Source organism: Dicentrarchus labrax, unplaced genomic scaffold, assembly GCF_905237075.1.
Source record: "Dicentrarchus labrax unplaced genomic scaffold, dlabrax2021, whole genome shotgun sequence".
NCBI lineage: Eukaryota > Metazoa > Chordata > Actinopteri > Moronidae > Dicentrarchus > Dicentrarchus labrax.
Genome location: NW_026136718.1, coordinates 11,287,299 through 11,575,656, shown reverse-complemented (window position 1 = coordinate 11,575,656; position 288,358 = coordinate 11,287,299). Strand labels below are relative to the sequence as shown.

At 39.1% G+C, this 288,358-nt stretch overlaps 7 protein-coding genes and 3 long non-coding RNA genes across 16 annotated transcripts in view; 4 read left to right on the top strand and 6 right to left on the bottom strand.

The window, feature by feature from the left end:
• The first annotated feature begins 81,811 nt into the window (after window positions 1-81,811).
• Window positions 81,812-84,486, top strand: LOC127350283 (uncharacterized). Its single transcript, XR_007880542.1, has 4 exons — window positions 81,812-81,895; window positions 82,840-82,926; window positions 83,069-83,152; window positions 84,356-84,486. It is a non-coding gene; the product is annotated as an uncharacterized LOC127350283 (long non-coding RNA).
• Window positions 84,487-101,426: 16,940 nt separating this feature from the next.
• Window positions 101,427-108,465, top strand: LOC127350763 (uncharacterized). Its single transcript, XR_007880628.1, has 2 exons — window positions 101,427-102,889; window positions 108,121-108,465. It is a non-coding gene; the product is annotated as an uncharacterized LOC127350763 (long non-coding RNA).
• A 16,084-nt stretch (window positions 108,466-124,549) lies between these two features.
• Window positions 124,550-177,626, top strand: LOC127350006 (uncharacterized). Of its 2 annotated transcripts, none has more exons than XR_007880508.1 (5): window positions 124,550-131,382; window positions 164,273-164,392; window positions 164,866-164,976; window positions 176,064-176,219; window positions 177,427-177,626. It is a non-coding gene; the product is annotated as an uncharacterized LOC127350006 (long non-coding RNA). The 2 variants fall into 2 exon arrangements; XR_007880507.1 differs by having other exon boundaries at window positions 164,257-164,392.
• kdm4b (lysine (K)-specific demethylase 4B) lies at window positions 171,171-218,109 on the bottom strand. Of its 2 annotated transcripts, none has more exons than XM_051376143.1 (22): window positions 217,988-218,109; window positions 214,112-214,552; window positions 213,474-213,649; window positions 211,596-211,710; window positions 210,927-211,120; window positions 202,352-202,401; window positions 197,964-198,067; window positions 195,529-195,666; window positions 189,212-189,408; window positions 188,745-188,992; window positions 188,036-188,286; window positions 187,582-187,702; window positions 186,348-186,508; window positions 185,880-186,084; window positions 183,858-183,934; window positions 183,659-183,714; window positions 183,242-183,350; window positions 177,396-177,584; window positions 176,736-176,912; window positions 176,057-176,176; window positions 174,496-174,588; window positions 171,171-173,431 (listed from the first exon to the last, which is right to left on the bottom strand). In XM_051376143.1, the coding sequence occupies exons 2-22, from the start codon at window positions 214,523-214,525 to the stop codon at window positions 172,898-172,900; spliced, it is 3,729 nt and encodes a 1,242-aa protein (XP_051232103.1). In that variant the 5' UTR covers window positions 214,526-214,552; window positions 217,988-218,109; the 3' UTR covers window positions 171,171-172,897. The 2 variants fall into 2 exon arrangements, with proteins under 2 accessions (XP_051232103.1, XP_051232105.1); XM_051376145.1 differs by having other exon boundaries at window positions 188,036-188,283.
• A 609-nt stretch (window positions 218,110-218,718) lies between these two features.
• On the bottom strand, window positions 218,719-231,784 carry uhrf1 (ubiquitin-like with PHD and ring finger domains 1). Of its 2 annotated transcripts, none has more exons than XM_051376146.1 (17): window positions 231,639-231,784; window positions 229,601-229,763; window positions 228,914-229,180; window positions 226,986-227,140; window positions 225,254-225,469; window positions 224,756-224,871; window positions 224,419-224,605; window positions 224,165-224,288; window positions 223,917-224,024; window positions 223,710-223,814; window positions 223,467-223,573; window positions 223,210-223,372; window positions 222,975-223,112; window positions 222,340-222,442; window positions 222,020-222,165; window positions 221,190-221,288; window positions 218,719-220,596 (listed from the first exon to the last, which is right to left on the bottom strand). In XM_051376146.1, the coding sequence occupies exons 2-17, from the start codon at window positions 229,751-229,753 to the stop codon at window positions 220,450-220,452; spliced, it is 2,334 nt and encodes a 777-aa protein (XP_051232106.1). In that variant the 5' UTR covers window positions 229,754-229,763; window positions 231,639-231,784; the 3' UTR covers window positions 218,719-220,449. The 2 variants fall into 2 exon arrangements, with proteins under 2 accessions (XP_051232106.1, XP_051232107.1); XM_051376147.1 differs by having other exon boundaries at window positions 229,601-229,758; window positions 231,639-231,776.
• An 874-nt stretch (window positions 231,785-232,658) lies between these two features.
• kcnn1b (potassium intermediate/small conductance calcium-activated channel, subfamily N, member 1b) lies at window positions 232,659-244,540 on the bottom strand. The gene is made up of 10 exons (XM_051376877.1): window positions 241,297-244,540; window positions 238,869-240,011; window positions 237,924-238,361; window positions 237,543-237,638; window positions 236,775-237,193; window positions 236,467-236,608; window positions 236,239-236,349; window positions 235,843-235,970; window positions 235,547-235,616; window positions 232,659-234,465 (listed from the first exon to the last, which is right to left on the bottom strand). The coding sequence occupies exons 2-10, from the start codon at window positions 239,994-239,996 to the stop codon at window positions 234,178-234,180; spliced, it is 2,820 nt and encodes a 939-aa protein (XP_051232837.1). The 5' UTR covers window positions 239,997-240,011; window positions 241,297-244,540; the 3' UTR covers window positions 232,659-234,177.
• A 472-nt stretch (window positions 244,541-245,012) lies between these two features.
• ccdc124 (coiled-coil domain containing 124) lies at window positions 245,013-247,702 on the bottom strand. Its single transcript, XM_051376880.1, has 5 exons — window positions 247,601-247,702; window positions 246,878-247,055; window positions 245,918-246,125; window positions 245,638-245,743; window positions 245,013-245,500 (listed from the first exon to the last, which is right to left on the bottom strand). The coding sequence occupies exons 2-5, from the start codon at window positions 247,034-247,036 to the stop codon at window positions 245,296-245,298; spliced, it is 678 nt and encodes a 225-aa protein (XP_051232840.1). The 5' UTR covers window positions 247,037-247,055; window positions 247,601-247,702; the 3' UTR covers window positions 245,013-245,295.
• Window positions 247,703-248,092: 390 nt separating this feature from the next.
• On the bottom strand, window positions 248,093-254,601 carry cluap1 (clusterin associated protein 1). Of its 2 annotated transcripts, none has more exons than XM_051376879.1 (13): window positions 254,456-254,601; window positions 253,011-253,066; window positions 252,778-252,889; window positions 252,464-252,548; window positions 252,180-252,359; window positions 251,695-251,790; window positions 251,126-251,209; window positions 250,892-251,025; window positions 250,335-250,476; window positions 249,902-249,974; window positions 249,693-249,803; window positions 249,480-249,529; window positions 248,093-248,483 (listed from the first exon to the last, which is right to left on the bottom strand). In XM_051376879.1, exons 2-13 carry the CDS (start codon window positions 253,030-253,032, stop codon window positions 248,292-248,294), a joined length of 1,281 nt encoding a protein of 426 aa, XP_051232839.1. In that variant the 5' UTR covers window positions 253,033-253,066; window positions 254,456-254,601; the 3' UTR covers window positions 248,093-248,291. The 2 variants fall into 2 exon arrangements, with proteins under 2 accessions (XP_051232839.1, XP_051232838.1); XM_051376878.1 differs by lacking the exon at window positions 254,456-254,601 and adding an exon at window positions 253,510-253,596.
• A 1,860-nt stretch (window positions 254,602-256,461) lies between these two features.
• Window positions 256,462-271,085, bottom strand: slc5a5 (solute carrier family 5 member 5). Of its 3 annotated transcripts, none has more exons than XM_051377489.1 (18): window positions 270,781-271,085; window positions 270,101-270,143; window positions 268,117-268,539; window positions 266,895-266,960; window positions 266,627-266,678; window positions 265,318-265,385; window positions 264,514-264,668; window positions 264,259-264,399; window positions 262,763-262,892; window positions 262,080-262,168; window positions 261,643-261,755; window positions 261,494-261,564; window positions 260,916-261,002; window positions 259,293-259,495; window positions 258,913-259,010; window positions 258,581-258,666; window positions 258,146-258,229; window positions 256,462-257,810 (listed from the first exon to the last, which is right to left on the bottom strand). In XM_051377489.1, exons 3-18 carry the CDS (start codon window positions 268,480-268,482, stop codon window positions 257,673-257,675), a joined length of 1,947 nt encoding a protein of 648 aa, XP_051233449.1. In that variant the 5' UTR covers window positions 268,483-268,539; window positions 270,101-270,143; window positions 270,781-271,085; the 3' UTR covers window positions 256,462-257,672. The 3 variants fall into 3 exon arrangements, with proteins under 3 accessions (XP_051233449.1, XP_051233448.1, XP_051233450.1); XM_051377488.1 differs by having other exon boundaries at window positions 270,785-271,085; XM_051377490.1 differs by lacking the exon at window positions 270,101-270,143 and having other exon boundaries at window positions 270,785-271,085.
• A 5,061-nt stretch (window positions 271,086-276,146) lies between these two features.
• The window catches only part of jak3 (Janus kinase 3 (a protein tyrosine kinase, leukocyte)), a 14,566-nt gene continuing 2,354 nt past the window's right edge, over window positions 276,147-288,358 (top strand). The window contains exons 1-23 of the mRNA XM_051376944.1: window positions 276,147-276,265; window positions 276,685-276,774; window positions 277,471-277,677; window positions 277,867-277,984; window positions 278,496-278,613; window positions 279,019-279,164; window positions 279,361-279,664; window positions 280,117-280,236; window positions 280,369-280,526; window positions 280,613-280,724; window positions 281,024-281,204; window positions 281,423-281,547; window positions 281,856-281,987; window positions 282,092-282,179; window positions 283,200-283,324; window positions 283,669-283,807; window positions 284,575-284,726; window positions 285,101-285,251; window positions 285,626-285,753; window positions 286,694-286,883; window positions 287,579-287,703; window positions 287,885-288,057; window positions 288,192-288,309. Of these exons, the coding sequence (XP_051232904.1) occupies window positions 277,479-277,677; window positions 277,867-277,984; window positions 278,496-278,613; window positions 279,019-279,164; window positions 279,361-279,664; window positions 280,117-280,236; window positions 280,369-280,526; window positions 280,613-280,724; window positions 281,024-281,204; window positions 281,423-281,547; window positions 281,856-281,987; window positions 282,092-282,179; window positions 283,200-283,324; window positions 283,669-283,807; window positions 284,575-284,726; window positions 285,101-285,251; window positions 285,626-285,753; window positions 286,694-286,883; window positions 287,579-287,703; window positions 287,885-288,057; window positions 288,192-288,309 (3,102 nt within the window). The 5' untranslated portion in view covers window positions 276,147-276,265; window positions 276,685-276,774; window positions 277,471-277,478. The remainder of the gene's footprint in view (window positions 276,266-276,684; window positions 276,775-277,470; window positions 277,678-277,866; window positions 277,985-278,495; window positions 278,614-279,018; window positions 279,165-279,360; window positions 279,665-280,116; window positions 280,237-280,368; window positions 280,527-280,612; window positions 280,725-281,023; window positions 281,205-281,422; window positions 281,548-281,855; window positions 281,988-282,091; window positions 282,180-283,199; window positions 283,325-283,668; window positions 283,808-284,574; window positions 284,727-285,100; window positions 285,252-285,625; window positions 285,754-286,693; window positions 286,884-287,578; window positions 287,704-287,884; window positions 288,058-288,191; window positions 288,310-288,358) is intronic.

The window sequence follows — 288,358 nt, the reverse complement described above, 5'->3', positions numbered from 1 at the left end:
CCCAGCCCGTCTGTTGACAGCAAAGCCAGAAAAAAGTTGTATAGGTAGGTCCCAGTATAGTCTGTGTGTGTGTGTGTGTGTGTGTGTGAGTGAGTGAGTGAGTGAGTGAGAGAGAGAGAGAGAGAGAGAGAGAGAGAGAGAGAGAGAGAGAGAACCTGTATGTGTGTTTCCCCAGAAAGAACTATTTGATGTGAGCTTTTCTGGTGTCGTGACACAATGTGATATCTGCAGTGACCCAAATATTGACTGTGATGCAAACAGCACAGCAGGGGGAACTGAGGCAGTAGACAAAAGAGGGAGCGAGAAACAGAGACAGGAAGGAGGATACAGGAGGAAGACAAAGGGTGATGTTGTGGATACACTGTATGTTTACCTGACAGTACTGCTGCTCTGTCTCTTCTCCTCCTGCTCTTCTGCTCCTCCGTCCCCCCCCACCCCCACCTCCTCTGTCCTCTCTCTGATCCCTCGGGTCATACGAGCTGGCTCCATGCTGCTGGATCTCCTCAATGAGAAGTCCGGGAAGGAGGGAGGGGAGGGAACACAGATGGGAGGAAAGGTCACAGCGGCATTTACAGTAAGACAAAAACATTTAGCAAATTCTAAAGATGAAGTAAATCCTCAGTTTGGTCAACTTTGACACGCAAAATCATGGTCCAGTAGCAGTTTCTTAACAATGTCCAAATGGAAATATCTGTTTTCTGAGTATGCTAATGTATATATATTTTTCCTCTGGTCAAATAAACATTGCAGTGCACATGTAATTGTGCATTCTTTAGTTTCTTATGTTTATGCAAATTTTTATGTTGCTATCTTGATTGTGAGCTTAACTATTGAAGAAATTCCACTCTGACATCTTCTGGTGTGACAGAATCAAAATCAGAGAGTGAAAAATATGGCACACAGTGCAAGATGGGGATAATAACATACTGGTTGCAATCTCTGTATTGTATCGATTTTGAGTCTTATCAGATTTGCAATAATTTGGTTTATATTTTGTTTGCTGATCCAAACTTGGCCTAATGACCCTGTACCTCAATCAACTGTGTATGTACAACATTTGGGTTTAAGCTTACCTTGCTGCACAACATGTGAATATTGTAAGAATGCGATTGCTTCTTTAATTCATCCTAAACACGTTGAAAAAAAATCCAGTGTGCATCTGCTGTGAGAATCACTGGAGAAAAAAAAAATAGATTGATTTAAAATTCATGCATTTCAGCAATGACAAAAATCAGTAGGAGTGGGAGTAAAATAAAGTCAGAGGTGTCATTTTTCGGAAACTTGAAAGCCTACCTGCTGTTCACAGAACTGATATTGTTATTGATATAATCATCATTAATACCCTATATGGGTGTCACCTGTGGAAGGAGTGCAGAAATAGCCTACATTTTGTCATAATTAGTTACTCTGCTGAGAATGTGAGACAAAAAGATGAATTAATAAAAAACAATATTGTGTTTTAAAATAAATATGCAAATGTTGATTAATAAATGGGAACCAGTAAGAGAAGTTAGAATCATGTCTGAACAAGATCACTTTCAGTGCAACTATAAGAGGAATATTTCTAAGAGGAAGCTAGGGAGAGTTGAACAAAGGATGGGATTTTAAAAATTGATTACTGTACATGCAGCTTCATTTTACTCAGTGGGAGTTGATGGTCTGGTCTTGAATGCACTTAGATATAAAGAGAGAGTTGGAGGAGCTGGAATGGTATCCTAATGGATCGGTTCAGTCAGCTCTCTGTCTCATCCTACTCAAATATGATCAATGTCAATATAACACCCACCTACTTTTATGGTGGCAATTATACCCCAAACTGTGCTATAATTTAATCCAATTATCCATCTATCCACCTCTCTGCCTACCTATGTGTCTATCTACATAGATCTGTTAAGTGCAGTGTAAATAATACAAAATTATGTAACACCTTGAAATGCAAAGACAGATCTTACTGTTACTTCTGGAAAAAGCTATTTAACATAAAACTGAGCCTTATCTCATTCATGTGAGCAGTTCCAATGCAAATCAGCTAGTTCCAACCTGTTTCATTCACTTAAACCATGATTCTCATGAAGCACTATATCTCAAATCCTTCTTTTCCTTGTTTGAAGTTGCAGTCACTCATTCCAAAAATTGTCTTGAGTTAAATGAAACCACGCTGGTGGAAAGAATTAAACACTATCACTTCTATGGCAGAGTTTGTATTAGTTTAAAGAAAAATAAAAGACTCAACTGTCAGACTCAACGCTTTTTTAGATTAGTTGTTGTGTTCAGCAGATGTTCTCATTGCTTGCAGAGATAGATATATAATAAGCCTTGCCACTTCCTACACATCAGGAGTGCAGTGTCTACATGTCTACATCCTCCAGGTTGAGCATGTTGCATGAATATGTAATCATTACATTTACATACTGTATGTGTGTGTTTTATGTTATATAGGGGCCTACATTTATTATTCATTGTAAACACAACGCATGTTGTTGGAGAAAGACCATTTGTGTTTTTTTCCAGTGCTAGATTCTGTACCTTAAACTGGCACAGTATCCTATAGTATGCTTTCTATTGTGTAATCTTTGGGCTCTTTTTAAATGATGCAGATTTAAACTCAGTCCCACCCACAGACATGGTACAGTACAGCAAGTGTCTTGGTTTTGCCAATAACATTAGAGCTTGAATTTCCGTTGTCTATGTATGTTATAGACTCAAATGATCTTAACAGCAATACTGACAAACCAGTAATTGTGAAAAGACAGAATGTGAAAGATACCAATGAACCACCATCAGGTGATAAATAAGTCAGCACAAGACGAGGAGTCACTTCAGGTTCACCTCAAGTTCAAGTAAAAAAAACATGAAGTGTAGTAATTTTCACAGTATTTGAGTTAACAGGTTAAACATACAATATAAATGATCTGTATCCATATTGTTAAGACTTTGTTAAAAATCTGCTGGTTTGGATGTCTGAGCTTTGAAGATAAAATATCATTGAAACATGCATATACAAATGCCAGCCTACTGCCTTTTGCCAATGCATAGAAAGTACATGAGAATAAAATCCTTCAGTTTTGAGCTGATGAAGTCAGTGATTACAGATGTCCTTGAATCTATACAAACCTTTCGCTACATACACCCAGGGCCTGTTTTTATGAAACAACGCCAAGATATATATATTTTTCTTAATATAAAAATAAAAGGCCTCACTCACAGACATCAGGAGACACCTATACATCAGTGCTGTCCTTGTCCAAATGTTCTCCCTAATACAACTCTGATATTAGTGCCAGATGAATCTGCATACTGAGAAGGTCTATTATAAATACAAACATAGACACATGGGCTTGCACACAAACACAACACACTTTCAAGTTCACACAAGTGCATGGACACACACACGGGGGGTCATCAGAGTCCCTTAGGACTAACAAGGAAACGATCTCTTTGTATAGGCAGATGTAATTTCCTTTCCCATTTCCTCTGCACGGACAGCAATTACTGATCCTCAGCCAGGCGGTGATAGAAGCTAATATTGCACCAATATGATAATCATTGGCTTATTGGACAGCACATTAGAAGAGGGTTTGGACGTCAAGACAGAAGGGACAGATGGGGGAAGTAGAAACAGGACACACACAGGGAACTGCATGCAGATGGACACACGCACACAAGTACACATGCATGCTTTCACACTGATAACACACACACACCTCTCCCTCTTTTACACAGTCCCTTCACCTCTTTTCCTCTCTTGCACAACCCTGTGCACACTTCAGCCAAAGTGTACCAATGCACTTTAGAGTTGACAGAGTTTAACTATAGGTCTCACTCCCTCTTGTTTTCTGTATAAGTCACACGTGAAACTGAAAAGACAGCATGTACAATAGATAGAGAAAGGTATGGAAGATTCAAAAGCACTGAGATGGAAGAGATAGAGGAGACAAAGAAGAAAGAAAAGAAAGAAGATGGTGGAGAGGTGAAATCAGGGAAAAATCGAGAGGCGAGAAATCAGCAGATAACGAGGACAGATGAATAAGATGATTGTGTTTTTTTCATTTTGAGTTAATATGATCTTGTCTTTGAGGGTCTGTGTGTGAGCATACAGCACAGATGCTTTGAGTGTATGGACATGTGCAAATATACATTTGAGTGCATGCACAGACCTGTGTTTGCCACACTTTGCCACATTAGGTGTATATACGAACGAGAGCAAGATGGCGTGAAATAAAGGAGCCTTAACAAGTTCAGTGTGTAAATAGTCACACTTGTGTTGTTACAAGATGGATTTCATTCTCATTAGGAGCACTGCGGGGAGAACTGAACAGCTGCTTTTAGGAAGGAACAGTCACATTTAAGACTGCTCTCTCAACACTTGTGTTGCCAAAACAGTGTGACCTGGAGTCCCTGTTCCCTCTGCCAAAGGTCAAGTTAAAAGACAACTGCTGGCTTTAATTAATTTTTGATTTATTTTTTTCTTTAGTCTCAGTGTGTTAAGTGACCATTTGGAACTGTTGTGGCCTTTTCAACAACTGAGGACATTTCCATCGTAAAAAATAGTAAGTTGACTAATTAAAGTTGAAATTCAATCGTGTTAAGCGAGTTATCATGATTAGAAGAAATTTGCAGTACTATTTGTAGAATTTTCTCCATGGCACTACTTTCCTGTGGATCTGATGCAGTGATACTGAATGAATGGGCTGCATGTACAACACCAATGTGCACTGGGATTGTGTCATTTTACAACAAACAAAACATATTCCATCGAATATGTTAAAGATTCTATCCATAAGGCTTCAATTATTTCCTTTATAATTTGTAAATTTCTTTGTACATTGCTTTTGCAAGTGGAATGTTGTGGCTCACTCATAGCATCATCTCAATCGAAGTTTGCAGTAGGTAAACAAAGGGGAAATTGTGAATTTACTGAAATTCCAATTGGCGGGTGGTGTGGGGAGTGGGGAGGGTTTTGTAATCAACAGTACCATCCGAACAGGTTTGGCAAAGATGTTGGACAAATAAATAGCCAAGCTATTGTTGGCCCAGTCTGGTCCAAGTCTTTATATCCAAAGCCTAAACATAACATAGCCATACCTCGAACAAATGTTAGGAATAGTTGTGGAACAACCCTGATAAACACATAGACTGATCTAAACAATATAACAATGTTTAACAGTAGTTTTTACACTGGCCACATATCAATATTTATCTTTCCCTTTCTTCAATATAATACACTCAGAAATAATAAATCAATGATATTAAATAAAGCCTCTCTGCTTTTCATCATGACATTTCAGGTACCTGTGCATTATCTCTTATATATAAAACCCTGATGTCTCCCTCTTGATTTTGCCAGAAGGTCCACAAATTGAACAGCTGTTTTTCAGGTCAAGAATATATTTCAGGATGTGCTATGTGCATGAACAAAACTGCTGGCCTGGTGGAAATGCCTCAATATGTTCCAAATGGCATGGAATCTAATCAATAATTAAAATATATGAAACACGTTATGTGTTCAAATAACTACCTCTTGATTCTTGGTCTTTATTTTGTCTTGCATGCTCTCTAATTCAAATCATACATTTAAAACAATATCCAAGACAGTAGTGACTCAGAGATTGAATTTAGGTTAGTAAATGACTATCATCCATTTGGTGACTGACAAACTAGTGTGGTAAAACATGAATGCACTGTGTATGTGGGTTTTATAATGTCTGAAAAGCAAGTTCATTCTCGTTCTTGAATGGCACTGCCTGTGCACAGCTTCCTGGTGCAGTTTTACATTCAGTGAGACTGCATCACTGAATAAAGGTTTAATTGAGAACCCTTGAAGTATTTGCACTGCAACTGTCAACTATTAACCTCAGTAATTAGAGTTTATGATGCTAATGTTCTCTTGCTGCTTCGCAACCACAGCGCCCACCAGGCTGCTGAGTGACACTTGAGGGGGCAGGAGTGAGTGACAGCAGAAGAGAGGAGCAGACAGGCTGACCAGATGGCTGGAGCTGTAGTGCCTGCAGTGCTGTGGCTTAATACCACAGGAGAATGTTGAAGGAAGAAGTGATGACGAAGACACACAGCAAAGCACCATTTGGGAGTAACTTTATGCATTCAGGTTAAACTCTGATGTAGTGTATACCAAATGACATTTTCTCAGTTCTAAATTGCTGCTCATCTGGGTTTTGGATAATGTTTACACTACTGGGATTTTCTGTTACTCAAAAAATACATGCACAGAGTAACAAAAAGATGTTATGTCGAGTTTTGTAGCCAAACTGTTAATGTTGATTAATGGTTAATGTGTGGTAGATTAGGGGGGATCTCTCCATCTACCTCTCAAAACTGCTATAGTGTTATTCAAGGATTCAAGGTTATTCAATTGTCATTTACAACACAGGGCTGAATAAATAAATTCAGATTGTAGTTCTCTTTAGGCTACTTGTAAAACAAAACATATGCACTGGTTTAATGGCACCTGAATGGATATTTAGCGCCACCTACTGTTTATTTCAATTATGCTCAACATCTAATATTTGTGTAACGTAATAATTCACTTTTTTTTTAATAATAATATTTTAATATTTGCACTATACTGGGTTGGAAAGCTGATTTTCATTCGCACAAACATTGTCATTTTACTGACATAGTCTTGTGAGAGGGCTTTCCATAGGCAATCCTGTCAAAGTCAGCCAAATACAGATCTAATCTCTGTGTGCAAAAATGTCCAACAATTCATCTTTCAACCAACCCAACCGCAATCATCCTCTCCAGACATACTGAGCAACTCTTGCAAAGAAGCTGACCATAAAGTGTCCTGCTCAAGGCCTCCTCAGCACCAACTTTTGCCCGAACGTCCTGTCTTCACATGTGTATCAGCAGCTGGTCACAAACTTACAGTTATTCTCCCATTGCCCTGATAAAGATTTCCGAGGCGTGGAAGTAGCATAACCAGTTGTCACTTTCATCTCACAATTTTCATTTTAAAGAAGCTTGATAAGATCAAGGAAGTTGCTTTCTAACCATTAAGGTACTGACACCCCATTGGTACAGAGATGAGAGAAACAGTTTGGTTTTTTAAGAACTGCAGACAGGGACAATTTCTTATGAGTTGCAATTATGAACAGTGGCTTTGTCAGGAAATACTTAAAAGTGAAGTTCAATTTGCCAATCACATAGGTTTCACTCCTACCCAGTGACCTAGTGGCTGGGTATTGAGGAAGCAGCAATAATTTTGTTCGGTGTTAAATTCTTTTGAAGACTGGTCTCCTCTGATGTTACATATAATGAGTTCAGCAGGACATTTTTAAAGAATTTTTGAGAGCAAGAGAAAAAAGAGAGAAGCAAGGTAGATGGAGGAAACAAGAGACTAAAAGAGAAAGAGATCATTTCTGAGCTGTTACAAGTTCATTACATTATTCATTGCTTATTCCCCACCTTGTTTGGCCTTTTATGGGTTTCCTTTCTCTTGTGATTTTTCTTTCTCCTTTTCTCCCTCTGTTCTTTATCTTATCAGGACCGTGCAGGTGTTCCATGGCACTCTGGGAAACTTAATTTGATTATCAGGTATTCAAATCCATGGTATTTTCTCTCTACTCTTTGCTTTTCACCAATTCCCAGCAGGCTCTTTTTTTGTGAAACAATGCCACGACTGCTGGGGCTAGAGACCAGTGAAAAATCAATTCAATTCAATTCACCATGGTCTATGGTTTAGAGGTAACTTTCATAAATTGCTGTGGTGGATTTTTGTGGGTTTGCCACTGTGAATAGTGTTTTTAGTCAAAGCAGGTAGATGAAAAAGGTGACATTTGAGAGTTTAAAGAGATCATGAAAGAAAGATCATGGTCACTTGTTTCACAGCTCAGAGAGTAATGCCATCATGTTCAGACTGTTATGGAAAGAATGGGTCACAGCTGCCTGATCATCAGACTGAAGTGAGGGGTTAAGTTATCAGTCCTGTCACATCAAGCTGCAGTAGTGGTTGCTTGGAGCAATCAATGTGTTTTATGACCATCAAAGAAATAATGCTGACTTAAGAGTTGTCCTTTCGGTCAGTCACCTACAATAACTTATATAGTTCTGTTGCTTGATGCCATGTGGTTTTTTCAATCGCTATTTTTTAATAGATTTAGCTAGGGGGCTACTGTACCTAGCTATGTAGCAGGGTGTCATTGCCATCATTAAACCCACCTGTTTCACAAACAAATAAAAACAGATCAAAAAGATGTTGTGGCTTTTTGCATTTCTTCAAAATCATTATATTCATTCCAAATGAACAAATGATGGTGCTTCTGTAATTATAAAACAGGTGCCATAGAGTATTTTTTTCTTGAAGTGACGGACCCCCTTCTGCTGTTTCAGCAGAAGCTTTCTTGAACCGTTTATCACTTGAATCATTGTTGTTCGAGAATAACAAGACAGACCTTTACTTGGAAAAAAAAAGCTGTGGGTTACTATGTTAAAATACCCCCTTCTGATACTTCTGATGACATTTCACAAAACAGTATGGTCTTGGCACATGAGGCATTTTTAAAAGAAGTGATTCCATGAGCCTTGTACAAAGACTCTCAATCTCAATCTGTTCTTTTGACAGACTGAGAGAAATAGAAAGAGAAGGCAGAGAAAGAGAAGTCCTTCTTCTTTCTGCAAAAGACAACAGATGGTGGGAGAGATAGCCAGTAACAGCTGACAAAACAAGCTGCCATTAATTTCCATTCAATAATACATCATACAAAGTCCTTAGTGCCCTTTATATTTCCCTAAAACATCAAATCTAATTGGACTCCAGCAGAAACTACTTACTATTCAGTTAATAGAGATGATTTTTATGGAAATATGCATAATAATGTGTTTGACTCTTAGAGATGGAGAGAATGAGCATGCTGCACTAAAGTTGTTTGTTGTGATGTGTGCAGGTTTTTCTAGAAATGTTTGCTACAAATCTAATTTGCTCTCATCAAAAACTTTTGTTCTCAACTGAAAGGTTCTGCTCTCTTCACAGACACGTCAGCATGTTGTTTTTTTTCAACCTCTGCAGTTTTTAATAGTGATTGTAAACTAGACTCTACTTGCCCTGCACCGTACTGGAGGAGTTGTGACATTATTGCAAACCCATAATCATGTGCTGTGAGTTGTGGTATCATACACCAAAAGTTTCTGAAGTAATACTCCAGCTGCAAGAGAAATGACAAATCATATGAATTTCTTCATTTCCCTGGCAGTAAGTGAGGAAAACATAATTTTCGGTGTCAAAAATAAAGAAGGAAGAATTTCTGGCACTGTGACATCTGTGGAAATTAATAGGAAACATGGTACAAACAGTTTGAAATGTTTTTGAAGCATCAGTGGGATCTCAAAGCACATTAATAAGAAAAAGGAAGAGAATTAGATTTTTGAACGTGGGTGGAGTAAAAATTAACATTGGAAGATGATAAAGGTCAATTAGAGGGATTGAAAGATATTAGTTTTGTTGGTTTGTTTGTTGTTATTTCCTTTACATTTAATAATTACATGGGCGTGTGTATATATGGATATGTGTAGTACATGCATCATATGCATGTGGGAGGTATGTGATTGTGTGTGGGTATGTATCTGTATATATGTACATATGGGTTAACGTATTTGTGTGCATGGGTGTATATATGTTCAGATATGTTTGTGTTACAGGTGCCGGCTGGCACCACGTAAACAGCTTATATGCCCTTTCTGGAAACAGGAGAAATAAGTGAGACAGGGCAAACTCTGCGTCCGTTTTTCATCTCGCTCAGCAGAAAGAGGAAAGAGGATTTATTAAAACATTAATCATTTAAATCCTCTTCTGTTACGAACACTCAATGTTCTCAATGAAATAAACACGACTTCAAAATAAAATACAATTTGTCTTTCCTCATCTTTCAGCAAATATAAGTTTTGTGTGATTAAATAAATCAAAGTGACAATAACCACTGTTATCCTGTAAGTTGTCTCTTTTCAACTTAAAATAAAACATAGCTTATGTTACGACTTACATATAAAACATAGCTTATGTTACCACTTACATATAGTTCCTAAATGCATTTTCCATTTCCAACTAAAATCATTTTACTCTTCCATAATGCATGAGCTGACAGATTTCTAACTTGTTTTTAACCACTTTTAAAATATATAAAAATGTACTTGTAACATTAGCTTCTAACTGTTTTACAGTACATGAACTCAGTTTTTAACATTTTACACAATATCATACATTTCAAAACTATTACACTTGACAAAAATGTTCAAGGAGCTAAAAATAAAACTCTGAGCGACGTGACTTAGGTAGCAACAGGTGATGTCATCAGGCGCGAAACCGCAGCTACTGCTATATGTACATATATATCCTCATATTCATAAAACAGCCTTATTAGCGGACATTAAAACATTCAGTGACATGTCAACATATTACACTTCAGTTACTTAGCTTAATTTACTATTCCACCAACCTGGAAACAGGAGAAATAAGTGAGACAGGGCAAACTCTGCGTGCGTTTTTCATCTCGCTCAGCAGAAAGAGGAAAACTGCAAAGCGGACCAAACTGACGTAAAGCCCCCCGGAACACAATAAGCGCCACACTGCCCCCTGCTAGTGACCCCACAATTACTCCTGACATCTATATAAAATATTTTAGTGCAAGGATGGTGGAAACAGGTTAATTACCCCTGAACAAATATTCAAAACATTAATTATAAAATTCCAGAAACTACCACAAATGTGAACACTTTAGTGGGTATCACATTTGTATGGGAGGATGTTGATGTCCTATACTGTACTCTTTGATGTAATAATCAGACTACAAGTTCTTTTCCTTTTTTTTCTTTTATTCTTTCCTTGCGGTCTTATATTGCTATTGTCTTTATGTCACTTTGGGTGTGTGGATATGTATCCTTTTGACCTTGTGTTATAACTAATAATAATAATAATAATAATAATAAAAAAGAAACACCACAAAACGTAAATAACAAGCAACACATATTCCTGTCTTCCTTGAATAATTATGTATCATGTATGGAGAGCACAGAAGATAAAGATGCGAGAACAGATTTGTTTAGCCCATGCTCTAAACTGGTCATATTAGTCATACAAAGGTGCTGCTAGCACTAAGGTTAATTTTCATACAGCTCTGGCGTGTGCGACACAAGCAAACTGAAGCTCAGTGTAAGTTCAATCAGGAAGACCTTCTTATTATGCTTTATTCTATTACTCTACTTTCTAATCAGCCATGGGCATTTACTCTTTCAGTTAATCCAATCAGACTTAGCCACAGTCTCCCTTCAGCCAATCGTGTTGCTGCTGTCAAACTCTTAATCAGTTCTCCCCTCTGCTGTTTTCAGCTTTCATTTGAATGCAAAATTGTTACGAATGTGATTTCAATTCCTCAGCTCAGAGGAGTATTGTATTGAGTAGTGTCGACGTTGTGTTTGATCATCAGAAGCACCATCATATTCAATCTCAAGATAACGAAGGGGAGAGGTTGATCAAAAGGCTGCTACCACAGCTACAACAACTACTGCACTACATCACGGTTATACCAAATCTAACATCTAACACTTGCTCCAAGCTAAGTGCGACTTACTACATACAACGTTGCTTACTACTTTTATTTCTTTGTACTGGCAGTTATTTTTCTCTTTGCAGCAAGCCTGAACTTGAGATCTTCAATCTACCTTGCACTCTCTGGCTAATCCTTCCAAGCTGTCCTGGCATACTGATCAGTTTCCAGAAAACTTCTCAGCACCACCATCAGCGTCCCTCATCGCTGCCAAGCCTACATGTGCGTTCAACGGGGCCTCACATCTTCATGCAGCCAATATCTGCTCTTCTCAGGTCAAGATCGTCACTGTAAAGTTTTAAAGACTGCTTCTTCAGACACTGAAATACTGTTCATGCTCATCAGAGCTTTGTGCTTGTCAGGGAAGTTAAGAAGCAGAAGTGCTAAGCATTGTTTACATTTTCACAGTGTCTACAAGGGATCTTTACCATAAAATCTATGATATTGGCACAGTTTTTTGTTGTCTCAACGACAAATAAAGTCAATTACTATAGGTTTTGTATTAGCTGGTTTAGATAATGGCTTTACTATCATTGCACAGTTCATGCCTGACCTCTTCAGACAAGGAATTCAAGTCTGGGAGCTATATCAGCACGCAAAGTGTCTGTGTTTCAGTGATAGGCATACAAGTCCCAGTCAGTTTTGTTGTGTACTACAAAGGTAACAGGGATTTTAAGGCACATGGAGACACATTTCTCTGTCCGATATTTGCTAAGATCCCACCTCATGCTTATGTTAAGTCTGTATCACATCACAAAGGTATAATCTACACACAGCATCAGTTCATTTTAGGATTGGGTTTAAAGAATTTAGAGAACTAATTCAGACCTGCGTAGTACATCAGTAACTACAACCTTCCGTTCAGCTGCTCCCTTCTTCTTAGCAAATTTTAAAAATCATCATCAGCATCATAAACCTGCAAAGGACAGTGACTGTAGGAGGTACGGCCTTGCCACTGTTGTCTCGGGCTCCATGCGCCTTTAAAAACCCTCTGGGAGCTCAGTACTCTCTCCTTCCTGAGACAACTAACTGTTTTTTGGGTTTGATGGTTTGATTGTGTTGCTGCATCTTATTACAACACACTCATACACTTCTCCACTCATGCACTCACTTACACAATTTAGTTTAAGTATTCTTTCCTTAATAAATCATTTGTTAATTGGCTTTGTTGTGTGCGTCTGCGTCAGTGGCGTTTCTGCAGCCTCTGATTTTAGGGCGTTAACACTCTTTATATCTTTATACATGACATAATCCTAAATGGTCAACTCTGTTTCCTGATTTGACCTCCAAGGTTCACGTGATTCAGAGCAGCAAAGCAGTAAATGGCCTGTTGACCTATTCCCAATTCATGAATTGCTGATTTTCATAAATTTTGTGAGAAACATCAGCATCTAATGCATTTCATGTAGGGCTACACAATATTCTAAATATCATCAGAATTGCAATATGGCAGTACCTCTTTAATTGTCAAATCTTATGAAGTGATTGAAGTGAGTAAATACATTCACAACACTGTTGCAGACTTGTTGCAGAGTGTTATTTTGACAAGTAACTTCTCGCGGATGTCATCCATCCGTGGGTTTTGGGGGAAGCACAGCATTCTTCCCTATTTACTATAGTCAACATGTCTCAAGCAGCTACACATGAAGGTGCTTGCTCAGTGGTTCTTTAATATGTTTTCTCTTCCAGCTCCAGTCATAGCTGAATTGGCATGTCATTCGCGTATCTTTGTATATTTATTCATTCAGACTTTGTTGGCATCATTCATATGTCATTGCAGGCACTCAAAGTACCCTAGGATATTCGGACAAGTCAGTATGTTCTGCTAATTGTTACATCATCACTGCTTTAGCTTACTGTTAAATGGTCATGACATTCAGCTTGTTACATCGTTACAGCATTTGCTAATGCTCCAAGTCATTACATTCTGCTAACTGCTAAATTGTTACAACGTTCTGTAACACTTAGTCAATTCATACAGCTAATTGCTACATTGTCATTATGTTCCGCTATTTGTTATATTGTCATTGCTTGGCTGTCTTGTGTGTGCTGTTGTATATTCTTTGCTTTCCATTCTGTGTTTATCACATTTCTCCTGGTAGGAGTTATATCTACTAGGTCATTGTTGATCTCCTCAAGCAGTTCTGGTGTAGATGACTTTGTCATGTTTCTCCTAGTAAGACCTTGTTACCCCCATTCTTGCTAAGTCACGCATATTACTGATGGTGGTGTTCTCATTTCGTGTTCGTCTCATGTTATCTTTACTATTGTTGGTCATGGATGACTTATCAATTTTTCGCACCATTTTACAGTTGAATAAAAGTCCTATAGGTTAATCTGACCTCCCACATCACGTTATTTCCAGTTGGATGTCAGACCCAATTTAATTTTGTTTGGTCGCCACACCTTAATTTCCGTTTGCCATCTTATTTCAGCTGGTCTGCTGACCTTCATTCTGTTTGGTCTCACACTCTCTGCTACACCCTTGGTCTTCAGGACCTCATGCAACAAACAGTATTTTCAGTTTGGTCGTCAGACCTTAATTTCTGTTTGATCATCAGAGTTTTGTTTTCCATTTTATTTGAGTTGGTCTTAATTGCTGTCCGGTCTTATGACCTTTTATTATGTTCAACATGCTATTCCCATGGTCTATGTGACCTCATGCAACAAATATGCGTTTTCAGTTTGGTCATCAAACCCTAATTTCTGTTTGTCACTGCTGACTTTCATGTATTTTACATAATTTTGTTCTAGTATCAAGTTGACATCTTCTCTGTGATAACACTCATTCAAATTTGCCAGCTTGTTCTTATTTAGTCATCTCATTTACATGCGTACAACCTCTTTATGGCATTATTTTTGTGTATTTATAACAATCATTTGTATTCATAACAGTCATTTACTACCAGCTATATATTCCTTTTCTAATTTTCTCATTACGTATTTTAAGTAATGCCCTGCTGTCTGGTAAGGTAGGATTAATGCATTTTGACCTGATTCGTTGATCCTTCCTCATTCTTTAAATTCTTTTGAGGGCTTTCCTATACTAATCATAGGTTCACCAACCCCTTCATATACAATGATGTCACGATGGGGTTTAATTGCCAAAGACTTTTCACATTTCCCATTGTGCACATATCAATTAAATATATTTGTTCATTCAAAATGTAAGTCTCCCCTGATTGAAGTCTGTTTTCCATTTATTTTACTTTTAAGTGAGGTTATATATTTGCATTTTAATACAATTTAACTTCAAATGCAAAACTGAACTTCTAAAAGAGAGAGATAAGAGATTTCAAAATGTTCTGTGGTTCAGATTATCCAAGTGTAAACGTGCTGACCAGGTAACACAAAACCATTTGCCTGTCTTCACTTGTCCTGCTGGGGACATGAAGGTACTTGAAATTGAATCATGGAGATGCTGTAATTAACAAACGCTCCAAGGAACAGTGAGGCCAAACAAGACTGAAAGACAATTACAGGACTGCGGTCTTCAAAGTCTGCTGCCCGCAGTCTTGTGGCATTAGGGAGACAGTTATTATTGTAATGTCTGCGTCACTGTGACCTCCAAACAGAAAAACTAAAAATGCAAAGCAAAATTACAGTCAGGGCTGAAAAACAAGTGGAGACTGTATACTGGGATGCAAATACGGTCCCAATTTCCATCCCAATGTGTTTTAGGAAATTTGCATAAGAAAATGTAAATGAATGCTTGCTTCTACTACCATTATACGATTTTTAATAGTTGGTTCATTGAGATAAGCAGTAGGTTTACGCCAATTCTCCAGTCAGGTGCTATTAAACTATTGCAGAAGAAGGCCCAACAAGATGACATAATTAAATGAGCACCAGTCAAACCTCAAACGGTGAAAAATAATGTAAAAAACAGTCCCCTTATCGCTCCACACAGATCTGATGTTTTTGTCTGCTGTTTCTGCATTTCTGCATTTTGCTTTTAGCGATCTTTTTCACCTCAGAGAGGTGTATAAAAGTGTTTGAAATATTTTGAGAAGCATAAAAACAGATGGCTGTGTAACTTTATGGGGTAATAAGTGACTAAAATATGTCATGGTTCACGTGAAATTGAGGGGTGTGAATGTTAAACCAAATGCAGCAAGAAAACAAGAAATATAACTGTACATTAGGTGTGATTGCACCTGTGGACGACATGTGTTAAACTTTCTCACTTTTGCTGGGTGCTGCTATAACACCACAGAAGAGCATGACGGATGGCATAGGCTTCTACCGAAAGCTCGCTGAATGTGCACATCATGCTTAAGGTTTCTTGTGACGCCATCAGCCAATATTGTACAAACATCTGAGCATATGTATGGTCAATGAAGCCAATAACAATCGCCCCTATTCACTTTCACCAAATATCATAATGGATTATTTCAGTGCCACTGTAAAAAAATAAAAAACAGCATTCACTCACCTTTTATTTTGATACACGGGGAATGTGTATGGTTTTAAAGTAGTAAGTAAGAGTGTTTTTTCCTCCATGCTTGAGAGCGAGTTGTTTGGTTTTATCCAACAAAATTTGCTCTCACACTAAAAATCCTAAAAGAGATATTGCGATATATGTGAAATGATACCTTTCCACCCTGATGACCTTCAGCAAATTGAGCATCTGGTTGTATTTATTTGATGATTTGGAAGTAGACAAGATGATCTATACTAAAACAGATGATGGTTCAAACTATGCCATCAAGAAGGTGAATGCTAGATATAAGCCAATATGGGTTGAGCTTACAATATTCGAAGACTGTTGTTGCAGCTACTTGTGTGTGTGCACCCGAGTACATCTAATCGAAAATAAGAAAAATAAGGGGGAAAAAAACCTTGTTTCCATAAGAACAAACTGATTTAATCAAACCTGTTGTTTTTCTTTTGTATCTTATCACCACAGATAGTGTAATATTTGAAAAATTTCCATTTATAACAAAATATTATTGAATCTTTCTCCCTGAACTTCCAACTGCTGGGCCTGTCCTGAGTCAGCTTTTTCATCATCATTCTCTCTCCTTTGTAGATGTTGGAGAAATGTAAACAGAAAACATCAAAAACGTGACACTCAAAGAGGTGTGGGCTAGTTGGCCTGTTGGTCCAAATCATAATAGATGAGATATTTTTTTTTTTTTTTGGGGGGGGGGTTTACAGCAAATTACATTACATTACAGTTCAGCATATTGGTGTGATTACACAATTGAAGACAACTGCACAGCATTTTCCTGGCTTTAATGACCAATGTTTTTTATTGTTTACTGTGCATTGCACATTTCTACCATTAATTATTTTAACTGTATTTACTTAATTTGGTGTCAAATCATAAGTTATTTCATGGCATATGCAAAATTTAAATATAATAAATGGAGAATGTTAATGTCCTTCATGGTGAGGAAAAAAATATTTTGTCCATCCCACCCTGACAACACCAAATAGCTCTCTCTTTTTGGCTCTATGTTTAACTCTTTGCATCATCTAGTCATTTTCTAAATCTCTTTGCTTGTCTAATGTTGTGAGCTGGGAGCAGCTGTGCAGTTTTAACAGAGGTGGGGTCTGTAAAGGTCTGTGTGACTGAACCTAGAGTCTGGGAAACACAGCTAAAAACTGACAGCAGATAAAAGTTGCAAAAGGATAAAGAATGGGGTGTGAATCCTAAATCGGATCAGCAGCAATCCTATCACATTCATTTTAACTGTCTACTAGTTCATCTCTCCTACCTTCCTTGCTGCCCCAACCCAGGAAGTAATGAAACTGTTAATCTCCTAATCGGAGATTGCCCTGGCCAACATGGCCCCAGAGTGCCACTTCAGACTTCTCTGAACCGATCCAATCACCATTAATTGTTTTCAGCTGGCTTGGAAATGACCAAAAGCAACAATTAAAAGGCTGAAAAGGGCCAGGGCAGGGTTTTTTTTTTTTTTTACTTTCAGCTGCAGTTGAAATGTATGCCTTTTTGTTACAGAAAATATTAAAAAATTGAGCCTAAGAACTTTAACATTATTTTGACCACCTTTTTCTGTTTGGTTCAGCTTGTTAAAGATGTTCCCACAAGCTCTATCTACAGACACATACATGTTACATGGACTGTGATAAATACAAATGCAGATCCCACTGTTCTGGTTCACAGCTCTACTCTCCATATGAAAGGCTGGTAACTCCCCAGATATCACTCCAGATCCTCTTGTCTGCATCTTCTAACTGCTGCCCCATATATTTCCTTTTTATCCGGGCTGTAAGCATATAGAAGTTTTTTTTTTTGGTTTTTGTTAAAGATAGTGACTTTTGAGGCAGCGCTGAATGGCAGAATGACTGGAGGTTGTAATTGTGAAGGAATGCCACCAGACTTAATTACAGCAGTTATAATGTGTGTGACTTTTTGCAGACATATTCTGCAATAATAAAATAATGGACAGAAACAGCCTGCTTTTCCATTGGCAGATAAACAAATACTTCTTAATCATTCTGAAGTCAAGAGTCTTGACAAGAGACCAAAAAGTGGAAATGGCAACATGGTGAGGCAGCTTGGCTATTTCGTTTCACCATCAGTTTGTTGTCATAATCATTCACATGTGAATTAATTTAATTGACTTTCTAGGCCAAATACTAACTTCTTTGCTTCAGCTCTCTGTTGCCAAACTCCTGCTACACTTAAAAAGGAACCAAAGAGCAAGAGAAGAGAGCATCTTCCCCGACAGCTGTCCTGTCATATGGCATTTTTTGCTCTATTTCATTTCCCCCTTCAATGCCTCATTGAAACTAGAACTGACATGTCATTCAATTCCAACCAACAGTATGCCCACGATAATATGTACAGCTTTTTTTGTTTAGAGGATTTAACAAAAAAACTCACTGACTTGCAGAGAGACTGCATTTGCACCAATGTATGGTGCAGTTAACAAATCAACAAAAAATTGAACGTCAAAAATGGAAAACGCCTTTTCCAATTTGACAGTTGACCAATTAGCAGTTTAAACATGCATGGTTTATCGCACCAAGCTAGAAGTTCATGCTATCTCCTAAGATCCCACCCACCTACTGTGATCAACCAGTGGGAGGATGTGATCCCAAAAAGTCAGCAATTTGATTTTATATTTTCTTTTAGGTTGAAGTATGAATCTGGGGTTATTTATTAGTTCTGACTCCTGATAACAACAGGCTGAAATTGCTTATATATATATATAAATATTTGTTTATTCATTTATACAATTTTGTTTGGCTTTTTTTATGTGGTTTCCCTTGCTGAACATGGTTTGTCATGGGAATTTGCTTCTCTACACTAATCATGTGACTACTCACCTGTCCATACTGATCATGTGACTACTTGTTAACAGATATAAGATACAGCCCAAAGGCAACCATTTTGTATTTGCCCTGATAAAGGCCTCAATGGCTGAAACACATTTTTTAACTGTTACTCTGAGTAAATAGCCATGAGAAATTAAAGACATCACTACCCTTTTGAGTGCCTCAGACTAGTCACAAACTAGTAGGATCCCCTAACTGAAGATCACTGCACTCCATGCAGTTTGTTTATTGACCTTCCACACAATATTTATATGCACTTTCCTTATGGACTGTATCTTAATGCAAAGATCTCACTCTTAGGGTGAGTGAAAGTAGTTAGATGCCACTCACTGCCTTTCCTGTCAATAGGGAGAAGTGACATACACCATCTCTTCACAGAACTGAATGCAGGATGAAACTCCTTTCCCTCAACCTACTTTATGCCTTGTGCTTAAAATTAAATAAAGGTACAAGATGTTTTCCACATAAATATTTTGCAGTTAATAAGACTGAATATTTGCTTTGTGTTTATAGCTGATTATTTCCAGCTACAAAACTGTTCAAATAAAAAGACAATTTATATTTTGCATTATCTCTCAGTGTCAGTTTTTAGATGCATTTGGTTTCACAGTGCTTAGAACATTTGCACTAAATATTGTTTCAATTAATTAAGGCCGCTCACAGCCTCAAATGAGGAGAAAGTTGAAGACAAGGAAATTACCACAGTTTTTTCCTTTTCCTTAACATGCCTCAACTCTCCCATTTATAGGTAGGCAGCCAATTACTGCTTTACTTAACAAAAACAAGGCAAAATGAACACCACTTCAGAGGATGACAACCCACTTAAACACAAGATGGCATCTGTCTGTCAGAAAGCCTGCAAACACCACAGTCTGCATATGGGACAGAACAGCTCTGCAGGCAAGCTGGCTCTTTCTATTTCCTGCTATCAGTGTCCTTTGAACATTCGGCACCATATGGGACTGATGGTTCCATTCTGAACATCTTGGTTCAGCAGACAGACCTTTTTCTTTTTATTTAACAAAGTGGGCAGAAGGGAGGAAGGAGACAGGACATTGCTGCTCATCTCACTATGTTTCCACTTAAAGCAGCAGACAAAATAAATAATAATGGAAGAAGATTTTGCTATCAGGGCTAAGTGGCTGCACTACAAAAGCCTTTTCAGGAGGCCTTGCAATCAACTTTGCGCATCTGCACAGGAAGATGTTATTCAGTATCAGTCACTCAGCTATTGGAAGACCAGGCAATGAGATTTCTCACTTTCAAAACTGACTTTCAGGTTTGTGTTGTGATGGAAAATGTCAATTTTAGCACCTGCATAACTGACGTAAAAAATAACACATTTCTTCTTATTGAATTATTTCTCTCTCTTTCAGGGACTGGCCAAATTTGACTGACATCTCCCTGTCCAGAACTAAACATTTGGATTGATATTCTTAATTGAAGTATTGGCTCATTCTGTACTCAAATTATAAAATTCCTTCCTCATGCTTTTTATATGTCCATAAAACATAACAAGACAAGCCAGTCAGTACTTATTGCTTAATGGGTGTTAAACTAGCACTCTGATCTGGATAATTTTACTGAGAGGACACTTGTCATGTCATGCTCAAGGACACATGGACAAGAAACATGGTAGTGGATGGACACATTAGCTATTGGAGGGATTTGATCTTATGATCTCTGTTACTGGACAGTGTCACCATCTGGAAGGCCAGCCTCTCCATTTAATTAACTTTATCTCATCCCATTTACATCACATGACATCGCAATATATTATTGGCATTATAAATTGTTATTATATCAGCTCATATTATAAGATATGACCGCTATATTAACACTGCTATCCACATAAAGAATAACAGGAGATCTCAGTTAATAGATGAATGACTTAACTAAAGTTTTATAGGACCCCTCAGTGTGCATCAATGGCTGGAGATGAGCTGACCCTTTCCTGGACTCCCAGAACACCATGAACATGCATACATTTAAATGGTAGGATGGTGTATGTATAATACATTTCATGATGTATCTAACTACCATTTGCTGTAAGGCCACTACATTATAGCAACCTAAAACGTACTACCCAGCACCCCAGCCATCACACTGTTTTTAATTTTAAGTTTAAGCATGGTAAGTCAACCTCAAAACGTATATCTGCTGTTTTAGACCAGGTATTTCGTCTAGATAACTTATTCTTTATATCCTTGAGCTAAATTTGACTAAAAATCCAATTTGTTTTATTTATTTATTTTTAATATTCCCAGGGGACATGCCCCCAGACCCACTAGGAGGTTTGTTTCTTTGTCACCTTTTTCCTGATGAGTTTGCATCCCTGGATGACACAATGATTCATATACAATGAAAATTTACTAAAATTTACTTCTCTCCATAGGGTAAACTCTATAGGAAGCAGTAAATGACTGAACAAGAGAATGATTTTGGACACTGTGTGTGTGCATTTGAAAATGGGCCTAAGACCACCAGGCGACATCTCAGCTTCATATTAAAACACTAACATTCCAATTTTTTATTTAAATTTTGAGCACATTACGCACAGGTACATTATCACCTTTTTGCCAGGTGGCATTACCATATGAGTTACCTCATACATAGAGGCAAGAGTATGAGTTGAAAAATGTCTTAAATAATTACACAGTTTTATGTTAATCCATCAAAGTCAACAGAAAGCTTGTAATGTAGTTATTAAGGAAAGTCTTTTCTTGGAATATCAGCATTTGATAACACAGCAAGCTCCAGGTTAACCTGTAATGAGAAGCAAATTAATCCTAAAATGCTCAATGAAGACAACACCAATGAGGATTTAGGTGTGTAATACTCCATCACACAGATGCTTTACCCGAGGATGATTCATTCTATATTGTGTGATTTTAGTAAGCAACTCCACATTTATAGTTATCTTTCACACCTGCCTTTGGTAAACAGTGTGCTGTAGCCTACGATGGAAGTATCAATGTTTCAAGCCTGTCACAAGAATCACAGTGCATGCTTTGAACCAATGCAAATCTAAGAAACAGACTGATAAATATCATGTGCACACACACACAGAGAGAGAGAGAGAGAGAGAGAGAGAGACTGACTCAGGCTGTGACTGACCACATCTTTTCTTGGAGGAAAGAGAATTATCTTACCATTTTGTGGAAAAAAAGTATCTAGCCAATAATTGCTCATCCTGGCACAAACACGATAGCTGTTGAAAAATGCTAATTCTTCACATGGTGCATTCCATTACAGGAGAAGTGACAGCTCTTTAATATTATGATAACAGTGGAAAAAAAGGCTTTTCATTCAACAAACCGAGCGGCACCAGCAGTTGCAGAAAAGCAATTTGCATGCTGAATTTCCCTGTGAAATGCCTGCAGTGTTTTTAATCACTCGACATTAACAAATCTTTTAATTACCATTTGTCAACAACTGTGTTCAGAATAATGTCTGCTGCTTAATGCTGGGGGTTTAAGGATGGGGGGACTTAACTGTAATTTCTATTAGCACTCTGTTATTTCTTTTGAGGTGGTGAAGAGGCACCCTCTCGATAAATTATTCTCATAGAAAAAGGAAGATGATTGAAAAGGGAAAATGGGGCTGGGCCAAAGGAACCTTTACAAGAAAAAAACTAGCCACAGAAAAGTGACTAAAATGACAGTAAACGATGACCTCCACACTATAGTACTAGCAGCCACTATCACTGTGACTCTGAAGACGAGCAGACTGCAGCAGCACTGCAGAAAAGATCACTGGCACTGACCTGTCTACTAATCCTCCAGGACTTGTACATCTTCTGAGTCAGGAGAGGGGGAAAAAAATCACTGTAGACCCATCACACCCTGGACACAACATGTTTTCAACCAATTTATTGAACTATACATGCATGACACATATATTATATTACAGTATAACATAGACGGTTTAATACCAGATGTATACATTAATGTCTATTGTAATTCAAAGCAGGTACATTTAAATGTAACCATTACCAGACACATGTACATGTGCTTGCAAATATTAAATCCTATGACTGAATGATGCACTATATGGTAGGTTGTCCCTCACTGGTTTAATCACTACATACTTATTTAGTGGCTGGCTTTTAATTATCCAAATTTGCCCTCACTTTATGTGAGTAAACCTGCCATCTGTAATGGTGGAAGCACATCTGAATTTCATCAGACGTGCTGAGGTTCACTTTCCAGAGCGAGTGAGAGTCGGAAGAGAGAAAGTGATATATCTAGGGAGAGAGGAAGAAAGTAAAGAGGAGGGGGCAGCTCTTAGAAAAAATGCTATCATTCAACCCTCTCTCCCCAGCCTCGCTACCATTCCTCCCCTGGTGGAGTGCAGCAGTACGAGCACGGTGGACTGCAGGGAAGGTACATACCACCTCAGTGGGAGTAAGAACCGAAGGGCAAGGATGCTCCCAATGCTCATGCTGTCAAAGCAAATAAAGAGTACAACTAAACGCTGGTTTAGACATACAGAGATACTGTATGTGAATACAGTATTGTGTTATTTGGTGTGTGTGTGTGTGTGTGTGTGTGTGTGTGTGTGTGTGTTTGTTGCTACAGGCCCATTCATTTTAGTGGTGAGAGAGTGATCGCACAAGAATGTGTAAATTCATGGCAAGTGTGTTTGTTGGGTGAGCTCTTTATGCTTTAATATGTGAGCCGTCAAAGCAACATCAAACTATAAAATGTAAGGTCTATTGGTTTAAAAATGTGTGTAAAGCTTTTTATGATGTGAATAGAAAGAGGACCACAAAACCTGCATTTTCAAAGAGTAAAATTAGTAATAAACTAACCAGCAAGGATATGGACAGCATCAGAAGTTTAAAAAATGTTGATTTAAAGGTCCAGTGGGTATCATCTAGGAGGATCTATTAGCAGAAATGGAATATAATATAGATATGTTTTCATTAGTGTACAATCACCTGAAAATATTTTTTTATCCACAGAAGGATTGGGTTTGTCCTTTAACTAGGCTGGCGCCATTCGAGCTAACATAGGTAGATCATGGTTGTACATAGCAGCTTGCAGGTGTGAATATTTGGAACAAAAGAGTGTGTGGCAGAGAAAAAGGAGTTTCACTGGATAATTTAGGGTTAGAGAAACTGTTTTTCCGAGATAAAAGGGCAATTAGCACTATGCTTTTTCAAGAGAAAACACAGGATCAACCTCATCACTTTCCTTTGCCACAGACCAATTAAACATTAATGACTGCCATAAACACTTTCTGCAGTTCATGATATTACTCATTGTTTCACTGTTGTGTTGGCTGCAAAAAAAAAACAGAACTGAGCAGAAATAAAATGAAGTAGAAAAAAACAACTGTATCTTACTTTTCTCTTCACTTTTCCCTCACAAATAGAAATAAATGGGTGAGTGAATGAATAAATAATCAGGCGCTCCTTCGCCTGTTAGGGGGACACATTATATAATACAGCAGTACTCGAGCATTCACAGGGCCAGAAAAAGAGAGCAGTTTAGCTCGGGGGTGAGATAAGACAGACTTGAACACACTGTTAATCATCACATAGAATTCACAACGGTCTCTCTCTTGCCGACACCGACACGTTCCTTCAATGATGGAGTCAAAGGCAGAGTGTTGAGGAGAGTTAAAAAGTATTCTCAGGTTAACGCAGCTTCAGGAGGTTACACAAAAGTGAAGGTTACCACACAGTAACAGTAAAATGTGATATTCAAATAGATGCCTTTTGTTACAAAGTGACGGCTGGCCTGAATGTAGATGATACCATGTACTGCTTTTGAAGGTATTAGTCATTTATTATTTATTAAGACATTCTGTTTGAAAATATTGTCTGTATTCATGAAATATATTGTTATCAGAAACCTTATGCTCCCTCAATTATGACTTGTATGCTCATTATTAAATTCCACATTTTTTACATGCATAGCAAATTATTCAGAAATAAAACACTTCAGAAATGTGATCCCACTGCCTGAAATATGTGTTTGGAATGGATGTGCCCTTCATAGTGAGATCATAGTGACGTGTTACATTTATAAAAATGGAAGTCTGCAATCTCAATTATATTTATAGGAATCTTAATTATAGATTATTGATAGTACGTGTTTTCAGACTGTCAAAATGTTTTCTGTAATAGTCTTCTCTTACCTTGATGTCACTTTGGGAACTCATCAGCTCTTATATACTATGTCCAACTGTTCAATAATATATTCCAAATATTGCTTCATTAGATTCAAAGAAGTATCTAGCTGTAGCATATTGCAACAAAGGTGATGCAAGAGCAATATTTCCTTCTTTAACCAGGGTTAAGTGTCCATATCATACCACTGGACACAATGAAGCACCCAAAATAGCTCATTACCTCTTTATTGTAAGATAACAGTGCCTGAAAAGCTACTTCCACTTCCCCTAATGAGTGTCTTGGTAGCAATTTTGAGAGCTATTGTTCCATGAAGAAGATATAAGGGTTATTTTTGTTAGTATGATTCAGCCTAAAATGCCTGTGAAGACACTGTAAACTGGTGAAACTGATTATTAATGAGCATCAGTCCAGACTGATGTGTGCTATCCCTTTATTATAAGCTAGGCTTTCTAAGCAGCTTGAATCTGTCTTTCTCCACACCTTTAGTTCTTTGATACCCATAACATTTGTATTTCACGGTTCTTTAATCTCATCGGTTATTTAAAGGTTCATTCCCTTTACAAATATGACTATACTTCTCCAAACAAGCTTAGTGGGGGGAAAAAGTCAATTTCTTCTGGCTTATTGTTTAGCACAAACTCACTTTGGTTTGTAAGTGGCTTTGGATCCAAAAACTGAGTGAAGAAAAGAACAGCCTGTTCGAGCCTAAACGCCCCCTCCCCTCCCACCCAAAAAATGACAGGCACATTTCAATCCTGTGAGTGAGAGAAGCTTGGCGATCGACTGGCAGGAGATTCTGGCACCCGATCAGGACCTGCCATTCGAATATTTTCACATGGAGAGGGAGCTGCTGCTTCCGACCCAGGCCCACGTCACATCTGCTGAGGACCCACTCCTGACTAAGTGAGCTGACAGCAGCCCCCCTGATCTGACTAAGCGCCACAGAATACGTGCCACAGAAGCCTGACAGAGAATGTTTAGAAAGTGGTTAACAGTGTTTAAGGGACATACTGAAGTACTGTAGTGGCAACGAATGACTATTTGCACCTGGTCCCTCAACGTAAAAAGGACAATATTTAATACAGTGTTAACGGTTTCAAATTACCTTATGATGAGTAAGCGAGAGGACTTTCTTTCATGCTTGCCTTCTCTGTGACACACCATAGAGGGATTTCTATTGCTAACCACTTGCTAAACATTAAGTGATACATGTTTATTCACCAGAAGGTTCCACCCACAAATGCAGTCGCAAGTTGGCAGCTATGTTAAATGTCACTATCCAACATGATGCATCACTACTGCAGTAACTGCTGTGGGTGGGACTAATGTTACCTGGTGCTAATGCTCAAATGAACCTATTTCTAAACTCAAGATCAAAAAATTGCATTTGTAGTAATTTTGTTTTGTCTGGATGACTAGACGTTAACTGATTAACATAGCAGCTCCTCTCAAGAAGTTAAACATCAAAGATAGATAGCAGGGTTAAATAAACTACATGTCGTTGTTTAGCTTTTTATGAAGTCATTTTTTTCCTAGTTACGCATAATGAATTACTGTAAAACAAACATTTATAATAACAGATCAGATTAGTAATATTTGTCCATTCACAGACATCACACAGCTTGGTATATGAAGACACTTTAGACCAATAGAGTCCATGACGCAGACAGCTATGAAGTCCTCTATCTATTACTTGTGAACATATTCAAATGTTTCTTGCTAGGCAAAAAAAGATCCTCAACATCCCTCAGTGTCTGAAAAGATGCATTACCCAACAGTGTTTTCTTGATGTCATAGACATCAATGAATTGCTAATTCGATTAAATTCAACTGCTCAACATATCTTCATATTGCACAAAGAGACTAGAAAGGTATCCATGACTTTGACTCTACAGAAGTAGAAAATACTAAAATTCTCTTGAAACTGAACAAATGTGTCTATCCCTGATAATAGCATGTATTGGACTATGAGTATTGGAATGTCCTTTTTTGGGCTGTTTTTTCAAATCAAGTAGGATACTGGGGAATTTTCAGTCTTAAATTGGGATTTGACTTTTGAAGACTTCAGACTTGTGACATGCAAGACATCGTCTTGGTCCCACCTCTGGTGTAAGATCAAAGTATAGCATAACGCATATAGCACAGCATAACAGAAACAAAGGAAAGAAAATGCTGTGTGAGATGTAAATTCATGTATCATTTACTTGGTACACCCTACAGTCTCCATCCCTCCGGTCTTTATTTTAAGCTCTGGCCTGCAAATTAAGTTTTGTGATGTACTCAGTTTGTGTACTTTCTTTATTTTATGGCCTTTGCTTTCAGTAAAGCACTTTGTCATAAACCATATTTTTAAAGCATTTTATAAATAAACTTTAGCTGGGTAGTGTTTGAAAGGTCAGAAGATAGCAAACTGGTTTACAAGAAGCAACTCGTCACGCCTTGTTAACTCTGAGGCCACTTACATTCAAGCAATACTTCACTGATCATCTGACATCTTCTGACCTGTGTTTAACTCTCAGTTTTGCATTACTTGTAGCCCCCCTGTCTGTACACTGCATCGCATTCAGTCAGCTGTTCACAAGTGGCAGAATTTAGAGAGGAATCAGTCTTCTGGGTTCCTTGATTTTTACGATTCTACACACCAAGTACTGGATCTTCACGAGGATGGGTGATTTTCCCCTGAAATAGGCACCACAGGCAGTGTGGGAGGAATAACGGAGGGCAGGAGGGTGTGAAGACAATGTAGACAGACTGATAGAGATGGAGGAGAGACAGAATAAATGAGGAGGTAAGACAGGAATCAAGGTGATGGAAGGTTGGAGGGAGACAGGGAGGAAGTGAGGCGAGGATAAAAAAGAGAGGAGGAGAGAGGAGACGAAAGTAGGGAAGAGGAGAGAAGGAAAAGCTCGCCAGATCTGAGAGAGAAGGGGCTTTGATTAAGCGAGCAATCAGTCAGGGCCTACAAACAACATGGGCATCACAACACATCCAACTAAGATCCAAAACATTCCTGTCAAATGTCAAACTGCACTTGTGTTGTCAGCAACCGAGTGATGCACGGATCACTTTTAGAGAGATGTAATCACAACAAAAAAGGAAGCTGTAAAGTGTTTTTTAAACAGTACAATATCAGTAGAAGTCAGACAGATGAATTTGAGCTATTACAGTGATTGGGCAAAGCACTTTCAATAGTTTGGGCAAGGTAATGTTTAGTGCTCTGGAGGGAATTGGGATTGAAATTTCTAAATGCAACGGTGTGTTGTCATACTGCATTAGAAATTATCAATTTTTCCAAACAACAGAACGGGTAGGATGTACCTAAAAAAGTGTATTAGGACATCTGACAATATCAGGAGGCCACAGGAGGGAAATAAGAGTAATCTAACATGTATCTATGGCATATGTTGATATAGTCATCTTCATAAAGGATCTTTAGTGGGCCCAGTATTTTGGGAAAGAGAGCTTGCTTACCGTTTTGGAGAAACTTTCCATTTAGTCTGATCAGGCAGCTGCATTGTAATATAAAAAGAATTTTCATAGCGCAGCTATTACTATCAACTTTGAATAATTCTCCCTTGGTCTCCTTTGCTGCAGTCTTGTTATTGATTGTGCTTCTCATGCAAACTGTCCTGCGGTTGCCCTTTGGTCTCAAATCCACTCACACACACACACTCTCTCTACTTTGTAATTCTTATGTTCTTTTTAAAGTCCTTTGTGTATCTATATTTATGTGTTTTGTTCTCCGGAAAAGCTCTTTATGGTGAAACTGCTTGTAACAAGCACTTTATCACGAAAAGTTGACTTGTCTCGCAATGTAGAAGCAAGAGAGTTCAGGTTTTAGGGTACAGGTTGCACAAGGCAAAACAAGCCTCCCTCGCAAGGTAAATACTCTTCTCTAACACAAAATGCCTGCTTTCTACCATACAGCTGTGACAGTAAAGTAATGGACCTCCGCAGGTGGAGCTTCACCAACCTGAAATTGCTTTCTTTGCTTTATTTTACTTCATTGCAGCAGGAGGGTATTGGCTCCCAGATACAATGTAAACAACATTAATATATTTCTTCACTTGGGTGGTGGCAAAATGCAGGTGAGAGAAGTAGGTTGGTGACAGAAAAGCAACAAGTTCGACTGTAAACCAAAATCTGGCTGTGTGAGTGATATTCCATCATCTGTACTATGAGCCCCTTGAGCAAGGCAGTCAAGTTGCTCTGTTCCATGTGTCACTGTGAGTAACTGGTGCTGTGAGAACACATGGTTGCTCAGTCAACTTTAATTTAAGTTAAATTTGTCATCTGCACAGGAACCACCAGCAATCTGTAAAACAAAACTCTTGTACCAAAGAACTTTAAGTGTGGCCATCTTGGCCCTGGTTAAATAAAAACCCTGAAAACTTTCTGACATTTAATTCATGACATTCAAAGCCAGTGTAAATATAGTGCATAGAAATATGGGACAGCCAACCTGACTGCCTGTATTGTTTTGTTACTTGAATATCTTTATAGCTTCAAAAGTTTATAAAAGTCATCATAGCCTAACACAGATGTTGCAGTAGCGTGTGCTAGGAGCAGTTAATGTGTTCCACACAGTGGATATACAACTGAATGTTGCAAGTTAAACCTTGAGATTAATGGGTACTTTATACACTGACATGAAAAATAAAGATTTTATCTCCACTGTATACATATCACTAACACATGGTGGTTATTAATTGCAAACATCAACTAAGTATTCCTACATTTTTATGTAATTTTGAATTCATTTTGTATGATTAGTTCCTCTCTATGTAGTTTCCCTGTATTAAAGCAGCCTAGAGCCCTCTTGAGTCATTCCCTTCTCCTCTCTAATGGCACCTCTGCCTTCAGTCTGTGTCCATGATCAAAAGCAACATTTTCTCTGGAGAAATACATTTGAATATCATACATAGCATGAACATCACTCCATTAGGCACACTATTTAGGGTATTTTCAATGGGGAGCTCAAAGGATTGTGTTTGGATTTTTTCCACTTTGGTTTTATGATGTTCATTATTGATTTTTTTTTATAATGATCTTGGGGCAACATATGTGTTCACTCTTGCTTTTAAAGCAGAAAACATCCACTGCTCAGGCTATTAGACACTGATGCTGTTCAGCTTTGCGAAGGGAATCCATCTTATGACTTTCTGCTGCTATAGTAACAGTAATCAAGTTGCTGTAGTTGCTAAGCTATTCTGTAAAACTTAAAATTCTGATTTTTTTGTGGCTTGGTCGTGTGGTACATATTTCATTGGTTCGCTGTGACTCTTCAAATCAGTTGATGGGGACATTACAGCCCATCTTGATGTAGCATTGAGTACAAACAGTTACAACAGGGTCACTTTCTCCAGGCAAACAGCTCTGCACTGCAGCTCAGAGGAGATCTGAAAGTGCCATTTCCTGTGAAAGTGAGAGTGGCTTGTGCTCCCCAGAGTCTCCACAGTGGAGCCTCTTTCTTCTTCTTATCATACATTCCCATCCTCAGACATCCGACAAAGCCACAGCTCAATAAAGAGGAACATTTCTATTTCCCCAAGCTGCCTGCTAGAAAAAAAAGCATCTGTATATGTGTGTATGTGAGGGAGAGAGAGAGAGATAAAGGAGGGGGTGAGAAATAACAAGGTTAATGGTGGGGACCACTAACGGCTTTAGTTTTCTATTTTTGGGGCAGAGGTTGGGGAACCAAGAGTGTGTCAATGTAAACAACAGAATGAGGTAGTACATGTGGGTGCAGGGGTGGTGGGTTGAGGGGGGGAGTCGAAGAAAACTGAAGCTACAACACTTTACCGGTTCCTCCCCCGGTGCCTGAGCACATCATGGATAATGCGACTGCTGTGAGGAGCTGTCAGGGACTGTGTGTTTAAATTTAGCCCAAGTTCACCATGTGCACACAATTCACTGAAATAAAGCTCCTGGATGTGGGTACCAAGATTCACCCGATGCTGTCAGTCTCTCAGCCCCTCAGCCAGAGGGAAGAAAAGATATCTCCATATTCCCTCCTGAAAACACATGAAAGCGCAAGCCATTAGATTCTCTCCTATATCCTTCCACGACAGGAAGTAGAGAGAAAAAAAGAGGAAGAGAATGTGTGGAAAGGGAGGGTAGTGGGCAATCCATCCTAATTAGTGAGCAGTTTACTTTCCTGTTTGTTATAATCCTGCTCTCTTCCTTCTGCATGCTGCATGCCATAACAGTGGTGCTCACAAAGCACCTCGGAAGTAGGATGGGATTTAAGTATTGTTGTCGTTAAGCAAAGCTGACAGAGAGATATCTGGTGTTTCTCCTCTTTTTATGCAAGGCACTCTCTGCTGTCACTGCCTGCTAAACTGCCCCAATTAAGTTTGATCTTCCTCTTCATCTGCTCGCTGTTTGTGTTAGAAAAAAATGATGGCTTCTAATGAACCGCAGAGCGACAGAGACAGCTTCTTGTCCGAGGTGGGGGCGTAAGACGAGGGTAAGGATGTAAACCGTACAGTCAAAGTACACGTGAAAAGTTGATGTTACAGATATACACCAGTGGAGGAGGAGGCTGAACATGAGTCAGCACTCCCACATCAAAGGGTGAACAAGTATGACTTGTTCTGTGTAGGAAGTGACAGCCAAGCTTCAGGAGAAGAACAACTGCACGTCTTCAAGATGCTTACACTGAGAGAGGAAAAAAAGCACTGGAGAACTTGCATGTGAATGGTTTACACAGTTGAAACAGAACGCACACTTCTTCTGTGTTTATGAATCAGTATGTGAAGAAGACATGCATTTATAATCTCACAATGTGTATGGCAAGTTCACAATTTGGCAGGGGTGGCCCAATGACTAAAGAGGCCAGTGCAGTCTTATATTCTTATATGTATAGTCTTATATTGAGGGCGTGAATAATGTTAAATGTACCACCACAAAAACTATGGAAGCTCACCAGTTTGTCATAATAAATGTTGGTAAAAAAGGAAAGTAGGTTTGTGGTGGTGCTAAAAGAGTTTGGGTGCTTTTAGCATAAGATTTTATTCATGGTAAAGGCAAAAAGATCTAAGAATAGAGGTTTATCCAAGTTGAAGCCATCGACAACCTTTGCACCCTTTGTTTTCACCGTGCTATTTCAGTATCATCCATCCTATTTCGAATCTGAATTCTCACTTTGGGAAAACAGGATTTCCTATGGCCCTGATGGAAACTTTGATGACTTTCAGCAACAGTATTTGACTGCTTTCATGACAAATTATTACTTTTCCTGGTTTTGTTAATGCAGTTGTTCATACTTCTCAATTGGTGAACAATCTGATGCACCAACAATTCAGGTAGCAGCTATTGTAAATCATGGTCATAAAAAAGCAGCTACACACGTGAAACACAACCTAGCAGCATATAACGACTGCAACATTCGGCGCCTTTGGGATTCGGTAATTGGAACTTTCACCATTAACACATATGTGTAGGTAGTATGTATTTTTGGATTTTGCTTGATCTCACACAGAGTCAGAGCGGCCGTTCTGGAGATGCAGTTCCAGTCCAATCTGTGCCACCTTTCAGCAAGAAAAGTTACCGCACATATTCTGCCACCAGTTGTTCTGTTGCTAGTAGCAACCGGTACTGGCACAGCTCTTTAGTGGTTTAACTGACATTGTTACTTTCAGCCTTCTGTCAGATCCATGATCATCAAACGTTACTCTTTGTCGCCTCTATATATACAGTATATACTAGATGTTGGGCTTTCACTGGTGATGCTTTGTTTCCTCCTGGCAGGAGGGACAATGCAACTAGTGAATTTAATACTTATGTAAATAGTTTCCTTTCTGATTTGTAATTACTATCATCGAATATTTAAAAAGCCTTCAAACTTTATTGGAAGTGTGTTTAACTCACTGCATAGCTGTGCTTCCTGTGCTATGTGTTGTGCCAACTGCACAAGTATCTGGACCTTAGTTTTAAAGTCCAGTGTGTAACATTTAGGAGTATCTCTGGCAAAAATGGAACATAATATACGTAACTATGTTTTCATTAGTGTATAATCGCCTGAAAATAAGAATCGTTGAGTTTTTGTTACCTTAGAATGACCTTTTTATATCTACAGATGCCGCGTGTCGCCTCCCAAGGAGTCCACCACTTATAACTGCCATGTTTTATCATGTTTGTGTTCTTTTGTTGATCCACTGTTTTACTGCATATGACCAATAAACAGTTCAGTTTCATAAAGTGGCTGATTAATTGTCAGTAAGCCTGGAGGGGATCATGATTTTGTTTATGTATGCGTGTATCTGTCAGCAGCTAATCTTGCATACTATTGAACCTGTCAGCCTAATATTGCAGGGGCTTTTGTGAAATGTGGTGGTTAACGTTCTTTTTTTTTAAACCTCTTGTACTGACTGCTCTGTTTCATACTACCATTAACTGCTGACTCCTTACTCCACTTAATCAGCCAGACCCACAACTGTCTCAGTTTGGTATTCCCACTAGGCACATTGTACATGGTGGTCATTTTCACTTTAAAACTGTCTTTTTATATCACTGGTTATATCACTTGATAATTTAACCTGCATATTGTCTCTTCATTCCACTACTCTCATGTATGCACTTTGGACACACAGCCTGCCCTGCACTCTATGTTCCCCACACACATGCCACCAGAAACATTGGAAGGGTTCTCTCTCTTCTAGTTAAATACTGTGTGACTTCGAATGAAAACAATCACATAACTTCTCATGTTTGATGAAAAATGTTATCTAAGAACCTCTAGTAGCCAGACCACGTTATTTTTTAACATTGGTGGGCCCAGTGGGAAATAATTTTCTAACCCTGGCATTGTTACTATGATGCTGTATACCCACTGAGCTATATAGTACCATATCTGACACATTTTTCCTTTAGGAACAGTTGAACTGTACGTCACAGTATCACAGTCTTGTAATATGAAAAAGTAGAAGCAGAGATGAAGTGCTTCCCCTCTGTACTATGTCGGCCATGATGAAAACTCCTTGTCGGACCTTGTTATGGAGCCTGTGCAGTATGATGTGAAGTGCTCATAATGACAACCATTTGTTTTCATTACTTCTCCCAGCTTCACCCAGCACTCCAGCACAACTTGTCACCACACCACAGATCAGAGGGTGTGAAAGGGCAGCCAAGGAGAGCATGGCAGATAGCAACAGAAGACCATACCCTTTAAACATGTGCATCACACAAGAAAATCATTCCCACCCAGTAGAGAAGAAGAGAAGAAACTCTAGGACATAACATCAAAATGAAAATCCACGTACCAAAATGTAGAGGCCTCTATTTTGAAAGCAGTAACCTGCCGCAATTGGCTGACACCAAATGAGTCCAGTGTTTTCACCAAGGCCATAATGTAATCTCCTGTTACTAAGTTTTAACCAAATTTTCAGAAAATGAACACAATACAAATATTAAAAGTTGAGCATGTTGAGATAAAGAGCTGGTGGCACTAGTTTTCCAGTTAGGTGGCATTAAATAATTCCAGAAGAAGGCACAATGAGGTAACGTAAAAAAAAGTGGTGGAAAACATGATCACCTGCTCCGATTTTTTGTAACTTCACTGGAGCAGATGATTTAGTGACAAATAAGTCACATGCTTATGTCATAATTTGTTAACTGACTCTGTTTCCATTGCATTTTGTTTATATAGCGTAAATACTTTTTTATGTGCAAATTGAAAATATTCACTTTTTTAAAAACATATCGCAAATGAGTTGCTGTGGCAGAAGAAATGTTTGAACTGGGTGGAGTTTTCTGGCTCAGTGTTAACTCACTTTCTGCAAAAGTGTAGTTTCAACAGCTAAAAAAATTTAAATTAAAAATAATATTTGAAAAAAAATAATGATGACTTTATCACTTATGTCTATATTGAGTTATTGAGGTTTCTCATTGACATTCAACTTTACCATATAGGACAAACTTGGTTTGCCCTAACCTTTATTGTTCATCAGGTTGCAATTTTCTCTATATCCAGAGTCACTCTACCTCTGAGTGTTGTTTGTTGTCATCTGTCATCTGTGACCTTTTGCTGCAGAGTAGTCCATCTACCAATCCATCCACCAAACACCTGCACACATATAGCCTATGCCTATAAAGTACATACATAAAATTTGTTTTGCAAACTTGTACAATAAATACTCTCTTGAAGCCTAGTCCACCTGTACATGTTGTTTTTTTTTTTGGTTTTTTTTTCTATGCATTTTAGCCTGTATGTTTCTAAAGAATGGATTTTTTGTGATGCATCAATGTTTAAACATTATAGTATATGATAGCTTTGATTAGCCCACACTGTAGTGTATTCAGCTATTTTGTACAGCATTAGCCTCACTAGCTAAATTGCTGTCTTTCTTTTAGCATTTAGAAGTGCACCTAGATAAAAGGTATTGTAAATTGGTACTGTAATAATACAAGAGAAAAGATGACTGCTGTTAAGCAAATTCAAATTCAGTTTAAAGAATAACCCAACTAAAAGAGTGCATGTGTATGTAAGCTAAGCATAATTGGCAATGGATTGTGTATGTGTTAAGATATTATGTATTGAGTATGAGTATTTGAGCTTGTACATTAACAAAATATCTGAATTGAATGAATGGATATATCCAGCTGACTGTGGGCGCCATTTCTGTGTGGCTGGTACTGTATATTGTGTATATTCAGAAAGACACTAAAGGACATTGAAAATAAAATAAATGAAAAGAAAGACTAAAACGCAATGCTACTGTTGATGTTTTTGTAAAAATAGCACTATCTGGGAGGATTCTGTGAAGAGCAGCTACATTTCACTGTCTCATCATTTTTGTCTTGCTCCCTGTTTACGCCAGCAGTGTTCGTAAATGATCATGTGATATGCGTTTTCAGGTGTGTTAATATGGATGGAGATTATTTCTGAAATGGTGCTAAAACAACTTTAAAATGCTGTTAAAAAAAAAAAAATCTTGTACATGTGGCCTACAACAGGATGAGCAGCCAGCAAAAAGACATAGCAAGAGAGGAATTAATACAGTCAGACTATGTGAGAGATAGAGCTGTACTCAGCTGCTAGAACGAGAGGAGGAAAGAAAGAGCAGAGGCTGGTGTTTGACTACACAGTGACAGGATAGAGTTGACCAGGCTGTACGGGCGATCATTATTGCACAGATAACCCCGGTAGCCTTCCCTTCCTTGATGTGACACCAGGTAGGATTATCTGTCCTCAGACTGTAACTGTAAAATGGCCCCTGCAGGTTTATCTGAGCAGATTACATCAAGAGGAGTGGAGTCCCTTGTTGATTTGCTACATAGCTTTAATAATAAGTTATTTGGCAAAAGGATCTGTATATCACAGCCCTGAGAGCAACATGAGCATGAAGGCATATGTATACTTTCAGAAAACACCATTATTGGGGTATCAAAAACATTAGCAGAATATGCTGAAATCACAAGCACAATATACCTTTACATGAAGGTGTCACGTTCAATCCCAGTTTTCATCAACAGCCATCTGTTTCTTTCAAAGTGTCCTTGAGCAAGACACTTTTCTATCATTATCTGGAGTTTCACAGTGACATCAGGGACAAAGACTCTTTTTTTTTCAGGGTCCATGCATCACTACACCGATCTGCACCAACAGGGGTTAAGCTTCCTGGACAAGCAATACTAAACCACCTGTGCTGCTGCACCTTGGCCAGTAAAGCTCCTCTAGAGAGAGGGGGAGAGTCAGATAATTACACACACGTGAGCCAAATAAGCGGATACAGGTGGTGTAATCAGCACACATGGTGTATATCCTTTCTCTCCTTTCTCCTTTCTCTTATAATCTTTGCAGTTTTGAGTTTTTTTCTGACAAAGGTGGAACATGAGCCCTGGTCTAGATCCAAATATTGATAACTTTTGTTGGAGTTAGTCTTTTTTACCAGACGTAGCACAACTAACAATCACCCACCATCCTTTATTAAACGATATGGTGAAATGAATGGTGGAAAACCAGCTGCAATTGTAGTCAGCATACCAGAAATTTGACTTTGTATCAACACAATCTATATTAAAATAATAATTTGTTAAATTGTTCCATTTTGGTACCTAGCACCAGCTTTGTCAAAATGTTTGGGTTGAATGTGATACTGTGGTGAACTGTTTGACACTCTTTCCAGCTGATGAAATTTGTGCTGACTGCTGCAGTCTCCTGTCAAGAGCAAGACTGCAGCTCTGATTATTCCACTCCTCTTCTTTTATACAAATCTTTGCATGTACCCCTTCTAAGATGGACTGATGACTGAAGTGATGGAAACGAAAATAATTTAAATCGATTACAGGTAATATTTAATAATCCATTCAGTTTTTAACATAATTGAACCCATGGTAAAATGTTAATTATTAGTCTTTCTGCCCTGCACAGGCTGCTTGTCGCAGCTCGCCTGGAGGAGACTCACAAGTCCTGCTTGGTGTGGCATCAGAGGGTGTTGGGACAGAAGCGGTGATAAATCCTGTGTCCTCTCAGAAGGCGCTAATAATTCAAGATGATGTGGCCAAATGTCACAGGACACATTTCCTGTCCCCCGCAAAGACAGAACCACTCAAAGACATGATAAATGGCCCTGACTTTCATCTTTTCTCACAGAATCTGTTTGAAATCTTAAAGCACAATCCTGTTGTTGTGGAGGTGTCACTGCTGCCGGCATCATTTTGAAAGGCGATTGACACCGATTGTGCATGCAAATAATTCTTAGTATTTGTTTTTATTCAGTTACGAGTACCAGATGGGAGGGTTTTACCAAGAATTCAGATCATGTTGTACAATTTGGCAGAAAAAACTTATTCTCAGATACTCTTCTTGAGAACATGTGAACCGTCTCACACTTATATTGAGGCAATGTGTGTGTTGCATGTAGCAAAAGAATCCCATCTGCCATCTAAGAGTATACTTTTGTTGTGGACAATAACAAAGTTATGTGTGATGTACAGAACATTACACTGCATAAGGTGTTTCAATAAATTTACTCTTAACTAGGAACATTGCTGCCTTTGATTCAAATTTATAGTAAAGGATGACTATTAGGGAACTGGGCCCCCAGACCAGTGTAAATGCACTTTCCAAAAGAAGTTGTTCTAAATGCTGGAATTATAAATGTCTTGTGATCTTAATCAAAACATAAGTGAAGTGACTGTTTCATAATGTATCATCTGTTGATAAGCTGTGTCTATTTTTTTAAGCAAACACACATCCCTTTCTCTGTGAAACCAAGTGTGTCTGCCTCTGATTTATATAAGTGTGCCGGATCAATAAATCTACCCATCACCTCCCCTGTCCATAAAAGTGTTTCCTGAACTGGCAATCCTCTTCTGCCAATGACAAGCCCTCTGACTGAGCCAAATCTACATTAGTTGCACTCCAATTGTCTCAGTAGCCTCTCTGCACCTCTCTACTGTCTTGTGCTTCAGACATAAATGCTTCCTCTTTGAAGATTTCCAGACAAAATCAATATCCAGAGACAGTGTTGGCAAAAACAGAATCCAGATTTCCATCACTTTGGCCTTTTCTTATCCCCCCAGCCAAAGCCATCAAAGCCTGGGCCCCTGCACAACAATCAGACAGGCAGACAAAGTCATTGCTGTGTATCTGAAGGATAGATGCCTTATCTACAAACTGGCCTGACTGTGGTTCAGCTTACTCAAGGTGCGATGCTGACACCTTAAGTCATTCAGAAAAGAACTGCACAAATAATGTGCCTGACATCAATCTTAATGTACATTTTTGAGACTGTAAGGTCACACAGCAAGGGCAGCTGTGTGAGTTGTACCAGAGAAAGTAGGCATGGCTCTTTCCAGTCTTTCACCAATCTTCTATTCTGTTTTATCAGTGACTCTTTTTTTTCACATATTTAATCACAAATTTGCTGGATTACACAAAAGGAGATTTTTTTTTGTCCTTATTTTTGGTTTCTCAGACTCCAGATATTTGGGCTTCTGCCCAAACTTATCCTACTCCGTATTGTCTGACAGAATTAAAATCTCTTCAGGAATCAAGGGAAAGGTTCAAGTTTCAAACTCAGACTTCAAGTTGTTCACGGCTGCTTCATTCCATCAAATGGTAATATTCTACATATGCTGTGTGTCAGTTTACACACATGTCCCTGTTTTTTAACCTTGCATATTTGGTATCTTTGGAAACTTTGGGATCTCCAAGGGTCTAGGGTTAAAGAAGTCTATTTTTTTGCCTAATAAATGAACTGACCTTTTGGGATGAAAAGCAAACTTTACAGCAAAAGAGTATATTGCAATATTGTTCATATTTCCATGAGTGCATAGTGAGCTTTACTTTTTCTATTCTGTTGAAAGTGCAAAGGGGTTTTGGGAGCTCCTTTTTGCCATTACAGACAGACCGAAAAAGGAAGATATTCCTTTGCAGATATACACAGTCAGCAAAATGCCTAACAGCCCCTTACAGCACAAACACAGTGGTATATCACAATTAACAGGAAGCAAGTGTGTGTGTGTGTGTGTGTGTGTGTGTGTGTGTGTGTGTGTGTGTGTGTGTGTGTGTGTGTGTGTGTGTGTGTGTGTGTGTGTGTGACTGTTGAGGGGAGTTGGAGGGCAACAGCAGTGACGTCAGGGTAAATTGAGACGATGTGCGCAGAGTGTTGTTGACAGCACTGTAAACAGCGGCCAGGTGGAACAGTGCTCTTCAAGCGACTGCTTTTCATAAACAGATGGGCGCTGTTTATGGCTGCTACACCTCTTTGTTGAGTGAATATATAATTACAGATTAGACAGGCTGCGGTAATTGGAAGTTGTGCAAACAGTCTATCTCTTTTCTTTTTGCAAGTTCCCCTCTTAAGCTGATAGGTTGAAGTAGGTTTTATCTGAATCTGGATCCCTGCTGCAGGGTTCCTAGGTTGCTGTTACACACAACACATACAGATATTTCTGAGGTTTATATACATCCAGATATATACAGTGTATCAACCTGTATTTCCAGGTACTTACTGTCTTTTTAAGCACTTACCTGTCATGTTTTAAACAATTTAGGGTCAGGTTATTCTTTGTTCTTATGTAATATTTGAAACATGTATTTATCCACTTTGTGTGTTCCTGTTCATCATATGTTCATTACTTAATTTATTTATTTATTTTATTAATTAATTTAATTCATATTTGTTAATAGACAGAATAATTGCATTTCAGTTTGGTTTCCCTCAATTATAACTCCCTTGACCACTTTAAAAACTACTTCTCCAAGAATCCTGAAGAATAATCCACTTGTCTGCTCGTGATCAGTTGTTCCACACAATCCTTGCTTTGCCAATAAATCACAAAATACACTACTTGCAGAGCTTTGTATGACAAGGCAATAGTGTGATGTGTATTTCTTTTTTTTTTTTTTTTTTTGTAATACACAGATCCTACAGACCAATGGCAGAGAAGAAAATTATTCTGCCGGAATGGTTTAATATGTTTCTGAGGAGTTTCTGCTGACTGGGTTGTCATTGTAATCTAATCGTTCAGATTTTAGGATCATGAAAAAGAGTGTACCTCAAGGTTCATCTCTAGGGCTGTTACTGTTCTCCATTTTTATTAACTATCTCCCACAAATTTGTTCTGATTTTCAAACGCAACTATATGCAGATAAAACTGTGATTTATTTTTCCAAGCATAACTGATGTCTCACAAATTCAGTGTACATTACAGGCTGAAGAGAATTTATAATTTGTTTTATTTCAACAAATGTCTTATAGGCTTTATTATTTTGTAATCAATTTTTGTACTTTTAATTTATTTTTTGGACAGTTGCTGTATAGTTGGCAAACACATTTAGCTTTATTATATGGGGATTTGAATGTGACAAATGAGAAAATAGTCCTACAGTGCAACTGTCAGATGTTTGTAAAGAAAAGTATTCATCAACAATTTCCTCTCAAGCACTCTCATGGCTTGCATCCTGATCATGCTTTAATTTCTGGCTTGTTTTTCTCTTGTCAAAACACTGTGTGGCTGGCAATATGAGCCAAAAGGAGGCCTTCAGCTCATCACCATCATCCTTCAAGCCTTTGTGCATTTCTGAGTGCCTCCAATGTTTGTCAGTGAGAGCAGAGACGGCTGGGGCTGTACTCCTATTCATGAGCCGTTTCTCCGTGTCTCAATAACAAAGCAGAGCATAAAAAAGAGAAATAAACCATAGGAGCTGCCAAAGCACATAGTGAAAGGTGGTGAGAAGTGTCTTGGCAAGCTCGTGAATTTCTTTGGTCTTCAACTATAGATGCTTTGGTTGTGGCAAAAAAAAAAAAGTTGTATATACCATTTTTTCCTTTATGTTTGCTTTTGGTTTGGTTTCTCCTCCTCCTCCATTGCCCTCCCACACTCTCTGTGCTGTGGTCCATTAGGCTGTCTGACCACAGCCAGAAGTGACTTTGACATTTGCTGAAACGCCCAGTGGAGTGTTCAAGCTTGAAAGGATATCCAATGCTTTGACCCAAAACCACTCGTTTCTTTTTCTTCTCCCTTTCCTTTCCATCAAAAACTCCTTTGTGACATTGTGCACTGGCATGTTGGCTCTCAGACCAAAGTCTGAATATATTTAAACTTCCACCAATGAAAGACACCCCCTCCCACCATTACCCCTACTCACACATACACACACCCAGACACGACGAGACACATACGCACAGGCGCATTTATGTACACACACATCACACTGAGATGCAAGAACACACAGATACACAAAACACAAAAAGGGCCACAACCACTGCAGTCCTGCACTTACAATGAGAATTCTAAATTTTCTGAGTACACCAAAGACAAGATAGCTGTGGGAAATCCCCTGGTGGCAAATCTTTATTTATAACATAAAAACAATCACAGAACCTAAGATCCATAAAATAAAGTAAATAATGATTCAAAATGAGACAAAACAAGGAATATTGCCTTTTAAAAAAAATAATATTCTCTAAAACTATGTTGTGTTTAAAAGAAAGGCAAAAAAATAATACAATGTATTAGTAGCAGTACATACAGTATTAGGGTACGTGTACATTTATATAATGGTTCAAACACAACAGTCTTGTTATGTCCTTATATGCAGTAATGTAATATGTTCTGCAGACATTAGTGGTCAAGCTAACACACTTTAATATGGATTTGTAAAAAAAAACACCACTTTTTCAGCAATGGGCAGCTGATTAATTCTTGCAAGTATTGAGCAAGTAACAAGATTTTTAAAATAAAACAGGGCCTGCAAATTATTATAGGCTGACTGCCAAAGTGGAAAACAGACAAACAGAAAAATACTGACCAGCTTCTAACAGCCAGCTGGTGGTTGGTGTTAATTTCCCACTCCAGCAATAACAGTTTCACTTAATGACTTACAGCAGAGTGGGTTGGATCTAAAAAATGACCAGTTTCCTCTGGTAAAAATTGTGGGGCAGGGGTGGCATTATGTCTGTTCCACAAAAATGTGCCCAGAGTGACCGTCATAGCGGAGATGGTGCAAGGAGGAATCCCCTTGAGAACATTTTTTACCCTCTATGAGACAAGCTCAACCCTCTCCACCCATCCATTATAAATGGAGTCTAGAGTCACCCGTATGCCTCATCCCTCTCTCTGGGCAGTCAGCGTGAAATATTCACCTGTTCCACTCCTTCAGGAGAGTGGGGGATTAATGGAAAGAGAGGAGCTGAGGGAGCTCCCTCTGTCTCCATCTCCTGTGAAAAAAAGGTCTGAAACGCTGACGCCAACTTGCATCAGCAAAGACCCCCCATGCCAACATTATATACAATACATATACACACACACACACACACACACACACACACACACACACAGCTGACTGTGAGGGAGAACTTTAAATTTTTGCTTCTTCCAGACAGCTCACAGAGACGTTAAATAAGCATGGAATTACTTAATGGGTGCTAACTATGATAGAGTCTTTATTTGAAGTTAGGTAAATAAATGTGTTATTTATATCTGGTCAATATTTTTGTCCGTATTATACCTCATATTAAATATGAAAGTCAAAAGCATTTGTAGCGCAGTGACAAAAAGCAGCAAAGGCTGTTGTAGAAACCCATCTGGTGAGACTCAGTTAAACTTGGATTGGGGCTTTTTGCTTTCAGTAGCTGACGTGTAGAAGCAATCATGGGGAGAGAGAGGGGTGTATGAGCTGTGACAAATGTGCCCTGAACTGAAACAGGGACATTGGCAATATATGCTATTGAGCACATGATTCACACAAAGTTTGCAATTAATCACAATTTTAAATGTAATTTTATATATTATTTCAGTTTATCACAGCTTAAACAGCTTTTGCCGCTTTGGCTAAAACTGTCTAAATATTTTTGTTTCCCGTCACGACACACATTTAGCAGGTCTACTGAACTACTTAGACTGCCCATCCATTGTTATCAGCTGTTGTTTCCCAAAAAAGGGAACCTCCAATATAGACACCAATGGATGTGTTAATTCACCTGAAAGCCCTTTGCTCCATCATTTTTATACAGATCTGTCCCACTTTAATTAGCACCTGAAAAGAGTGCTGCTGTGCACTGAACATCTGTTGCTCAACGGGTAAAGTGTGATACTCACACTTCCATTGGTTACCCACTCTAATGATTATTCACTCATGACACTAAACAGTGCTTTGACTTACAGTGCACATTCAATTATATCTATATTATCTTTGAGTTTTCACCAAATCTCATTATGAACTTTCATACGAGGGGTGTTTGTCATCAGTTGAAATAAGTCTGCTGTAACAGAAACTGATGCACATATCTGAATGTCAAAATACGAGGTGGTGGATGACACATTGAGTAATGATGGAGAAGCAGGAGGACAGATTCCCACAGGGGACCAAATGTTCCCTGTGCCCTTTGCCCCATGTACACCGTCAGCTCCATAACCTCTATTTATACACCTCACCACTGGAAACTGTCAGCAGTGGGGTGATATATTGATTCAACAGGTCATTTTTTATGTTTGCCTCTAACTGATTCAGAAGAATGTATGTTGAAGCAGCACAGAGGAAACAACACACACCGTTACAAACAGAATGAGACTCATGACTCAAGAAGGGATCTCCGCATCTGGTCCACGTCTCTTTGCATGTATGTAGCTATGAAGGTACGAAGTGGGGAAGCAGAGAGAGAGGGGAGGAGATCAATAAAGGTATGGAACACATTAAATCACAATGTTGAGTTGTAAGGCTGACTCATTGATTTTCAGCAGTAACCTATTCCGTAGAACACTGAATGGTGGACAAAGTTAACAAGATCGAAACCTCCGTCCAGCTGCCTGGCGCAGCAAAACCTATTAAATCTCAGGGGACACAGAACAGGGAAAGGCTAAGGGTATGGGAGAACCATGTTACTGTATATAAAATGAGACCAGGAAGAAGTGAAACACTGAAACAGCCTATATCCCCCTGGAAGCTCATGGACTGAAGCTGAACGCTAAGAGAGGCAGTGAACATAAGATGTGAATAACCCATTTATCAAATGAAGGATTACGAGGCACCCAATGCGCAAAGTGTCCAAGTACACATTATGGGCAATGGGTCATTCAGAGGTATTCACATGTCAGTGTAAGTGCAATTCACTGTAATTTTGAAACCCTGGGCACCCTTCAATCATTCTTCTCTCGTCCATGAGCAGCCTCTTTCTACTTACGCAATATGAGTCACCTTGCCATCGCCTCATCTAATGGTTCTATACCTATTGTCTCTACATACAAATGATCATCAAGACCATTATCAATACTCTGTTGCACCAGTGGTAGACAGATATCTATATGTCTTCCAGATACATTTTACTAGAGTGTCAATCGCAGAAATGAGAACTGCTTTGTGAGAAAGAAATTACCATGACCAACAAAGACAGTAAGTGCTTGAGGGCAACCGTGAGATCTTTGAAAGACTCTTGCTATGTGAGAATTCATTGAGTTATCACTTAAAGTTATGCACATTTGTCATTTCACCCAGTGCTTTAGATTAGACTTTTGTAGACACATTTTTTTCTCATTTATCCTCCCTGAGTCAGTCCATTGACCATTTGAGTATCAAGAAACATTTTTCAAAGTGCATGCTGTGAGCCAAGCATGCCTCCTACATTTCAGCCTGTTCATTCGAGGGGGGGATGGAGAAGTGGGTAGTTTGCTTGCCCTCACATATGAGCAGAGATTACACTATGAAACAGGAGCCGTCTGCTCTCCCCAGAGGCTTGGTTTCTCAATGGTACATGCAGAGAGGATGAAATAGATGCCCCGGAGTCTCAGTTGGCCCCCGGTTTCTTCACAGTTCGGTGTTAATGGAAGCTCAAATGGTGAGCACAGACCATGTTGGATCTGTAGGAGCACAGTGGAGGGTGAGTCACCCAGCCAAAGAGACTGAGATGGGAAGGGATGCTTGCACAATTGTGTTCGCCTGGGAGAGAAAGCAAAGTGTTTGTGCAAATTATCTCACCCCACTCCACGACAAAGTACCTTTCAGACAGAGTGTGAGAAAACACTGTACTTCCATCTTTGCCCTTGTGAAAATTTGTAGTATGTTTAACTAAAGCAGCCAAAACCATATCTTGAACTGTCCTTTTGCTCATGGTTTGTGCGTTGCATCCCACACTCCACTTTATTCATGGTCTTAATGACAACAATGTAGCAGAACCTTTAGTGTCTTATAAGTCAGACACCCATGTTATGGAATGCAGCATTTATAGCAAATGGTTTTACAATTAGATTTGATGGGGAAAGGGTCTACTCTTTGAAGGAGTTCTTTTAGAATCTAATCTGCAATAAGGAATCTGCAGGGAGAATTAATCCCCCTTACCTTATGACAAGCAAACAACTATAGCTGCTGCATCTTTACATTCTGTTAATAATGTGTTCCCCATGCTGTGCATACTGTATATACTGCCATATCCACCTACCTCATGTATATAAAGAAACCTGCTCGGAAATGTATTTATTTAAGCATCCTTTGCACTATGCACCATTGTACTTTTTTCTACTGTCTACAAATGTTATTGTTTTTATGTATAACCATACATAGTAGTTTATGTCTATTTTGGTGAGCTTGTCCTGTTTATTTATGCTGCTTATTATGTGTATATACATTGAGAGCAATGCAAAACCAGCTTCCTTGTATGTGTGCACATACCTGGCCATTAAAAGTGATTCTGATTCTGATTTGAGGGTTTTAAACATTCATGAACTTTAATTCTGGCCAAATATTATATGTTGCTACTTTAAGTAGATGTTTAACCAAAGCAGTCCTATAGCTAGTGGAGACAGTATCATACATAAGTGACAAATTAACAATATTCAGCACTGTAGGTCTCAGAAATGGCCAGATCTTTAAACGTTTAGCTGGTAGGGGTTGAGGAATGGGGATAATTTAAGGAGAACAAACAAAATAAACTGTCAACCAGTTAAGTGGGCTGGGATCCAGTTTATCATGTAATATGCAATTTGAAATTACTGTATTTGTATCCAGTTGAACCACAGCTATGTCTCTTACAACTAATGTCCAGCCTGCCCTTACACACTTTACTGGTGATGCTGTTTCTGCTGTTTGCATAAAACATTTGGACGAAGTGTCCACCATTAAGCACTGAAGCCATATGAAAAATCACTTATGGTAACAACATTCGTCTCTGCACCATGTTAGACAGCGTACACCATCTTGTTTATTAATATGTCTCTCTATACCAGTGTTATCAAAATAAATTCTTCCACATTGATTGTAAGCTACTTGTTAAATAAGATGATTCAGATTCTTGAGTGGTGTATGCACTTGCTGCGAAGGTAACAGATTACTCAGACTGCTTGGGCATAGTTCTTATCTGCTTATATTAGGCATAATTAGAGATGGGGAAGATTCGTTGTTGAATGATCATCTGAGAGTACGTTCAGATGCATAATTGTGTTTACTGGCTGAGGGAAAACAAGTCTTTCATCTCGTGGAGATAAGAGGGTGATTTGTGGTCCACTTGGTGGCCTCTTCTGTGTATTCTCAGGTCTGATCTCTTTGTTGCTTTGCTCTGTCCCACCCTCCCTCTCTCTCCTTGATTAATGCTTATGCTTGCCTAAGCATCATAGTTAAGATGAAGAAAGGCTGGTGATAATGGCTTTTCACCCTGCTTGGTGGTTCTCTCATTCTGGGGAGGAGATGGATGTCAGAGAAATGGGGGAGAGGGGAAAGGAGGGAGGAAGATGTATGACCTCTTTTTCAGTGTACAGTTTGTGGACCTATATAAACATATGAGGAACGGTGTTCCCAATGATCAGTCTGCCCCCTAACTAATCCAGGTTAATATGAGGTTATCCAGCTCAAATTATCCTGTTTATCATCATCCAGGTAAATGCAGTTACTCTCTCTGGATGCTCTTACATTCAAAATCAACAGAACAAGAGTAAACTAAATAACCAGCATTCTCTCTCTTACTCTATAGGAATAGCTACTGCAGTTCCAAGGCACATATAGCTCCTTTATACTGTGTGAATATGGGTTTATTTATAGCTTTATTGAAAGTATCTTATCTAAATTATATCTTAACTATGAATTGAACCCCTGCCAAAGCCTCCAACAAAATTAGAGATTAAGAGACTGGAGATTAGATTAAGTGTGTCAGCAGGCTTATTACAATTGCATCTGAAGTCTATATTGGATCATAAATTGAATCTCACAGGTGTTAGGGCAGAAATATAATTTTAAGTCACATGTTCCATACCTTTCAATCATTACAACAATGACTTCAGTTTTTCTTTATAAACAGACTGGTGCTCATTAAGCTGGCCTGTTACCAATATTGGAAGAAACAGTCTCTTCATGTATTAGCATGGGGATTTCATTAATGCATACTCATCAAATTCATTTATCTAATGTAAGCTCACTTTTTTGACATCATGTTCATGTAATTGCTCTGTTTTGCAGGCTCTGGGCTGCAGGGTGAATTCTAAGTGTGTGTCATACTTATACAGAGCTGAGGATCACTGGAGCAGAGCCACACTGTCAAACTGAAATGTAAACAGATGCAAACAGAGTAAAGCAATGTAAATAATTTTTAAAAATTACATTTTAAAAACATTAAATCAATCGAATTGATTAAAAACACTAAGTATAAGAATTATACTTTGTCCATCTTTATGGTGTCTAAATGAAAATGTTAAATGTTAAAATGCCATTTATCAGATTCCAGTAATTGTATTTGATCGTATCTTTTGCTCTGTATAAAATGTACACACTGTATAATAACATTGTATATACACCGATCAGCCATAACATTATGACCACCTGGGCACCCTGGCAGTCATGTTATGCAGCCCCATACGCAACAAACTGTGATGCACTGCGTGTACTGACACCTTTCTATCAGAACCAGCATTAACTTTTCATCTTTACTAGTTAAACTGTTAATTGGATTATCTGTGGGTCTCAAAGGCTACAACTACTTGCAGCTTTTAAGCTGAAATGTTTTCTTGCATGTTACTCAATGCATGAGCTGACGTCATTAATTAAACCCATTCAGCACACCTTTAGTAGCAACACCTTTAACCATTTCATTTGTTTTTATTGGCTCTCTTACATGGCATACACATTAGTGATGATTGGATCTTCAAGAGCTCAAAGAAAAGTATATACATCTAAGATGGATTATATGAACTGTGAAAATTCTATTTCCTCATTTGGAGAAAATAAATGTTGTTCTGGTTTACGCCAGCAGCACAACACACTGAATGACAATGAAAACTTACCGTAAGAGATGCTGCTAACGGTCAGTGATTAAACCCTTTGATTGGGGAAAGTCATAGTTTATAACCTATGTACCCACAAACTATATAAAGGTTTTTTTTCTCCCATAAGTCATTGCAGCATTCAAAATTTAGGAGGAGCCATTGCATTGTTAAGGTTGTATTTCACTTGGAAAGTGGAAGCCAGTCATCCTAGCTAAAACCTGACTTTTCATGTTTGTTACTTTAACACCTGGCGAGTGCAGCTGTTGTATCCCCTAGGTAGAATGGAAGGTGTCTAACATTCTGAAGTTTTACTTCAATTTACTACTTCTAATCAGATTGTGTCATCAGTGGATACAGTGCATATTTTATAGAACATTCTTCCACACAGCCCCATCAATCTAAAAATACTAAAGCAATCACATTCTGTGCTACAGATCATAAGGTGTGAACAATATTAATTATTGCCACAGTAACATCATTATTTATGCAATGAAGGTTCCTCTGATATGCAGTGTTATGATTTTCATTCTTGTTTGATCCATGAGCAGAGAAGCAGACAGTTGAAAGCTGAGAAAGGATGAAAACTGAATTGAAAGATGAAAGTCTGTGTGGAAAAGCTGTATGCGGAGGAAACACTGGAGAATGTGGTGGCTTTGATCATTCTGCCATGAAGTCTGAGGTTTCTAGTTTGAAGGTGGTAAATTGGTGCTCTTGGCCAATTACTACCCAGTGCTGTGCTCTAAAGGCCGTTGCACATGGTCACTATTTTCCAAATTGTTTTCAGTTTCTTGATTATTTTTATGGGTTCATGCTGTTGAACAGGTACATTTCAATTAAATCGGTCAATCAAGGACAAAATCCCCAAGACGCAGGTATGGTTTATGGCTATGTGTATTGTATTTTTGTTTCTGATTACATTCAAACCTCCTTTGTAAATAATGAATATTTGAATATTGTATCTATAACAATTAGGGGTGTGCATCTAATCCGATATGTATCTAGATACATGGGCTACGATAACATTCAGGGACGATTCATTTTAATATACAACAATCTGGTGCCATTTGATGTGATACAATGTAATTTGATACAGTTCTAGACATTTATTTTCCGTTTTAAATGTGCTTTTTAAATTAATTTTATCCATTTTTTTTAAATGATATCCTCAATGTTCCTACATAGAAACACAGCAGTCTCCCAGTTAATGTAACAATGTCGTCATGGCCACCTGTTTGAATTATTTCTTGTACCCATGAGCAGCCATAGCCATAGAGAAAAAGCCATGAAGTTGCCAAATTCATCCAAAATTTAGGAAAGAAAGTGACCTGATTTAAGCTTCAAACTATCAGTTTGAAATTTAGCTTCATTGGTGGAACAGGAGTTTTTAAATTATTATTTTAAAGGACCAGTGTGTAGGATTTAGTGTCATCTAGTGGTGAGGTTTCCGATTTCAACCATCTAAATACTGCTCCCCTTCTAAGCGTGTAAGAGTGAGAAACCACGCTTTACCATGAAAGAACCAGAACTAGAACCAGTGGTTTGTCCTGAGCTACTGTAGAAACATGGCGGTTCAACATGGTGGACTCCTTAAAAGAGGACCTGTTCCTTCCGTAAAACGGCTCATTCTAAGGTAACTAAATGTTGCACACTGGACTTGTAAACAACAGTGTTTTGATGATAAATATCTTAATATACCCTGGGAGGCATGGTACATTTATACGTTTTTTTATTTTTTATGCATACAGTGGTGTATATTTCATTTATTATTAATATATTATTTGGTACTGGTCATTCAGCTGAGAAAGTTTCAAGCCTTGACTACAGGCTACAGAGAGAAGACACAGTGATACATAAACTACACAGTCTTTACGGTGCCTCTCATCCTACTAGGCTTGGAGTTGGTCATTAAACTGTGAAGGCCTTTTCACTGCTGCAATAATATGCTTTGAATAGTATCTCAGCACAGAGGTAGAGCTTTTTATCTTCTGCTGTCTAGGTTGTCCAGGCCAATAGAGAGAAATTACTCTTCAAAAATAATTGACTGATCGGTACTTGGTGTACATGGTACATGGTGTTAATTCTTAGTGGTTTTTCCATGCTATTGCTGAAGGTGACCATGCATAAAATCCCATCGACACTGTCTAAAAGGGCAAGTAGCACTGCTGTTGCTAGGTGATTAAGTTTGGAACAAATGTGTCGATACTGCTTAATGAAGCTGAATGGTTACTGTCACCAGGAGTACTGGTCTGAGAGGCCACTCTGTTTCCTGCTCATTTAATTCTCCCATTATTCAGTGCTATTGTATTAGTGGATTATTGTATTAGGCCAAAAAAAATCTGCATTACAGATGTATTTGTGACTCAGGGGTGTCAGTAATGGAATGTTTTGATAAACAAATGTCCAATAGTGTAATGGACTCTATTGGAATCAAACAAATGTTCAATCTGTCTATTAATTGAAAGCTGGCCATAACTTATGAATCAGTAACGTGAATTAAACTGAGATAATTTCAATTGTTTGCTTCAGTGCAAATAAAGTCAGTAGTCTTCACAATTCCAAGAACTGGTTGCTTGAGCCAGGGATTCAAAAGATTGTCAGGCTTACGATTGAGTCAAAATGGAAAAAATGATCAAATCAAAAGCTGATTATGAAGTTCGTGCCATTTCATTTACATGCGGGGACCCCCACATCCAGAAAAACTGCACTGAATTAAATGATTATGTTCATACAAATGTACATAAATCCTTAAAATCATGCATAGAGATGCCATCTACAAGAGAAACAAATTGACTGCTTTTAAATATAAGGCCACTGAAGGGGGAGATGAGGATAGTCACATGAACACATTAGGGAACTGAAAAACTTTGAATCACCAGGAAAAAGTTGAAAAGTTTCATCCTTGGCTTGATAATAGAGCGAGGAGGGGAGTCCCTTTATGACTCACTTCTTCTTACAGAGAGAGGAGATGCATGCAGATGGAAGAATCATAGAAATCTTCTTTCAAGGAATTACAGTTTGGACATACAAATTTGGTCTTGACTGTTGCCGTTTCATTTAACCTTTGAAGCTGTCATGCCCCCGAGAATATCTTTTTGCTTGTGTTGAAATCCCACATACGCATTTTAACAGGTTTTAAGGAGCCAATGTCTTAAACTGTATACACCACTGTGTGTCATGATTTGGGGTTTGGTTTGGTCGTTTCCTGTTTTATTTTGTAATTCTACTCCTCTAGTTTCTTGTTTTACTTAATTTCCTGTTTTTGTCTGTTTTCCCTCCTGTTTGATTGTCTGTCACGCCCTGATTATTTTCACCTTTGTCTTGTTATCCTCTCCTTCACCTGTGTATTTAGTCTTTGAGTTTCTTTGTTTCTTTGCTGGATTTATTTTTTTTTTTCTGCATAATGATTTGACTGTTTTGGATTACCGCCTTATGGTCTTGTAAGTTTATATTTCACCACCTTTTGCAATTAAATCAACTGAACTGCACCTGCTCTGCCATCAAGTCTGTATTTGGGTTCAATTATTTGTTTTCCATAAGGATAAAACAATGTGACAAATTGTAATGTAACTAGAAACATGCCAGAAAGAGAACTTGGGAATTGATTAATTCATAATTTACAGGTACACCACAAATGCTTTCTGTATATGTCTCCATATTAATGTTGTTAACTGTGTATGGACTGTAATAATTGCCAAACTTTCAAAACATTTTTTAATGAAGTATGTTAAAACAAATGACAAACAGCAGACCCTCTGGAAAAAAATCAGCAAGCTGGGGTCTACTCTGTCTTAGTAACATGAATTTATGGGACAACAACTGAATCATCTCCACTTATGAAATGGTTGTGCGCTTACAACCCTCTCTCTCTCTCACACACACACACACACACACACACACACACACACACACACACACACACACACACACACACACACACAAATGAAAACCAGCCTTTATTCATCTGCCTCGATTGTCCACACGTGAAAACAGCTGAACGAGCAAAAGGCAGTGGAAAAGGCATTACTTTCCTGCTCTAGCTCACTCATACTGTATGTGAGGCACATTGGGAATACAGATGGGTCTGTCTTCTCTATCTAGTCTCTCTAGTTAATCATATTTCCCTGGCACCAGTGGTCCTGGAAGACCCATCGACACCACAACCCCTACACACCAAAAATTACTGCAGGTACAGTGCTGACGGTCAGCTGTATAAAGATAAATTAAGAAGGGATTAGCAACCCAGATCTAAGAAGTCAAGCCCATCTGTCTGGAATATCCCCCTGTACGTGATCTAATAATATTAAAGGGTGTGTGTGTGTGTGTGCATGTGTGTGTGTGTGTGTGTGTGTGTGTGTGTGTGTGTGTGTGTGTGTGCGCGTGCAAAGCAAATACAAAAAATATGCTCTTGGTCAATTACGTATGGTGTATTTCTGTTAAATTGATATAAAAAAAAACATTCAATCATTGTGATCAACTTTGTGCGATCTAAGATAAATATGTACGGGAAGGATGGATGATATAAACAGAGCATGTTTGCATTGTCAAAGATAGATTATGCACAGATGTACCGTCTGTGTTTACGGGTGTACGTTATGTTTGCAATCATGTGGTATGAAGACAAAGGATTATACACAAAGTAAACCAATGGTTAACTGTATGTTTGCAGAGTTCCCACTGCGCTCTGACTGACTGGTGCATTATCCTAGATGCATGTGTCCACATAAAGAATATGTGGTTGCATTCAGAAATATATAATTTAATAAGTTTGCAATAATAATACATTTCTGGCAATACACACAACATTTCCAGCCTTTTTTTGAAATGTCTGACTGATAAAGAGGCTTCTGGGGAAATAAGGTGATTGCATTCACTTTCCTGGCATCCTTTTTTCTTTTTTTTTTTTTTACACACTGATGATCGCCAGACAGCAGAAACCATTTTGTGTATTGCCAGACAGTAGTAGTTAGTAAACTTACTGAATAATCTCATTCTGAATGTGGCCCGTTATATGGCTGTATCTTTGCAAAACTGTGGTATGGAAAACATGAAGATATCTATAATGGAGAGGTATGGATAAGTTACATGACATTTAACGGTTTCACATTTTGACAGAACTGACTACGCAGATGTTGTGTTAAAAATAATGAGCATTTTCAATAATGGTATGGTGCTTGGTGCATGTTGATAATACTGTGATGTTCAGTGTGTGTATTTGCAGGAACATACTTTGGTATAAAAGATTATATAAATGATGTGATTGTATTGTTGGGGATCTATTCTGCACAGACAGTAGTGTCAGTGTTTACTGTGAGTTGGCAAGGATTGCCAGGGTAACTGCAGTTGGCAACAGTTCTATTCTTGTCATGCGGCGGTGAGGTAAGAAATATCTCAGGGTAGCAAAGTATGGTCAACAGGGCACATTCTGCCTCCATGAGTTAATTGGGTGTGAAAAGACATGAATAAGAGTTAGATCCTTCACTTCAGCAGAGGATAAAAGAGGAGCTGGAAGGTATGATAATAAATGGAACCTTAACAGTGACAGGTGGGATTAGCACGCATCGGTGTGGTATAATGCTGCACTGCATCATGTGGTGAAGTCTTATCTAGATCTACTCTACTATATTGTGCCAGCTTAAGAGTCACTATCAGCATCTGTTCGGTCGTGAAATGAAGTGATGCTGGTGTTTCACAGTAAGTCATCCTATAAAGATACCTAGGAGATGAGTAGTCTGTGCCACAGTAAAGAATGGCACAGATGTATTGTATGGAGGTCTAAAAGGCTGACCATGAGACACAAAATGTTGCCAATTTGTATATTTGTTTATTAAAAATCCTATTTTTCCTGGGGTCCACACAGGTTACATGGTGACAATACTATACAAATATACACACTCACCACAGTACACTAACACAACACATCGTAATGCACATATACTGAAAATAACAAATGACACACTCAAACACAACAAAAATAAGATAAAAAAATTAAAAAGACAGTGATTTGACTGCCAAAAATCTTTTTAAAAAATCCATGAGGGGAATCTAAATAAAAATATCTATTTTATGTCAAACTTTCATTTAAATGCTCCTGTGGAAGGCACTCAAAGACTGAAATGGAGGATGGAGGAAAAGGAGGTCACTGAACAAGAATCAGATTATCAGAAGGCATTGTCTTTCCAAAGTCTGTTTATTAGTTTAAAGGTGCCATTACACAGTTGTTTTAACATCTCTTAAAACAACTAGATTGTTCTCAAGCGAAGTGTATGGAGAGTCAACAACATTTAAAGCCTAACCCCATGTCAGTGTCTGGTTTTCTATATAACGTACAATCTTTAACTTTTTATGAGAACCATTTAAGAGTGGATGCTGATTTGAGGTGACTAGAAAAAGTATGGCATCATAAAGTGAGTGCTCACCACCATTTCTTTGAAACAATGTTGTTAAGATGTATACCAGTAAAAATGAAAATAAATACGTGGGTTGCAGTTACTGTAAATAAAAAAATAAACCCCCATACATTTTGTAATTCATCACAGTGGAAAAAGTCCCATTTCAACTAGTTACAAATGAACTGCTAGCTACAAATTCTTGTTGCCAGTAGCTAAACATCTGCTGTATGAATCATAGGTCAGTGATGATAATAATAACCGGACCTTTTACAGCCTATATTGTAAATAAATAGAACATAGTTTGTCAGGAGAAATACGTTCATAACCAGGTTCAGCTTAGCAAGAAAATGAATGACCTGTGGCCTCCCTGTTGAAGGAGAGAAGAGAAAATTTTACTGTGAAGTTCACGAAGTACAAAAACACATTATTTAATACTGTATTAACCATTTACCGTTTCTAGTTACATGTGTATGTAGGAAATACTGTGACAGCTGCAATGAGTAATAAAAGACAGACAGAGAGACGCCCTGTCATTGGGTCAGTCATGATGATGGCTTTATCAGAATACATTTGGTAATACACTCCCATGTCCTCTTGTTTATCGAGCTACAGTAGAGCCTTCTCATCAGATCAAAGGACATTACCAAAGGTTTACATAAAATACTGCGGCATAGCGAAGAAGCTTCTATGTCCATCCAGTTCAGAAACTCATTCTTGTCCAAAATAATAACAAAAATGATTGCAGCAAAACTGCACATGACCATGTGATGCTTGAAATGAAAAGAACACTGACATTTAAGTCAAGTAAACTGAGTTAATCTTGATCTGATTTGGCCAAGGCAGCCATGCCATAGGGATCACAATTAAGGTCATGGAGTATTTAATGTCCCTTTTAAAACAAGCCATCTCTAGAATTGGTTTGGAAGAATTTGGTAAAGAATCTTGCTTGGATAAATACGGGTTCAAGTTGGCAGCCATTTTTGCCCAAGAGTATATTTTAGATAAAATAATTACATTATGTATGTCTTTTTGAAGCTTGAATAAGGGACGCTTTGATCCAAGTCATCAACTCTGTAGATTAAGCACTGTACCTTTCAAAGTGAGACAGAATAATGGCATAATAAGAACACAGACTTGCAAATCAGTCTGTGGGACCAGGAGGGTTATCAGGGTATGATCCACAGTACAAAGGCCCTACAGGTGAAAACCAAAGGGAAGAAAATGGAAGACTTGTGCAGATAAGCAGATTGAGAGGAATAGGACAGTGTGACATCTCTACTTCTTATTAATTGCTCCCTCATTTTATTCTTATATCTGTAAAGTCCATCAACTAGTTAAATGACAAATACTAATTGATAATGTAGGTGTTGAAACTTCAAAGTCTTCGTGTAGGATAACCCATAACTTATAGTAAGAAGCTGATTGAGAAGTAAATGTAACACTGACCTAAGCACCGTTACCACCTAACCCAACTCTAAAATCAACCCTAACTTAGACATTAAATATCTATAGACTGCTTTTCACATCAATATGGCCATCTCTCAAATCTTCAGAATGTTCTATAACGAACCTTTAATATACCAAATTGGTGTTTGATTCTCATAGTCATGCAGATAAATCAATTATAAATTGTATGACTAAATAAATGCTTTTACTTTAATATCCCTTCTCTCCTTGCTCTGCCTGGGAGTGCCTGAAGAACATTTATTTTCTGTGGCCAGTGTTTTCATGCTCAAGAGCACCTTAAAGATCCTTGGACTTACTGCATGTAAAACTGATGGAGCACTTGGCCTCTGCTACCTTTCAGCTATAATCATTTTTCTGTTGGGTTTAAGGCTTGTTGGCCTTGTTCTGCCAAAGGCCACAATTGGCTCTTGTGACGCCCAGCTGGTTACCTTTATCTGTATCAGTGATTCCAGTTGTAGCTTTGTAATGTCAACACCAATACATTCTGTGTTAACGTTAATAAGCCGTTTAAAACAGAAATACGGTATGATTTCTTTTAATATGCATATGAGTTGATGATGATATTTGGACATCAAAGTCTTGGATGATGCATAGCGAAAGCATCTTGTTAATTAAATTAGCACTTACTATTCATGCAGGTTACAGTTATACACTCACGCATAGGAGTTTATATAGATGTATTTTCGGCCTTTCTAAAACACCAACCACCAAGGTCATCAATCACCCATTCATTAGAACTGCAGGCACATTTTGTAAAAGTACTCTCTGTTTAAACCAGTTTCCAAAGCTGTTAAATTAAAGTCATACTATACAGAATGAGTTCAGCTGTTTCAATAGACTTGTAAAAAAAAATTCCAGTTTTGCTAATTATCCAGTGTGAAAACACATGCTCAGTTTCAGCATGGTGCTATTCAATTCATACCACAACACAATCATGCTGGATGGTGCTTAGTGGAAGAACTGTCCTCTAATGCTGGCCACTGAGCTCTGCTTGAGTAGACGTGCTCTGCTTTGGGGCACCTCCAATTTCCAATTTTTGTTAAAAGAGGGGTGGCTGTTACTCATTTGTTCCCTGACCAGATTTTCCCGGTCTTTCTGTTGAATTCACCACTGGCCTTCCAGTCACTTGCGTTTTGTCCCAAACTTAAGCCCACCACTACCCTCACACATTAATCATTAGGCTACATCTTGGGTTATCAAGGCAAGCGTCCACTCTGCCAGCACTGATTCAAATCGCTTTAATGGCCATCTCATGCGGTGGAAATGCTCCTCAGAGGAAACAGTGGTGGCAGAAGCGATTGACCTACCTACCCTGCTGTGACGGCTGCGCATGAGAGAGGTCAACAGCATGAAGGGTAGCAGGCATTTGATTAAAGCTTCAGCCCTGTTTGTGGAAACATGAATAATTCCAGATGAGAGGACTTACACTGACGTGTGAGGGTCAGAATCAGAAAGCTCCAGGAGCTTGGACTCTTGGTCCAGGGAGAGAGCCACAGACATAAATCCCCCCTGTGTTTCTCTACAGCTTGCAGCATTAAGGATCCACCTTCTCTTCGCTGAGGCTCACATTTATCAAACAGCATGTTGTCATCTCACTGAGACCTCCACATGGTATTAGTAACGTATACAAACACAGATGGCCCCAGTGGGAATCGACACCTTGACAACCACTGAATAAGGACTGGTTAACTGGAGAAAGCTAAAGTGGACAAACACTACTTTTCTCTTTCTATTTTTCATCCATTTGTGTTGATAATACAGCGACTAAAACAGTTTGTTTGCCTGTTAGCTACATTTATCAAAATCTGACAAAATCCTGTGCACAGGTAGCTCTTGGCCTATGGTGTTCAGCTATATTGGAAAAGTAACACATACCATTTAGAAAAGACTATTGGATTCTGTTTTTTCTTTAAAAAGAAAAGTGTGAATATATTTGAATGTGAGAAAATAAGTGGACAGATAATATAAGGATTGTTGGAGAATAGCAGAATTTAAAATAGAAAATAGAATAGAGAAAACATATTCACCAAGTCTAGGAGAAATACATTAGTTTGTATTATTTTCTTTGATGAAGGATATAGACATAAGGAATTTTCCTTATGTCTACATCCTTCATCAAAGAAAATGCAGAGAGGAGGCACATAATGAACATTGTCTCTATTTCTCTACAGATAAATGAGTAAGTTTCTAACTATCTGGGTTCATAAAGGGCTTTCCATCTAAAAATCACATCCCTTTGTTGTATTTTTAAAGAACAGCCATTACTTATTTTAGATCATGAATAGCAAGATATTGAATAATACATTTTCAAACTGAGGTTCTCTCATCTAGTTACATTTTGGCCTGACGCTCTTCTTGGCTTTATTTTAACCTTCTTAAGAAATAATTGGTGTACAGGATTTTGATCACCCATTTAACATCTGAGCAGCGAAAACTACTGTAAAACTTTTTCCTAAATGTACTTTATAATATTTGAGTTGGTGTGTAATCATTCATTTCCTGGTCACATTGATCTCTCATTTAATCATATTCCCTCCTTCCATATCTCATTAAAATAAAAGTCTTTGCATTGGCTCATTGGCATTTATCTGCTTTCCTCTGACTCAGCTGAATTTCCATTTATTCTTGTCCCTTACCCTTTTGTCTGCCCACATTAGAATAATGTAATCTCATTTCATAATTTTCCTCCTGTCAGCCCCCTGTCATATTGGTTCCTGGTTACATTTGTATGACTCTGCCCTCGCTTTGTCTCGGACCATAGACTTAGTCACTTAACAGCAGAGAAATGGTAATGTTGCTGCGCTTATAGCAATGTGTCATTATTCCAGTGTCAAATGACATGATCGAGGAACAGCTTTTTTTCCAGTCAGTTCTCCTCAGAGGAGATGTGGAATACCATGAATGCCTGAGGCTAGTAAGGGGACTACTGGTGTAATATGGAATAGAAATAAAAACCCAGGTGATTGTGTTTTTTTTAACCTGCCTCCTCTAAAAGCTGCCACCAAGCCTGAGCACGACATGGTGCATAGCATCAATTTTCCATCCCCAGTTTCTCATTTCAGAAACTATCAATATGGAAATCAAATTGCTCCACTTCCTGTTTGTGTTCCCCCAAAATGGGGCACCGCTTTGGTTACTCACCCTCTCATTGATAATCCCACCCGCCGACTTTAACTGCATCTGACATATTGAATCGCTCAAATGTTGCTAGTTTGGCCCCAGTGGCAATTTAAAGTGTTGACAGGCAGACACAATCCACAAGCAGATCCCTGGTATCCGATGTTACAGTCAGCCCTCCCTAGAGTATCCCAATCAATAAAGCAATGGGAGATGACTTTTTTTAGACCAGGAGCCTATCGGAGAGGAGAGAAGTGGTGGGGTTAAAGACCCAGGGGGCTTTTTCTCCCCTACTGGAAGCCACCACTGGAAGAGCTTGATCCTTATGGGAATATTGGATAGCTTACCACGGCACAAACCAAAGAGAAAGGGAAACAGTGATCCACTTAGACTTGAAATGCAACTATCCAACACAAGGTCCCCTGTAGCCATGAGGTTGACCTTGTTCCTTGCTGGCTAAGGAAATGTTTGTAATGTGAATTGACTGTTTTTCCTCTACAAAAAATATTCTAAATCTCCTGGGGTTTTGTGTTAAAAAAAAAAACACGTATATACTTATTGTTCCATATAAACCGATTGTTCATCTTAATGTTATTATTGCATTATGTTAAGTCACACTTTCACACTATTGTACATCAGAGAAAGAACATAATTATCATTTTTTAAAACTGTCTATTACTATTACACTATGCCCTCAAACTCTACCACCTGCTTTCTCTATTGTGGTGCCACGAAGCCAGCTGTGAGTGAGTCTATCAACCCTTGACATTCTCCGTTGCCCTCTTTCCTCCACAGCCCAGCCACAGGTCAACCGGAACCATTACAGAAAAAATTATTGGGCATAAACAAGATATTCCCCTCTGTCTGTGGGATAATTGTGTATTGATTGTAAATAATAGAATGGCTTTGTAGTAGATTATAATGAAGAGTGTACTGCAGCATTTTTCCTCTGACTGGACCTGCCTCAGCTCGGAGCTGAGGTTTGCAGAGTAGAGAGTAAATAGAACATGTACAGCACTTCTATACTGTAAAAAGTTTCCAAAGCATTTTAAAGTTCAACACATTAAATCCCTCAAAATAAACGTTAACAATGCAAGAAAGTAATTTTCAAGGTATCCCTAAATATTGTAGAAAATGACCATATTATTAAAGAAAAAGAAAAATACATAAATCTTCAACATTTACTACAGAGCTGCTGCTAAATACAGTTGCCCTAACCTGACTCTCATTTAACCTCAGTGTGTTTCATTAAATGGCCTTTCCCCACCTGGAGTGCTTCCCAACCCAAATGAGGATAAATGGAGTAAATTTAAGAGCTCCTCAAGACTCATGTTCAAGGGGAAGCAGTCCAGGATCAATCGTCAGGATAAAAAGTCAGGAGATTAAGTATGTGTGCCCCCTTTAGTCAGGTAGTTAATATCTGAACTTGGGAAATAGGAGAGCAGTCTGTATTGCTATATTATTCTCTTACTTTTTCTTCTTTCTCCACCTACAGTAAGAGTCATTACAATCAATATACTGGCATTTTCCAAAACCTCCTACACACACATACACACACACACACACACACACACACAGGACAGTAGCAAGAGCAAATTAGTGGCATAGAAAGGGCTTTCAGCTACATACAATTCAATGCTGCTCATTAAAAAGCACAGTTTATACGGCATGATGATATACAGTATTATCTTTTATACTTTGTAATTGAGTTAAATCTCTGCCCTAAATAGAAATCTCATCACCAAACTACCAACATGAAATGTTCTTGAATCAGTTAAAGGGGCCGTCAATCTAACACTTTAAAATTAATCTGAGTCACAATTACATTACAGTTACAGTTATAGTTACAATTACATTACAATCTCACAATCAGTTTTTGGAGCATAACCCATATTGATAAGATAGGAGGAGGGTTGAGACTAACCTTGCGAGGCAGCTGGACTCATAAGATCACAAAATCATGCGAGAATCCACCTTACCAGGCTTCAATCTATGCATTTGTGGCCGGTAGTAGTAGTATCAGTTATATCAGGACTGGAGAGTAATTCTTCATTGAAAGAAGAGCAATGAATGGCACTGAAGGCTTTTATTGATGGAAAAGATGTTTACACTCCTCTTTAACATTACAGTATATCGTTCGTTGATCGGATTGGTTGAAGTGATAGACCTGTGATAGACGGATGGTTCATCCAGTCACCTGCTGAGTATTTTTTTTTAAAGTGCCTGTCCTTTTCCAAACAGTTTTCAACGATGACTACCTAGATGGTTCTGTGTAACAAACCATCTGGCACAGTCATATTTGATTGAGACACCACTTGTGGTCAGATCCCTGGCCAATTAAGTTGTCACTACTTGGCCTTGTACTGTATGAGACCATCAGAAGCCAACATCATATCATTCTCTCAGTTCTTCTTGTTTTGCTCTCTCTTGCCGAGACTCAACAGGGAGGTCAAATATCAGTAACAGATCTGGGAGCTGATGGGGATTCAGTAAACTGTTCCAGTTTAAAATCGACTCCCCTGAAGCACCGTGTCTTTAAGGAGATGAATACATACCCCCATGAGTCTTCAATAAAGATGAAACAGGCCCATCCTCTTATTCCCTGGTTTCAGAATTAAAAGATAAATACAGGGTGAAATAAACAATTGATCACATACATTAATTACTGATTTTTAATGAACATCGTCTTCACTTTCTTCTCTAAAAAGCCATCATATCTGATATTAAAATGGTGTATGGAGTGATGCCATCAAAGGCTAATACACTGTCTTATTCTCTCTGTTCTTGTTTACATGCAGTATAAATTATTTTCTTTTCTCTTGCCCACACTCCACAGGGAGGTCAGAGGTCAGTAACAGATCTGGGCCCCTGGAGCTGATGGGGATTCAGTTATTTGCTCGCAGTGGAAAAATGCTTGCCAATGCAGAACCCCACCCCTACCCTAAACCTGATCTCTAATCACTGCATAGTTAACTTTAACTGAATACAATACAACATAGTGTCTGATTGAGCCTTTACAACAGGAGGTAGGAAAAACAGAAAGAAAACAGTTTACGTTTAAAGCAAGTGGACTGCAAATTTGAGTCTCTTGGCGCTGAATGACACTATAGCCGTACATTGCTCTTAGGAACCCCTACCCGACTCTTCCTCATCCTCTTCACAACCACCGCTTCTCCACTTTTGAAACCCCCTTTGCGGGATATCATCTGTATTTTTCATACGCCTCCTTCAGCGATATAAATTGCTGGCTACATCAGTCGCTATCATACGTACCCTGGAGAGAGACTGAAGAGCAAGAACGATGGAGTGAACACACACTGAGAACAACCTTGTTGTGTGTCGGGAGAATATGTGTGCATCGGTGTGTTTGACTAGCACACTTACGTATGAGCAGAGTGGGTGTGTATATGTGTGCATGCATGCATCTGTGAGTGCATTGTGTGTGTATTTGCATGGCACAGGGTAGAAGAGAACAGGATTTATCATCACGTGTCAGCAGTGGGTGTTTAAAGACACAAGGACGCTTGATAGAGGGTGTTTTCTCCTCTTAGGTGTTTTCCACCTCAAGAGCAAAAGGTACCGGCACAGAAACTGAGAGCAAGTTGCTTTCTTACAAGTCATAGTCCAGCATTTGACTGCGGAAATGCCAGAGAATAGACAGAGAAGAGGAAGGATATGAAAGCAAGATGGGGGCATGAGGAGAAGGAGTGTGTTCGCATGCGGAGGCGGCAGGCGGCTCATGCTGGCTGGTATTCTTGATGTAATTTGTGTGCGAATGTAATTGAATGTACAGTGAGATGAACAGGATGCCCAGCAGATCCACCTTCCCACACAAGCCAGGAGTTAGATATGATGGTGGCGTGTGTGCTGGATGTGTGTGTCTAATGTGCATTTTCCTAATCAGCTGTGTGATTACACAGTAAATTACAAAATACAGTTTTGTCTTTGTGTATAGCCTAAATCTGATATCCGTCTCCTTTTTTCACCCATTTTGAGATAGTTTTTTCATTCCAAATGCTGTCTTAGTGCTGGTAGGATTTGCTTTTTATTTGCTTGAGATCCCTTTATGATATGGTTGACTTTATAGACAAATTTTGTTTATGCTATTTGCCTAATGTGTATGGTGAGACTAATGTTCAGTGGGATGATGTGGCTGGTGACAAGCTGGATGATGGATTACAGATGTATATAAGCTATACTGTAGGTAATCTGTTCCAGTTGAAAATCGACTCCCCCGAAGGATCACGTCTTTAAGTAGATGAATTCAAATTCCCATGAGTCTCCAATAGAGCTAAAACGTGCCCACCCTCTTTATCCCTGGTTCCAGTACAGTGTTCCAAATACAGAGCAGAATAAACTATTCATCACACATTAGTTACTGATCTTCTTCTTCACTTTCTTCTATAAAAAAGGCATCATGTCTGACATTAAAACCATGGTGGAGTGATGCCAATCCCTAGCAAAGGTTGCTAGCTCGCTGACGTTACTTTATCGTGGCCTGGCTGCCAACTTGAACGTTTCTATGGTAACAACATTATCTCCAGCTGGTGAGAACTCAGTGATGCTTGTGGGTAGTGTAGTTTTTCACAAGCAAACTAATAAATAAAACACAACAAATTGGAATCAGATTGACTAATGGCTTCTACAGGAGCATACAATATGTAGGTGTTGCACAAGCTGATAGCATAAGCCTGGTGTCGCTAATGGTCCTGTATCATTAAGTTTTAATAGCTTTATTTCCATGTATGGCGTGGCTCAGGGTATGTATGGCGTGGCTCAGGGTGATACAAATGGTCTTCAAAATGTTTTGCAGAAGCAGGCGATTTAGCTGGATAGGTATTTATTGAATTAATTTAAAAACTGAAGCTTACGCCATATTTCCTCGGCTGCTCAAAAGTCTCGACAGTTCTCTCTAAAAAACTGATAATTTGTTCCACATTTATACCTAAGTGACAGTAAGTAGAAAGACAGAGAAATGATTAAGTGCAGTGATCACTCACTCTCTTCCACTCTGCCAGTTCTCGCTTGGCGGTTGTGGTCTCACTCATTAGTGAGTCATATAAATGATGATATTTTCTTTCTGTTTTTTTTTTTTTTTTTACAATCTCTCCTCTCCACCTTTCATGTTTGTTCCCTGCTTAGACTGTGTTATAAAGTGGTGAGTATCACCATGGCAATGAACTCTCCGCTCTATGTGGCAGTCCTTGATGTTGCCCACAACATTAATAATTTCTAGCTGTATTCGACAATTATGCCCTGTGACACTCCTGTAAGTTGAAAATGTGGAATTTTTGTCCAGAGACACTGTCACAGGTCAAATGAGGAAGTATTCATTAACCTCAAGTCAGTGACAATGCTGGACGCTGATTGGTTCTTCTTTAATGCTAAGAGGTACACCTGCTGACAGTGTTGCCCATGAACGTGTTCATGTTTTTGGTTAACTGAACGTATCTATTTGCAACTAACAGTTTTGCTACCTTTGTTACCTTTGTTACCCAACAACAAGGAAAGGTCGAAGAGCCATCGTTCTTCAGATTAGTTACTGGTTTGCAGCAGAGGAAGGCGGACGCTGTTGAACAAGGCCTTCAAGGAAAATAAAATGCAAGAAATTAACGTGAGCTAGATGTTTGGGACAGTGGACAAAATTCCCAAATTGTGAACTATAAACATGAACTAGTTTATTTTATTCTGTGTGGTCTTAACTTTAGGTACCTCTTTTCATTTTAAAGGGATAAACATGTATTTTATGCAAAATAGGTATTTTATTAATTCTCTCTTCCCTAACAGTATCAGATTTTTTTTAATTTTTTTTTTTATACCCAATCCCTGTTTTATTCATTATAACACTGTCCTCTAAAATGTTGTAATGATGAAACTCTTGATGAGATCACTGATGAGAAAAACTATTTCCCGAGCCAAATGTTTAAATTATACTTTAATTTAAAATGCAAGCGTTTTTCTTCAAGGTCCAAAAAATGAGACAGCGTTTGACTGTTAATGAAGCAAAGTATTGCTGTTTTTTTTATTTTTATTAAGGCTTCACACACTTATAGAGGGGTTGTGTTAGTACTTATATCCAGCAACTTGCTGCTTACAAATCTGTATGAGGTCATTTGCCAATCTCCTCTTTCTTTCTTTGCACAGTACACAGCATGCCTACACTCTTATCGTAGGCTACCCTCGTCTCTCACATTCCTCCCCATTCACACACGCACACACACACACACACACACACACACACACACACAGACACCATTATCCCCGTACAGGAAAAAGGCTGACTCACTGCCGCTTCATTACTCAAGTGAGTTATGAGTGTGTTTACACACACACTGATTGATATTAACCCTCTTTGTTTAAATCTCCTACACCAACAGACAGCAGGCCAGGCAGCAGGCTGGTCCACTTTCAGGAATGTGTTTGGGGGGGGGCAGAGCGATCTGACCAAAAAGCTCACAGTGCCCTCTGCTGATGACTGACAGTAAAATCATCTGAAATTATCTCTGCACCCCAACCCCCACCCCACCTCCCTTTTTTTTTCTCACCATTTTGAGTATTTATATCTTCCAATGCACTTGGGAAGTTGTATTTCCCAAAATATTTAAAACATATGCAACACCTTTGATGAGGAATAAAAGCCGGCTTGAGAGATACAGCACAGTCTGCGCAGTCTGTCAATCATCAATCAGTTGGTGGTCATATAATTTTCCTCTTTCTTGTTGATAAAGTTTGATGTTTTCTAGGAGGCTCTTTTCTCAGCCATGGTGGTTACCGTTGCTCATGCTGATTAATCAGTGCTTCATCTCTTTATGTCAAACAAAAGGAAATCTCTCCCTTCTTGTGTGCTGCACTATTTTGCACCAAGGAAGGAGCTACCGGACATCTTAAAATCAGCAAATCTAGATGTTTTGATAAAATGAGCATAGGTTGAATAACTTTTGTGTTATATTATATGTATACAATATTGTGGATTACTTATTATTGAAGTGATAGTATGTTTTACTGTAGCATTAAGCCACAATACATCACAGCAGCCCAACTTCACCATTTTCTCTCAAATAGCAGATTGTCTTATTTCATGACACTTCATATCAGTATTGAATGAAATATTGCTTCATCGTATTTACAGCTGAATCTTTTCACCTAGCATTAAGCATCTTTTTGTTTTAAAAAGGGAGGCCTTTACTTGAGTTTTGCTTTCAGTTCCAGCAGTCATGTTAAAAGCTACATTTTTAAAAATGGTATTTAACTCATTTCAGATTGAAGGCTTTTCATTTATCTTCCTCTAGCAGATTTTCCCGTTCACCTTATATTAACGGAACAATATTAAACACCTTGTAACCAAATCCCTCTCTTGTAGAAGAGCTGCACATGATGAAAAGGTATGGTGTCATTTTTAATCAGCTAAAGGGAAAATAGGTGTTCGGGAAGTCCCTCCCTATCGATGTTAGCCTGCCCTGGTGGTAGCTCGACATTTGATGACCTCTTGACCCTAGACCTTCTCAATTTAATGGGGCCACTGAGAGGCAGAGGTGGAGCCAATAGGCTATAAATTGTGATTCTGATTGCCCTCAGTAAGCAAGGTGAAGAGACGGGCCACAGTCAATGAGAAGGTCATGAAGGTACAGGTTCAGAGGAGGACAGAGAGCATGTATTTCAGTGTCAGAGTCAGTCAGTCATCTGTTTTGTATATAATCGACAGCCTTTGAAACCTCAAGAGTGTAGGGTGGGGAGTTTTCAGCTATAGAAAGACCATTAAAGCTATAAAACTATTTATAGTTTATTTATATATTTGTCTTAGGCAAGGAAATGTCAAACACAGTAAGGCAGTCAGAAGTTATTGCTAGTTTTTTTTTCAAGTTTGTTAAAAGTTTACTGCTGTTTACTCAAAAGGTTTGTACAAACAAAGAAGGGTAATCCCATCACACACACATCACACACTCAAGAATTGCATGCAGTATTAGAAAACCAATGCAGACAAGCTGGCTTCTTCAGGGTTTTTGACATAACAGCATACACAGCGTTTATATAGACTGTGATTCTTCCTCCTAACATCTTCACAACCCTCATCTCCATTACAGGATAGGAACTATTAATATGTTCAACAGCAAAAAGGGCAAATTATTAAAGGTCAAAAAATGTCATATTTGGTCACCTGTTCTTGCAGTACAATGGGAAAAAATGTGAACTATAAAAGACAGTAGTATAGGATTGTAGCACCATTCCTTGTAAAACATCTAACAAACAATATCACCTTTAAGATATATTGGAATTGAAGAGGTTCAAGGACTGGGGAAATACAGTCTGAAAAAAGAGAGGCTTACTGGTTTAATTAGATAATCTGTTGAAAGGTCTATGTGTATGATAGTTAATCCCCTGTTTTTTGTTCAATATATATTTTGCCTTTGGATTGTGGAGTGTGTAAAATGCCTATTTAATGTGGACTGATGTAATAGGTGGGTGTGGCCAACTAAGCCTATGACCCACACCTGAGTAAGATTAGCTAATTAAATAAATGATTGAATGAACACAGCCTATATAAGCTTTGCTTGCATTTGCTTGTCATGTCAGAGACCCTGATGAAGGAAGCTTGTCCTTGTGTGTGCAATCGTGTGTCTTTGAAAGTGTCTTTTTAACATTGCTGCAAGTTCACAAATGACTGGTTAGGTAGTAGCCGGGTTTAGCATTTACCTTCCAGGGCCAGCACATAAAAAGAGGGACATAGGTATGTGTTCATCAACCTCACTGACTATTTACAAGCAGAAAATATCCTGAATGCTCCAAAACCTGAATGATATCGACATATTCAAAGTCTTTATTAGGAAATGTGTCATTCGGAATGAGGCTAAATTAAGAATATCAACATGAGCCGGAGTACTGTCATATTAATATTAGTGTAATCTAATGAAATGTTCTTCAGCAGTGCACCAAACTCTTAAACGTCCTTGGGATACGAGCAACCAATTCAAATGCATATAAAAACATGATTAATAAAGATAGAGGGCTTTTTTCCATCAATTAGAAAATAACCACATCCATCGGTAAAGAGGCAATCATGCTACTGTATAAGCACATCCACAAGTGTCTACACAAGTGAGTATGTGTCTGAGTACCTCTCACCTGTGATGTGATTTTACCGTGAAGGGTGCTTCGGTCAAATGCTGCTCATTCCCAACGCTCGACTCACTCAGAGCCTCATTTGACTGAACTCTTGGCTGCCTAAACAGGTGGCAACATCGAAAGCCAAACCAACCATGTAACCCTCCACTGGGCCTCCCGCCATGCTTCTACAGGAGCACATGGAGGATATGCTGTACTACAATGCCATGTGGTAGCCTAGACATTAGAAGAGCAGGCTTATCGCCGCTTTCAAAATTAGATTGGATTTGAAAAGTGTGTTTGAGTGTGTGCCCAGGCTCAGACTACTGTAGTTCTCTTTATTCACACCTCATTCAAATTACCGTCTTTTGTCTGCAGATTATCCAGATTGTTGCCTTTTTTTTCTGGTCCCTACATTTCCCAAATGTTGCCTCACTGTGCATGTTGTCTTGTGATTTCAAATTCAAAAATGTCCTTTCTTATTATATGTTTTTGTTGAATCATAAAACTGAGAATTTATCATGTAATCTCTTGTTAGATTTAAAATGCAAGGGGACGGTCAGTAATTGTATGTTACTGCAGGTTATCAAACAAAACCAATGTGAGTAACTGGTTTAACATTTGCAAGTGGAAAACGAATAACAAGTGTTCATTTGAAAAGCTTCCCTTGAATATATTGAATATTATTAATAAAAACATTTTTTTGTGACTTTACCATACATTAAAAGAAGCAGGAGAGCGCACAATGCAGTGCAGCTATTAAATCTAAACTGGAGTAGTCCATCTTCCCGTCTACAAACTAATGAAGGGAATTATGAAAAACCAAACACAAGCTGGCTATGCTCAGTGTATCTGGACAACTACACCTAAGCTTAAACCTAGCTCCTTCACTACAAACGCATATGGGGCTCTATCTTGCACTCAAGCGCAATTGACTTTGTACACTGGCGCTTGTATAATTCCTATTTTGCATTCGACCCACATTGGAATTTTCCCCTCCACAGACGCACGTCCTTAAATTAGGGAATGAACTTGCGCTCCCAGGGGCGGTTCAGTGAAAAGAGGAGGCGTGTTCCGGCACAAACGTTCCCTGGTGCTATTTTGCTGTTTCAGAAAACAATTCTGCAACAGACCAGGAAAAACCTAATCTAAAGTCAGTGGCGCTTATTCAGATGCTATTTTAAGGGCGCATGCTTGGCCATAATGTAGCGTGTGCACAACGCGCATACACTTTGCTTCTCTCATCTACAAGGAAGCAGTTCCCATTTTTGCAAACCATACATAATTACAAGGAAAAATATTACCACACGAGGGAAATCATTGTGGTGTCCATGAAGATGTGAAAAAATAGGCATAAATCTAGCGTACACAGTTACCCAAAATATTCAGGCTAATTGTAGTAATGAAGGATCAAACTAACCTGTTTGACCAATAGTCGCAAGACACATAGGTATATAAGGACACCTGACAAAGTGGGTAGTTTTTCCCATCCCCATACAATGCCACTTCTGTCTTTTACGGCCCTGACGAGAACGTCGGTCTCCTCGGCTGTGAACCGCGCCTGGCAAATCCACCATTATAATAGCAACCCGCCATGGAACAAGCGTGCCTGCTTTTAAAGGGAATGTGAGATTACGCTCTGATTGGTTTATTGCACGTTATGCCCAAACCACACCTATGAGTAATGTAGCTACTTCAGAGCAACCCATTTTAGATTTGCATCGGGCGCAAGAGTCATTCATCCCGCAGTGCCCGAGATCCACCCACAAAGCTACTTGCGTTTTGTGTTTCAGATCGTTAAGATAGAGGCCATGGTCTATTTGTGAAGTCAGTGGTCAAATTGAGGCTTATCAACTAAAGTCTTTGTACTGTCACTATGGAGAGCAGTATGAGATACATTTTCTAGAAATGGTTGGGGAAAAACAGTAAGTGCATTTGCATTCTCCTGCTTTTATGTGCATTTTCCATTTGGACATATAAACCAGGCAGAGAAAATTTAAAAAGAAATCTGACAATTGTAAGTCTTTATGCTTGGCTAAGATGGAAAACGTAAAGGTCTGGTGGGTAACATTTAGGAGGATCTATTGGCAGAAATGGAATATAATATGCATAATAATCATCTCAATTTAGGAATTTTTATGTTTTTGTTACCTTAGACGCCACAGGTCACGTTCCACAGAGTCCACCACGTTGAACCGCTATGTTTCTATGGTAGCCCAGAGGGGACAAATTAAAAACTGGCTCTACAGGGGCGTAGTAGTTTCTCATGCTCACTTGAAAGGGGAGGGTGTAGCGAGGGAGTTGCAATCTGCAACTACAACGCTATAGAAGCCACTAAATACTACACAGTGGACCGTTTTTAAGGCTTACTATATATCAAAGTTGGAACAGACCCGAATCGATGTGTCTAACTGCTAATATTAGAATAACAGTAGTAGCTGGAAATGTTCTTTATTTGCTATTTTTCTGAGTGAGCAAGAGGTAGAATGACTCTTTTATTTCGTTTGTTATTTCTTTACACAGTTTTTAGATGTCTTTAAACACAAACTGAATCTGTTGTTAAATTGTTATGGATAAGTTATAATCTTTAAGATGTACAGAATACCTAGAATAAGTTAAGTGTGTGTGTGTGTGTGTGTGTGTGTGTGTGTGTGTGTGTGTGTGTGTGTGTGTGTGTGTGTGTGATCGATGCATGCCTGTTTTGGTAAGGTGGGGAATCTAAAGGATTATTGCAGTAAAAGACCACCTCACCAGTGAACACAGCTGCTCAAAGGCAGGCGCTGCATCTGCCTTCTGTGGAAAGTAAATTACTTCAAAAAAGGTCATGGGTTGACATTTATCAAGAAAAACTATATAAACAGAGCCTGACACCATGAAAACCGGACCTGGTTTTATCAGTAAGGATCTAAAGAAGAAGCAGAGCTTTGAACTTAAGCTTGGGCGTCTTTGTTCTGTCGCTACTTGATTAAACACAAATGTTCCCTGGACTTGTAGAGAAAATAACTGTCTTTTGTACCTGACGGGCCAGCTCTCTCTCTCTCTGTGTGTGTGTGTGTGTGTGTGTGTGTGTGTGTGTGTGTGTGTGTGTGTGTGTGTGTGTGTGTGTGTGTGTGTGTGTGTGTGTGTGTGTGTGTACTGTCATTTTGTCCTGACAAAACACTGGCACAGTGGCAACTGTTGGGTAATTGATGATTTTGACAAAATGATGAAAGTCAGTTTGAGTCATCATTCAAAGTCAAACACCTGCACAGAGTCTTCAAAAATGACAGGATAAGAGTATTTATAGTATTCATAAGAGCATTCATTCAGTGCATAATTTGGCTTTGAGCATTTGGGTAAAATTAGCATTTTATTCAAGCATGAATGACCAGAATATGAATCTACCTCACCTTGGATTCTGACTCTGAAAACATTGGCACGTCTGCCTGTCTGATACCTGTGTAGCATTCAGCCTGTCTGAATCACACACACAATTATTCATCTGTTCGATTCATAAAACATTAAATGATATAATTTCACAGTCTCTATTATCTCAAGATTAGACTATTACCTGCTCATTCTGTTTTGTATCAGCCCTGCCATGCAAAAATTGTCCATCTGTACAAGTCAGTTATCATCCATTGCTTCTCAATGTTGTATTTTCCATTAAAATAGTGACAATTCAACTGATTGATTGACTGTTAATTGTAGTTTCACTTGTTTTCTGACTTTATTTACAAAAAGGTGTTAAAATCTAAAAGCAAGGTACAATTTGGCAGATCACTCCAGATCACTGCTGAGATGAAAATGTTATTTGCTCTGAAAAATAAAATGCTGTCACTCCAAAGATGATTTACTCATTAGTAAAATAATACGTTTTAGCACTTAGTGCTGTTTAGTGCCAGTGCCCCTTAAAATGTTAAATAAATGAATTGTTTGTTTTGATCTGTTTGTTGAAACGAAGAAGATACAATTATGTTCTGAAAGCAAGATAATGAAGCTCATTACATGGATGCAACTTGTAATTTAGATTTGGAGACTTTTGGTTTAGGTCAGTGTGATACAGTATCTGTCACTTGAGCAGGTGTTTCTGAACTAGGAACTGCCTGCCTGCCTGCCATCACTAACATTGCTGACACTTACAGCAAATGATGATGATATTTTATACCGAATGATATATCGAAAACAATGTTTTGTGTTTACTTGTACAACAAGGTGTTATAATTGTAATTTTCAAAATGAATTAAATAAAAACATTTACATCTAGCAAACCTGCTCTGTTCACTTTTATTTATGAATTTAGTTCCAAAATTGCTACTTTTGTGCAAATCAAACTTGTGTCCTTACTGCCGTAGTAAAGAAAGGTGTTAAGTACTGGACCTGCCACATCACTGAACACAACATTAATCTAAGTCATGAGGATGAACGTTGGTTTGAGAAACTTGTAGAAAACTAGTCTGTGATGTGCAAACATCATCCCCAACACAGAGAAATGAACAAATTCAGTCTGTTTGATGCTCCTTGCTGTTTGTTGTTGCTTCCAAACAGCAACTAAAAAGTTCAAACTGAGAAATTAAAGATGGAGTCAGTCGTGTGTGAGAAGGTCTTAAGCCTGTGGTTGTGTGTACGTGCGTACTTTGTGTATGTGTGTGCCACAGCCAACCAAGCAGAGCAGCGGTGGTCAGACTTTTGCCTGGAATCACAAAGCCGAAAGCAGATAAAGGAGCAACTCAATTCCACAACAGCACTCGGCCCCAAGCCAAACGACGGCTTCCAGGAGGCTCTTAAGCTTCTTACAGGACTGGCTTCCCTCCCTTTCCTATCTGAGTTTTTATTTTTTCTTTCCCGCTCCCTTCAAACCCTCCTTCATTCGTCCGTTTCTACGCTGAGACAGTGTCGACAGCAAGGGCGGCAAACATCAACACAGTTAGTCAAGCATGATAGAGATGGTGGATTTACAAGATGAAATTGCTGAAAATCAATCAAATAAAACTTTACAGAGGTAGAAGAGGAAGAAGTAAGGGAGGCCCATGGGTATGCCCGAATATAATTGTATGTGAGAACTAAAAACTATAAACATAAAAAAAAGCAAGCTGTGCCGCTCAGACAAATACACACAAGGTAGTGAATAGGGAATTGGCAGTGATGAGTGAACTTGTTCGCCTTGGATTTTACCAAGTTGTTTCTTCAGGGAGATTCTGGCTGCCTGTGATCATTTCAGGGACAAGTACACAGCTCACACTTGGCAGTATCACAGCTTTCTGCTGTTGAGTGAAGCAACAAGCAGTCAGACATGTAAGAGGAGAGGCGCGCGTGTGTTTGCGTGCATATCTGCATGTGTTTGTCTTCCTTTTTATGAAACACACAGGCTTTTCCCCGTGCTTGAATCCTGTTTGAGATTTAAGGTGCCATGAGTGCCTTGTGTTTTTTCTTGTCAGCAGCTGGCAGAGATTGCAGGCCTCCATCCACCCAGGCAGACAGACAGAGTGATTGCTTTGCCACCGCCTGTCTTCAAATGGCGGGCCCAGATCCAAGCCCTGAGCAGCCACAGGCCTTGTCACAGTTAATAACATTGGCCCCAAAGATTTTCAGCCGAGTGTGCCTGCCATAAATTCTCCCCCCAATAATTATTGATTAAATGCTTTCTCTTTAATAATGAAAAGGCATAAATCTCCTTCTTCTTAAAAGACAAGGAATGTAATCTAATCAGAGACTTACATACCTGCATCCCTGATGGCTGCTTCAGAAATAACAGTGATTTCAATCAGAGGAGATGTATAACAGGAGATGGAAAAGGGGGGAGGGGAGAGATGTGGGGGAGAAAGTTACAATGAGATGTGAAGTAATATGCAAAGCAGGAGTGAGGGAAGGAACATGGTGGAGAGGAGAGAGGGAGGTGATACAACCCACATTGCTGGTTACTGAGTAATTAACCTGCTGATTACTATCAACAGAGTACTATATTGATTCCATGCTTCTTTTTTTCTTCAAGAAACATTGTGATATAGAAGCATCCACATTCATATATAACATACTGTGATAGAATGACAGTCTTTATGCATGTAATTTGTGAAGATCTTCCAGGCGTAATTAGCCTATATTCCAAGAATGGCTATGTTGACCTCTGTCTAATACTGTATATCAGCTAGTTGTGTCATTCATCTCACACATTCATAGCTGCAGGAAAAAAAAGTAACAGATTATCAAATAAATAAAACAAGTAAAACATTGTTTTATGATATTATATTTTCACATAATATGCCCTCACTCATTATTTCTGTTGCTCCTGGGACAAATGATACCTTTACTATTCTTAAGCTTGGGACAAACCTTCAAAAACTGGACAAACCGCACATAACAATTGTTTCCACCAACTTCAACAGAGTATTTCCCTTTGACAGTCAGGAGGGAGCATAAACCCTTACGAACTGAGTAAACACACGACACACTGAACGTCTTGAGCTCTGGAGGTAGTCAGTTGTGAGAATGATTTTCAATGTTATTTGCTTACTGACATGGAGCAGAACCAGGGCAATAGTGTAGGGGAAACTACGATGGCTGCCTTAAATAAAAAAAAAAAAAGGCTCTATCCAGAGCCAGTTTGTTTTGTCCGTTCTGGGCTGATCCAGTAGCAAAGCAGTTCAACATGGTGGACCCCGTAGAAGAGGACCCTCTCCCATGTAGGTAAAACTGACTCATACTAAGATAAAGAAAACATTTTCAGATAACTATATACTGATGGAAACATACCTTTATTCCATTTCTGCCAATAGATCTTATAAAGTTACATAAAGTTGAAGATTTTAACTTGGAAATTAAAAATTGTGATCACTTAAGAAGCCTACTTACTACTTTGTTTACAGTTGTCTTTGCAAACATTGTTGATGGAAAAAGAAGTTTTAAATTCTGTTTTATATGATTTTCCACCCTGACAACAATTAAATCAATTACAAATTGAAATCAAAATACAGGCAGCTAGAATCCAAAAACATTTCTCATGAGTCTTTGGAAACCTACGCACTCCCTCATTCTGTATACATCAATGACCAAATGGTCAGATGCTATCATGTTCAATCATTCATGTGCCTTAAAATGATGTTCATATCGCTCTGGTTCCGTAATATCAAACAAATTTAAACTACACCACACAAATCATGTGGAGTAGCTGTAACCCTGAGAGCCTCTCAAACTGCTAGTTTAGATAAAGCTGTCTTTTCCAATCACACACAACCGCCAGGCATGATATACAGCACAGTGTTATAATTAATTACATTGGTGGTGGATGCAGGTGTTCATATCTGGCACAAATACATGGGATTTTATTAAAATCACCTCACTTAATCAGGGCAGATGGATTGCTAACTCTGAATGTTGGGAGATTGCAATTTTAAACCATATTTTCTCACTGTGTGTGTGTGTGTGTGTGTGTGTGTGTGTGTGTGTTTTTTTTTTTTCTTCCTCCTTTCATGTTATTGGTAGAAGAGATGTCCTCCTCTTATGATTCAGGGTGAAATGTGTATCCACAAATTGGAATAACAAGGTAATGAGGTGGAGATATGGGTAAGCCCTCAATCTTTGAGCTGTACTACGCTGTGGTCCCCTGATCATCTGACTCTCTACAGTAAGTGGCCCACAGCAATCATCTTAACTTGTTCGACCGTCTAAGAGTCCATATTGCAGGACGCCTCCAACCACACGACCACTGTGTCCTTGAAGGATGGCGATCAATGAGACCTTGCGGGATGTTGGGAGGCGCTGTGGATGGAGGGGGAGGAAAAGAAAAAGAAAGACGGCGAGGTCAGAAATGAGCCTAAGGGATGTGGCTGTTGGAGAGCTAAGAGATCAATGAGTGATCATCAGCCATTAGGTTTTTCTCCAACCCCCTGCTGACAATCTCACCCCTTCAACCCTCCCTCCCATCATGCTTAGATATAATGTCCAAGAGATTTAATCCTGCACTGAGTGTGTAAAATCACGTCGCACATTAAGTCCAAATCTTTGAGACGTTTTTTTTTTTATTGTTTTTCCATTTATGTTTCAGCAGTTGCTGAGGTGTTTCTGATCAACAATCACAAACGTAAACAGTTTTCACATTCATTTGGTGTTGAAATAAAGTTTCTCTAGGCGGATGTGTGCTCTCAGATCTTCTGTCTGTTCATCATTTTGCACCTTTTTCCCATGAAAGGCCAATACCTAATGTTAAATAAAACAAAACAAAATACATCCCATATTTCAAAATATGTATAAGTTATATTGCTTTGAAGAACACCTATTACTTCAGTCATTTTGTATTTTACCTGACTTGTTGAGGGGCAAAAGTCCATTTTATGACCCAAGGCAGATCAGTAACACAGTTCTCTGCTGACCTGTATTACGTGTTTTGTTGCCGCAGAGAAAATAAACAATAGAAACTGTCTGCTGGTGTCTTTTCCACAGATATGGTCCATACAGAGTCATCTATCAAGTGGCTACAAAACATGGTGTCACAGCATGTCATGTTAGAGGATGTTGAGCCCAAAAGATACTGTCTATAAACCAATTGCTTTCAATAGCTGGACAGGAGAGTATGTGAGTACTGAAAAAAACAGAATTAAGGTATCTTTACCAGCTGAATGCTTTGGTTAATGCATATTCTTAACTGTTATGTTTTATATGTATGTATGTATGTATGTATGTATATTTTATTGTAATTGATTTCATGTGTTTTAACTTCTCAAAAATGCTAAATATGATATATCCACCCACCTTGATTTATTCAGTGTTTCTTATGTTTTAAATTCTTTACCCAGACACAGGTGTTTCAAAATGGGGTCAGTCTGGGCCAGTACATTATTTGGAGACTTTCTGTACCCACACACCATTTAGAAGTGAAACTGTTCTTGTCATCATTCATTTGATCATACTAAAGCTGTGAAAATGTTTCCGTCTTGAGCAAGCAAACTTTTTAACCTCTTACCCTCTCGTTGCTGGGAAAAATAATGTATCACTATGAAACATGAATTGGCAAAAACAAATGAGTTCAGCTGTTAAATTTAATTTAGCTAAAATCATCACAGAATCCCACAAGCAATGTACCTAAGTAAATTTGATTATGTCTTTTCCCTCATTGTGCTGTCAACCTGGTGATAAAGAGTTATGCAGAGGCAGGTGAAGCAATCGAGAAAGATTTGTTGCCGTTTATGTTTATGTATAATTCTGTATCTGCAGCACCTGTTTTTTCTATTACCATTGTGTCAGTTTTACAATTCAGATATAAAGCATGCTGACACCCAAACACACAGGTTTTCACACAGGTTAAATGCTGCAAGGGCTACATTGCTGGTTTTCAGTACTGTCAACACTATTTTAGAAAGATAAATCAAAGATTCATAATGCTAGTCATAAGCACGGAAGAACTAGAAGAAATAGTAGATGTCAGGAATGATACAGAAACTTTATCATCATTACCATTATAATTTCAGTATTAGCACAGAGCAGTATTGGTGCTGTGGAGCTACCTAGCAACACATTACCATTACTGCCTTAATAATTCATTATACAAACAAAAAAAGAAAAGAAGTGACACCAAAAAAAAAGGAAGGAGAGGACAGGAAATCAAAGCAGTGATGAATTGAAGTTCTTAAGGGTTTATGTTACTCTCTCCCCCCCGGCTTTATGAAAGGCTTGATTTTTGCTAGTTCTTTGAAATAACTCAATATATATACAGTATTTCTTCCTCCTTTCAGAGAGAGGAATTAAATCACATGAATTGTGGCATTATCCCCATAGCATGCTCCAGTCACTCCAGGAGATAACCCCAAGCAGACCTCCTCTTCCTCCGGAGGAGTGATTTTGCCCACTGAGTGGATCCCCGTGGTCTGCTAGCCTTTGAGCCTCTGATGAAAAGAAACTGGTGCAGCTGGGCCAACACACACATATACTCTATAGTGTGTGTGTGTGTGTGTGTGTGTGTGTGTGTGTGTGTATCTATCTACAGAGACAGATGTAGTTACATAAACACATATAGTATGTTTAAATTCAACTGTATTTCATGGTGCAATGCTGTATTGTACACACACACACACACACAAGGACAATCAAACACAGTTAACAACATTAACATTATACCGCCCACTACCACAGACCAACAATAGCCAATCCTACAACACAGAAAACACAGACAGAGAGATTTCCCAGGCAGCAAGAACCATGTTAACAGCACTGAAGATCCTCAGCCATCAATAAGCAGCATCAAAAGACACCCACTGTTCTGTGCAGATCAGCAGAGGTGAAATAGATGGAGACTAAATGGGATCAATACTGCACATGTTGGATTAACAACATATACAGTCAGTTGCCAGTTTATTATGTACACCTAGCCAAAACTAATGCAGTCTAATACATCAATCTTGCAATAAATCCAACCTTGTTCAGTTTTTCTTGAAACCCTTTTTGAGAGGTGTTGATTTAACTTGATTGTCGCTGTGGAACTGTATTGCATTATACAGAGAAGTGTTTCTGTTAGCCTTTAACCTCCTTGATATAAGTCGGGGGTGTAAAAAAATTATAGAAACTGCTGTAGCTGTAACCAGGTGTACCAAATAAACTAGCAACTGGCTGTAGCTTTCATATAACATACACACAAGATAGATATATTAAAAGTGTACTGTTCAATCCAGAGATATTTTATTATCTTATCCCTTTTTTCTTTATTTGATCCAAATATTAGTTCTATAACTTTATTTGGTTGCACCTTGTATCTGTCATCCCAATCAATTCTATAGACAAATTGTATTCTAGTCCCTATAATGAGTAATGTTCAGTATATGAATGAGCAAATCTTTAAACTGAACTGACTACAGTGAATCACCATCGACACTGAAGGAAGTGAAATGAGTACTCCATTAAAACCACTATCAGCCCAGTCTGCAGTTTCTTGCTTTTTGGCTTTGCTCCTTGTTTGGATTACATTGTCTCTCTTAGTGAACAAAGAACAGAGGCCTGTATTTTCAGCCATCTTGGCACAGTAATGCATTTGCTACCTATTATTTGCATGCTGCTGTTCTCACCTTGTCAAAATCCGGAGCTGAAAAAAGCACTTAGGTGATCACAGTGTTCATACTGCGTATATGTGATCTGCTTTGTATTGCAGATGAATATAATGATATTCATTATAGAAAATGCACCAAATGTGCCTAATGGGTTTCCGCGCTTTACCGATACATTTCCTGCTCATACCTTAACAAATGGATGCACGTAGAGCATATACAAATAACAGAGAGCTAGAAAACACCAAATACTTATTTTCTTTCCCAAGACTTCCATCATGTTGAGCTCTTCACATCTATGACTCACCCTTGTAATAGGCAAATCGTTTCCCACGATGTAGCACAATTTTACACACTGAAAAGCAACCTTCACTAGCTATAGTCAAGTCCATCATTCCTTTGATGCCCCATGTTCACGTCACACATCGAACATTTGAACAAGCTCTGTTCTCTCCAGGGAAAAAATTACATGTGGCTGGATAAAACCAATTTGATACAGTGACTGTGTGGTCCCCAAACTGTCTATAATCCCCTTTCCCTTCACCACACAGTCGCTCTCTCCTCACTGCAGTATTGAGTTCAAATGATTGACATCATAATAGGCTCAACTAAATTATGATAGAGGTCAAATTAGAATTTAATCATCTCCCTTTTACCCCCTCTCCCCTGAGGGCAAAATGAATAAACATGATTTTGTACGAGACTGATGGGCTGGTTATGCAAAAACTGTGATAACTCTCTCAATTTTTCTCTTTTGTTACAGCTTCAAAGAGTGAATGACAGAGAAAGAAGGGGAGTTAGTAATAAGAAAGTCAGAGATAGGGAGATGACGTTAGTGTGAGAGAGATACTGCAGTCATCCAGCACTTTTGTTCCACATCCAGCTGGGTACAGGATTTTGTCAGTCATGATTTCCAATAAAGTTTTACAATTTTGGCCTTGAATCGTGGATAAAATGTGGATTCTTCTACTTCTCCAACAGTCCTATAGGGCTACATCCCGAAAACAATCCTAACCCAGTGGGTGTTTGGTGAGAACACTGGTCCAATTGGTTTCAACTTATCCATGACCTGAGAACTTACACATACTATTTAAATTCCTATTTAAGTTGCTCTGTAACATTGGCAATCACCCAAATTTGAGGTGAAACACTCTTGACCTAGAAAACTCATCTCAAAGTAGTAGTCAAGGTTGGCTTACGCATTTTTTTTTTTATAAAGCTTTCAACTGCATCTTCATCATCTCAGTCTTCATCAGCAGATGAGAGTGGTAAGTTATCATGGAGTTGAACTGAACTTAATCCTGACACTTTTACATTTTTACATTTGTATATTATTGCTGTAAGCATTAGATATCACTTAATGGGATCTTGTATTTTACAAAACTGTTGTGTACTTTTTTTCTATACAACAGACCTTCTCTTCTCAAACTCTGTTAATAAAGCATTCACTAACACAAAGACCACGCCAACGAGGATATGGAATTAGAATGGTTTATTGCACATAATGTAAAAAGGTGAACCAATATGATTAACTGTAGGAGGGATGAAGGGAAAGGGTTGAGGGATGAAGGGATGAGAGTCGAGGGATGGAGGATGAGGGATAGAGGGATAAGGGTTGAGGGTCGAGTGATGAAAGGGTATGGGAAGGAAGGCTGAGGGATAAATGGATGGGGGAGAAATCAGGTTTGTGGATGGATGGAGGAGTTTGGGCGAGATGGTGGGAGGGAACCGAGTGGGTACTGAGACTCTGAGTGGGTGAGCTGCCTCTTCTTATCTTTTATTTAGAAAAAATATATAATTAAAATTATGTCTATTTATTTTTTCAACAGTTTTTGCCCTCCCTCTATCTACAACAATACTTTGACATAAAAAATAAATTAAACTTAAGTAAAAGAAATGAAATTCTGACGTGACCTTTGGCTGTTACATGTCAAGGTCACAACATGCTAGTGCGCACACTAATGCGCAGTCGGTCGGTCGGCTGTGTGTCGACGGGTTACTATGGTTACTATGGTTACAGCTACAGTCCATGGAAAATGAAATGGCAAAAGCCATCCGGGGCGCACTTTCGAGAGCGCAGAATAGAAGAGCAGGAGAAATGTGCAAAAGAGACAGGTACGTGATGTTGGTTATATATTTATTAAATTCACCGAGCATTCATGATATTATCATGCTAGCTAGCAGTAGCATCATGGCATCTTACTAGTAAACTAACGTTAAGTAGCAATGAGGGTGTGTGATGTCCCGCTTCGTTCGGCTAGGTTTGGTCGTTATTAACATGCAGTCGGCCCAATATTGTCACAATAAGACTGTCCTAAGACTGGTTCAGACTGCTGGCCTGGGTTGGCCTTGACTGGCTGGCTATTTTTCGAGAAAAACACTATACAAGTTGATGCTAGCTACAGTATATAGCACTTTGCATCTCATTGTGTGCTATGAAATTAAAAATTGAGTGGATGTGAAAAGTCTATTATCACTGTCCATATAGCAAAATTAGATAAGATTCAGTTTTGGATTAGTTTTAACTTTACTGTCAAGTTCAAGTATCGTGAAATACAGTTTTAAATCTAACCAGAGTGCAAACTAGTAAAGTGCTGAGTGAGTCAGTGCCTCATCTGCAGATGAGGATATCAACATGTGGACTTTATAGACAGAGGTGCAAAAGATGAGCATATGTTATATACTGATGAACAGAGATAAGTATAAGTTACATACTGATGGAATATTGTATCAAAAAAGTTGAGCATAATAATAACAAATGATATATACAGGTAGAGTTATGTTTATGCAGAGAGGTATGCACATAGAGCTGTGAGCATATAGGACTAAGGCTGTGTCCGAAATCACTCACTACTCCCTATATAGTCCACTATGTTGGACTCCCTATGTAGTGACTAGGGAGAAGGGAATGAGTGAGTGATTTCAGACACATCCTAAGTGAATTTATATAAAAAGAATGTCAAAATTAAAATGCTTAAGAACTTAATAATAATATCATTTGAAAAATGGAAATGATTTACTCCATGTTGATAATACAGTTGTTTGTTATATCATTTTAGATTCACTATTAAAATATTTGGGACCATCTGCAGCTGAATCATCAGACCAGGAACAGCCATGCACCTCAGCTGCTCTGGTTTCCTCAGGTGAGTTTAATGTGTCAGTGAATGTTTGTGATGATAAAAATGTATTGACTTAACGTTACATGAAAATGTCAATATGTTGTACCATGTCTCATCCAGTCAATGTATTTGCTCTTGTGTGTTCTCTCTATGTTTATGGACCTAGCGCCACCAGAAGAGACACAACAAGAGCATGCTGCTCTTCCTGCCAACCTCACCCTGCCTCTAACCACTGAGCCTGGATGTTCAGGTGAGTGCGAGCTGCTCATCTTGATTGCACCACTGATGATCAGCTGAGCTGAGTTTTAAGTTTAAGTTAAAACTGAAAGTGAAAACATACCTCAGATCCACCATGGCTCAAGAACACCTCAGTGGTCTGGCCACAATCAGTATCAACCATGAGGTTGGTGGTCAGATTTCCTACGAGGAGGTTATTGATGACTTTGCGGCAAGGAAGGCCAGAAAGATTGCATTGTGAATGAAGTGTGATATTAATGTTAAGTAAAATATTATTCTATTCTCGTGGGGATGGGGCGCTATCAGTAAAGCTCGCCTAGGGCACCGAATGGTCTAGGATCGCCCCTGCCCCAGTGGTTCCTGTATTTAAATAGGAGAGAGAGAAGGGAAGAAAAAAGAAAAGCAAGTGTTTGCAGAGGAGGGTTGTGAAAACAGAGTCAAAAAGGGAGTGAACGGATAAGGTGTGGTTTAATAATTTTTTTTTTTTGCGTAAATAAGATGAGTTTGAGGCGTCTTTGTTCCCAAACCTAGTTATAAAACCTACTTTAAATCAATTACTTCGCTTTGTTTCAGTCATCTGAACCAACACCCACATTTTGTGCAGGAACGTTCCACTATGCTCAGCCAGACAATGTATTTTCTCATGGAGGGTTTCTTTCATCAGTCTTTCCAAAAAGCTGTAATAACAATAATAAGGCCGCAGGAGGAATTATGATGCAGCAAAACAACAGACTGTGGAGGGAACTCTTTTTTTGTTTTTCTTTGCCTGAGGAGCACATATATTCAATATTGACTGTTGCTGTTCTCTCTAAACTTGCTTTACTTTATGCTAACTGTATTTTGGCCAATGCAGCCTCTGAATTAACTGAAAATTGTGTCAAAAACACAAACCATAGCTAATAAAAAGTCTTTGTTAAAAATAATTAATTCATATTTATCTGTTAAGAAAACGACTTCTGGACGAATCTGGTTTTCAAAAACAAATCTTGCCTTCCCCATTAATGTTGCTTTCATTAGGAGTGAAACAAAATACATAAACATAAAATGTGTTTTAAAATAATAATAAAAGAGCACACACAAATACACAAGTAGTATCATATAGTACTACAGATGTGCAAAGTCACTGGTCTCCGGTGCAAAATCTATACTGGGCAAACACAAAACAATCTGAGTCTGATAATAACAGTCTTCTATTTTTCCATTCTACCCCCAACAGACGTCTGGATGCAATAAGGATTATGGAGTGGAGGACATACTTGTTTTGTTGTCGAGGCTCCTCTATTTGGAGGATGAGTATTTGTCTGCAGTGTCGTCAGATCCACTTAGAGGTGGGAAACAAATACAGGCAATATATTTAATACCCCCTGAGATCATGTCGCAGCAGGCCTGAGGCACCCAATCGTTCATAGGGGCTCACAGCCAGCGAAGGAAAATAAATAAATAATTCAATATCAAAAAGGAGTGGAGCATTATGCTTTAGTGGGCAATAAAACATGTGGCGTGTCAGGGATGGCGGCTGCTGCCAACAGAAAGAAGAATACCCATACTGCTATGTGTGCGGTGGGGAAGGGAGAACACCAGGAGCCAAGGAAACGGGAGATATAAATTTTCACGGCAAATGAACTCCCCATTTTGCCTTGCTGAGTGCACAAAAGGCCACTGAGATGATTATTTCTAGGCTCCACCTCGGACCCTTGTAGTTGGAACGGTGTAAAAGACATATCCTCTTTAGTGGCTACAGCCTCTGAAGGACAGAAGCCTGAATTGAGGCCATGTGACACCCAAGTCAAGTCATTTAGGTTGAATAATGCTGCAATGTAACTACGGTGAGTGACACTGGTTTTCAGAGATGACAAAGTAGCAACTGAAAATACAGTTATCATACAAGTTATTATAATATATGTATGGAAAGATACTATGGTAAGAACCTTGAATCATGGGATATGAAATTATCTATTTTTTACCGCTATGTGGTTACAATAATTACCAGTAGATTTTACTCAAAATGCATGGACTTTTATCATGGAGCAGAGCAACAGTGAGACAGCTGGGCACAAAAAGTAGTGTGTATACATCTGTATACTGTTTGTGTGCATGTATATGTACACTTATGAGCATATACATTCACTCATTAGTGCACAAATGCAGGAGCAATGCAATCCAATACTCATTAAGCCCATTAGGAAGCCTCCAGATGGTTGCTTGATTAAAAAAAGAGCCAATCAGAACTTCTGTTAGGTCCACTGGTGTGATGCTGCAAGTGTACACGCTGCATGATATAAAACCACTTTCATGTGAGAAGGAAAAAGAATGAAGAGACATCCAATTATATAACCAACTACAGCTTGCAAGAACAAAAGGGAATGTACCAGCTTGACCTCACTGGAGATAAGCCTATTTATAGATGAAGGGCTCATGAGTCAAGGTGAAAGAGAAGCCTGGTAACGAAATTGACTGGTGAAAATAAACAAGTCGCCCACAACAACACTCTAAAGACATGTTCATGAAGAGTAACATCTTGGCATTTTCTCATTGGTGAAAAATAAGATTCAAACTATGCTTAAAAGCTAGGATTTAGTGGCAAAACGGATTATGTCAGGTTCGCATTAAAGGTTGAAGTTAGTTTGTCTGGGTTTAGATTTAAACTAGAATTAAACTTCAGTTAGTTTAGCACCGGACATACCTGAATGTAGTCAGTTATACATTTTCCCCAAGTACAATATGACGAACACTTACAAACACTTGACAGCTTTACAATTTAAATAACACTCTGAAATCTGTCCACGTATCCTTTAAAGACAGACCCCCAATAGGTTCGCTCATTTTAAGTCACTGGATAAGAGCTAGCTAAATAACTAAAATGTAAATTTTCTAAATGTGCTGAATGTCTGATGGGATTGTAGCCTATTCTCTAAGCTGAATGAAGTAGTTTGACCTCAGCGAAGATAAACCTATTTATAGAGAAAGCAATATCAAGACTTGAAGAAGGAGCTTAGCAACAGGCGCTCCAAGCAACTTTAGTTGCTATGGCTATATAATCAAGGTAACTGACACAGCTCTCATGAGGGATGAATCCAACTAGGATTAATATTAATGTATACAAAAGACTGCAAATCAACAGTGACCACTTAAACTGTGTGAAGATAAACAGGACCCAGTTATTATAATAAGTTCTACATAATAGGATCAGAAAACTTTGGTAATCCACTGATTTTTCATCAAACACCATCATTTTAAATTTGTCCACTACTTAGCTACAACATTAATCAAACGTGTGTTGTTGAGTGGAGGTAGAGCTGGACCTAAGTTTGTGAGGCGGAATAATATCAGATGTGTGACCCCACCCAGGTTACAACGGGGACCGATTCACAGAATAGAACGATACCAGCCCTAGACACCAACCATCTGAGCGTTGACAATTTTTAAAGGGTTCAAGAAAAGCAGGAGACGTGCATTCAGCTCTCCAATAATATTTATTAAAAATAAATTATACTGGCAAAAGACCTGAAAAAGAAAGAAGAAACCATAAAACTAGTCCAAATTATTTTATTCCACAATAAACCAGTGTATAAATAGCAAATGGCTTCACCATAACATAAAATACAATAAGATTAAATGGTTGCAAGAAATAGGCAGGACAGGGTACTCACCGCGGGGAGACTATCGCAGACCCCAATAGAAATCACCTCGTGTGCACACTGATCACTGCAAACACTACAACTTACACTGCAAGGAAAATCAAACCTACAAACCAGTGAAGTGACCACTACCCTTCAATCATACCACACTGCATGCAAGGAGGGGGGCATATCCCACGACTACTCCCTGCAGGTCGTCCCAACTGCCAAATCAAAACATAAGACAGAAAATACAAGGAGATTCAGTTGGTTCAGATTCACAGATATTCAGTGTCACTACACACAATGTAAAAAGACACTATTCAACCATCTACAGATTATTTAAGTTGTGCAGTCTGTAAACACATTCGCCAACCGCCTTGGCGAACTGGCTCAGGCAAAGCAGCAGTCTGGACTTAAATCTTGTTCATGTGGGGCTCTGCTAAAAAGCAATGCAACAGTTGAAAAGCTCTACTCTGGCGTAAAAGGGGAGATGGAAGAGCTGAGTATTTGCCTGAAGAGATGTTATCATATTAGTGATATATCTACAGTTTAATGAAACCCCAAAGTTCAGAGACATACCTCTTCAGCACAGGGCTACAGAGCATGCTCCATCTGGATCACTCAGGACAGTCACACCACAACTAAATATACAAAGACCTCATTAGATTTCTAATAAGGCAATATAACATTTTTCTCCTCCTCTCTCCCTTACCTGCATGACACAGCAATCCTGCCACACAACCAGGCCTCAGACAAAGAGGCATTGCCCTCACCTGTCCTTATGAAGGCGGGGAGCTCCCTCTGACTCTACCTAACAGGGCGGTGCTTTAGATTTAGATGCCAGCCCTCACAGATGGATTTTCAGTTGTGACCAAGATGAGAAATCAGTTGACGACTGCACCCTGAGGCACAGGCGTCCAGACCAGGTGGAGCCATCACTATCTGGAGGTATCTGGAGGTATGGATGCACTGAACACTTGGAACAATGAATTGAATTGGAACAATATGAGGGTAAAGAGAGTTAGAGTTATATAGGAGAATTTAGGGAGGTTGAAGATGAGCCTTGCTGCAGCGATCGGGATGACAGAGTCAAGAATTCATGAAGGACAGCATTGAGAAATAGCACAAGACGGGCTTGAATCAGGAGTTGTGCATATTCTGTGCAAACACAAAGTTTGATCCAACAGATTTGTACAGGGTTGAGTATTCGGATTGCTGTGCGACTATTCAGGGGATAGGTATTTCATTGTAGAGAATCACAATAAGACTGTGGGATGGTACAGCAGGTTGCTGTAAATTGGGTATTAAAGCACATGTTTAGGAGCCAAGGTTTCCTAGAAAATAAGTTGATAGCGGAGAATAGCTAATAACTGAAGATATTGCATGCAGCAATAGACAAACAAGGACTGAGCCTTGGAGAGCCTGAGTATGTGGTGGGAAGCATGGCTCAGGTTGGGCAGACAGGTCAAGTAGGTTTGTGTATTTCTGATCTTTACTTGGAATGGAATTAAAGCAATTATGCTTGTCTATAGTCTGACGATCTTGACACTAGCAGTGTCAAAAGGTGGCTTCTTGAAGAGTTATTCTTGAGTTACTCTTACATCCACGAACATAGCTGGCACACAGCCAGATGTAAGCGTAATGCTGATGATTAATACAAGAAAGGGAAGCAGGTCTGCAGCACTGGTGAAAAGAGTGACTAAGGGTTCAGGTTAAGAGTCAATCTGGGCCCTCCACTAGAGGACTTTTTCAGGGGAGTGACGAGACAAAGAGGTTAAATCAAGAGATAACAGAGGAGTGGATGCAGCAGGAACAAAAGCTTTGAATAATGTCAGCCTTCTTCTTCATGTTGGTGTGGAGCTATTTAGAAGAAAGGAGTGAGGGTGGCGTGGATTAACATGGGAGGCAAAAGGTAAATAATATCTTAACTGAAAGTCTTTGCAGCTACATTTAAGCTGTCTGTCCTTCTTCCTGCCTAAACTGTCTGCAATGTTGTTTTTGTCCTCAAGTCATATTTTAAGTTGAAAGTTGAATCACTACATAATTATTTAGTACTAATGCTCCAAAAAGTTATAATTTCAAGCATCTGTGTGATTAAGGTGTTATTTATTGAACAAAATAAGACGCCATCAACCTAAAGTTCTTGACATCACCAATTAGTGACTCATTATATATACAGTGTAATGTCCAATATTTTAAACCACATTGAATAAAGAAGTAATTCATAGTTAGACAACATTGTCTAATGGAATTTATTTTGAATTGGGGCTTGCATCAGTCATTTATCAGTTCTCGAGTACAGAAGAGGACATCCATCCATCTGTTATCTGTTTATCCTAACAGTTGCAGTATGACTGGGGGCCTAGTGCTTTATGCAAGGCACCAGTATCTCTCCCTCCATGATTTTATGTTAGCCTGAATATAAAGTCAGTCAAAAAATATGTCCTAAATGTAAACCCAAACCATACAAATATACAGCTTTGACCAACAAAACAGAAAGGGCTTGTTGTGCATTTTATTTTTGTTGAACTTCATAAAACAGAAACACTAAAATTCATATTGTTCGGCTTGGGTCTTTTACAGTGACACAACATCAAATCAATTCTGAAGTAGTTGTCTGGCAGTAGTGGCTCCAAGTTGTATTTGTTTGTTTTGATGTTGTCGCTATTTGTCCATAAACGCAATATCAGAAAAATCTATAACTTTTTTTTCCCTGCAGAGGCAAGTCACAACAGTTAAGAAAAAACTAAATAGAATTGAGTTTCAGACAGCTACCTTGACAATTTCTTCCAAAGTACAAAATGAATTTCCTCAAGTACAAAAGGTAGCAATCTAAAGGGAGATATGGAGGTTCTTTCTCCAGCTTGTATGGTCTAAATGTTTAAGAGGGAGAACATTATAATGCTTCAGTTGACCACCAGTGTGTGTCACATACCACTCCGTAATCTTCACATCCTCCATAAAGAGGTGTAATTTTGCTTTTATGTGTGGTTTTATTCACAATGTTTGTGCACATTTTGACTAATAGCCAGTAAATTTCATTCTACAAAACAATCACAGTGAGGATACATGTATTGGGTACAAGGTAATCCTGATGCATCAAACACTAAAGTTAATTGGTTATCCCTGGCATGAAATAGAGACTTCCAGTGAGCTCTGACATGATTTAAGTTAATTTGGTGACATAAACTCATAATATGTCACATAATACTAAACCTTGTAGAGCTTTTAATGAATATATGATGTTTTGAAATGAATTTCTTCATTTCTGAGTGAATCACAGCTGGTGGTGCTTCTGTCTTCTTGCCCACAGCTTATTCCCCCCACAGCTGCTAAATTAGGACCTAAAGCCTCAGTTCTCGGCCTTCATGTTCGCAAACTCCAGATGTGGACCCCCACTGATCCCCTGCTCCCTTTTCAGCCCTGATCTTCAACCAACTGCTGGGAAAACACTCCCAGCAGGAACCCAAGAGCAGGTGCCCTTTATGAGTCACATGTATGTATATTATTTCGTTCAATTTGAAACACTGCGAGCCCGCATCTCCTCCCACACCAACCCTGCGTTTTGATGAACTCAAAAGAGAGATATTTGTGATATAAACCTTTGAGATACGTTTAAGGCTAAAGAAGAAAAGTTTTCAATTGAAACTCTATAAACATTTGTGAATATATGAAATTGCATGCAGTCTGAGTAGCATTTATTTATTTTCAAAAGGAATTAGCTGTAACATTTGAATATTTTAAGTAAAGTCTATGCAAGTGCAAGTACATACAGGAATTGGTGTTAGTTTAGGTAATCACAGAGAAGCCAGCTGGATTTTTATGTAACAGCAACTTGAATTTGGAAACTAATAATTTAATTCTTTGATTTTTTTAAATTTATTTTTGAATATAGCCATTGTTTTTGGACAGATACCCCTCTAATGGATTTAATTGTGGTCAGCGGAGGAGGAAGTACTCAGATCCTTTAGATCCTTTAGATCTGAGTACTAGTAACTTCAAGTAAAAGTAATTATTGCAATTTAAATTTTTTTTTTTTACTCAAGTGAAATTTTGAATGTAATATAAAATGTATTAGGGTATAAAATATAATAATATAACATTAAAAGTAAAAATAGGTCCCGAAAGATGATATGTCTTTCATCTTGTCAAGTTGCAACTTTATTTTTCTTATTAATACATAATATACACATACACAGTAATAGCTTTGCACATCTCCAAACTGAATAGGTCTAATCAGCCACCTAACTGAAAACATCTGTGTAAGAGTATGAATGGCATTTAATCTATAACACTGCATCATATTTTATAAGTTAATTTTGTATGTAAAATAACTATACTTCAGGACAGTACTTGAATGAATGCAACAGCAAAGCCAACTACATGAATCACAGCACTCCAATTACACATTTAAAATGAATTTCCCTCCATTTACTCCTTAAAAATACATTTGTCTGGGCTGCATTGTTCCTCTAAATCATGTCCTGTTCTGTCAAATGGGTGAAGTTGGTTGATTTCTATATGACTGTAGTGGCAGCAAAGAGGGGAAACAGATGCTTGTGCGGTCCTCCAGGACTCCTCATGGAACGTAATAAAGATGCCATCTGACAGTTCCTGCTGTCAAACCACTGCTCTGTACACAGCTTCTTAACTCGGGTCCCCCGGTGTTTTGTTGTGTTTGAATATAAGTAGAAGGGGCACATCCTCTTAAGAGGGGATTCAAGAGTCACAGTGGGGCATGGGAGACAGTTTTTGTTTGAAACCTTCTAGCTCTTCTTCCTACACAACCTGTGTTAAAAATATTGCCCTGTAAGTCATACTGTGTCTCGCGTGGCCGTACACGGAGCTCCAGTGTACCACAGCAGTGCATGGAGGATATTGGAATCATCCGTAAACAGCATGGAACAAATAAAATGGCAGTGTTAGAAATATCCATCTGGATGTGTTACACCTACGACACGTTGAAGAATCCTCCAGGGGCTGTGCACTAATGAGGTGATAAAGCACAGGGAGATGAGGGGAGGGAAGTGGGTGTGAGGGCAAGGTAAAATCACCAGGGTTTCCACATTTTACCTGCCTTTAATCCATGTCAGAGACAAGCTGCTACACTGTGGGGTACCTACCGCTGTAGAAAATCTAAGGGAGATGGAAGACTTATCAAATCCTTCATCTCTCCATATTTCATCCAAAAGGGAATTATAGTTATATTGGACAAAAATGCAGCACATGCATAATGCCAACATTCATTGAGTGAGTGCAGGAAGGAAGTATGCTGCTCATGTTTAGTGTACAGTATATCGTGCTGCAAAAGGTGTTGATGTCAGGATGGCTAAATTTCACCACTGTAAAGCACATGTGCTGTATTTTACATGCTTTTATATTCTTTGTGTGTTTTGGAAGAAGGCGGAAAAGGAAGTGATTGAGGTGGGGTTCCCACAGACGAATGAGACAAAAATTATCAAGGGGCTGTGCACAGTTAGCACAGCCACAGACCTAGATGTTTCTAATTTTAAAGAGACATGCGCTGTGTCCCCATGTTTGCTGAGCCCAACGCAAGAAGTATGCAGCCGGCTTAAACCCCCCACACACAACAAAACCGCACCATACTGTAGTTTCTATACAGGAATAATACATGTTAAAAACACTGACTTCTGTCATTGACTATAATTTGAGGTTTTGTTGGCTTTTGGATTGGTACTGACACTGGATTTTCAGCCACAAAAGCACCGTGGTTTTAGAGATGGCAATGGAAATACACTAAAATAACAACTGTTGGACCGATTGCCATGAAATGACAGGATGAATCGTTCTGGCTTTGGTTATCCACTGACTTTTTTTACAGTGCCACCAGCAAGTTGACATTTATGGTTGAGAGTGAAATGTCTTGCCAGCTGTTGGATGGATTACCAGGCACTCTGGGGCAGCCACTCAAAGTCGTTATGAACGTCATGATCCCCTCAATTTTCATCTGTCACAAACTTCAGGCCAAAATTTCAATATTTCCAATATACTGATTACAGTCTGCTCTTCTGTACAATGAGCTTTTTAGCATTGAGACTATAGACTCATAATCTTATGTCCTGTAGGTTTATTTTGTTTCCTTGGGTTAACGTGTTACAATAAAACTACCCTGAACTGTAAATTTCAGTGAAATCTGTTATGTCACAGCACATGGAGTAGTGGAGAAATAATTAGTTTTTGTGTCCAGGATAATTAATTAATACTAAATCCTGCAAGTATACTCTTTTGCAGCACACTAACTTTCTTGTGTTTTGTTTCATACTCCCAATTTTTTTGAGAGGGTCACATTATTTAAGGTCCACGTTCTCTGATGTTTGGCACCTAATCAATAGAAGAATACACCATTGACATATTAAGTATGTTACTTATAGATATCTGTTGTGTATAATCTTTTAGGAATCTTGTAGACATTTCAGAAACATCTAACTTATACCTTCAGTAATATTAGTGCTTTCTTTCTTTACCTCCTAGTTTTGCAGCACTGCTGCCTGTATCTCTTCATTACCTTCTTTGCTTCTCGGTTTAGCGGCAGTATGGTCTTTATCTCTTTAGATTTTTCAATTAATCAGGCGTGCTTCATGGCTCATTGGCCAGCTCTGGGACCCATAACATTTATCTGAGTTGAAGGGAAGTGAAACAATCCACAACACCAACAAAGGATAAGATATAATCAGCAGAAAAGAGGCACTATTATTATCAGTGTTATGGTACAATGGCACTATTATAAGTGCTATGAAACTGAAACTCTGAAACAATGGCACTGTATTCATGAGTGTAAATGTGTTGCCAGGACTCCCCGAGTTCAGTTATGATGTTTGTTAAATCCATATCCTTAACAAAATGGGCTTTTCTGTTTTCTAATCCTTTGCTTAATGACATGATGCAAAGCAAGGACACTTCAGCAAATACACTAACGGTTCCATTGTCATTCACAAACACATGTTCACAAGTGCAGAGAGGGCACACCCCTGATTTAATATAGCATCATATACTACATGGTACTGATGACTTTTCTTGGCCATAGTGAGAGATTATTCTCTCCACTATTTCCTCTGAAACAATAGGACATTCACAGTTGGTTGTTCAGCAGAGAGTAAAATCACATTTAGAGACAAACTGGGTCAAAGATACAACAAGTGAGAGATGGAATAGGGAAAATCTATTGTGTTGTTTGTTAGTGGGAAGTACTGGGCAGCCCCTGTTTCCTGCTCAGCCATCGATCGGTGGTGTGATTAATGAAGCTGTTGCCAGAAGAAGGGATCCATAAGTGTCTTCTTCTTCCCATTGTGTCCCTCAATGGCCATGCACTTGTTGATGTAGCCTTCAGTCATGTAGCACTGTGGCTACATTTCTTTTTTATGTACGCCTGTTCTTGCACGATGCATGTGGATCTGGTTCGGGAGAAGTGCAGAAGTCACACACCACCTACTACGTCACTGAAACTGGATCATATTTGATTGAAAAATAGTTTTCTGGTATTCCTTGATGTCCTCCGGCTGCTCTGCCTCAACTGTTACCAATTTACAGAGTATGGACAGAAAGCTTTAGTTGCTAAAGTAAGTTAACTGCTAAAATAGTTATCTCACTTTGTGCTGCACAGACTGGGAGCTCAAAGCATTGGGGAACTATTGGGATATTAACACCAGTAGCAAAAGAGCTTTGGAGCCAGTGGGGAATGCTGACGGGGAACGGTGCCAGTGTCGTGCCAGAACCGAAGCTGGGCGAGCAAGCAATGTAACTTGGCTCAGCAGCCACTGCAGATATAGCAAGGGCAAAGACACTGAGGAGGATGTTGACAGAAGAAGCTAAGAATCGAAAAGGAGAGTAAACGAAAGAAGAAGCTGCTGGACCATTTGGGATGGCTTTTAGTCATTGGCAAGGGTTTGTGAAATAAAAGGCTGCAAGACAGATAGCGAGGTGACCTTCTTGCTGCTAGTAAGTAATATTAACTGGTTTGCTGTGTCTTATGTTGTTGCATTTGCTTGATGTTTGGCTCTGTTAGCAAAGTTGTCTATAAGTAATGTAATCTCAAATGCACGTGTACAGTTGTCAATATACAACAGTGGTATGGCACTCGGAAACTGGAGGCGCTAAATCACAATAGCAAATCTTACATAGTGTTGCTTTTCAGATAAAACTATGAAAGCACAGCAGGAATGTGTTATGTGTGACCTTCAGAATGTGTGGGTACGGGTTGTGCAGACAGAACCTGAGGCCAAAACAATTCCTTATCCATAACATCTGGTGTTACACATTTAGTTAGTGTTTATTATACAGTACTGTTGTCACAATGTTTACTACAGTGCAGTGGGATTACAGGGATTGCACCACTGAACACACACCTTTTGACCAAAACTAATCATACCTGACCAATTAAAAACGTATCTAAATGTAAACATGATTTTTACAGTGGTCACTACATGTTGAAGCAGAAGCTAGCTATCTATACTATATTCAATCAGCCACAATTACTGGTGTTGACATTTACTTACTCTTTAAATAATGATGAGACATTGTTGGCGCTTTAAAAATAAAACCCATTTGTTCTACTCTTGGAAGACAGAATTTACCAATGTCTTCTCTGATATCATGTGCACAATAAATGTTTCTCCAGTCACAACCAAACTGGAGCAGAGAAAATCTTAGGTGAAAGGATAGAGTCCTCTTTGAAGCCAGCTTTTCATTTGACACATTTCTTGGAGGCTTGATCATATTGCTTCTAGTTTGTGCAAAAGTGTAGCTGGCTCCCTCTCCCTATGGTTTCCTCGTCCCATTTACATGCAAAGCATTTACAGAATGGATAGTGGTTCATTATGTTTTTACGATATCTGGGATATCCTTTCTTAACCAGAGTGACCTTCCTGATGTGAAATTGTCTCTGTAACTTCCACGCCATTCTGCTGCCAGTCTCAGGTTAATGTTAAAGGCAAACGTGGTCAGTACTGGATCAACTGAAATCCATCCTGAACCCACCAGTTGCTTACAGAAAGAAAGGGAAGACGGCACCATCTGGGCATGTTCTCAAAATTCTCTCAAGCATAACACACAGCACATGGCACTCAGACATGTTGAGCTACTCAGCAAGTATCTTAACACCAATCCCTGCATACGTGACAGACACCCTCATGAGATGATATCCCAGCACAGAGTTCTTATCCTTTGCTGTAACTTTCCAAACACATGCCTTAGTTGAAGTTAAGAAAAGTTTTTAGCCAAACTCCTCCAACTCCTGTAGCTTCATCCCCTGAGGAATGCCAGCGAACAAGAAAGAGCTAAAGGATCATTGTGCATGAGCAAGAAAAAATGCATCTAAGCGAAAGAGTCTGAAGCTAAAAGGCAATGCAGCTCAGGCTAAAAATAGACAGTAACTACCAACCTTCACCTCAGAAGAAAGTAGAAGAAAACAGTAGAGAAGGAGAAAAGGAGGAGAGAGCTCATTCGATCAGATTGGTCTTGAAAAAGTGGCAGTAAAACTGAGTATGCAGGAGATGAGGCAAAGTTTTTGTGTGAAACACTAAGAGTGAAGCTCTTCCACTGGGATACAGTTGCTGTTTGAGGTTTTTGCTGGGAAAAAATGCTGGCTGCTCTATTATGAAAAGTATATTTCACAGGACTGGGAGACTGCTGTGCACATGGACACCTGAGCACAAACTCAGAAAATGTGTGTGAACAGGATGTGACAGGATGTCAGAGTACTCAATTTCTGATTAAAGCTAATTAGAAGAAGAAATTAACACTTTAATGATGATTCTGTTTGGTGGACATCTCTATCCAATATATTTTTTTTAATTTAGTCAGTTCACTTCCTATTACTTCCTATTATGCCATGCCTTACTGGTTGCTATGTCAACTCTTGTGGTAACTAGGGAACTAAAAGAGACTCACAATGATGTTGTTTCGAATGCTGAAGATTTTTACAGTACAATGGTACCAGTTGAGCAGATGAAGTATGACACCTACAGTGGGTACGGAAAGTATTCACACCCCTTTAAAATTTTCACTCTTTGTTTCATTGCAGCCATTTGCTAAAATCAAAAAAGTTCATTTTATTTCTCATTAATGTACACTCAGCACCCCATCTTGACAGAAAAAAACAAATGTAGAAATTTTTGCAAATTTATTAAAAAAGAAAAACTGAAATATCACAGGGTCATAAGTATTCAGACCCTTTGCTGTGACATTCATATTTAACTCACATGCTGTCCATTTCTTCTGATCCTCCTTGAGATGGTCCTGCTCCTTCATTGGCTAGCTGTGTTTAATTAAACTGATTGGACTTGATTAGGAAAGGCACACACCTATCTATATAAGACCTTACAGCGCATGTCAGAGCAAATGAGAATCATGAGGTCTAAGGAACTGCCCAAGGAGCTCAGAGACAGAATTGTGGCAAGGCACAGATCTGGCCAAGGTTACAAAAGAATTTCTGCAGCACTCAAGGTTCCTAAGAGCACAGTGGCCTCCATAATCCTTAAATGGAAGAAGTTTGGGACGACCAGAACTCTTCCTAGACCTGGCCGTCCAGCCAAACTGAGCAATCGTGGGAGAAGAGCCTTGGTGAGAGAGGTAAAGAAGAACCCAAAGATCACTGTGGCTGAGCTCCAGAGATGCAGTAGGGAGATGGGAGAAAGTTCTACAAAGTCAACTATCACTGCAGCCCTGCACCAGTCGGGGCTTTATGGCAGAGTGGCCCGACGGAAGCCTCTCCTCAGTGCAAGACATATGAAAGCCCGCATAGAGTTTGCCAAAAAACACATGAAGGACTCCCAGACAATGAGAAATAAGATTCTCTGGTCTGATGAGACCAAGATTGAACAGCGGTATGTGTGGAGAAAACCAGGCACTGCTCATCACCTGCCCAATACAATCCCAACAGTGAAACATGGTGGTGGCAGCATCAGGCTATGGGGATGTTTTTCAGCTGCAGGGACAGGACGACTGGTTGCAATTGAAGGAAAGATGAATGCGGCCAAGTACAGAGATATCCTGGAAGAAAACCTCTTCCAGAGTGCTCAGGACCTCAGACTGGGCCGAGGGTTCACCTTCCAACAAGACAATAACCCTAAGCACACAGCTAAAATAACAAAGGAGTGGCTTCGGAACAACTCTGTGACCAGCCAGAGCCCTGACCTAAACCCAATTGAGCATCTCTGGAGAGATCTGAGAATGGCTGTCCACCAACGTTCACCATCCAACCTGACAGAACTGGAGAGGATCTGCAAGGAAGAATGGCAGAGGATCCCCAAATCCAGGTGTGAAAAACTTGTTGCATCATTCCCAAGAAGACTCATGGCTGTAGTAGCTCAAAAGGGTGCTTCTACTCAATACTGAGCAAAGGGTCTGAATACTTATGACCATGTGATATTTCAGTTTTTCTTTTTTAATAAATTTGCAAAAATTTCTACATTTCTGTTTTTTTCTGCCAAGATGGGGTGCTGAGTGTACATTAATGAGAAATAAAATGAACTTTTTTGATTTTAGCAAATGGCTGCAATGAAACAAAGAGTGAAAAATTTAAAGAGGTCTGAATACTTTCCGTACCCACTGTATATGGTTTAACTACCACTGCAATACTATTGAATCTTTTTTATGTATTATTGCTGTACTTAAGGCTGGGGATATTGGCATACAAGTCATTAGCCAAAAAACAAATCTAAAAACAGATAAATGCCAACCTTAAAATGAAAAAACCAACAACATTTTGACTTGATAGTCCTTTGAGTTAAAAAAAAAGTCTGTATCAAAAAAATTTGATTTAGGAAAATTTTACATTTTTGCGATATCTTATTGTAATATTGCAACAGTTTGATTGACATTCCCTGGAGTGGACAAAGTCATGATTTAGGAAAATAAACACTGGAATAAATGCACAAAAATTAACCCCGCAATTCCGCACTGTCGCTGTTTGGCTCTGTGATCCACGCATTTTTAAATCATACCCAGAGCATTTCAGAAGCGGAGTGTGTTCAGAGCATGTTGCCTGCCATACACTGTTTATGTGTATTTTGTCCTTAAAAAAGAAACAAATCCGTGTTTCTCAACTTAAAATCTCCTCTAACCTGCCTCTGATTGATTGACTTCTGGTCTGGTGCCACAATGTTGATGTAGCATGAATTCTCTATTATTTTTCTTTTTATATGATGTCATATCATATTATCAATATGACATATGATATTATGGCAAGATAATTTTCAGAGCAGTTAACTTAATGGTTTTTTTACACTGATTAAAGAAAAATGTATTAATTGAAAACAACCCATATTTTTCTGAATATGATTTTCTGAAATGTAATATTCATTTTTAATCAAATCACTCGAGTGACTGATCTCATTTGTGAAATACATATGGCTACATTCATGCCAATCCATGGATCCTACTTGTAACCCATTTCCAGCACTACAAATTAACACACGACTTGGCTGGATGATCAATGAATGAATGCAGTTAAAGACACAATTTAAATGATTTCTTAATTTGATATAAATGAGACAGATTGTGTAAAGGCAAGTAATTCTGATGTGTCATATACTCAGCTTAAGGGACCATAGAGTTTCTGTTCTTAATGAAGATAACAAAGAAGCACAACGTTACTATGGAAACGGGATGGCTGACAAGGGGGTAAGTGTGGCACAAAGCAGATATCACAAAATCATGAAAACTTGCAAGAATGTCAAGACCTGTATCTTCAATATTAACTGCTCCCTTGATTTAGATCTTTTTTTTATTGTATTGTTATTGCAACCTAACAAACTGCCGTCTTCACTAACTTCTGTCTTTATCCTTGCTACATAATAAAAATCCCAAGAATGAGAAGACTTAAAGACTTGCCAATTCATCAGCAATACGGTGACAATCCATCTACAACAGAGCGCTTCACAACTGGCTTGTGTGTTTATTGGCTGATGAGTTAGACAACTCAGGGGCTCCCTCTGAAATGGAAGACACAAGACAGACGCATTTGTCATAGCAGCAAAGTAGGTTGAAGTGAGGGGGGGGGGATAATGAGTCTGGATGGCACTAGCTCATTGGCAGGGCTGCCTGTCACAGCGATGCCACACAGCAGTTCCTAGCCCGCCGTCTGCTCATGAGATAAAGAACAAACTAGACCGACATGACGGGGGCCTTTCAACATAGCATGTTTCACTTCAATTTATTACGTGTCACAACTACTAAAAGGAAGTCATGATATCAGTTCAAGACCAGGTGAGAGATGTGACAACAAGCTGGTGAAATATAACACTCAAGCACTGCAACGTGAAACACACCAAGCTTATAGCATACACGGTACATCTCTCTGAGTTGGAGCTAGATGATGAGGCAGTGGTTGTCAAACTTTTCCTGGCTTGCACCTCTTCAGAAGCCAAAACAAATTCACATCCCACAACCCCACAATTTCTATGAAACATTAACAGTGATGGGAATGTTTGATAAAACAATTAGGGGAAGAAACTATTAAAAACAGATACATTTGAATTTTAACATTTACTTTATTAATCCCCCAATTGGGACTTTACACACATAAGCCTGAAATACAATACATACACACACAGGGCATATAGACATGCAAATGTAGAGAGATGGTGGAGTGATGGGCTACCAAGTAGCAGTGCCCCTGGAGCAGTTACGGCTTGTTCACATCACCCGCGTCTGCGTGGCGTAACATCTTGATTTTTATTTTGGCGTCCATGTTAACAGATTAGACCAGTCACACTGCCTCAGCTGTGTCTGCAGCGACGCTTCACTAGAGAGTCCAGGTCTCGCCTATTTTTACCACGCACGTCTCCCAGTAGAAGAGCACAGTGAAAGGAACTGTTGGTAGTCATATCCACATATTTCAGTGCAGTTCCAACTGCCTTTTCAAAGTGAAAGAATTTCTGGAAGTGAGCGGGAGGAAGGGCAGTATCTTTCCACTGTGCTCTCTCTCTCTCTTTCTCTCTCTCTCTCGCTCTCTCGGTTAAACAAACCACACAGGATTTCTGGTTACCACTTTTCATATTTACATTTCAACTTCATGGCATTGTAAATTAAATAATATAGAAATTTTGAGGACATATACAGGGAAAAGTGAATTGGAAACACAGGGCTGGTAGCAGCAGCTCTGCAGCAGCCACGTAACTGACACGCTCTCGATGTAAATGCACCTCGGCAGCACCCAAGTGGTGAACTGGCACCTCTCTAGCTACCAGTCCACACTCAGCCCCACAGTTTCAGAACCACAGTTGCTTTGGTGGTGCGATGGCAATTACATCAAAAGATGTTCACTATACTTTTTAGTTAAAAGGTATCTGTACTGCATAGTTGTGACAGTGATGAAGACCAAATGGCTAAAAATGTTTTGTCTTCTTGTATCAAGTGACTTGTTGTCATGGAGTGTGACCCTCTTCTGTCATCAAGAAAAGCACCAGACAGGACTTTGGGAGTTGTGGTGGGAGCACCGCTGGATTGGCCATCGGGCATACCAGGCAGTGATGGCGGAGGTGGCCGTCAGGTGGATGAGGGGAAGGGGAGGCAGGAGGAGGAGATACCCGTGGCCGCGGGTTTCAGGATCCCATCATACGTTGTACATTGTTCAGGAGGTTAACTAGACCAAGCAGCCTTTTGGTTTCCATTAAGTATTGTAAAGAATAACGGGACTGGGAGGATGGTGTAGGTTTAAGTTTATTAGACAAGTACATATACACCAACAAGACAGTGTACAAGCATTGTCACAAGAAAGTTTGTTTTCATTCATAGGCTTCATTGTCTTTCCATCAATACCTGACGCTGTAGGTGCCCCTTCAACGTTATTTATTTATTTATTTATTATAGCCCACCCCACAATCTTTCCCTAAACCAAAGTTCAGTCAGGACCACTTTTGTCAAAATAACTTTTATTCCAAAGCAGAATATTACATTTGGCGGTATTGCTCTGCTCTGCTCTGGGATCTCCTTGCCTTTCTCTTAGGCAAAACCTAATCTCTGGAAAACCTAAGGGAGCACACCTCCCTGCCCTACCATGTGCGTACATGGAAAAGTTTAAGACAAGGAGAGTGGCAGCAGAGACCCCCCAGGGTACAGAACAGAGCAAGCATCAATGGCAATCAGAAAATGACATTGATTAATTAGATACAACATAAAAAGGAGGAGCTGGGGTAGAAGTGGGTTGCAAAAAGGCTTGTAGAGGAAGCAGCAAAGATAGGCAGGCTAAAGCAGCTTAAATAAGGCGCCATAAATGATATTTGCCAATTGGATGCTTGAGGGAATCAGCTGAGCTGTCAGCTGACTGTGTATGGTTTCCAATAGGAAGCTTAGGAGGAATCAGCTGAGCCATCAGCTGATTTGTGTTTATGACTAGCTGTGATCATATGATATAGCTGGAATTGTAATATTCTTATTTGTGATAAGATTGTATGTACACTGTACTCTCTTTTTATTGCACTATATTCCCCAACGCTGCTGTGTGTAACTTGAATTTCTCCTACAGGGGATTAATAAAGGTATAGAGTATCTTATCTTATCTTATTGCTAATGTGAGGGAAACTTGCTTCATTTGTTATTGCTAACATGAATTCAAAGCGCTGCATGTCCAGAAAAAACACTAGATGGGTATCTATAGCATCATGGTTTATAGCATGAGGCCACTGACCAAGTGGCCATATTTGAGTTGGGAGAGAAAGCGTAGCATTAGAAAAGTTTGACATATTGGGTTTATGCTGTTGATTTGAATGCATGAATGAATTAAAATAGAAACACAGTGACAAGATATTCTCATGAGTTTCCACAGTTGCTTGGCTGCTGCCATTGTCAACCAGAACATAAATATGACTTAGTTATAATAGTTCTGAATAGGAGAGTATAATAATAGTATCTCTATTCAAGTAAATGTGTCATTTTTGTGTTTAAGCATAAAGTAAAATAGTTATAATATTGATCAAATCTATTATACAAGCTTTGTGAAGGACTTCTGGTTTGTCATTTGCCTTTTCAGGCTCTTTAATCAGTCACAGAGGATCCTCTCTATGGACTGGCTGAGCCCTGCTTTGCAGAGTGTGGACTGCATACTTACATTAGTGCAAAGAGTTGTGAAAAATGTGTTCAGGGTAAACATGACCCAAAAGCAGACTCTCTAGGTAAGTATAGTTAAAAGGCTCTTTATTCAAAGGTCAAGTAAAGGTCTGGATCACAGTCATAAACCAGGGAGGCATGCAGCATTGTGTTTTATTACTGTTAAATAATCAGAATAAGACCTCAATAAAGTAGAAATGTGTGGCATGACAGTCTGAAAAGGAAACAAAAGGTGAAAATATAGCACACAGACTAGAGACACTCAATGACAGAAGAGAAAGAGCAGGCGCCATCCTGAGAGTTGTTTGTCTTCTCTGAGAGGAAATGCCAACTGAGGACACCCCTGTGAGAATATTTTCTTGAATATTTCCTTTTGATATCAGTGTGGAAAAAATAACCTTTAGTGTAGCATGAATGCTGTCTGGCTCACTACATAAAACAGCCTTAGTTTGAAGTGCGGTCTAGTGGTAGCAAGACCAGCTTGGATGTGAGCCTAAACTCCCTGATTTGAAAATGTAACAATTCTTTAGTGGATTTTTTCCTTACTAGACAGCATATCCAAATCTCCAGTGAACTCCCCTTGGGGCTTAAAAGGCTAATTTAATTTCAAGTTCACTCAAAATGTAAAAAGAGCAATTAACCAATTAACCAAAGCTCTTGGTCTTTAGAACTCATTTAATCAAAGCTAAAAGGTCCATTGTTTCTCAGGTAATATCCCAGCCTTTGTGCTGCAAGGAGCTGGAATATTGTAATTCCTCATTTTGAAAATGTGAGAACTTCATTAATGTTGAAACATATCTTTCAGGACTTTCAGATGAGGTTAGATGAGATATCACAGCCTGGAGTTATTGTTTTAAATGGCATGGAAAAAATCTGTTACATTTTGAAAGTTATAGAGATTATCCAATTAAATGTGTTTAATAATATTTCTATTACAAGAAGAGATAAAATTAATTAATACAAAATTATTTCTGCTTCTAGCTTCTTGCAGAGCTGTAAGGCAGTTTATCTGTTTTGGTGGTGAACAAGGGGAATTTGAGCTGCAACAGTAATAAAACTTTACTCCAAATAAAAACTAAATGGTATAATAATTATTCAACTTTTTAAAATATTTCTAAAACAGCTATCTACTCAACAAAATACAAAACAGATCTAGTAGATAAAGCAGAATATGAAAATCTTATAAAGATGTTTTGTCACAGTTATTAGTTGGAGGTAGCGTCTGTTGTTCCCTCCAAATCTGGGACAAACTGTTCTGTTTTCTGGATACTTGATGTGGTTACTGCAACCTAACAATCCCTCTTTCTCACTCTCTTCTTCCCCTTCTCTCTTTCACACATTCAACCCGCTGATTCGACTTGCTGACAGCTGGGATTTAATCTCTCTACACTGTGCATCTTCCTTACCTCGCTAAAATTCTGGAAACAAACACACTACGGAAATATTGATCTCAACCAGGGCTATGGACAGATCAATTGTTAACAGAACATAGGGTGTGTTTGGGCATAAGATTGAAAATGGGTATGTTTAGGTATAAGATGGGCAAGTTAGGTTTATGTTTAGGTTAAAAATGGAAAGGATTAAGACAAATGACAAAGACAAATGTGCCAGATCTACATCATTCTGCTGAAGTTTTTCATAAAGTTTTTGTGCAGCATCCTGAGCTGAAAACACACATTAAATTGTATGGCTAATGAGCCAACCAGAAGCTCTCTACAAACAGTAAATGAACCACTGAAATTGCCAAAGCAGCACAGTCACTGTAGGTCAGCCATATAGATAGCTTACTTCAACTTTCTTCAGTGCACTCAATGGCAAATCTTCATCAACCACCACACAACTGTAACACTATTAATGATTATAATATCCAGCAAGTAAACATGTAATTTAGTGAGGGGGGTTCTCCAGTTTGTAGTAATATAAAAATCTGCATCACTAAACACAATGTTGCGTTTTTTTCATCACAAACTAAACACAATGTTGCGTTTTTTTCATCACAAAGGGGGGAGCATAAATGATACTGTAAAAGCAGGCACAAAATACAAATCCCCCAAATCCAGATGAGATTAAACAAATACGTGGCCTTCTCTGTTGCCTGGATAATAAAAATCCTATATTGTGCACTCGTAGTGTGACATTCAGGTGTCAGCATGACACACTGGTTTATTTATAGCTACTGTGCAGCTGAGATGGCTTCTCCACAGCAGCTGGGTGGAACAACAGAGAACCAGTTAGAACTTTGCTTAAATTTGAAAGAAATTTAAAAGAAAATCCAGCAATATTCACAGTCTGACTGTATGTTTCTTAACCCAAGCAAGCCTCTCAATCTTGTTTTGATGCTTTATGAAATGTTTATGTCACTACATAACCTTACCCTCAAATAGCCCTGTCAACAACATGAGAAGAAAAGAGGACAAAAACGAAGGAATGACTTACCTTATGCAGCCTACATTTCAAATTGAGCCTTGGTTTAACACATTCATATTAACCTGACGCTCCAGGTGGTTTATTAAACAGAACCGTCTGGGACTGGTTTTACTGTGTTTTTTTTAAAGGCAGGCACTTTCAAAAGAAACATGGTAGGATGAACCATCTGTCTTTCACGATCAGAGCTAACTTTCCACTTAAACTTTACTTTTTCCATCAAGAAAAGCCTTCAGTGCCATTCTTTAGTGCTCTGCTCTTATGTCCATGGAGGCCACTATGTTGAACCGCCTGGCTATACAGTAGCCCAGTATGAAAAAAACAAACATTGGCTCTACACAGGGCTGTTCGCATCTTTTGCACGTTTCACAGCCACTACAGTTTCTCCTTTGCAATTAGTCTGCTGCTAGGAAGGTTAAGGTGAAATGAGGAAGCTGCAATCTGCAAGTACACCGCTAGCACAAGCTGAGGATGACTATGCTACTCATTCATTTCTCTCCTTCTCTTTTCCTGCTTTCTCTGTAAGCAGCTGACTATGGGTGTTTCCCCATTTACCTCCAGTTCCATCACTTCCATCTTCACATCCCTCAGATGTCAGTGTTCTCCTCATCCATCACCACATCCACGATCTAAACTTCGTCAAGAGGGTATCCTATACCACAGCTTCACCGACCCCTTAAAATATGATGACGTCATGACATTTCTCATCTTTATTGTGCTCAATAAATATTATTCACTTTTAATGAAGTGTCTCCTGTAATAAACTATTGTTATATTATTACACCAGTAAGGAAGGAATGGGACTCCAGTGCAGTAAGACTCTCAAGAAGCTCCTCAAATAGCACAGTTGAATTAATAACTGGGAAACCTTGACTAGTTACATGGTATTTACCCTGTTTTCACCTGATTTAATACAAAAAACACGTGTTTCCTTGTAAATAAAACCTCTGAGATACTCATCACAATGCGAGAGCAGAAGGCCTGAGCTCTATGCTGTAATCTCTTTCTATGACCTTTCTCCTCTCACTTTCACTATCATCTGATGTGACTTCAAACCCCATGGTCCCTAGTAGGAGTCAGTAACCTCTGACACTTATCTCCTCTGACCTGATGGTATGGCTTACAATGGTGTGCTGAACCAAAGGAGTCCCAAAGCACAGCATTATTGATCATTTGAATCCATGAAACATTTCAGAGGAAAGTGTCAGAGAGTTGTTATGGCCCAGTAGTAAGAGGAGGCTGTGTTCATAGTTGTAGGTTTGACTTTTTTCCAGGGCAGAGTAACAGCTCCCTCATCAACTAATGTCAGTGTGTGCATGAGCAAAGCAGTTATTTCTCTTCAACTCAATAGCCACTAGACAGCTGTGGTGTTGCTGGGCACCTACCATGTATTGACTTCTGTCACTGAGTTAGGAGCTGGGTTTCCATTAGGGAAATCATTCAGGCTGAGAATTAAGCTCTCCCCCAGGCCATTCTGCACACGCAGACCACAAGGGCACTGTTATTATAACCTTTTATATTACTGCTCTTTCCTTAAGCTCATCAAGAGCTAACCAGAGTATGCATTCATGTATTTAATACTTTAACACTTTTGGATTATAAAACTTGCACCTGCTATGTCCTTAATATTCTCACAGGCCAAATCCAGGTCCTGAACCGGGGAGAACACTTGTATTGTGAAAATGTGCACTGTGTTTTGTGGATTCCACATCCTTACTTGTTGGTATTCATTTTTTCCAAAGCATGATACAAATAGATTGTTTTGTTTGGTTATAAAGTCAGTTAGGGAATTTGAATTTTATAATTTTACCCATTCCTCATTGTAAAAAACAAAAATGCAGAAAAGGGATTTTTCTTATTCTATTGATTTCTGGTTTAAAAAATACAAAAAAGAAATATTTCAAAACACAGACCCAGCAGTCATCCTTCTGTCAGATAAGGTACGTGGTTGAAAATATGATCCCTAGCTAAATAGTAAAATGGTAAAAGGGCATTTAATATTATAACCTGCCTTGGATAGTTTGGGTTTTTTGAAGCGGGGGTTGTGTGAGGTAATATTTTCAGCTTTTTACCTTGCCATCAGACAGCCCTTTTCGACAGGAAAACATTTATATCGCTCTCCCCGAAGCCACCATAGAGTAATTTTAACTCACAGCACACAGGAGTTACTGGTCGACTGCTGTCTCAATCCACAGCAACTAATGTTAGTTTAGATCCAAACTACTGTGTTAAAATACAAGTCACACAATAACACAAACAAGCAAACCGATCAAGGCAGTGGTGGACCAGCAGCTCCTGTGTTTTGTGAGGTAAAATCTTGTCTGGTTGCTTTGAAGAAAGCATACGTCAATATAAACACTTCAGTTTCCTTTTGGAAAGTACTGTCTGACAGCAAGGTAAAGCAGTGAAAATATTATAAATATAGCATACAATTAAATTTTTTTTAGGTGGGCCTTTTTTTATGTGCCTAAAATATGGTTTGGGTAAATATCTCTCAAAACACTACTTCAAAAACCCGAACTATCCCTTTAGAGGACTTTCTTTTTTATTTACTCCCTTTCAGTCTTTTTGACTGATTATCCTGTTTCTGAATACAATCGTTAAAAAAAAAAACAATGGCTATAATTGTATTGTACGTTTTTGGTGTTATTGAGTACGTGAAAACATGTTAGGCAAACAGGTCTAGATATATAAGTCATATCAGATAACAAGAAGGTTACTTCACAATTGAATGGCAGTATTGCCAGTGAGTTAATTGTGCTTTCGTGTTTGTACGTACATTCAGCCACAACGGAACGTTGATTTCCTTCTGTTTCTTGACCCCCCTTGTCTTTCACATTCTTATTTTTGCTCGTGTTATCTTGTTTGATAGAGATGCCCACACAGTTTCCATGGCAACACAAAAAGAAAAAAGGGAAAAAAAGGAATCTTTGACTGAGGAGTTACCTGACAGGGGAACCAAGACAGAGTGAAGGGAGGAAAGAAGCACAGCACAAGCATCAACTTTTAAACCAATCCAGTGTGTTTTCAGTGGACCTGGACTTTTAAAAACATTAATAAAAAATGAGCTGCGAGGAGCTGATCACAGTTGAATGATTGTTCACTTCATTTCACTGACCTCTTACACTGAGGATTGTAGCGACATGTGTATGTGTGTGTGTGTGTGTGTGTGTGTGTGTGTGTGTGTGTGTGTGTGTGTGTGTGTGTGTGAGAATAACTGATGGATGCCACTACTGTGTGTTCATTGTGTTTGCCTACACCATAGTTGTTTTCAGGGTCACTGGCCAAAGTCCTGAGGGACCGAGTATTGTTGAATGTGAAGCCTCAGACCTGCAACCTTTCTTGTCCTTCTTCTCTGTGTGTGAGTGTGTGTGTGTGTGTGTGTGTGTGTGTGTGTGTGTGTGTGTGTGTGTGTGTGAGAGAGAGAGAGAGAGAGAGAGAGAGAGAGAGAGAGCATGTGTGTTTGTGCGTGTGGGTCCACCTGTGGGGCACTGGAAGGAGAGGCATTAAAAGATTGCATCTGACCCCACTGAGTAATAACTTCTCAGTGGCCGCAACTGTGCGTCAGGGAGGAGGACTAGCTTTATCTTTGTCTGACAGTCTTTCTTTCATTCCCTCTCACTCTCTTCCTCACTCTGCTTCTTCGTTTTGCTCCTCTTTCTGTTGTCAGCGGTTTAAGTAGAGCCGGATCACATCTCCCTCTACCTCATGTCCTCTTTTTGTACTTGCACATTTTCCTGATTACATTTTCTCTCTGCTTTATTTTTCGCCCAGATGACTGTAGAAAGTGCAGGGACGTTTGTTGTGCCATAATTATGACACACTTATGCATTCATTGCTATTAGCCTAGTTAATGTGCCATGGCTGGCCATGTTTCTAGGTTTCCATATCAACCACAACTGATTCAAACTAAATACTAGTATTAGTGATAATATTATTATTAATATCAAAAGCAAGTACTTCAAGTGCTTTAGATGAAGGGGAAACACATGTACACATGCAAGTTCATATCTGATATGTGCAAATTGTTAAAAATTAAATATAAAAAAACCTAATGCATTAGCTGGCTAGTACATAGTTGAGGAGAGTCGTATCATAGAACTAGCAATATTATTATATTTATATTTATTTAGAGACAAGAAGTCAGTTGCTCATAAACTCCTTCCAGATAGACTGAATAAGAAAGCAGAAAACAAAATGTTTGACAGTAATAATCTGCATAGTTTTAGCAGTGCCAACATTCTACATAAAGTATTTGATTTTAAAAAGCCTTGACAATTTGTCAAAATATTTGGCCAATGTGTTTTTTAAACGTGATTTGGAGCACAATGACTTGATGTAATTGTAATACTTGACCGGTAATACTGGTAAAATGATTTGTTGTAAGGTCCCTACAGTGTTATTTTTGACAGCAAATTTGTACTTAGTTCTACTAAGTCTTTTGACTAAAATGTCCTTCAGACATATTTTAGTCATCTGAATTGACGTTTTTCACAGCAGCCATTTGACATAAAATAGTAGGGTAAACACAGGTGTTGCCGATGATACTAATTAAGGTTCCATTCTGCTACTGTGCATGTTGACTCCCTGGAAACGCTCTGCTACACTAAATGGAACGAAGCCTTAATTAGTGTAATTTGTAACACCTGTGTTTACCCTACTATTTCATGTCAAAATGGCTGCTTTAAAAAAAAGGTCTATAGTTTTAGTTATAGCCTCGTTTTCATTGATTAAATATACAGTAGATTTGTGTTTTTAATTATTGTAAGGAGGAACTTTGATGAAAATAATGTGTTTAATAGTGAATGAGTACAAAAAGTGATTTAAATATGTAATATATAATATATATATATATATAATATGATCAAATTATTGAAATTAATCATTTATTCACAGTGATATAATCTATTCTTAAAGGTCTTTTGAAGAAAGAATACATTTGGTCTGGATGGTTGATTTTTAAATGAATTACTTTTTAAACCAAATAGGTTAAAATTAAAAAGTTAAGAATCAAAAGGAATCCAATTATGATACTTGCTGAAAGATTAACAAGTCATTGATGTATAAAATAACTATTATTATCTCAACTTTATGGGTTATTGAGAAGCTTGATAAACAGCTGAAGTAACTCAACCCTTTATGAAAACCTTTATATTTAATGAGTCTTTATTACTCTCTTTTAATTGCACATCATTATACAGACTACTTCATATTATTTATTCAAGCACTAATATTTAATAATTGTGACTACATTTTTAATGGTGGTTGCTTTTGTTTTTCCAATCATCTGCTACACGCCAAATCAGAGTGTGTGGCCTGGAGCTGAGAGAGGGATGTTTGAGACCACACACACACGCGCACGTGCACACACACACAAGAAACTAACTTGCTTTGTCTCCTCTGTTTTCCCCTTACATCATCATTAGCAACAATGAGATGAAGCCCAGCTCAAATTAAGGGGAGGTACAGGAGGAAATGCTACAGTACAGCAAGCTGTTAGGCATAATGGCTTTTCAGTGTGTCTGTAATTATGCTGTTTCTTATGGGAGTTAAAGGCATGAGAAATGAACCAAATAAAGGAAACGACAGTGTTATTCTGGTCTCTGGCTCTGAAACAAGAGGAAGATAAGCTCCTGTATCATTCAAGGTGATCACCAGACCTTGCTGTGGCTTGGTGGGGCTCTTCTGTCTCCGACATGAGGAGGATTTCTTGGCGAAAGGTATCCAGTGGTGATACACATACACACACTTGTGGGGCAGTCACAGTGAGGATAATAGGAGCCATTTTACCCTGTTGTGTGAAAACCTCAGCAGCATTCTCCCCCACTGTTTAAGGACACACAACTGTCTGGATAACAGTTATTCATTCACATACAACAATGCATGGGCCGCTGCTGCTCTGTAGACGTCAAACACAATTAAAAGTTGGTTCTGTACAGTTCAGGCTGAGCTCTTTGGTCATAAACCAAACTACTGAACAAAGTATAATTTTGACCTGAACATAGCACTATATGAAAAGTTGAAGTATCACAAACGTTATTACAATACAGCCGGAAGGGGACATACATTTGTGTCCCCTTCAATGTCCATCCAATAATTGTCAGGACATTTCACTCAAAACCACTAATGTGTTTGCACCATATTTTCTACATATTCATTGTTCCCATATATATATATATATATATATATATATATATATTTGTGACTGTAGAAGGATGGAAAAGGTTTCAGTTTCTTGTAACCTGATCCTATCCATGTGCCATGTGTATAATTCAATACCTCAAGAGTTGATTTCACCGGTTATGTGCTCCTGACTGCAGTATTTAATAGCAGTAAAAACCTGCACACTTTTGGGCCTCAGTGACACATGGTTGGGACTCACTGCACCATGACATCCTGCTGCACCTGGATAAATAACTGTTTATGTCCCCAAGCTCGTCATCCCACACCAGCTGATATGTAAGGTTACACAGGTCATTCTCCAGCCTCCATCAGCCAGCACCACATCAGCAATATTAAATAGGCAGAGACTTCAACAGCCCTTCTTTTATTTATCACCTGAGCCTTATCATCCATGAAAAGTGCTGAAAATGTGGGGATCTTGGGGCCCCCCATAGTAACAACCCATCCATCAATCAAAAACACCACTCTTAAAACCTTCTTACCCTATCTCACCCTGTTCTCCCTGAACCTGCCATTGGATCTTAATAACTGGTGAAAACACTGGCACTGGGGAGGAGACAGCAGCCTCTCTGCCTCACCTCCGATGATAGATGGAAGATGCTAAGGATATCATATTGTGTGGAGTAGTGTTTGGTTGTTTGAGTTTTTAGGGGTGGGGTGCTAGAGGTATGTGTGTGTGCAGTGAACAATTGTGTGGATACTTCTTAGTACCTGAAAAGTGTATTTCTTCCTATTTTTATGGCCCTGCATCTTAAGAACAGCATACTTTGTTGGTGCTCATCGTTCTTTAATGTTCTGATTTAAATACTGTTCCCCTTTAAGAGCCTGTTTTACACCGAGGGCGTGTTTCCATGGTATTTTATATCTCCATTTCCAAATAGTTTTCTTCCTCTTTTTTTCTTTTTTTGTCAATTTTCTGCACAAGACAGTAGACCAACGACAGTAAAGAAGACACAGAGAAAGTATCTCTGCTGAGGTTTAGAGTGTGAGATGTATCTGTCAGTCTTTGTGAATGTTTGAATTTGTGTATTGTAGTGGTCCACACTGTTCTTGCTGTTGTTGTCATTCACGCAACTCCCCAACTTACAGTGTATACATTTCACGAGCCAATGCTACTGTAGCACAGATTTTTTTTTTGCTGCTTTTGAAGTAAATTTGAGAACCAACAGCTACAGCAATGCCTCTTCACATTAACATCCCATTTGGAGTTTTGGGAAGGCTGCCATTAAATGTCTGCTGTGCATCTCTTCCTGCCAGCACTTCCTCACAGTGGGCCCAGTGTCTACACCTTCTCTGCCTGAGAGACATACTGAGTGGTGAGGGGTAATGTTGTGAATACCTGGTCATCTGTGACAAATGTGACAAGTGGATGGGGGATGAGAGGTGCGGGGTAAAGAGGGTTATTGACCTGCTACCAGTAATAAGAGTTCTGGATGGTGCTTATATGATAGAGAGTACACCATTATAAACAAGCAATAGTGCAGAAATCAGTGGCTAACATTTGCGATTCTGATAGTGGTTTGCAACTGCAGCGTGTCAGGGTCTACGATATTAAAGGGTAAGTACACCCTTGAGTTCTGCTACAAACCTCCCTCCCAGCGTAATTAAAAAACTGCAGCAGAGGATGCGAGTGAGGGAGGAGGCATGGCCTTTATATCTAAATAGTGTGTAGCTTGGGGGGTCAGGGGACACGGGGGCACTGACTGACTACCAATTAGTATGGCATGCCATCCTGCCACCATGAGCAGTAACTGTCAGAGACTCTCTGCACTAGAAAAATAGGAAGTCTGGTGGTGCTTTTTACAGTCACTTGAAGCACATTTATGGACCTGGAAGAATTACTGCTGGGTGTTGTAGCTGGGCTAGTGGTTGTACTACGAGAGGCTCACTGGTGTGTGTGTGTGTGTGTGTGTGTGTGTGTGTGTGTGTGTGTGTGTGTGTGTGTGTTTGTGTGTGTGTGTGTGTGTCTGTTAGGGAGTGCCAGTACCTGTCGCCCTGCTGTTTACTGTGATGTAAGTCTGATCTAAATATCTTGTTAAGCTTTGAATATAGCACAGTTATTGGCAGGCCTGTGTGTTATGTTTATTCATTCAGTCATGTGAAAATGTTTTCCGCTGGAGTTTGTAAAAACTTGCCAACGCCACCAGCTGCTATGTGTGAGAAGCTCAAACTGAGACTACGGTCAGTCAGTGTTCCTTGGAATGGTAGCTGCTACCACAGTTGATTATGAAACAGACCTATGGGGTCTTGCTGATATGTCAAAGTTAGGGAAGGGCCACAAAATTGTGTATTGTTGTAAAAAAAAATTGTGCTAATAAGAATCGATGTCCTTCACAAGTTCACTTGATTTCTAGTTTTAAACTAGGAACTTGGTTTCAAGCCCTAGTCTAGGCCTGAACCAAAACTGATATTTTGATATCTTGCCATGGGTCTCAGGTCTGTGTGCCAATATGTCTAATACGTGATGTATGCATTTTTATAGCACACTTTGTTGCAGTTTAGCTATGCTAAAGCTATTCCTGGACTGATCATGCAGCTGTGTGTTTAACCACTGAAAATACTGATCTTAAACAGCTCCTCAGCTCAGGTAGTCAAATGCTAACTGACAGAGCTACAGCCCCACGGTGTAAGTCAGAAGTAAAATATTTTCTCATTAACATGTTACACAAAAGACTGGCACTCTCAACTCTAAGCCTAATGAATATGAAAAAGGTGCAGAGTCGTGGATATTATAGAGGGTGTCTGCACTTGCAAAAGAATGATTTAATGCTTCTCTATGTGCACAGCAGCAGTCAACAATGGGCATGTTTTAGTGCTAAGTCCATCCCCATAAGAGCGTAAATACTGGTGACAGCTTAGTGCTGAAATATGCCTTGTTGACTGCTGCTGTGCACATACAGAAGCATAAATTACAAAGTGTGGACGTCCTTATTCAATCGTCTTACACATTAAAATGTTTCCTTTGTACTAACGGACCAATGTGCCAGTGTTTCGTATATATTCCATAATCTGAAATGAAACCCTGGTCTGCTTAGTACACGGGTGATTTTAATGTAAAACACGTATTAACATAAGCGCTATTGTAATATACAGTAGCTCATTCGGGACTGCAGGGAGGGTTACTGTACTGTAAATTAGTTTTTTTGTGTTTTTTTTAAGTATTTTTACAAATCTCTAATTTTACTTCTACTCAAGAACGTTTTATCGCCAGTATTCTATTGTGGTTCATTTCAAGTGACATCCATTACAGAGTTAAAACAAAAGTCATATAAAAAGAACAAGGAAAGGAAAAGAAAGTAGGTAGAGTTACCTGCTTTTTAAGTACATTTCTACAACAATACATTTTTAATTGACTATAATATTCTAGTGCTCTTTCCATCTCTGTGGGACAGTGCAAGGTATACAATACCCTGCACATACATTACTACATGTTCATATTGGGCAGTTTTTACACACTTAATACACTCAACAAGATAGCACATCATACAACAGCGGCTGACAATCCTAGCCCTTTCGGACTGCTGCTGGTTTTCAGTCCTACTGGGAAACTAATAGCATTCACCTGGCTTCCCAGGAGTAATTCATTCCCTGATTAGATGGTTTGAATGGAAAGCAGCAGGGCTTTGTGAGAGTTGCGTTCAACATGCCATACATGGGGAAACATATTGACTTACCAAATATCAAGAAGGTCTGGGTTTGTGTTTGCAAAACATTTTATCTTACAAATGCAAAGCTGGGCTCAAAACTGACCATTTCTTTGATAGTCAATCTTTTGCAAATGTAATCTTAAGGAAAATTCAAGTTGAGGTTTAAAAAGTGCCAAGTACATATGACAAAGATTTTTGTAATTAATTGGTTGGGTCTGGTTGTTGCTTCCATGAATGTCTGTATCCTTTATTGGAGAAACAACCAAGCAAGTCAGAGCTGTTGCTGGTGTTTGCTGGCCAGTTGACTGGAACTTGACAGGTCTTTAGTTAAATGGCTTTTCCTTGTGAAAAATCCCTTGCACTGCAAAAATATGAGAAAATATAAGACTCACAGTGGGAGATAGGCAGTAGGAGTAAGTAGGCTAACTTAGATAGCTTGCTAGTAAATATAATATAGATGAGTCAGACACTGTGCTACATGAACACTTATCACAGTCACTTTTTGCACTTACATTTAATACACTATTTGCACTATTAGTACTATTAGTAATTTACAATTCACATAGATATTATAGATTATACTTTTCTGCTTTATAAATATATATTGTTTTGTTTGTTTGTTTTTGTTCTGTGCAATTATTTATTTGTATTACCATGCCACTATACCTCCTGCTGTTACCTGTGCTATATTCCATATCAATCACATCAGTATAAAAGCTGTATATAGTTGTATATAGTGTACATACAACTCTTGTTCTATTTTACTATTTGTATTTATTATTCTGTGTTTTTTCTATTCTATTTTTTATTTAATGGGTAATTTTTCTTATCTGTTGTGCGATATCTGGAGCTGCTGTAGCAAGTAAATAACCCTAGTGTGGGATCAATAAAGTCTATCTTATCTTATTTTATCTCATTTTATCTTATTAAACCTGTTTTCAGAATCATAACTAACCAGCTAAATCTTGAAATGCTAACCCCCAACTGGTTTGTGTGTGTAAGATTAAGTGAGGACAATATTAATCCTGCAGTTTACATACCAAACCTAGCCAGACTTTAGCAATACCCTCAGGCCCTTTAGAGCTCAAGATGCACAACAATCCTGAACCCCTGTAGTCCTCTCTGGCATATTTTTACTCAGCCTAAATGTTGATGAACTGGCCCTAAATGCTGTTGATTAATGTGTCCTTCCCTTTAGGTGGAACAGCTTTTTAAGACTTGCATAGGTATTTTGAATGTCACTGATATTCCTCACAAATGTTTTAGTTTGAGCCAAATTCATTCAAGTATACCAACCGACATGTTACCCAGCAAGACTGCAACATGATCCTGTTTTATACCTGGCAGATTAAATGCACACGTCCACTTCAGTGCCTCACATGCATGATGTGGCTAATTCAAGACAGGAAATAAATACCTCAAGGAAGCTCTGATCTTCCTCTTCCACTACTGCCATCATGTCTCTGCTCGTGTCCCTGCTCATTCCCTGGTTGAGACTGATGTTCCAATGTGCTGCGTGACCTCCTTGTTAAATGTGCCCACAGTAAAGGCTTACCGGTCACCAGGCTTGGATATATTCAGCTTGGGGCTGAGATATTCCCTGCCAAACTTTTGACAGTGGGAGTGTTTAACAAGGATAGAAAGTTCCTCTGCTGTTTGACCATGTTAGCTTTCTTGCTTAATTATTATAGCCGTAGGCGGTTCCAATAAGGTATGGGGGAGCTAAATTATTATACATTTATGCTAAGCTCAATTCGTCTTCACCATTCAGTTATTTTTTTATTGGTCCAGTGTGTAACATTTAAGAGGATCTATTGGCAGAAATGGAATATATTTATAGGTATGTTTTCATTAGTGTATAATATAACCTGGATATAAGAATTGTTATGTTTTTGTTACCTTAGAATGAGCTGTTGTATCTACAGAGGGAGCAGGTCCTTTTCCATGGAGTCCATTGTGTTGGACCATTTCTACAGTAGTTCAGAACCGACAAATTTAATGTAGTGTATTCTTTGGGTGAAAGTCTACTGGTGGGCTCAGTTGATAGTTCGGCCTGTAACAAGACCTTATTCCTGTTTGGTCACACGTACGACAAGAATAGAACAACTTGTTCTGTTACAGAACTGTAGTTGTTCTTGGCAGTTTGCTTGTGATAGTACAGCAATAAATGATATGTCACTTTGCAATGGAGATCTCATACATAGTTTTTAGTGCAGTACTGTGCTTCAGTTAAACCATTAAGTAAGAAGGGGAGAAAAATCCACAGATGCATGACACATAATAAAAGCTGGAACAGTGCCTCGGCCCATTAATGATAAAGGGGGAAGTGGGGGATGATAGACACGCTAATGCATATTAAGCACAACAGTATTGCTGGCAACTACCATCACTAGTCTTTATGTGAAAGAGGCTTTAATGGATAATTGATTAAGCCATAAATTAGCACCCCACAAACAAGCAAATCAAAAGAGTGAAGACAGGCAATTTTTCACTGGTGCCGGATGTCGCCAATGGAAATGGAGGAGGCAATGAGAGGGGTGTATGGAGAGGCGCTTGATTTGTGATATTGGTAGTGTGTAATAAAAATAATTTCCACACAGCTGTATTCACTTGTTCATTTCTATCTGTCCGTATAGTATATTTGTTTGTCCTTCCATCAACACCCCCATTAGTTTATTCAGTCGCATCCTGTCTATCATGTTTGCATGAATTAGCCAATCCTTCTCTCTCTCCTCTCTTTCATATATCACTTCACTTTTTAAAAAAATGCAACAATGTATTCATTCATCCATTAATAGTCCATGCATCAATCCATAAACTTTACCATTAATGTCCTATCCCTTAACTTCTGTTCATCCAACAATGCATCCATCTTTCATCATAATCATTCACCATAAATCCATAATTTGTCCATTTATGTAACCCTATCCCTCCACTACATAGTTATTCATCCTGCTATCTGCCCATTCATAAGCCTTCTCTTTAGCTACTGTATCCATCTGTCAGTCATTCCACTGATTCATTCTTTCACTGTTCTGTCAACCATCCTTTCATCCACTCTTTTGTCTATCTATCCATCAATCATTTGCCCATCCATCTATCAATTCTTCCACTGTTTTGAACCATCTAGTACTCCTGTCCATTTGTCAATCAATAATTTATGAATTCCTCCCTTAACCCTTTCATTCACCCATCCATTTATTTCTCACTTAATCCATTCATACCATATTAGCAATGGTTTTGTTCAAAGTCACCAACAAGTGTGACCTTGGACCGCCACACTCACCCTGCCCGGGACCCTCTTCCCTGGAGAGAACATTTCAGCTGGAGAAATACTACGGACAGAGCCAGCAGGCTTTTGACATTTCTCTGACATTTCCGTTCTCCCCTCTCCATTCTTTGTACATACACCTACTTGTAAACAGTATGATGGCTTTACACAAAAGCTTGGATTTTTTTAACAATGGGCGACTGGGTAGCACATAACCTTTTACAAGGCACAGGGTGCAAAATTCAAGACCTCAGACTCTCTCGTCCTTTAGATCTCACTCCCTGCTTCTCCCCACCTTACACTGTAAAAGTGAAATACATATAGGAACGTGTATGGGAGGAAAAAGAAAAAGATATGCACATAAGATGTTAAAGAGCTTGTTATGTGTTTATATTTCATGTACATTTTACATGACATACACACTCTGGTATACCAAACTGCCAGACTTTCAATTTGAAAATGACAACAGTAAAGCCATAGATTTTCTGAACCATGCTGCCCCCTCTGTCCTTCTCTTCAAATAAAACTGTCCTACTCAACCTATTGTAAGTAGTATGAACCAATTTCCCATTGCTTTACACTTTCAAGGTTATGTCCTTCCCTGACATCTTCAATTTCAAACAGGAGATAAATCAAATTAAGGAGGTGAGATGCCATTTTATTGGGAGATTAGTCAGCATTTAGCTTCTTCAAGTTTTTATTATCTCAGTTTCAATGCCAATGTGAAACAGTATCAGACAACAGTGCTCATAATACATTCATCTGCAATAGACACATGCATTTTGTGTCAGTGCTTCTCATTTTAAACAAGTAAGTTGTCCAACAGACTAGTCTCTGAAACGTGTGGTGCATCCCTTTAATTTTCTTTTTTGACAGTGGTGGGTGGGTGCGTCATGTAATTATTGCTTCTGCTTCGGTCTTTCACTGCAGATGCAGAACTACAGCTTCACATCTCCCTCTGACTTGCATTCACAAAAACATGTAGACTACTAACAGCCACACACAAGCTTAAACACAGTGTACAAATCACATACACATTTGCGCAGCTATGCACCACCCAAACAAAAACCTCTCAAATTAATTTCCCTGCATACTTATATAAGCCAGTGGAATTTCTACAACATGCCGACGTATTATACACATTTATATACACATACTGTACACACTCCATTAATTAATCATTGCCTGCAATCTGTACCACTGCAGTCATAATTATGCCATCATTCAACATTGCACGAGTAAAGGAGTCGGAATGGAAATGAAGCTATTGCTGTAGCAGTGTCTTGGCAACATTCAAATTGCTGTCTTACCCAGCCCTTAAAGGTCAGCTCAGTCCTTAGCAGCGGTATGATCAGAGAAGCAAAATACATGCATTTTTGTCCTAATCCTTGAAAAGGGCTGACTTGTATTCCAGACATGTTCTCTGCTGCTAGACTATGTTTCTGCCTGGATCATCGTACATTCATTATGATAATGTTCTAATACACAGTGCTGGAAAAGGTTGTGGCAAGCAACACGAAGTAGACATTAAATAAGTTAGTAGAATGATAAATAAATACTGTATACCCATCTAATATGTCAATACATTAATCAATGTATGACTCCTTCATCTTTTCTGCAATGTTTTAATATTTTGTGTGCATTGTAAGCATTGAATTTTTACAACGCTATAACTTCTGCAGCTGAAGACAGCTAATTACCTCCCCTGGGATGCACTGAGTATGTCTGCATGTAAAGTCTCCATTTAAATGTTGAATTAAATATAAATTGTGTAAATTAATCATATTAGATGGTTAGTTTCTCTGCCATATGACATTAATGTGAATGAAAGTATATTTCTGCATACCTTCAATATATGCTGCTGATCTTCTCCATATTGGCATTTGTTATACTCTTTATACAATTACATGCTGCCAAGTTTGATAAGGCAGAAATCTTTATAATAATAGTAATTCATTTATAATAGTAATTTTTGTTTACATATTTTTTTTTTACTTAATGTGACTGACTCACTCATGTTTTCATAACATCCATTTTCTTTTTTCTTATCTCATGCTCTACTCTTCTTTGCTCATCTTCTTTCTTGTTACTTGCTGCTGCAACAGCAGTTTCCCCACAGGAATCATTAAAGCTGCATAACTTCACACACTGGCAGGCCCAAATAGTAGTGAAAGAGAAAAGAAGAGAAACTTTTTACTTCACTACTTAAATATCTTGTAAGGTGATACAAGTAAGCTGCACACAGCAAGGTCATGGAAACCACAGGGCCTAGAAATTCGTCTTTATGTGACCCAGCATGCAAGTCGAGCAGTGTCCACTGCACAGGCTTGCCAGTAGTATTGAAGTGTCGCAGTACACTGCAGTGAGTTTTTTTCATGGCAAAGTGAAAAACATGTGTCACCACCCACACTGCTAAAAGTAAGCCTCATTTTGTCACAGTAACTCAGACAGTGTAGACTGAGTTTGTAACACTGAATTAAAGTCGTTTTGCTTCCTTTGCAGTGATTGGCAGTGTGTAGTTTGCCTGGTATGTGTGTAGTATGCAGATCCAGGAAAGCTGTTGTCAGACTCAGAGTAAGAGGTTGGTTTACTTGAAGCATTACTGCCACTGTGGATCCAGCACAAATTAAGCTAAAAAAAAGAGTCTGTACATACAGCCTTGTACCAAAGGATAACAAATGCACGAGGGGAAAAACATCTAACCTTTCATTTGCTCATAGCCATTAGGAAGACAATTTGTATTTTGTACTTTAGTTGCACTTCTCCTTTTTACTGTCTGCAAAGAAATGTCAATACCTGAATAACATTTGAGGAAAATATGGATTGTTTTTCTGTTAGTAGGAATGCTTGTGTCCATTGCAATATATTTGATGAGACATCTAAATTTTGCACACAGAAATTGTACTTCAGAGTTTCATCCCTTCTTTTCTGTAATAAAATATACGTACAGTAAAAGCATCTTCTTAACAAAAATACTTCATTACTGCATCACTGATGCTATATCGCTGCATTTACCCTTACTCAATTGAGCACCAGGCCTACAGTTCCCAAATCCACATTGCTCACCAAACCATAGCAAATTGTCCTGATTGGCCGACATGGAGAGGAAGTCAGGGCGCTTGGGTTCCTGCCTGATGCGATTTATTGCCCTGCACACAACAGACTAATGGCCCATTGGCTGCAAACAGGGAGCAAAAAAGAGGCTGCTGCTGCTAATGAGGACTGTCTGTGAGAAGACGGTAGAGAGAGGAAGACCAGAAAAGAGGTGAAGACAGGGAGAGAGAAACAGAGAAACAACACAGACTGAAAGGGAGGGGGATGGCAGATGAAGTGAAGGGGTGAGAGCGAGAGACGAGAGATGGTGACAATAAGCGGAAAAAGTGACAGAGACAGAAGTGGAGAGTGGGAAGAGACAACGAGTGAAAAAAGGAGAAAAAGAGAGACAAGAGAGGGACAGCCGCACTGTGAGGAAAAGAGAGAAATAGGAAAAACAGAGCAGTGTTTGATAATAAGGATTACTGATATAATATTGCAATTACTAAATGTAGGCCTACGTTATAACAACTCAGTTTGAAATTCAAAAATTAAAACACAGTCACACTAATGATTACTTTGACATTTTGGGGGTCAGCTCTTTACCAGGAATTATATGCGAGCATCTGTGTGCTCAGTGGAGAGACAGGTGTGGGACCTCTTAGTGTAGCTTGGTGCACAAAATAAAATTTGGGAGGCCAAAATACCTAACCCTATATTCAGGAATCACCTGCATTAGGACTTCTGAAGAGTGTGTCACCAGGGCTAAGCTAGCTGTTTATGGTTAGTAAATCCTTCTAAACCACAGTATGACTGTCTTGTTTTCTATGTCTACACGTGTATAATACAGATGTGATGTGTGGGTAGGAGTTGCTGGAAGGTGACTTTGACAGATTTTACATAACTAAAATGATGTTAATTATTCAGTAAGTAACAGGCAATGACTAAACACTAAAATGTGTCAAGTTATTCGCCAAATACTAAAAAACAGATGGACTGCTTAATGGACTAATAGACAAGGAAGAGTGCATGGACAGTGGAAGAAGAGAGAGAGATGGCAATAAACAAGCAGGCGAAGTGAAGAAGTGGAAAAGGAAACTGAAGAAGTGAAAAAAATGACAAAGAAGGATCTCATAGCATTAGAGCAGTGTGCACTCACTCCTGACAGCTCCCACTTAAATCACAGAGGGCACAAGGTGAGCACCAGTCTAACACACAAGCATAAGGACATGTCTGTGCTGGTTCAAACATGTGTATTACATACACTGGTACATTTAGTGGTGTCGTTTGTGCACACTATAGTAGCCATAGAGACCCATGGGTTTGTGACCAGGGGGTTTCCAGTTCAAATCCTTGCCTTTCCTTCGGGGATGAAAGTGCTCTGCCCACCTGCAGCACAGTTCCTTTGTAAGGAATTTGATTTCCAACAGCTTGAGTGGAAGCTGCTCAGGGGCTGCAGTGTGTCTGTACACCTGTGTGCAAACCTCACAATTAAAATAAAAATGTATTCTAAAACACTACAGGACAAACAGCTACGTGAGATGCACTCTGCAGTCCATTCTTCTATTTCTCTTGTTCTATTATTTCTGTTTGCAACCAGTCACATTTGGTATCAGAAGAGGTGTCCATATAATAGGATTCACTTTGGTAGTTCTAAGGAGGTGGTCAGTATGTTTCTACCAGAAGAGAGAAAAAGATGAAGATGACAACCCAAATGCTCATCTTATATTAGTATTTGTTGAATGTGTGCATGATGATGAAATTATCTGTTTCTGATGTTTCTGTGAGGTATTTAACCTCCAGTGTCCAGTCAAAAAATATTTTGTTCATGTCCCACTCAAGCACATTATGGCGCTCAAATATGAAAGTATTGTCATGGGGACACCTGCCCTGTCCTCCTTTCTTCCCTCCTCTGTTTGAGCGAGTTTTCATTGAATTCTCCTTGTCATTCTCCACCCGTCCACCAGAGTCCTGTGCCAGTCGTCTGACCCTGCCTCCTTCAAGCACACCTACCGCAGCCCCCTTTCCCACTTTCATTTTCCAGACTATCAATGTGGCTTTACAGCCATCAGGGTTCAGCCATTCCTGCCTGTACCTTGTTCCCCTCGCAGTTCCTGTTCTAGAAAACTGTCTAAGCTGTTATCTGTTCCTGCTGACTGTCTGTGACCGGACTCTGAATTTTTGCATTGCATTTACATATTTAGACTGAAATGGAAATAATCCAATACATTTTTAAAACGTGAGCTTGGTATTATAACGTTTTTCCTCAGGTTTATACCTCTGATGCTTGGTGTGGACAGAGGTTTGCTGTGTGGAGTACACCTGTACATCTCTGCATCAATGTGCTAAACCAATGCAGAGCAAAAATGCAGACAGAGAATAGAGTGACACACAGTGGCTGTCTTTCCAGGCAGTCAAGCAAACGGCTGTTTAGCTTCAAGGGCCCACATTAAATTCAGCAACGCCGTTAGCCGACAACCTTGATGAACCTAAATGAGTGTGTGTCAAAAGAAAGGAAGCAACTCTGCTCCGGTTCCCTGACAAGTAAATTACATTTCAAGTAGTTTCCTTTAGTATACTAAAACAAGTTAGGCCACACACCTTCAGCCTTCCCTCTTTAATGCTTGCATGGATAATGGGAGCAGTGCCAAACATCTTTTAAAGCAATCTTACAACAGACTAATGATGTTTTACATCACATATGAGGAGTGGAGGTTTGTTATGATCAAGATCTTTTTTATTTGCATCCTTCTCTTCTGATGTTATGACCCTGTATCTGAGCTGAATGCAGATTCTGAGACACTCATCACACTCATTTTCCTGCTTTTCCCCTTTCTTGCCCCAAACTCACACTTCCTCCTCCCATACACCCACACCTCTGCAAGCAACAAGCTGTTAGCAGAACCAAAGACTTACATTTATCGGTCCATCTGTAAGAATCCATCAGCAGGAGCCACAGAGTATATATCTATTGTGTGTGTATAAATAACATCTTCCTCCTTTCCCTTTCTGACTTAACTGGCTGTGCCCTGCAGTGGAAGGTCTCCAGGGTGTTAGGGTCCACGCAGGGAGTTATTCCCACAGCAGTGCTACAGAGCGAGCTGTCACTGGCTCAGCAAACAGGAGGCACAGAGGGTAAACGCCTGTGCCTGCCAAGGGAACAAGGAAGCACAGGAAGAAAAACGGTGGACAGGAGCAAACGGCACATCACTGCCTCCATTTAAGTTCAGGGAAAAGATGGATTTTTACAACCATTTTCTTAAAGAAGTGCTGAAAAGGTAGATACTGTATAAGCCTCATATTCCTGCATGTATCCTACATCTGTCCTGTCTATACAGAGCCATTGCAAATCTCCATTTTATTTTTTTATTTTTAAACAACTCTGCTTTAGTGCTTTAGCAGATTCAGAACTCAATTTACCACTATCCCTCTTAAGTAAAAAAAAAAAGACTAATTATTCTTATAAAGTTTTCTTTGATTGAGCCACAGTGCAATGTTATTTCAGTTTATTTAAAAAATAATTGAAAATCCAACAATAGTCTTTGCATGCGTTGATATAGCAGTACAGTATTTCCAATGTGTGCAGAAACAGTACAAATTGTTAGTTTGTGTTTAACAATGCCACAGAATTGTTGTTACTGTAAGTAACAGCTATAATAAAGATGCTGCATTTACAGTAATGTGTAATGATTAGGAGGTGGTCTTGGTGCTGTGAATCTCAAAGCCAAGATTGGAGAGCGACACCCAGTGGCCACCTGTAAAACTCTTTGCCACACCAAAGCTTCATAGGGATCTGTGAATTTTTACAGCCTCGTACCTGACGGCACAATCACAGTGTAATCCCATCTGTCAAGCCAGAATGATAGTTAAAAGATGCATAAATATATAAGAGAGATAAGTTTCAAAGTCTGATCAGCCCAGCGCCGGCCCTTGCAAAACCGTCTGTGTCCTCATGTGTTCATAATTTAGTCATGCTGGGATCCTTTTTGCTCATTCCTTTCATTTGCCAGCTATTTTCATCACTACCACCCTGACGCAACAGCGCAGCATCCATCTCGTCAGTTATTACCATCAGGAGTAACACATAAATCGAAATCGATGCAGTCGAATTCCTTGCTTTGATCTATTATTTCTAACCTTAACTCGAGCGCACATCACTTAAGATCATTTATGCATGTTGCATGTGAGAAGAATCTTAACTTTTTTTGCTGAAAGTACAAGTGGTATATAGAAGATCAGCCTGCCACACTGTTTGTATCCGTGAATGTAAATGACCTTGGAATAATAGTTACACAGCTGTTCAAACAGAAGGGGGGGAAAGAAACAGATCAGTGCATCATGTCTGTTTGAGGTTTGTAATAGTGCACTGACTAATAATCTAATAAAGGTTTATGATAAATAATTTTACATTACAAAAATAGTGTTTCAAATAAGATAGGCTCAAAACAAACCAAGGACATTGCAGTCTGTTTCTGGCAGCATTTTGGTTTTCAGTAAAGGAAGAAACCAGCAAAAAGGCAGCTTAACAGAAAAAGACTGTGTGCAAGAAGAGACAGGGCAACTTGCTTTAGAGTAAACAACACATCACATGTTTTAGGAATATTAAAATTGCAGCTTTGTTTCTCTTTGCAGTGCTTATTTAGAACCCTGCCTGGTTTCACATTCTGTAAACTTTATTTTTCAACGTGTGAAACAGAACTTTCAGAAATTTGTTTTAAAAATTGCATTCATAAAAGCTGACTTTTAGATTTTGCTTCAAATATTGTGAATCTTACGCCGTATCATTTCATTCCCAACAGACAGAATGAAGGTCAAAACAATGTCACAGACATGTCTGTTGGCCAATAAAGACAAAATCTTACAACAAATGGGAGACAGCAGTGTACCTGTGCATGTATCTATGATCCTTTAAATATTTTATGAGATATTCATGAGTTTAGGTTAAATAAACAATACAAAATCTTTTTTTTTGTTTTGTTTTAAAGAGAAACAAGTACAAGGTTTCAGATGTTAACCCTGGAGTGGTACTGGGAGCATAGCTGCATCGGCACAGTGCTTGTACCTTTGAGACTGTTATTCTACTGCTATTCTATTTTTTTTCCTATCATTTCAGTAAGTGAATATGATATAGCAATTTGAAGAAAAGTCTAGTATAAATATTTGTCTTCACATATCTCATCTTTAATAGGTTATCCCAGTTTGCTTTTACTTTATCTTTCCTTTTTCCATCTAGATAGATTTTTGCATCAAAAACATAAGCTTTTTTCCCTTTTTATCAGCTTAAATGTTTTTCAGCTCTTTCTTTGTGTCTCTTTCTTGCCTCTATATATCTTTTTCCTTCTGTCTTGTAAGCCCATCATTTCAATAAGCCTTATATATAACACTCAGTTCCACATCTATAGTCTACAGTCTTAAGTTTGATCATACAATAAAATGCAGGTGTACTGCACCATAAAACACAGTGACACAGTTGCAGGCTGTTGAAATTGTTGCAATTTCTTATAACCCTTTCTCTATAGAGGAATGTACAGTTTCATGCCATATTTGATTTGCAATGACAAAGTGAAATAAAATCTTTAGATTTTTTTTTGCTTTTCCATTTCTGTCTGCTTGTATCTTACTTTTGCATACCCCCCTCCCTCTCTGACCTTCCAACCATGAAGAAACCTAGAAGCCATACCTCCTCTCAGGCACAGTGGAAGCCATCTGACACGCTCCATTACGTTGTGCTTGTTCCAATTAAAGCTGACACCATTTGCTGTCAAGAGCATGGTGATACCCTGCAGAAAGGTAACCCCACCCCTGCAACACCCACTGCCCAGGGGGTTTAAGTGTTTCTAGATGTATATTATGTTGTTACAAGAAGATCTATACTGTCAGGTGGCGATCCAAAGGTTGGACCTCCAAAGCACTCCCCCTGTGGGTAGATGTGTGCTCGGCATATGTGTTCACTAATTAGGTTTTAGACCAAAATACAAACCTAATTTCATACAAAATGAATTGCTACTTTAAAATCTTGCAGGTTCAAAATGCATGCTGAGCTGCCTTATTGAAATTAATTATAAGAATTTCATCCCAAAATAAAGGTCACTATCAAGAAAATTAACCATTCGAGGGATCTGACTTCTCAGTGGTAAACTGTAAATGTATTTAAAGCCAGACATCTCTCCCAATCTGGAATGGCCAGTGCCATTTGTGCTGATCCTTCACTGGCTTCCCACTCACAAAATACAAGTTCAACATGATGTTCTACAAATTGAAGATTGATTGAAAAAGACATGGAAATAATAAATAAAGAAAAATCCTTCAGACAAAACAACTGTGGATGAATAATATACAGTGGGAAGCAATCAGACAAAAGGTCCACTTTCTTTCGTTTAACTCTAACATAAACATCACAAGACATCAAGAAAAGGATATTGGGTCATGTCTGAGGCTGTGGCACTAGAAGGAACTGCATAGAAGCTTTAAATGTTTTAGCCAATGCAAAACATGTGATATATCCTTCATACCTATGTATGTAAATGATTAACAAGACCTGACTTGACTGCAACGCTTTACTGAATTCATGCTGTACACAAATTGTTTGTACACATTTTTTTGGAATATTAGAGACAATTCATCACTTTTTTTCTCGCCACGTGGGGGAAGACTAATGTGTAGGCCTGAAACAGAAGACTGACCAAAAAGAATCTGTTTGGCTCTTAAAGCAATGAGGCTGAGCAAAGGTTCATCAGCCTTTGGCTAAAAATAAAAACCCTGAGCCAGCAGGCTAGACAGTCAGCCTCTGTGTTCCATCTTTAGATAAACTATTAACCAAATATAATACATGTTGTACTTCATGTCATATTACCTGTATCAACATTTAGACGTTCACTGTATTTTGTAATGTTTTTCAGAGAGGCTACTTTTAGAAAATCCATCCATGATGACTGTTTACATAATTTGCTTTGACTGGAACTTTTCTCTGAACGTCTCATCAAGCAGAGTAATGTTAATGTACAGAATCAGGGGACAGTAGAGCCCCGATGAAAACTATCTGTTCGGCACTCAAAGCAATGAGGCTGAGAGAAAGTTAATCAGAAGGCCCCTCCTTTGATGAAATGACCCCAAGTAAAGTTGTGGAGAAGCTCAATATGTTTCCTCTGCAGCGGGCTGCAGTCCACCGACCACCCAGAACCAATCTGAGGCTTATGACGGTGGCAGGGGAGAAGATACATTAGGCCTCCCTCCAGTGGGTAATGAATGGAACTAATAGGAATAGGCAATCCCAGTCCACACCACTAATATATGTAGAAAAATACTAGATGCAGCCTCTGTTGTTTGTTCCTAAAGCACACTATGATGCCTGTTTTGAACACCACTTTCTCGTGCCAAAATGTTTTGATCATTTTGATCTTAATAGAAATTGCAACTGTTGTAACTGAAACTTAATTTAAAGTGTAACTGTTTTTACATGTTTTGAAAATGTTATTCTGTTATGAATAAGATTCTTTCTAGCCATGCTAGCATTGATGTTCTGGGGATGACTGTATGTTCGGTTGGTCCACCACCTAGTGAAATATCTCAACATATCTCAGATGACACAAAACACAAAACTAACTATTACTAATAACCTACAAACTATTAGATTGCCATGAAAGGTAATACAGACATTCATGCTCCCCAGAGGATAAGCTGTTATAGCCTATATATATATTGTAATGTAACTTATCTTATCATCAACTAGCATCATTGTCAGGCACAAAATTTTATGGATATAAAAATGTACTTTAAATTATTACTTTTGGGCTTTATTGAGCTCTGTGTAATGTAATAACATGCCAAGATGTTGGCTTAGTCCATCATCTCTGCACAGGGCCAGGTATTTTTAAATTCTGAACTTGATTATCTAGTTTAGACAACTAAATTTTTTTTAATCTGACGAGCATGTCAGTTCTATTTAAAAAATGGACACCCTGATTGTCATTACATTTACATATTAGTGTGTGGTATCTGTCTCCAACTCCAAGCTACATTACATTGCTGGAGATGCAATTTACTGGACATTTTAATCAAAATGTCTAGCAGGACCACGAGTCAACACTTACCAATGTTGTACCTATTAAGTCGCGCAGGACATTGTTTCAGATGGGATTTGGATAGATCATGTGGACAGTACTATACCAAGATACATTATCTTTATTAAAGCTATTGGAGTGGACACATGAAATATCCACCCAATAGGTAATTAATCCCACCCAGCTCAGGTATGTAGGACCTTGTCGTCGTCTCATCATTACAAGAGACGCTTTCTCCGTCTCTTAATTCAACAGCCATCATATTATTTTGATTATGTTCCACTAGGAGAGTTTTCAAGGCCTCCTCTTTCCCTTTGACCTTTTTGACCCAGGAGGGGAGGTGAGACTGTGGCGCCGACAGTCTCCTGCACAGAGAGCCTGGTTCTTTTCAGATTCTCAGATGGGATCTCTAGGTGTCAATTTGTTTTATCCTCTTTAACAGAACACTGACTCCTCCACAGATGTGAACGACACTCTACACTCAGGTTTTGGGAAATGCTTGTTGTTCTACAAAAGATGGGTTCATAATTAAGTGCCTTTTTAGTTGTAAATCAGGATACATAGCCCTGAAATGTGTTTACATCTCTTTTGAACTGACAGGTCCACCTCCAGAGAGAAACTCCTCTGGAATCCACATCTGGTCTCCTGTTACTCCTTTCCCCCTTTCCTTTAAGGTGATTTATGAGAGGTCCATGTACTAGCCCTGACATTCCAATATACATAGCAGGTCCAGCATTTGCAGTGATATAGATTTAGTTCTAATTTAATACTATTGTAAAATTTCATCTCCTCCTAATTAACAGATTGCCACCCAGCATGAGAAGGTCGCACATGTAATGTTTGTCTGATGTTTCTGTCTTCAGATTGGACTGAGTTACAAAATCATGTGTAAAATGAATGTTTGATGGAGCCACAGTGCCACCTTTTGATAAGATTCTGGTATAGTTGTAAAAGGTACTTTCAAAACAAACTTTGTTTTATAATTGTGTATTATTCCAAATAGTAAACGCCTGACACATAATTTTTATAACAAGGATTAAACTAGCACTATACGAAATATGTACAATCCATCAGTGCTGCTTTATATACATGTTTGATGGTTAATGATTTAATGATTTTAATCAGCTCTACTTTTCCTTTACATCAAGTGATTTTGGTTATGTTATGTTAAAACATGTGAACTATGTATTAAGTCATGGTGGGTTCTGTGAACGGTGAATTATGATCTCGAAACTTTAAAACACGATAGGAGTAAGATAAAGCTACGAATATCAAAATATCACCAGAGGAAGTGACGCGCGCGGTCAGCTCCTCTCGTCCAGTTCCGCCTCCAGAATAAAAGATATAAGAGATAGACTCTGGTCACTCCTTCTCTTCTGATCTCTTCTAAACTTCGTTCTCTTCTTTTCTTCTTTCTAAGATCCATTCGTTATTTACTCTCGTTCTTACTTTTAATTTCCGTACTTTACTTCGTTTGCGACACGTGTTGGATTTTTCTTCAAGTTATAAATTGCAGTGCTGAAGTACCTTTCAAGTACTTTTATTTTGAAAGCTCAAGACACAAACGAATTTCTTCTTTTATATTTTTGTAGTCTTATCATCAAGTATTGTCACCTGATTCACAGAAAGTGAATTTAATCTAATTCTTGGATTGATTAACTACGGAGAAGTCGCCAGGCCAGCGTTTCATCCTCCAGTTATTTTTAAACAAGAAGCTGAATTAGTTTACAATCAAAGCTGAAGACCAACCACTTGACATTATTATCCAGCGACTCTCTGCCTCCAACGCACTCAAGCGTAAAACTACGCGCTGGGCCTTTGAATCGAAGGGCCACTGGTACCAGGGCCGAGACGCAACTTCCTTCGGCCTGTTGGATCAGTGATGCAGAGCCGCAGTTGAGCTAAAAGCCAAGGACCTGGAAGTTCCATCTACAAACAAAGTAGGCTGACTCTCCGGTACACGGCCGGATTCACACACATGAAAGAGAGCTGGTGTCTGTCTGTAAGCTTTGATTCCCATCTTTTAAGTTTAAGAGAATTTTCGATTAGGGCCTCTCAGTTCTAAAATTTACTCTCCTAATATTTTAAACTTACTGCCGCATCGCAAAATCCACCATCGCTCCTGAATCACCTAATAGTAATAATTCATATATTGTCCACATATTCTGTTACTTGTGGTCATTTGTTTGAATTATCATTTCATACTATTTACTCTGCATTAGTTTAGTTAATAAACATATATAACCGTATGTCCTTGTCCGTGCCGGTTTGATTTGATGCGGGGAAATCGATGAATCGTGTGAAAGAAATCACTACTTCAGAAATATGAGATTGAACATAGATTAAGAAATTGATTTGAAATTGATTTGATTAGATCTGTGGAATAATTTCCTCCGGATTAGGTGGTGCCCCATTTACGAGTGTATTATTAATCAACCAGTGATTAATTACCTTTCTTATTGAATAGTAACCCCTACAGGTATGTGGTTCTGAAACAGACCCCAACCTCTGACCTTCCTGGAGGGTGGTTTGGAATGTGGGTGTATAAGATTATTACTCCACAAAGATCAATAAATCACATTATTCTAATTTAATAGAGCCCATTGGAATGGACCTGACCAGAACAACTAATAAACCAAGTCTATAATGCAGAACTGGCCATAAGTGATTTAATCAAATATTGCCTTCTAAGTCATTATTTTTCATCTTCAAACTGTATGTGTGTTTTCTTCATTATTTAATACTGAATTAATTAACATAAGCTTAATGTTACTAAAGAATTCTACCATATTTCCACATTAAAAACAAAATGATGTGATTTATCTTGACAGAACCCTAGTCTACTTTGTGTAAGTAGTTAAAACAAGACTAAAATATTAAGGCAGAGGAATATTTCCCCCAATGTATAATGGGAACTTCAGTTGCATAGGCTTGCATCTAAGACATGTATTTTCCTAGAGCCTTAACTGCATGTGAGAGTGATGTAACAGGTCTGTATGTCAGGCAATTCAGTATCCACTATTTATGAAGGCTCATAAAAGGGAATATAGAAGTGTCAGTGACCATTTGCGTAGATATTTTGATAGTTGACTGACTCAGCCTTTGACAAATTTATTCATGAAGCTCTTTTATGAAGGCCATGTGCTTTTTAGAGAAGTGCATGAAGTTCATGAACACAGATAAGACAGAAAAAAACAAGAAGATAAACAACTTGGACACGATTGGCTCCTTGCTTTTTTGCTTCCAAAGGGACCTTTTGACCAATGCAATGGCTATCTGTGCAAATTCTGGAATTCCAATTTTAAATATGAAACGTGTGAAAGTCAAGGTTTGTAGGGATGCTTCCAGCTGAAGCAGGGCCAATCCTCCACACTCCCTCCGAGCAATTACTTCAGGGGTAATTTGGGTGGCTCAGCTCGGAGTCGTGCACGGGTCCAGTTTTGCAAACCCGCAGCTGCCCACACCCGCAGAGCTCAGAACCGGTTAACTGCAATTATCTTTATGTCAAATCTGGACCCGACCTGACCTAATAATATAAGACCTGCAACCAACCCGTGATTTGTGCTACACACAAATATTTGAACTTTTGCATAAAGCATAACAGATAGAAACATGAATTAACATTTTGGAATAAAAACTCAATCAAGACACCAACACAGTTACCACTACATTTCTTTCCTGAAAGATGAAGCAGTATGAAAACTAAAAAGTCTTAAAAGACCTTTATTTCTCCACAGAGCATATAAAGCAGCATTAGGTCCAAAATATTTCTTGATAATTCCTCTGATATTAAACCAAAATGTAACACTTCATGTGTAGTGGGCCACTTTGAAACAACATTTTCTTACATTTGCTGAGGTGGCAGAACAGTCAACATAGTGAACCACAGAAACAGAGACAGTGGGGAAATCAATTTCAATGACTAGGCTCACAAACAAAACCTCATCAGTGGAGAAAATGGCTTTTTACAACCACTGCAAATTGTAAGCTTTTATAAATTTTGCAAACAAGACAAGGGTAATGTTGGTCGTAAACATTTAGCTCAGCATAACGGCTATTTGGAGATGCAGTTTGAGTGTGGTGTGGTCTGATAAGTGTAAGTGTGTGTGTGTGTGTGTGTGTGTGTGTGTGTGTGTGTGTGTGTGTGTGTGTGTGTGTGTGTGTGTGTGTGTGTGTGTGTGTGTGTGTGTGTGTGTGTGTGTGTGTGTGTGTGTGTGTGTGTGTGTGTGTGTGCGTGTGTGTGTGTGTGTGTGTTTTGAATGTTGCGGGAAAAACTTTCTGTTGTGGGTTTCTGGATTCAATTCACATTCACTTCAACGACTTTCTTATTACACTTCCAATATCCCCATAAATTAAAATGATACCACATATTTGATTTTATTTTTCTCTCATATTACTGATATTTAATATGTATTTATAAATATTTAATAACTGGTCAGAGTTGAGCAGCATCTCTATTATAAATAAAATAGTATCATCCAAGTCTCCTTGATATACAGTGTATATATATATATATATATACATGAGTTTGGCTACTGTTATATAACCAGATATTGTGTTGCATTTTCAAATGCCATTTCAATATGTTTTTGTTACTTTCACAGATTTGTTAAGTAACTAAAGTAAATAATTACTTTCTTAAACACTGGTAGGCAAACTCTCAGTGGAATAAACCATTAATTTTGGTTCAGATCCTGTGTAGTGACTAGTGACATTATTGTTCCTCCACAGGCTTTACAGGAATTAAAAGTACTCCAAATGTATGATGTCAGTTTTATTTTGTTTACTGCTCAGTGACATGTATTATGTGGTGGACTGACTGGTCAACTGTGGACGTATCATCTTCCAAGAAAATCCGTTAGAGCAATTAATGCCCTGCAACGCCTGAAAGAAGAGCTAAAACATGGACAGCATCCTTAAGGCCAGAGGCTGAATAATGCAAGGCCACGGCATCCATCAAAACTAGCTTTAATTGCATTTTTTTTACCCATTTTCTTGGTGTTGATGTGTCGCTGTGAATTCACATTTGTGTAAGTATACCTGAGAGCAAGTGTCAGTCTGTGTGTTATGACTGGGTGCAAACATTTTAGCCTATACTGGCCAATAGGCTACAGATAAAGGCTCCAGTACTTCTATCTGTCACCCAAATGAAAGAACAGGAAACTGACAGCTGATAAGATGGCCCACGTTTTTTATTCACATTACTTGCATTGCCACAAACCAATCCCTCGGCACACTTTTTGCTGACTGGCTAGTTCTCTGTCCAGTAGTGAATAAAAAAAAGGGGGGTGAGGAGAAATTGGTCCTCTGAGCAGTTTCTGTAGTCCTTCTACTTCTCTAAGTCCCAGACTCCTGCCCTCTGTTTCCATGCAGAATGACTGCGCTTTATAGCTGATGTAATTTGTGCCTGCCACAGCCGTTGCCTTTTAAGCAGACAAATGAGTTACGGTAGGTGCCACTTATGATAATGTCTACAGCCATCTACGACCAAGGGAAGAAACTGGAGTGTTTCTCCCATTTCTGCAGAAACTGGGGGAAACACACGTTGCTGCTGAATTGCTACTTTCCCATTATACCCACTGGAGATGGGAGTGAGGATTGGTAGTCAAAGTCGAATTTTAGTTGGGGAGCATGAGTGGTTGTTTTAGCCGCCTGACTGTATGTTGTAAAATAAGTTATTTGATGCTTGAACAAGAAATTGAGGCCACATGCGGTGAATTGCTGATGACAGAACCTTGGCTCTTATCGACATGGATGACAATATCAGTCCACCACTTCAACAGCTATCAGATGCACACATTTATGTTCCCTACAGAATAAATCCTACTGACTTTGGTGATACCCTGATTTTTCCTCTAGCACATTCATGGGGTTGACATTTTTGGTTTGTAGTAAAATGTCTTAATGAGTATTGGATGGATTGCTATCAAACTTTGTACAGACATTCATTCACCCCAGAAGATAAATCCTAGTGACTTTGGTTATACCTTGACTTTTTATTCAGCACTACCAGCATGTTTTCACTTAGCCAGTGAAACATCTCAAATTCTACCTGATGGATTGGCATAAACGTTTGTGCAGACATTTATGGATTCCGGATGATGTAAGGACTGTAATGATTGCGCCAACATGAAACCACAGTTGTGGGTCTGAGTGAAATGTCTCAACATCAACTAGATTTTCATGAAATTTGGTACAAGCATTTCTGTCCCCCATACAGATTAATTGTCAACTTTGGTGATTAATTGACGCTGATTTATGACAAAATACATGCAAAAGTAATGACATTACCATCTGTTATTCTAACACACTAATTTAAGAGAATGAACATGGTAAACAATATACTCAATCCAGTCCAATCCAATCCACTTTATTTATATAGCACGATTTTAACAAACACAAGGTTTCCAAAGTGCTGCACAAAAAGATTCAATGTTCAATTCACTGTTATTTGTATAGCGCCAATTCATAACAGCTTTTCAAATAGAGCAGGACTAGACCGAACTCCTTATAACATTATTTACAGAGACCCAACAGTACCACCATGAGCAAGCACTTGGCGACAAGGGCAAGCAAAAACTGCCTGTTAAAAGGCAGAAACCTAGGACAGATCCTTCGGCTCTAGGTGGGTGGTCGTCTGTCTCGACCAGTTGGGGTGAGGGAGAGAGAGAGAGTAGGAAAAAGACAGACAGACAGACAGACAGGTGCACAGTCAAACAGGACCATGGCAGGAGGCTCCACCAGGATCGATAAGAACCTGCGAGACGAGAAAGCACTAGAACTCTGGGGAAGAAGTGAAGTTAGTAACATGCAGTAATGGGACATGAATGAGTGCAGAAAGAGAGAGGAAGTGATTAACAGAGTAAATAGATAACACAATAGAAGCACAATAGAAAGATGAAGTACACATTAGAAAAATAAAAGCAATAAAATAAATAAGTAAAATAAATAAAATGCACTGCCCGCACACAATAAAATATGCATGTATACACTCAATCAACACTCTACATGGTGTCAAAAGCCAAAGAAAAAAGGTGGGTTTTAAGAAGAGTACCTGCAACATCATCATGTTAGCACTCTGACATCAGCATTATGCTTAAGCACAGCTGTGCCTAATAAGGTTAATATAATGTCCTAGCAATGAAGTGATGACACAAGCCTATTCATTCAGTTTTCTAAAATATAAGCATTAGAGGGAGCATTCCCATTAGCCAGACATTTAAAAAAAAAACAACATATGTTTAATTTGGTGTCTGAAGTGGACTGAGCACCGATAACAGTCTAATAATTAACTCTCAAAAAGCACTTAATACTCAAAACATTAGAGGACTGTGGTTGAACTGAGTGAATACCAAGCTGGGGGTTAGTTTAAAAAATCATTCCTGCATCCTTGACAGACACAGAGACATAATCCTGCCCTAAGGGGTGTCAGTCCTTCAATGCATCGCGGTTTATGAGAACATTCGCAATCATTTCCTTGTGTTTGCCATTGCTGAGCAAACCCTCACTTGACATCTGAAACTGAGTACAGTGAAAGCAGGGATCAGCATAATGCAAACACTTATGAGGAAAATAATGATCCAAACAGTAAAGAGTGATCCCCACTGAGAGGAGAATTACAACTCAGTGTCACAAGTACGAGCTGATCGAGCTCCTGCTTTCCACTACATTACAGCTCTCACCTCATAACAAGAGAGACACTTGAAATATGAATTGACTCCAGTGGTGTTCTCTTGATCTAGCCAATAGCAACAATATTTGAGTTACAAGAGATAATAGTTTATTGAGTCTTGCAATCTTCTCATTAAATGTGACAATGGGACAACTAGCAAGGCAGAGGTAAAAATCAATGGAGACAAAATCAGAATAAAAGTTTAAATAAGTTATATAACTGTTTCTACAACAACCACAAAGACTGTTACAGATAAAGCAATGAAAAATAACACTGTGATATGCATGAAACCATAGAATTTATTTATTTGAACTGCTTTGCACCTTAGCAGCACAAAATAGAATACCATATTGTGTTTCCCCAAACTACAGCAGACAGATCCTTTACATTGTTGGAAATGTGATTTAACAACATGTGATTTCCTAATCCAAAATACTAAACAAGGGTAAATTGAGGGGAAAGGCATTCTAATGGAAACAAGGTCTCAGAGGATCTCTAAGCATATCTGGTGAAGAAGCCAGTGTGTGTGTGTGTGTGTGTGTGTGTGTGTGTGTCTGAATACATGAGAGGAGATGAGCAGCACTTCTTGGCACCTATGGATCAGGGCACTTCCAAGAAATGTGACTCAACTGGGCGGATGATGAGTGTTTTCATGTGATGCAATCCACCTAAACTGGCTCAGAAAGCAGACACTTTTCACAGACACACATACACAAATTCAAACTTCTTATATTATAGTGAGTGTGCTAACAGTAAAAATGTTGCAATCCTTATGTGCCAAATTGTGGCCTAAATCTCATGATTATCTTGTTTACCTTGGTTATTGCTGCTTATTTTAAAAATCCAATCATTATCGTTTTTTTTTTAATGGTGAAAATTGTACATGCATGACTTAAATGTATTGACACCCCTAAGGATGCATGCACTCCCTATCACCTTCGATTTTAAATTCAAAACTGCTCTGCTTAATTTTAAGCTTGACGTCTGAGGTCGACCAGCCACTGTGTCCAGAAAGACAAAACATTACCGTTCCCTGTTTTGCTTACAACCATCCCACAGGGCGTGTAAAAGTCCTGCTGGTGGAAAATGTGGTGGTGATGTAGTGCCGAGGCTGATTATTCACAGTCACACTTCACTGGCTTCCCTCACTAAGTGAGAGTGATCACATCGATACCACATCTCCCAGGTTGTCAATATGCTCCTCTTCCCCAACACTTTGCACCTCAAGTGAAACACGGTAAAAAATGTCTGTTTCAACAAGAAGGAATAAACTGATTCATTAATGAGTTTTTTAATTAATTTAAAAATGTGCTAAGGAGAAAGCTGTGTTTAAATCACTAATTCGTACTACACAAGAGAAAAGCAATTCCTCAAATGAGATGCTGTCAAGTCTTCAGTCTTCTTAATAGTTCTGACTTTTAATAATATGTCTATTTTTAGAAAGTAGAGTAGTGTTCTCTAGGCACCATGAGACATGTATGCAAACTGCATTTCAGTCAGCCAACTCACATTTGGAATGTTTATTAAGCAGTATAGCATATTTAGATTTTGGCGTCTAGGCTCCGACCTCATGATGTGCAAATACCTTAACCCCTAGTCGGAGCCTACAGGTGGATGCTGGAGTGGTGGTGGGGCTTACAGCACAGCCAGCAGCAATAGCTTACAGAGCAGCAGCAGCAGCAGCAGCAATACGGATGCAGGGCAACCGCAGCATTGACAGAGCAGAAGGAGAGCTGGGAAATTATGCAGTTTAAATAGACCGCCAGATTGGAAGGGAGCGCTTGGTTAGTGATTATGGAATAAGGCATGTCATGTGTGTAATCAGCGCAGCTCGAGTTGACCTGCCTGAACTGGCTCGCAGGCTTGGCTCCATTAAGAGGATATACTGAAAATGTTGATTCACTTGTTAGCTCATCAGTCACACAGTCTCACAGATACCTGAAATACAGCTGAATGTTCAGCAGCTTTGCATTTTTTACTTTTTTTTTACTTACTTTTTTTAACTTAGCAAATACCATCACTTCTGTATGAAAGAAGCAAACACGTGGTCAACACATCTGACAGCAGGAATGACAGTGGCACTGAATCAAGTGTAATTCTATTAAAATGGGTGTTTTTTTTTTAAATTTCATTGTTCTTCTTTTTCCAATTTAACACTTTTTCTTTTCCCAATTTAACAATTGTGTGTAAGTTTAAAGTTAAGCCAGTTACATAACATAACAACTGCTCAAAACAGCATTTCTGTAATGGCCACTTGAGGCTGTCTCCAAAGCGAGTCAATGTCCATAAGCCCCCATATTAAAATGCCAAACTACCCATGTTTACAGCCTGGTTCAAAAACTGTTGTGATCTCCTGTTGGAACTGAAGATGGCATGTTATCATTATAAAGGAAAAACACACACTTTTGTAAGCTCAGAAAAATTTTACTTTTTACTTACAAGGTCTTTGTCAGGTAAACAATCTCTTACAAAGAAGTCAGGCTATACATACAGACAACAAATGACAGCTGCACTTCACAATACAAAATGACAGCCATCCAAACTACTGTATGTACACAAAAACACAGATTATGAGAGGAATTATGCCAAAAATCTGAATGAAAGAAAACAGTCACATTAACGTCTCTGAACAACACCTGTGCACAGTTGTTTCTGTGCAGAGAAGCATGTCGCAGCCTTAAGAGGCTTCACTGGAGTAGATGGCTTGTTCAAGGGAAACTTGATAGAGACTGGTGGGGAATGGAAGCGAGTTTCTCAATCACTCACCTTGCCTACGCGGCATTCAGTGAACCAAGTCACTAGTTACACAAGTTACTAAACCTAATGGCAGAAGTCAAACTTTCATTATCCAATACTAAATTAGTCTGTTTAAAGAGAAACATTTTTTTTAACAGCGTAGGTCCTGGTCTGAACCAGCACCAACATCAGATCATCTTCAGCTCTTGTTGTAAACCAGTGGAGCACAAACGATGCTCTTAGTGCTAAGATGTTTTTCAGAGGGTAAAATAAGCTGGTCCCTGCTGCTGTGTCGCTCGCAGCAGACAGAGACCAGAACAAACCTGTGGTGACATGGACACATTTAGCACCAGGTAAAATGAGGTTGATGCTGACATCATGCCACAGCAGCGGGGAAAGCCATTAATGGTGTTTGCTTGTTATATGTCTCTGTGTTTCTCATCCCGCGGGTGTAATGTCCTTACCTGCTTCTGAATATGATCGGCTGTGGATGTGTGTGCCCTTTTATTTCTCTTGTAAAATTCAAACGTCTCTGTGCCCTATTGTCCTCACATGGATATAAAGATGAGGAATATTTTATCCATTTTCATTTCAACTACACTGCAAAAAACAATGATAATAATTCCAGTGTGAAGGGAGTTTTTGCTTATTTCTTCTCTCTTTACATCACTTTGCGTTTCTTTCAAACTGCAATCAAACTAAATCTAATCTAAATTTTAACATTTTGGAGTACAAAACAAAGAACCGAATTCATAGAGAGTGATAGATGATATGTTGTTTTTACAACTTTACTAGTTTAGCCTGATAGCTTTCTACTGCTAACTGTAATGCCTACATCCAACTTATTAACAATTACTCAGTAACATAACTCTCCAAAAATCTTAATATCTAAAACCAACAGCATTTCAGAGTTCTCAGACTTCAAACAGGACTGTGGCTTCTGTTAATTAAAGGCTATTTCAAACCAATCTTTATAAGACTTGAGGGTTAGGGTTAGGAGTATATGTGACAGTGAATGTGGAGATAGACACAGGCGCCAGGTTTTGACAAGGAAGAAGAATGTGTTGAATAAAAAAGACACTATCTCTGGTTCTGCTGCATCAATTTTGATCCTTTTTTGTATAAAAACCAGTAGAGTGGAAGCAGTGAAGTACTCTTTTAGAAATGGCGTGCTTTGTCTGGGCTGCATCTTTCTTCTTCACTCTGTGTCACACCCACAACAAAAGGATACAAAATAAAAGTAGTCCATCAATATGCGAGGACATCATCCCATTAACACCCACTTAGATAGAGAGTTTTGAGAGAGCTTGAGAGTTTCATCTGAGGAGGTAGGGAAAAATTAAAGGCCTGAGGCGTGTGTAGGCAGGTGCAGTTACAAAGACCAGGGAGGAAAAAATGAACTTAATTTATAAACTGCCAAAATAGCTCGTAATGCCCCCACTTCATTTATATATAAACCAGTGTTCACACTACACCGCACGCTTCGCACAAAATTGGCTGCTGACCTGCAGTGGCCAGCTGACCTGTGACTCTGGCAGTTTGACAATGACAGCAGCTGGCAGCACCTGCACAGATAGGTCAAGTCCACTTCAGCAGTGACAGAGTACATTACTTTATGATGTGATGTTGAGTTTAAACTAGAATATTGTTTATTAAGTAAAAAACTGAGGAGAGGAAAAGAGAAAGTATTTACAGATTGAATTGCAATCTTAAACTATCTGCTTCTGTTCTTTGTTTGAAATTAATTGTTAGAATAATAACAGATCTCGTGGTGTGTGTTCTCCTATTGCGCCTGGTTTCTGGGCAGAGGAGATCACCCCAGCTAAAGGCAGCAAATGGTGAGAAAAAACCTTTTTTCTGGCTGTAACTTCAACCTCCCAAAACTTTGCTGCGGATGATCTCATTAGTGTCTTGGCAACTCGTGGGACAAATTGTCCAGATAAGTCGATCCCCAATGCCGAGGAGAGGCACCGTGAAGCATCACCAGACATTTTAAAAGGCTCCCGTCTCATCCGGGTGAGTGCCTCGACAAATAGGGAGGAGAGGAACGACAGGAGAAAGAGATGGAGGTGAAGACAGAGGTGGTAGAGGAGGGGGAATCAGCCGGGTGGAATGGAAACCCTGTCGAAGGTTAATGAGCAGAAAGATAATGTTTTAGCTCCAAATACGACCCTGTCACTATCTGAAACCCTGGCAAGAGGGATTATGGAAGGAGTAGGGTATCAAGACAGTGAAGAAGTGTACAAATGTGTGTGTGTTTTGAAGTGAATACACCCCTGAGTGTGAGCGTTTACTGTTAAGTCATCTGGTTGAGTCTCTTATCCAGGCTTACTTTAAATGATAAAATCGCAACTGCACCTGCAGGTCCTTTAAAAAGGACGTAAAAACATTTTCAGTCACAAAGCATTAGTTTTTATTTTTTTGCACAATTTGATACAGGGTTATATTTATTGTTTGACAGCAATTTGAAGCAGACACACATTTTGACAAAAGTGCTGAAACATTACCAGAGATCCGAGAGATGAATCGTGTAGTTTTACCACAGGATGTGACTGGGAGCAACCAATGCTGTCAGTTTTATTTTATGTTTTACTACATTGCTGCACTTCCAGTTAGCCGCAGTAAATTCTATCAACAAGCTTGTGCACTCTCAGATTACCAGCCAGCAATAATACAACATGCCTGCCATATTTTGTTTTCACTGCACCTGCCGTAGCAAATACAGTTGGGTATCGTGTTCCTAAACATTTATTCTGCTGTTGTCCTTTGTCTTACACTGTTGATTTGTCATTTCAGAGCTTTCATTAGCTTTGTTCAGTCAGAAACGGGTGCTTTGCAGCTGCGACACAAATCTCAGCTACGTCTGCTTTATCATGCAGATGCACTAGAGAATTAACTGAGTGCAAATAAAACCGTGAAAGCTGAAAAAATATGGATGGAACTGAAAAAGCTAAAGCCGTGGTGTTGTAAATGAGTTCACAAATGAATATATAATTATAATAATTAACAGGAGAGAAAGTCTATTCAGATCTTTTTCTTAAGTAAAAGTAGAAATGTTACAATTGGAAAATACTGTAAATACTGTAAAATTCCTGCTTTCAAAATCTTACAAGTACAAAAGTATTAACAGCAAAATGTACTTAATATATAAAGCAGAATGCCCCCTCTTAATGTTATATTATTACATATATTTATATAACTATATAATTATTAATGAATTCTTGATTGATTACTGTGTAACAGTGTAAGCACTGTGTAATTGTAGTACTTGAACATTGAAGTGGCCTCCTCTTGGGCTCCAATGAGATGATAATACCAGCAGTGGCCTCAAGCCAGTTTGAGTTAGAGGCCCCTGCACTAAAATGTAGTGGAGTAGAAGTATGAAGTAGCATGAAATTGAACTACTAATATCAATAAATCAAGTTTTGATAATAGCATTGGGAGTCTAAACAGCCTCATATTGCCTTATAGCTATTCAAGTTAATATTCTCATCAGCACCAGATACCCAGGATGTTATTTAATGATGTTACTGACCACATTTAGCTGCACGGTTGGCGGACAAAGGATGTCCCAGAGGGGCTGTGAGCCGAATGGCTGCTGCTAATGTTTGCTGGGCTTGTTTCTCTGATAAATTAAGATCCAGGCATCAAGATCTAAAAAATGTATGTGGCTTAAAACTGGATGAAAGGTCAAGTTATGATGACTTCTGCCAGACAACCAACCAAGTACACCACTCAACAAAACATATAGGGTTTAGTGTTTATAGACATTTTAATGCAGAAATGTTACATATTTTAGCTTTGACGGAACAGTATTTGCCTCTTACACATTACACTCTTACAGTGTTTTCTTCTTGGAGCTGTCTTATTAATAGTTTTAGATTCTTAACCTTTGCCCTGAGTATTTCTGCTGGCCTTTCTTAGAAGCTCAGTTCAGGAGTTATTGAGCTCCACTTTTTGTAGTTGTTCATTCCATTGTTGTTAGTGATATGAATATCATTGGTTCAGCCATTCCCACTTTTAGTCCTTTCAGAGAGCCATCTTTATATAAAATCCAGTTTAAACTTACAGTATGCAGTTTCTGCTGCCAGGAGGTCTCTCACATCAAAACAATAACAAAAGACTTAGTTTGATGACGATGTAAAGTAGTGTGGGATCATGGGAGTTGTTGTCTTCATTGTTAAATAATCACTATGTCTGATGAAAATCTATCTGACGTAATCCAGCCATAAATTGTTCACAGACGAGATAATGTATTAATGTTTTATTCATGTTACATTTAGTCAACTTCCTTCCTCACTCTCTGATGTGAATACACAACTCAACAAAATATATCAGAATCAGAATCAGAAATACTTTAATAATCCCAGGGGGAAATTACTTTCGTTACAAACTCCAGATATACATACAACATATAATAAAGGTAGCTATATAGGTGTAGCATTATATCTTTAACACAGATTATTGATCAGATAATGACCCCCATTGCTCAAAACCTAACTATTGTTATTACATACATAAAAAGGGAAAAATCTGAATTAAACTGTCCACTGATGGTGGTGCTATAAAGATATGTTTAGTGTACAATGGCATTTCTTTGACAGGCCTGTGTAGTGCGATAGACCTAAATTGCAGAAACAAAATAGGAAGAAAAGAGGGAGCGAGAGTAAGACAAGAAAAGATAACACCAAGCTAAGGCTTTGTGTAGCTCCTAATAGAAATGCTTACATTTAGCTTGCTGAAAGTAAAAGGTAATAGCAGAAGCCAGAGAACCAGCAATTTGGAGTTATTTTTGCCAACCAATTTCAGCCGTCCACAGAGCAACAAGCCTCCAACTTCATAAAACGCTCATCCTCCAGAGACACAGAGAGAGAGAAACGGTGAGGTGGAGGCAGACAGTGAGAAACAGGAGGCAGAAAGAAAGCCAGCAGAGGAGGAATAACAGAAAGAATTGATCATGTGTTCAGGTGGAGTCGGCGGGGAGGGGGAGCAGGATATATGGAAACACAACAGAAAATGAGAGAATGGAAAATTGGACAATCAAACGCACACACAAACAGAAAGCAGACAATTTCAGAGGGTTGTACAGACGTCTAATCGATTTCATTTCTCTCATTCTCGGTTACAGCGGACACACACACACACACACACACACACACTGGGAATGACAGCAGGGTACATTATGAATACTGTAATTGGAGGAAACATCTCAGATGGCTCCAGCATGTTAATATTGAATAATCACTCCCTCATTTTTTCTCTAGCTCTCCTTCCCTCACTCACACACACACGCACGCACATTCTCTGACTCTCTGATTTATTGACGGAATGAAAATCAAGGCTGCTAAAAGAACAAATTAGGGGGTTGAAGAAGGAACACTTCCCCTGCGGGCGAGGGGACTTCAATTACAATGGAGAGCCATGTTTGGCAAAAAAACGAAATAAATAAATAATCATAATCATAATTCAAAAAAAATATACAATAAAAATTGTCTGGTGGATTTGCCGCTCGCCTCTCCCCAAGAATCAATTTGTCATATTCAGGGACGTACGTATATGAGAAGCAATCTATTTCACACTCTGAAAGAATTACTCATTTCCAATTTTCCTTGTTGACATTTGAGCCGTAGGGGTGGGGGCACTGTTTGTGTGTGCGCGCGTGTGGTTGTGTGTACATAGTTGTTGTAGTGTTGGGAACTTCACCTCCTCTCCGCAAATCCTTCTCTTCTTCTATTTCCATTTCCTTTTTTCTCCCACTGGGATACACCATCACAAACACACACACACATACACACACCCACGCACACACACACACACTTTTCTCCTTTCGTTCCCTCTGTCCACTGTAGACAATGTAAAAGAATAAAAAAAAGACGAAAAGACTCATGACCAACTTCTTGGCATCAATTTAAACATGTTCTGCAAGTGTACCATGTAAGGAATGATTGTTCCTCACAAGTAAGCCTGATACTCAAAACATGTTCACTCATGCTTTTTTTTGCGAGTGGGAACTTCTTAATTTTTGCTGTAAAAGGATTCTTTAGGATATTTTGAATTCCAATGAAGTAGAATAGAAATGAATTAATGCATTAATTATAAATGTTATTTTTTTTGTCCAAACTACACACCATGCAATCATTTAATCATAACTTTCTCTGACATTTATTTTTTTACCTTACATATTCGTCTTCTTCTATCTGTCTCTTCCTCTCCCACATGCTCTCTGTCCCTCCCTCCCTCACTCCCTCCCTCCCCTTGCTTGGCTGCACCACCAACTGGGGTCAATTAATCATCAAATACTATTTGCATATTTACAGTGGGGCTAAGCTAAGCTGATTACTAGTCCAATAGCCGCTGAATCAACGGGGCTTATGCTACGAAATAATGTGATGAGGATTTGGGGAAAACGGCTTTAAAGCGATCTGATTGGCTCTCATCCCTGAAAGCCTAAATAACAGAGGAGTGCAACATCAGTGACCTTCACAAAACACCTCTCCGTCATCTAAACCCCCACAACCGCAGAAATTGATTCCGTCCTCTAACCTTGAATTCTCTCTCTCTTCTTTTGCTTGTACTTTCTGTCATTCTGAACACCAGGATCATAGAGGAACACACATTCAGGTTTGGGGAGATTGGTTGTGTTGTACTGTACACAGGAGACCAAAACACAGTCATGTCATTTGCTGTGAAGGTCTTTCCTGGTCCACCTGGCTCCTATTTAAATTATATTCAATCTAATCTGGTCTGAGGTGGCTCTATTGCTGCAGGTCTGAGGTCAAAGAGCGGACTCGCTATCAGATCTGATAATATGGTGTGTCGTAATCATCACACGAGACAAATGTGCTTTTTGACAAAAGACAGAGAGTGTTAACTATGAAGTGTATGCATTGCTACTCTTTCCTCCACTGCTGCTCATTACAGTAATTGGTTGCGCTCCATGCTGTTGCGATGTTTGTGTTCTCTCTCTATTTGGGTCTGTTCATTCTGGATCAAGTCTAATTATCCTGGGGAGTGTTTCAGACAAAGCTCAGACTGTCCTCAGGTCCCTATCGGGTTGTGTCTTTGTTTGAAAATTATTTTTAATGAATTTGTGGACCAAAAAGATGCTTTGGGTCGAAGTTTCATGTAAAATGCAATTGACTATACAGCTGTGGAACGGAGCCAGTCCTCGGTGCAGTGGAGGTGCCAACAAAGGGGGCTCGGGCAAAACAAGGCACTCGTAGATTACTTTGTAACTTAAATGTTGTATTTCTACTGCTGATCCTCTCTGCGAGTGTTATAAAACATGCAGTACTTTGGCATCTGATATTACTATTTGTTCCTCAGACAGGTCACAGAAATTTGACTTTATGGGAACAAATAGTCTTCTACTATAGTTTATGGTCTGAAGAATCATACATTTAAAAAAATGTGTACCCACCTCCTGTACTCCGGTACATAATAACTAAAAGTTGCCCCAGTTGACTACAAATAACGATATTGTTCAAAATGAAATATGAGTAGCTTTTCCATTAGATTTGGTCCATACATTCAACCCTGGAAACAGTAAATCCTGATGACTGACTTCTCATCTTCCACCACAAAGCACATTTTTGCATGCTAAACATGCTAATGTAATCATGGCAACATGCTAACATTAGCATTTTATGTACATCTCATGTAAATCTGAATATTATTTCATTTGAAAATACCAAATTTGTACATATTTCAAGTGATTTATTTTCTACAGTCATTATTTATATGAAGATTTAAAAAACAGTACTTTACTCTCATCCCTCTCCCTTTCTCCCTCTCACCCCAAACACCTCCTCACCCCTTGTGTTTACTCACCTCTCTACACCCACAAAACAGCGCCTCCTTTTCTGATTTCTCCCGCCCTTCTCCACCCTCTTTCCCTGCTTTATAAAACGGGGCGGGGAGATGGGGGTAGTATTACGCTGGGATTAGGTCTCAGCCAGCTTTAATTCCACCTCCTGAAATGAGATCCATGCTGCAACCAAGAGAAGGCTGCTCTCAGCCCTCACACACACACACACACACACACACACACACACACACACACACACACACACACACAGAATCCAGGAACCTACTGTCCTCTATTTATATCTATGTTTGTGTGTGAATAAACAATGGGTATGAAGAGAAAAGTGGTAGAAGATTAAACTATGGCATATTATTTTGTATCTAGACTTTTCAACCTGACATTGGACTATTATAGTCAAACTGTCAGAACATTTTAATTCACACATTTCACTTGATAGGCGTTAAAGTTATCTCTTCATAAGAATTATCACAGGAAGTGGACACTTGAGATATTGTTTATTTTTTACTGTATTTTCTTTACAGTAGACCAAAAATAAAACTGGAGAATCAACACTAGATAAGAAAACTAACAACTAGCTAAACAACTTAAAGGGAGTTGAGCGCATTGTGCTTTTTTTCATATCGTCTACCTAGACGCAGGAACCCAGAAAAAACTCAGTTGCCACATAGCAACCCCTTGGTTACAAAACTATAACACCTAGTGGGCCGTTTTTACCCTGGTTTCCCCTTTAAAGACACTCACCCAGATCCTGAGAAGAACTCACCTGACAACCCCCTGTTTTAAATGAGGAATAGTGGAACAGTCACTTCTGCAACCGAGACAGCTTTGCTTCATGGTTTATAATTTGAATTCATATGAAGCCTTTAATATCATGTAGTGCAAAGTTAACTTGGTATAGAAACAGTAACACAGATTGAACATTGAAAAAATCTAATGTCATTGTGTTATTTTAAACTCAAAAAATCATCATCATCATCATGTACTTACTCACTACTACATATTCACTGTGTGTATGTGTGAGGGAGAGAGAGAGAGAGTGGGTGTGGACACAGTAACACAATGTTATCATGTGTGAACATATGGAGTTTTACTGCCCCCTAGTGGCAACATATGGACAGAGAGTGGACCAGTCACTTTATGAAATGAGGGGCAGCCTGTGTGTGTGTGTGTGTGTGTGTGTGTGTGTGTGTGTGTGTGTGTGTGTGTGTGTGTGTGTGTGAAAGAGAGAGAAGACGGAGTGAGATAAATTCAGACAGAAGAACAGAAGGGGTGTGCTTGAAAACAGAGCAAGAAAAAAAGGAGAGAAAAAGGAGGTCGGTAGGTAGGTTCAGAGGAGAGGTAGAAGAAAGCTGACAGGCAGGGTACAGGCTCGGTCACATTTCAAACTGTCTGTGCAAACATTCGCTTCGACTCTCATTCATCGACAAATTCAAAAATGTGTTTTCCTTGTGGTTGGAAATAGTAAGTCCATCCAGTTTGAGAGACAGGCTGAGACTGACCTGTTGTTCAGGAAGTATTGATTGAGTTTATCCTTGTATATAACTGCGTGGTGAGAGAAAACAAGCAGCAGCGGACATGCTTTATGGGTGGATGTGAGTGCAGACACATTGATAGACAGTCTATCATTTGTTCATTTCTGGCATACTGTACTTATGTCTGTTCCTGTTCTGTCTACTTTTTGCCACAACTTGCAATTACATTGATCCCCACCAGATCTGACCTGGAGACAGAGCCAAACAAAATACGCATGAGGAAAAAAATAGAAGAAAAGGAAGAAAAAAAGACAAGGTGAGCCAGAAAAAGGCAAAATTCAGTGGAAAAGCTAGAAATCCATCTACACAAACCATCACATACAAGAAACTGTATATATATATATATATTGGAAGAGATGAGCATTGAGTGAGGGAGCAGATGGATGATAATAGCATTTAGATTTAAATTTAAGGGATTTGAAACACTGTTGATAATCTTTTAACTTTGAGAGGATGAGCAACACACACACACACACACACACACACACACACACACACACACAGTATTCACTTATTCATTGCTTTTTCTGGTTATTTGTGTTTAGGGCTCTCTGAAACAGGAGCACTATTCACAGGTGCTAATTGAATGAGAGCAGGTGCAGACATTTTGTAGAGGTTTATGGTAAGGTGAAGCAAGTGTCAAAAAATTCTAAGTGTCGTGGTGAGGTGCCAAAAGAGGAGCTGAACTCATCTTTATGCAAATTTTTAAGTGCCTGCAGCAATTACACAGATACAGTAGCAAGTGTCTACTTGATTGATGTGTGTTCGTGGAACATTATGTTCTGCCTGAGACCAACAAGTCTCTCTATACGGACACAAAGACATTATTAAGATCAGCTAAACGAGGAAAGCTCTCCAAATCATGGGACTGAGTGGTGGTTAAAACAAGGAAGGAATCGGGTGTCATGCCAGCCGGTTCCCCTATGGTTACTATCATAACTAGCCCTTCATCCTTTTTTTATTGTCATACTGTGAGCAATTTGTGATTTACTTTATTTATATTGAGTTACAAAGCACACTTCAAATAGTGGGGTATTAAGACTACTAAAAATGACCCTTTTCATGATGTCGTGCTACATTATCACGTGAATCTGTACTCACTTCACAGAATATAACAATGCCCTATGAATTACACACATAATCATCATTTATTTTGCACAAAGAATTGTAAATGATGATGATGACTGATTTCTGCAGGAGGTGTTTTCTCAGGTAAATGTTGCTGCTGGAGCTCAACAACGTAATGGTGATCTGAAACCTTAAAGGTCCAGTGTGTCAGAAATGGAATATAATACTAATGTATGTTTTCATTACATAATCACCAAATTTAAGAATTGCTGTCAGGGTGGCCACTGTAGTTTCTTCTACACATTTCACAGCCTGTTCTTATTCCCCATTGCAATTTGCAATTTCACCGCTAGATGCCAATAAAAAGGGTTCAGAGGTCAAACCCTGCGTCAGGTTTTGGAAAGCTGCAGGACACTTTGACGAGGATGGAGATACAGCATTGGCAGTTGTGTCCGTCTAGTTTTGGATCAGCCTCTCTCTCCACTGGGGCTTTCTGCCATCACTCCTTGTCAAGCTTTTTGTCACGGTGGCGCAGCGGCCTGATTGGTGCGGAGGTTGCCAGGTTGAGTCGTGAAGTATAAAGCAGAGAGAAAAGCCAACAGACAACCTTTACTTACTGGGCCAAGAACCAGCTACAGCTCTGGAGCTTCCATGTTGGCAGGCGAGGAAGCCAAGCTGTCTGGTCTGGATCTCTGGCCATTTGTTCACATGTCTAGATGTATGTGTTTGTCCACTGTCTTGCTCATTCATAGGCAAATGTCACCTCCAGTCACTAAGCAACTGTTGAATGTGTTGGTGATTTTAGTTCTACAAAACCATCCCTGTAATTTCCAAGGTAAAAGCCTCGAGCTAAAAGGGGATTTGACTACATTGAAAAAGAAGGAGACTTTTAATCAGAAGCTTTCCTGAAGGCAGTAATTAGATGGTGGAACTTCTTCCTTTGCTGAATCTCCCGAAACAATGTGTGAATAAGAGAATACGCGGACAAAATTTGACCAGATCTTGTGTCAGTAATGACCAGATGACAATAGATATATCGCTATAAGTTAACTTAAGATTTCGGTCCTGGTTGATGTTGCGACATCTGTTGGTGTCAGTTTGCATTAGCAATAATTTAATAAAGCTCTGATATGGTGTTAGGAGAGTGAACAGTAAGAAGTGAGACGTGGGAATGGCAGACCCCGCCACAAACAATGAAAACTACAATATAGAGATGTAACACAATGGAAATAACATTGGGCGGTTGACCATGAATTGTATCAAAAACAGGTTTGGATTTTATAGAAGAGATTACACTTTTTGTGGTTTATCTGAATCACAAAAACATATTTTCCTACCTATCCCAAGTTGCAGATATTTTTGGCTTTACCAAAGTCTTAAGATATATGTGTATGAAACCTCTGCAAACCCACTACAGGAGGTTAATGGAATTTTGTTGGTGTCATTCAAAGTATTAAAAAGTTGTATTTCAAAAAACCTAACAGCAACTTGTTTTTTTGTTTTGTTTTGTTTTGTTTTTAAAACAGCATTATATCACTTCCATAGACCTCACTGACAAACCAAGGAAGTAGTGATGACGCATATACGTAGTTATATAGTGTATAGTAGAGTATATATAGTATAGTATATACCCAACCCTGGGCCTTATATCTACCTAAACCTATAGGTATGGTACAAGTGGCAGCCACAGTATCCCACCTGCCAAGACACCACTAAACTGCTGTCAACATCTGTCTTTTACTAAAGCTCACTATCCACCAGCTAATTGTTTCACTGAATGCAGCTAATAAGTTGATTAGTAAGATCAATTGTATTGAAATAATGAAAGGTTTTAAGCTTTGGCAGTAGGGGATGTCTAGAAATACAACCAGAAGAGCAGCAAATAGTTAATAGGACCTCACAATAGATATGAGACACAAGATAAATTATATTCCTCAATTAATTTTTACTACATTTGAAAATCTTTGATTTGTTTTCCCTGTTTAAAGTTGCACATTTTCCTTTTCAAAACCACACAGGCATTGTTTATTATTTGGGGCTGGTATAGAGGTTGAGTTTCTCCTTCACATTCACCTCTCGTGGTCGACTCTTAAGACTCTACAGGTAAGATTTCTTTCTGGATATAACCCTATCAAAGCATCTGTGGTGGTGAGCAAAATTCAGCAAATCCTGCAGCTTATCGCCACCACTGTTTCTAAGCATGACTTTTAGTTTTAAACAGCAGAATATTCAGGGAGAAACAGAAGCAACATTAAGCTGCTTTGTTCTTTCATAAGGCAGGATTTGGGTGGTTTGGGGTTGGATTTTCCATGAAAGCTGTGAATTCCTTTAACGCGGGATGTTAAATAACATTTTCATTAGAGTAGAGAGGACAAGAATTGTGAGTGACATTTGTAAACTGTTTCAAATGGTAAGCAGGCTCCTGTGGCTGCAATGGTCATGTTGTTTTGAAGCCTAGAAAAACATGAAACCATAAAAACATTTTAGTGGTGGTACAATTAAATCCACAGACATAATATTTGTGTAGTCCACAACACAAACATTTTCAAACATGTTTGGATTTCAAGATAAAGTTGTTCAGCTGCACAGAAGTTGCCTCATCATTCACCTGCTGCCACCTGAATCTCATTTCAGCTTTGGAGCTAATGAGAAGATTTTCTCAAGAAGCTTCCAATGACTCGTTTTCTAAAACATAATAATAATAAACTACCTGTATAACGATGAAGCTCCCAAAGTCTGTAATGTATAAAACATCATGTTAAATTTACAGTCACAGATTGTCCATCTGTTAACATGTTACACATTTTTATTGCTCCAGTGATGGACTTTCATGGGTTTGTCTTTATGTCCCATTTCCAGTTTAGAGCTGCAACCGACCATTATATTTAATCTTTTTAATTACATTTTTTGATCATTATTTAGTTGATAAAATGTCAGAAAACAGACCAAAAACTGCGCTCAGAATTTGTCCGAACCCAAGGTTAAACTACTTATTCTGTGTGTAAAGCCAAAAACCCCCACAGATATTCATTTAAGAATAGTACAAAATAAAAATAAGAGCATCATATTCGAGAACCTGGAAATAGAAAATGTTGCCATTATCTTTTGCTAAATTATTAATAATGATTTATTGATTGTCAAAATTGTTGGATATTGTGTTTTAACTAATCAAGTAACCAGGTACTACTGGTAACTACGTGTTATGGCAGCATTAATCCAAGCTTCAGTCTGTGTATTCTAGCTGTAGGTCCACCCACGCAGGCTCCAAGGACAATTACTTTATAGAAGTCACCTGTGGACAGGTTTTAAAAGCCCTTGAGGTGTCACAGTTATTTGCTCACTTGCTGACATCAGTCCCTCCTGTGCAGATCTCTCCACCGTTCTTTAGTTTTGCATTCACAGCTGCCTCACTGATGGGCCAAACTTTCTTTATAGATGTAGTTAAAGTTTGGTTATGATCCATCTTTAGTTTGTTTAGTCTATGACTGCCATGACATGTACCAAAACAATTCAAACATTTTTTAAACAAGCCAAACAAGCAAGTCTTTAGCTTACAAGGCCAAATTAAAGTAGCAGCTGTTGTCTGCAGTTAAAAAATCATGATTCAGGCAATGCGCTGCTCTGCATCATTTACAACCCTTATGATGAGGGTTATTAAGATTGTATATCCAAGGTCCCCTCATGAATCAGTGCAGCTTTATTTTCTGTATGTTAACAGTTCCCCTTGTTATTCTTAATGTTAATTTGGAACCAACTGGAAAATCAAAAAAAATCTAAATTTAATAAAATTTTTCTGCAGATCAGCTCTGTTTGCCATCTGCTTTTCAAGATCTGCAGAGACTTTCAAGACACTGGTTAGGACACTGAGCCTCTGTAAAACACAAAATGAGGGAAAGTTCTGATCCAAATTTACCCAGCAAAGAGGAGGGTGGGACTATCAATACACTGACTGAAACTGAAAGCCAGGAGAAATGTACTTGTGCTAGTACTAGCCCTGCTCTTAATGCTACATCTTGACGGGGCTGCACAGTCTCCACATCTACCCCATGAGCCTGTTAGGAAGTAAGAAGAGATGTTTTCTAGCTGCCTTGTACCAGAGGAGGGACTGGCTGGAGTACTAGCTGGAGCAGTAGCATTTTCGTCAATGTAAAATGTGCCTGACCTTACATTTACGTACACCGAAGTGATTTCTCCTTGTGTTTTTAGTTGGATTAGGCAAGCAGGACAATGTACTATTTCTTCGTGATTCTTTTTTTTGTTTGTTTGGTTTTTGTAAAATGTTCTCCTGGGTTGCATGCCACATAATGGTTTCACTTTAACTATGCACAACTACATTGTAATATAATTGTAATAATTAGCCTCATGTACCCATTGGATATTTTTTCTAGCATCCAGAACAGCATTACTTCTTTAATTAATTAAATAGTTCCATATTTAATCTGGTCCATCTTGACTTGATTGCAGTCGTTACATATTTATCGACTCATTTGGGAATCTCCCATTCCACCACATCTCAAACATGCTCTTCTGGAATTAGATCTTTTAACTGTGGAGGCCACTAGAGTACACTTAACTCAATGTCATGTTCCTGGAACCAGCTTGAGTGGGACGTGTGCTTTATGATGTGGCACGTTATCCTGCCATCACAAGATGGATAGACTGCAGCCGTAAAGGGATTCACGTGGACAGCAACAACACTATGTAGTATTTAAACGTAACTACTTAATTGGTATTAAGGAGCTCAATGTGTGCCAAGAAAATATACCCCTCACCAAGATATCCAGATTCTTTATACCAGGTGACATCTTTCCATCTTATGCTGTCCAGTTTTAGTGAGCCCACTGTAGCCTCTGAACCACCCCGGCATGCTACCGACAATCATTCCACTTAAGATCACATTTCTTCCCCATTCTGATTATTGGTCTGAACAACAATAGAACCTTTTGACTGTGTCTGCATGCCTTTGTGCATTTTGTTGCTGCCACATAAGCTGACTAGATATTTCCAATAACAAGCTGGCGCTCATAATAACATAAGTGGCCACTGTGCATTCCTGCTATTCCAGGTTGCTGCCGGTGAGAACAAATGCGTTGAAATACTGTAATACCCCCAATTTCAGACACTCTGAACAGCATTTCTTTTTGAGTATATTAACCTTTTAAGTCTGAATAAACCTGTTACCTTACTGTTTATGACGGTCCGTGCTGGGGAAACCACGCTGGGTTGCGCATGGTGTCCTTGCGATGAACCCAACACCACGTGACTGAAGCAAAGAATTGCAAACGTAATCTATTTAGATATTTGCAATTGAGAGTCATTTGTGATTAAAGAGGCCTTTTTCTTGCAGATGGGCTGCACTTTTCTGTTCTGCAAGCCACCCTCTGCAGCAGACGACAAACCGTGTCCTGCTCTACAGCTGGGAGGGACGACCAGCCAATTACATCTTCTTCCGCCCTTAAGTCCATTAATCACCTCATTACAAAGGCCTCCCTTCCCTTAAAGGAGAGTTTCGTCCTGCTATAGCACTTTATCACATTAGCGCTTAATTAAGAATTATGTCTTAGCATCTTGGTTTTAATTATGTGTATGCCCGACTCCATTTGTAAAGTAACTGTGTGGTGACATGCAGCAGCAGCAGCAGCAGCCACTGCAGGAAGGACAAGGAGGGGAAAAAAGGCTGTGGCCTTTTGTTGAAGTAATGAATTTAGCTTTAATGATGGAGGAATAGAGGGCAGTGCTTCCAGGCAGCTACGGCTTATTTGGAAGAATGAACACTGATGCACTCAAGTTAAAAGGGGTTGTAAAGTATGTGTACACGTCATTGGCCAATGTTGGGTGTAGATCCACAGGCAGGAGTTACAAGAGCTGTCGCAATGTGACGTCTCTCACGTCAACATGTTTGTTTTGAAGAGGGAGGAAAAGAGCTGTTGTTCACAAGGAGGTTGATGAGGCAGCTGCATCTTTTTGTTGTCATGAAGGTTTAGTCCTTCGACGCTACTTGTGCTGCACTTTGTTTCCCGAGCAACCCAGGCTCAGAAACTGTTTCACTGTGTGTTGGCATTCATTCGCATTATTTTATGCTGGGCTCTTGAGCAGAGAATGACGTCAGACTCCCTTTGCCTGTGTTGCTGTCTGTGCTTTGTATACAAATCCAGTCTGGCCATGCGTGCATGTTAGTTCATGTGAGTTCCTCTCTAAAACTGCTGTTTTTCTCATCTAAGTCGGTGAATTAAGCCTTGATTTTAACCAAACCAGTGTTGGTTGTTGCTGGATGTGTGGTAAGACTAACAAAGACAGTTTTGGTGAGTTTTATTTTGTTTCTATCCACTTTGAATTAAGTTACAATGATATACACTGTAAAATTAAAATGGGTAAAAATATTACACCTGTTTCTGGTTAAACACAAAGTCTCTGTAGGGATCTTTTCCACAATATTGTCAGACACTTACAACAACAATCTGTGCCTGTCAGTGGCAACAACAAGCACTTTATTGGATGTAGTTTGGCGGCAGTGTGTCCATGTCCTTCTGTCACTTTCACTGAGATACACGTATAATTAGGCTACCTATAAGTTCATATCCTTATTAAGTTAATACAGTTTGGCGAACCCATGACACTTAGTTACAATACCATGATATTCTATGTATTTCACAGAAAACTGTGTATACTATACAAAAACTCTCCACTGGTTTCATCTGGCAGTGGTAGCTGCTCGATTACTGAGTGCACTCTTCTAGATAGTATATTAAATCAATATTAAAATCATATTCATGTCTATAAATTAACGTGATAATGATTTTTTTAAGCGCTTCACTGAGCAGATTGGAGCTGATGAGTTGACACAACAACTAAGTTAAGGTATCAGACATGATTGAATATTTTGTTATTGTGGCTGTAGTTTGTTTATGCTGATTGTTTCAGTTTAGTTGTTACTGTTTGTTTCAGCTGCTTTTGTGCCAGAAATTGGGACTGCGTTGACTAATGGCTGTCTATTTTTAAAAGCCTGAATCTGACGAGGACTAGTGGCTGTCATCTGAAGACTAATAAGAATCCAACTCATAGAACGAAGATGATGTGCTCCGTTTCCACAGAGAAATGGATACACAGAGTCTTTTGAAGTTGAAGTTCCTCCATATCTAAAAGAATCCTGAAGTCCAGTCTTGCTTACATAAACCTCTTAGATGTTCTGTAAGTTTCACAGATTCCTCACTGAAAAAGTAAACAACAAGCTTAGGGTTTTAGTTTGGCGTGTTAGACGTACCCACGAGGAACACCTCACATTCAGAATGCGAAGTGAGTTTGCAAGTGAGGAAGAAGTGTTTTGTTACTTTCAATTAGCAGGAAAAGCAAATGCACCTCACCGACAGGGGTCTGTGGTTTGGGGTGTTGGATGTGATAATGATCCAGGCGTTGACGCAGGAAGAGACGGAAGGAGGGCTGATGAGGACATGTCGGCGCAGTGAGGGGTGGTTTCTCCCGGGGTGCTTCTCTGTCAGATGTTTAAGGAGGGACAGCCAATCAGATATAGTGAAGGTTGATGTCTCCATTTTCAGCTTCTGCGCTGCTGGCTCATCATCTGTTGCATCAGCGCTGCAGATGTAGCTCTCTGCACAGATTGATGTTCACAGCGGCTTTGATAACAGCTGGAGTAAATCGATTCTGTGTGTGGATCGGATGTTTCGTTTTGCAAAATGAGATCTGCCATTTGAATGAGATGTCACCTACGCTTTCAAAATGATGGATTTGGCCCTATTTTACTGTTAATACATCAAACATGGTGTTAGCCTGATAGGTAGCTAGGCGTGTCAGTGTGTGAGTAGAGTGTGTGTGTGTGTGTGTGTGTGTGTGTGTGTGTGTAGACATGAAAGTAGAAGAAAATTCCTTTCTGAAATGAGATTGTGACACCTGTTCTAACAAGTAAAACAAATTATGGTTCATTTTTACAGATACAAACCCGCTGAAGAACTTTTTTATACAGAGAGTCTTTAATGTGTCACACTCTAAATAATGAATTAAATGATGACAGTTTTAAAATAGGATGTAATTAAGTTTTGTATTTGGACTCTTATAACCTGCATACTTGTCAGAATGAAAACAGCAGTGAAATATGTCCACATTTCTTTGATTTTGTTGTTTTTGTGGGATTAAAGGGAAAATGTTGCCATGTTTTCAGCCACGTGTCCAACAATAAAAAAAATTGCATCCTACAATATGAGTTATGTTATGGACGAGGCAGCCCAGTCTCATGTATGTAATCGACCCACTAAAGCAGTGGTTCCCAACCAGGGGGTGCGCACAACTTTGTCTGCTGAGGTTGTGAGGTTACCAAAATTATTATTTACAAAAATTTTATTCATAAAATCCCAATAACACACCCAATTAATATAATTATCTTAATATAATTAAGATAATCAAAACTCTGTATAATCCAAATTGAAACATATTTTCAATATATATATATTTTATTCTTTTAGTGCATGTATGCGGGTAGGGGTTGGGGTTGGGGGGGCCTGACTTGTCTTGGACACAGGCAAGGGGGGCTTCAAGGAAAAAAGGTTGGGAACCACTGCACTAAAGAATACCATGTCAGTGTCACGTTTTTGCCATGAGACATGCTGGAAGAGGAGTGAATGGTGGTAATCCATTTTGCAGGGATTTGTGGGACTGTGGTTCCACATTTCTTAAGATGGTCAATGTTATTTTATATAATGGGGTTTCCTTTCATTACATAGTCAAAGTGTGTAGTTGATTACTTTAAACCTTCCAATTAAAATGATCAGACTCATTGCATTTGCTATTGTCCTTCAGCACTGCTTTCTCATACATTTTAAGATGCTACATTTGATGCTCTGAGCATTCTCTGTTTACTCTTCCTTGGTCAGCTCTTGCTGCTTGATGCACACATGCTGCAAATAACAGAAGAAGCTGTCCGGTCTGAAGCAGTCTGCATGACATTTTTGTCTTGTCCTCCAGTGTCAGATGATCTACTTTTTCAAGTTAATTAATTTTTTATATTTTGTCAGAATTGATGTTGAAACCTCTAACTGCTCCAGATGAGTTGCTCAGTTATCACTAGATTAGAGTACCGCCTGAAAATAGTACTTTGGCCTATGTTATTAAGTGAGGAGAAAAAAATTGGTTCTTTTGGCATAGAATACTTCAGTGTCATCCAGCAACGTACTGAGTGACCAGTGAAATAAGTGCAAGCACATTTATCTGGTAAATAATGTTGTAGCATTTACTATTACCCAGTTCACACACTCACTGTAAGTCACTATTATGTGACTATTCCAACTTGTACGTCCGTTGTTTTACTTACTGCCCTGAGGCTGGTTACAAGTTAATGTTTTGCTTAACTATATATTGGAGCAAGGCATGTGTGTGTTTCAAGGTTTGAATAAATTTGAATCCTGGCTTTCTAATGGAATACCATTATTCCAATTTCAGATGATAGAAAGTGAGTAGAGAATAAGAGCCTGCAATAAAGGCAACCAGATCAAGGACATTTAATAAAACACACATTTGTTCTGCAAGTTGCATGCTGTCCAGTTATGTTATATTGATCAACTGAAATGGTTTTTTACAAGCATTTTTTTCCATAGTGCACAGTTTCTGCTTTGGTGCCCTCTGTTGGCCAACAGTCTTTGTGTGAAGACGGGAAGGACGCAGATTTTTTTTCTCCTGCTGACTCAGTTGACAATGAAAACATATTTGTTCCTTTGACAAGAGTCGCTCTCTTGTCAACAAACCCAAATGTGTTTTTCTTGTATTAACTCCCTGGTTGTTAATGTTGACCCCTGGAGCCTTGATGGCGCACACAAACACCACACACATGCACCACTTTCTCTGTAAAGCTGATTAAATTCAGTTTTATTCAAATGAAATCCCTGCAATAGCAGCGCAGGTGTGGCGAGCAGGGAGAGGAAGATAATTGGTGTTCCCTTTCCTCCTCCATCTTAGCTTTTTTAATTATGGGAAAGAAATCTCTCTTCATTCTCTCTCACATTAACAAACACACAAGTAAACACACACAAATATGCAGTCTGCATGATGCAGACACATACACACAAACACATAATCAAAAATCTAATCAAGTTTATTGTCACATACACAATCTTACACGAAGTTCGCTCTCTGCATTTAATCCATTCTAAGCGTTAGGAGCGGTAGGCAGCCACTGTGCAGCACACAGGGACTTGGTCAAGGGCACTGACAGGAATAAAAAAGCATAAGGGCACATACACAAACATGCAGAAACAGAGCATGTTAATGCAAATTTATCAAATGCACGAAACACAGGCACATTTCCATAAATAAATCAGATACACACACGCACACAAAATGGTGTCTCTTCTGGGAAGCAGCAGACACAGATATTATTTTTTTTGTCACATTAGGGTTCGTCATCATGGCTGAGTTGGTGTTATGTGACTGTTAGTTTCTCCACTGGAAGGGGACCCTAGGGCACTTCATCATGTTTTTCTCCATTAAAACTTAAGAGCACCCTACAAGGCACTTCATTACGTTTTGGTTTTTTTTTGCACATAGGGCCACCAGGCTTTCATTACTTTGTTTTCAGGCATGACAGAGGTTACTCTAGTGTTGAGAAACTGTTGTGTTGTGTACAATGTTGTATTTCCTTTGACTGACTGAGTTTTATTCAGGGCTTAATTGTAGGCTGTTGCGGATATGTAGCTCGCCTCTGTAGAAGATACTCACTATCAAATGACTCTGATCGGGAAACATGATTGGGACATTCCTGGGTCTGAAGACAGCTCAGTGGGGGTGGTGGTTGGTCTGACCGTGATGGGTGGCAGCTAAAAGGGACAAGTACGCCGGAAGACAGGAAGATCTGTGGTCAAGGTTAGGGTTAGGCAATTAGTGGTTAGGGTAAGTGTCTCTGTAATAGCCCCAAAAGTGTGTGAGGGTGAGGTCTGGTACAAAAAAACTCAGAAGGTGATTCACACACATGAAAGAGAAAGTCAGGACCCTGAATTTCAGATCTTTCTTAGATATGAACCCTCCATCCTCTCAGTTTTTATTTGAACTAAAGAATTAAAACATGGGTACAAACCATGGCAAAGGAGAAGCTCCTTTTTTTTTATATAGTTCCAACACTTGTGCATGTAGTCAGTCTATTTCCCCAGTACCCTCTCACTGAAGTGGTGTTCAGGACAACCCTGTATTTCATAGGCCAGAGGACAGGGGACAGAAACGTTGCACATGTGAAAAAATCAGACTGGACAGGAGGGCGGGGAACAGGAAGGCAGGACTTCTGTTGGAAAAGGAGCAATCTGATTTGACAACAGCTCCGTCAAAGGTTCACTGCAATGCTGCTTCTCTTATTTGTTGTTTTTCACCCCACTTATGTACCTGTAAGTCTCTTCTTTCTCTCTTTTTTTTTTTCAACAAAACCCTCCAGAACCTCCTCCCCACTCGCACGTCTTCCGCTGTGGTGGCTTCCTGATGCCTCACCTGGCATCACCTGAGTTCTCGGTGCATAATTACCCACAGCTCTGCAATCACACGCCTCTCGGGCCTCATCCCTGCATACGTCGACATGCTCCTGTCTTGCTCAACACCCTATACACCCAGTCGCAACAGGAAATAGCAGTCATTAGGCAGGTGGAGAAAGTGAGACACAGCATGCACGTGAGTTTAATCTGCTGAGCGCTCACACGTGACGAACTGAAGCTTTTACCTGAAGTTGAGTGACTTTGAATGCAAAGATTTTGCTATCTGACCTCTAAGACTTATTAAGTTTGCCTCTCAGTCAGCAAATTATCTCAAAACCATCAGATTTCCATTGAAATTCATGGATAGAAGGGACTGTATAAAAGTTGGATAGGAATCCTAGAAACCACCAGCAAAATCCAATCAATGTCATTTTTAGGCCGAAGACTAACAGACCGAAGCATATCCGAGTGGGGGACTCAAGTCAGACTCGACTTGAAAAACTTCAGGACTTTAGGAGACTTGTATGACTTGACTTTGACTTGATATTCGTGACTTGAGACTTGACTTAGACTTGAAAGCAGACCATTTAATGAAATTAAAAAGTAAGAGATACAATGCAGATTTACACCAAAATGATTTGTTTTATATTGCTGTTAGTGTACCTGGTGTGATCATTATATTTCACTTCATGTTGGGATGGACTGTGGCTGTTTATTTGTTTTTTAATTGTTCTTCAGTTGCAGTTCTCTCTTCAGGATGATTGGCAAACAGACAGGAGTGACTATAAAGCAGGTGGAAGTTCCTGCTCAAGGATCCTTCAGCACTGGCTGCTTAGGGAATCAGCATTGAGTTTTAAAACTTTAGTGCCATTATGACAAACACAACAACATTAATAAACTAATAAAAACCTGAGAAAATAGTAAAGAAAACAGTAGAGAATAGTTTAGAAAACCATAAGCTAAAAACAGTTATCCTAAACAATGGCTGTTCTGAGATAATGCAACTGACATTGGGATCACCGGTCCACTTTAAAAGCCTGTGATGTTGAGGACTTTGATAAAAGTTGATAATAAACATAATCAGGTAGCTGAATGACTCCTCTCAGAAACTTAACTTAAACACACACACACACACACACACACACACACACACACACACTTTGTGCCCTTAGCCAAACAAAAATTACCCAAATGTGCATTTGAAAAATAAACCCATTTAGAGGCAGCTGCAGAGCAGACGCAGTAAAATTATGTTGTGACTAGCCTGCAAAGTAAAAATGATGAGCATCCTCGTTTTGCAAGCTCTGCAGTTAAGAGTTTCACAAAAAATAAATAACAGCAGCAGGGCCGGGCTCTGCCGCAGTGAAATCTCTCCCTTCAAATGTAATTAAAAAACTTCTGGCAAAGGAATGAATTAAAGGCTCCCTGTAGCATTGATAACCCTGGCGTGGCAACAAGCAAGGGCTTCAACAGTCTCCTAATGGGCCTGCTAAAAGGCCCTTTAATATGTTTTCTCCTGTAAATGATCAAAACTCCTTTTCAGTAACCTCAATAATGATCTTTATCAGGGAGTGAAAGAGGAAATGTTCACAAAGGATGAAAGAAAAAAAAAAAAAAACCACAGGCGACGGCACTTGGATGGGCTAAAGGCTAATTGTGTCGGAAATGAGATTTTAAGCGGCTGAATTAGCAGAGGGTGCAGCGTGCGGCAGCTGAGAAATGGAAGGAAAATGGAGGGAAAATAAGCGCAGGTCACATACAGATAAGCATGCCAGCTCTCTGAGAGTATGACTCTGTGTTTGTGCAGCTCTTTAAACCACACAGGACGCCGTCTGGTGATTAATTAGGCTGACTCAGAAGAGCAAACCCTGTCATTACTTAGCGTATTCATCTTTCATTTCAGTCACTTAGACGCTCTCTTCAGTTTACAGTGAGTCACAGAACAAGATTGAATTCATAGATCAGCAAATAAAAGTCACAGCAGCCTGACAACAGATGGAACAAAACTCTTTCCAAAAATGATCACGTAGGATAAAGAAGTGCAAGGAAATGAAGTATTACAACAAGACAGGAGTATTTCTAGTGCAAGTAAAGGAGATGTAATAGAGCTTCTTGAACAGATGGGTTTCCAGGTTACTTGTGAAAAGAAGGAGTAATGCGAGTATTTAAATGATGGACAGAGAGAAATGAGAGGGGCTTGAGATATGGAGAACAGTGTTTATTGCACAAGTAAGGGACTAAATATGATGTAGCATCTCCAGCTGTGCACTCAGCTCTGTCAGCGTGTGTGGTCGGCATGCAAATACGGGGTGATGGATGTATCTGGTCTGGTCTGAAGGGAACAAGCCAAAGACGGGAAAAAAAAGAGGAGGCTGCGGTGGCTCGAAGACTAATGGGCCGATTAAGAGCTTCAAGGGGGCGGCCATTTATTTGTTGTGTGTGACTGGATGAAGATTCACTTCATTAATAAGGCCCGGCACTTACCAACATTGTGTTTTTTTCCCCTGTTGCTCTCCAACAAGCCTCTCTCCTTCTCAGTTAATTGTGTCTGGAGCAAGAGAAAACAAATGGAGACAACAGCAGCAGAGAAAAAGAGCTGCATCACCACATCAAGAGATTCAAGACAAAAAGTTTCCTCCCAAAATAAAACAAGATGAGGTATGCCACTGCGAATCTACTACTTTCCATTCCGTGAGTGACAGCTTATGGTCCACTTTCTGTAGTATCCATTAGAATCCATCACGGTCTTCCATTTACATCCCTTTTAGTGGCATGTACGTGGTCATAAAACATAGATGGAAGTGCAAAGAGTAGCTAATAAAACACCATAAAACTGACAGAGGATTTACGAATAATAAACCCGCACAGGTATGATTAAAAAAAACTTCACACTCTGAAGCAGCTGTACTCTTCCGAAGACATTAAAATGTTAGAGTGATGAAAGTTATTTTGTGCAACTTTGGAACAGAAGTAAAATGTTTCAAGAGGAGTGTAAGAAAACAAGAAAACAAATTGTTGTTGCTATGTTTCAAATGATTTTTTTTTTAATTTAAGAGTGCTAAGAGAACTTTAACAGTGCTTTCAATTATGCTAACGCGTTTTCTTGTTTCCCTCGATTTCTTCTTTTCCAGTCTTGTCTTATCTCCTCCCAGCGAGAAGGTGAGACAGAGATAACGAGGAAGAGACACGAGGACGGAGGAGCCACATCTGCCAAATGAGGTTTCCTTGCTTCCACAGCGTCAGTAAGCAACGTCAGTTACTAATGACATACTGCACAGCTTCGTGCTTTTTAATTTTAAATAGGGGTATTCTAATATATGTACAGATCAGTGTTATTTGTTATGATTACTTTGGTTATGCAACCTATTTACTCAGTGGCGGTTCTATCTTGAATGACACCCTGGGCGAGACCCCCTCCAAGATTTCTTTTTTTTAAGTGCTTGTCATGCTGCCCCCCCCCCCATGTGTCATGAAAAAATGCCGCCCTGGGTGGCTGCCCGCTTCGCCCCTGCCCAAAACCGCCACTGTATTTACTTGTATTATTATCTGCACAATAATACACCACAGAGCTGCATAAGAAGCTGCACAGAATGTGTGTATGTCGACTGTAGTGTGAAATAAAAAAATAACATAAAAAGCAAACTGCTTCTTTGTGTGATACCACAACACTTTGAGACTAAATGATCCAGTAAATTGTTATTTATCACACCCAATGTGACAGCGCATAGTATTGCATCTCACCATGTAACTGTGTTCTTTTATATTATGGAGAACCCCATAGAGACACTACAGAGTAAAAGATGTGAGAATAAACTGTGTGAATTAAGAATGATCAAATTCCTATTATCAATTAGGTTTCCAATGATGCCAAATATACATTCGTTGCACTTGTGGAGGTGTGGTACATTTAGAAAAAACACACGCCACTTGATAAATGACACCCGCGTTTCCTCACTATTAATGCCACCATCTCAGTTTTTGCTCTCTTTAGAAGCTCCACCCTCTGTCTCTCACACTGGCAGACACCTGGAGCTCATTGTCTCATTAGGAGCTAATATATAGGAGTAGCATTCAGGACCTCAGTCTTGATGCATGTTGTCCAGTGTGACTAGGGAACAGGCTAGTGTCCTGGAAGACACTTTAAGCAACTTGTTGCCTAGGCCCAATAGGCTGCATAATCTGTGTAGCTGTTGTGCTGGAGCTCACCACAGGGGCGTTGGGATTTGATATCCCACTGAGTTGCCTTGAACGTCCTGCGGTTGATTGTAGTAGTATTGACCGTGGAGCCAGATCTCGGTTCCCAGATGCTGCGTCGTCATAGCCACAGCTGATTTGCCTTTATTATGCTGTGCTGCTCTCTGTGCCTTGATTTTCTATTTGTACTAGACCCAGCTAAAAGGTGGATGGGCCATAGAAATGTTGGTGCCAGCTGCTAAGGTTTGCTCATGGTTTTTGCATTTTTTTCCTCGTTTAATCTGACCTTTATTGCTTTTACTCTTTTGTTTGTTAGTATAGTTTAGTTCCCCCCCCCATTTTACCTAGTGGTCTTACCAGATAGGCAGGGTGGTGTACTGTTGGTGCCCCTCTCCCCTTCACTGCATGTGGCATAACTGCTTAGTGTTTAGGTGCCTGGGCATCCTAGTAGTATTCACAATATGTGTGGTTCCTACTGATTCTGAGATGTTTTTCCCTAATGACTGTATTATATCTTCTTTCTTTCTAGCATCTATGGCAAATTACTGTGCTTTTATCATGTTGAAATTTAGTGGTTCCTAACCTGGGGGTCCCCACTAAGGGTTGCCAAAGCTTTATGTGGGGGTTGCAAGGCCTTGATTTTAAGGCATGTAAATAAACACACGCTCAGCATTTGGTTCACTTCTGCTCAAAATTCATCCAAATCAGTTACTAATTGGGTTAATTCTTCAGTTTTTAATATAAAATGAAATATCCATAAAATATGCCGGGTGTTGTCAGTCTACTCTGCGGGAGAAAAGGGGTCCCTAAAGGAAAAAGGTTGAGAACTGCTGTTGTAATCAATAAATTGCCCTCAACTTTGACCATCCAGAGTTGAAATCTAAGTCTGTATTATCCTGTACCACTATCCATGTCAACCTTTTTTTCCTTTTTCGTTTTTTTCTGGCGATACTAACCTCAGGGGCTATGTTCAACCTTGAGGTCCACTAGCCTCATTAGGTTCCCTCGCTAACAGCTGTATTTGTTATGATCAGACCCTTTTATTTCTAGGTAATATAGAGCTTACGTTGACCAGGTGACTGGTGTGATTATTATATCACCCAAACATCTGTCCCATTGGTGAAAACTATTTGTAGAGGTTTGGGCTGTTCCCAACAGATGTCACCCCCCTAAAAGAGAAAAATGAATATGCTCTCGCTTTTCTAACGTCTCTACTTGATAAATTAGCTAACATACAAAGCAGCTGTGTCAACCACAGTGCCGCAATCGCAAGCAGTAGGGAAGTTAACCCTCAAAGTTCAGTTGATTGTTTTCAACTGCTTTCCATTGCCACCATTGCCTGCGAGTTGTTAATAAATGCACAGATGGGGTCGCTTGAAAGTCCTGTGTGTCTAGTTAAGTTCATAAAGATCAGGCACCTCCAACTTCTTAGTCCAATCCCCTTGAAACGAGGGACAGTGTTGACGGACTGAGCTCCACTAAGTCATTATGGTAATACTGCTTCAGTGATGTGATTTACTAGGCATAAATGTAGTAAAAGCTTAAGGCTATAATGGAGCCTGTCATATCAACCAGCTTGTCAACATAATTGCCACTTTCATCTGCAATTAGATCCCACTGCATTCACTGATTTCCATTTCCATGTGAGCCATTCAGCTGTCTGTTAGTCATCCAGCAGGTTAGAGCTTTCAGTGACGTTCTCAAGGACACGTCGGTGGAGACGGACTCACACTGGCTGTCCCGAATTTTGAACTTACAGATGTATGTGTGTGTGGTCTCTACAGCCACAAGGACACATGCTGTTGTAATACTCTCTTGGTTATATTGTTAGATATTAATAAAATACCAAACATTTCCTGTTCCCAACTAAACTATAGGTTGGGTCAGCCTAAACTTTTTTTTTACTTTTTGGAGTTGTGTTTCTCCTTAGTTTTACCCCTGGCTGGGTTCAACTGAATAAAGAAATCAAACGCTGGAGTTGTTAAAGTAATTGCCAAGCTGGCACATCCCCAATTCCTCTGCAAAGACACAGCGGACACTTCAGAATGTTAATGGCCACTGTGATCCAGCGAGGGCAATGCAGCTTTGGCATATTCACAGGGTGTGTGTGTGTGTGTGTGTGTGTGTGTGAGAGAGAGTGTGTGTGTGTGTGTGTGAGCACATGCCCACATTAACGATTTGTCCGTAAGACACAGATTTTTTGTTCTTTCAGTGACCTTCTCTCTCTCCACTTCTGTCCTCTACTCATTGGACTTCTTCCAAATTTAGAAGCTCTTAACGCTGAAGAGTCAAAGTGAATCCTATTAGTCTCAGGACATGAAGGAGGAAAACACTGCTACTGTTACAAACAGCTCCTAGTCATCCCATTGTGTTGGGTAGTGGTGTATTTTTATCCCGTGGCAGCCGAGTACAATTTGGTGTTATTTTCTTTTCCAACAGCTGCAATGAAGTTTGACATCAGCAAATGCTTCAGCGATTTAAAACGTGTAAAAACTAGTTTTGGTGTCAGTTCCTCAGAATCAAAGATTTCAGAGAAGAATTCAAACTGCTTATTCAATGATGGGTTTGTCATAGCAGCGAAGAGAAATCTACACATGCACTATCAAGAAATAGACAAGGGCCAGTAGTTTTATCAAATTGCCAGCTGTGATCATTTCCTCTTGCTCGTTTTGTCACATTTCCCTGAAGAAAAAGCCAATGGCGTAAGTATGCAGGAGCGTGTGAGAGCCTTGAAGGACTCGCAAATGTATTTATATTGCAATTTGTGATTTATCAAATTTTGTGCCATCACGCTGCCACCATTTGCGTTCTATGGTCAATAAATTGCCTGCAAATTGCTTTTATGAAACGGGCCCTGGAACCAATGCAGCCCACTATACTGGTTGAAATTTGCGTACATTACAGCTAATAGTCATGGCAACCTGTGTGAGGATATTTGTGAACCCATAACAGACTGAGGGCGTGTTCAGGGGAAGTACGGTGTTAGAATATCATTGGATTTTTCCTTTCAGAGCAGCAGGTCGTCCCCCTGGTTGAAAGGACTGTTGTGTGCGTGTGTGAGTCTCCATCGGCCTCTCTGATGTACGGCTGCGTGCACCTGAGAGAGGAAATTAACAACCTTAAACAATGAGGTGAACAAACACTTTGGAGGAGCTAGTCACACTTATTACTAGTTATTCCTGCTATTTTAAAGCTGCTGTAATCAATATTTATATTCAGTGTACCAAATGATGACCGGTGTGATGTGTCGCTCATAGTGACAAACCAACAGTGAATTAAAACCCTATTTTGGGAGAGTTTGTTACCTTTTCAGCATCTTTCACCTCATTGTTTGGTTTTCCAGGCTGCAACTTCACTGTTTCAGTTCAGTCTCACTGCTGTCATCAGCATCGTTTCTTGACACAACAGGAAGCTGTTTACACACCCAAAAAAAAGCTCTAAAAACCAACTGTACACTAACTGCTCAGCACCCAACAGCAGACAGACAAAGTTCGCGATTAGCTGGTGAACATAGTGGAACATTAATCAGCTTATGAGCCAGACATTTCGCTCAGGAGTTGATTGAGACCACCAGGAGAGCTAAAAAATGAATACTGGATTTAATTTCAGGTGCCCTGAAAAATGACTCCAAGTGAATGCTAATTCTGTACCTGCTGTAAAGAATTAACTATTTACTAATAAGTTTACTGTAACAACTTAAAAGGTGATGCAACAGTGTTGTTACTTCTTTTTCCCGCTGCCCCTGAGTGGCCAAAGAAAACAGTGTGTGTTTACTGTAAGCATTACCACCATTTGTCAGGATTTGGAATTCAAAAATAAATAAAAAATTGCAACTATCAACCAATACTATCATTGTGTCATTGTGAGGCAGACATGCATGCCAAACTAAAATATAGTATAGTAATAGTAACTCATTCTGTTTCCAAAAATACAAAATCTAGAATTTAATCGGATGCAGTTGCAGGTGGTCGTGATGGTGGTTCCTGCTAATTATACCATCTAAAAATAACTTGTGTGACACACCCAGCAAGGAAGCGCAGAAACATACTTCCCTGCTGTGTGCTTCATGTGCAAATCCAGATTTCCTGCCAATGAGACACTGCAGTGAGGAGTGCTGCTGCCAATTATTGAAAATACACTAGCAATCTCTTCGTCTGAGGAGGACGATCACGTCTTAAAAAAGGCGATTACACAGACCTGCAGTGACCAACCAAGCAATTTCACCGTTACTAAATTAATAAATAAGAAAAAAAGTCTAATTTCCTCCCAGGCCTTTAGGGAAAGGCATTTCAAATTTGTAAAGTAAGCGTCATGCTGAATCTGGTGCAAAATAATGGATCCCCTACTGGCACTGGTGATTGGGCCAGAAGGCCTTGTTTAGAATATAAGATTAAAACAGGTAGAGTTCAAAGTTAAAATAGCTATGTTTAGATGTGTATTAGTTGGGTAAGGGTTTTGGTGGTTGAAATAATAATATTGGTTAAAAAACATTTTCAAGTGTTTTGTTTTTTCCCAACTTGGAGCAAAACCCTTAAAATCAGCTTTTATATATATTATATATATATAAAAAGCTGACAAGTAAAATAAGTTTCTATTTCTAAATTACAAATGGAAACTTTTTCACAGCAGTCATGTTGACATGAATAGAAAGGTCTGTTTCTCTCAACTGGATTTGATTTAATAATTCTGTTCACAAATTTTGTCATCACTTGAAAACTGACTCTTCGCAGCTAGTCACCATGTGATATTAGTCATGGGGAGTGCATGATTACTGTTAGCTTCTTTTACTTTCCCTCATAAGTGTCCTGTTTCTTATTCATGTTGGGTAAAAATGACACTTCAGCCAGGAGGCAGATAGCTTAGCATAAAGACTGAAAAGCATGAGAGAACAGCTAATCTGGCTCCAAGGCTACGTAGAGTATTTGGCCTTAGTGGACGATGTTGTGAATTAATGAACAGTATGGTTTCATGACATTAATGGATTTGAAAGATTGCTACATACATGTGATGAAGGACTTTAATTTGTCAATGCTTTTATTCACTGATTTAGCCAAAACCAGTAATTCCTCTGTCAATATTTGTTGATATCACAACATAAATGTATAAATTGTACCCATCCCTCAACATGACATCTAATAATCAGACTTTTTCCATCCTCATTCCATAGTTAGTTCAATGATTTTGACCCAGAAACTACTTTTTGAATCTCTGGGCTACCGAACACACACAAACACAGAAGAGCTGGCGACTAGCAACCCACTTTAATCCCTGTGAAATAAGATTTTCTTGATGAATATCATTTGGATACAGGAACACAAATGTGTTCCAACATTTCAGGTGTGATGACAGAAAAAAAAAAAAAAAAAAAAAAAAAAGGTATATGTGCGACATTTACAAAACTGATTCACAAAACACAAGGCCTGCGGTATGTACAAGGTGACAGTGTTAGGAAACTCATCAGTAGTTTAATATTTATGTAGCACCTCCGTGGCACTAAATGGCCATATCCGGGAAAAGAAAGTAGCATTTACCAGTACAAACTGAGTAATATGCCTATGAAAAACTGTCAAAATTAAAAAGATATTAATATTTTGGAGCGGCCAAGTTTGTGAATTCAGGAAATGAACATAGAAAGAATACAGTAATAGAAAAAACAGACAACATTATTAATATACAATATTGATTTATACATACAATTCAAACCAAGAATGGTACAAAATCTTTCCAGATTTTAGGGTTCCTACATATTCTCCTTTTTCCAAATATCATTTCATCACATTTTCCTGACTTTCATCCTTTAAAACCGACTTCATAAGTTTCCGTCAGTTCATGTGCTAATTGGAGAAATGTGATGTTAAACAAAGATATCACTCAGTAAAATGGACAAACTGGTGCAAGTATGACAATATAAGCAACGGATATATATTCAAGTGCCAATTATGACTGAGGAATATTTTGAGGCAGTTTTCTGGGCTGTACTTCCTTAACTGTGTGAAGACTCGAAGGTTAAAACCTTTTTTTTCTCCATGTAGGAACCCTGAGAACGTTTTGAGTGTGAAAAGTGGAGCCACCAAATGACCTCATGACGTCAATACATAAAATGTCTCATCTGTTAACTACTGTGGCACATCTTCACAAAAATTCAATGCATCCTGCAGACAAATCTACTAGTGTTCGCATTCAACAGGTTTCTTCTATTACAAATAATTCTTTCAATATTTGACTAAGACATTTAAATACTGAGTTCCCCCTACAATACATTTTTTTTTACCCCATCCCCCTGTTTACCTCTTGCAATCTGACAATAAAACACCTTACTGAAAATATCCTGTAGATGGACAATGTGACACTTTAGTTCCACCAGTTCCAAAGCCATGAATGGCTGGATTGAAAAATAGATATTTTGTTGCTGGTTATTTGATTTAAAAAAAAGAAAAAGTCCACTGGGGCCTCAATGCTGAGAGGCATATTCATAGTAATTAGCTTCCTGTACAAAGAAAATGGGAGTGTGCTGTTATTGAATTAATGCAACGAGGTATGGAGTTGATACCACCCAGAGACGTATTCATATTAAGATGGAGGAAAAAAGCACAGCAGCTGACAAAAATAAAAAGCAAAGCTTCAAAAAAAAAAAAAAAAAAAAAACACAACACAACAAAACAAAACAAAAACAACAAATAATGTTAAAAAAAAAGAAAAAAAAAAAAAAAACATGTCCTCTTTAGCTGCTGCTTCAGAGCACGCAAAAGCACCACTGCAAATACATTATCTCAAAAATAGAAAAGTAACATGCATTAAAAGAGTGCTTGTGTGTCCGTGTCTTTTCCTGCCATGACCCTGAGCTCTCAGAGCCGGTGGAGGAAATGTTTTTGTCCATTAATACAGCACTCAGTAGAATCCACCTCCATTAGCTTACTTCCTATGGGCTCAGCCTCCACTGGCCGAGTAATATTATAGTGGAGTTGGTTTTTAATACAGGGATCCGGGGCCATCGTCCTGAGGGAAATGTGAATGGAGGAGGGTCTCCATGTAGGAAACGTAGCCGCTGCTCGGCATGTAGCTGTCGGACATGTGCTGAGGTGAGGGCAGGGAAGGGGAAGGGGCGGACAGGAGAGGGTCAGAGTTCAATTTCGACTGGAAAGGGGTTGACTGTGGAGTCAGCGTGGGGTCTGAGGCCAGGGTGGACTCCGTTAGCGCATCGGTGAGGGCGACGCTCGTGTCCATTGGGGTCTCAGCGTCCATCTGAATACCATTGGTTGCAGCAGGGGCATCCTGTGGGGTCGTAGTGGGCTGGGACAGAGCTTGTGAGGTCGGCGGTGTACTAATACTGTGATGTTCTGCTGCTGGTGTTGCTACCGGGGCTGTAGTTAGGGGGCAGGCAGGCTTGTTGGTTGTCTCCATGGGGGTTTCAGCGGGCGGGGCTGAACCTGAGGGCAGGCAACGGCGTTTGGCTGCTTGGGCTTCATCTGCTGAGGAAACCTCCTCCTGTGTTACAGGTATGGCCTGAAAACAGACAGGTACAAACTTAAACTGAGGACACAGGGATTATCAGGAGTTCCTGGCTGCGTGCGAAATCTTAATTTCCTGCTCAGTTAGGCATTCTGTTGCTAGTAGCAACCACTGCTGACAGTTTTACAGCGACTGCAGTTTAACCGAAATCAGATTAGATCTGTGACCAATCAAATACTGACAGGCAGCTTTTAATTTCTACCCAAATGTCCTTATTGGAGCATTATCAGAAGGTGCTCTTTGTTACAGTTGTTTTGTGATTTGTGATTTAGTTTTATTGTTTTTTTTGCAGTAAAAGTAGTTTAATGTTAACTGAGCTAGTAGTCATACTAGCTGCCTGGGGGTAATGTAACTGTTAATCTATTCATTTTGTAGTGTTGATTAGTTGATTAATAAATGAGATGATTGAAAAAACAATTGTTATTTTACTATCTTTTGCATTTTTAAGTAATTCAAACATGCAAACTTGGGCTCTTTGGGGGCTTTTTAAAGCTACTGACATTTATAGATTAAAGAAAGAATCAATTGATTAAAAACAAAATTTGAAATGACACTAGCGGCAACTGTATTTTATTGTTGTCTTTGAAACAAGAATCTCGCATTATTAGGTCATATTAAATGTTAATATTTGCTTCTTGTGACAACAAAGGGTAGCCCTTGCCTAAATCAAAGAGTCAACTCAACATTCTCCTGACACAGATTTTCATCAACAGCTCACCAAGGAAAAACTGATATTTATTAAAACTTACAACCCACACATTTTGGCCCACACACAGGCCTTTATACTCTGGAGGCTGCAAAGCGTTGGTTGTTTGCTTGAACAAATAGTTGTTTTATCTGCAACTGGTGTCGTTTTATTGAACAATACAGGCTATTGCTGGGGTGCCTTTTCTATTAATTTAACTCTGCATCCAATTCTTAAATCTACCGTGTCAACCGATCTAATGCCTGCCAAACTGACTGTGTCTTCCTCTCATGTATTATTACAACAAGGCTAAGTACATCTATGTATGATGTTATGAGCATAGGAGAAAGCAGAATTTCAGCAATGTACTCACCAGTCTGGCTCGGACCCTCTTGGGCAGTTCCTGATCCTGCTGATGGATCTCTGAAGGTTTTAGCATTAGCTGACTCTGGTCCTGAAACTCAACCTGAGCAGATACAATGAAACTCTGGATTAATCAACAAACATTTCCAACTGGTCTGTCAAATAATATATCCAAACACACTCAACTCAGCAGGAAAATACATTGTTATCATAGTAAAAGAGGACTCATCCATGGATAGTGAATAAAAGACTAGCAGGGCAGCTTAGTGAGCAAAAAAATACAAACTTGTACCCAGAAAGTCACAGATGGGATCTCAGCCATTATAAATGGTTCCATCAACAACCATGTGCTCTGTCAAAATGTCCTTGACCACGGCACTGAACCCCAAAGCTGCTCACTGACTGGATGGGAGCATCAGCTACGTGTTTAATTCGTAAAAAGAAAGGGACATGGTCAGGGTTGCGGCCCTGACACAGTGACCAGCTGGAGGCTTGTTTTTAATTCATTGTAACAGAGCTCCTTGTCTCCAACACGGCTCTCACTAGTGTAGCCAGTGGGCTACACAGGGACACGAATTTTACCTCATCAGATACGCAAAATAAAACTCAATAAAACCGTCTTTGTTAGTCTTTTCACACTCTTTCCAACAATCACCAATGTCACAAAATTAGAGGAGAAAATAGCCGTGAAACAGGCTGCTATGGTTGCCATGTAATGTTTGCTTATCCTGGGGAACAAACGCGCCCGTCAAAGTACGTCCAGTAAAAGTTTTCCTTTTTGCTTGCAAAACCAGCATCATGGCAAAATATAAGATGAACCAACCTCACTTAACCTCATCTGCTAATACATTCCTGTGTCTACGTCTGTAAGTGACTTTCAAGATGGTCTCCCCAGACACCCGTCCCAGGGAATCATCTTCTTCAATTCTGCATTTTCCACTTTGTAAGCACTCCACATATTTGCCCCATAAATTCCCCCAGCATGCAGCAGTGATGCTAAATCTCTCTACTTATGTTTTAATGCCACACTGTATCAAAATGCTCCACCATAATCTACAAGGGCAGCCAAGCTTTTCACACGTTGATAAATACCAGATCACGGGGACCAAACCAGAGGGTGGCAAAGCAATTATCCAGAGCTCCCTGCTACCAAAAGTTCACAGGTTCAATCACTTCCAATTCACTCTGCAGCAGAGCATCAGTAGATGTATGTAAAGGATGTCGTTACAATTTTTTCCCCTCAGAGACTGTATTTAGAAAAGTTTTTTACAGTTCAGAGTTCACCTTGAAAGGATTCATACATTTACACAGACTGCTGCAAGGAATTAGTGCAGTTATTCAGGAAGGTGATTGTTTTCTATTCCTTTTCTATTCCATTTAGCTAGGAATTGATTCACAAACCTAAACTGTGGATACATTTCTGTAGGAAAAAGGAATGAAGTCAGAGAGCTAAAGCAGTGACTTTCCAGCCTCAAACCTGATTCTCTAACGTCTAGTTGACTTTGGAATTTTGATCACAGATGTTTTGGTCTGACTGTAAAATGATATCTAATAGTTGTGTTTTTCCTCACCTGGTAGCACTTGTGGCTGTGCTGTCTCACAAAGGAAGCATTGAGGACCTGACCCTCAGGCGTACTGACCACAACCAACTCCCCTACCTCGGGAGGACCGGAGCCCAGGCAGTCATGACTCTGATGGCGGAAGAAAGAAAGAAAATTGATGTAGAGGAAGAAGGTGGGAATGAATAGAGAAAGTGGAGGAGATGACAGAAATGGCATTTAAGAGACCTGCATGTGTCCTTATACAAAACACTATCTTACAAGTAATATAATATGACTGGAGACTCTGTATACAACTTACAAAAACATTGTTGGAAGGATTTTCATACAGGTCCCTGATGTTCAATGAAATCTGACTCAACACTTACACAATTTAAACTGTTTTCAAGTGTTTTCGTAGGCAGCAAAAGATCAATTTAAAGTTCCCTCATTGTATAATAAGTTTTGCTTTCTATAACATTACTTGATATAGTTCTAGCTTTTTTATTTTAAAACATATGGCGGTGAGTCATTAAAGGTTATTTGAAGTTACATTTAGTCATTATATTTTCATTTGGAAAGATGCTCCAGCAACAAAGCATATGGCAGTTGCTAGGATATTTCCTCCTGGCTTTAAAAAAGAAAATGTAATTTGTTAAAGTTCTCTCTATAAATTGTACGCAGGTAGGTGTAAGCTGTAATAAACACTCACCACTATGTTTTCTGGGTACACGTTGTCACAATACGAGCCGTCGTCAAAATTGACCTCGTAGAACGTCTGCGTTGCCATGCCAATGATGGTACAGTGGTAGTACCAGCCGTCACTGTTGCGACCAATCACCTTCTGGCCCAGGTTCGGACTCTGTGGGCCTTTGGGTGCCGTCCGAGGCTGGAGGGAAAAAACCCCAGGCAGAGAAGTTGAGGTTAAGAGAGGATCAGACCTAATTTTAATTTGTGTGTTCATCCAGCCCATTTTGTGATCAGCAGTCATACATACAAACAAACACAGTCCTGTCTTTTGAGTATAACTTATAAGGTTCACTATTCATTCATTCAGGTTCTCAGTCTGGATGACATAAAAAGCCAAATGACCAAAACCTAAGTAAGAAGAGAGACTCAGCCTTGAATGAACACAAGACAGGAGTGAGTGGTGTTAACAGAAATTCATCACGTGGCTCTCAAATATGTTAAAATCATCTACTCTGAAGGGAACCTTTCTGTGGTTCCTGAGTAGTAATTGTGTTCTCAAGGGTATTGACTGTTGACTGTTCAAGAATTATTTTAAGTAAGAATTTATACTTTGACTGAACCTCCAGTCACATCTGAAATACTGAATGATGAACTGATTGACTGTATCTTGATTTGCACTCACCTTCAGAATGACACCTTTATGCTTGTGGCAGGTGACAGACACGACATAAGGCCAGTCGGCTGGTGTCATGACTACTCCGGCAATTTGGGCGCAGGTGACGTGGAAGGAGGTGGCACAGTTCTTGTGTGAGCACTGGATGCAGGCGCCGCGGTTCTGATTGGCATTCTTGCGATGGCAAAACACACACTTCTGCAATGAGAAGAGAAAATAAAGAATTGCCAGTTTGAATTCCCTATGACCTCCTGAGCTTATTTTTATTTAATGCATTCTCTTTCATGGACATCCGAGGATCACAGGGATGTTATTATGGTCCTATGATACAGACTGTAAACATAAAAGTTTAGTTTATTCCAAAGAAATGACACAGGCAGGTACCGGCTTAGGCAAACACTGGTGTTCACAATTACAGATTCTCTTCCAAAGCACATATCTCAGTCTAGTGTTTTCAGTGAACTTGCTGTTGCCACAGTAGAGGTTTAATTCCTGTCATGAAAGCCCAAACACGATGACAAGTGTAGGACCTTGTCCTCGTCTTCCTCTACAAGAGACGCTTTATCCGTCTCTTAATTCAACAATCATCATATTATTTTGATTATGTTCCACCAGGAGAGTTTTCAAGGCCTCCTCTTTCCCTTTGACCTTTTTGACCCAGGTGAGACTGTGGCGCCGACAGTCTCCTGCACAGAGAGCCTGGTTCTTTTCAGATTCTCAGATGGGATCTCTAGGTGTCAATTTGCTTTATCCTCTTCCACAGATCAGAACGACACCCTACACCTAAAGTGGATCGTGTGTGATAATTAAGTGCCTTTTTGATTGTAAATCAGGGTTAGATATCCCTGAAATGTGTTTACATCTCTTTTAGTCTGACAGGTCCACCTCCAGAGAGAAACTCCTCTGGAATCCACATCTGGCATTCTGACACCCCTTCCTCTAAAGTGTAAATTACGATGTTTTCTTTTGATAGTGGACATTCCAATCTAGGAAGCAGTAACAGCAGTTGCACGGATATAGATTTAGTTCTGTTGGAGTATTATGGTAAAATTTCATCTTCTCCTAATTAACAGATTGCCACCCAGCATGAGAAGGTCGCAAATGTAATGTTTGTCTGATGTTTCTGTCTTCAGATTGGACTGAGTTACAAAATCATGTGTAAAATGTCTGAATGTTTGATGGAGCCACAGTGCCACCTTTTGGTAAGATTCTGGTATAGCGTAAGGTACTTTCAAAACAAACTTTGTTTTATAATTGTGTATTATTCCAAATAGTAAACGCCTGACACATAATTTTTGTAACAAGGATTAAGCTAGCACTATACAAAATATGTACAATCCCTCAGTGCTACTTTATATACATGTTTGATGGTTAACGATTTAATGATTTTAATCAGCTCTACTTTTCCTTTACATTAAGTAATTTCGGTTATGTTATGTTAAAACATGTGAACTATGTATTAAGTCATGGTGGGTTCTGTGAATGGTGAATTATGATTTCGAAACTTTTAGAGACGATAGGAATAAATTCGTCCAGTTCCGCCTCCAGAATAAAAGATATAAGAGATAGACTCCGGTCACTCCCTCTCTCTCTTACTCTTCTGATCTTGTCTTCCTTCTAAGAGTGTTAGATCCACTCGTTATTACTTTTAATTTCCGTACTTTATTTTACTTCGTTTGCGACACGTGTTGAATTTTTCTTCAAGTAATAACTTGCTGTGCTAAAGTACTTTTCTAAGTACTTTTATTTTGAAAGCTCAAAACACAAACAAATTTCTTCTTTTATATTTTTGTAGTCTTATCATCAAGTATTGTCACCTGATTCACAGAAAGTGAATTTAGTTTAATTCTTGGACTTAGTTACGACGGAGAATTCGCCAGGCCAGCGTTTCATCCTCCAGTTATTTTCAAACAAGAAGCTGAATTAGTTTACAATCAAAGCTGAAGACCAACCACTCTAAGACATTTATCATCAGCCAGAAGGACGTCGCAGTAGTTGACTGCTCAAGAAGAAGTATAAACGTTTCCAGCCGGACAAAGACATTATTCTCCAGCCACCTTGCCCCCAACGGTCACTAGCACACACGCTGCGCTGGGCCTTTTGGAGAGATTGCCACTGGTACCAGGGATGAGACGCAACTTCCCTCAGCCTGTTGGATCAGGGACGCAAAGCCGCAGTTGAGCTAAAAGCCAAGGACCTGGAATCCTTCCAAGTTCCATCTACAAACAAAGTAGGCTGACTCTCCGGTACACGGCCGGATTCACACACATGAAAGAGAGCTGGTGTCTGTCTATAAGCTTTAATTCCCATCTTTTAAATTTAAGAGAATTTTCGATTAGGGCCTCTCAGTTCTAAAATGTACTCTCGTAATATTTTAAACTTACTGCCGCAACGCAAAATCCACCATCGCTGCTGAATCACCTAATAGTAATAATTAATTTACTGTCCACATATTCTGTTACTTGTTGTCATTTGTTTGCATTGTCATTTCATGCTATTTACCCTTCATTAATTTAGTTAAAAAACATTTATAACCGTATGTCCTTGTCGGTGCCGGTTTGATTTGATGCAGGGAAATCGATGAATCGTGTAAAAGAAATCACTACTTCAGAAATATTGAGATTGAATATAGATTTTGAAATTTAATAAATTGATTTAAAATTGATTTGATTAGATCTGTGGAATAATTTCCTCCGGATTATTCGAATAGCTGAACAACGGAGGTGGTGCCCCATTTACGAGTCTATTATTAATCTTCAGTGATTAATTACCTTTCAAATGAAAAAGTAGTGTAACCCCTACACAAGTCCTACTGAGGCTATTTATTGATGCTGTTTATATTCGTAAGAATCATGAGAAGTTTTGAAAAGAGATGTCTTAAAATGAGGAAGAACAGAATGAGGATCAAATTATGAATCGCTTTATATTATTTTTAGCGTGTGACCTCCTAAAACCCCACCCTGCTACTCTAATAAGCCTTTTCCACCAAGGCGGTTTGGGGGCAGGTTTGGTGACAGTGCCAAATCTTGAACCAGTTCTTTGCGTTTTGACAGCCAAAGAACTGGCTCTTGGCAAGGAAAACTGGTTCCAGAGCAACATCAACACTTTGCTGGACTAAAATCAAGCATGTGACTGCCTTTTTTTTAAACTCCAAAAAACCAGAACTTCAGTATGGATTGGAAATCAAAGCAGCAGTGCTTAGTGGAGGGACTTTATTTCTCAACAAAATTTCACTCTTCTAACTGCAGCACTTAAAAAGCATCTTATGAAACAGAGATGACGGAGGAATCCAGTGTAAACATTTTCTCCTCTCCCACATCTTCTAATCTATGTGGCAACAGGTTTCTACTCATTAAAATAGAATGGATCCTTTCGGTTTTGCACATAACATACATGCAGAGTCGTCGGTGCCTGAGTCGTCCCTATGACATTCAAAACATTTTTTTCTTCTTTTTTTTTTTTTTTTTTTTTTACTACACCCTTTTTGGTCTCTTGCATCACTTGTTCAACGTCTACCCTTTCACATTCATACAAGGAATTTGATGTCCTCCCTTGGAGCACTTGTCAAATCCCTTCATTCCATCCCCACATCCTGAGTGTGAAATTACCACTGGCCAAACCAGCCAACCAAATCTTTGCCTTTGGTCAGGAAGCTAGTCTACTTTCCACAGACACTTTGACATGCACCACCCTGCAAATGCAACCCCACAACCTTCATTCATTTTCAATTCACCTCGAATCCTCAACCCTCCATGTCTACCCCCTTTACAATTTCCTTCCCCATATCTCATTTGTCCTTCAATTCAATTAAAAACAGAGAGAATAAGGGAGAAATAGATGAAAAGCTGGGAGGGAACAAGGAGAGATTATAACAGCGAGGAAATCTGGCCTGCCAAATTGAGTTATCTTCTCAATACACCAGGGTAGGTGTGTTTCAGAAACATTATCTCCCTTCAAAATCCTAATAAAAACATTCATCTATTAAGAGATCAACTGCCAAGAAATAAATCAGGTAAGGGAAAAGTAGAGTAATATATATTTAACTCATGACAACATGTTTCAATCTAACAGACAGAATCGACCTATTACCCCAACAGCTTTGACAGCTGTCTCATCTTATGTGACTTGTATCTTTCTGTGTAGTTGTTTATTGTGATCATCTATCATCACACACACACACACACACACACACACACACACACACACACACACACTATGTCCTTCCAATCCCTCATGCTTTCTCTCTTATCCTTCCTTCTCCATACTCCTCCTTTTGACAAATCACACTGCGAGCAGCTGTAGCGCAGCACATGGGCGATCAATAAAAAATAAAAATCCTTTATTAAAGTGCCAATACTTCATTTTCGTCCCGGTGCAGGAAAAATGTACAACAGCTCTCAACAGAGCTGTGCTGAGTGATATTTCACCGGCTGCTGTGGTTTATACTTTTCTCTATGCTGGGTCTACTTTTGCCACTGCTCAAATCATAGGCAGGCAGTGACATGTGGGGTTAGGGTTAATGTTTCTTACTACATGAAAAAACATTAGTTTTATGTCCATCTGTTTGTTTAGATCTTATACAATGTTCCAACTAAATTATTTTCACTTTTAATACATTTTAAGCATCCATCTGTAGAATTAAAACAATCAGACTTTGACCTGGCCTCTTGTAATATATTAAATATATATTACACTAAACCTACCCACTGAAGTAAAATGCAAACTCCCAAATGAGAACAGTAGTTAATAACTGATAAATCATCATTTTGGTGTATGTGTTGTTGTATGTAACAGGAGAATGGCTGCAGAATGGTAGGTGGAAAATACTTTTAAAGATTGTATGATGATTTATTTAAGCAGCTTGCTTTTCCAAGCTTGAGGCTGTTTTCTCACAAGAAAAGAAATCACAGTACCTCAAGGTGCAATATGCAACACTACCTTTGGGAAAGGTACATCTTTTGAGGATCTGCGCAGTGTTACTGTGTCTGAGAAATTCTGAAACAACTAAGACAAAAGCTTGTGCGAAATCTCTTCTTCCAGGAAAACCAAATGTTCAAAGACGTAGATTGCTGAACACGGTGCAATATTAACTGGTTTCAAGGGTGCGTGTTCACATTTGATCAGCCTAGTCATCCGAATCATTAGACTACAGAGCTTCTTCTCATGGCCTTTTAAGTAAAGATGAGGAAACCTGCTTTGACAGCCCTCGGATGCAAATGTCACCCAGCTTCTCTTTGATAGATTATTCAGAGAGGAGGGGAGGGAGAGAGGTGACATTATTTGTAGATTTGTGATAATGCACCTGCAAGCACTGTCGTTGGCTGTGAAGTGGGATCAGGTGAATGGAGGGGGTAACAGAGCCTGGGAAGGGGGGATGGAGAGAAAGGAGGGAGGGAAGGAGGGAGGGAGGGAGGGAGAGCATGAGTTGTGTTCAAAGACGTGGCAGCAATGGGGAAATTGCCTCCTGCCCATGAGATCGATTCAGTTCATTTGGCGCAGTGAGAAATGACAGCTGATTATTCAGCCATTCCCCTCAGCACATATGTTTTACCCCATGTCCTCTACAGCTTGCAAAAAATTCGATCTATCCATCCACCAGGGAAGGAGGAGGGTAACAGAGAGAGTGACAAATACAAAAGCAGTCAGCAGGAAAGACACAAAGTCGCTTAAATGTAGAAAAAGGCCGCAGGAGTGAGAGAATGAGATCAGGGGATAAGAGAGAATTCAATGAGAACTATGAGACAGCACAAAAGAAATTACACAGCTGCAGTGAGTAAGTTAGTAACTTGGTGGTCTTGCTTGGGTTTAAATATTGATCCCTGCCTGTCTGACATCACACTGTACTGATTACTTACCAGATTCTTGCGCGATTCTGGAACGGCACTGACGTCCACCGGCTCTCTCTCAATGGCGTTGACGAAGCGAGCTTCAGCCACAGCGATGGCACAGATAACATGGACCCACCTGGTTACAGAGAGAGAGAGAGAGAGAGAGAGAGAGAGAGAGAGAGAGAGAGAGAGAGAGAGAGAGAGAGAGAGAGAGAGAGAGAGAGAGGTGAGAGAGAGGTGAGATAGAAAAGATCCTAGAAGCATCGGGCTTCTGAAGATCCAACAGTAGTAGACATACAAGGCTCATAACTGAAAAGTAATAGTACGTTCTTTTAATTGTTTACTGGGAATGGTGTGTTGATATTCCCCCAGAGGCTTGTTAGTTGTGATATTCCACACACGTGAAAAAAACGCCACAGTAAAACCCAAGCGTGTGCCACTAACCGATTGTCTGTGGTAGTCTTCAAAGCTCCTCCCCGCAAGTTACAGAGACAGCACTCCTGAAAAACATAAAGCAAATGAGGATTAAGTTTAGGCAGTGAGGGGAACTCTTGTCCAATTCTAATACTTGTACTTCTGGAGAAGGTCAAAGTGTTTCTATACTTGTGTTGGAACCCTAAATTGGGTTTTATTTGCTACTCACCACCGTCCAGGCTCCTTCTGCACACCTAGAGCACATCCAGGATTCACCGACTGAGTCTGGCTTCACACCGTAACAACCTATAAGAGAGGAGAGATTAATGGCTTCACATATATTTCCTACAACATTCTGCATTTAATGTTCACAAAGCACTTTCTAGATTGTTCAGTAATGATGTGCTCCATGGCAACTTGAGTCGAGCACTGAAATTAATTAAATCTTTATTAAAATACATCCTAATTTTTATAACCGCTGTTTGTTGTGTCCTTTTGTTATCAATTTATATAGAACTTGTCTGATCTTCTCGTCACCATGTCCAATTTGAGCTTCTGAACCAAAAGGCTTGCATGTTTATATAAAACCTTCAAAAGGTCTGAATTATTTTTTGTGAATGTCCAATCCAAAACAATGAGGAGCAAAGGGATTGGAGCGCAGAGCTGCTGTTTTTGACAGGAGTTCTTTCTGCTTCATGTTCTCTTATCAATAGCAGTGCTGCACTCCCAGCTGAGCCCAGCTCATCCCTGGATGACTAATGAACTGGCCTTTTTGAAGGTGCACACCAGCTTTAGGGATAATAAGAACCCAGGAGGGTTGGTGTGAGTATGTGTGTGTGTTGGTGTCTTACTGACTGAGCACATGTGCACATGTCCATGCTGTAATTATCTGGTTGTATGTGCTCTAGGACATAAAACAACCACACATGTCGGCGTATTGGTCTACAGATATATTGGTCTTAAGATATAGCTATTTTTTTGAACAAATGCCACTGAATGTACAGACATGTTGTTTCCCTGTGACAACCAACCAACAAAAAAAATCTTTTGCTTTTGTCTAGATGACCAATATTAACATTTGGCAATGAGAAGTAGAGGCAAGCAAAAGCATCCCATGGCTCATATACAAAGTTAACAAGCTTTCTATCCTTTCACGCTTCGCTTTGACAGAAGCAATACGCCCTTAACAGTCGACTTTCTTTGTGAAAAGTGCAGAAAGCAGGGTAAATAAAGGCTGGGAAAGTTTATGGTGTGCTGCCTTTAGAGAGGCCTTTGCGTTGCTTGAGCAGCCACTTAGCTAGTTTAACCCGAGTCAAGGAGAGTTAAACTAGGAAGCCTCACTGAGAGTGGCAACAGGGGAATTGAGCAGACAGGTTGTTGCGCTGCTGTAGTAGAGTCTCATCTTGTGTGCTTCCTATTTTTCCAACACTATTCTCAGGGGTATGGAGATAGAAGAAAAAAAAGAGTTGTGAATAGAGAAGAGTAGTGAAATGCCCAGTAGAGTCTGTCTGTAAAGCTTGTCAGTCCATGTATGGATTTGTAGCTGAGACCAAGATTCTGACTGTTTAAATCAAACGCTGCGGTGTGCCCACAGCTGCTAGACTCCCAGTTCAAAAGAGTCAAACCTAACTTTCCTACAACAATATACACGAAGCAAAATCATTTGCCATTTTTTAAACCCCATAAAATAGTTTTAAGCAAAAAAGAGATTACATACCTAGAGCTATTTCACATCCATTAGGGTGTACTGCCTGACTATGTGGGGATCTTGTGATGTTAACTACATTGTAAAGTCCTACATTTGCATTTTGTTTGTTTGCAAATGCACTCACAGCCTTAATAGCTATTTTTTTAAAACATTATTTGTTTAATGAAATAAATACATAGCAAACATGTTAAAATGTAGATTCAGACTAACTTCTAACATCCTTTAAAACCTGGGGCTGCTCCAAGTGACTCCAATTCCTGGAGCTGCTTCAATGTGAAAGCTGTAATTAAATTTTCTTTGTTAGGAAGCTTCCTGCAGCTGCAAGAGTCTTGACTTTTCATTAACAGCATACAAACACAGATGCTCAGATTTATTTTTACTGCTAATCTTAACAAAAAAGAGATATGCAAGGAAACACACACATTTTTAACTGGTGCAGCTGCTTTTTCTCCACTGCAAATTGTACACACTATGTTTGGTCCCAAAGTTACTCAAATACAGCCAGCTTTCTTTCTTGCAGTTTTGCGTGGGGGTTACACTTACTGGCATGAACCTGCATGTGGCAAGATGAACAGCGGAGCAGAAGACTGGTTCCATCCTCTCCAATGTGATAGTTGGTGGGTGGTGGCTCAGTGTTGCATGCACCGACGCTGAAGCACATCTCTGGGACCAGTGGGCGAGTCAGACTGCCATGGCGGGGAAGGGAGGCGCGATGGGTCTCATTTGAAATGAAGGCGTCTTTGTGTGGCTGAAGAGGACAGAGGAAAGATAGCAGTAGTAATACAGTTAGTGGATTGTATCCATGTTGGTTATTAGTCAGCCTTTACACAGTCAGGATTTACTGAAAGAGGATAGTTCTGAGAGTGAACAACAAAAAAAATAGTTGTTAATTCTAAACTACTGCTACTGAACTACTAACTGATGAACATCATTAACACTACCACTAATCTGCTGAACTGCTACCTCACTACCTCTTAATACATATGCTTCTGCTGCATTGTCCGGCTGTACCTTTGTGTAGGGACAGAAGAGTGAACAGATAGCACAGTGTGGTTGGAGTGCTGCCACTGCAGCATTGAAGGCCTTCTCTGCCAGGAAGTTGGGCGACTGATTCTGCCACAGGTGCTCCTGTTTCTTCATGTCGCTGTCCAGCGGTATAGGGGAGGACAGCTCTGTAGGTAAAACATTTAATCCATTAAAGACATGTGGCTCGAAAAGAAGACATCCACAGTGTGAAGTAAGTCCTGCATACTGAAGAGATAATGGAAGATTCATTATTGGTAATAATTTCATCTGAAATGCATGTGAAGCATTTTTGGAAAAGCCAAATGCTCTTTTTAATAAGGGAGCCCTTTGCCAAGAGACAAGAATATCCCATTCTGTTCCAGACAATAGCAACACCACTCCTGATATAATTGGCTGATGAGCACAAATAGCACAAGCATCAACAACTTGCTGTTGTGGGTCTGGAATCAATTTTGCAGTGAAGCCCCTGAAGCTACTGATCCAGACTGTTTGTTAAACCTGGACAGAAGGCAGGAAGAACTTTCACACGCTTGTCATTTTACTCTCTCTCTTTTCTACCTCCACCGGCCCTCTCTTTCTCCTTGTCCCCCATCCACCCTTCTGAAGGACAGGCCCTGAGTCGGGTCCCCTGCTGCCAACTTAAAGTGACTTTGAAAGCAGGTAATTGGAAGTCATGATCCCCGAATCAATAAGTGTCAGTCAGAAAATGAAGAGAAAAAGACAGAAGGTAGGGGAGTGAAAAGAGGCCTTGCAGTCTTGATTTCATTATCTGCACAGGGAGCTTTAGTCCTGTTTGTTTTTCTTTCTCCAGATCGATAATCAAAACAAAAATTGTGTCTTCTTCATTCTAAGTATCATGATAGAGAGGAGTGGGATAAATAATGTGGGAGGGAAAGAAAGGATGGCGACAGATGAACAATCAGGGTTCAGCTGACATGGCTTTCTTACAGATCCTGCTTTTGATCAATTATATGTGATTAATCTCAATCTTTAAATTTAACTGTCACATTTTTATATATTGTATATAATTCACTTGTCAACATTTAACAACTCAACTCAGTGAGAAATTAAACAGCATTTACACTACCTGATGGTGTACTTCTCAAATGACATTCAGATTTATCAAAATCTTACAGTAGGAAACGTTTCCATACAAACAGCAGTTTAAAATAAGAAAATATTTTAAAGGTTAAATAAATGTATAATGACAGATACACACCTTTGTCGCTACTCGGGTCTTGCTTTAAGATGGACAGAGGGGAGCGCATGGGTGGCTTGCTGAGGGGGTGACGGCGACTCTTTTTTACCTCTGTTGGCATCTTCATCTTGGAATAGCATGCCTGATAAAACACAAGATGATTTTTGAGAAACCTGAATATTTTATTTGGAGTACTCCGATAGACAACTACTGTAGCATGTAAACACCTTATACTAGTTTCTGAATATGATCTAATGGTACAGCTGGTGAGACATCAAAAGCCAGGCAGACAATCAGAAACGTGGATACTGTTATAATATTGTAGCCTATACAGGGATATGAAATATAAATAAGCAGGTTTCTCATATTCCATCCCAAATATGGTCAAAACAGGGTAAAACTCAAAACCGCGTACTAGTACACATGTAGACACACTCAATAAAACACACCTAAATTCAGAGCTGAAAAGTCTAACCTGGGTGGCAGTCGCATCCAGCTTGCTGTCTGCTGGGATGTCACTCGGTCTTGAGGCAAGAGGGCTCTCCACCTCTGTATCGCTGACTGTGGCGTTCTTTGATTTCTTGATGCTGGATGTAGCAAACTGCTTAAATGCTTCCTCAAACCCAGTCATGGTGTCGTGGGCAATTGACATCTTCTTCGGCTTTTTGTGCTTCTTTTTGTCAATGTCCTCTGTCAAGATCTGTGGTTTGGCCTCGGGTTCTTCTGCTGGCAAAGACAAATGGGAAAAATAAACTTTAGAAGAGTAGCAATGGCTCATCAAAAACTTAAAGCAACTGCGTTATTCTTAGTCTTATCTTAATCTCTCTTCATGCAAATGTCTCTACGGTGCATGTTAATCACCAAAATCAGCAACAGACAGGAAATCTATGGGTTTTTTTTTTTACATATAGCTCAGTAAGTTTTCACTTAGTGGTGTCACAAGTTTGGGAGGACACGATCACTCTCCTGTCTTAGCACTTCATAGGTTATGCAAGCAGTTGTCATGCAGTATTATGCTCATTGGATACATTTACACAGACACACTCAGAATGAAGTTACACTCCGCTATCATTTCATTACCATGTTTGGATCTTTTTGCTGCTTAGAAGCAGATGACCATTACATACAACGAGTTCCATTACAGCACATAAAAAAATCAATATTACTGCTCATATCATTCTCACCCTTTACAGCTGGAGTCTCTGCTGCTTTCGCAGCGGCCTCAGCAGCCTCCTGCTCCTCGCGCTCCATGGCCTCCAGGGTCAACATGGCCTCTCTGGCTAGGCGCTCCTCTCTCTCCTGCCTCCGCTGAGCCTCGCGCTCTTCTACCTGACGCTGGTACTCAGCAGCATTCAGTTCAATGCCTTCCTCGGCCAGCACCTTCACCTCCTCCAGCTTTAGACGACGGACCTGCTTCATCTTTTGCATGGCCCTGGGGCAGAGCACAAAGACCGGTAAATAATTAAGTTCAAATGTATATAAAAACATATCCATTTGAGAGCAGAAGAAGCTAATATATAGAAAAGAACACTTTTCAAATGCATTCAAAATGTTAATGTGTATTTAAATGTACATTACTATGTGCATACCACATGTAACCTATGTATTGAAACCTCAGAATTTAGATCATTTATGTAACTTGGCTTCTCACCTTCGTAGGAGGTTTTCTCGTTGGGCTACACGATACTGCCTCCACTGATCTAGTTCGGGGCTGTTGAGCTCAGTGGCCTTAAGGTGGTCCAACACCACACTGTCTTTGCCCTGCTTCCACAGCTCATAGCGATCCGGCTGCAGGCAGCGCACAAACACATCCATGGAGATCTTCACCATGTCCTTACGACAGGTACACTAAAGAGGAACAAGCAAAGAAGGAAGAAATGACTTTATGTCGAGAGTATAGAACAGCTGCAGGTAGGGTGTGAAGCAAACAAGAATAATCCTCCACAGTGGTAGAATGCTGTGGTTTGTCTACATATGGAGCAGGTACTACAAATGCCATTTTTAGTTACACTTTGACTGATTTTTGACTGAAAACTCTGCAGTCAATCATCAAATGAGGTGGTTACAATCTGTGGCAAACTGATGAAGAAGCCCAAAGAACAGCATGGATGAATGGTAAAGAGCAGCGGGGGAGAGAAGGAGCAGAATCCCCCACTTTCTAGAGAAATGGTTCTTTAACTTAAATAATATGCATTCATATAAAGAATTTAATGTTTTATAATCAATATAATTAGATTCATGTGTATGACAAGTATGTTATGTCTTTATCTCCCTGCTGAAGAGGTTTTACTGCCATAAAAGAAGCAAACATTATTAATATGCTCCAGTTGATATCATGTGTGCAAAAATGTATTATATACCTGACATAACTTGATTTCACCCCAAATAGATCTGCAATATGGATTAACAAGAATGCATTCATGCTACCAGTGTATAGGACTGACAACTGTAATGTTACTAATGAGAGGTTTTTTGAATGATATTGTACATATTGCAGCAGTATGGAGTGAAAGGAGCTCTGTGTGTATGAATGAGTAAATAGAGACATGTTCGTTAGCTAACCTGAGCTTGCTGCAATTGGTCACTTTTAAAGCAAAAAGCTCATGGGGGCGACTTGGGTAGAAGGACAGTAACTGGGGCTGAAATGATTTGAGTTATACACCATTCTAATCTCCATCTCTGTAGCTGTGTTTCAGTCCAAATTTATGTAATTGTAATGTGCAAATTTTAACCAAAGTCGAGTAAATCAGTAAAGAAAATGTGAGTAAATGCTTATTTCCATTCACTACTGCTATGTGTTTATCAGGAGTTGGTCCATCAACATAAGCAGGCACCAATTCTTCAGTCAGCAAAACATTATTTTTCAACCTCAGTCTTTCTTTTATAAATTGTTATTTCGAAAATTAACATTTATTTGTAATAATTATTGTAAAAACATAACACACATCAAAACAGGAAATGAGTGTACAGTGGAGCTTGCCAATAATCAGTGTCCCCATGAGGTTGTAAATTTCTATGACGCATATTTATTCTTGTAGGTAGCGAGTACAATATGGCAGGTAATAAGAGTTTGCTAAATGCGGTAATGTGCAGATAGCTCATAGGTAAATGACTGTGATAGCTGCATCCTATAACCACACCCACCTCAATATGACTCCATAAACCTTCATAATTACATTACAAGTCAATGAATCATTCTGCTGACTACAGAAAGGAGGAGCGACAGAGCTGTTGAGTGTGGGGGGAAAATGGCAGGTACAGCAGAAAGAAGTTCGGGAATGAAGGAAACATAAGGAAGGAGAGGGAACAAACAAAGACGGGGGATGAAAGAGAGAGATGAAAATATTTTCTTTGTGCCTTGCTGGCTGTATTACATTCTGGACCTATTATTTCCTGAGCTGTACTGAGAACCTTATGTTCAATTACTGGAAACACAGCAGTTCGTCCTCCCCAGCAAAACAATATCCAGCCTACATATCATCTAGACAACACTTGACAGACGGAAACATTAAAATATGGTGGGGGTTGTTGGAGTGGAAAGTGGGAGGGCAGAGGGGGGCAAGTGAGCATGGGTACAGCTGATTGTTACCATCATGAAACCTTAAATAAAAACAGCATCATACCAGGAAACTACAAACGCAAAAGAACACAAGATAAATATTGCTCCTATACTGATTGTAACTGGCAGAATGTCCTATTTTCATTTGTAAAAAGGATATAAAGGTTTGTTTTATTTTTATGAAACTATTAAGAGGTTATGGAGATTGTTGCCATCATCAAGGGCCAGGAAAAGTTACACTTTATTATCATATAAAAACTTAATTAGAGGAGGGAAACAGATTTGGAGATGCACAAGATCTGTGAAAACAAAAACTAACCCTGAGGCAGGCAGTCAATGAGCCCTGAAGTATACTTGGGCTCCTAATGAAGCTAAATTGTTGGAGCCACAGAAAACCTAGAGCCAGGGGACTCTCTATGGATCAGTGGACTCAGTGGATGTGCCAAGCACTAATAACCAAACAGGGTTTTAGTCTGACCTGACCCACAGTAGCTCGAAAAATGTGATTATCCAAAATTATTTATGCTTTCTTTGATCGCATAACTGATGAGGATAGAAATAACTAGAGAGATGATCCTGAGAATGAATGATTGGGGAGGTAATTAAACTGTGTAAAGATGCAAAATGTAGAATATACTGCACAGCAGGGCTGTATATCATCCAGCTGCTCATGCTGTTAAAACCTACTGTGAAATGAGACAAAACATTATCTGAACCTTTATTTGATTGTGTCTGTTACACAAATGTTTCTAAGGTTTTTCGCTGAAATGCATGCTGTATAAAAAATTCTGACCACGTTTAAATGAATGCTCTCATTTTTCTCACCCTCCCACTTATTTCTTTCCCTTCTTTATCTCCTAATATACACCCTCTACCAAACAACATAAGCCTAATGTGCTGAAAAGAAGGTAGATATTAAAAAACAACAGTAAGCAGTGTAGAAATGTTAAGTAGTAAGTGGTGCATGACTTTCACAACTGTAGACCTGACTGTGTGCCTAACAGAAAGTATTTTTGCATCTGTTTTTATGCTGCACCAAGTTTTCTGTTGTAAATGTCAGCAACATTTCAACTGTGATAAAACTGTACAAATCTCACTATGTGGCAAGAAACAAAACAACAACTCCTGGAATAGCAACTCTCACCAACATCAAAAAAATCGTGAAATCTCTGGGCTTGTCACGTTATTGTGCTGCCTTACCAAATGCAAGTACTTTCATTAGGGGTTGTTCTCAGTGAGAATTTTAATTTCGAAATTGCACTTAAAGTATGATCTGTGGTGTACTGGGGTTCACTGTGACAGACACTACCTGTGGGCTATCCCATGTCTTACAAGCACCTACAGGTCTCACAGGTCTCTAATGTGATAATGAAAGTCAAGGTAGACTCCAAGATGACGACACCAAATGTGAGTAACTGCTAGGTTTGTGTGGCAGATAATCAAGTTTTTGTGTCTGAACACAAGTTGTCTAAGGCTCTAGGCAGTGTTTTCTACAAGACCAATCGTATTCTATCTGCTTAATAATGCAGTAAGCCTACCACAAAACTGAAAGAATGCATTTTGTTTATTGGTTATCATAGACAAAGGTTGCACATAAACAAAGTCTAATAAAAATTTAGTATGTCCAATCACAGCATGTCTGGGCTCTCCGAAACAAGACACGTCTGCAAACAAATATAAAAAAGACAGAGTGAGACCTCTGCAATTCACTTTCAAGATGAAAAAGTGATGTGATTTAGTCTGGGAACTGGGAGGATGATTTCTGCTCCTCTTCCAGACAGAAAAATCACCGTGGAGGCCTGGGGGAACAGCAGCAAAGTGTGACTGAGCACCAAACAAACGAGAAGACGCTTTCATTGAGAATACTACCGACCCAGAACACAGAAACTGTTAACATTCAGCAACATAATGGTGCAGCAGACATAACTATTTTCAGAAATAATCTGCAAGATCCTTTTTGCCACGTCCAGTGCTTCAGTGGGCTAATTTCTAGGATGTTTTCTACCAAACTTGGTTAATTGAAAAATTGCATGTACAGTATGTAAATCAGTGTGACTAATGGTACAAACTAGTTTAACCAGAGAGTTTTCCTAAGCACTGGATGATACTTGGTGACCCTGTTAAAAGTTTTGTTCAAATTAAACAAGAGACCTATATCCCTGGCATCTATTGGGAATGTGATGTTGGGTGGTAATGTAATGATGCTTGGCACGTTTTCTTTTTAAGCTGATCCCTACACTAGTCAATTAGAATCAACAGCCATGTTAGTTTGAAGTACTCTGAGTCAGATGTTGAAGGAAAAATTACATAAAAAGGCCAGTACCTAATGCATAGTCAGGAAGGCTGAGGACAAGGTTAATTAAGACTGCAATGTCTGAAATAATAAAAGTCTAATTACATGCACTTACAGCACACGAGTGCTGACAGTGGGCCTGCTTTGACCGCAGGTGTGTGTACGCTTAGTAAGTCAGACAGATGGGTCAGCAGTTGGGGAGCTTGTATTTAAGAAGACTGAGACATTAAGCACGCCCAAGCTCACTCTCTCCTCCTCTCCGCCGTGTGCTGTCAGCCCCCAAACAGTGACAAATTCGATCCTGAGCCCCATCGTTCACTGTCCTGTTTGTGGCTGACAGAACAGAGCTCGGCAGGGGGGGGCGGGAGAGGGAGGGGAGACAGCCAAACAAGTTAACAGATGACTGCCTGAGCCAGTGGGAGAAAGATGAGAGGGTTAAGTTAAAAGACCAAGAGAGAGTGACAGACTTCATTGTAGCAAAGCAAGTGGGTGGCCACGTTTGCTAACATTAAATAACAACAATAAGACAACAACAATAGTAAGTGTGCAGCAGAAAAATCCCTGATTGTATTGAACTGGCCAAGGCTGCATTTTATTGTCAAGAACAGCAACTTTTTATTTGTAAAAAGAATAAGGTTACTTCTTCTTTCAAAAGTTATTCCTTAAGGGATGAGTTTATTATTGTACTGTATTTGAAAACCTGACTAAAAAACAATTTTTTGTTTACTATACTATGAAATACCAAAAAAAGGTAACCAATTCCAGTCAATGTACAGACATTGCCTACAGAGAAATGCAGTATTAAGATGCGTCCATACTAACAGTATAACTAAATAATTTTTTCGCAAGGCAGTCAAGAAAAAAGGCTTTGGATTCTTCCACTTAATGATGAGGATGAGAAGATATACCACACCCAGTGAAGGGGGGTTGGACCTCCCCTCTTTCTCAGAATGATTCATAGTGAGGGACCCTGAATAGGTTCAGGGTGTTGCTCGAGGACATACACAGGACAATCTCTGTAACCACCATGCTGCCACTCCATCCCAAGAGAATGAGAACAGCTCTGGGAAAGACTAAGAGAAAGAGGGAGAAAGAGATGGACTGGCAGAAAGAGCATGTCTCGTCGGCCGAGCTGTTCTCTTTCACATTTCTCTGAGCGTGTGCGGTACTGCTCTGTCGATTTGTCGACTCGGATTAGCAGTGCAGAGTGGACCACTCTTCTTTATCAGACTGAGACAAGTGTAGTGGAGATGCTCCCTTGAGCACTGGGCTGGATGTAGGGAGGACTGCTGGAGCCTGGACTACTGGTTCTTAAATTACAAGTGGCCACACGGGTAAAGTAAGAAGGCCGAAAATGAGAAAGAGGGAGACGGGAGGGAGATGTAATTCTGCAAACTGGCACCTCATAAATCTGACATGCAGCCAAGTAGAGAGAAAGCAGGGAATAGGGACACACGCACATATGTGTGAACACTCACACACAAGGGAAGAGAGGGGGAACTGAACAGGAAAATGAAGTGGAAATGTATAGGATAGAGACAAGGGGGGAGGTTCTTCCAGAGGACATTGTAGTTGGGCTTCCGTCCACAACCAACCCATGCCCTGTCAATTTCATGCTCAGCAGCCCACAGGCAAAGCGGCAGTTTGCGTCAATGGAAGGATGCGAGGGTACAGTTAGTGTCGGTAACAGATGGTGTGCAGCAGAGAACCAGACTGTGCTTTTATATTTTGATATGATCTATTACTTCATCCCATCAGAAAACCAAACAGCCAGAGCAAGATGGCGACAACGTTGCTGTTTATTCGCACATCGGATCAAACTTCTTCAAGTGGAGTGTTAGATATATGTGCCATACCATATGTACGATATGTCTTCTTTCACTTCAAAATGTCATATCTTGTTTCCAATAGATTCATACTACTGATGCCAATAGTTTACAGTTTAGAGAAAATAATGAAATATTTCTAGGCAGGGTTTCTAGGCATAAGAGTGTGTCTTTCTGTTAAATCTCCACATTTTTACCAAATGGAATTTAACAATGTCATCTCTGTTACACTGATTTCATTTTATTGCTACATGACTGAATATATATCCTGTAAGTCTACTTCATCTTACCTGAGTAGCCATCTTGCCGTAGTCCACCCAGCGCAGGGTGGCAAAGTTTGTAGACTCCGCACAGTTGAAGCCATGGTTGAAGCCAGCATGGTAGCCATACGGAAAGGTGATCATAAACTCCCCTTCATTCTGAGTTATCTGTTCATAGCGAGCAAAAAAACACGGATTTAAACATTTTAAATGCAACATATTAAAAGTTTGTAACATGTGTACATGTGAACATGTGAACAAAAGATTGCTGAAATTGCCAGGCCAAGTCTGTGAATTGATACATAACTGAATCCTCTTTTAATTCAGCTGAAGATGTAAGAGAAAATAGCTGTCCACTGCAGTGTCTAATCCAATAAAGACAACTATGCATCTAATAAACTAGCTCGGTAAATAAAAACTTATTAGGTTCATCATCAATCATACTGTTGAACTTATTTTTAATTTGTTTTAAAAAAAACAGTTTAAAAAAATCATATATAGATTTATTTTATTTATTTTTTCCTGGGGCATTTTGCCTCCATTAGACAGCAAAGGGCGACAGGCTGGACCCTGCCACACTGGTGCCAGCTCCACCAGGCAAGCCCCATAAAAGTATTATTCTAAGGTAACAATAAGATAACAATTCCTATATTCAGGTGATTATACACTAATGAAAACATAGTTGTGAATATTATATTCTATTGCTGCCAATCGATCCTCCTACCTTTAATAAGAAACTTTTAAAAAGCAGTCCTTAAATTTTCATTTTCATCATTTGAAAACCTTTTACACAGAATACTTTGTTTGAGTTTTCTCAGTTTTGTTTAAGTGGATTTTTACAGACATCATTTCACTCTGCCTTAACTAGGTGCCCACTTTTTATATCCTCAAAATATTGTAATTGAGAGTTTTCACTTTTGCTCACTTATTCCTTTTTTACATGTCTGAGTGCTGAAATGTTTAATTCTCTACGTGTATGCTTTGTGCTTTGCTTTTTTCCTTATTTATGATGTACTGTTTTCCAATCTACTAAATTCTTACTTGCAACTGTGACTCACAATATTCTGACCGTTAAAAGTATCATCTGTATAGTATCTATTTAATGTTAAAAATATAATTCTATTATTACTCATGAGTCTCACATCAGCAACAATTGCCATTGAGGAGTTCAACTCCTCAGAAACAACTTTTCTCTAAACTTTTCTGACTTGCGAGCAAAATTAATTCAGCCTAACCTGACTGCCGCTCCAAGTGTTGAGTGTCTTCCCATGAGCTCAGTGTTATTCTGAGAAGTGATGAGTTTAAAAATGTGAGGACAAGTAAAGCACATTCTTTTTTTGATGTGTTGCCCCAAAACTTAAGCCCTATATGTCTGGCTGTGGATCTCAACGTCTCTGTGAAGCCTGGATCCAGGCAATCAAGAGACACATCAAGCCAGACAAGGTGACAGGCATGAAGGGAGAAACAGGGGTAGAGGCTGAGAGTGGGAGATAAACTTCCTCAACTAAAGGCAGTGGTTCAGATATCAAACATCCCTTTCTGCTCTTGCAAGAACGCAAGAAGACGGTTTTATTTTTACACATGAATCGAGAGAGGTACTGTAGGTGTGTAACAAGTAACATGTTCGCTGTGATAATGACGTCCTGAGGGGGGAGTGAAGAGATAAATGGGGTTGGGGCGGGGGCCCTCTGCTGACAGTGGAGTACTTTGTATGCCTGTTCTGTGCCAGTTTTTTTTTTTTTCTTCAATCTTTCATTAATTGATGCACTGTGAGGATTTATACTGCCTACTAAATAGAACAAAATGGAAAGTTGAAGAAGAAAAAAAAAAGGACAATTAATTTTCTATGACAGGCACAACAGAAGATCATTACACATACTGTATCATTACTATAGCCTGTAGCAGCTGCGATGTTTGGATCGAATCTGACTCACTAACCTCCCTTGTGTTGTCATTCGTTCTTTTACTTTTTCTGTCATTTATGCAAGACGCAAAAAATGCAAAAACATGCAATTTAATGTAGTTAGCCAAGGTAGACTTTAGTCACTTGACATGCTAGATATTACAGTCCTGTGACCCCGAGATAATACAATCTCTTTCTTTAAATGGAGTGTTAGGCTAGACACTTGAATTAGCAGTCAAGAGAGAGGGGAGGACATTGAATGATGAGTGATGCTGTGTCAACACATTTTAAAAAGGTAGGCGCGTGGCTCTACCTATATGCAAGCAGCATGACTTTCATTCAATACTGCTGTGTCTAACGATAACAGAGATTGTCCTGACCGGTTGATTGGTTGGTTGGTTGATATAATCAGCAGATATTGGCCTATTACAGACATATGAGTATTGTAACAGTATCTGTATATAAACAGTTTTTTCCCGCTGTACAATGCAGAAACTTATACTAATACTAAGACCAAAATGAGTAATTTTATGTCATGCAACGTGGAACAATGGCCACTCACTCTGTCGAAGGGAATGCCATATTTCTTCAGGATGGATGGAGATATCAGCGTCATCTTGTGGCGAAGGAAGGCGTCACAGCCTTGGGAGCTGCCAGGGAAGAAGCCTGCAGGGAAGGCACAGCGAAGAGGGGAAATTTAAGATGTTTCACTGACAATCCAGAGAAACTCAAATTGTCTCTCCTTTGTGTCTATGTGAGGTATTGTCTAGTAACAGAATATCATTGCTGAGCAGACAAATGGGGGATGTACAGTAAATTTAAGGTTATCAGTTAAGCTGACACCAATGCAGCAGGTTTTCCTGTGTTTCCTGGTCTCACAAACCCCTGATCTTACCATTGCCTAGCTCTGTGATCCTTGCCTGTCAACTGGCACAGGATTGGGGACACAATCATCAATGTTGCCACAGTATTTGCACCATATTCTGACACCTAATGCAGATGACTGACACTGCAGCACTGCAGTATTGGACCACAATCCCGCAAAAACAATGAGAAATCAACCTCTACGAGAATCAATACATATGAATTCACACCAAGAATACTTGACATAATAAAATTATGAATATGTTCTCATTTTAAAATAGTAAGTAATCAAAAAAAGAAAAATGACATAACATACATGTGTTGTGTTGATTACTAAAACCTCAGTTTACATGCTGCATGATCACATGAGGTTCTTTTGGCAGTTTTCAGGGATGGACTAGTAAGGCAGGTAAGTATCTAAGGAATGCCAAAGCATTAGTACTTAAACTATTACACAGAAATATAGCTGTCTATGGTATTTTTTTGTTAATCCCACAAACTGGAAAAGGAAATCCAGCTTCTCATTGACATAGGCGTGAATTCATTTACTGACAAAAGTGTGGAATAATCACATTACCGAAGTGCATGTAAATGCACTGTTAGTATGCCCCCGAGTTGGATTTCAGGGGATTGCATTATGTCACAAAGAAAGGCTGCAGCACAAAACTGGGACTGCTGCTGTCACTTCCAAAAATCTTTATCTTATTCAGCACGACCAGAGAGAAAACATTTTCCTGGAAGGTCTACGTTTGCAATGGCAGTAAATTGTGTATACATACATTGAGCTATTAATTTTAGAAAGCAGCAGTACTAACAAGATTGGATCACAAAGGCTACCAATTGTTTTAACCACGGTCTCATTTGTTTACGGTGTCATAATTAATCCCAAAACAATATAAGGAGGTCTAAAACTGCCGTGCATGTCTACACCCCCAAGGTCAATTGTAAACAAAAAAAACCTTCATCACACTTCACAAAACCAGCCAAACTGTATAAAGTGCATAGGTGTGATTGCAGCTACTACTTCTATAAACATACCATCAAAAGCCCACTTGCATATAGCTGCTGGAACTTTGCAATGTTACCTTTTGTGTTACAAAACAACCACCACACTTTCTTAAAAACACATAGTGCTCCGAGACCATAATATACCCCTCTGACATTTTGGGTTTTCAAAGCCCCAACTCTCACTAAAACAAAGGCTCACGTTTGCTCTTGGAGACAGAGACACTCAGACGGCCTCTGCATAATCAAAAGCAAGAGTTTCTCCTCCATCACTCACTCCCCCACTCTTTACTGTCTGTACCCGCCAGTGCCTCAAAGGGGGGTCCATCCAAGCCTCCACCCAGTTAAACTTTAATGTGACTGACAGTATAATCGGCACCCATTTCATCCTTCATTTTCACTGCATTGTTTCAGCCTCTGTTCCACCCTACAAAGCAAGAGATGGAGAGAAGGCCTCTATTCTCCCATCGCCTGCCTGCTTGTTGGAGCTGATAAAGGTGAATAATGTGCCGACAGAGCCCGGGTATTAATCCCCATTAAAATGCAGCTGGCTCTCTGAGCTCTCCGCGGGGTAATATTAACTTAAAGCGTCATTCTGTCCTTTTGAGTTTGAAAATTAAGTTCCTGCCTGCAACCCTGCACCCTCCTCTCTCCTCCCAATCCAGTAAGTGTGAAGCCATGACTAAAATAATGCGGAGATGAGGAGCGATAAGAGCAGCGGCTGTCGCTGTGTCAAATGTTTGGAGAGGAGTTTTCAAGTAACAAGACCATTGTCCCAGCCCCATTAGGCATTCCTACTACGCTCATAACTGGCTTTTTAGGACCTCGTAAACAGTTGGCTACCTGTGCTCACGATGGCTTTGATAGGTCAGTGGGTGCTTGTTAAATAACGTTGGCATTGCTTTCCTCCCACTGCCAGCTGCTTAGATAAGAGGAGAGAGGAAGGCTGCACTCTGACTGTGACTGAAAGCTCAATGCCAAACATGAAGAGTGATAAAAAAATGTCTACAGTGTGTATTCTAAAATTCAGTACTATCAAATCTGAGCCTTTTTGATACTCTTATCAAATCTATTTAGGTTTAGTCTCAATCTTGTTAAAAAATCCCCATTAGTATATCAGAAAACACGACATAAAGCAAAACATCACACGAAAAAATATTCAAAATTAGCTTCAATGGCTCAAGCTATTTGTAATGATTACTGCAGGTCAAGATTCAGAACTATTAAGTTAATAAACTCAAATTAAGAATATGAAATACTTGTCCCAATCAGCTAACGAGGACTAACCACTCTCATTTAAGTTTTAAATTGCAATATTGAAACAATAATGAAAAGATAAAGAGGGCACTTCAGAGCATCAGCGCTCCTGACAAACAATGTAACTGGCAGTTAAAATCTGCTTATTGATATTTATGGCCATTTAACAACAACAACTGTTAGGTGATTCTTAATCAGCAGAGACTTTGTGTACTAGGACTTAAATTGTTGATATAATGATGCTTTTCTTACAGCAGACATTTGAAAAGCACAATTGGAGATAATAATACTAATTGTGCCTCCATTCCATTTAGGTGGGCCAGTAACAACACAAACAATACAAGAGCTGTGGAACTGAAACAGAAAGCAGCCATTATTACAGTTATTAATGCGAAATTAATCAATTTGATCCAAGGCAGTGGTTCTGTTTATACTGATTTTGCAGCTATTTAACTTAAGTATGAATCATACATTGATTAGGAGGGCTACAACACAAGTAATGGCTGCATATCATTCAGGTGTGCCAGTTCCACTAAGTCTGTCGTGACTTACTGGCAAATCCACATGAAATGGGGCTACTGTTTATGAGTTACACCTGTGATTTCCATTTATATAGTCCAAGCCAGTCTTGCATGTACATGTGCAAATAGGTAAATCTGTGATCATCCTTACAGTATGTCAACATCATTTACACTAATGTTTAATATTACTTGGCTGTTTTTCATTTTTATTTTAAAGACATTGCTTGTCTGTCTCATGTCACACATTGTGCGTTACATATTCCGACCGTACAAAAGAAGGATATCAAGTGGCATTGGTGATCATCGATTTGTTCCAGCTCTTCACAACAACAAGGACAAACGGTGTCTATTTAATGTAGTTTGGGATTGAGCAACTCTCCATCATCGTCCCCACATCTTATACCTCACTCTGAGCAACATACAATACACAAGTTAATCCTCATTGATCCAAACAAGGAATAAAAAGAGGAGGAGGAGGACGAGAACATGGGAGTTGGAAATAAAAGGGAGAAGTGCAAGGAGACATCTTATGTCAGACAGAAGGGTAGATGGATGAAGAAACACTGAAGGCAGAGTGGTTAAAGACTATTTCACTTCAGACTATTTATCTGAGACACACACGATTGTGTGAATTTGAGAAATACCCAACCAACCAACTCATTCTGCAGAACAGGCAGTTGATGCAGCTGGCTTCAGTTCAACAAGCCTCTCCTCCAAATTCACCATCTACAGCCCTGCTGATCTTTATAGTGCAGGTGACTGCACACACTTTGTTCTTCAAGCGACTCCTCCTTCTCAAAAAGTCAATTTTTGCACCGTCAGGTGACTAACAACTCTATGTTCTTGTATGTGGTGAGAAAGTGTGATATAAAAGTTTCTCATCCACTCAGTACATGCCAAAGATTTTTTCAATGTGTGGCTCGCAGCGTATACTACGCAGTTCAATGTGATGACTACTATGTCTGCAAGACGAGAAACAGCAGAAAGGTGGTTTAGTGTGAGTGGTAAAGGGTTCTTAACAGTGTTGTGCATGCTGTGCTCAAGAGGAATGATGCAGGGTATAACTGAGAGGTGCTACTTTACTTCCCTTACTCCCTTTCACAGGAGAACAAGTAAGTGTGCTTTGGATGTGTGGCATGTGTATGATTTCATGGTGTGTATTGACCAGTCTGAAGCACTTGCTCCTTCGCTTAATGTGCATGTGCATGCTTTGTGTGACAAACAGAAAGCCGAGGCATGGTGCGGAAGGGTAAAATAGGCAAAAGCAAATGGATTTTAATTGAAAACATCAGCAGGGCCTCACCTTGTGCCAGCCTCTCCAGCCTCTTGCCGTGCTCAGGTGGAACAGCATACCTGCAGACAGAGGGGAAACAAATTGATCCGATTATTACAGGAAGCACACAATTTTGACATGTGAAGCAACATAAAAAACAAGGTGTACCATGCCTTATGTGTTTAGTTCCATTTTCTGAATCATCTTCTTCCACTAGCTATATCATCATTTTAGAATGATAAGAACCCTTTAGGTTCTTTCTGTTCCTCAGCTGCTGATCAGAATTTCTATCCTGTTGAATTTACTCTTTAAGACCAGTCTGAGCTGTAACACGGCAATGCCACACTCCAAAGACACATGGTCATGTGTACTTTGCTAGCTGGCTACAACTAAGTTGGTACATGACTGCAAAATCATCCAAGCAATCTAATTTGCACAAATAACAGCCAATGAAAAGAGTTAACTATTGACATACCTTGAGAAGTAAAGCTGACACAATAGTATTTAATGCAGCCCTACGTTACAGCATTGTCTAGATACTCATTATATATTTATAATTTAAAAAGGGAACAAGAAGGGGAAAACGAGGGGTGGAAAAGATTAAATGACCGGTAAAGGGCAGGACAAGGAGAAATTACTGTTTTGGGAGTGCTGGGTTATTTCACTGCCCTCAGCATTAACTGTTTTAAGAAATGAAATTACCCATGAAGAACACCTCATCACCCCTTTCTCTCCTTCTGTTTAACACATGAACACATTGTGCTAATCAATCATTATTCTTATCAATGCTTATGTTTTACTTCTGTACACATACAGTGGCCCTGTGGCACTGGTTCAGTGTTGCTCCACAGTTAAAGCAAAATACCTACTGTTACCAAGACGTCAATATAATGAGGTAGACACTGTAAAGCATATGCTGTTACAAAAAATGTCAGAAGCTACATTTAGAAAGCGAGTTTATTTGTAAAAACAGAGTGGGAGGGAGTCAGCAAAACTCAAATCTGATCCGTTCATTTGTGACGTTATTACAATGCTCTTTATTACTGCAATTATTTTCTTCTGAGTTGCCTAACACCCCAGAGACATCAGGCAATGAACAATGGCTGGGGAAAAAGCTGACATTCCTCCCTCCTAACACAACCCTCAACAACTGCATGGATGTTTGAAAAAAAAGGGAGAAAGAGAAGTGAAAATGAAAAAGAAAGAACAAAGATGGAAAGATGGTGAGAAGCAACAACACTTAAGGGGAGAGAGAAATGGAATGAGCAGGAGCATAAGACAGAGAGAGAGAGAGAGAGAGAGAGAGAAAGAAAGAGAGAAAAAGAGAGAGAGAGAGAGAGAGAGAGAGAGAAATAATAAACACAAAGAAAGTAAAAGACAAAGTCAATTTCAGTCAGTGGTGCCAAGACACAGTGCCACACTGCCACCTGTAGACGAAAGCTTAGAGCTTCAGAAGGGTGCAACCTCCTCCAGTGTTTTTTTTTTATTCTAGGCTTATATTATTATAGACTGGATTTACACAAGTATCAACATATATGCTGTTTGGGAGCAAGTGACAAGAAACAAATTGGTTTTTCATTAAACCACAGAGAAACGGGCAGTGACCAGATATAGTGCTTCCTTCATATGCATCACTGTGCTTTATTTACTTTTTGATAGCTTTTTGGTACCAACTTATCAATGGTCAGCAACTACACAACACAAGCTGTCCTGTATCACTGTTTTTGTATTTTGAGCACTTGTCTGATAGTAGTTTATGCCATATTTATAGCTATGTGGCTCAAAACACATTTTACAATGTATTTAATAGACCTGTCTTCCACTGCACTTATCATTGTGATGTTGGTAGTAACTTATGTCGGGGCTAAGTAATGTGCCTTAGAGTGTTTGTTCTAAGCTAAGATGCACACATCAGGGATATACCTCTGTTTTGAAGAAAAAAATAATATTGATCTTCTGATCTTACTCCCTAAGACAGAAAATAAGTGGTAATAAATAATAAATAATGCATTTCCTAAAATTGAGTATTCCTTTAAAAAAGAGGTGTTTCTATCCTTGGGAAGAATCACATTGCAGACATTTCTGTGTAAATGTACACGCATCAGAGCAGCCCGCACCAGAGAACATCCTTCAGATGATCCCTTCCATCCCAGCATCAAACTACACAAATCAGCAGATCGGCGCGTCTCCTCCCGTTCCCTCCCTCCTAAGGCCACAGTTGCCATGGCAGCAACACGTCTGTCACTCCGGCAGCAGAGAGAGAATCACACAAATAAAACAACACACAGCAAATGAAGACTTGAACTTTTCCACCTCTCTGAGGAAGAGTATGATTTATCTAAGGTGGGACAGAATTCCTGGCATGTGGAATTAAGCTGTGATGACGGCATGAGAAACGGCGCAGCATGTGTTAGTTGTTGTATTTCACACCACTATAGGCATTCTGCATAAATGTGCGTTCTTGTAATTTAGTGATTTCCATTTCATGGTCAAGTGTATAAAGAGGTACGCTGATTATTGCTGCACTAAAATGGTAACAAGAGTAAGTGTCTCTTTAAGATGTTTTTAACATGGGATTTTTAGAAAGGACAACTATATGCAAGTGCAATTTAAGCACTGAGTGCACATGTCGGCCGGATCACATATGAAAAGTGGTTTGCTTTAATGGTTTGCAGGTCAGACAGCATATTGCCATCCTCTGCTATAGCAGAAGACAGTGGGGGAAAACACTAGCAGAATGTTTAGTCTAGCAATGTACATTTATTTATTCAATAAAACTGTACCGGTATTATTAATAATAATGGCAGCATTATTCTGCATTCTCACTACACAAAGAAACTGGGAAGAAACTCCCGTTCTTCCAACTTGGGCTATTTATACAATATGTTATATGATATATTGCTAGCCTAGAGTCTCCCCAGATAAATTGTCTAAATTTGCTATTTTTGAATGCCATGTTGTTGAAGTAGTTTGTTAACACTTTAAACAAAAATAAACAGTGTAAAGTTTCTTTTGGATAAGCAGAATTCAGTGTACTAGGACTGACATTAGAGTTTATTTTAAAAGGCAGCTGCTAGTGATGGTTGGTGGCTTTGCATTACAATTACACGGATTACAACAAGGTGACTGACAGGAATGGTTTTTCGGACTTGGCTTCCCTTAACTATGGTTTGAACAATATAACCATTAATGTTATCAGTTAAAATAAAGTATTTAGCATTGAGCAATGGTTTGCTTCAAATATTTACTAAAATAATTAATATTTATTACATTTTTGTGACCCAACATACACTGGACACAATATCGTTTTCCAATTGTCTACACCATCTCCACATGCAAAACTCTTTTGTTATACTTGTGCTTGCATGCGTACACACACCCACACCCCACCCCCCACCCCCCCCACACACACACACCAGAGGAATGCTCCTGGCAGCACTTCTCAGACCCTCTATGCAAGCAGTATGGGACCTGTAAGGATGCCTTCAATTACTGCAAACACAAAATCAAAGTCCAGAACACCTAACCCAACATCCATACAACCCAACTAATGCTATATGCAGATCTTTGGCTGTGCATTTCTCTCCTCTGGGACACAAAAAAAACTGGTTAAAAAACTTTTGACTATAGCGGAGCTTGAGAACTGATGGATTCATAATAAACTCCTCCCTTCCAGGGAAGTTACAGCCAGGGTACACTTCAAAATATCCCTTTCAATTCTCTTTCGTCAGCCTTTCCCTACCTTCCCCTCACATGCTCTAAGGCTAATCTTTTATCTGACAGCAGATCCACTTGTGTGTGTTGGGGTAGAGGGGTGATTGAGGGTTTCAGCAATGAAAATAAAGAGAAAGAATGATGGAAGGACAAAGGCAGAGAGAAAGTGACAGACTGCTAAGGCACATCCGCCATGTGTGTGTGTGTGTGTGTGTGTGTGTGTGTGTGTGTGTGTGTGTGTGTGTGTGTGTGTGTGTGTGTGGGGCAATAGTAGTGGTTATGGTGGGGTCTGACTTTGATGGGAGCAGAGTTGCGGGGGGAATGGACTTAATTTCACAAACGGCTGCACTATGAGGGGAGAAGAAGACTGCGTGTGCGTGTGTGTTTTAAGGGGGCATGCTCTGTTTAACAGCCTGTAATTACCCCACCACACACAAGTGTAAAAGAAAAAATGATTCAATTTCCGCAATTTGAAGGTGGTAAGGCTTGGTGAGCACCAAGAGAGAGTGATAGAGAGAGAACAAAACCAAGCAAGAGAATTCAAAGAAAGCGAGGAAAATCGTAAAAAGAAAAAGAGCACGTTAAAAAAGGAAACGAATGGTGTGCATCCATCCATCTAAGAGTGAATTAGTCTTAACAAATGACAGGGAAGATGGGTATGGGCAAAGTTAAGTGGAAGTATAAAGACGAAGAAAGCAAGTTCAGAAGCCAGTTAATATGCATTAATGGGTTGGAAAACTCCAGACTCAGCATGGGCAGATGTCAGCTATGAAAAGCCATACAGGCAGGCAGTAACATATTCTAAAATGATCCAATTAATAACAGCAAAAAGTGACATGCACTTGTCTTTGTAATTATCAATTACTTACTAAATGTTTGAAAATTTTTTTTTAAAGGCCTTGAAATGTTAATTTATTCAGCTTTTCACAAGAAACCTTCTACAAAGAAAAATAGTCATTGAAAATGTCTCAAGAAGTCTTCCTAACTATGTTTTATACTATACAGTCTTTCTTAGAACTCACTTTAACAACGTGTCTTGTTAAAGTGGCCATGAGAAGATAGTAACACCCACTACCTACAAAGCACGCACAGATAAACATTGATTAGATCCACAAACAGTGACACCGAAAACAAAGCAGGCGTGAACCTGTATGGCTCAGCATGTAACTGCTACCACTGGACTGCCCACCAGACTAAAACACAGCTTAAATTAATTTTTACACACACACACATACTTTTACACACACAGAGGGAAACACACCATATATGACACACACACAGCAACACACACACACACACACACACACACACACACACACACACACACACACACACACACACACACACACACACACACACACACACACACACACACACACACACACACACTTTACACTCACAGTGAGAGGTGTGAAAAAGAAACGGGAAAATAACACACACACACAGCAGCGAACACACACACACACACACACACACACACACACACACACACACACACACACACACACACACACACACACACACACACACACACACACACACACCAGTGGGAGAAAGGTGGTGGGGAAGCATACTGTGACAAAAAGGAGGCAGGTGAGAGAGCAAATGGAGAAAGACACACAGACACAGCACACACACTTCTGAAAAACTGTATTTCTACTCTGAGACTGGAGGTTGGGTCTGCTCACCACCTGCAGTGCCATGGATGGAAAGCAAAAGTGAAGTAAAGAAGGAAAACACACACAGACGAAAATCAAGCGACAGAAAGGGAAAAGAAAAAAAAGTATTTTTCCGCAGGTACCAGGGACCTCTGGGGGTGAATGACACAAACAGAAGGAAATGTAATAATGATGCACAGCAAGTAAGCAAAATAACTGCTCAAATTTACAATGAAAGTTACAATGAAAGCTCAAATTTCACACCACCTGTGAAAATCAGGTCATGATGTATTGTTTTTCTTTTGTTCAACATGCTTCAGAGATGTACTGTACAAATTGCAATTCTTTAGAGAAAAACAAAAGGAGGAAAACATTTGCAAACAATCCTTAAACAGCTGTAAATGGTAGAGACTAACAAAATTTAATTCTAGCCTTATTCATGAAGTTTTTGTCCTAATATCTAAACGCCAAAACACAAATCCCAAACAAACGAATGTCGAGCACAATCAAATATATCAAAGGGTTATAAAAATAGGAAATAACCAATGAGAAGCCTGCTCAAAGTAGCACAAATAAACAGCATTAATCTATAGCAGCGATTCCCAACTAAAGGTTTAAAGCTTGTTGCTCCTGCAAAACATACCTAAAACAAGAATCTGAGAACTGTGAATGACGTAGTTGGCACAGAGTTGTGATGTTTAATACCCAATAGAAACTTCCAACCCTGTACCCCTGGTCTGTCATGAGTAGTAGACTAATTCACTGAGATAAATGGGTTGAGGGCAGTGCTGGCCCATGGCATAGGCAGTATAGGCAAATGCTAAGGGCGCTGTCTATCTAGGGGCACCACAATGGGGGAAGAAAAAAAAAAAGGTGCAACTTTCAATATTTTTATACTAAAACTAGTTGGTGCTATTATTTCTTAGTCTGAAAAAAATAAGCCCACATTAATTTAACTAAATAGCAAAGCCTATTAAACAATAATAACACTTTATTAACGTCAGTTCATGAGGGGCCTTACAGCTGTTATGGAAAAAAATAATACTCCCACCTTATATTTCTCAGGGACATTTGTAAAGATTAGATCTATTCAGCAGGTGTTTACATTTGTCTACATTTTATTTGTATTTATTATTGGTTAGCTAATGTTTGCTCTGCTTGTAACAGTCACACACCTTTATATATTAGAGTTGTAAGCCTTGTTGTTTGTTGTGTTACAGTTCAGTATTGTCTAAAGTGTGTTTATAGTGTTAAACTTTACATCCATGTTAAAGTGCACATCATTAATGTTAATACATTCCCATATGTTATATTATACTGCAGTTTACTGCTTCTTTGCATTCTGCTAATCAGCATTTCCCTGTAATGACAATAAGATTAAATCTAATCTAATTTGCATATCAGAAGAAATTGCACTGTATATCATTAATGTACAGTACAGTGAAAGTAATGCATCTCTTAGGTTTTTCATTTTTATTATTTAATTTTATTCTTGGAATCATTTCTTTTATTATCAGACTGTAACACCCAACTGTGTCACTCATTCCTCTTCTCTCTTCAGATGCGCTGTTGAAATATCTAAATCCACCTCCTGCAAATCCTGGGCCCTCTACAGTCATCAACAGCATCAAGTGATCCTCCTGTTGCCTCCACCTCAGAAGAACCCAGTGATGCAGCATCAGGAATAAAGGCTGCACCAACAGACCCTGCTGACTGGCCAGCTCCTCTAATTTATTATTTTCTTGTTAACTGTTTTGATTGAACAACTTGTTTCTCTAAAAATAAAATAAAATGTCAAAGACAAAGCTATTCAGTTTCTTGCGTGAGTATATGTATGTATATAACTGGCAGTGGAATTTACTGCGATACAACGGGGGGCCACCTAAAATCTTGCCTAGGGCGCTAAATCGGTTAGGGTCTGGTTGAGGGAACCTGATGTATGATACAAAGAAGATAACACAGCAGGAAAAGTGACAGAGGAAGAACATACACCACACAGACAACAGCTTGTAGCAGGTAGAAGCTCCTGTCCTGACTACTATGCTTTGATAATCACCTTCAGTGTGTGTGTCTATGCTACTGTCCCTGTGTGCAAGTTTGTGAGGAACAGGGATCTGTTTATTCATACCAGTATCTCTACAACTAGGTACCATTACAAATTATATTTTTAATGCAGAAGGCTGTGAGAAAGCTGTAATTTTTTTAATTTTGCAAAGACTTTCAACTTCTCCAATGTGAATACTGGCTGATTACTTCAGTCTTCTTTTATTGTAATCTGAATATCTTTGGGTTTAGGACAGTCAGTCAGACAAAACAAGACACCTGAAGACCCCACCTTGGACTGGAAAAGGCTTTGACCCAACACTTAACCGATTTATCGAGGAGTAAAGTGACAGCAGGGAGTAAAAAACAATCATTAGTTGCAGCCCTGTACAAATGTTTCCTTTTACCAATAAAGAACTGCATGATACTAGTAAACCTCTAACTGAAAGGACAAACCAAACAAAATAAGCTGGCATTTATTACAAATGCGATTCTTAAAAAGCAACTTTATAAAATTTGAAATAGATAAGGCAAATAAATAACCCGGACTCAAAGAGGGTTTCGTTGCCGTATTCATCATGGCTGCCTTATCTCCACCATACAGGCACATTATGTTCCTGTTAAGACTCCACATGGACTTTAGATGGTGCTGTTAACCACTGTACGATAATTTCAGATGCTATCAGGCAAGCAGAATCTTCTGGCTGTTGGCATGCCAGCAGTGTGAGCCAACATGTCAGCTGCTGTTTGCCACAGAGCTCCTGATCCAGCCACTGTCCTTAAGAGCAAATAAACAACTCCTCTTGGGCAGTTGTATCACATGTGAAATAAATGGGAAAATGTATGACCTAATTTTTCAAGCTGCTTTGTGACAATTCAAAGAAGCATGCAGTGGAGAAAGTCCTGTCCAGAATTTAAAGGTAAGAAGAATGCAACTGCTGATTGAAATGGCGCAAGGGGAATGAAATCACTTTTAAAATGTGTAAGTAGTAGTTTTAAAATACTTTGATAATAACTTCAACATTTAACAATCAGATTTTGCATTCACACCTAGTAGTTTTATTGTGTTCTAGTTATCCTCATTGAGATCGGATCTCTGTCCTCCAGAGCAAAACCTGCACAAATAATTTGAGTGGCAGAAAATCAGGCCCAGGCTCCCTTAAAAAGAAATAAAATTAAAAAGTACTGACCAGGACTTCGACTGTCCAAAGTGCAGGTAGTTGATGCTGTAAAGGTCCATGTCCTCAGTGTGCCAGGCAAATGTGGTCTTCCACATGCCAAAGTAGAGGTAGGGAGTGTTGACACCTTCAATAACGATGCCACATTCCTGCTCCACCATATCCAGCAGTGTGTTGAGGTGGCCAATGTTCCACTCTTGAATGTCCTGAATGGAGACAAAAGTAATTTTTATGATTAGCATGTACAGAGTAGTCTCTATGCTCAAAGTGGTCCTCACAGTGTATTAATGACCACCAGGTAGTGTTGTAGTCAACCAAAAATGTACTGATTCTGGTCATCATAGTACCTCACTCACTGAGCAGGGTATCAAAAAAATATCACTTTGTAGAAACCTTTTTAGATGCTGGAATAAAGTAATCAAAACACACAATCTCTAAAGTAGCTTAGATTAACGGACATTACATTACAATTACCTTTTAAGAAATGTATTTAATCCCTACAATGGATTAATCAATCAATCACAGTATTGTAAAGGTCCACTGTCTCTGAAAACTGTTAAAACATATAAATAAGAGTACGTCATAAATTCTATTTTGTCCTGAAATTACTGAGCAACAGTCATGTCAAAGTATATAGCGAAATAAGCAGTGTTAGCAAATCAGCACACACACAACCCTCACCTCATCATAGATGGAGCCACTGACATCTGCACCATAAATTGGTGACACAAATGTCAGGTTCTTCCAGTACTTCCTCTCTAGATCATCAAAGTCTTTGTGCCGGGGTGTGCAGTACCTGAAAACAGCATTGGACCAGTCATGTTGTGAGCAGTGAGTTGTGAGTAGGGAGATGGCCCCCTTAACTAAAACCCCCATGTTGACAGGCATTCAGCATTATGAGCAGTTCAACAATTAGCCAGGTTTTAATCACTACACACTTTAGATGTACAAACAGAAAATAGGGACGTTAAGAACAACATAAGATAAATACATTCTTACAAAAACAGGTGCTGTTTGAGAACATGTTTGACATGATAGCTTTTAGCTTCTTAACGGCAGAAAAGGAAGAAGAATGAGGAAAAGGGCACCGTTTTTAGAATATAACAAATTCCTCAATAAATATACTGTGCAGATATGGTTTTACTATTGCCTTTATTGAACTTCATTTAAGCATTTTTAGGACCACTAGAGGGCAGAAAACACACTTCAACACAAACCTACAGCAACAAGGCTTTATACAGTGCCAAAAGATGTATTTAATTCCCTTGGTCTTCTTCATATTTTAGTGCTTTCAGATAGTAGTAATCAGTAGATTTTTTTTAAATAAGAATATGAAATCTCCTTTAAGACAAGATCATCTTCAAATGAAGAAATTGTAATATAAATCAGGAAAAGCTGCCACTTTGCAAAATAGTACTAGTAAATGTTGCCATAACTCAGTTATGGGGATGGGCATGAGTACTAATTAGGACGTCGGTATTCATTCCACTTATCAAGTACTCGCATTTAAGTCTGCGCGACTGCAGATAATGTTCAGCGCTTTCAGTCACACAAGACTTATCGAACATTGCAGGCAGAACTACGACTAAGCATAAAAGTGATGTTTGGCGGTATCTCGAAGTAGACAAAATGACTGTGCAGTGCAAGCTATGTAACATTAAAACTTGTGTATTAACAAACAATCAGTTGGCTGATTAATCATTTGCAGATTACCCACAAGGAGAAAACAGCTGAGGCGGTAACCTCTTACCACCTCATTTGCTAAAGCTAGCAAATGTTAGCAAGCGTCGCCGCGAAGCAACCAGGGCAGAGATTAGCCGGCTCATATCAACGATGGTGACGGGATATGCTCCTGTTCATCACAAGCTGATTGTTGAGCCAGAGTACATTCTACCATCATGGCGAATAACAACTTCAAGAGTAGAGGGAATGTATGAGGAAAGTGCTGTGAACTGAACTAAATGAACACTTGTTACAGCCTACGGGCCAAGATGGTTGCAGATGAAAAGGTCACAGCCTTTTTACCAACCAAATGAATTAACAGCTCATCTCTACAGTCTGTGCAGTGCAAGGTAGGATAACCCTGACCCTAACCGCATTTTCACTGAAGTGTGGATTTCAGACTCTATCCTTAACATAAGAATAGGGTCTGAAATAAACACATGTGAGTGTGTTTGGTGAGTACCCAATAATTCAATGCAAGTACTTGAATATGGAAATTACTTCAAATGTCCATCCCTACTCATTTAAAACTCAGGCAGAACAACAATTTTGAAGAGCAGTCTATGAGCTTAGGCACTCATAGACTAAGCTTAAACCATTGGATAAGTGTATTTTATTTATTAAAAATCCTAAAGACTGTATCAGCATATTTGTTTCATCAGATGTATGAAAACTCGACTACATGTGAGCTCATTCTTTTACAAAAACTTTGCTTGGGAAGACATAAGCAACAAAGAAGCCTCTCATTATCAGTGTCAACCCATTCTAAAACACTCTTAAAGTATACAAACAGAGCAACCACATTAAATGAAGCCACTGCATCAGAGACCGACTTACTTCTTGCTGTTGGCCAGCTTGCGGTACTCGCTTACAGTCATCGACTTCTTCTGGATGTTGTACTGAGTGAACAGACCAGACTGTCCTGTCACTACCTGCGTGATGGGAGCTGGAATCACCATGTCCTCGATGGTGTCATAGGACCTTCGCGGCTTCCAGCCCTCTGGGGGAATCACCTGGTGAAGGAGGCAGATTGTTAGCGTTTACATTTACATTTAGTGAGTTGACATTAAAGTTTTTTTGAGTTTTACAATGACCTGCAGCCACAAGTTAAACTCAACACGAATGTTACCGACAGCCCATTAAAGTCTAATTGTACATTATTGGAGGCTGGTACAATTCTCCAAACTGGCAGGACATTCAAATCCTATTTAATTCCACTGTATACAGTTTGAACCATTGAAACTCAGATAACACAAAACTATTATTTCATTATTTAAATCAACATAAGATAAAATGCCAAACATTTGCTGATTTCAGCTACTAAAATGCCAAAATGTGTTTGCTTTTATCAAAATGTTCTAACTATATTTATAATAATAAATAATAAGTAATTTTAAGCACATTGTGTAACTTGTATTAGGCATTTGTCAATACTGACATACTACAGTATGTATATGTACGTATGCTGTCCCTACTTTTGCCAGCCCAGCACGGTGAGCTCCCTGACTCTCCATGTAGACAATGTATTTGGCGAAGTCTTTGAACTCCTCCATAGTGGGCCGAAAGGTCATGATCTTGCAGCTGGGGTTCTTGGCACTGACTGGTGGCAGTGGTGGCAGCAGAGGGGTCGAGGGCAGCTCAGAGCCGGGAACAAGGCCTGGGGCCACATCTGAGTCTGTAGGCTGAGCCGTGGTGAGATCTGGAGCAGCATCATGTTCTGAGGTCACCGCTGTGTCAGGGGTTTCAGCTACTGCTGGCTGCCGGATGGGAATCTGATCTTGGGCTGCACTGGAGCTGAGATCAGGAGGAGAGGCTGGGGTAATGTCAGGAGGCGCGGCTGGGGCAGGGTGAGGAGCCGGCACCGTGTCCATGGGCATGTCGGTAGCCATTGGGTCTCGTAAGGGCTGCAGGTAGACCTGGAGGAGAGGGCATGGGCAATCAGTGATTATTCATTCTATTTCCACCTCTTTCAAACTGCCATGACCTTTTTACAAACCAAATTAGGAGCAGCTGCAAGGCAGACAACATGTAAGTGTTAAGCAACACAAATGTCAGGTTCTTCAAGTCTTTATGCCGGGGTGTGCAGTACATGAAAACAGCATTGGACCAGTCATGTTGTAAGCAGTGAGTTGTGAGTAGGGAGATGGCCCCTTAACTAAATGTGCAGAGTGCTTTCTTAACTTGAAATAATCCAACTTTTTCCACCATGACCACAAAACATGGGAGGCTTTTTTAAGAGCTAATCAAGTGAACAAAGTAAAGGCCAGAACATAAAATGCTGGTACAAAGAATAGGAGATCATAACAACAGAAGCACGTTGCTCCTAGTTTGTTTGACATTTCAACGACAATCTCTTTTGTTGCTCACGTTCAATAATATTTATTTATGTATCAGTTACTTATGTTTTTTAACGATGCACATTTGCATACAGGTGTCTCTGCACCTTGATAAAGCTGCAGATGCAAGTTACGTGAGACGTCAAACAAGCACAGTCAAAAGTATGTAGCTGCTGCTAGTTTCGAAATATTTAATAACAACTCAGAATATTGTACGTGGATATGACTATGTGATGTAGCTACATCCAGGTTAATTGTCTTGTCTCTGTCGTCCACAGACTCTCCCCCCTTTACCTCACTCATTTTGCACTAGTCAGAAAGGCTATTACTTTGTTTTACAGGACATTCCCCCGCCTAGTCCTAATATTGATACTACTGGCAACTAGTGCTTGCTTACTGTATGAACTGAAGTTGTTTAAATTGTAGCAGCCCTGAGGTTTGTGTTTGACCAACGGGCAACACAAAGTACAGAAAACTCCATCCTGATAGCCCCAAGGCCACCTGAACCACTGGAGCACAGGCTTATTGGGGCCAAACAACTATGCTCCAGGAACCTTTAATTTAAAGCTGAAACAATTAGTCAATGAATCTATTTGTCAACTGAAAGAAAATTAATCAGCAAATATCTTGATAATCCATGTACCATTTAACACCGTTTTTATTCAGGGGTCGTCAGTTTACTGTTTTAACACTTGTTCTGTTTCTCTGTTTGGCATAAAATCAACATGTTACTTCTCTTACTAAATATAAATATGAAATATATATTATATGGCTATTATCTCGCTTCCTTTCTCCGTCCACTTCATAAAATGTGTCCATTAAGTCAGAAGAAAAAACTGCTGCACTCTCTAAAAGCCACTGGCACACCAATCAATCATTCTCCAACAACAGGGTATATTCTAATGTTGTTAGCAGTCGTTTCAGAAGGTGTTTTTAAAACTACCTAACTAACTGCACAGGGCATCAAACCAAGAACTATAACAATAACTACAACACCACCACTATAAAGACAATCACAGTGGCAATAAATACCTGTGATCACTTTCAGAGCGATTTGATGAACGATATTGTGGTATACAACTTATTAAGTGCCATTATGCTGCAACTTCACACAGGAAAATACTATAATTACTATATTTATACTTTTATTGTGCATTTGAAAGCATGTCAAATCTGACCAAACATCTCCAAAATATTACAAACAAGGACAGCCAGCCAAGGCACACAAAACTAACATCTGTGTTTGTGGGAGACTGTTTGGTTGGTAAACCATGGCCTTCGGGCAACATTTCATTGCTCTGAACATTAGTTTGACAATTTAGTATCCTACAACTATTGCAAACATATCACCCAGCTCTACATATATGGAAACCCCGAACAGGTTTAATTCAATACTTTTATTGATTTAATAGTTAAATCAGAGCGTATACAGAATGATAACTTCTGTAAAAAGGTGCACCCAGCATGGCTTTTGTCAACGGGGAGTAGAAAGTAGTTTGATGTCAGCAGAGAATGCAGTTTTGTGCTCTTGAAAAGTGCAATGCATCAAAGATGTACAATTTTTTGTATCCAAGCAAACAGGTGACATGGAATCAACAGTTTGTTTCATAAAACGGGTGACAACAAGTTATCTTTTTGAAAATAACCACACAGGTGCCACCAAAAAAAAAAAAAACCTCAATCAACATTTTCTCAATGGCTGTCCCCAAATGCAAAACTGACACTTTCAGAACGCTTGACAATATATATATATATATATATATATATATAATTGTCATTTACAATGCAAGGGTTGTAAATTAAATTTAGATATAGTTCCAAATATGTTTTAAATAAAATTAATTATGAAATTGATTCATTAAAAAAAACTATTATTAAAAACTATATATAAAAAATATTAACCCATTTTACATCTACCTTTCCTCTGCAAGACTTAAACAGTTTTCACAGTGCCCTATCTGCCACCCACAACTTTAAAATAACACTAAATGTGAACTAGTTTTTTCTTGTACTGCATGTTCTTATAACAGGAGGAACAAGACAAATGGAGACGATTCAACAAGTAATTTGCATGAAGCACAAACACCCTGTAGTCTGTAGTACAGGAAATATGCTGGAAGGTTGAATCGAAATTGTCACGTTTCAAGCAGCCGAATAATACAAAAATAAAAAGGGACAAGTATGTTCTACTGAATTTAATATATTATAATTCCTCTCCAACACAATATTGTTTCCTGCTTAGTGACAAAGAGTATGATTTCAAAATAACTGGCTGCTCATAAACAAAGTAACAATTTACAGCTAGTTTTCCTTTCTCATATAGACACGTTTTCAACTTTGTATCACAAACAAGGTCCCTTTTTCTAACCGGTGCTGACCTATTCAGGAGCTGGAAGGAAGGCCACATGACCCCCAGCTGTCTAACCACAACAAAAAGGGGCCTACACAACCCCTTTAACTCTTATCTAGGCCTGAAACTTAAACACTGCAGTTCGCTGCCCTCCATAATAAACACGGAGATGCTTATACCCACAAACTGCATTTATCCTCCTGACAGTTAATTCATATATCTTGCTTTTTGGAGTAAACAACGCTGCTCGCTTTAAAAGGAGCTATCAGTACAGGCTGCTGCTGCTGCTGCTGCTGCTGCTAAGGGCGACGATGGCTCTGCACAACTAACATAAACTGTTAGCATTTTATCTCAGGTGACACCGAACAAATAACTGTAGCTGAAACGCTTCAAAATGAGTAAAATGCAGAACTCATATTTGCCTTCAATGAAATTCGTTAAAGGTGTACGAATACGCAACAGCGAGCGTTTAAACCGAGAAACAGTCCGTCGTATCTTAACGTTTATTTAGTCTTAGCAAACACTGGCTCGCTTCTAGCTAGCTACTTCCATATCTGCATTTAGAAAAAACAAAACACCGCGACGACAGACACCACACACCACTATTACACGAGAACACGGTCTTTGTGATTGAATAAAATTAATCCATTTTGGATAAATATTACCTCCTGCAGCAAAGTATTATCCTCTCCCTGTTTCGTTCAATCGATGTGGTTTCGTTTTGTAAAAAATTCCCTGGATCGATTTTCCTCTAGCATTAGCAAGCAGAGGCTATAGGCAGTCACGCCCCCCCACAGAAACAACGTCTTGCGATTGGTCGAACCAGCCCGATAATAGAATTCTCGGTCATAAACCCAGCGATCTGATTGGTTCATTCGGTGATAGACACACAAACCAACCAATGAAAACAGGCGCTCACTACTACTCGTCCTCGGTGCTTGCGCTTATCCGATGTGCACGCCTCGCACGTAGACACTGCCGGGTTCGCTGAAGGCTATTATCACTCGTCGACCATCAGGGAAATAAACACCCTCAGTGCAGGTGAACATTTTAACCGGTAGCCTCATAATGCTTGAATGAGTTTAAGAGTTTGTCCAAAACCTTTATTATCATGCTCTTTTCTATTGTTCCTTATCCAGTGTGAATCTTGACTTTCTACCTTTTAACATAAGAAATATAGTTTAACATCAGTTTTGTACTTTAAATCCAACATTGCAAAAACTCACTGGTCTTTTTATTCCATTTATAACAAAAAAAGGTACAAACAGTTCATTACTTAGGTAAAGGTTATGGCAAAAATCTTCAAGACAGATGTGGAAGGCCAATATTTAAGTTAATTTTCATTCACCCCCTCCCCAGAAAAACACATTCACAAAAAAAAAAAATGAATACCACCTCATTTTCACTTTTTTATTGAATAACACTGAAAATGTATTGACAAATCTTTGCACCAAACCTGTGCAAGCAATTCTAAAACTACATATCAAAACTAAAATGGACTAAAATTATACAATTTCTGAAAATATACATTTCCCGGTCTATGCAAATATTTGTCTCTCCGTTAAAAATCAAAATGCTGATATGTGGATGGACATTGTCACACACACTGCTGTTGAAATTCAACACCAAATATTAATAAAAAGGCAACGGCAAAAGTAATATATAACAAATTCAGATAATTTAGCCGATTCAATATCAAATTTCAGGAACAGTGTGTGGAATTTCCTTAAATGTTTCAACCTAATGCAAGCATTTTCTTTTTTTTTTTTCAAATGAGGTCAGGTATTACAAGAGACCACAGGAGACACAAAAATCTGACTGAATAGCCCCCCAACAAATGGCAGTAATAGATTATAAAAGATGTCAAAAGTACAAATTTTTATTTTCGCAAAAAAACAAAAACATACAGTTTCTAGACTCAATTAGGTTTGAGCATCAGGGACAACGTCTAAAGAGCTAGATAGATGGGAGTTCTACATTACACTCTTGGTTAAGCACTTTTGCTTCTTTGGGCTTTATAAAAGTGAACCTCTTCAAAAACATGGGGAAATACATTTCTATACCAAAGAATATAATGGCCTCGAGAATCTATCATGTTTAGCTATCAAGGTTTTATCAAATTCATAGTAACTTTTAAACCAACTTTCATATACAAATATAAAAATTACTATGTAAAAACATTTAAAGGAACCAATACACAAGTTAGAAAAGCCAATCACACTTGATGACACCCCTCCCCGACAAGACACTGTCTCAGAAATCTGAGGAGCAGAATTTTGTTTTTTAACTTGTGGTTGTATAAACAGTTTGTGGTTGTATGTTAGAGCTCGTCCACATTTTATGGAGCAACTTTAGTTTCAGAAAACTTATTTTCTCTAGAAATTATATGTTGGTGCAATTTCAATCATCTGATCATGCCAGGACAAACAAAGTGTCACATTATCTATATAGTCCATTTCTCTAGTTGTGTGTCAACTGATTTCTTAACAGGAAATCGACCTGCACTGTGTCTGTAAAAAACAAACAGAATAAGCAGGGGGAATTTAAAAAGTACAGTACAGACAAGTACACAACTACAGGAGGCACTTAACAGAGTCTTAAAGGTCAGATGTGAATGTAGACCAGCAACTGCAAGATCAGAGAATTGCACCAAAACGACGACCAACCACAGCTAAACTAACGGCAGACCAGATACGATCCAGACTCTAACAACAGTCGTATACAAAAGAATCTCCAAAGAAGTTGGGCAAACGGCTAAACCACTTTTGACGTAACGTTCCCTTAAAGAGTGCTACACATGGAGGGATGTAGTTATAAGTAACATTTTACATTATGGATAAAATTAGCATTAGTTAATGGAACAAAACAAAACGCTGGGAGTAAAATCACGGTTGAAGGTATTAACGGAGTAATGGCACACTTACAAAGGAACTTCCAATTATCATTAACTACACATCATGGCAGATCAAAAAGGCGAAAAATGGTAGCATTGAAGTCCACAAAACTTGTAGTTTTATAAATCATAAAAAATATATTAAGAGAAACTGATTCTTTATTGCCTCTACTGAAAATTCCCCTTACAGTTTACATCACGTTTCCTCGAGGGTTGAGTAGGCAGAACCAATGATCATCGCCCGTTGCTGTACCCTGGGAAAAACTGATTTAGAATGTCTTGCAGGGATTTGTTGACGGCCATGGAGTAGTTTTTGCCCAGGTCGTGCCTGCAGGCCGGGCAGGTGTACACCTCTGCTTTGAAGGACCTCTGAAGGCATTCCTGGAGTAAAAAGCAACAGTTTGTTTTTAGTTCTCAGAGTCGGTTTTTGTTTTCTTTTTTAAATTACATTTTCACTGTTTCACAGTTGCCCTCTCATACCGTCAAATATCAGCCTGTGAAAATTCCCTTTGTTGTAACATGTTTTTACTTAGTGGTTTCCTGCATTTCCCAGAATGACATTTGACGGTTTCAGTGACATTTTGGGGGTGTATGGTAGGGATGTGTTGATGAATTTACCACAGCTACGCAACATGACATTAAGATGGCAGTTCTCACCCCACCACTAGTGCAATACAGTAAAAATAACACCTTTTAGGTCATATAGCATTGACTGAAAAAAACCATCCCTCTACAGTTTAAGAGGTAGGATTGGAAACTTGTTTTTACATTGTATGCAGTTACCCAGTGTTTTCCCTGTTGCCCTCTGTATTTTAAATATACAGACGGAAAGCTCATCTATTTAAGCACAATGTACTCCAACAGTGTATCCATTAAGTCTTTGTTTATCACTCTTTGCACCTGCAACTGAATTGTAAATCAACTTTCCATAGTCCCATGGGATGCCAACATTTGAGACAATGATAATTTCTTACCCTGCAGACATTGTGTTGGCACTCTGTGGTGACGGGCTGAAAGACCACTTCTTGACAGCAAATGCAGAGGAAAACTTCTTCAACTTTGTTCAAGAATTTCTGCAGAAACAACACATGTGACAAGACCTTACAAATTGTTCTATCGTTAAACTGCCCAGAGCAGGTTTAAAGCAGTTCTCAGTAGCCGACAGCATAGTAGGTTTTGACAGACAGCCTTGAGCTATTTCAGATTTTTCAAGTGTGAGATATTTCCAGAACAACTCAGTTATCATTTGAAAAAAATTACAAGGAGACAACTACTTCTTACTTCAGTTTCAAATAACAGAAAAATCAGCACTGACAAAGCTCCACACAAACCAAATGTTTCAGACAAGCTATTTTTAGTTAATTAAGATGTATTGTGAATAGAACTTTGCATGCAAGAGCACTGTTGATATTTCTTGTTTTAAGTTCTCTAGATACACAAGTTGCTGACAACATGATGATATCTCTTAATTTCCAAAAGGTATACAAGGAAATACCATATTTGGCTTTTTCTAGTTAAGATAGATATTCCTTTATTTGTCCCACAATGGGGAAATTCCAAGTCAAACTACTGTGATGTATTATGCATCTGCTTGTTGTAAATCTGTTATGCTGGGGTATCATTCCAACTCTACTCCACTAATTTATCGCTAAACTGTTGAAAAGGTCTAGAAATTCCAAGCTGAATTTACTGCTTCGTTAGTCGTATCCACAAGTAGAACAAACAGAGGCCACAGTTTCCCCAAACATAAGCTTAAGCATTTTGAAACTGCTAGTGACGTAACCAAATATGCAACCATACTCACCGGCCCAAGAGACAGTGACCCCATGGCTTCATCCCACACCTTCTTGTTTTGTTCATCATTCTTGATAAGGGATTTCTGTTCCTTGGTAAGCTTGTACACTTCTACCTTTACTTTCTTAGTAGTCTTGGCTGGTGAGGTCTTTGAGTCTGACAAAAAGAAAACAATTTAAATTCACTAAGGAGTTGTGGAATATAAAGGTGGCTGATTATGCTTAGGTATGCATGGCTCGGGGGTGATTTGCAGCAGTCTTGTATGAAACCCTGTTCAATACTAGGTTAAAAAAACAAATACACCCCAACAGACACATAAAGAGAACTTACCACTGCCCTGAGATTTTCTCTTCCTCTTCGCTTTGCTGGGTGTTGCTGCCGCTTCCTCCACTTCATTTTTGTTCTCCTTCTCTTTCTGATAGCCAGCAGGATACTGGAACAAGATGGAGTCCATTTAATTGACTTCATGATATTGTTTGCGATCAGCTCAAAGCACAGCTAATCTTTGCATGCTTATTAACAGGTCATTTAGCAGGTTAACATGGATTTACACTATACTTACCCAATTAAATGTGTTAGAATATTAACATGCTTGTACTTTAACATGGTAATGTGAAATTGAAATATAAAAAGTACAAATGTTTTTGCACATTTCATGCTTAAAGCTGTAGTAGGTAACTTTTAGGCATATTTGCTGAAACTGTCACTATATTCCAGATGCCACCTTGCCATGGAAAGCGAGTCATCTGAAGCATGAAGGGCAACTGGCTCCTTCTGCTCTGCTGTAGGTTTGGTGGGAGGGGTTTAGTGGCATAATAAGCAAAGCAGACAGAGGTGGAAGGTTTTTCATTAAAAGTATTGTTAGTTTTGAGTATGAAGCCAGTATTGCTTATTTAATTAGGAGTTGATCACATCCTAACACACCTAAAAACGAAATAACAAAACCCCTGAATCATCATCTTTACCTGCATGGTTAGACCGAGCTTCTTGATGCGTTCCTTGCCATCTCTGGTCCATGGTGCCGGCTCATCATCATCACGCTTCAACAGATACCGCCAGACCAAGAAGCCAGACTTTCCCTTTTCTGGCCAGTACTTCACTATCTGAAAGAAGTTAATGACAAGTTTGTCAACATAATGAATGAATTGTCACCCAATGATTAATAGATCAATAGTACATACATCCAGTGTTCCTGCATACCTTATATATCCCATCATATCTGTTTCCTTCTTCAGGGGAATATTTACTGTGCTTGCGACCCTTGCAGCTGCGCACAACTCTAACCGGTTTGCCTTCCTTCCAGTTCTTAGCCTCAGCTCCATTTTTGTCGTTGACAGGGATGTTACAGTTGAGAGCCAGCGCCCTGGTGAGGACCAGACAGTTTACATATGCAAAATAAAATAAAACAAAAACAGACAACATTAAACAGTTATATGTTTAGTCCTTTAGTGTCATACCGGTTCATGTGGGTAAGTGTCTGATTACACGACTGCTCAGCAGTCCTCTTGTTTCCAGAAAGATCTCGCCCTCCAGAGCCAGTGTAAGTGAACTCATTACCATCATCCTACAATGCAACACACAAACACAATTACACACTTTAAAAACCTGGTTATGTTAATAGAAACAAATGGGGTTTAAATGATAATGAGACACACATCAGTTAAGCCCCTTTACTACATACTCTAAAAAACACAGCATACCACGTCATCCTCATAGCCTCCTGCCAGGACCAGAGAGTAGGCGCCATCATTGCTTCTGCCATGAATCCCAGCTACATGTGGCCTGTGGACGCCAGATTCACTGACCTAGAAACGCCAAAGAATTGAAACATTATTGCTGGCCATAGGAACAAATTACCACAAAACCCCAAACAGCATTAATTATACTCTCCAGCTGTGTGGACTGACCTGCACTCTGAACTTCCACAGTGAGCCGACGGGGATGCCGGGTATTGGGCCGTAGTGGTTGGACGGGACAATAGTGCACTGCTTAGTTCGACCAACACAGGCCATTCCCTGGAGGGAGAGAGAGAGAGAGAGAACATAGTTTGAATTTGTTTAACATCTAGTATCGTAGCCATTTGGGGTTGAGGATGTGAACTGTAAACTTGTGTCTGACACATACTGTATGTACTGCCAATATAAAATCATCTCACCTTGCCCCAGTCCCTCTGGCTGGAGGAGCTGGCAGAGGCCATCTTAGATTTCTTCTTGCTCTCCTTCAGTTTTTCTCCAGCCAACACAACCTCACTGGCGTCATTACGGCAACCTGGGCAATACCTGCGACAGTATGACATGTAGAATGAAGGTCACAATTGCTACAAGATGGTTCCTTAATTGTCAACAAATAACTGCATTTCAGGATATTTGAATGTATTTAAAAGAAAATTCTGCATTTGATAGTACTGACCAGTCCTCATCTTCTGGGATGGAGGTGAGCGGAGGGTTCAGGCAGTAAGTGTGAAAGGCCATGTCACATTCATCACACAACAACTGTTTGTCAGGATCCTGCTTGATGCCACAGATTTTGCAATTACACCACTGACAGTTTTTTTTGGGATCATCCTTACAGTGCTTGCACTCGGGGCCATTTGATCCTGAAAAACACAAACATTTCATTAGATAATGTGTTCTATTTGATTATACAGTATTTTCAATAGGATGGTGCAGGTTTCATATGTACCAATTAACAAGATTCAAATTGTCAATTGCTACTAAAATACACTTTACACCAAGTGCAAACCTACTTTTGAGTGGACTCTCAGATCCAGCTGGGGTGTCACCCAGAGAACCAGGCTCCTCGATTTTGTAGATTTCGGTCAGGAACATGATCCGGCAGTCATTAAGAGAGTCACCAGCATCACTAAAAACAAATAAATAGAAAGTAAGGCAATATACTTTGTATACTGCATCAACAGACACATGTGCTTCCCCCCCTTTAGGTAGAAATTAGATCCAAATCCACAGAAAGTGACAAATACCCCAACCTCTTAAAATGTTACCAGTACATAGTACCATATTCTGCAATGTACTTCATACAGCAGAAGGAAATTAAGTTCTGCCCACCTGTTACTGTGGCATTCAAAAACCCAACAAATGTGACATGTAGATAAAAATGGGACCACAAATGGATCACCTGCCACTGCAGCAGATTGAGCAGATATTTGACTTGTGGCAGTTCCCCCTACTCGGTGTGCTACTACATACTACTATATCTAAACCACAATATGCAACAGAGCCCTTACCCGAGGATAATCTTGGCGTAGATCTCTCGCACAGTGCGTGTCTCCCTCTTCCTCTGGATCTCAGCGTCATACCAGTAGCCGCGCTCCTTGGGGTCGTCTGGGTTGTAGTTGACCATAACGACCATTCCAGGCTCCAGCTGGTGCCACTGATACACTGTACGGGCCCGTGGGCGAACATCCTTGACCAGCAACTGAATCACACCGTTCTCTGGGTAGCTGTGACAGGGAATGGGATATTATATTATTTTGCAGTTCAGAGGCAAGCCACGCACCACCACAGGTGCTTCCTACACTTCCACAGTGCTGCCTGGGTGTAGCTAAATGTACAAAAGTGCAACAGGTTTGACTACTACACCACTCAGATGAATGTTCCCTCAACAGTAACGCACTTGCAAGCTCACAAACACAAAAACACCTCTCATACTGGGAAAAGCCAGAGATACCACAGAAAGCCCAATGCTTCCGCTATTACGGGTACACGCTCATGAAAAGTTAGGTTAATTTAGTTCAGTGTCAATTTTAGTCCCACAATAAAGGTTTCAATGTAAATGCTATTGCTAGTAAGCGTTCAAGTCTCTGGATTAGAAATTGTGCCAATCCTTTTGGATCCGTTTTAAGCCTTTTATGTGGAGTTGCAGCAGGAAGTGATTTATTTTTATGTTGCCTAACCTAGCAAACAAACTTTGGGTTTGATCCTGACTTTAGGGCTGCACGACCTTGCAATACAATTCAGTATTAGCATTATTCAGTATTCAAATCATGATACTGTGACATTTGCTTGGGTTTGTACCAAACAAATGTTTTCTTACATCAGGTAGAATAAGATTTTTAGGCCAGGGTATCTCTCCAGCACTACACTATTATAATGTAATTTGGTCAAATTTTACCTTCATCAAAAAAAATTGCAGCTTCTGCAATTTTGATATTGTACTTGGCAATAGTGCAATTTTGCTAATATTTCAATTAATTGTGCAGCATTACCTAGCAGTTGGTTGCAGCTTACAGCAAGTCAACACAATCAGACCACAGTTGCCTGTTTAAAAAAAACTTCTGTTCAATTGTGTGTTTACAGTATAACATTTTCTCTGAGCCAATTTGTTTCTCCTTCTACAACTATAATTCATGACTACCACAACAAAGCTCTACTTTCCAGGTGGCCAGCTATTTGTTAAAAGAAAGGATTGCATTGATTGGGAAATCCTGGGCAGATACAGGTGTAAGAAATGATGTTTTTTTAACTTGCTCTTTTGTGCCAGAGAAAAATAAATCTACAATAAGCATCTCTGCTTTGTTGCAGCTCAGTCTATTTCTATTCTCATTCAAAATGCGAGATGTAAAGCTGAACAGCCACAGGAGCACAGGTATTTGAATGCAATTTGTGCCAGTGCTGGAAAACAGTGTTGATTATTCCTCCAATATCTGAGTTGGAAATAATCAACATTTTGCCCGGGCAAAATTGATGCGACAATCATCGGCCACTGAAATCAACCATCAGTGACGGCCATCGAATTTGAGAGACAGACAGGCCGATGTCAACAAGGTGAATATCGGCAAATATGTGCATGCCTATTAAAAAGAAAACTTTCCTTTATGGGAATACACTGATCTGCACTGAAAATCTTGTTATGTGCAGAGTTATGTTAGCTAAGCTCAACATTGTCAGCTCTGTAAAACAGGAGTCATCTAATCTGATGAAAGAAGTGATCGTTTTTAACAGGAAAGGGGTTCTTACTCTTCATATTTAACATGGTACAGTATCTCCTCCTCCGCTGGGTGTGCCTCAGCAGCCTCCTCTTTCGGAGTCTTTGCTGTCTTTGTAACATTGACGATCTGGGCCTCAAACCATGCCCCCATGTTCAAGTCCCTTGCATCTACCAGTTCATTGATCTTCAAAACACAGAAAACACACACAAAAAAAGTTAGCATGTTATTGACATTTAAAAACCTGACAAACCTAACAAATTTCAGATGTTCTGTAAAAGTTTCAAAAAAAGTTGATTTTTCAGTTTGTTTATTGCAAAACAGCTCATCTCATTGTCTTGTCTTTATCCTCACATACACAGAATTTCAATTTGTACATACATAAATTGAACACATACATGAATTGTTTTGATATTTTTCAAATATTGTTGAGGTCATGAACAGAAATTATGCTGCTGTTCGAGGAAGGAGATTCTGGCGATGCACCAAACTGTTGTTGGAAGCAGCAATACAAATAACTTTTTTTTTAATAAAATCACCAAAAGTAAAGGAAATGTCTTAGATGCAGCCCAGCACATTAAACGCATACCGGTGCTTAATGTAATTGGGCCCAAAACCTGAACTTAATTCACCCATGCTTCATAACCTCTTTGCAACCTGAACTGGAATGCAGTTCATTCACTACAGCTGTTTATCACCCATCCCACAGAGTTTTCATTTCAATTCCCCATTCCCCACAAAGCAAAAGTAACCTGTAAACATTAAATATGATATTTAACAACAACACCGCCAGCCTGGGTAAACATTGAGCAAGAGTCCGAATCTACCAATAAATTTGTATTTATAGTGAAGACAATTTCAGTTTGGTATGCTGCATACAAACACATAGGTAATATGCCTGTACTGTCTGTATGAACACCTGTCTGGGGTTATGACCACAATCCTGCTAAAAGAGACGGAGGATTTAGAGCGTGGAAAATAAAGGGTATCCAAAAAATGATGGATCTTTATGTAGATGTATAAACTATTAAAAAAAAAAAAAAAACAGACAACGTGTATACCACCTCTATTACAACTGGAGGAAATAACACCTGTAAATTTAGAAAGGTAAGCCCATATATCTAAATATTATAGCATATAGGTAGAACATAGTACTGAATCAACATTAGATTAATTAAATGATTGGAATATGGATACACAAGATGATATTGATGAAACGGGTTGGAATGATGCTTGTTTGAAAGCCCGGACACCACATGGTTTAAATTACTTGAACATAAATGGTTGATGAGAATGTATATAACTCCAGTCAAACTTCATCATATGTCTGCTGATATTCCAGATGATTGTTCATAATGTTTGAATGAGAAAGGTATGCTGTTTCATTGTCTATGGGAATGTCCAAAGATCCAAACTTTCTGGAAGGTTGTTTCATACCAAAGTCCACTTATGTGCCAAACTCTGTGTGCTTGGAATAAACCCTGAGGACTTTATACAAACATCGAAAAAGACTAAACTTTCAGACTTTCTTCTTCAAGCCAGAAGGGCCATTTCACTATGTGGGAAGAGCATGGCTGCACTATCATTGAGTATGTGGATAAGGGAGCTTCCGGGCTGTATTGGTCCGGAAAGACTAACCTACATCGCCAAAGGGCAAGAAGCAAGACTTTGTTCAGCTGTGGGAGCCTCACATGAATATAATTAAAGACATGAACTTAAGCTTTTCCTGAAAATACAGTGTAAACATGCAAATGAGGGGGAAAAAAAATTGTTTTACTGGTATACTATCCGAGTTTGATGCAAGCTGTCAATATGTGTGTAACTGAGTAATGTATGCATTTGTGTCAAACTGTTGTATTGTTGACGTAATGTTCAAAACAAGAACACAACATTAAACATATTGTGGAAAAAAATATACCATATTTAATTCAACACAAACTACCAGCTTGAAAAACGCACCTTGTAAAATCCAAATCCTGGATCGACGAGCTCTGGGGTGTTTGTCTGGGCAGAGGTGCCGGCGGTCTGACCTTCTACCTCACCGTGAGTGGAGTTCTTGTCAGATTCACTCTGGGTTGAGCCACAACCGGAGTCGGAGTCAGAGAGCTCAGCTTCTTTGTCCTTGCTTTTGACAACATCAACAGGGGGCGCCTTCTGCCTAACAAGCAGCTGTACTATGTCATTTAGGCCCACGTTGTAGTCGAATATGGTATGGCCGTCCTCCATCTGATACAAAACAAAGATACGACATGGTGAGAAAAAGGGAGAAAAGCAGCACTTCCTTTTTTTGTTTATTTCAGCGGTCCCTCATTTTTCCTGCTCGTGTGCGCACTCACAGGAAATATACATTCGTAAATACACACTTTGAATTGTATGCCTCTTTTGTATTTTATGCATTCTTTGTTGTGCTTATGATGAGTAAATGTTAAAATCGGCAATGAGCTACAACCAACTATCACCCATATCTCTTGTACTGAAGATTAAGTATTACCTAAGATTGATTAAACAACAATAAATTACATCCCTTTACTAAGAGTGCTTTTTTAGATGCCAATACTTTCATATTTGAGTTTACTCAGACACAATCACCACCATGAAGAGCATCAAAGACACATCTTGGAAAAACTTGTATCCATGCTGCCTCACCTGCTTGCCCCGGTAGAACAGCCTCTGCCTCTCGGGCTCCACATTGAAGAGCTCCGTGATTTTGAGACGCAGCTCATCCACCTTGGTGAGTTTGGACAAGGAATCCACCCGGTGGGTTTCCTTCCCATCCATTGTGCGCACTTGAATCCACATTGCAGCTGCCCTGTGTCAACAGCCAAAGCACGAGCAATTAGAGACACAACAATCGTTGATATTGTTTTACTAGATTACTGTGAGTAAATGCATTAATCAGTCTTGTTTAATGGATCATATAAATCTTAAAAAGCAGACTGATCAGAAGCCAAGCCTGAGCAGCAACAAGATCTGTCTATTATTCATTTGCATTTACTACACAAATCTCAGGCAAAAAACATTTTAAAACAAAAGTAATACATGAAACAAAAGGTATAAATAAACCCTAACAAATAGTCTGACATGTATAATAGAATATCTGAAGGCAGATAGATGGATATCATATTGAGGGTGGTCAGACGATGTAAAGTGACACTTGCAGGTAGCCAACCATAATGTTTTTAGTTTTAAAAATGATTAATTTATGGATGAAGTTACCATTTTAAATGCAACACTCTCTTCCTCTATATGCACTGTTGTGTTTACTTTTGTTTTACGCTTTGTTGTTGTGTTTTTTGTAAATCCTCTTGAATTTCTTTAATGACAATAAAATATTTACTGAATCTAAACTGTGACAGCTGGACACAGACCTAATTTAAAAATGAATTAAATTTACTTTTTAACCTTCAATACAAAACAATAAAACTACATTTTAACTCTCGGGAGCATCACTTTCTTTTTTTTAAAGTACTGTGTTGGACATTGTCAAAGTATAAACATCCTGTCACTTCCATCATTACAAAACCAAACTAACTTTAGTCCAGAAAGCCTTAAATGACTCTCAGCAGCAGAAACATGACTGGCCCCAGCCTCTGGCCCGTGTTGCTGTCAGCCCTGGGCTGTCACTTGAACAGAATATCAGAAAGGGAGGGAACAAGCTGATTTAAATACAGTGCGGGAAACTGAGCTGCAGGCCACTCCCAGCTCTTTTTAAAAGCAAGCACATCCGGACGGGAGGGAGCGCTAGCAAACAATGTGCCTTCGCTCTCTGACAATAAAGCACACCGAAATACAACCTTGTATGTAGTTCGGGGTCGATTATTACCGCACTACAACGACCCTTTCGCCCGCATAGACGGTGCTTTGTCCTTATTAAGCGGAAACCAGCGAGTGCGACGGCTGGTTTTGGGGGTTTTACTTTTGCGGGTGCTGTTCGCTCTGCTGGCTCGAAATTAAAAACCAGTGAACAAAACACGAGTAATAACATCGAAAACAAACTACTTCCTCTCACCTGATGTGCGTTATTTCGCCTACACCGTTTCATTTTCTCTCTCTTCTTCAAAATAAAAACACGAGCTAATTCATCACAAGCCAATACGGGGTGGGGGGAGGAGGTGGTTGGTTGGGGGTGGGGGTGGTGGAAAAAAAAAAACACGGAAAAAAATAAGCAATCTGTTTTAAAAGGTTTGCGTATTTTTGTTTTGCTTCACAGGAAGAAAATGAAGTGGCAAAAAGGTGGGTTGAAATGTCACCATGTGCTGCCCATTATGCAGCTACAGCACACAGATAAACAACACAAGATAAGAGCTGGCGGTAGTTCATCACGGACCCATTAATGCTCAGCTACAGCAAACCACGTTACAACTTATTGTTGAGAGGAGAGGGGTTTTTTTTTTTCTCAACTGGGTTGTTAACCAATGAGACACCAAGAGGTCATTAAACGGCACGAAAACTGCCCGGGTGACATAAAAACAAAAACATTTGATTCATTTTTTTACGTTACATTTAACTGGCTGGGGAATTTGGTGTTTTACGTTAAGCGAAAAAGAAACGAGGTATCACTTTTTTTTTTTTTTTTTTTTTTTTGGTCAAGTTAGCTAACCTCAGTAAGCTAGCTACTGATGAAGATATCAATGAATACAATTTTAAAAGTTACTAGTACGTGAGGAAAAAAAAGCTGCTTTACCTGTTTGTTCGTCCAAGTGAAAACAAGAAATTGACGTTTAAGGAGTAACGCGCACGTTTTCTCCAAATAACTTCTATGTACGGTTTACACGACCAACTCTGAGCCTTGTTGGAGATTGATCAATGAGTTATTCTTCAAGACTTTCATATCCCGCCTGCTCTCACAACTCAGCTCCTCATTGGCTGGTTTCCTCCAAGCGAGTGGCGCTGATTGGTTGACAGACACGTCAATCTGGAATGTGACTGGAGCTTAGCCTCAGCGCGCGAAACGACATTCTCGTGGGTGCAGCTCGTCTCCGGGAGGGGGGGGAAGTATCGCGAGATTACGTAGCGCCCTGCAGAAGCTATTGACAGCATGTAAAAAAAAAACAAAAAAAAACCGGTAACCCAGAGAGACAGATGGTGGTTCTCGTAAACAACCTCACTGGGAGAGATGTTTATCATGTTTTTTTAGTATGATTGTTTCGTTATTTGGTTTCATAATGAGTTCCCATTCTTCAAATTAATCGTATAAATATGTTAAATGTTGATGTGGAGCCCCCCCCTCTCTCTCTCTCCCCTTCCCATTGGCCTAACAATACTGTTTAATTAATGATGAGCAATTACCTCCCCTTCAGTTTGGCGGGAGCTGAAAGTGAATGAGGCCAACAGCATTGTGAGAGGAAGATCTGTATTTTGGTTCATAGTATAGATTGTGTGTTGCTGTCACTTGCTGCTGCTTATTTGTTTAGTGATTATAATAAACTTTGTGTTGGGGGGCCCACAGCATCCCCCCTGCTCAAAGTCTGACCCCCCAGTGTTGTCCTGTCACTCTCTAGTGTCGGCCATCAATTAAAAGCAAGATATCATAAAAATACAAATTAAAACAAAGAAAATTAATTAACTTTACTGAAACATATATTTCTCTGTTTTGCGTAGTACCATTTCCCAAGAGAGGTGTCACTGCCAAGGCAAACATAAAGACACCTACGACAAGAGATACACATTTATATTTGATTAAGTGAGTAAAACAACACAGAAATGGAGTTCTGGAGATAGGTTTTATTACCAGTGACTGTCTTAAATACTGTGTTGCTGCTACAAAAAGTTTTAAATACTACAAAGTATACGTCACTTGTGAGAGACACAATACGTCTCCATTATGTCTAAACTGCTTCATACACACATATAAAACATTAATGTTGTGTAGGCTAAGGCCAGTGAAACAAAAAGGACGGTCTCAAAACTAATACAGTTATTAGATATAAACAAACTTTATTGCAACTTAAGAAGTTACTGACACAGGAAAAGTCACAAGAAGCAGCAAATTAGGTCTTAAATGAAAGAAGTTTCAGTGTTAAATGAATGTTATACCTTCAGACAAACTTCTAAAGTCTAGGTGTCCTGACTGCAATGTTTCTTCCCCTCTAGGCTTTAATCTGGCATTTGACACAATCATAATAGTGTTGTCTTACCATGGTAGACTACACTTCTCATGGTGAGCAAATAAAAGCGCTGGCACTAGACCATTATTGCTTTGAAAGTAATCATAGACAATCTCTCCTCTATGGATAATCACTTTTTTCTAATGGAGGGCCCCATTTACTGTAAAATGCAGAAAACATTGTCCTAATGGAGCAGGAAAAACAACAACGCTCGGATGTACAGGAACAGAAAAACTGATCTCATTCTTTAAAAAGTTAACTTTAAGATCCCCTTCAGACATGCATGAAGACATATATACAAACCATCTGCTTGGAACAATAACGTGTGTGTGAAAAACTAGCTTCATTACCTCATTAAAAATACCAGAATCTATGAATAGCTCAAACATCTAACTGTAGGAACAAGAAGAAAAACATATCTTTGAGTGGAGGGGGACTTTAAGTATCTTTTTCTTAGTCTTCACAAACTGCAGCAGATGTCTTCTAGTTGACATAGCATTACACTAATGAGTGAATTATACATTCTATTTAAATGTTTACATTTTCTTTCTCTTTCATAATACTCCCACCCTATGCAACCTCAGCATTAAAAGGGGAAGTAGCCTTTCTCCCTCCTTTCACAGCCACTGTGACTGTAGGAATAACTCAGTCACAAGCACACTTCTGAGAAAGTTTCAGAACTAAAATGCTGCAAGATAGTTGATTGGTTAGGAATTAGTTAATTCTTTCCACTTAATAATTTCTAACTAATTTTCATTGTAGATTTTATTGACAAAGTTTTAACTCTCCATGAACCATAGAAATCATCTTCCTATATGGACCAAAGGAGGCTCTATGGACTGATGTTTGTCTCGTTATAGGCGAAAACCCAGTGCCTGAACTAACTTTAACTTTAAGCAGAGGAAATTAAGGAATAACAATCTCCCTTTTTATCCCCTAAATGATGTACTTCCCTTCTCATTGGAAGTGCTCAGTATGAGATGGTAGCTTTAACTCCCAGGGGTGAATGTGTGTAACTGTATGAATGTGTAGCAGAGTGTTGCTATAAAAGAGTGTGCATGTTTAGAAAATCATTCCCAGCATGAAAAAGAAGGACTGAAAACCACTGAGTGAGGCCTATGAGCTGTATGGTGTCTCTGGTGTGGTGGATCCTGGATAGAGCTGCCTGGCAGGGACTGAACAGCACTCAGAGCTCAGGGAGGATGACAGGAAGTGGACACGGCAGGCCAAGTCGTCCAGGAAATCCTTTTGTAGCTTTGTTATTGCTTGAGAAAGCACAACGGGCAGCGACTGCACGCTGAGGAGGATTGAGTCCAGTTTCTCCTCCAGAGCTACAATCCTCCTGTCTAGCTCCTCACTTCGATGTTGCAGCTCCATCACCAGATCATACATCATGTTCTGGGTCTGCAAAGCAACAGGGAGGACTGTTCATACATCTGACTTTACAGCATGTTGTGGTCTATTTGAGGAGACATCAAGGTAAGTGGAGTAGAGAACATCTACGCCAAAGACATATTTTTGAATGCAGAAATGTTAAAAGTAAAATAAGTTTTATCTAGTGGTTGCAGTAGTTAAAAATGCAAGATATAAAAAGATTTTTGTAAAAAGGTAGGATTTGTCAGCTGTCAATGCACAGTAATACAAAGTAGAAAAATAATAATAAGGGGTAATATTTAAATCCCACTTGAGTTTTTCCATAATATGGCATATTTATAGTAGTAAAGTTTCTGGCCCTCAGTGAGTCCATTCCACATTACTGTATGAAATAAAAAGACCTCAGACAGCCCCCAAAAGTGAAGTGCCTTTTAATACAGTACAAAGTTATTACTAAAGTAATGGGAATTTGATCGAAAAATATTTAAAAATAGAAAGAGATGTTTTCTGGTTGTGTGTTTGATGAAACTTACAGATCCCCTCAAGATATGTTTTCATAATGATAATATGTGTGAAAACTTAAATAAACAACATACAACTTAAAAGGAAAAACATTCTCCCTTATTGAAAAATTCATAATCTATTGATATACAGATATGTTTTGTTTAATTTGGATACAAATTTCTCCCACTAAAAGTACTTAGTGCACAGCTGCCCAAAGTGGGGCCTTGCTGTTTGCAATAACACTTTCTTAATTAATAAAAGAAAATATATGTATAGTATAAATCGCTGTTTATTCAGTTTTTCTTGTGGGAACTTTGGATTCTAGTGCCATTTTGCATCTTAACAATACAATAGGTGTTTGGGTTTGGTGAAGTTCCCACATCACAATTGTGTAAGTTGCATATTGGACCATTATTAGCTTCCAAACTAGATGTAGTGTTATAAAATCCCGCTTGTACGTACACATTCAAGGCAAGCACAGAGACACTTGAGCAGATGAAAATGAAAACAGTCTTCTAGCGTCAAAACTCATACATCATTCTGCACAGTGAAGCTCCAAACATCCAAGTAAAGTAAAAAAGGAAACACAGTTACTGCATATACAAACCTTGGCAAGGTCAGCAACTGTATTGGCCTGATCAGTCAGTTTCCTTTGCTCCATTTTAACCGTTCGCAGTCTAAAATTGAAAATCAAAACCAAAGTCACTTTTGCCTCAAGTAAAATAAATACAGTACAGTACAGTTTGTCTTGCTAAAAACTGAAATCATTACATATGTATATGAATAAAGCCACCAGCACACTGTAACTATCTATCTGAATGTTACTCAAGCTGTGATGGGGGAATGTCTTTTCTCTTTGTCTTAACTCTGTACTCCTTCTGGTGATGACATATTTATACCTACTGGTGGATGGCCTGCAGGAATTTTCGCTGGTGGTGGCGTACTCGGGCACGGTCAATCTTCTTGACCAGCTTTGTGTTTTTGTAGATGAGCCACGTCTCCCTCAGCACATTGGCTGCTGTGTTTTTTATCTGAGGAGGATAGGAAATCAGGCAGATTACACAGCTGAATATGAATGTCACTAATTGTTTCCAATCAGATTTACAGTAAGTAACATTTGTGTCATGTGCTTTGTTTTGCTGGTATCTGTGTCAAATCATTGTGTTGACTGTTGACCTGTGAAAGTCTGAGACATGAATCAAACAAAACATGAACTGACCCAATATGGTCAAAAATGTACTGTTCAGATGGAACATTGAAAATAACATACAATAAATGTACATGTGTGAGTGTAAAGACCTTTTTGTAGAGCTGAGTATCCATCATGAAGTTATGGACGTGCTTCTCGGCTCTGGTGAGTTCTGACTTCCTTGCAACAACAGCAACCACTAAGGCTGTGCAGCCCGCTCCCTGAGGAGGAGACAAAATTATATAAACATAACGATGTTTATTGTAAATTAAAAAGTTTCTAATATGGGATTATCCTCAATCACATGTCTGATTCAACTGTATCCGAACAAATCTCACCATGATTCCTGTCAGGAGGCAAACCCCCTTCCCACAGTAGGTGTGAGGGACCATGTCGCCGTAGCCGATGGACAGGAAGGTTATGGAGATCAGCCACATCGCTCCAAGGAAGGTACTGGTCACTTCCTGTGCATCATGATACCTGTAGAGTCATAACACCCAGCTGATGTAAATCCTCAACACAGAGAGTCTTTTCTGATAGCACTGATTTGGGTTTCTCAAAATAATATCCACAATTTGAAAAACTGTGATACTGAAGCAATGGAATTGGTTACTCAAAGGAAGAGTGAAAACTTTTAAGCTGATACCTCTCACATACGCGCACGGTCCACGCTGCGATGATCCAACAGGACACGCTGAAGACCAGCAGGACTGTGCCCGGGCAGATGGTCATCAGAGTCTTCATGACAAAACGAGTGTCAAAGCTGATCTTGTTGAGCGCCCCAATGCTGCGGGAGGAGGCGTCTGTGAACAGTTTGCTGTGGAGCAGCATGACCCGGCCAATCAGGTAGAGGCGCAGGAACATCGGCACAGAGAGGATGATGTCGACATCAGCGTCCGCTACTGATGCTGTGTAGCTGAAGGCCAGTCGGGCAGTCCAGGTGAACACGTACTGGCCCGGAATTGGATGGATGGCACAGATAAGGAGCTCAAACACAACAAAAAGGATCCGCTCAAAGGTCATAGCTATCCTCCAATCATCTGCTCCGTTGTCCACCATGAAGAGCTGTAGGGAGAAGAGAAGCAGTATTAACAATATATGTATTTGTTTGGACTGTAGTTTTTGATTTGAAAGTTCGATTGAAGCAATTGAGATCAGCAGTCAGGTTTGTCTTTGTGTTTTGTTTTATTCAAAGGGTTTTGGGCATTTTATCATACAGAACCAGTAGATTGTCCACTTTTGTGCCCCAGGATGTACCACAAATCAGGATGTACCACAAATCAGGATATACTACAAATCAGATTACCCACATGGCTGACTTATTTTGCCACTCGGAGTACTAAGAATACTGGATAATAATATAGGAACCATGGACCATAAGTATGCATGGAGTTCTCTTATTTCTTCCACATACCTGGATTTCCCTCGCATGGTACATCACAATGAGTCCAAGAAGAATAGCAGTAGAGAGGCTGATCAGGCCTTTCAGTACATATGAATATATGGATTCCTGTAAGACAAAAACATGAACATGGTGAGTGCAGCCGGTTGTGAAGACACACTGAATGACCAAAACAAATAAAGTAGGTGATGTCTGCCCACTAAATCAAGGATGTTCTTGCTGTTCCAGCGACATCGTTGCTAAGTTGGCAGTAATGGGATATTTTAAAGGAACACATTGATGAAAACTTGATATCTCTGTACAAAAATGTATAAAAATGCTCTATGAAACCTTTCGCTTTACAGTACATGTTCTACTGTATGAATAAAGTGTGTTTGAGGAGTATTACAGTACCTTGCTGTAAAACCCCCTCGACAGCTCTGTCTCAATCACCATGACGATGATGCCAAACATCCCACAGACCAACGCATAATCGCTCAGCTGTTTGCGCTTGCCAAAAAGAGCTCTCCTCTGACCCAGCCGGTAGCTAATGTCCTTGGTCTTCTTCTGTGGTACGCTGCCTTCCTCCCTGGTCAGGTTCTCGCTGTTGGCCTTACTGGAATCTTCTCTGATGACTTTGGAGAAGGCGTCCTCCAGGATGGCACTGTGAAGGAGCTGAAGAGGCTGCTGGCCCAAGTTGAGATCTGAGTGACTGGATGTTAAAGCGCTGTTGCTGCTCAGCGGTCGCAGTGCATACCCGTTTACTATGCCACCAGTTTCTAAGGTGTTAGAAGGTGGAGGGGTGTGTTTGGCAAAGGAGAGTCTTGATCCACTGAGGTGCTGAGAGTTTGTCTGCAAAACAAAGTAAGACAGTCAGGACAGGCCATGTAATTAATCAGACAACATACTTATATACTTATCTATTGCCTTTAGAATCAGCAACTGGGCTTATTGAAAAGGAGGAAACACAGCATAATACAATGCTTCAAATTTTGCATGCAAACCAAACTGCTTTTATGTGACAATCAAAGTTGCACAAGGAAAGACGTTCAAGGAGTACCGCATCAACGGCAAACTTTCATGCTGTGGAAGTTGCCCAAATTAAATTCTGGTGTCAGATTTTAGTAGAAAATCTTGTCCACAACTTAGAAACAGAACTTCTCTCTTGTTCCGTCACTACCTTTTAATTACAGTCTCATAAGATGTCTTTGAAGATGTGTTTTAAAGGTGCACAGGTATGAAGTTTAGCTGCCATTTAACAATGTTTCCCACTATTTCTATAAGACTTATTTAATTTCTTTAGGTAAAGACCTCCCACACCAGGTCTAGAAGCTACAGCATTTGAAGAAAATCCTGTACCTGACTTTGTCGCTGTCTTGCTCTCTCCTCCACTAAATCCTGGTTCTCAAGTGAACTATACTGGCTGGTGGAGAAGGACTGGACACTTTTGTTACTGGCTGGAGTCGACGACCTCTTCACGCGTGCCAAGCTAGTTAAAGGGTTGTAAGGGAGATGACGGCACTTGAGGACAACAGAGGGCTCCCCAGATGACTTGCAGGTTTGATCGCTGCTTGTTGAGCAGTGAGAGTCTTGCTTCTGACACTGCTGAACTAGCAGTGGTTCTTTACCAAAAAGCTCTCTCCAGTTGAGGTCTGCTGTGACAGCAGACTGAGGATGTTGGTGAAGTTTCTGGTTTGTTTCAGCACACTCTATAGAGTTCAGAGGGATGTTGAATAAAGTTGCTTGGCTGCTGTCTTTCAGTTTAAAATGATTGCAAGGCTGTTGCTGCAACAGCTCCTTTCGACCTTCTTGGTCACTGCACTGGAGCATGAAATTATCCTGTGGATGGTTTGTTGCAGGTTTCAAAAGATCCCTTTGGTTTGTTTGCTGCGGTAAAACCTGGCAAGTGGTCGGAGCTTGGGGGCTTTGTGAGAAAGTCTGGGTGTGTGGTAAGGATGAAAGGCTTTTCTTGTTTGAAACCCGGGAGAGGCAGTCTTGGACTGAGCCCTGTTTAGACTGCGGATGAAAACTAGAAGTTGTATGTTGGTGTGCATCAGGACAGGAACAACCACATCTGTCATTATGGTTTGGATGTCCCACACTGGTCCCTGCTCTGTCTTCTGAGAGTGAATCATCTCCTACACCGCTAACCTGGCCACAAAGCAGCAACCAGTCCTGATCACTCAGCTGTGATAAGGTTAGGTTTCGGGTTTTCAGTGGTGACATCTGGGCTGAAACTCGCGACGGACTGATTCCATTAGACCTTTCGTGGGGTGAAGATGAAACACAGCACAGACTCGTCTCCTGTGGGGGAGACGACGCTTCCACAGAGGTACCGGAGTATCGATCATGCATCTGCTCAGGAGATTTTCTCAGAGGTGATGGACCTCCTGAGGTACAATGCTCATGGTCCTCATCACGGAAGACTTCACCCGTTGAGTCAAGACGTCGAGTTGCATTGGTGGGTTTAACCAGAATCAACCTCATGGCATCACTGCAGAGCTAAAAAAAGAGATCACATACACAGATCATTTTTCACTTGTAACTGGAAAGAAAGAGGGAAGATGTGAAAGAGGAGGATGACACACGGATGCAACAAAGAAATAGACTGAAATATATTTGAATGCAGGATGTTACAGTTAAATGATGTGCACACAGTTTTCCATAAATTAATGTTTATTTTTCTCCTTCTTTTCCCAAAAACATAGCCCATAAATGAGCATATGGTATTAAGCCCGGACTGCAGAAGGATCTCCGAATTACCCAAGAAGAAACAACTAAAAGTGTACACAAATCAGACAGATCTTTGAAAATGAGAATAATGTTTGTCTTCGTAGGCAACAAAAGAAACATAGAAACTAATGTCATTTTTAAAGTATTTTAAAAACTGTTTTATCTCATATTTGTGTCTGTTTTTAGCCTCAATAATGACATTTGCTTGGTGAGAAACATGGATGGCAAAAAAGTAAATCAAATGTACTTAATCCTTAAAATGTAAATATAACAGTCAGTCAGTTATTTGACTAATAATACACACTCCTGTGCTTACATGTAGAGTGTTTACTCAAGGCAAAATAATCACTGGTATAAAAGCAATTATTTCTTTAATCTCAAACTGCGTGTTCAGCTGGTTATGAATGTGAAACACTCTGTCAGAAGCAGATGTGACCCCCCTCTGATCTTAGTCTACTGGACATGAAAATCAAGAAGGCTCAGAGATTTATACTGATCAGTTTCAAACATTATTTAACTATTTTGGAGGAAATAAATTCAGTTAGAATTAGGCATTGTTGTGCTAAAGTCTTAAATTACAACAAACATTTAAGAAATGTATGTAATTTTGTGTCACCTACTATTTAATCATTTTTACTGTGACAAAAAAAAGGGTGAAAACACATCGTAAATGAATAACTCTAGTCAGTGAAACTCACAGAATTGTCATATTTTTAGAAAAGTAATGATGTATCCATTTATTTTTATTTTATCAGATGTCACCCTGATGTGACGTACACGGCTGATACTACATGATATTTACTGTGCTCACTCTTAAATAAACCCCTCAGTAAATACTCAAAGACAGAGAACAGTTCATCTTAACATGCTTTACAACTTAGGTATCATTTTCATGGGTGCTCATCCTTTTCTAAGAGCCAAACCTAATTATTCCAAATGGTAGTTGTCTTATTTTCGACTTTAACCCTCCAACTGCAATTTACCATCTCAAGTTTTCTGATATTCTTTTTCATAAATATATGAACAAATTCCCACCACTACCAGTAACCCTTACCTTCTTCTTCCGTACGATGTTTCTCCAAACTTGAAAGCAGGTTACTAATAGGAAATGTTCCTGGTTTGCAAAACAGAAGCGTTAAGAAGAAGAGCAGTAGCCTGAGTGGGTGTTGGACAGCGGCTTGCCTCCTCCCAGTACGAACACTTGATAAAGGAGCTTTGGAGACGCTTTCCTTTGAAAGTAATGATTAGAATTCAACATGAAGAAAGAAAAGGGCAGCAGCAGCTGGCCTGGTAAAGGGTTGCCATGCAAATGGACAGGGAGTGGGAGGGTGCAGCAGCAGGTTAGGATGCAGAAAAACAAAAACCTGTAACATCAGACCAGTGTTAAGGCGGAAGATCAGACGTACAAGCTCAAAGAAATCCCTATAAATTGCGAATGGACTGATTGGTTGCTAGGGGAAAGAAAAGGAACTGGTCGCTTACAATTCAAAAAAGGAAAATAAAGGGTCAGTTGAACTTGTCATTGAAGCTCTGTGGTTCAAAGGCCTTCGCACAGTCTCTTATCTCCTCCGCCACAAGAGCCTGGCCGGACAAAGGTGGACATTTTTAAAATCTGGTTCTGAATGAATCAAACCAGTGACTAAAAGACCTCCACAGATGTGTCGTAGATGACAGAACAAATGTAACAAAAAGTTTGTAATAATTCTACTAAAAGGTATATATTTATTAAAAACACTACACTGTCAATTTAAAAGATCACAGATGTTCGAAGTCTAGATTCAGCCAGGAGGAGGATTGGTGTTTTGTGGGGGTTTGCTTCCATTTTGAAATAAAGATCTGCAAACCTGAAACATCCCTGTTGCCTTTCAAAGTGAAGTACATGCTTCTAAAAAAATAATTTATTTTCTTAATTATTGGCCATAAAACATATATATATGTTCATATAATAGTTTGGAACACAGTGTGTATATATATACTGTGTTCCAAACTATTATGCAAATATGATTTCAATTAAAAAAACATTAGATTTTTTGTTTTTCAATGAAAGTTTTCAATTGTGCTGCTTTCCATGTCTGTTTAGTTCACTGACATCAATCTCAGACAGGTTTGTCCTAATTAGTTTGCCAGGTGAGCCTAATTAATGGGAAACTACTTAAGGATGTTGTTTCACATTATTAAGCAAGTCACAGGTTTCATGCAATACAGGGGGAAAAAATATCTTTTTGCAGATGAAAAGTGTGAAATAGTGCAGTATCTTTCAATAGGTATGAAACTACTGGATATTTTACGAAATAGAGCGCAAACGGGTTCGTTCAGATAAAGGAAAGTTTCTGTAAGGCTAATTCATCGTATTAAGTGAGCAGCTGTGAAAAAAGCCACTGATGAGTAGTAAAAAAGGTATTTGAAGCTGCTGGTGCCTCTGGAGTCCCAAGATCCTCTTGACGCAGGATCCTCCAGAGGCTTGCTGATGTGCATAAAGCTGTATTTCGGCCACCCTTAAACAATGCCCACGAGGAGACATGATTGCAGTGGGCTCAGAAATACATTAAGACTAATTGTCTAACAGTTTTATTCGCTGATGTATGCAGTGCTACACTAGATGGAGTTCTGGATGGTGACCATGTCCCAACAAGGCTGCGACGTCAGCAAGGAGGTGGTGGAGGGATGTTTTGGGCTGGAATCATGGGAAGTGAGTTGGTAGGCCCCTTTAAGGTGCCTGAAGGTGTCAAAATGATGGATTTGTGTAGAGTTCCTCACTGCCCATTTCCTGCCATGGTATAAAAATAAGAACCGTGCCTTCCGGAGTAAAATCATTTTCATGTAAGACAACGTACCATCCCATGCTGGAACATATACCATTGAGGCCTAGGCTGCTATGGGCATTAAGGGAGAAAGAATCACGGTGTGGCCACCATCATCTCCTGACCTCCACCCTATTGAGAACCTGTGGAGCATCCTTAAAAGGAAGCTCTATGAGGGTGGGTGGCAGTTTACCTTAAAACAGCAGCTCTGGGAGGCAATTCTGGTATCCTCAAAGGAAATACAGGCAGAAACTGTACATGGACTTACAAGTTCAATGGATGAGAGAGTTGATAATGTGATATCAAAGAAGGGCTCCTATGTTAATATGTAACTCGATCTGTAAAGATGTTTTTGATTTAAATAGCTTTTATTTGAGAAAATGTATCCCCTCTAAAGCATCAAATACAACAGATTTCTGTTTTCAATCCTTTAGAAACTATTTTTTGTTTTGCATAATAATTTGGAACACGGCATTTTGAGTTATTTTGCAAAAAATGCCATTGTCATAATTGGTAATTATTATTATTATGGATTAATAAAATCCAGATTACTATATAATTGTTGAGGAATAAAAAACCCTATTGACTGCCAAATATATCGACTATTTAGTAAGAAAAAGAACAAAAACAGTATATGCATAATAATTTGGAACACAGTATATGTATTTCCCAAGAATCTTAAACTGGCTACACTTGCTCTACATATTTCCTTTTCATTTTCAGGCCTGTGGAGGAGCCATGTTGGGTGGTTATTTCCCAAATAATACTGCAGATATTATTGTTAAATTGTTTTAACTATGTTACTGCTGCTTTCTGACTCTGCAACTGCTATCAGACAAACCTGCAAAGCCAACAGCTTGCTGCCTCAGCAGCTCAGTATATAAATGTTGCTGCGCTGGAGAAAACCTTTGTGACCAACAGCAGCACTGGACACCATTGCTGGCTATATAAATGACTAACTAACTCAAAAGAAACAACTACTACCATGGCGGTGTTAAATCGATCCTACATAAATAATTCTGTAAATGTTAGGAGGCAAAAAACAAGTGTTGTTGCAATAAACTGCATTTAAGTTCTTTTAAGGTTTGTGACTAGTGATTAAAAGGAAAGCTGCATCCGTACACAATTAAACAAAGCACCAACACAGCTCTGAGTGTTTGGATCATAACCCGAGCCGTCTGTTTTCAGTCAGTCACAATCTACTTTCATTTCACTTGCCCACCTAATTTATGAAGCTAATAGGGCCTTGAAATAACTGGCTTAAGGCCAAAGGATCTGCTAGAGAAGATAAGGAAGGCCAAGTTCAGCCACAGTTACAGGCCTGGAGATGGTTAAAACTGAATATTTCCTTGACTCTACAGATTCATATTTGTTTTGTAACCCTGATGATGGCTTTATGCTGTCAAGTTCTTTTTTGTACTAATAAAATCTTGCCTGTAAACACAGCTGAATTAGGTCTCAATTCCTGCAGTTGAGTTATAAGGAAATGAAGTGACAGTTTATTTTATTGGTACAAGCTGCTACCCCAGGCCTCTGCTGAGGATACCGCCTTAAAATACTGGCGGGAAGGCATCAGGGCGCACATACTTGTGTGAATACTTGAGCATGAGCATTTGCATTGCAGGTAATGAGACAACAGCACAAACTTAACAGTATCACATTTTACATTTGCTGCATTTAACAGACTTCCTGGTCCTTGTCGTCTGGCTGACAGACATGAGAACGGCAAAAAAGCTGTTACAGTTAATCTTTGTAACCACTCAGCCATCCAGCTTTATTTTAGAGTAAATGCAATGCTGTTTTTAAAGGGGTTAGGCATTGTTGTATGCCTAAAACCCACACTCTTAATCCACTGGCGACAGCAGCTCAGCTAACTAGTTGGCAGAAATGTTTGACATCAGCGTATGTGACTTGATTTATGTGTCTCCCAACAAGAGAGAAGTCTGGCATTTAAAAACAACAAGAAATATTGATGATCGAGTGGCGAACTTTAATAAGTTACTCTCAAAACATCTGGCTTCCCACCTCCCCAGAAGTGCTTGGGAAAAAAAATGATATAATTAAATTTATGATGATCAGTTGTGACAAAGCGGAGTCCTCCGGTACCTCTGGTTTCTGGGCGGGTAGTGGTGAAGTTCTCCTCAGCAACACTCGTTTTTTAGATGAGATTATTCAATTTCTCAATGGAAGTCTCCAATGTGCATAGGCAGACAGTTTTCAAATGGAGTTATGGGGGGAGAGAAACAGTGCATTCACTTTGTGTTGTAGGTGGCAAAGCGTTGGTTCAGGGGGTTTTCTGGCGCCTTCATCCACTCCTTCTTCAGCTGTTGCTTCAGCTGCGACAACCTCATGTTGGGGTTCTCCTTTTTTAGGCGGGGCATGTTGACCTCTTCATAGGCGGCAAACGCTGCTTTCATCCTCCGCTCCGGGTGGTGGTCCACGTCCTCAGGTCCCGTGCTGGAGACAGGAAGATGAGAATGATAAAGACTCACTAGTCATTGGTGCTGTTTTGTTGCCTTAAACTCAATTTAAATCCACATCAGAGTAATCACAAGGACAACAGGATGTCACAGAGAACGGTGAACAATCGGTACCTGAGCACAGCGATGGCATCTTCTATTGTTCTAGCTTCGATGGTTCCTTCTTCAGGGATAATTCTGTTCACGTTCTCTTCCAGTGGAGTCTCCAGGTGGCTCTTTTCTGTGGGACAAAATTTCATTTGAAACATAACAATGGTGGCGTCAAGCTCAAGAAAATGCCCTAAATTTGATCCTCCAAACAGTTAATGCTGCTGGAATATAGCCGATCTCCACTAAAGTTTCATATTTATTCTAACCAGCATACTGGTGTCATCCTACTCAACCTGAACTTTACCTTTCGGTTTGAGCTCCAGCTGCTCCTGCTGCTCCTGCTGCATCTTCTCGTTCTGAAGCACGTCCTCGATCTGGGCACGGGTCACTTTTCCTCCAGATGCAGCCTCCTTCTGGGCTCTGCCTTTTGTCCTAGCACTCTCTTCATCCAGAAGTCGCTGATTTTCCTTTTTCCTCTCCAGAAGCTCGAGCCTCTTCTTCTCCTTGTCATCCTGCAACGGCCGAAAGATTTCTCATCAGACTTTTGTGTTTAAAAAATGCATGTTGTTATAAAGTACTTTGGCCACTACGTGTATTGAACCTGTGTCAAGCACTGAATGATTTGGTCTACAAAATCACAATTCTTCGTGATTCAGTACACTGAAAAGAACGACCGTGCCCATCACCATCAAAAAAGGAAGAGTGGCGGTGGACGTTGAGATGGTCACTGCACACAGAATCACAAAGCAAGATCAACCGGACCAGACACCACTGAGGGTGATCACCCCAGGGGGAGAGGAAAGACAGCTGGGATAAGAGCCAGCTTGGACCCTGCTCCTGGTCTGATCAGGACAAAATGGGAAATCACAGACTGTATCAACAATATCCTGGATTAGACAATCACTGGGCCGACTCCGGCAAGACAAGGAAGGCAGACTCTCTTTGGACGTTTCCCCTATGAACTTTTTATGTGAAGATGAAAACCATCACTATCTTGTTGCAGCTGTTGACCCCCCCCCATGTTTAAATGTCTGAAAATAACTATATATTGTTCCATTTTCTTCTATTTGTTCTGCTATCCTTATCTAAACTGTATTATCTGTTTTGTTCTCTCTGTGTGGAGCATGAAGGGACTACGACGTTCACTTTGTTAACTGACTGTACACCCCTCATCCAAGAAGTATCACAGTGAAGACAAATGAAAATTCTCAAAGCCAAAGGGGAGGCAGTTTGAAACTGACACCAAACCGGGGAGACAGCTCACCTTTCTCTGCTCCTTTTTGAGTACATGTTTGTCAGTTTCCTGCCACAGAGCATCCTCTTCCTGCTTCTTCTTGCGGGCGTCTGCCTCTGCCTTGGCCTCGGCTTTGCGGGCTTTGGCTGTGGCCGCCTTGGAGTTCTCGCCCTGGAACTTCTTTGGCATCCCAACAGCTGCTCTTCAGCTGGGAAACGAGGAAACATCATCAGAGAGAGTCTGACTGAAGCAGTGACTTTTCAAGGCTGCAACCAAGTACTGATACAGTCAGGGTTTCAATCCAATACCTACATTTTTTATTTTTTTCCGGTGATTATCACCTATTAACTGAAAGAAAATTGTTTAAGGTGTTTAAATTACAGGCAGCTCATGTAAGACGGTAGTAATCTACCGTTATCTGAATTAATATAATATAACATCTAAATAAAACAAAGACTTTTTTTTTTTTTTTTCTTGCTTCATAGCTACCGTTACTTAGCAACCGGTTTGAAAACGAGGGTTAAGCAAAAACCAAACAGGTAAGTTGGCAAAGAGGAGTTAAAGTAAGCCAAGTCTACAAAGAGCCTGTCAGTGTGGCTCGTTAGCTCCGGCTAACTGGAGTTAGCCTGATAAACAGATGTTTTCTCTGTTGGAGAGTCGCTCACTCTTTTGTTTTTTACTCCACCGACATTTCAGCTGAGAGGATAATGATCACGACACACAAACGTGGCGAGTGTAAACACGGTTTCATACCAGTATGAGAGGGAGAAACGGGTCGCTGAGTAGACGACGGCGGACTGTTGTTTCCAAGAGGCATCGGCCACCTCCTCCCTCCGACCACCGCGCACTCTGATGACGCCTCCTGTGGTTTCCATGGCCCTACGGAGGCTCAGGATGTTCATCTTCAGAGGAAGACGTTGTTCTTCTATTATAAATGTACTTAAAAACATTTGGTTTAAATACTGCTCGTATCTAAGATGCATCTCTATTTGGCAACACTTTTGAAATCTGTATCTGTTTAAGTATTTAAGTTTTTTATTATTTTATAAACTACCACTTCCTTCACTGTCAAAGAAACTATATCTATCATGTGGATACAAATGTAAAATCTGGCAGAGTAGAGTTTATCTAAAGGCTACAACAGAGTTCAAAGTTCAGTGTTTTACTAAAATTTGCTGAAAATGTTAATACTTATGATCAATCTGACCAGCTGACTCATATTCGAGTCGAGGGACACAGACAACGTTTTTAAATTGTAAATATTTTATTTAGGCAAACACTTTACACAAATATTGAAAAATAGTAACTATATTAACGCTTTATGTTGAAATAAACTGCTGGAACATAATCAATGTATATTAATATATATATATATATATATATATATATATATATTATAAGTACTGAGATGTTCTAATCTGATGTGTATGTGTGTGCTCTTCATTCAGAAGTCATTGTCACTCTCCTCCAGCAGGGGCGGTTTCAGGCCCCCCCTGGAGGGGCGAGCACCCCTCGACACTGGGCCCTCCAGACTGTCATCCTCCAAATCCTTGCTCTCCTCCTCCTCATCCTCTTCCTCCTCGCCTTCCTCATCTTCCTCATCGTCCTCGTCCACATCGATCTCGCTATCTTCAGTCTGAAACAGGAGGGACGCTTAATTATGACAGCAATTAACAAACGCTCATCCAGGTCCAGGCAAATGATTTAATATGTCAACTTAACTTACAGCACCTGGGTAATTACTGGACACACGACGTACAACAGAGAAGGACGTGATTCCACTCTAACTAGACACTGAACCAGCTAACGTCTCACAAAAACATCAATCAGACAGGAGGAGGATCTAATCACTGAATCACCTCTTCGGCTGTAATGAAAACACACCCAGTCCAGAATTGATTTAACCATGAATAATTGAACTGGGACATGTCCACCAGGAGCCAGATCACTACAGGGATCAGTTAAACCATTTACCTACTTTAAAAAAGGAAAAATCCATTCCAAACTTTTCAACATCTGCTCCAATGTTCAGAAATTATACTGCATTGTGGAAGAGACAGATACCATATTTACACCCATAGATGCGATGATTTCTCTCTAACACTAAAGACACGGCTAGTGAGGTTTATACTGTATATATGCATCGACAGTGGTATTGTGAAGAAAATAGTCATGCCAATGCTTTGCAAATGATAAAGATCCATTCCTAATCATGTGTGAACAAACCTCTATCCTGTGTCAGAGAATTTGAGAATGGATTTTTCCTTTAAATACACAGACGAACAAGGAGTGAACTAGATCCTGGTCCTGCACAAACCTTTACTTTCCGTTGTTTTTTGGCATGAGGGAATGACCTTCTGGAAACGGCTAAAGCGGGCTTTTAAAATACAAGTGAATGACAGAAAATCATGAGATACGGAACAGAGTACGAAATGGAAACCCAAAGGGATCTGAAGCTGATCCGAGCTGGTGCACGGGATACTAAAAATGACAAAAAAATAATGTTGTGACAACAGAGAGAGCGCCATCTAGGGTCACTGGGAGTAAAATCAGCAAAAAAAGTCTTCAAAAAGAAAATACATCAGGCTTAATTTAAGTAATCTTGTATTGATGTTGCTATGTCAGTACTAACCTCATCACTGTCCCCGCCCTGCATGTTCCCGATGAATCGAGCTCCTCTTCCTATGGTGCAAACAAAGGCAACAAAACACACTTTGATGAAACAATTGAAGCATTTTCTTTTGAGAATCGCAGATATGAAACCAATCAGAACCATAGAAAGCATTTTTTCCAAGGAACTCATAGTGGATCATAACAAGAACGTGGCTCTCCCTCGTCTGTGTACCTGCCACAACGCCGTTTCGTGTGGGCCGTGGCTTAGAAGGGCGACACTCTTCCATGTCGCTGTCTGAACCTTCGTCCTCTGGTTCGTCCATGTCCGAATCCTCATCTTTCACTGCAGAAAAAATATTTTATGAAACAAGTGTGAGACATCATAAAATTGGAGTTGACATTATGTGATTTGCTTTCACGGTGTGTGATTGGTTGTCTCACAGGAACTCCTCATCAGATCCTTCTCCTCCTCCCTCAGTTTGTGCTGCATCATTCTCAGTGTGTTTTCAGCCTCCTGCAGTGGAAAGAGAAGGACAAACACATATAGCCAGTTATAATGAGGGCCGGTGAGAGAAGAGGAGCGTCAGTTTGCAAGAACCTTCGTACATCTGTCAAATCTAGCTAAATGGAGATGTCTTTGTGTGGTATAACTGTGATTTAAGCAAGTTCAAAACATAAGAGAAGGATAAATCACTCTCTCCTTAAGCTAAAGAGTAAAACTAATGGGATGGTAAGTGAAGTATTAATATAAGTATTATAAATTAGTTATGCTGAAGATTCCTGAGACCAAGTGCCAGGTGTTGGTTACGTACAAGCAGTTCTACAGGAAGTCCTTTTTATAAAACATCTGAGAAGGTATCATACGCACACACACCTCAAACCTCTCCTGCTCCAGTCTATGGTGTTCATCCAGCTGAGACTCCAGGAAGGAGAGGTTCCTAAACTTCTCCACAAAGGTGTCATATTGCTTCTGCAGATCTTCCTCAATCTTCTCATACTCATCCATGAAGGCCGGCCTGAAGAAGTGACAGAGGAACATAAAACAAGCGCTTACAACAGGGTGAGCACAGACACATTTACTTGTAGGGCTGCAATGTGACATCATCATTTTAATATTTTCTTTAGTGAAAATTAATATTGTGATGCAAAAATGATCATTCCCACTAATCGTGAATCATGTCACAATTGTAATATCTGTAAAACTAGTCGCAATATGATTCTAATTTTTAACCATATTGAGCAACCCTGCTTGCTTGTCAAACTTTTGTTTAAAGTCTTGCTGCAAGTCGGAGAAAGAAAACTTTTAAGATGGCTAAAAGTTTAGCAATGGTACAACTTGACGTCACTCTCAATCACTCTATGCTTTGCTTTAATTTACCCAGTGCACTTGGGAATCATTCCTGTGTGCTACCTATCAGGTTGTGAACTGACCTGACACTCTGCAGTGTCTGGAGCCTCTTCCGATTCCTCTCCAGCTCCTGCTTCTTCTTCTCAATCTTATTGTCCAGACTGGTTTCATCAGAAACAACGTTACTCAACATGTCTTTGGTCTTCTCCACACTTTCCTTGACAATGAACACAAAGGCCAAGATTCAGAGCCATTTCATAGATATTCACAGATATGTGAATTTAAAAAAATAAGGATTTGTCAGGATAACTACGAACCAAAACCTCCTTGACTGCAGCTCTCAGGGCTTTTTCAGTCTCGTTGATCTCCAGAGGTCTGGCGATGGCCGCAGTTCTCATTTCCTGTGGGGACATTGATAACAAAGACAGTATAGCAATCTCCTGCATCACCTGCAGAACTGTCTGAACTGATTTCTTTTCAAATAGACGTCATTACATTTGTACAGCTGTTATCATCTGAGAGCAGCAGCTTTGGTTCACTGCTGAAAAACAAAGCCACATCATGCTACCAGCCTCATCAACACGCACAGCGGAACCATTTAGGATTGTTAATGGCTGCTTTATGTAACAGAGAGGTTTCTCAACAAAAATACCAATAAGGATGAGAGGATTCACTTTTACATTAGTAAATTTATTACTTCTGAAATAATCATGTCTCGGAGGAAGAAATTACAATGTTTTTTTTTATCATTTGTGTCACTTTATACAATCCAGACAATCTGGCCTTCAAATGGCAAAAAAATATTTTTCTTTTTTACAACCTTTTCACTATCAAGGATTGTGGGGACTCAGTATGTGTGTCTGGTAATATCTGTGTTTTCACTCACCCTTAGGTCCACTTCTTTTCCCAGTAAATCATACAGAGAGGCTCCTTTAGATGTGACCTCTGATGCCAGCTGCCGAGCTACTTTAAGATCTGAAATCTAAAGTAAAGACAGGGTGATCAGAGTCACCCAGCTTTTTCTTCGATTTGATGAAACATAAAACAGGATATGAAATAGAAAGTTCAAAAAAGATAAGAATATCAGTTCAGTTTTTATACAAAGAAAAATAATATATTTAATGATATTAAATACTATGTGTTGTTAAGTCAAACATATTGTATTGACCTCTCTGTTGATCTGACTGCATGTGGGTCAGACATACATGACCAACTAGATCCTTTCAAGTAATGCAACAAAACACATTAAAACCAACCACAATGCAGGGCCTGAGAGCTTATAGCTTAGTAATTAGGTTTAGAAACAACTACGTATAAAGTAACATACATATGTCTTCTATAACATTACACAGTGTAAAAACTGCATCTCACCCGTGAGCCGAGGTCAAACTTGAACTTGTTGTTGTCCTCCTCGATGTTTTCTCCCAGGGCCATCTGCTTGGTCTTCATAGCGCTGTACAGCACTGAGGTGATCTTCAGCATCTCTTTCACTGCGTAGCCATCGGCCTGGTACAGACGCTTGGTGTTCAGCTTGATGTGAGCCTTAGTTGCCTGCAACCATGCGAGACACTGGTTAAGACAGACTGACTAAAAGCAGGCCTACAATAGCTGAGAGCAATTTGTACATTCTGTATAAACTTAAGAAGAGACGTCACCATAAACTGGGCCACGGCCTTGATGAAGAATATTCTGTCTGACTCTGTGTCTACATCAGTGGGAATAACCATCTGAGGCTCATATCTATATGTAATGGAGAAAGAGAGGGAGCCAAAGACAAAGAGCAAAAATATATTAGAGTACATACATGATGTCCATATATAGTTTTAGTCTAAATAAAACATCAACATTTGATCCAACCCAGCGATAGTAGACGAGATTTACTTCCAGACTCAGAAAATGAAGTTCACATATTACAAAGTAAAACTTGGAAGAAGGATTTGGATTTGATTTGTTAAGAAATATAATCTACCTCTTTACGAGCCAGATCAGGATTTCTGCCACTAAAGTGAAGTTTGGTGTTCTGAAGTTCTCCATGGATATCAACCGAGGATAGCCCAAGGCCCTCATCATTTCAGTAAAATCTGCCAAATGAAATGCAACTTCAATTACCAACAGGGGATGAAGACACAAAAACACAGCTCTTAAAGTGAAAAAAGAGGATTTATCACAAACAATGGGGAGCAGATAGCGAGCGTCACTTACTTCTTAAGTCTCTGAAGGACATTTTCACCTGCTGGCACTGCACAGCAAAACATGCACTGGCAGCAAAGCAGAGAAGAGAAGAGGCATCGTTATTGACAGACAATCACACCACTGACATGAATGTATCTTGAGAGAGTCGGTCGAAGATGAAGATGAAGATCTGTGTAAATCCTCATCTCCACACACCACATGTCAGGGTGGTGGAAGCTAAACAAACAGCCATATCTTGCTTTACTAGAATCCGTAGTGAATTAATTAGTGTGTGTGTGTGTGTGTGTGTGTGTGAAGGTGTGTGTAGCAGAGGTAGCTACAGTATAGCCTATCTAGCTTGTGGCTAGTTGGAAGTTAGTAAAAAAAAGGGCTAACGCTTGGTGTCGCCGATGGTTAACGGAAGATTAGACAGTTACAATAAGATATCGATGAGCTTATATCTGAACTAACTAACTGTAATCGATCAGTGGTTAGAAAACGGGCATTAAATTGGTTTTGTTAACGTTACCTGTCGTTAGCTTAGTGTTCGTTCGCCTCTATCACCGATGGTCTCTATGGAAACCGATTCTTGTGTTACGGAAGCTCACAGAAGTCAAAAAGAAGAAGAAAAATAGCGAATGTCGATTTATTACAGTGGCACTTGTTATTAAGTCAACTGGATTAATGAATTAAGTTAAATTCACTTGACCCGTGTACAAATTTACACTGTTTGTGCATGAGTTGAGTTTATTGCATTTAATTGTTGTAATAAACTACAATTAAATAAAAACAATGTAAAAATAACAAACAAACAAAAAAAGAAGTGGGTGTTTTAGTTGTAGTAAAGTGGCCAAATATTACAGATTTTGTTTTTCACCAAAACATCTGTAGGAAATTCTAATTTTGCTTTGATATGACGTTCACTTACATCAAGCCAAAACAGTTTAAATTGGACCGTGCAGGAAGAGTACAAGAGGGGGTTTACTGAATCATGAATAAGGACTTTTTTTTAGGTCCCATGACTTTGTCCAGCATGATTTAAAGTGTAATAGTGCTGGATTAAGGTGAAAGGTCATTATGATGTTTCAATTTGGGGAAACCGTCCCTTAGTTGTAATATCAAGGTGTTATGGGCACACCTAGTAGTTTTTCCTAGTAATTTGTGTCATTATGACACATTATTGTCCACAATAATGATAATAATATTATTATAAACAGTTGTGGAAAGCGACTCAACCATCAAGTCAAGTAAAATGTTGTTAAGGCACTTATTTTCCACTATACTGCAGGGGGAAAATATAGTTTTTACTTCACTACATTTGTTTTACAGCTGTAGTTACTTGTTACAATACACATGAAGTTTTTTACACAGCATATATTAGCTTTTGATCTAATAAAAGTACAAATAAATTCAAATTTGCCCCAACTCGACAACATCTTTGATTCTGTAAGTATCAAAAGTATGATGCTACTTACTTTTGCCTTTTATTTGTAATTGTGTTGCTACTTTAAACTGAAGGAGAGGGATGCCAGATACTTTTCTAGCACCTTCCTCCACTGGCAAAGGGTTACAGTGTCTTTTACTGATGCAGTAACATGTGTGGCCACAGGGAGCCCTCAGTCTGCACCGCAAGAGTCTTTCATATCTATGGGCTACACTCCTGACGCAGAGCATGATGGAGCAAACTGGTGAGCCACCCCATAACAACAACAACCCGACTGGGAATGAACCTCCTGCCTGCGGCCTCCACAGTAAACGCCTGAAAGAGCTGGAGAATGCCGCCCTGCAGACCACTTTAATATCACGGATGGAGACGGAATCCGGTGCGGACGCCGGGAGCTGCACGGAGCAGCAGTCCGGGGAGGGCGAGCAGTCGAACGGCTTGTCCTTGAACCACCGGTCGGCCCCTCCGCAGCTCAGCGCGGACACCGAGGCGGAAGAAGTGGAGTCGGATAGAAATGTCGCCAAGGAGCGAGTGGAAGAGGAAAGGACCCTGACGGACCATTTAAACAAACGATTGCTCTCCTCGTTTCTGGAGAAGCTTAACGAAAGGGACCTGGCGCTGCCCGGTGTCCAGCGCCTGGACTGTGCTGTAGCGGACGAGGACTCTAACAGGGCCGCAGATGAGTGGTGAAGCACCGGGCTGGAGAAGAGCAGCAGCAGCAGCAGCAGCAGCGGCCGGCAACATGGAGGTGGTTGTGAGGGATTCAGGACCAATGTGCACGGAAGCACAATCCCACAACATTAAAGACAGACCTGCAGTTAGGCCTATCGATTTATTCTGGAAGATAAGAGTGTCTGAACGCGTTATGAGCTTACTTTTGTATGGAGAGAATGAGTGAAAGATGAAGAAAAATGCAATAAATGATCATCATGTTCATGTGAAGTTTCTTTTGTACTCATTGGTTTCGTGTGTCTGGCAGCCATAACGCATGTGTTATCAGCCATGTGTGTACGACTGGATTACACACATTCAGTCATCAGCAGGTGTCAGTGTACACCAAGATATACTTTAATACAGCATAACATCATTATTAATGGGAGGATATAATCACACGTTTTCTTTTGCTCAAGTCTAATTTTAAGATTATAATTTAAATTGAGTAACTGAATCAGTGTCCTGCATGCTCAAGTACAGGTTATTTTCCTAATAATGTAACACAAGATAAATAAAACTTACTTTTACTTTATTTAAGGCTATTTTGAAAATGATTTTTACATCTGCTTGAGCATAAAATACACACACACACACACACACACACACACACACACACATATATGTGTGTGTGTGTGTGTGTCACTCCTAATTAAGTGATGGTCTCATATATGACCATCTTTTCATCATCATAAAGATTTATCACAAGACAAAAAGTAAAGAGACAAAGCAAATAAAATAAGAACATTAGGCCATTTGAAACATATATTTAAGTTAAAGCAGAAATTAAATACTAGCCTGATAATAGACTCATTAAAGTATCACCACAAGAAGAAGCTATATATTAACATTAATAAAAATCTGTTAGCAAAACTATTTTTAGTTTGACGCACGCAATAGACAATGTATTTTGGGTCTCATGTAAGGTACCGCATGTACAAGAAAATACACAAAAAACTTAAAAATGTTAGATCCACAAAAACATTAAAGCTATAAGATATGATCGTGAAGCTGTTGTCAAATATGATATTACGTTAGAGTCAAATCGACATGACTTTATGTAGGGAAAGTAAAATTTGGGACGTAACTCTCCCGAAGCTGCTGCAACTTCCTCCTCAGACAAGAAACGTATTGTGACACACAGATTACAGATTCATAAAACTGGATCCTCTCCCTCTGATAATAAACCTGAACCAACTGAACCTCCACGGGCCTTTGAAGAGCCAGAAAGTGAAGTGTTGACATTTTAAATTTATTACATTGACAGGTAATTTCCAACAACACTGGAGGCGGTTTAAGCACGCATGTAGTCACAGACAGCGAAACTTGTAATGTGGAATATATTTTATTAATTGTTGTTATAAAACATGTGCATATAAAGCATGTTCTATGAAACCGAAGACATTTGTTTCAACTGTGACAACAAGCAGCAATAATGGAATAAATGTTAAAACATAAACAAAACAGTAGCAGAAGTAGTGAAGTAGTGACATTTTAGTGCACTGGGGGTGTTTTATTTCTTATGAATATTCCTCCATTAAAGCTAAAGCACAACCAGTGGCTTATCAGATATGAACAGTAGCAATCAGAGTCATGCTTTTTATCCACAAAGTACCATGAATAAAGTATTCACAACAGGAGATGTCTTTCATGTTTCTTCCTTCCATTCACTGCAGAATATAGCAGAGGTTGTTCACATATAATGCTGCTATTTATAGTGAATTGGGTTATATATAGTCAGTGATGGTGCTGCCTTCGTGCTTATCTTGTTGTAACAGGTCTCTACTGATGCCGGCTGTGTGTGGACTATAGATGAGTGATGACTTCTGAACTTTTGTGGCTGGAAATGCTTCTGATATCTTTACGATGTCTCCCGCACTTCATATTTATGTGGAAAGTCATAACTGGTCAACCACATCAGCACATCAACACTAGACAGGGACCGTCACAGATCTCCCATTCATTGCAGTCGTAGCCAATAAGAAGAAGAGAGTCGAACCACTTTTTTGTCAATAAATACTCCCTTTACTGTCCATTTAAGAGGAAGCTTTCGGTAACGAGATGATAAGACACGAACTCAGAGTGATGAAACAGTGGGAAAGGTTGAATTACTGTTAATGCGTACGCACAAAGCCAAGACACTGCCTGTCACATATCCATTAAGACTGTTTGAAGTGCAGGTGTGCATTGCTACAGATATGGGACATACCAGAATGAATGTCCTGATGAAAGAGCCTTTCAACATTAAAAGAATTTAAAAAAAAACATTGGAGGGTATTTGATTAGAGTCTATATGTTCTTTGGCACAATTATAAAGGCCTCCAATCACATTTTTAAGAAATACATTTATTAAAAAGCCTCTTGTTTCACTCAAACTTAGCTCCAAATGTGGGGCAGACTTAGGACATACAAAGAGACAAAAAGTTGAATTGAACAGGAAAAAGACGTGTATTAAAAAAGGTTTCTGCCAATAGAGAAGAAATGCCACTATCATCAGTGCTATTTGAGATTACAAAAAACTTTTAGTTGTTCAACACCTAAACTCTGAGAGGTGATTTAATGTTACCAGCATCTGTTGGTTCTTCTTCTTCTTCTTCTTCTTCTTCTTCATTTGCATCTTCCCTATGCAGTTCCCTTAAAGGCACAAGCTGTGGTTTATCTGTCATCTTGTCTCCCTGCAAAAAAAGACCAAGATTCTGTTTTTAACACAATAAAAAAAAGGAAAATGAAACACACACATACTGAACTATGATAGCCAGGTGCGCACTCTCAGAACACGATTATGATTAAGAAATATTAAGTTTGATCAGCAGTGAGACTGTGTAGATGTAATGCTACAAACACATTGTATCTACCATATCTGCCGCACATGACGTTACATTTATTATGTTTCCAGTTGAAAAAAAATCACACGTCAAGCTCCAAATGCTGATCAAAAGTGGGACTCACTTAGCAAAAATATATGTTGTTTTGTTTGTTTTGATAATGATTTATTCATTAATTTCCTTACCTGATTATTGCTATTCAGGCTCATGTGTGTATCCCAGCTTGCATTGTACCGAAGGCAGGTAAACATCCTGGACATTGTTCCAGTCTTAAAACAAGTCACACAGTCACAGGCAACACATGTAGTGTCATTACAAATCTGCTCCAAAATGATCTATTAACAATAATAAAGGGGTTAGAGTCATAGTTGGGACAAATTTAAAAACTGATTTATAATACTTCAGATTATTTCAGATGTTTTGGACTGGAAGAAAGAAAGAGCACTAGGTAGAAATCTGCCATAAGTCTATCCTGTTAACAAGCCCAAGATAATTGCCTTTATTTATTAAGATGTTTGGTTCATCCTGATCTACTCTGTTACATTTCTACAATCTGTAGGCACATCTACACACATTAAACAAGGGGCACCAAAGTCATAAGCTTGTGTTATGGTACTTACTCTGCGCTCTGATGGGACCTCTACTTGTTTTTTGTTCAGATCCCACCATAACAAACCCTCTTTAATATGACTCCTCTTTGTTGGTCCTGTGTGCAGACAGAAGCAAGAGAATTTCCCCACTGAGTTGAATCACACCTTTCTGATACAGTATCATAAAAAACTGAACATTACAAGCTTATATTGCATGACAATTACGTTGGATTGCCTTGAGTGCAGGTTGTATGTAAAATACTGGCTACTCAGTGTAGTTTATTGGTTTAAATTAAACCGGCGGTTCTGAATAACATGTCATCATGTGTCAGCAGTTTTCACTTGTGTCTTTATCTTCTTACCTGTAGCATAGCTCACTATCAGCCCAACTAGCACGACCGAACTAGTCGCCATGGCACCAAAGTAGAGGTAGGACATGGAGTAGAAGTTAAGCAGGCCCCTAATTTTGGAAAAGTCAGGGTTCATTAAAGTATGTTTTCATGTATCTAGTTCTTTATTTTATCTTCTATCAATAAAGTTACAGCAATCACAAATAAATTTCACCACACACACACACACACACACACACACACACACACACACACACACACACACACACACACACACTTTTAACTTGTATTAGTTTTAGGTTATGGGTCTTGATCTCCATCCTCAACCAATGTAAACCACATAGCTAATAAAGCAGTTGTGTATCAGTTCAGGCCTTGTTGAACTCACTGACCCCTGGTTATTGGGGCGAAGCAGGGTGGAGATGGAGTGTTCGTCTTGGTTAGGGCTGCTGTTCAGGGTGACGTTGTTGGATCCACAGTCGCCTGCAAAGCTTGGCAGGACACCCATGGTCTCCTCACTGGGCGGGTAAAGGGTTGAACCGACTGCCAGCCACAGAGAGACACAGAAGCCCACTAATATTCCTGAGAATGCCCCCTGAAAGAAAGTACAAGTGTTAGCAGAAGACGTTAGGATGCAACACATCAGTTGGTCTTTGTCAGTGCAAGTTGTTTGAGGTCAGCTTTTCCAGAAATAGATCCATATTAGCTCTGAAAATAGCGTAATGTTTTTTAAAAGAGCTTTGTTGCAAAAAATACTTTTTACATTTGGAAAAAATGTGATAATGATGTTCTTATTTAATGATCGACCTTCTAGCAAAGTGAAACATAACACAACCAACATATAATTATACAACTCACCAACACCAAAGAATCAATAAAATGACTTCTTGAGAACACAGATTGCTGAGGAAAGTTTGATTTCCAGATAAACGGTCTGGTTAACAGGACAATAGAAAGTGGCTGAAAAAAAGCTCTGAAAGTTGTCTTAAGGAGGTGTTCAGTTAATGATTTTAAATGGGTTTGTTGGCTTTTAGACACTGACGTTCTTAAGTCAGGATATTAACAGTAAATGCAGATTCAACAATGGATCCTATGACCAACATGGAAAGTATGAAGCTTCCTTAATAGATAGAAGCACTGTTTGGCGTTCTTACACAAAGCATTCATAATGAAACAGAAGCAGTGTTGTAATAACACAAAGCGGAGGAATTTACGTAACTGCATTTAAACAAATCCGTGTCTTAGGAGGAGGAAATCATTTAAACTTTTGTAAAATAAGTAAAGCATATTAACGTTTTGTTAAAGTGTTGTAGTTAGTTTCTTCCATTTCACTATTACAAGCTGAATCACATCTCTCTCATCATCAACAATAGAACATAAAAGCTTTTATTGCACTATTGGCAAATCAGTGTAGTTTATTGTGCTGAATTAAAACTGCAGTTCAGAGACATCGTGTGTCATCGTGTGGCAGCAGTTTTCACTTCTTCTTACCTGTTGCAAAACTACCAGCCCAGTTTCCACGGCCAAATGTGTCAAAAGCTATATCGTAGCTACATCACTAGCTACAAGTAGTTTAAGTGTGCTAGAAGAGTGGTGGTGTGTCTTTATTTTTATTTTAAGCTCAAGCTCTGGAAGAAAGAACCATATAAGATTCTTATAGAAGATTTCTGTGATATATACACTACTCATAAAAAGTTAGGGATATTCCACTTTCGGGTGAAATTTAATGAAAATGTAAAATGTTGATGCTACAGTGATATTATATCATGAAAGTAGGGCATTTAAGTAGAGAAGTTCAAATTAAGATCACCTGGAAAGGTTATAGTGCATTTTATTTACATTCTGAAATTTCACCCGAAAGCCGAATACCCCTAACTTTTTGTGAGTAGTGTAATGAGAGAAGCTGTGCGTCTTTGATCTAACAGACCTTATCACTGGCTTTGAGGATATAAAGTAGGTCCATTGTGAACATTTCTTATAGGTTTTCTTGAATCAACACAAATGAAGTCACCCACCAGCCTGTTTGCTGCTGGGACAAACATCCCCAAAATGAATACGCCCAGTAATGGACCGCTGACCACACCCATGACGGTGAACGAACCCTGAATAGAGAAGACAAAGGGAGTTCTGGAAAGGCAACCAAACACAACACTGACACTTGATATACAGAATACAAAGTAAATCTTATGATGTAGCTCAGTCTGCTCAGAGCTCAGATAATTAAATATTTGAAATTAACCAGAGAGAGTTTCAACTTTTACTATTTCTTGCTTTGGTTTGTGCAAGATTGAGACAGAATTCGCTATTATAGTCATATAACTTCTATTCATCTATTACAATTTTTGATTAATCGTAAAAAATCCAATTTAAATAAAAGTAAAAACAAATAGTAATCACTATGGGTTGTATGAGGCTCGCCTGATTGTTACAAATAACAATTAAACATCATCTAAGCTACTTGCAGGTTGTTGCAAGGCTGCACATTGTGTTCCATTTAAAGCTGTTTTAAAGCTCAATTTTTTTGTTTACAAATGACTGGAGGTTGGATGATGGATTAAATATCATGTAATATTGTAATAATTAGGCATTGTACCTGAAGAACTCCCCAGTCCAACAGGGAGGAGAGAGCAGCTACGGTGATACAACTAACTCCGTACAGCAACGCTTAAATGAAAAAGAGAATAAATACTTCAGAATGAAAACAACTTAGTTAAGTGGACATTTTCAGTGAAATCAACCTACACAGTCCTTTGGAAACCAAGATCAGTTTCTTCTGGGTCATGTGGAGCAGATGAGGTCGCAGCAGATCCTCCATCGTTACTGCAGCCATTGCATTGATACTTGTGGAGGCCGTGCTGTGAAAAAAGCATGTGGTCACTAGTTATCAGCAGTTCACTGGCCATGTTAACACACTATTAATAATCTTTTACTTTATTAAGGTAAGATAAAACCATCACAAAGGGGAGATGTCTTTAAGGTGGAACTGCTAACAATTCATAGACATCTGAAACACGATAAAGGGCCCCAAACATACATTGCTTTTATGCACAAAGTCACAAACCAGAATGGTTTAATCTGAAAAGTAAGTTGTTGTATAGCACTTAATAAACAGTAAAGTACTCAGTTAATTTTCCCACCACTGGGGAAAGCTTAGTTTAGAGAAGCCAAGATTGAAATACCTGAGAGTCCCGCTGTATGCACAGGCAAGGAAAAGACCTGGGAAGCCAGGGTGACTTTTGAATATGTCCAACACAAAGTAAGGCATGTACTTCATCAGACGAGAGGGAGAGGGAGAAATAGTGGAAAAGTAAATAAATTATTTTCAATTGTTCATTTCGTAAATAAATTATTTTTTCACAAACCAACACCAACCAACAAAAGGTGACTTTTTTTATCCTGTTAATAATCTATAAAATATACTTTCAGCAATGTTTGACTTTAGTGTGCATTAGTGTGTAAACAACTAAAGGAAACATTTGAGGTGTAAAGTAAAACATTCAACTTCAAACGATGGATGATGGATGGAGTATTTGGCAAAACAAATTTTAGACATACAAATATTCTTTCAGTCTGTACAATGGAATGCATGGGAGCGGACTAACAACCCTGAGAATAGAAATTCAGTAAAAACATAATGGCACCAGCTTTAAAAACCCAGTATCATTTGAAGCCTATGTACACTGGAATAAATGCACAAAAATACAACAATATTATAGATACAATAGTATAGGTATGGATCCTTTTCCATAAACTCAGACACCATTGTATCTTTCTGTATACCGGTCATTATTGTCCAGTGTATACAGTGCCATGCTCTTGTAATGGATCAATATTAATATTTATTCTGGAGGGTTTTGAGTACCAGATCAGGGGCAGAAATCCTCCCAGACTTCAGCGGATCACAGTGGATGTAATAAGCAAACATGACAATGCCGCAGGTTGCTGCACTGCTCACAATCAGGCACAGACCCACTTGGTTCACAAACAGCGCCCTGCAATCAAACGCAAACAGTATTAGTGCCCCAGGTTTTCTGTTGGCTTTCTGCATTTTCATTATTTACTCATTCAACAGGTAAGTTGAGGGAAAATGCGAACCTCAGATTTGCCTGCTGATGGTTCTGTAATTATGAAGTCTCTAATTTCAAGTAATTTGGTGAAACCCGAAATGCTGTTGTATCTTTTTAATGTCATTTGTGAGAAATTAGATGCTTATTTATGCCTTGCATGTTCATGAACTCTTCATTTACAAAGTCCAAATGGAAGCGGTCACTTATATCCTTTCAAAATATTCACATTTATTACAATCATGTCCTTCCTCAGAAGTCAGCAGTACCAGAAATATCTTACAGGGGAATGTCATCATGAAAATGTCAGAAAATATATTGAAAATAATTCAGAGCCACAATGTCTGATGATGTAAAAGGTCTATTGAATATAACTTACCCTCATCTAAATTAACAGTCAACAAAACTATTACATTTCACTTTGTGTCTCAAATCCCAGAATCCAAAGCAGACAATTTACACAGGCAGTAAAGTATTATTATTAACATATTATGTATAATCAAAGCAGCTGTCATCACCTACAGTCATTTGTTAGCTCAGCTGCATGATCATGCTGTTTAATGGGAGGACATTCTGTATTTGCAAAACTTGAAGTCACATATTAAAAAAAACATTTACCGAGGCAATGTAATACACTATTGTTATATTACTGGAACAGTTACAACTCACTGGTGAATAGCCACAGATACTCATTACCATTGAACTATGCTAACTGCTTTGTGTTAGCTGAATGCTAACATCAGTATGCTAACATGCTCACAATGACAATGTTATGTTGCTGATAATAAGCAGGTATAATGTTTAAAATGCTCACCATCTTACCTTACCATTTGCAAATTAGCACTAAATGCAAAGTATAGCCCAGGGTTAATCAAATGGAAAATTAGTTTTATGTTTAGCCTGAATTTACAGACAGTGCAGAGGAAAAAGTAAAGATGAAACAAAGAATAAAAATATATAGAACCAAATGCATGCACTGAAAACAACAAAGTTGTTTGGCACATTGAATGCTGTTTTGAGGCAGTGGCTGGCTTGTGTTGGACCCCAGCAGAGCCCTTTGTGTGCTCGGCTTGCTGTCTTGCTGTCTTGGCCTCTTCTCAGGTGCAGAGTGGTTAATTAATTTATGGTGAGCCAAACACCAAGCCTTAAAATATCTCTTTAGAAACCTGTAGGCGATGCTTGTTGCTTTCCTACAATCTATAAACTCAACCTAAATTCAATTCACAAAAACGTATTAGTTGCTGTTCTAGACACCTGATCTCGATCTTCAAGTGCTAAAAGGATCTCAACTCACCACTGGGCCTCTCTTTCCGTTCTGCAGGAGATGTAGCGCTGGACTTGAGCTTGGTTTACTCCGTACATGGAAAGCCAAACAAATGCACCCCCAACAGACAGGCTCCAGAAGGTATAGCGCTGCCGAGGGTCAGCGTCAAAACTGGTGGAAAACATTCAAACGGTCCTGTTGTGTAAATTGTTGTTATTGTGCATTATTGTTGAAATGTAGGGTTATCCAGATATTTATGTGTTTAAATGAAAACTGTGTTTTTACTCATTAAAATTAATGCGTGATCCATTGTTGGCGATCTCCAGGACCATTGCAGGACCACCGACCAGAACTGTGCCGTAGATGAAAATGGCCACAAAGCCCGACAACATGACGATAATCTGGAACACATCGGTCCAGATCACAGCTTTCATGCCACCCTGTTAGAGAGATTATGGAAGAGGCAGACAGGAAAACACACCACATCATCAGCAAATTAAAGGCAAGACATGTTAATTGCTTATCCTGTTCCCTTAGTTTCAGCGTTTACATAGCAGTATGGCCTGGGCGTTTCACTTCACAGCTTAAATAGTGTTATTTCAATAGAAACACAGTTGAAGTTATGTTTATAAAGTCATTCAGTTACTCTAATAAAAGTAACCCTTTTGGGCATTTCCTTTGCAGTCTCAACACGTCTTGAACAACATGCGGTTAGATCGAGCTGCCAACACCAATCAAAATTAATGAATCAATACTCATATTAATAGACTCTGGTTTGATTTTATTAGTTTGTTGTCCCAAAGGATAATTTTATTTATATATTTGTTAAAATGTTTCAATTAAAGATCAATCGATATTAAAGATTAAGGATCAAGGAAATGTGTTTATTATTATATAACACACGATTGTACAATGAAATGAAAGTTTGCAGTCTCTTTATGCAACACAAAGAAATAGATTGTGCAGATACAGTATACACACAGTAGACACAGTTCATTTTATAAGGATGGGACAACACCCTGCCAATGTATTTCATTAGCACTTAGGTGCTATGCAGGTTTGATGAGATGGCAAAAAATATTTCCTTACCAGTGTGGTGTACATGGTGCAAATGATGCCAGTAGAAAACAGAGACACCCACATGTTGAGTCCAGTAGCTGAAATTAAAAAGATCACAAGTTAATTATTTCATTATCTCCAGAAAAGGAGATTTGTTATCTCAAGATAACGAGATAATTAACTTATTATCCTGTGAAAAGAAAAGATTGTTTCCTGTTATTACTTATTACTTAGAGTGCCATGCCAGCATGCATATATGGTGTATTAGATGTATAGATGTAGCACTGGTTCAATATAATGGACAATGTATGGAGGACTGACATGTAACGTGCCGGGTTAATATTCATTTTCCTAGTGACCAAAATGAGCCTGCAGTCGGGAAAAAGGGCAAACATCTGGACATTGCAGGGATCTTTAAACTCACTTAATAAATCTCAGTCTCCTCCTTATACATTTTGTCAGGATTGCATCACATTGTACATAAATAATAATAATAATGGTCTGATGTACATTGTGGTAACAACAACTCTTTTCCGTTCCTCCCCAACAGTCACAGTGACGGCTGTAACCAGGCGTGATAAAATGAACCAGGCACTCATTTTACAGTTCTTCATAATCATTCTGTGATCTAGAGAAAACAAAAGTCCTGTTCTTGTGGTAAGTTATCTTGTTATCTTAAGAAATCTACCTTTTGTTTTACTGAGATAACAAGATAAATCAGCTTTTGATCTCGAGATAATGGCATTAAAAAATAATTGTTCTCAGCATTCGTACTTTGGTATTTCTGCCATTTCAGTGATATTAACTTATTTGTGATAAGATAATGCACTGAATACAATGTATTCCTGACCAATGTATTAGTTGGGCTCTAATAAAGAGGCAGTTAGAAAACTAAATCTAAATCTAAAAAACACATACAGAATAAATAAAAGTATAACTTAAACCTTTGAATATCTTTTGGTTACCATGAAATGTATGTTTGTTGTGCTATATAACCTAAAAGTTTACTGCAATTAATTTTTGGAATATATTTATGTAAAATTCCTTCAACCTCAGTGCAATAGGTTTTGCTGGATTTTCATATCACTTTCACACTTTCACATACCATAAATACACAGATGATACACAGGTTGTCCCCTTGTGTCTAATCTTATCTTTGCCAGGTCTAATACATTTATATGTGGTGATAAAGTTGTGTATTCACAGAGAAAGTTGTGAATTATTTGTGAGTGATGGACCAAATTTCCAAGTTTTGTGGGAGTTATAATTAAAATGTCAAATGAATAAAAACATCCCATCAATGCATACAGAAAGAGGGGATTCAGTTGAGCTTTCCTACCTTGGTTAAGGATCAAGGCAGGTGCATAGATGACAATCCCTGTGTAAAGCAGCTGAGCAAAACAAAACAACATCACTGGGTTAAAGAACATTTACAGGTCCTGCTTGGTTTGTGCAAATGAAATAGCTGCTTCCCTGGAGTTCCTGGAGTCTGGGTCTGAGCCAAAGCAAATATTTGCACGAGAAAAGAACATCCTCTTTAAGAGCAATGAATATAACTTTTTCTTCAACAATGCAGATAGCAGAGAGCACAGTGATGTCTGTCTTACCGTCGCCACAAGAAACTGGATACTCCCCAACAGCTGCATCCCTCTGCCAAATCTCATCTTCAGATACTGTGACAGGCAGACGGCTGCAGTTATAACACAGCAGAGTATCTCTGAACACATCCATCATCCTTCCTCACCTCTTATATTCAACATGTTTAATCACCCACAGGTGCATTTCAACATTGTGTCAGAGAAATCCTGACCTTATTTCTACCTTTGGTTAGAAAATACATAACTCTTACTTTCAATGCTTAATTATATTAGTATTTTAGTTTGTTTAAACGCTCAGATCAAAGCATTCTCTCTTACATCATTCTCTACACAACCATCAAAAACTAAGAAAATGTTCGTGTTCCTTTGATAATTATTCTAGAATATATTATTTCTAAATAATACAAAATTGTTGCAAACAAGTTACATGAAACTGGAATATATATTTAACTGTTGTAATCAGGCTTGGAGTGGCAAATCGGGAGAAACAAGAAGATTCCCGGTGGGATGTAGCCGATCATCCACAAGGGCCGGTGACAGGGTTGGTAAACACAATAACGTTATAAATAGATCATGTGGGCTACAGGGGCCCAGGAGGTTTCAATTGGTCACCTGATTGGTCACCTGATTGATGACTAATAATGTTTGACCTTTGACTTCGGCTGCTTTGAGCACCGCCCCGAGTGCCAAACTCAGTAACTTGTTCATGATTTAAACAAGGTACAGAACAAGCAGAAGTTGATGGTGACGATAAGACGATAAGAGAGGTATGCTAGCTTAGACTACAGTGCCAAGATGTTAGGTGTGCAAAACAAAATATAATGTATAGCGCTGCCTACAAACCACAATTAAAGTTTAGTGTCAAGGAATTGTGTGGCGTACGGCATATAACATAGGCAATATGAAGAAGTCCTTCGTTGGATGCCAAATGTTAGGCAATGTTGCAATGCCACCAAACATCAGCCAATTAACTGCAAGGCACAGGTGAGCTGTTGTACCACGATAGCACCACCATTTATACCCACTATACTAGTGACCACTCACTGTATATGAAGTGTATTTCAATTGAAAGGGAATAGGATGGAAATAATATGAAATAAGACTGCATGTTTTATGCATGTGAAAAGTCTATGTTGTGAACTTAAGTGGGCTGGTTTGAGGCATGAATCTCCCGGGTTGAAAATGAGTCCCACTCCAGCCCGGGGTGTAATAACTTGAAGCTCATTATGACCTGATTGGTGCTGGTGATGCCCAGTCGAAAGAAAACTGGCAGGAAGAGGTAAGCTGTCAGCAGGGAGTTGATGCTTTGTCCGAGGCACATGTAGAGGAATTTAAAGCCATAGCGGGAAGCCTCAGAGGGAACACCCAGGACCTGGACTGCTGACATAAAACTGGCACAGAGAGACAGCCCAACAGGCACTGCCGGCATGCTCCGACCCCCGGTGAAGAAGTCATCAGCACTGGCCTCCCTCTGGCTCTTCTTCAGGGCCTGGAAGAGTCCGATGGCCATAGAGACGAACAACATCGCCGCAAAGACTGCGTAATCAGCCAGGACGAAGCCTGATATGGATGGTTCACTGGTGGACTGCTCTTCCATTATTATACTTTGATGGTCGCTATGTTTTAGTATGGTGGATCCAGATGTTTGGTGGATCTGTAAGAGTGAATGAGAGTCAATTAGTGACCATACAACGTCTGATGGAGACACAAGGCACATTGTTAATGACTGCTAGCTCCCTCCCTCTCAGCAAATTTAAAAATGCATCATCGACACCAACCAGAGTGATTGACAGACTGAACAGCGGTGTAGCAGAAATAGCGAGCTGGTAGTCAGAGCTTATGAGCAGCTGCTGTCAGGCTCTCTCCGTGTCTGTACTGGAATCAAAGAGAGTCGGCTGGAGATTTTACAATCACTCGAAGCACATTGACTAACGGCTGTGTTGTCGCTGAGCTAACGGCTCAGAAAGACTAATTGTCCAGTATGTGCGGACTGTCAGTGTGTCGGATCAAGGTAAACATTACACTCCATTGGTGCTTCTAAAGTAAAAGTCCAAACAACTGCACCAAAATAGAAAAATACAAAGTATGGTTCAGCAAAACGTTAGCATAAACTCCCGTGAATGATGCGCCTCTTGATCAATATACATTTGAAAATGAGTGCAGTGGTTTCACAGACGCCCACTCAAAGCAGAGGCTGGCGGAGGTGGACTGTCCTCCTCTGATTAGAGGGCGTTAACATTGTTTTTTTTAATATAAGTATATTAAATATATATTGTGTGTGTGCATGTGCAATTTTAAAATATTTTAAAACCTTCTTCCATTTTCTACCTTCCCTAGCATTGTTGGTGTATCGTTACATTTTGTGGCACATTACCACTACCATCTCTTAATTAGTGGAATAGCATTAAACTATCAGCTTAACGATAAACTGACAGTTTAAAGCTATTCCACTCACAAGCTTGTTTCCTTAACCGTCAATGGGGAAAACATATAGTATAGTATAGTAGACCACCTCATAAAAGCATTCATTAGCACTACTAGTGTAGACATGGCACCTCCGAATGTTGGATTAACTGTCTCCGAGGAGAGTTCGGATGTGTTTTTTTGTGGAGATAATTGGCAAAGAGCGTTTTTTTTTAGTAAGTAAATTTCTTTATCATACTTCTTTTTCGATTACTGAGCTGTGTCTAAGTTGAGGGAATCCAACCTTATATTATTGTAATGACTGTTTTGTTGCCTAAAACATATCACAGTTATGAAACATGTAATCAGCTCATAGCAAATAGCTAGGCTTGAGAAAAACTCCACACAGCGGGGTTAGTTGTAACACAGTGTTACAACTAATAAACAACTAATTCTCGCAAGTTTGTTGTCACAGAACAATCACTGCTTCACTCCATTTGAGTACTTGACTGGAGATTTCACAATTATCCATTCATTCATTTTTGACTGGTGGTGTGTTGACCTGCTTGTTTTAGCATTTTGTCAGCCAAGATGACCGGCAGATTAAAGCCTTTTTTTTTTATTACATATTGTATGTTGACATGAACTTTGAATCAGTTAAAGTTTTCAGATTAACAATGTATATATGTTGCTGCTGATCTATGCTGTTTTTTTAATTACCTACCTTGGGGACAAAAATAAATGTGTCAATGTTTAACACAAAATGTCTTGTCAATATTAGTGCAAATAGATAGATAGATAGTCTGACTTACACTACTGCAAGGAGTTTGGAGTGAAGGTCAGAGTTTGTGTCTCCTACCCACAATCAAAGGAAACAATGCAATCAGTCAAATACAATTCATGCTTTCTTTAAACAAATCTTTCCACAGGATTAACCACTATCTTTCCCTAAACTTACCGCTGATGTGTGTTACTCATCTTACCGTAGCTGGACCTGCAGACAGATGCTCAAATGTGCTGTTGACAAATGCTGAATGTGTAGTTATAAAGAGTTATAGTGTGGTGTGGTAAACATCCTGTTTTTCTGGATTTCCTATAGAATAGAATTATACATGACTTTTCCTTGTTTTGATATTGGCTTTTAATATCGGCCATCGGCAGCCCTGCTTTCTAAATATCGGCATCGACCATTGAAAACCCATATCAGTTGACCTCTAGTGTTTAAATTTACTTTGGAAAAAAATTTAATTAATGCTCTAAGTATGCTTCTACCACAATATCTTTGTACATGATTGTGAATAATATCTATCTAAATGACCTCTATAAATATGTCTGATTCATAGTTGATTGACATTCTGCAAAAGCCAGACAGACACAAACATAATTATCCCTGAAGTATCCACTCACTCTGAAAGTTATCTGCTGCAGATGATTAATGTTGCATCTTGTTTTTCAAATCATACAGTTGAAATAAAAGGTTAAAAAAAAAAACTCACCAGTACTAGTCCATTCAGTTCTGCTTCCAGTTGGTGAAAGAGAAATGTGCTGACAGCCGTCTTCAGTCCTCAGCAGCTGCTTCACCTCCATACACCTTCTTTAATGTGCGCGTGCGTGAGGCGTGTGCACACGGTCAAAATGATCTTTCCTCCAGAAAAAAAAAAAAGCTGCTTAGGTGAGTGTGGGGAGAGGGTCAGGTAGGAAGTTTACAGTGCGTGACCAAAAAGAAAAAGATAGTCAAGTGGCTGTTGAGGAATGCAGACCTGCTGGAGAATGAAAGTACTTTCTGCAGGACGCAATCCCTGTGTGTGTGTGTGTGTGTGTGTGTGTGTGTGTGTGTGTGTACATATGTGTGTGTGAGAGAGAGAGTGTGTGTGTAGGTATGTGTGTGTGTGTGTGTGTGTGTGTGTGTGTGTGTGTTTATGAAAGACGGAAGGTGGGGAAGAGTGGAGAATAAGGGAGGGATTATTATTCAGTAATAATCTGATTACTGAGTGTGTTGAAAGTGGGACGAGTCTTGATTTTGACTTAAATTTGTCATTTCATCCATGGATGTAGTTTGTTTTCCATGATACAAACTCATTTCATATAAATTATAGGCACAGAACAGATGTATAATGTAAGCATCCTATATAAATCCAATAACAAGATTTTAAAGTGATAACTAAATAATAAGTTTCACTGAAATTAATTGAGATACTAGTAATAATACAGTCAAAGGGAAATATGTAATAATGAAACAAGTTGACTACTATCAAATTAAAGTTGATTGTGAAACAGTAATATAAATAAGGGACTATACAGCATGTCATCATAATAATTCCCCTTATTTATAACAATGAAACATATCACATAGTGTGTGATTGTTTTCAGTGTAGGGTTAAAAGGATTCTTGCCAATCACAAATCTTAAATCAGTCAGCAAATACTCAAATCTTTCTGTACCTCTAACTGCAAGATTCCCTCTGAAAAACTGAGGTTGAAGCTGAAAGAAATGAACAAAGTGCTCATGGACGTCGGTAATCCAACTTGGTTAAATCTTGCTAAGCTGCACATTAATAGCTCAACAGTTTTTGCTCAAGGTTAAGCACCACCGTTAATTCAGTTGCACCCCTTAAAATAAGAAAAGTGAGACAAATCAAAACCCCAATGGAGTAGCTCATATGTTTGATCTGATCTTTCGAACTCCCCACAAGAGCTGCAATTTTAGAGATGCTCTGACCCAGTTGTCTAGCCATCACAGTTTGGCCCTTGCCAAAGTCGCTCACACATCAACTTGGCAACAAAATGTTCACTTGCTGTCTAATATATCCCACCCACTGACAGGTGCTATGATAACGAGATAATCAATGTCATTCACTTCACCTGTCAGTGGTTATAATGTTATGGCTGATCAGTGTATAACTTCACTTGAAAGAATCTGCACAGTGACTATTTGAATAGTGAATATTTTGATCCACTCCGCTCTTCTCTCATCTGAATTGAGTCAGTCAACCTGGAGTTATAAAGTGAAACTACACCCTTGCCTGCAGGTCCTTTCATCTACATTATCCATGCAGATGACACACAACTCTGTATCTCAGCTTCACCTGATGATCTGAGCTTCGTCCATAGTCTTGTAAATTCCCTTTCAGAAATCACTAAATAGATAAAACAAAGATTTTGGCTATTGAGGCATCAGCCAAAAGACATAAGCTCATTTCATATTTTCTCTTAACACCACATCTGCAACTAATTATCTGGGGGTACTTGGAATGCCAGCATAGTAGCTTTGCCAGTGCAACTGGGAATTCAGTCACAGTTACCGGTTACGGTGAAGCCAGTTAATGTGAATATTTGAAGGACCTTTATGAACAAATCAGTACAGATTTCAACAGAAATAATCTAAAAAATATCTTTTTATGTGAATTTCATCCACCAGGTCTGAAAATCAAGTCTGACTCATCCTCAATGAATTTGAAACAACACACTGAGTTGAAGCATCTGACCAGTCTTGGGAAATATATGTGAGTGAATCACAAAAAAACCTTGACAAAAGATAAAACCACAGGCCAACAGCAGCAAAGTTGCTCCACCCAAGAAATGGTTACCTTTGTTTTCAAACAGCTATATCGTAGGAGATCATGGTCAAAAAGCCATTGTTCATCAGAGTAGTTCCTGGTTTACAGTCATCCAGAAATGTATGTTTAAGAAAGCAGGTACAGACAACCCGTTGTCATTCCCAACTCGTTGAACGGGTTGGTACAGACGCTGTTGAACAAGGAAAATAAAACAGAAGAAATGAACAAGAAGTAGGTTCTTTTTTGGGAGTGCGACCTAAGTTCAAAGTTCAAAAATTGGGAACTATGCATGCTAGTTCATTTCAACCTGTGACTTTAATCTCACACTTATCTGTGAGTTTGAACTTGCACAACACTGATCTTGTGTCTTTCCATTTTTCACTTTACTTTTTAGTTACTTTCTAAACCTGTTTGCTCCACAGATACAAAAGGAATAGTTCAACATTTTGGGAAATACCCTTACTTGCTTTATAGCACACAGATGAGAAGATAGATACTACTCCTATATTAGTCCCATAAGGCAACAGCCAGCAGCCAGTTAGCTTAGTTTATCACAAAGACTGCAAGTAGGGAGGAAGAGTTAATCTATAAAAAACAAATGTAAGAAGTACAATTCGCCATTTTGAGGGGTATGTATTGAGTATTTCTTGACAAGGAGCTGCAACTGTCTTCCTCTAGACAAAGAAATAGTCCGGCACATAGCCCTCTGTAAAATGAGGGAGATCAAGTATTGCTGCATCTCTGGCCACACCCATCATGACATAACACAATTGGCAGTGCAAGCAGTTAAACAAAGATATCAAATAAAGTAAATCATAAAACTGAAAAAAGTAAAATCCATAAAACAAGACTATAAAAGTATATTTTCTGAAATAAAGGTTAAAGATCATACAGTATACATGTAAGCTATTGTATCTGTTCGCTAATTAAATCAAAGAAACCAAAAAGTGGAGGGGTGTTAAATCTTAAAATCAATCAAAGTTTAACCAAAAAGAAACCAGCATAGAGAGGTAAAAACTGACGATATGATTCATATTGAATACACTTGTGGAATTAATTAATTAATTAGTCAGTCATATTCACTCATGGTGGTGACAGAGGATTAAAAGTTGCTTTTTCCTGAAAATATTATATGGATATCAGACACCTGAAGGATATTCTCAAGCATTTAGATGTCATGGTATAGTGGGGGCTTTTCTGCCTTTGATTTCATACAGAAAAACATTAAGAATTCATGACCATGAAAACAAAAATAACCTTCACAGCACCGTGGAAAAGTAAAAGTGTGAATTCCAAACAGATCTAACAGGCTGCCAATGAAAAGAAAGTAAACTCAGACTGTTGTGACCTTCCCACGGTTGGATGTTACAAACAAAGGGATTTGTAATGTGAGGTAATGTGAGGTCAACAATAATAAATCCTCAACAATCCCACTTCCTGAGATGCATAAAGGGCTGTTAGGCTTCACTTCCCCCTTCTTTCTGACAGACACTGTGTGTTTATTCAAAGCTAATCTGACCTACAGTAAAAGTTAAACTTGGATCTCTATAGTGTGTTTTTAACTTCTGGATTATAGATTCAAGTTGTGATGTAAAACATCTTAAACTACTCCAATAATCAAATTATTAACTCCTGCACGGTCCATCAGTATGCTCAATGCCTTACAATCGTAATTTTACCAAAACACACCTAAATGTTCTTCTTCCATGTTGTGTTATCATGCTCATCATTGATCTAAATCTCAGCCGGAATCTGAGTTAATTATAACTAAACATTTTCTCAGCGTACCAATAGACAGAGGAGAAGTGGGTTAAAAAAAAGGTTTATATGGACGTTGGGTTTAGTTTGTGATATAAGAAATACTGTATATGTGTCATTTAAATATGTTTACCAAAACTATTATTGAATGTGTTCCTTGAAAATATACAAAATACAAAACAGAAAACATAATCACAAGGGTTAAAAAAAAACAAAAATGGGACAAAAGCCTAGAATAACATGGATAATAAATATCTGTAATTAAACAAACATGTATCAAACATTGACATGTTGCAGAAACTATGTGGTTTTCTGACAGGAAGCTGTGACAGCCCTCACTGCTTAAAAGGGGAACCGCAGTTGTCAGCTGGTTTCTCTTTTCCTGTAATGTCAGGCAAGGTTGTGCGCACAACTGCACTTGCTGTCACTATTTAGTAGGAAGACTTTCTTTCATTTTGACTGTGCTTGCTGCCTTATATGTTTTAACATAGTTTATGCCTATACTACTTTAATCTGCTGTCTCTGGTGTTTTTCTCTGCTGGCTTTAAACAAGGACTCACAAGATTGTAGAACAGTATTTTTTGGAGTGTGTGTGTGTGTGTTTTGCACACTGATTTCTCCCCCAAGTTCCCATCAAGAAGTCAATGAAGATTTCATTCTTAACCAACCTGTTATTCAAAATGAAACCTCCACCTAAAGCTTCACTAGTAGCCCATGGTGGCTGTGACGTCCGAGCTTTCTTGTAATGGGGTTAAAATCGCAAGGTTTTTTTCTGAGGGTAGAGTTAAAGGAAAGGTCATTCAAATTAAATTTATGCATGTTAGGGTTTTGCTAATTTAATGGCAATCTTAAAGAAGTTCATGAGATATGTGAATATGATTATTGAATCAATATCGCTGATATTTTATTGTAGAGGAAAACAAATACCCAACATTAAGGGTTCAACCACCACATAAATGTTGGTCAGTAAATTTCATGGCATGAATGAATGTGGTTAAGAAAACATTAAAAAAAAATCATTCTCTGGGCATCATAAACATCTACAGTAAAATACAGGTATATTTGGCTTTTTAAAGATTTTAATGGTCCACAGTTTGACAGTTTTAACAGAATTCTTCAAATAATTGAGGCACAAAAAGAAAGGCATTAAAACCATAAATACCAATACATAATTCAATCTCATCAGCTGTTGTTGACATATCTTCCAGCCTGTCATAGAGCTGCTGCTAACAAAGCAAAAACCTGCTTTATCCAGAATTTAAAGGAGTTCATTTTAACAAATTTGTAGCATCTTCCATATCACATTCTCTCAAAACTGATGTGTAACATTTTGTAATGACTGAAGCTCTTTATTTAATCAACAGGCATGTGGGAACACTGGCAAAATATATACCCTGATGTTTAGAACCCAATTATTCTGAGAAGTGGTGTATTTTGTTAAATATTTTGAATGTATTTGTAACTGTGTCATCAGTCAGTGGGATGAATACAGATATGACAAGAAACTGTCGATTGTGTGGCATATGCTTGTCTAAATCAGGAAATCCTATTGAACTTCCTGTCAACACACACACACAACGTAAACGCAGATGGTAAAAGAAGAGTGTCCTCGTTTACATGAACAAATGATTGAGATATGGACTTCTGCTGTACAAATGTAAAGGTAACACGGCAATAAATTCCTTCGATGACATGTAATATATATGTTTAGCTCTGAAATCTGTAAGTGTAAAGCTCTTGTGCTGTTTTAAGAAATACCAGAGTTTTGTTTTCTATCGACAAGACCCACAATGCAAATTAAATAAATGTGCTCCTTCTGTAGATACCTTTTCAATTTCCGTTCATCTTCTACTGGCTGTGACAAAGATTTGATGTTCACCAACTATTTCATAAAGCTGTACATTGTAATAGATTATAATGATAATTCTTATTTAAATAGTGTTTATGTTAATAATCATTTGCCAAGTAAAAGTATGTATTGCTATGAAAGTAAATAAAGTAAGGTTTTTGTGTTAACAATTTGGAACAATGTATGTATTTATGTATCAATTATGTATCTTATGTACTGTGTTGCTAATTCAGCTACAGCAGAACATGGTGAGCAGTTTCCTCTGATACTGGGAATCCCCACGAATCTACATTTGACATTTCAAAACATCATTCAGAGTGAAGGTAGGAATTTTTCTCACATTTGATAACACACAAACTTTAGCATATAAATATACAAAGTTCTATACTTAAATGATATGACATTTATACACATGTAAATGTTATAATATGTGCCATAATAGTAGTAATCTGAGTTTGTGCTGAGTTGAATGGAATTTCTTTGGCTTGTAGGTAAAGTTTTGGTGGGGAGAATTACTCGGAATCACTTGTCCTTATCTTAGTAACTGCAAGTGGTTGTGCAACAAAAACTACATGAAATTGTATCAGTTCAGCAAACCTGCCATGGTTAGATAATGATTAAATGAATCCCTTAATGAGAAGTCCACAGCTTTAGGTTTTTCTAGTTGAAATGATTCTAATGACTATAATTGACTGTTTTATTGCCAACTTCTTACAGAGAGTAATTTTGACTATTTTAGAGAGAATACATTTTTAGTATATTTAATATGAAGGCAAAGGGAAATGAGCTACAGGGGTCCAAAGGTGATTTCCCAAATGCAACTTTAACAAACTACAATACAAATATTTGTTTATTTTCCTGAAATTTTGGATTTTTAAATTAAAATTAGGCAATGGATCAAGAGGCATTACCTTAAAAATAGATATTTTTCAAGATAATCCAACAACTTAATTTGCATTTCAAACCGGTTTCCAAATCAGTTTCCTGTCTGAAAATAAGTCTGCTGATTTGGTCCTCAGAAGTAGCCATGGATCTCAGTGAGGAGGAGTTGGCCCCTCTGGTGATCAGAGACCGGGGAGGTAGCCAGAGGTCCAGTTCTAGCACCGGTCCCAGTTTACAAGTTCACCTCTACTTCTTCCCAACCACAAAGGAAGCAACAACAATACATATTTCATCTGGCCAAATCTCTGCTGAAAATGTCTGCATCCAAGCAGGCATAAAATGTGGTAAGATCAAGTTGTGAGTCTGACTAAATGCTTCTCAGGACTAATACCAAAGTTTGTGTGTAAAATAAACTGCGTTATATTACATCCTAATACATCTCAGAAGTGTGCAAAAGGCTAATTGTTGGGTAGGCCATTATAACATCAGTCAGTCATTCATGTTAAGATGATATATGTGATTTCTTTCTCCAGGAATCTTACCAGTGTACCAAAGTCTTTTTGGTTTGGCATCTGCCGATCTCTCATTTTGGTATCCTCCATCACACATGTTCAACACAGAAGAAAACTTACAAGTACACTTTAGAGTGAGGTGGGTGAAAAATAACAGAAGAATCATTTATGTAGTAGTATGGTTTAGGAATGGGATGTGACTAGCTAACCTGTAAATAATAAAAACAGCTAGACACAAATAATGAAAGATTTTAGAATACTTTTAAACAAAAGTAGAGTGACTGTCATGCTTGTAAAATCTATTTGGCAAAACTTGTTCGAACCAACAAACTACGTGAGAGAACATATAGAGGCAGCAGCTTGAAACAAAAGCAAAATAACCTTACTATTATTTCCCTGTCACCTTGCAGAGAGGTTGAACATACAAAGTCAAAATCACACATTTGACTTGCTTCTTGCACTTGCAGTCACATTACTCATTTTAATTCAGAGATAATAATAGCTTTAGCTGTGCTACTTGAAGTCATGTGAATTATCAGATTTTTTTGGAAGACCATGATTTTGTTACTTAATGATCATGTTCAAACCAGCAGAGTAGAGAAGTTAATTTAGTAGTTTATAATAATAATGGTCTTATTTGGGTTATGCAGGTTTTTCTTTGGCAACTGGTTTGGACAAGGGCCGAGAACATCGTATCGCTACAGTCTGACCCAAGACAGAATGAGTCCGGTGCTTGACTACAGTGCTATTGATTACCTTTTTGCTCAGGTAAAGTATAAAATATTTCAAAAAATGTAATCTATAGACTCACAGAGATGCATAATCAGTATTTATATCAGTATTTGTATTTTAAATATACCAACAATATTCTCGTAGTATTATGTAATTCTTTCATTATTTGAAATGTATCCATAAGGTGGTTCAAGACATCTCCTAAAAGAATGATCATGTTAATTAAGTACCAAAAGGTCTGAAATGTAAATTATGTTTTGACTCATCCCACCCACATAGTTATCCTTACCAGTAAACATTCTCAATGTTTTCTAATAGTTATCCAAAATGCTGTGTGTTTCTTGTTTTGAATATGGTGTCAGACAGTTAAAAGCCAGAAATAGTCACATACATTGTCAATATATTAAAGACTGTTCATCAATGACCTCTTTTGGTTCATAGTTGCGAAGCGACTTTATTGCCAGTGAAGCAGGAGTGTCTCCACCTTTGAGCGCCCAAGAGGAGTGCCTCGGCCTTGCAGTGCTGGACTTGTGGAGAATGGCTAAAGAGCGCCATCAGAGTGTAAGAGAGCTCTGCAAGACTGTCAGGTATTTACATTTGGATAAGGTTTCATTTTGCCCAAACTGTACCTCAGCAGTTAAAATTTAAAGAACCTAGAACTTTGTAGAATTAGGTTTTCTCTTTCATAACTAGAATGACATTCTTAACTCAATTTCAAATTATTTATTATATTTGCTGTAGTTTGTAGTCATTACAATACATTTTATACTCTTCCTCTTTCAGCTACAAATCGTGCCTTCCTAAGTCACATCGCCATGAAATCCAGAAACGAAACCGCCTGGATCGTTATCGCATACGAAACACCCTCAAGCGTTTCTTAAAGAAGCTTGGCAACTGCTCAGTAGATGAGTACAGCTTGAAGCTCAAATACCTGATTGAACTGGCTGGCATTGAACCTTCACTAGGAACCGAAACATTCCAAGTGAATTCTTCTTCCTCCCATTTGAAGGCAACTTTCTCCCTTGTGCGGGTCACTGGGGAAACTGGAATTCAAACAAGTGAAAGTTGTCATCCTGATGGTGCTGAGGTGAGAACAAGCTTAACTAACATTTGTGTGACAGTGAGGCATAGTGGTTAGTTCTTTCATTCCACCAGATGAGAGGCCCTGCTACTTTCAGCAACAATCTGCCTGGCCATGCTTCTTTCTGCTGCTGGAAAGTACTGTCTACCAAACCAAAGGTTTCTCCCATCCTACCAGATCTTTCAGTAAGAATCCAGTAGCCCCAACTCACTAATGACACAGGCCTGCAGTATTGTCCTTGTCAGCTGCATTGCTTTGTTTTGTGATAAGGTCTTGATTAGTTAGATCTAGGTCACTTTGTCAAAACTCGTTGAGCCTTCCATTTTTTACTTAGCTCCATATTCAAAATATATATTACATGCTCCAGTGGTCATAATCCACACCCCGGAGTTTAAAGATTTTCTTGAATCTCTTCTTTTACTTCTTCTTCTTCTTCTTCTTCTTCTTCTTCTTTGTAGTGGCAGACCTTCTGTGATTTTAAAGAAATCATCGACATCAGTATAAAAAGGTTAAGCCATGAGCAGGTTCTTCAAGACAGCAGGATGGTAACCATAACCCGCAAAGATGACATTTGCTTGGTAAGGGACATATATCCTACAATCAACATTTGCCAAATCAATATTTTTACATTTATTGACAATGTATTTATTTCAGATTGTACTGATTGATGCACCATATGCATCTTTATTTATCCTTGATTTGCACTACAGGAAGCCAAGTTTCAGAGTCTCAAGGAAGCACTTTCATTTGTGTCACTTGTTGACGGCTACTTCAGACTGACAACAGACTCTAGCCACTACTTCATTCAAGACATTGCTCCTCCAAGTCTTCTGGAGGGGTTAAAAAACCATTGTCACGGCCCAATCATGTGAGACATTTATATAAATACTGCATTTAATACCACCATTCACATGCACCTGTTTTAGATATTTCCTTCATATCTTGTTTTATCAGATCAGAGTTTGCAGTGAACAAGCTGAAAAAGTCAGGATTTAAAGGTGGTACGTTCCTTCTGCGACAAAGTCCCAAGAACTATGACAACTTCTTCCTCACTGTTTGTGTTCAGGTAAAAGTTCTTGTTGAAGAAACATAGTAGACATAGAAAAAGACGAATTTAGAATTTACTCTGCAATCATTAAGATTTAACTATGTGCAGATGAGATTGTACTGTATCTGAACAGAACTTGTGAGATAAGTGTCTGCATACTCAAATGTGTACAAAAGTCATTCCCATGTCACTCACATTTATGCACTCACAACCTCTGAACAGAAGCTATTTTCTGAATCTACTTTTTAAAGATAAACTCAAGATTTTTATTACAGCTTCTTCAGTGAGGTTTTCATGCACAATTTATATTTCTGCAGACTCCACTTGGACTTGATTATAAAGACTGTCTCATTATCAAGAATGAGCAGTACAGTCTTCCTGGTGTCCAGAAATTATTTTCCAGTTTGAAAGCACTCACCAGCCATTACCAACACAACAAGCTGCTACTGGCTGAAGTACCTGTCATGTTGGACCGCTGCTGTCCACCCCGACCCAAAGGTATATATGCTGAAGTAATATTATTTTTCTGAAAAGCATCCAAGACACAGTAAGACTCTTTACTAGGATACATGAACTCACTGTCTCTCACTAATAATAATGTATCAATAATGTATGTATAATACCTCAATTTCTAGCTTGAACTGAGATATGTGCCTTCATATTTGCAACTTTCATAGATATAATGACAATAAGCATGTTTTTTGCTGTTCCTACAGAGCTCACAAATATGATCATCATACGCAACAGCAGCTCTGTAGAAGCTCAAGGGTCCCCAACACCTGAAAGGAACAAATTCAGTCACATCCAGTTCCACATGATCAGATATGGAGACCTGGAATGGGTGAGTGTGTAGTCATAATACCAACTGTACCAGGACAGTTACTATAGTACCACTAATATCAATACTATAGTATTGATATAAGTGGTCTTATTCTACCTTTTTGGTAATTAATTATTTTACTACTCCCTTTCCAGTTCTTCTACTGCTGTATTACCACTGTTGCTCTAGCCAATCCAACCATCATTATAACTACTATTGTGCAAGAAATGCTGCGATACTGCAGTAAAACTAATATGAAAGGTACTTAAAATGTTATTTATGGATGGATAAAACTTTAACGTAGCTTCTGTTTGTATTTTTCCTGTAAGGGTGAAAGCCTCGGAAAGGGATCCTTTACTCTAATTTTCAAAGGCTACAAAAAAGACATCCATGATGGGGAGAAACATGTCACAGAAGTGTTCCTGAAAGAGCTTGATGTTGTTCACAAAAACTGCTGGGAGGTGGGTTTATTCAGATTTGTGGATGGTTCATCCAGATTCCGCAGTCATTTTTACATTGTTTTCCAATATACTTGTGTTGTTTTCTTGTCTTTTCCTTATCTCAGTCATTTTTTGAAGCTGCCAGCTTGATGAGTCAGATTTCACACAAACACCTACTCCATGTATATGGCGTCAGTGTTCATGGTGTAAAAAGTAAGTTAAAGCCAAACTGTCTCGTGATTGTAAGCACTGTTTCTGGAAATCATAGACCTCAGTCTGTTGCAACCACTGAAGTTTAACTCTATGCAGATGAGACTGTACTTGTTTTTCTAAACATTGATTTTTGTTTTCTTATCAGCTTCATAAGGCTAATATGCTTTATGTTTTTTAGATGTGTTAATGTCCTGTTAATGATGTCTTTTGTGTAAATGTAAATATTTGTGATTATTCTGGGATTATTTTTTACAAGGGGAAATTGAAATCAGATTGCATTTTGTTAACTTTGGCTCAATGAAAAAGCATTTACAGCCGGGGGAGTGGCCTCAATCCCAGATGTTTTCTTAAAAGCCCCTTATCTTTCAGGCTTATATTACTTCAATCTTGTGTCATTTCCACTCAATCTCTCTGACTTGACCAGGGAGTCAATTGAGCAAAAGTTCTATCACTGGGGAAATATCACTATCTATTACAATATTATGACACAGATTTACATTTAGCAAATTCATTAACAATCATTCGGTGAACTCCAGCATAGGTTAAAAAAAATGTGTTTCACAATTCAGGATGATGACAGTTGGACAATGATGAGAAACAAATTAGGTTATGTAAGCTCTACAGGATTTTCTCTTTCTTGGATAACTATCAAGTAATGTACAGATTTTTCAGAATTCTATTATCTCAGCTGGCTTGAAAAATAGTGCATTCACCTGCCATAAATGGGAAAGAAAACTCCCCAGAGGAACATGCCCCCCTAGGTTCTTTTCAAACTCTGTTCCTGTAAAATTCTGTGTATCTCCAAACAACAAAAAACAAAATTAATTGAATGAAGGAATTAATGAATCTGTGAATTAATGAATGGAAACATCGAATCATTCTCTTCATATTGTGCAAAATAACTATTCACATTAAATCCTCATGTGACCCGACTCAGTCCCTTGTCTGTGGGTGAGTATTTCTGACTCTGTGTTTGGTTTGAAGTTCAGCTGTAGAAACAAACCTTGCTGTGCCTTACAGACATCATGGTGCAGGAGTTTGTCGAGTATGGTGCCCTTGACCTTTACTTGAAGAGAGGGAAATCTGTGTCAGTGAGCTGGAAACTTGACGTAGCCAAACAGCTTGCGTCTGTCCTAAACTTTCTGGTAAGATAAACTTTCTGAAAGAGAGCATTACCAGATCTTACAAAATAATGACAAAAACACAATCAACAGCAAGACTGCCTAGTTAAACGTCATTCACTTTAAATATCAAATGTATGTTTCCTCTGTGTGTGTGTGTGTGTGTGTGTGTGTGTGTGCGCGTGCCTGATATAAAACATAAAACAAAAAAATGTCAATTAGATTGCAATTTTTATGTCGAATAAAAGTGGTTGTTGGATTGTAGAAGTCCTTGATAAAAAAATACATATTAATTTATGCTGTCTACTCAGTTTGGGTCTGGAAAAAAGCACATTATGAGTCAACATTGATGTGTAACTGTTTTGTAGGAAGAGAAGAACATCGTTCATGGAAATATCTGCGCTAAAAATCTGCTGCTGGCCAGAGAAGGTGACCCGTCGCAGGGCAGCTCTCCTTTCATCAAGCTGAGTGACCCGGGCATCTGTGTGGCCATTCTGGGCAAGAATGGTAAATTAAGGAGGTGTTTCTAATCCCCCATGTCTATCATCATCAGGTCCATTTATTGTAATGTGTATAATATTCAGGAGAGAAAAGGAAAGATATTTAATGAATGATGTTGCACTGTGGCTATAGATTAATTCAGTAGAGTCTCAGATGAGAGTGAATAGACTGAAATAATATAAAGAGATGAATAGATAACCAAGTGTAGTAAATTAAGTTGCCTACTGTTTACCACATACATATACAGTATATTGATTTAGAATAAGACTTTACAACTTAAAATGAATGCATTTCGAAACATGATACCTAGGGCCTGTCCACACGAATACGCAGCCTCACCCAATACGATATCGCTTCGAAAAAAATCTCCGTAAACACGGCGTCGTTTCCAGAAATATCTGCGTCCACACAGATTCACTGAAACGACCCAAAACGCTATAGTACATATGCATATGTTGTTGTTGTTATGACCCGTCTAGCGGTGGTGGGTGAGGTTAAAGGCTAGAGAGGCGGGGCCAATACGTCATCGTTTTGGAAAAAATTCATTTTCGCCGTCCAGACGACTCCGGGCAATCCGGCGTTTTCGGATTTTCCCGCTCTGGGACCCGTTTTAAAAAAATGAAATTTTCACACCCCGAAAACGCCGTATCCGTCTGGACGCGAGGCCGATACGATAAAGTATTTATCCGGATTCGAGAAAAACGTATTTGTGAGGACAGGCCCCTAGTCTTTGCACATTAGGTGTGAATATGGATGTCTGTGTGTTGCTTTAGTGATCCTGGACAGGATCCCCTGGGTGGCCCCTGAGGTGCTGGAGGCTCCAGAAAACCTGACGCTGGAGTGTGATAAGTGGAGCTTTGGTGCTACTGTGTGGGAGATCTTCAACAGTGGGATCAATCTGCTGCAAGGCTGGGATTTAGACCAGGTACTCCCACTTCTTCTCCGATAAGTTAAAGCAAAGGAAAATGCATTGCAGGTGTTAGGTGCTCATGGGATCGAACCTGTGGAAAAGAAATCAAACACGGTGTTGCTAGCTATAAAAATGTATAATCAATATGCAGTTAAGATGCATGAACAGATATTAGTTTTCAGGTTTCCTGTTATCTAAAATGCATACTGTTGTTGTAAAATGTAAAATGATCTCACCAAAAGATACAAATAAAACTAAGATTACTATAAACAGGAGAAGGCACGCAAACAACATTTTACATGAATGACAATGTGCAGGAAAATAAAATCAAGATTATAGTAAAGCCTTGATACGGTGAATGACGTGAGCTTTTGATGTGCTTTCTGTAGAAGCGGAAGTTTTATGAGAGCGCCCAGCAGCTGCCTCCGTCCCCGTGGACGGAGCTCGCTGATCTGATCAGTCAGTGTATGGACTACCAGGCAGCCTTCAGACCTTCCTGTCGCAGTATTATCCGTCAGCTCAACAGTCTGATCACTTCAGGTAATCATATTTGTCACTACTCACTACTGCTTTGTAGTATGTTATCACCACTTCATAAACCTTATTGTAAGTTGCATGATTACTAACATTTATAAAGAGTTTCATAAAGCCATATAACTGCATTATAATGTCTTATAAATGTGCCTATAATAAATTATAGATGTGACCTTCATAGAAAGTGATACTTTTGTTTAGGATTTCAATGTCAAAGTGGTTTGCTCTAAAATTGACTGCCCACAATTTGCACAAACTAATTTGGCCCTCTGTTTTTTGTTTGAGTCTTTCTAAAAATGAGGAGCATTTTTGGAATCAGGCTATTCAATTACATCAGAAAACAAAAGCTATTACTGATAAGTTTTCTTGTTTCATGGCAGACTATGTGATACTACATGCCACTGACCCCGTCACACAGAGCCCTGTGCTGAGAGCCCTCAGCCCCGCTCAACCAGACCAGGCATTGTTTGAGGAGAGACACCTACGCTACATCTCCCTACTGGGAAAAGTAAGTCTGCACTAAACACTCAACAGACAACATGTACATAATGCTGCCCCCCTTGGGCCACTCGGTGCACTTTAATGAAGAGTGTTGCCTGAGATACAGTGCTAGGTTGTTGTTTGTATGCCCATGATGTATAGAAAATTGTAATTATTATATAATTACTCTTTTAAAAAAGCCACCATGTAGCACTGACTCACATCAACTATCATTAAGAGTTCATTAGCGGTGTCCAAGACATTGTGTTTATGGAAAAACAGAGAAGATTAATATTGTGTAGCAAAAACAGCACAGCATATTAACTAAAGCTACTGTCTGTGCCTTATATGATATATCTTATTTTATGATACGCTGTCTCTTTGCACAACAAACCTGCTTTTTACCTTCTAAATGGCTCACATAATCTAGTGTTCCCTGCAATGACAATGATGGTATGGTGAAGTATATTTTTCATTTTTGGGTGTGCTGACAACTAAGTGACTCAAAACCAATGTTGGGCAATAACTCATTACTAGTCATAATAATACATTAACAGTACTTTCCCCAGTAACTAGTGGTGTCACTAATTACTAATACATTTCAGTAATAATATTACAGTTACGCTCCCCCAAAAATAATTAGTTACAACATTACTTTTGTTATCGCGCCCCTACTGATTTGAAATTCAACAATCCAATCACATCCCTGGATTCATTTTTGGAATCATGGAGGAAACTAGTTTGGAAAAATGGGAACACTTGTATTCAGTGGCTGGAAATATTCCCTGGGGCACAATTACCAATTTTGTGGATAGCCGCAGGTAAGGTAATCTAACTACTTACCGTAGGCAGTGAGTAAAGTAAAGTAATGATATTACTTTTGAAAACAGTAATGAGTAATAAATAAAATATCTTTTGAGTAACTATCTTGAGTAAATATTGAGTCACACTGCTCAACACCTTTCCAGGGAAACTTTGGCAGCGTTGAACTTTGTCGTTATGACCCGCTGGGTGATAACACAGGTGAGCTGGTCGCTGTGAAGAAGCTGCAGCCCAACAAGCAGTCAACCCTGGATGACTTCAAGAAGGAGGTCAAAACCCTCAGTGTTCTTCACTGCGACTACATCGTCAAATACAGAGGAGTCTGCTATAGCATGGGTAATAAAAACACTCACTGCAAACATAGCAGTAAAAGAAAATTAGACCTATATTATATTCCTCATGCAGGTTTGTGTACAGGCTGGGTGTTAAAATACTTTGAGCCATATGTTATAAATATATATATACACTGTAAAATCTCACACCCCATTTTAATTAATACACTCAACTTTTATGTTGAACTCCATGCCATTAGATAAGTTTGTCAGTTTCATGTCAGGTGAATTTTAGGGTTATTAGATTCAGAACCACTTCAGAATTTGAGATCAGTTTTGTAACTGAAAAGATGAAATGACAAAATGGCTTGTTATGGCTTTTTAGATGGCTGTCTCTCTTATGACAGCGTGTATGAAGGATTAGACTTAAAACTGCTTTACCAGTGAAACATTAACATAACTGAACTCAAGCCAAAGTATTTTTAAATTAAGCTGACTTGACTTTACATGAAGAACAAATTGAACAAACTCTTCCGCACTCATTTAACTTATAATTCTAAGGCAGCCGTGTATCTTTATGTTTCATATTTATGTTTCGTTTATGATCCCCTGCGTGATCCTGGATTACATTTAAAATCCCAGTCTTTAGCTGACAGTGTTGTCCAGAGTGACTTACAACTTCAAGTAACTTCAAGAAACGTGAGACAATTGGTCTTTCCTCTGCAGACTGATTTTGATTTAATGTTTGCCTGTTCACAGGTCGCCTCAGTATGAGTTTGGTGATGGAGTACCTTCCCCACGGCAGCCTTATTGGCTACTTGGAGAATAACCGACATAAAGTCAACACCAGGCGGCTTCTGCTTTTCGCTTCTCAGATCTGTAAGGTAAGAGTCAATTATATGAACTCTGAAATTTTAACTTTTACATCGCCCTCTCCAGCGTAAGCATTTAGATCTTATCTTGGCTCCATGACTTCATCAACTTTATTTTCACTATCTGTAAGGAAGTACCACAGGTTGATTGTTATTTAATTGTCTTCTGTTTGGCCATTTGTAATTTTTTCAGGGGATGGAATACCTGCAGACCCTGCGTTATGTGCACAGAGACCTCGCAGCCAGAAATATCCTTGTGGCCAGTGAGTCGCTGGTGAAGATCGCTGATTTTGGGCTGACCAAGATTATTCCTTTTGACAAGGAGTACTACCGGGTCACGCAGCCTGGAGAGAGTCCCATTTTCTGGTAGCTTATCTCATGTTTGAAAACTGAAATACTCTTTAATCCAAAGAGTTTTTCTGAAGTAGCCACTGAATTAAGATTATTTTGTGTTCACTTCCTGGAGATCTACCTAACCATACACTGCTCATCTAATGCAGGTATGCTCCAGAGTCCATCAGTGAGTCCAGATTCTCCCCCAAGTCAGACGTCTGGAGTTTCGGAGTCGTTCTTCATGAGCTTTTCTCCTACTGCAACATGAACTCCAACCCAAAAAGAGTAAGAAGGCGCCTAAGAATACATTCATTAATATACAATGATTTAAAAT

What these genes read in the sequence shown, in the direction of transcription:
- kdm4b (XM_051376143.1), bottom strand. Translation starts at nt 214,525, where the DNA reads ATGGCTACCGACATGCCCATGGACACGGTGCCGGCTCCTCACCCTGCC. An exon ending in GTGGCTCCATCTATGATGAG is followed by an intron (nt 211,121 to 211,595) that starts GTGAGGGTTGTG and finishes GTCTCCATTCAG; the next exon opens with GACATTCAAGAGTGGAACAT. An exon ending in ACAGCCACAAGTGCTACCAG is followed by an intron (nt 174,589 to 176,056) that starts GTGAGGAAAAAC and finishes GTATCTGCTCAG; the next exon opens with GTTGAGTTTCAGGACCAGAG.
- ccdc124 (XM_051376880.1), bottom strand. Translation starts at nt 247,036, where the DNA reads ATGCCAAAGAAGTTCCAGGGCGAGAACTCCAAGGCGGCCACAGCCAAA. An exon ending in GCTGGAGCTCAAACCGAAAG is followed by an intron (nt 245,744 to 245,917) that starts GTAAAGTTCAGG and finishes TTTGTCCCACAG; the next exon opens with AAAAGAGCCACCTGGAGACT. An exon ending in GATGCCATCGCTGTGCTCAG is followed by an intron (nt 245,501 to 245,637) that starts GTACCGATTGTT and finishes TCCTGTCTCCAG; the next exon opens with CACGGGACCTGAGGACGTGG.
- cluap1 (XM_051376879.1), bottom strand. Translation starts at nt 253,032, where the DNA reads ATGTCCTTCAGAGACTTAAGAA. An exon ending in CTGATCTGGCTCGTAAAGAG is followed by an intron (nt 252,549 to 252,777) that starts GTAGATTATATT and finishes CATTACATATAG; the next exon opens with ATATGAGCCTCAGATGGTTA. An exon ending in AGTTTGACCTCGGCTCACGG is followed by an intron (nt 251,791 to 252,179) that starts GTGAGATGCAGT and finishes TCTTTACTTTAG; the next exon opens with ATTTCAGATCTTAAAGTAGC.
- kcnn1b (XM_051376877.1), bottom strand. Translation starts at nt 239,996, where the DNA reads ATGAGGTTGATTCTGGTTAAACCCACCAATGCAACTCGACGTCTTGAC. An exon ending in GCCTCCTGACAGGAATCATG is followed by an intron (nt 236,350 to 236,466) that starts GTGAGATTTGTT and finishes TCTCCTCCTCAG; the next exon opens with GGAGCGGGCTGCACAGCCTT. An exon ending in CAGTTGCTGACCTTGCCAAG is followed by an intron (nt 234,466 to 235,546) that starts GTTTGTATATGC and finishes GTTGCTTTGCAG; the next exon opens with ACCCAGAACATGATGTATGA.
- uhrf1 (XM_051376146.1), bottom strand. Translation starts at nt 229,753, where the DNA reads ATGTGGATTCAAGTGCGCACAATGGATGGGAAGGAAACCCACCGGGTG. An exon ending in GATATGATGGGATATATAAG is followed by an intron (nt 223,113 to 223,209) that starts GTATGCAGGAAC and finishes AACTTCTTTCAG; the next exon opens with ATAGTGAAGTACTGGCCAGA. An exon ending in GCCAACACAATGTCTGCAGG is followed by an intron (nt 220,597 to 221,189) that starts GTAAGAAATTAT and finishes TTTTTACTCCAG; the next exon opens with GAATGCCTTCAGAGGTCCTT.
- slc5a5 (XM_051377489.1), bottom strand. Translation starts at nt 268,482, where the DNA reads ATGGAAGAGCAGTCCACCAGTGAACCATCCATATCAGGCTTCGTCCTG. An exon ending in ACGGAAAGAGAGGCCCAGTG is followed by an intron (nt 262,893 to 264,258) that starts GTGAGTTGAGAT and finishes GTTTGATTGCAG; the next exon opens with GGCGCTGTTTGTGAACCAAG. An exon ending in CTTCGCCCCAATAACCAGGG is followed by an intron (nt 259,011 to 259,292) that starts GTCAGTGAGTTC and finishes TTCCAAAATTAG; the next exon opens with GGGCCTGCTTAACTTCTACT.